At 41.0% G+C, this 288,358-nt stretch overlaps 18 protein-coding genes and 1 long non-coding RNA gene across 20 annotated transcripts in view; 10 read left to right on the plus strand and 9 right to left on the minus strand.

Annotated features, from left to right (window-relative positions):
- The window catches only part of LOC101477230 (septin-7), a 70,237-nt gene extending 67,940 nt beyond the window's left edge, over positions 1–2,297 (minus strand). The window contains exon 1 of one of the 2 annotated variants that reach the window (XM_004566135.5): positions 1,983–2,297. In XM_004566135.5, coding sequence (XP_004566192.1) covers positions 1,983–2,021 — 39 coding nt within the window. In that variant the 5' untranslated portion in view covers positions 2,022–2,297. The remainder of the gene's footprint in view (positions 1–1,982) is intronic. The other variant, XM_004566134.5, reaches the window with a different exon arrangement.
- A 4,708-nt stretch (positions 2,298–7,005) lies between these two features.
- Positions 7,006–8,607, minus strand: LOC106675229 (monocyte chemotactic protein 1B-like). The gene is made up of 3 exons (XM_014409343.4): positions 8,475–8,607; positions 7,827–7,944; positions 7,006–7,737 (listed from the first exon to the last, which is right to left on the minus strand). Exons 1-3 carry the CDS (start codon positions 8,539–8,541, stop codon positions 7,623–7,625), a joined length of 300 nt encoding a protein of 99 aa, XP_014264829.3. The 5' UTR covers positions 8,542–8,607; the 3' UTR covers positions 7,006–7,622.
- A 5,456-nt stretch (positions 8,608–14,063) lies between these two features.
- On the plus strand, positions 14,064–15,769 carry LOC143419738 (monocyte chemotactic protein 1B-like). The gene is made up of 3 exons (XM_076887090.1): positions 14,064–14,222; positions 14,886–15,003; positions 15,093–15,769. Exons 1-3 carry the CDS (start codon positions 14,156–14,158, stop codon positions 15,205–15,207), a joined length of 300 nt encoding a protein of 99 aa, XP_076743205.1. The 5' UTR covers positions 14,064–14,155; the 3' UTR covers positions 15,208–15,769.
- A 6,284-nt stretch (positions 15,770–22,053) lies between these two features.
- LOC101479546 (monocyte chemotactic protein 1B) lies at positions 22,054–23,757 on the plus strand. The gene is made up of 3 exons (XM_014411862.3): positions 22,054–22,210; positions 22,874–22,991; positions 23,081–23,757. Exons 1-3 carry the CDS (start codon positions 22,144–22,146, stop codon positions 23,193–23,195), a joined length of 300 nt encoding a protein of 99 aa, XP_014267348.1. The 5' UTR covers positions 22,054–22,143; the 3' UTR covers positions 23,196–23,757.
- A 6,258-nt stretch (positions 23,758–30,015) lies between these two features.
- Positions 30,016–31,703, plus strand: LOC106675228 (monocyte chemotactic protein 1B). The gene is made up of 3 exons (XM_014409340.3): positions 30,016–30,155; positions 30,820–30,937; positions 31,027–31,703. Exons 1-3 carry the CDS (start codon positions 30,089–30,091, stop codon positions 31,139–31,141), a joined length of 300 nt encoding a protein of 99 aa, XP_014264826.2. The 5' UTR covers positions 30,016–30,088; the 3' UTR covers positions 31,142–31,703.
- Positions 31,704–37,953: 6,250 nt separating this feature from the next.
- LOC143419739 (monocyte chemotactic protein 1B-like) lies at positions 37,954–39,663 on the plus strand. The gene is made up of 3 exons (XM_076887091.1): positions 37,954–38,116; positions 38,780–38,897; positions 38,987–39,663. Exons 1-3 carry the CDS (start codon positions 38,050–38,052, stop codon positions 39,099–39,101), a joined length of 300 nt encoding a protein of 99 aa, XP_076743206.1. The 5' UTR covers positions 37,954–38,049; the 3' UTR covers positions 39,102–39,663.
- A 6,251-nt stretch (positions 39,664–45,914) lies between these two features.
- Positions 45,915–47,638, plus strand: LOC143419740 (monocyte chemotactic protein 1B-like). The gene is made up of 3 exons (XM_076887092.1): positions 45,915–46,067; positions 46,732–46,849; positions 46,939–47,638. Exons 1-3 carry the CDS (start codon positions 46,001–46,003, stop codon positions 47,051–47,053), a joined length of 300 nt encoding a protein of 99 aa, XP_076743207.1. The 5' UTR covers positions 45,915–46,000; the 3' UTR covers positions 47,054–47,638.
- Positions 47,639–54,022: 6,384 nt separating this feature from the next.
- LOC101477895 (monocyte chemotactic protein 1B) lies at positions 54,023–55,563 on the minus strand. The gene is made up of 3 exons (XM_004566136.4): positions 55,367–55,563; positions 54,797–54,914; positions 54,023–54,707 (listed from the first exon to the last, which is right to left on the minus strand). The coding sequence occupies exons 1-3, from the start codon at positions 55,431–55,433 to the stop codon at positions 54,593–54,595; spliced, it is 300 nt and encodes a 99-aa protein (XP_004566193.3). The 5' UTR covers positions 55,434–55,563; the 3' UTR covers positions 54,023–54,592.
- Positions 55,564–67,377: 11,814 nt separating this feature from the next.
- smpd3 (sphingomyelin phosphodiesterase 3) lies at positions 67,378–163,286 on the minus strand. The gene is made up of 10 exons (XM_004566137.3): positions 163,096–163,286; positions 120,696–121,392; positions 115,004–115,246; positions 113,960–114,917; positions 90,531–90,606; positions 87,352–87,513; positions 85,594–85,683; positions 78,537–78,600; positions 77,751–77,919; positions 67,378–73,366 (listed from the first exon to the last, which is right to left on the minus strand). Exons 2-10 carry the CDS (start codon positions 120,995–120,997, stop codon positions 73,265–73,267), a joined length of 2,166 nt encoding a protein of 721 aa, XP_004566194.1. The 5' UTR covers positions 120,998–121,392; positions 163,096–163,286; the 3' UTR covers positions 67,378–73,264.
- An 18,345-nt stretch (positions 163,287–181,631) lies between these two features.
- On the minus strand, positions 181,632–185,497 carry LOC143419572 (uncharacterized). Its single transcript, XR_013099583.1, has 3 exons — positions 185,085–185,497; positions 182,572–182,616; positions 181,632–182,450 (listed from the first exon to the last, which is right to left on the minus strand). It is a non-coding gene; the product is annotated as an uncharacterized LOC143419572 (long non-coding RNA).
- A 6,798-nt stretch (positions 185,498–192,295) lies between these two features.
- Positions 192,296–195,912, minus strand: LOC101470067 (olfactomedin). Its single transcript, XM_004566197.3, has 5 exons — positions 195,767–195,912; positions 195,512–195,670; positions 194,795–195,007; positions 194,526–194,658; positions 192,296–193,295 (listed from the first exon to the last, which is right to left on the minus strand). The coding sequence occupies exons 1-5, from the start codon at positions 195,803–195,805 to the stop codon at positions 192,448–192,450; spliced, it is 1,392 nt and encodes a 463-aa protein (XP_004566254.3). The 5' UTR covers positions 195,806–195,912; the 3' UTR covers positions 192,296–192,447.
- Positions 195,913–202,068: 6,156 nt separating this feature from the next.
- Positions 202,069–214,132, plus strand: LOC112435111 (olfactomedin-4-like). The gene is made up of 7 exons (XM_076887094.1): positions 202,069–203,034; positions 203,158–203,280; positions 203,349–203,567; positions 207,565–207,718; positions 212,600–212,827; positions 213,248–213,416; positions 213,496–214,132. Exons 1-7 carry the CDS (start codon positions 202,981–202,983, stop codon positions 213,929–213,931), a joined length of 1,383 nt encoding a protein of 460 aa, XP_076743209.1. The 5' UTR covers positions 202,069–202,980; the 3' UTR covers positions 213,932–214,132.
- Positions 214,133–215,860: 1,728 nt separating this feature from the next.
- LOC106675224 (olfactomedin) lies at positions 215,861–220,826 on the minus strand. Its single transcript, XM_024803337.2, has 5 exons — positions 220,626–220,826; positions 220,353–220,511; positions 219,547–219,759; positions 219,278–219,410; positions 215,861–217,893 (listed from the first exon to the last, which is right to left on the minus strand). Exons 1-5 carry the CDS (start codon positions 220,662–220,664, stop codon positions 217,031–217,033), a joined length of 1,407 nt encoding a protein of 468 aa, XP_024659105.2. The 5' UTR covers positions 220,665–220,826; the 3' UTR covers positions 215,861–217,030.
- Positions 220,827–228,312: 7,486 nt separating this feature from the next.
- Positions 228,313–230,993, plus strand: LOC106675225 (olfactomedin-4). The gene is made up of 7 exons (XM_076887095.1): positions 228,313–228,439; positions 228,559–228,681; positions 228,750–228,968; positions 229,065–229,218; positions 229,336–229,563; positions 230,111–230,279; positions 230,359–230,993. Exons 1-7 carry the CDS (start codon positions 228,386–228,388, stop codon positions 230,792–230,794), a joined length of 1,383 nt encoding a protein of 460 aa, XP_076743210.1. The 5' UTR covers positions 228,313–228,385; the 3' UTR covers positions 230,795–230,993.
- A 6,141-nt stretch (positions 230,994–237,134) lies between these two features.
- Positions 237,135–241,409, minus strand: LOC106675234 (olfactomedin). Its single transcript, XM_014409358.3, has 5 exons — positions 241,243–241,409; positions 240,974–241,132; positions 240,118–240,330; positions 239,849–239,981; positions 237,135–239,213 (listed from the first exon to the last, which is right to left on the minus strand). Exons 1-5 carry the CDS (start codon positions 241,279–241,281, stop codon positions 238,366–238,368), a joined length of 1,392 nt encoding a protein of 463 aa, XP_014264844.2. The 5' UTR covers positions 241,282–241,409; the 3' UTR covers positions 237,135–238,365.
- Positions 241,410–249,627: 8,218 nt separating this feature from the next.
- LOC101470957 (olfactomedin-4-like) lies at positions 249,628–252,374 on the plus strand. Its single transcript, XM_076885507.1, has 7 exons — positions 249,628–249,681; positions 249,767–249,883; positions 249,948–250,166; positions 250,410–250,563; positions 250,657–250,884; positions 251,487–251,655; positions 251,780–252,374. Exons 1-7 carry the CDS (start codon positions 249,628–249,630, stop codon positions 252,213–252,215), a joined length of 1,377 nt encoding a protein of 458 aa, XP_076741622.1. The 3' UTR covers positions 252,216–252,374.
- Positions 252,375–254,833: 2,459 nt separating this feature from the next.
- LOC112429787 (olfactomedin-4) lies at positions 254,834–258,166 on the plus strand. Its single transcript, XM_076887096.1, has 8 exons — positions 254,834–254,951; positions 255,071–255,193; positions 255,262–255,372; positions 255,500–255,637; positions 255,881–256,034; positions 256,640–256,867; positions 257,424–257,592; positions 257,672–258,166. The coding sequence occupies exons 1-8, from the start codon at positions 254,898–254,900 to the stop codon at positions 258,105–258,107; spliced, it is 1,413 nt and encodes a 470-aa protein (XP_076743211.1). The 5' UTR covers positions 254,834–254,897; the 3' UTR covers positions 258,108–258,166.
- Positions 258,167–262,008: 3,842 nt separating this feature from the next.
- On the minus strand, positions 262,009–266,610 carry LOC101478734 (olfactomedin). The gene is made up of 5 exons (XM_004566139.5): positions 266,475–266,610; positions 266,205–266,363; positions 264,176–264,388; positions 263,811–263,943; positions 262,009–263,039 (listed from the first exon to the last, which is right to left on the minus strand). Exons 1-5 carry the CDS (start codon positions 266,508–266,510, stop codon positions 262,192–262,194), a joined length of 1,389 nt encoding a protein of 462 aa, XP_004566196.3. The 5' UTR covers positions 266,511–266,610; the 3' UTR covers positions 262,009–262,191.
- Positions 266,611–285,141: 18,531 nt separating this feature from the next.
- The window catches only part of LOC101479011 (olfactomedin-4), a 6,561-nt gene continuing 3,344 nt past the window's right edge, over positions 285,142–288,358 (plus strand). Inside the window, exons 1-4 of the mRNA XM_004566140.3 lie at positions 285,142–285,233; positions 285,326–285,448; positions 285,551–285,769; positions 286,399–286,552. Of these exons, the coding sequence (XP_004566197.3) occupies positions 285,180–285,233; positions 285,326–285,448; positions 285,551–285,769; positions 286,399–286,552 (550 nt within the window). The 5' untranslated portion in view covers positions 285,142–285,179. The remainder of the gene's footprint in view (positions 285,234–285,325; positions 285,449–285,550; positions 285,770–286,398; positions 286,553–288,358) is intronic.

The raw sequence follows: 288,358 nt of genomic DNA on the forward strand, positions 1-288,358 counted from the left end.
GAGAAAGGAGAGCCTAGCATGTCCATAAGTATTAGCTGTATACAGATAAAGATTCTCACGCTGTGCTAAAATTAAACAAATGCAGGAAAAACAGGTGATTCTGATTTTAGTTTATTTATTAGTTATAATAAATCCACATTCAGTAAATTTATATTCTTGGATGTCTTCGGTTCATTTTATTTTTACAAAGATAGGAAAACAATGTTCCCTCGTGGTGAGGTATACAGCTCACTAATTTAACACTAGCTCTGAATTAGAACTCAGTATCAGCTCATACCCAAAACCAAGGCATCTCTACTGCATCAGACAAGTAAAAAAGTTGGGTAAGTGTATCTCTGTTATTACCTTGCTTGAATGAAGCATAACAGGGCTGCTGCCAAAGTGTGTGGCTGCCTGCCAGATGAGAGTAAGTTCCAGCTGCTGCCCACACCCAAATCTGCCACTGGTTACATAAGATACCACCTATGATGGTTGATCTGTTTCCATGTAGCTCACACAGCACACTGCAGTGGATCTTTAACTATATGGAAGCATGTATTAGTGAAAACCAGTCAGCATTTAGCTCACAAAAAAAGTGTGAGTGGGTGGTTAGCGGAGAGTCTGTGGATCAGATGGGACACTACATGAATAAAATAGTATGCATGCACTATCATACATCACATTTCCGCATAATATTCACATTGGTGTAACAGCTGCAGTGTGGCTATTTCTGACGAGAAAGTGACTAACTGAGCAACAGGCAAGGGACTGTAAAGAAGGAAGTAATGGGGGATGAGAGAGGAAGGCTAGTCAGTCCATACCATTCATACTACCCCATCCCCCAGTCTAACCCAGTGGTGATAGTAGCTGCTTGGTTCACTGACATCATCTGTGATGCCAAGTCCACCCCCTCATGCATGCAGCAGCTGATGCTGTGGCCCTCTCACTGCCTCCTCAGCTGTTTTCAACTTCAATATTAATGCATTGTGTGCTAAATAATGCATCGCTTAAACGTTGAATCATATGAGCACAGTGAATGTATGTTTTCTTTGATTATTTTTTAGCACCGTGCACACTTTTATGCCTGGGGGAGTCACTGCCAATCACCTCGTACTGGATTACAGAAACAGATGCGGCAGAAATACAATGTGTGCTGTGTTGTGTGGTGAGCAGGGACTCATTGCTAAATCTAAGTGTCAGTTTAAAATGCCCTGAACAAAGCCAACAACATGCAAATAAAGAGGACTGAAAGGGCCACAGCCCCACTGACCCGAGGGTCAGGGCCACTGTGCCAAAGCTGTTGTTAAGAATATTAAAAAGTGATATTTCTTTAAGGGACTCTAGCATGGAAAAGCAAACCGATCTGAGTCTCACAGTCGCAGCGTTTAAAAATTAGACAAGTAACTCTGTGTAAATACTCCTAAAAGAAACCCCACTAAGCCCATCTCTTTGTGCACACAGCGATAATTGACACCAGACCACGTACCCCCCGATACGTGCTGCTCTGTTATGGGAGCTCTCAAGCCAGGCTCTGTTCAAAACAGTGACATTTTATAAGCAACACCATAATTGCGCTGTCCAAAAGGTAAATTGACACAGAATCCACCTCCACATATTAAAACAAATTAAAGTCATTGTTCGTCATTCAAACATCGCTTCATTTATAAAACGAGGCTACACAGGAGGAATGAGGCGTGATTCGCTTTAAAATGATGCCATATAGTGAAGTACTTATTATAGGGTCAATCAAATTTAACGCCGGAGTGTTCACCACATTATATTCATATCGCAGGAGATGAAAATTACGTCTTAGTCAAAGGCTGGTATTTGTAAAAATCCGAACCACCCTAAAACGGAACATTTTTTTAACGGAGCCTGGTCTGCAATCCTCCAAGTCAATACCAGCGGAGCCAGAAACCCACGGTAACGGTTGAGGAGTTTATTATAATAAGTTTATTTGGCGGAAAAAGCCACAGACGTGTTGTGAAGAGTGGTGTACTTACAGCGATGCTGGGAACCGCGGTTTCTGGTCGCTCGATCATCGTGAAGCCGAACTGTTACCACCCAGCCTTCAACGGACACTCACCGAGGCATAAACCGACAAACGTCCGAGAGGGTAACGAAACAACGAGATGCTCACGGCCTTCTCACTAAATAGCCGTCTTTTGGTTCAAGAAAAAAATAGCAGTGCGTCTAAAAATGAATGAATGCGGTTACAGTAGATATGGCCGCTGACGGACACAACGGATGGGAGCACGGTGAAGCGAAAACGCTCCAACGGTCGCTTTTCCACAGGCGGAACACCAACGGGATTTATGCAAGGCCACATCCGGTTGGGAATTTCAGAATAAGACGAGGAGCGCGCCTATACCGTGTATGGCGCTCGTGTGTTTTTGGATTTTATTTAAAAAAAGTATCCGCTAATCGGCTTGTTAGTTTAGATACTTTTTAACAACTATATCAACAATAAAAAGACAAGCATTATTTGAACATCACTAGCACTGTCACAGATAAAAACACAACAAATAAGCGTACATAATTATACATCTAAACACAGAGTCAAGCACAGGGTTTTTCATTTATTCTTGTATACAGACGCCTATACACACATGTAGAAAGAACAAAAGGGCATAAATAATGGGCAAAACTATGAAGAAACGCTAACCTATAGAAAATAGTTTTTAGCAGTCATTTAAAATGAACCACAGATTCTGCCTATCAGATGTGTGCTGATGAATGCTGTACCAAAGTTCGGTAATCTTATTTAATTTTATTCTTTCCCTATTTGTCTGAATCAACCTTCCTACAGCATCATTTTGACAACTGATACGGTTAGGTGCGAAACTTCCGGTATCCCGCTAGCAGTGTCTTCATAACTTGACCCTCCCGCAAGAAATCCAGATCCGCCTTCCTATTGGCCAAACACAAATATGATGGGCCTCTAATTGTGTTTGTGGGGCCTTCATGTGCTGGAGGCAAAAATTTGCTTTCTTCACAAACCCTGGACACTAACCAAGCACCAGAAAACAACAAAAAGAAGTGAGAGAAACTGTGAAACAAAGTGTACTTAGAACCACCACAGGCTTATGAGTTAGTAATTGCAAGCAGCAATCAATAAATCTTTTAAATTTTTATTCAGTAACATCATTCTTGTGGATAACTCTCATTTTGATTATACAGTGCTAATGGTCTTGTGGTGAATGTCATAACAAACAGGAATTTTTCCATGTGCTCACCCCTACTTGATTTTTAGCTGCACTCATGAATAGATTACGAAAGGGGCCAATGGCACACAAACAAAGGGGGCTGCAGGTCAGTGGGGCCCCCGTACAATAGTGTGACTGTTACATTTTGTCAAAGTCAGTAACTAATCAAATCACAAATCAAATCAAATCACTTTTTATTGTCACATCACATGTGCAGGCACACTGGTACAGCACATGCGAGTGAAATTCTTGTGTGCGAGCCCCACAAGCAACAGAGATGTGCAAACACAACAACACAAACGAGCAAAATACAAGAATGGCCAACCTGAAACTAATAAATATATGTACAATATATAATAGTGTATGCATTTCTGGATGTGTATACTAAATATTTTCCTACGTGTGTGTGTGTGTGTGTGTGTGTGTGTGTGTGTGTGTGTGTGTGTGTGTGTGTGTGTGTGTATACACATTTTTACAAATTAAATAGTAAAAAAATAAAATAAAATAATAATAATAATAATAATAATAAAATATATAAAATATACAGAGTTGAATATGTGCAAAACAAGTGGCATTTATATACAGTGTGGAGTGCATAATGTTGAAGTTCCAGTAGTGAAGCTGAGGTGTCTATGACGTGTTCAGCAGTCTGATGGCCTGATGGAAAAAGCTGTCTCTCAGTCTGCTGGTACGGGACCGGATGCTGCAGAACCTCCTTCCTGATGGAAGCAGTCTGAACAGTTTATGGCTGGGGTGACTGGAGTCCTTGATGATCCTCCCCGCTTTCCTCAGGCACCGCTTCCTGTAGATGTCTTGGAGGGAGGGAAGCTCACCTCCAATTATCCGTTCAGAGCACCGCACTACTCGCTGGAGAGCTTTGCAGTTGTAGGCGGTGCTGTTGCCATACCAGGTGCCATACCAACTAAAAGTACACAAAGTACACAAAACAATTGCAGTGATTTTAAAGTATCATAAAGCACTCATACTACCTGACAGATTCCTGGTTGTTTATGGGGATCTGCAGGGCTCTATGGTAGGACTGATCGAACCTCTTTACATCATGCATGCTTCTCTTTGCCAACATTATTACTATACTATACTATAGAAAAAAAAAAAAACAGATACCCAAGAGTAGAATGGGAGGCAGACCCCTCAGCTATCAGGTCCCTCTCCTGTGGAACCAGCTCCCAATTTGGCTTTAGAAGACAGAGAGCCTTTCTACTTTTATACTCAACTATTGTATTCTCATTTACTTCATAAATTTTCACTGCTGCTGCTCCCAGTATGGGTGTCTGCTTCCACACAGACGGGTGGGGCTGGGGGGGTGAGCTTTTACATAGCTGCACTCAAGAGACCAATTGTCTCTGAATGCATCCAGTAAATCAAAGTGATTAGATGTGTGGAATGAAAAACAGCAGGGCTGACCTCTCTTTGTCTCAGACACAAGCAATAAGCTGTAAGTAAGTGCAGTGTGTCTTTGAAGCTTCTTATCAGAACCTTTCTGACAGTTTAGTCAATGAAAATCAAAAGAGCTTGAGTTCAGGCGTTCGTATTGTGGTGGCTTGGATAGTTGCACACTCTAGTGGGAAACAAAGAAACTGCCATTAATTCTTTAGAAAGTAAAGGAGGCCATGGCTCTTTTTAACACATTTAAGTTTATATCTACTTGGCCCACTTTTCAATTCAATTCAGTTCAATTGCAGTTATTTATATAGCGCCAAATCACAACAACAGTCGCCTCAAACCGCTTTATATTGCTCAGTAGATCGTACAATAATACATACAGAGAAAAACCTATCAATCATATGACCCCTTATGAGCAAGCACTTTGGCGACATTGGGAAGGAAAAACTCAGCAGAACCAGGTTCAGGGAGGGGCGGGGCCATCTGCTTTGACCAGTTAGGGTGAGAGAAGGAAAACAGGATAAAGACATGCTGTGGAAGAGAGACAGAGATTAATAACAAGTACGATTCAATGCAGAGAGGTCTATTAACACATAGTGAGTGAGAAAGGTGACTGGAAAGGAAAAACTCAATGCATCATGGGAATCCCCCGGCAGCCTACGTCTATTGCAGCATAACTAAGGGAGGATTCAGGGTCACCTGGTCCAGCCCTAACTATATGCTTTAGCAAAAAGGAAAGTTTTAAGCCTAATCTTAAAAGTAGAGATAGTGTCTGTCTCCTGAATCCAAACTGGAAGCTGGTTCCACAGAAGAGGGGCCTGAAAACTGAAGGCTCTGCCTCCCATTCTACTTTTAAATACTCTAGGAACAACAAGTAGGCCTGCAGAGCGAGAGCGAAGTGCTCTAATAGGGTGATCTGGTACTACAAGGTCATTGAGATAAGATGGGGCCTGATTATTTAAGACCTTGTATGTGAGGAGCAGGATTTTGAATTCATTCTGGATTTAACAGGAAGCCAATGAAGGGAAGCCAAAACAGGAGAAATATGCTCTCTCTTTCTAGTCCCTGTCAGGACTCTTGCTGCAGCATTTTGGATTAACTGGAGGCTTTTAAGGGAGGTTTTAGGACATCCTGATAATAATGAATTGCAGTCGTCCAGCCTGGAAGTAAAAAAAATGCATGAACTAGTTTTTCAGCATCACTCTGTTACAGGATATGTCTAATTTTAGAGATGTTGCGAAAATGGAAGAAAGCAGTCTTACATATTTGTTTAATATGTGCATTGAAGGACATGTCCTGGTCAAAAATGACTCCAAGGTTCCTACAGTGTTACTGGAGGCCAAGGTAATGCCATCCAGAGTAAGAATCTGGTTAGATACCATATTTCTAAGATTTTCAGGGCCGAGTACAATAATTTCAGTTTTATCTGAATTAAGAAGCAGAAAGTTAGCGGCCATCCAGGTCTTTATGTCTTTAAGACATTCCTGCAGTTTAACTCATTGGTGTGTGTTATCTGGCTTCATAGACAGATCTATGTCATCTGCATAGTAGTGAAAATGTATGCTATGTCTTCTAATGATGCTGCCTAAGGGAAGCATGTATAATGTAAACATGCTTCCACAGGGTTCCTAGCACTGAACCCTGTGGAACTCCATAACTGACCGTAGTGTGTGAAGAGGACTCTCCATTTACATGCACAAATTGGAGTCTATTAATTAGATATGATACAAACCACTGCAGCACAGTACCTGAGATACCCACAACGTGCTCTAATCGTGCTAATAGAATATTATGTTCAACAGTATTGAATGCTGCACTAAGGTCTAACAGGACAAGCACAGAGATGAGTCCACTGTCAGAGGCCATAAGAAGATCATTTGTAACCTTCACTAAAACTGTTTCTGTGCTGTGATGAGCTCTGAAACCTGACTGAAACTCTTCAAATAAGCCATTCCTCTGCAGATGATCTGTTAGCTGTTTGACAACTACTCTTTCAAGGAACACTTGCTCCTTGCAAAGAATATTGTTATTCAGGAAGTGATCGGTATTGAAGTTTTTAATTCTGTACACTGTAAATTTACAGGAGTGCTGGCATCATGACCCAGCTCTAACTAAGCAGCAAAGCACGAGCATGACCAAGAGCTTTGAACTGATGCTAACTTAATATAGCAACCAATCTGCACATCACAGGATGTGATCTGTTTAGCAGGGCTCTCTGGTGTTCCTTTGGAAAACCAGCAGTTTCTTTACCGTTTATTTAAGTGGCACAAATTGTTACTTTATGAGAAAAAAAACTAAAAAAAACTGCAAAGACAAACTTTCATTTATTCTTTAATTTTAATTTAGGACTCAACTTAGTAGTAGCATGCAAAAAACAAAGTGTTTACAAACACTAACCAAACTGCCCATAGGGATACTGGAGATGTATACAGTTCCAGTCTGGAAGAAGACTCACAATGACAAAGTTTCACTGATCCTTTATCCTTTATTTTGAAGTGAAGTTTTCAGCACAATCATAAAAACACAAATACTTAAGTTTTACATCAAAACCAAGCGAACTGTCCACAGTGCAGGAACAGTGCTGCAGCCTATAGCTTATACTCTGCTGTTTACTGATGACACCATGTGGAGGTGGGAGGCACTGCTCTTTCACAAAGAACAGATTCTCAAGTCATTTCAGATTACACTCCAAAGTATCACAGTGCTTACGGTCAGACTTTCAGTGTTGTATTAAGCAAAAACACTCGTTATTCAGTATAATAAGATAAATATTCAAAGTCAGAAATGTAAAAATATTAAATATCAGTATTAAAAGAACGACAGAGTAAACAAACAAAGAAATGTTTGGATTGCAGGAAATTATTCCTATTTGCAAATGAATCTCATAATTATGTCTTTAAGTATAAGAATATCTGATACAGATTCAGCATGTAGACAGAAGAGCTGCTGTTTGGTTATACAAACTTCTAGCATTTAAACATATAAACTGTCCAGCTTTTGTCCATGAAGGCTCTTCCAAAGTAGTTTCCATGGTTACAGGTTGGATGTCTGTCCTGGGACGGCTTTGGCATCCAGGTAGCTGATGAGCTGCTTCACCCAGGGGGCTGAAGGTCTGACACACAGCTGTCGGCCTGCCACTGTGTTCAGCCTGAAGGTTCACAGAAAGAGGAGAGTCAGAGGATGGAGGGGCAGGTTTGGTGATGGTGGTGATGTGTGTTTGTGAGGTTGTGTACTTACAGGATGGCGGGCTTGGAGCAGCGCTGGCTGGTCTTGACGTAGCTGACCACTCTTCCTTTAGGCACTTCCTGGTCATTGAAGCGGAAGCAGCACTTTTTTGGGCCAGCACCGCGCATACCTGCAAACAAACAGGAACAAGTTAACAACTGAGCCACTGACACAGCACCACATCATCTGCTTCCTGGTTTTTGTTCCGATTCAGTTTCCTGCTGGCTGGTGTGAGGTCACATCTGATACTGTATGTTTAGTTGATGACACTGTGCAACTGCTCATTTGTTCCCCTGAGTTATGAAGTGGTCAGATTTGTCATGTGACCTGTCCTCTGTTTACTGTATCTATGAAGTAATATGTTAATATTAAGTTTAATGCTGCATTAACATTAATTATTTTACTTTCAGATTTGTTCAGCTCTGCTGTTTTCATTAGAAATTATTGTCTAGTCATTGCCGACATTTAGATATATAATCATCACTTTGAGTTATTATTTTCACATTGCACATTTGAATGTCCTGAGACTTGTGTGTGCTTTATTTTGTTTTTTGTTTGTTTTATATATACGTTGAATATGAATTAATATTACATTTAAAGGAGAAAGAAATTGTTATTCATCACACAGTGTAAAGGTCAGATCATTAAAACGAGCCTTACCCTCAGTCAGAGCGATGACAGCCAGCATGAGCACAACCACAGACAGAGCGAGACGAGGAGCGGCCATCCTGAAGTTTGTTTGTTGGCTTCGTGTTGCAACAGTGGATTAAAGTCTCAGCTGAGCTCTGTCGGCTTGTTCTCTGTGCTGTGTCACTGCTGTCCAACTGCTTCACATTTATACAGTTGGAAGAAGAAGCGGGGCAGACCCTGTTGTGCATCTTGGAAAAATTTGTGACGTGTCGAGTTTCACTAAAACAGGGAACTGTTCAGTTTCCCTTTTCACTACGCCTCTCTCAAATGGGATCAAAGTAGATCTCTCTGGTCTGTCCAACTTCCTATGTGCTTTCTATTCTGACACCACAGACCTTTCATTGCTGATGCAGTGTGAAACAGTTAAGTGTCTATATAGGACATATCAGTATTCAGACATGTATTTGTTCAACCCCGTGAAGTTTCCCAAATATAAGTTTAGGGATCAATATGGACTTAGCTGCCTGCTGCGTCCTCTTTATGCTAAGAGCAGTCCCACCTTTCAGCCACTCTGCACATTTCGAGCTTTCTTAGGGTAAACTTTTATTCTGAGTCGATTCCCGTGTCTGAGTCCAGCTGTTGTGAAACTGTAACAGCAACATAAGTGATACTTGTTTTACAGTATTGGAGCGCTCTCATAGGGCAACTTTATATGAAGAAGAGCAGAAACAAATGTTCCTCAGATTTCAACCTTTTTCTCTCGATGTGGCTGAAACACAGTCTGGTGAACATCCAGACAATCAGTTAATAGAAGAAGATGAAATGGGTTGAAGATGGACTTCAGGAGATTTCAGGAGTGAAAAGTCCTGAAATCACCAAAGCATTTGCTCATAGCAGGTCATGTGACTGTGGGGGTTTCTGTGTTTACCTTGTATTATTGTAGGGTCTTTATCTTATAAAATAAAGCGCTTCGAAACAACTGTTGTTGTGATTTGGCGCTATATAAATAAAGTTGAATTTAACTGCTTTAAACCTGCATTTCTTCTAATGACCAACAGGTGGAGCCACTCCTGTGGTTTCAGAAAGAAGTCTGCTATAAACGTCACTGTAGCTGCTTTGTTGTGTGACCTCAGTAAAAAGTTTCCTGGTGGTTTGATGGTCTCAGCTGATATTTTCAAGTCCTCCGAAATATCACATAATGTTCATTTTGTACGTTGTGGTTCCCACTAGTGTAACAAGGATCATAAAGTCAGGTGTGTTTTAGGGTGGGCTTAGCTTGTGTGGTTGATAAATGCTGAAAACTGACAAAAGTCTCAGCTTCATGCTTCACACATGCAGAACTATCACTGGGTGATGTCTGGGTGGCTGTGCCCACCTGGTGTATTTGTTTAATATACAGTCTGTGGATAAACTAGTACTAAAAACTGTCTGTGCTGAATTTTTAACATGTACAGAAAAGCAGCAGGGACAATGTGCATCACCCTCACAATGTTGTGTAACAGGTGACATTTGTCATGCACATCTGCACGCAGGCTAACTCCATCCATCACCTCTCTCTCTCTCTCTTCTTTTCACCGTCACCACTGAAAACAAGAAGAGACTGAGAGTTGATCCATGATGTAATCCCGCCCCCACCCTCAACCGGTCCGTCCCTCCTACCACACACCTCACCACTCTCTTGCTTTCGTCATACATGTCCTGCTCCACCCTCACATACTTCTCTGCCACTGCAGACTTCCTCACACAGCACCACAGTTCATCTCTTGGCATTCAGTCATATGGTTTGTCTAGATTCACAAAGACACAGTGCAACTCCTTCTCTGTCCTTCTCATCTCCTGTACTACTGACTACTTTCTTCATGTCCCTACCTCATCACTTACTGGTGAGTCTATTATTAGAAACCTTAAGTTAGAGACGTTGTGAGCTCAATCGATTGTATTCCACATGAGTATCCAGCGTTTGGACAGGAAGCAGAGATGCAGTTGTAGATGGCTCTGCAACTTCTCTCATTCTGTCATCCTCCAACAACCCATCCCCATAAAGTCTGTTTCTGCTCCCAGTCCACCTAATTATAGACCCAGTTTTAACTTTCCTCTTATTTCACAAAATCTGAAGAAATCCATCAAAATGAGATCTAATCAGATGATGTCTTAGAGCACAGCAAAATCATGTTAATAATTTGGTTCATTTCCTCCACATTACAAAGGTAAGTTAAAGGATAAATGTCCTACAGGCCTTTCTGGATGGCATAGGGACAGTGAATGAGTCCAGGCTAGGCTGGACCTCTGATGGTGTTCTTGGCTTTTAAGGCTCCACCTGAGATTGATTGCACACAGTTTGGCCACCAGCTGTTTTTATGATGTGCTGGAGAGCTCTCCTGTTCAGAGACATGCAACTAATGTACCATGCTGTGATGCAGTATGATGACAGATGCTGTGGTGGACCTCTGAAAACTGACCAGCACACAGACCTGTGGTGATTAGTAGAAACGTAGCTTTTCAATTTCAATTTCTTTTATTTATACAGCGCCAAATAACAACAACAGTCCCCTCAAGGTGCTTTATATTGTAAGGTAGACTCTACAATAATAGATACAGAGAAAAATGTAACAATCATGTGATCCCCTATGAGCAAGCACTTTGGCGACAGTGGGAAGGAAAAACTCCCTTTCAAACCTAATCTTAAAAGTAGAGATAGTGTCTGTCTCCTGAATCCAAACTGGAAGCTGGTTCCACAGAAGAGGGGCCTGAAAACTGAAGGCTCTGCCTCCCATTCTACTTTTAAATACTCTAGGAACAACAAGTAGGCCTGCCGTGTGAGAGTGAAGTGCTCTAATAGGGTGATATGGTACTACAAGGTCATTAAGATAAGATGGGGCCTGATTATTTAAGACCTTGTATGTGAGGAGCAGGATTTTGAATTCTGGTTGTAACAGGAAGCCAATGAAGGGGAAATCTGCTCTCTCTTTCTAGTCCCTGTCAGGACTCTTGCTGCAGCATTTTGGATTAACTGAAGGTTTTTAAGGGAGTTTTTAGGACATCCTGATAATAATGAATTACACTAGTCCAGCCTGGAAGTAATAAATGCATGAAGTAGTTTTTCAGCATCACTCTGAGACAGGATATTTCTAATTTTAGAGATGTTTCAAAAATGGAAGAAAGCAGTCTTACATATTTGTTTAATTTGTGCATTGAAGGACATGTCCTGATCAAAAATGACTTCAAGGTTCTTGGCTTTGCTTTGTGTCATTTAACAAACTCAGCAACATGTTTAAAACTGAGTTTAAAATTCTAAGCGTGTGTAATGGGCAGAAAAAATACATTCTCGTCCACTAGAGGGCAGTACAGCCACGTGCTCTAATTAAATTGGTAGAAAAGTAAAACTTTTTCCAGTAAAACTGAAGAAGACGAAAAAGAAATTACATAATAGTCAGGCTGCGAGAGAGACAGCGCAATGCCTCATAGCAATAGATAAATATTTGAAAAGAAAAAAAGTAGTCAGTCTGACCTGGGTTCTGGAGAAATTCCGGCCCAGATGAAGACCCTAGCACGAGTAGTGGTGAGAAGAAAGCAAAAAAGTTATACTGATGATCAAAATGCTTTTTGTGACATTTTTGTTTGGTGGTGTGCTGTGTGATTTTTCTAATGTGAAATATCTGCTGTGGCTCCAAAAGGTTCGGAAACACTGCTATAAGGTGTTGTATCACATCAAAATGATTATTGCTGTGCTTCTGTTTTACACTGAATGATGGGGAAATATTGTTTGTTTTCTGCAAAATTACAATGAAAATGCACACTATTTAAAATGACTTACAGTGTAATGATTTCCTTGAATTACTTTTGGAGAATTACGTCCTTAGGCATGGGACGTATTATAAACTATTACCAAATCTGTCTAGCCGGGGTCAGCATATCACAAATATATACATATTCGTTTTTCAGCATCATTCTGAGACAAGATGTTTCTAATATACAGACATCTAGTGTAATGCAATTGATTGTACACTGCTGTGTAGTCCATTGTTTTTAAATTATGTGTTATCAAAAATGATTTCAGGAAACACTGTTAAATGTGCAGTTTCTATGCCATATGTGAGGACATGATCCAGAGTGTGGGATCATTTCCAGTTTAAGAAAAGCCAATTGAGTCTAATAAAAAGTTAAATGAGGTTTTGAAATTGTCGTTTTCAACATCTACACAGATATTAAAATAACCTGCACTATTTATTTGATCATAACTGAGTGGTAACACGGGTAAAATGTGGAGAAATCAGAGAGTAACTCTGAGTAAGAGCTAGAGGGATGGTAGATTATTACAACAAAAAATGTTTTTTTGAGTTTTTCAGGAAGGGTGGACAAAGGTCAGAGTCAGGCTTTCAAATGAATTAAAACTGTCTGTCTGTCTTTGGTTGATTAATAGGCTAAAATGAAAGATTACTGCCTCTCCTCCTCCTCTGCCTGTGCGTTGAGGACTGACAGTTAGCTGGGATTTTTTGGTGGATTCTGAGCAGACAGTCTATATGTGGATGGGGTGTTGGGGGAATAACAGGAGGTGGGACACTGCAGAGAGGCGTGTAAGATTCCAGCTCTGCTTCCTGGTTGCATCTCTGGATAGTCACGTTTTGGGGTGCTTAATAAAAGCACTCATTTTTCTCAAAATAAGAGCTGCTCCATCTACAGTGAGATGGATGACGTCTCTCCTAATAATAGCAGAGGTTCCCTAGAAAGTTTCACAATTTTCTGTGAAGCCAAAGTCGCTTTCTGGACAGACAGCCAGCAATTTATGGAGAATACGCACTCCTTGTCTGACTGTGCGGGGGGCCGGAAAAAAATTACAAGCTCCAGTACTGTTTTATGAAAGATACAAACTGACTCATTAATAAAAACTGATTTTTATTTCCCTTTTTATAACTAGAGAAGGAAAGAAGGACTATCGACTGGCTAGGCAGAGAGGCCAATCTGGAAAGGATGTGCAGCAGATTAGGGTGATGAAGGAAAGAGATGGAAATGTACTGATAGGTGAAGAGGGGTGCTGAGAAGAAGGAAGGAGTACTTTGAGGCTGAAAAAAGAAGAAAATGAGGTAGAGCGAAGTAGAAAGATGAATAACTGTTAGTTATTCAGAAGGTAAAGAGGATCAGTAAGAAGGAAATGCCGGCAGCTGTGAAGAGAATGAAGAGTGGAAAGGAGGTTGGTGCAGATGACATTACTGTGGAGATATGGAGACTGATTAAAGAGAGGGCAGTGGACTTTTTAACCAGATTGTTTAACACAATCTTGGAGATTGAGAGGATTCATGAGAAGCTGCAGTAAGTACAACTTATTAAACTGACCTTTGGCACCTTTGTTTTGTCTGAAAACTCATATGTCTGATATAAAGACACTTAACTGTTTCACACTGTATCAACAATGAAAGGTCTGTGGTGTCAGAATAGAAAGCACATAGGAAGTTGGACAGACCAGAGAGATCTACTTTGATCCCATTTGAGAGAGGCGTAGTGAAAAGGGAAACTGAACAGTTCCCTGTTTTAGTGAAACTCGACTCGTCACAAACTTTCCAAGATGCACAACAGGGTCTGCCCCGCTTCTTCTTCCAACTGTATAAATGTGAAGCAGGTGGACAGCAGTGACACAGCACAGAGAACAAGCCGACAGAGCTCAGCTGAGACTTTAATCCACTGTTGCAACACGAAGCCAACAAACAAACTTCAGGATGGCCGCTCCTCGTCTCGCTCTGTCTGTGGTTGTGCTCATGCTGGCTGTCATCGCTCTGACTGAGGGTAAGGCTCGTTTTAATGATCTGACCTTTACACTGTGTGATGAATAACAATTTGAAATTAATATTAATATGATATTCAGCGTTTATACGTAACAATAAAATGTTTTTTTAATTTTTAATTGAGAAAACCAAAAACAAATCACTCAAATCATTAATTTTATTACAAAGCAACAATAATTCTTGGCTGTTTTATTTACAAACTAATAGACCATTAATAGCAAGCTATTGATTTTATTTTTGATAAACAATTTATGAAACTTTTCTTCAATCTTTTTCATTCATAGGAGTTACTAGAAAGAAATTCTATTTCTGAAGCTAAAGTCATGAACCATTAAAGCTGTAGCATTCAGTAGTTTGTCTAAGATAAAGAGTCCATTCTAATGTGCAATATGAAAATAATTAATGTTAATGCAGCATTAAACTTAATATTAACATATTACTTCATAGATACAGTAAACAGAGGACAGGTCACATGACAAATCTGACCACTTCATAACTCAGGGGAACAAATGAGCAGTTGCACAGTGTCGTCAACTAAACATACAGTATCAGATGTGACCTCACACCAGCCAGCAGGAAACTGAATCGGAACAAAAACCAGGAAGCAGATGATGTGGTGCTGTGTCAGTGGCTCAGTTGTTAACTTGTTCCTGTTTGTTTGCAGGTATGCGCGGTACTGGCCCAAAAAAGTGCTGCTTCCGCTTCAATGACCAGGAAGTGCCTAAAGGAAGAGTAGTCAGCTACGCCAAGACCAGCCAGCGCTGCTCCAAGTCCGCCATCCTGTAAGTACACAACCTCACAAACACACATCACCACCATCACCAAACCTGCCCCTCCATCCTCTGACTCTCCTCTTTCTGTGAACCTTCAGGCTGAACACAGTGGCAGGCCGACAGCTGTGTGTCAGACCTTCAGCCCCCTGGGTGAAGCAGCTCATCAGCTACCTGGATGCCAAAGCCGTCCCAGGACAGACATCCAACCTGTAACCATGGAAACTACTTTGGAAGAGCCTTCATGGACAAAAGCTGGACAGTTTATATGTTTAAATGCTGGAAGTTTGTATAACCAAACAGCAGCTCTTCTGTCTACATGCTGAATCTGTATCAGATATTCTTATACTTAAAGACATAATTATGAGATTCATTTGCAAATAGGAATAATTTCCTCAAGTCCAAACATTTCTTTGTTCGTTTACTCTGTCGTTCTTTTAATACTGATATTTAATATTTTTACATTTCTGACTTTGATTATTTATCTTATTATACTGAATAACGAGTGTTTTTGCTTAATACAACACTGAAAGTCTGACCGTAAGCACTGTGATACTTTGGAGTGTAATCTGAAATGACTTGAGAAGCTGTTCTTTGTGAAAGAGCAGTGCCTCCCACCTCCACATGGTGTCATCAGTAAACAGCAGAGTATAAGCTATGGGCTGCAGCACTGTTCCTGCACTGTGGACAGTTCGCTTGGTTTTGATGTAAAACTTAAGTATTTGTGTTTTTATGATTGTGCTGAAAACTTCACTTTAAAATAAAGGATAAAGGATCAGTGAAACTTTGTCATTGTGAGTCTTCTTACAGAGTGTAACAGCTCGTGTCACATAAACAGACAATGAAACAACTACTGATGTCCTTTGCAGGTGTAGAGTTCAACCTTCACTTTAAAAAAAAACAAACAGGAAATGACACTTAAGCAAATCCTTGCTTGCCTGTGATTCAGAAAATTTTTAAACTCAGTTTTAAACATGTTGCTGTTTGTTAGATTACACAAAGCAAAGCCAAGAACCTTGGAGTCATTTTTGACCAGGACATGTCCTTCAATGCACAAATTAAACAAATATGTAAGACTGCTTTCTTCCATTTTTGAAACATCTCTAAAATTTGAAATATCCTGTCTCAGAGTGACGCTGAAAAACTACTTCATGCATTTATTACTTCCAGGCTGGACTACTGCAATTCATTATCATCAGGAAGTCCTAAAAACTCCCTGAAAAACCTTCAGTTAATCCAAAATGCTGCAGCAAGAGTCCTGACAGGGACTAGAAAGAGAGAGCAGATTTCCCCTTCATTGGCTCCCTGTTACAACCAGAATTCAAAATCCTGCTCCTCACATACAAGGTCTTAAATAATCAGGCCCCATCTTATCTTAATGACCTTGTAGTACCATATCACCCTATTAGAGCACTTCGCTCTCACACTGCAGGCTTACTTGTTGTTCCTAGAGTATTTAAAAGTAGAATGGGAGGCAGAGCCTTCAGTTTTCAGGCCCCTCTTCTGTGGAACCAGCTTCCAGTTTGGATTCAGGAGACAGACACTATCTCTACTTTTAAGATTAGGCTTAAAACTTTCCTTTTTTCTAAATCATATAGTCAGGTCTGGACCAGGTGACCCTGAATCTGTCACGGCTGGGGCAGCAGTTGTGTGATGGAGTGAATGAGGACCCATGTTGCAGACAGTGGCGGAGGTGCGAGTGGGTTTATTTACAGTGCACAATAAGAAAGGTGAGGGCAGAACTGAACATAAACCTAAACTGGGGAAAACTCATAATAACAAAACACAAAACCATAACTGACAAAGTCACACGCAGGGAAAGACACAAGGCAGTAGGCAGGGGATGGAGAGCTGGAAATGGAGAGAAGAATGTGGAGCAGAGAGACGCAGAATAACACAGACGAACCGACGAGGAACACAAGCAGGCATACACTATAAATACAAACAAGGTAATCAGGTAATGACACACAGGAGTGGAGCACAGCTGATCCTAATTCACAGGATGACAGGAAGACACAAACTGACACAGTGATAAGAGACCCAGACCTTCAAAGTAAAACAGAAATTCACAAAGACAAACTCAGGGACACGAACAAAGCACAGAAGGGAGAACACTAAAGCACTAAACACAAGAACCAAACCCTAAGCCCAAATACAAAATAAGAATTACCACAAAACATAAGATGATACCAAAAGGAAACACAAAACGCTGGGTCACCAAACCAGGAGCATGACAGAATCCTCCCTTAGTTATGCTGCAACAGGTGTAGGTTGCTGGGAGATTCCCATGATGCACTGAGTATTTCTTCTTCAGTCACCTTGCTCAGTCATTATGTGTTAACAGACCTCTCTGCATTGAATCGTACTTGTTATTAACCTCTGTCTCTCTTCCACAGCATGTCTTTTATCCTGTCTTCCTTCTCTCACCCCAACCGGTCGCAGAAGATGGCCCCGCCCCTCCCTGAGCCTGGTTCTGCCGGAGGTTTCTTCCTGTTAAAAGGGAGTTTTTCCTTCCCACTGTCGCCAAAGTGCTTGCTCATAGGGGGTCATACGTTTGTTAATTTTTTCTCTGTATCTATTATTGTAGAGTCTACCTTACAATATAAAGCACCTTGAGGGGACTGTTGTTGTTATTTGGCGCTGTATAAATAAATGAAATTGAAATTGAAAAGCTACGTTTCTACTAATCACCACAGGTCTGTGTGCTGGTCAGTTTTCAGAGGTCCACCACAGCATCTGTCATCATACTGCATCACAGCATGGTACATTAGTTGCATGTCTCTGAACAGGAGAGCTCTCCAGCACATCATAAAAACAGCTGGTGGCCAAACTGTGTGCAATCAATCTCAGGTGGAGCCTTAAAAGCCAAGAACACCATCAGAGGTCCAGCCTAGCCTGGACTCATTCACTGTCCCTATGCCATCCAGAAAGGCCTGTAGGACATTTATCCTTTAACTTACCTTTGTAATGTGGAGGAAATGAACCAAATTATTAACATGATTTTGCTGTGCTCTAAGACATCATCTGATTAGATCTCATTTTGATGGATTGGTGATAAGTGTTCCAAGCAGGTCCTTGGACGACTCAAGCAGGTGGTTTTAGCCACAAAAAGCTTTTACGCTGCCGATAATAGCAAAATGGTTAATGCTGCATGTCTTCATCATGAATAATCCTGTTAAAAATCTCTTTTCCAGCATCCTTTTAAAACTTTTGGGACATTTCTTCAGATTTTGTGAAATAAGAGGAAAGTTAAAACTGGGTCTATAATTAGGTGGACTGAGAGCAGACACAGACTTTATGGGGATGGGTTGGGTTTTTTTTGTTTTTTTTTTTGTTTTTTGTGTCCCGTTTGGATCTTTAGCCATCAGAATTGTTGTCTTAAGGCCAAGAAAGATGCCAAGCGGATTTATTTTACCAAGTGGATCATCATGGTCTTGCCATATTGGTCCATTTGATTGACCTTTATTATAATTATGAATTTATTTTATTTTCAGTTCCTACAAACGGGACAGACATGACTGGGGGATAGGACAGGGAGAAAGAATGAAAGAAAGAGAGGGAGAGAAAGAAAACCAAAGGGAGAAGAGACGGTGAGAAGGGGGGGAAGAAAGAAAAAAAAAAACCAAACAACAAAAAAAAACAAAACACCTGGGTCACCTGTATGGAGAAAAAAAACAGAAGAGAAAGCAAACAACAAAGAGCAACATAATAAAAAAAACGGCACCATCACAATAAACTAGCTAGCAGTAAATATCAGTAGATACTAAGTAATAAACGATATTGTGCAGCACGCAAGATAGACAGCGCACAATGTGCTTTGAGGCAGCAGCCAAGAAAGCTGTAGTCCGCGTCTGTGAATACCCGTGTGTACACCTGTGTGCATACCTGTGTGGATCAGCATGCTTGCATTCCAAAGGTTTCTCCATGTAACGATCTGCTAGGGAGTGTGGGGAGCCACAGCCCCGTCCTCCAGGGTATGAAGCAGGTATGGAGGAGATCAAAACTCCAGACATCCAGAGGCCCCCAGAATACAAGAGACCAAGGAAGACCAACAAAGGGGCAGCCGCGCCACTGTCCCAGAAAGAGCTGAGGAGAGTCCCAGATGAGGGCTCACTCAGCAGCCGCGGAGCAGAAGACAGGGGGAGTTGCAGTGACGCGCCCGTGAGCTCCGCCGGCAGCCAGCCGTGCCTGAGTGACCGAGCCCCAGGCCGAGAGGCCGGGGGCACCCCACCTCTGAAGTGGCCCGAGCGAGCCCCAGGCTCCAGGCCCCGATAAGCGGCCGCCAAGGAGTGAGCCGGTGTGTACCTGGACGCCCATCCCCGGACACAAAGAACCACCAACGCACCGACACCTGAGGGAGTCCGCCACTGGCAGGGGAAGTGGTGGTGGGTGGAGATAGGCCTCCAAACCTTGGAGGGCCTGAGGTGTCCCCAGAGAGGTGGCGTCTGATACCCAACCTGACATATAGACACAGACATACAGGCACACACAGATACAAACATCCATTCCCACCCTCATGCTCTCATATGCACTCACTCCACACTCAACCAACGTGGAGACAGACATAAAGAGACGCTGTACACACGATCACACTCCCCAAGCGTACCCTACAAACCGGGTCTAGGTACCCTTGCCCCTGGAGGGGGGAACTGCACCCAGACCCAGGTGGTGTTACCCTTTTCCCTGCGGTGGGGAGAAGCAGACCGCCCCGACTCCGCAGCAGCAGGGAGGCCCCACACTCCAGACCGCAGTCGGACGGCCAACTCCTCCTAGCCCCCCCGCTCCAGCAGGCCGCAGAGAATGGGGGTGAGAGAAGACTCCAAACCTCCCTCCACCCACTCATTGTAGTGTTGATGCATGTGTGTTCTAAGGTGCAATTAAAACCCAGGAGGGCATGGAGCTACCTGCCAGAGAGCAGCAGGTAAGCGCATAGTCCCTCCTGCTAGCCCTCAATGTCTAAGTGTATTTAAAATTGAGAGGTGGGCAACGACGCCAGGGGTGAGGTATACACCCTGATGGTAATTTGGACTCCGTGTATCGTGCCCACCCCCAAGATCCTATATGTATGTGTAATGAGAGTGTGAGTAATGTGAATGTCTAAGTTGTGGGATAAAATTGAGGCAGAGGCAGCCAGAAGGGGACAGAGGGGGGGGGTAGCCTCCTCTGCACCCTGGTGACATACCCCTACTCCAAGGCCCTGCATGTGTGGGTGGTTGTGGTGGAGCGGGAGGGTTGTTGGAGGATGACAGAAGGAGAGAAGTTGCAGAGCCATCTACAACTGCATCTCTGCTTCCTGTCCAAACGCTGGATACTCATGTGGAATACAATCGATTGAGCTCACAACGTCTCTAACTTAAGGTTTCTAATAATAGACTCACCAGTAAGTGATGAGGTAGAGACATGAAGAAAGTAGTCAGTAGTACAGGAGATGACAGAGAAGGAGTTGCACTGTGTCTTTGTGAATCTAGACAAACCATATGACTGAATGCCAAGAGATGAACTGTGGTGCTGTGTGAGGAAGTCTGCAGTGGCAGAGAAGTATGTGAGGGTGGAGCAGGACATGTATGACGAAAGCAAGAGAGTGGTGAGGTGTGTGGTAGGAGGGACGGACCGGTTGAGGGTGGAGGCGGGATTACATCATGGATCAACTCTGAGCCTCTTCTTGTTTTCAGTGGTGACGGTGAAAAGAAGAGAGAGAGAGAGAGGTGATGGATGGAGTTAGCCTGCGTGCAGATGTGCATGACAAATGTCACCTGTTACACAACATTGTGAGGGTGATGCACATTGTCCCTGCTGCTTTTCTGTACATGTTAAAAATTCAGCACAGACAGTTTTTAGTACTAGTTTATCCACAGACTGTATATTAAACAAATACACCAGGTGGGCACAGCCACCCAGACATCACCCAGTGATAGTTCTGCATGTGTGAAGCATGAAGCTGAGACTTTTGTCAGTTTTCAGCATTTATCAACCACACAAGCTAAGCCCACCCTAAAACACACCTGGCTTTATGATCCTTGTTACACTAGTGGGAACCACAACGTACAAAATGAACATTATGTGATATTTCGGAGGACTTGAAAATATCAGCTGAGACCATCAAACCACCAGGAAACTTTTTACTGAGGTCACACAACAAAGCAGCTACAGTGACGTTTATAGCAGACTTCTTTCTGAAACCACAGGAGTGGCTCCACCTGTTGGTCATTAGAAGAAATGCAGGTTTAAAGCAGTTAAATTCAACTTTATTTAAATAGCGCCAAATCACAACAACAGTTGTTTCGAAGCGCTTTATTTTATAAGATAAAGACCCTACAATAATACAAGGTAAACACAGAAACCCCCACAGTCACATGACCTGCTATGAGCAAATGCTTTGGTGATTTCAGGACTTTTCACTCCTGAAATCTCCTGAAGTCCATCTTCAACCCATTTCATCTTCTTCTATTAACTGATTGTCTGGATGTTCACCAGACTGTGTTTCAGCCACATCGAGAGAAAAAGGTTGAAATCTGAGGAACATTTGTTTCTGCTCTTCTTCATATAAAGTTGCCCTATGAGAGCGCTCCAATACTGTAAAACAAGTATCACTTATGTTGCTGTTACAGTTTCACAACAGCTGGACTCAGACACGGGAATCGACTCAGAATAAAAGTTTACCCTAAGAAAGCTCGAAATGTGCAGAGTGGCTGAAAGGTGGGACTGCTCTTAGCATAAAGAGGACGCAGCAGGCAGCTAAGTCCATATTAATCCATATATAGGGGAAACTCCACGGGGTTGAACAAATACATGTCTGAATACTGATATGTCCTATATAGACACTTAACTGTTTCACACTGCATCAGCAATGAAAGGTCTGTGGTGTCAGAATAGAAAGCACATAGGAAGTTGGACAGACCAGAGAGATCTACTTTGGTCCCATTTGAGAGAGGCGTAGTGAAAAGGGAAACTGAACAGTTCCCTGTTTTAGTGAAACTCGACACGTCACAAATTTTTCCAAGATGCACAACAGGGTCTGCCCCGCTTCTTCTTCCAACTGTATAAATGTGAAGCAGGTGGACAGCAGTGACACAGCACAGAGAACAAGCCAACAGAGCTCAGCTGAGACTTTAATCCACTGTTGCAACACGAAGCCAACAAACAAACTTCAGGATGGCCGCTCCTCGTCTCGCTCTGTCTGTGGTTGTGCTCATGCTGGCTGTCATCGCTCTGACTGAGGGTAAGGCTCGTTTTAATGATCTGACCTTTACACTGTGTGATGAATAACAATTTGAAATTAATATTAATATGATATTCAGCGTTTATACGTAACAATAAAATGTTTTTTTAATTTTTAATTGAGAAAAACAAAAACAAATCACTCAAATCATTAATTTTATTACAAAGCAACAATAATTCTTGGCTGTTTTATTTACAAACTAATAGACCATTAATAGCAAGCTATTGATTTTATTTTTGATAAACAATGTATGAAACTTTTCTTCAATCTTTTTCATTCATAGGAGTTACTAGAAAGAAATTCTATTTCTGAAGCTAAAGTCATGAACCATTAAAGCTGTAGCATTCAGTAGTTTGTCTAAGATAAAGAGTCCATTCTAATGTGCAATATGAAAATAATTCATGTTAATGCAGCATTAAACTTAATATTAACATATTACTTCATAGATACAGTAAACAGAGGACAGGTCACATGACAAATCTGACCACTTCATAACTCAGGGGAACAAATGAGCAGTTGCACAGTGTCGTCAACTAAACATACAGTATCAGATGTGACCTCACACCAGCCAGCAGGAAACTGAATCGGAACAAAAACCAGGAAGCAGATGATGTGGTGCTGTGTCAGTGGCTCAGTTGTTAACTTGTTCCTGTTTGTTTGCAGGTATGCGCGGTACTGGCCCAAAAAAGTGCTGCTTCCGCTTCAATGACCAGGAAGTGCCTAAAGGAAGAGTGGTCAGCTACGCCAAGACCAGCCAGCGCTGCTCCAAGTCCGCCATCCTGTAAGTACACAACCTCACAAACACACATCACCACCATCACCAAACCTGCCCCTCCATCCTCTGACTCTCCTCTTTCTGTGAACCTTCAGGCTGAACACAGTGGCAGGCCGACAGCTGTGTGTCAGACCTTCAGCCCCCTGGGTGAAGCAGCTCATCAGCTACCTGGATGCCAAAGCCGTCCCAGGACAGACATCCAACCTGTAACCATGGAAACTACTTTGGAAGAGCCTTCATGGACAAAACCTGGACAGTTTATATGTTTAAATGCTGGAAGTTTGTATAACCAAACAGCAGCTCTTCTGTCTACATGCTGAATCTGTATCAGATATTCTTATACTTAAAGACATAATTATGAGATTCATTTGCAAATAGGAATAATTTCCTCAAGTCCAAACATTTCTTTGTTTGTTTACTCTGTCGTTCTTTTAATACTGATATTTAATATTTTTACATTTCTGACTTTGATTATTTATCTTATTATACTGAATAACGAGTGTTTTTGCTTAATACAACACTGAAAGTCTGACCGTAAGCACTGTGATACTTTGGAGTGTAATCTGAAATGACTTGAGAAGCTGTTCTTTGTGAAAGAGCAGTGCCTCCCACCTCCACATGGTGTCATCAGTAAACAGCAGAGTATAAGCTATGGGCTGCAGCACTGTTCCTGCACTGTGGACAGTTCGCTTGGTTTTGATGTAAAACTTAAGTATTTGTGTTTTTATGATTGTGCTGAAAACTTCACTTTAAAATAAAGGATAAAGGATCAGTGAAACTTTGTCATTGTGTGTCTTCTTACAGAGTGTAACAGCTCGTGTCACATAAACAGACAATGGAACAACTACTGATGTCCTTTGCAGGTGTAGAGTTCAACCTTCACTTTAAAAAAAAACAAACAGGAAATGACACTTAAGCAAATCCTTGCTTGCCTGTGATTCAGAAAATTTTTAAACTCAGTTTTAAACATGTTGCTGTTTGTTAGATTACACAAAGCAAAGCCAAGAACCTTGGAGTCATTTTTGACCAGGACATGTCCTTCAATGCACAAATTAAACAAATATGTAAGACTGCTTTCTTCCATTTTTGAAATATCTCTAAAATTTGAAATATCCTGTCTCAGAGTGACGCTGAAAAACTACTTCATGCATTTATTACTTCCAGGCTGGACTACTGCAATTCATTATCATCAGGAAGTCCTAAAAACTCCCTGAAAAACCTTCAGTTAATCCAAAATGCTGCAGCAAGAGTCCTGACAGGGACTAGAAAGAGAGAGCAGATTTCCCCTTCATTGGCTTCCTGTTACAACCAGAATTCAAAATCCTGCTCCTCACATACAAGGTCTTAAATAATCAGGCCCCATCTTATCTTAATGACCTTGTAGTACCATATCACCCTATTAGAGCACTTCGCTCTCACACTGCAGGCTTACTTGTTGTTCCTAGAGTATTTAAAAGTAGAATGGGAGGCAGAGCCTTCAGTTTTCAGGCCCCTCTTCTGTGGAACCAGCTTCCAGTTTGGATTCAGGAGACAGACACTATCTCTACTTTTAAGATTAGGCTTAAAACTTTCCTTTTTTCTAAATCATATAGTCAGGTCTGGACCAGGTGACCCTGAATCTGTCACGGCTGGGGCAGCAGTTGTGTGATGGAGTGAATGAGGACCCATGTTGCAGACAGTGGCGGAGGTGCGAGTGGGTTTATTTACAGTGCACAATAAGAAAGGTGAGGGCAGAACTGAACATAAACCTAAACTGGGGAAAACTCATAATAACAAAACACAAAACCATAACTGACAAAGTCACACGCAGGGAAAGACACAAGGCAGTAGGCAGGGGATGGAGAGCTGGAAATGGAGAGAAGAATGTGGAGCAGAGAGACGCAGAATAACACAGACGAACCGACGAGGAACACAAGCAGGCATACACTATAAATACAAACAAGGTAATCAGGTAATGACACACAGGAGTGGAGCACAGCTGATCCTAATTCACAGGATGACAGGAAGACACAAACTGACACAGTGATAAGAGACCCAGACCTTCAAAGTAAAACAGAAATTCACAAAGACAAACTCAGGGACACGAACAAAGCACAGAAGGGAGAACACTAAAGCACTAAACACAAGAACCAAACCCTAAGCCCAAATACAAAATAAGAATTACCACAAAACATAAGATGATACCAAAAGGAAACACAAAACGCTGGGTCACCAAACCAGGAGCATGACAGAATCCTCCCTTAGTTATGCTGCAACAGGTGTAGGTTGCTGGGAGATTCCCATGATGCACTGAGTATTTCTTCTTCAGTCACCTTGCTCAGTCATTATGTGTTAACAGACCTCTCTGCATTGAATCGTACTTGTTATTAACCTCTGTCTCTCTTCCACAGCATGTCTTTATCCTGTCTTCCTTCTCTCACCCCAACCGGTCGCAGCAGATGGCCCCGCCCCTCCCTGAGCCTGGTTCTGCCGGAGGTTTCTTCCTGTTAAAAGGGAGTTTTTCCTTCCCACTGTCGCCAAAGTGCTTGCTCATAGGGGGTCATACGTTTGTTAATTTTTTCTCTGTATCTATTATTGTAGAGTCTACCTTACAATATAAAGCACCTTGAGGGGACTGTTGTTGTTATTTGGCGCTGTATAAATAAATGAAATTGAAATTGAAAAGCTACGTTTCTACTAATCACCACAGGTCTGTGTGCTGGTCAGTTTTCAGAGGTCCACCACAGCATCTGTCATCATACTGCATCACAGCATGGTACATTAGTTGCATGTCTCTGAACAGGAGAGCTCTCCAGCACATCATAAAAACAGCTGGTGGCCAAACTGTGTGCAATCAATCTCAGGTGGAGCCTTAAAAGCCAAGAACACCATCAGAGGTCCAGCCTAGCCTGGACTCATTCACTGTCCCTATGCCATCCAGAAAGGCCTGTAGGACATTTATCCTTTAACTTACCTTTGTAATGTGGAGGAAATGAACCAAATTATTAACATGATTTTGCTGTGCTCTAAGACATCATCTGATTAGATCTCATTTTGATGGATTGGTGATAAGTGTTCCAAGCAGGTCCTTGGACGACTCAAGCAGGTGGTTTTAGCCACAAAAAGCTTTTACGCTGCCGATAATAGCAAAATGGTTAATGCTGCATGTCTTCATCATGAATAATCCTGTTAAAAATCTCTTTTCCAGCATCCTTTTAAAACTTTTGGGACATTTCTTCAGATTTTGTGAAATAAGAGGAAGGTTAAAACTGGGTCTATAATTAGGTGGACTGAGAGCAGACACAGACTTTATGGGGATGGGTTGGGTTTTTTTTTTTTTTTTTTTTTTTTTTTGTGTCCCGTTTGGATCTTTAGCCATCAGAATTGTTGTCTTAAGGCCAAGAAAGATGCCAAGCGGATTTATTTTACCAAGTGGATCATCATGGTCTTGCCATATTGGTCCATTTGATTGACCTTTATTATAATTATGAATTTATTTTATTTTCAGTTCCTACAAACGGGACAGACATGACTGGGGGATAGGACAGGGAGAAAGAATGAAAGAAAGAGAGGGAGAGAAAGAAAACCAAAGGGAGAAGAGACGGTGAGAAGGGGGGGAAGAAAGAAAAAAAAAAAACCAAACAACAAAAAAAAAAAAAACACCTGGGTCACCTGTATGGAGAAAAAAAACAGAAGAGAAAGCAAACAACAAAGAGCAACATAATAAAAAAAACGGCACCATCACAATAAACTAGCTAGCAGTAAATATCAGTAGATACTAAGTAATAAACGATATTGTGCAGCACGCAAGATAGACAGCGCACAATGTGCTTTGAGGCAGCAGCCAAGAAAGCTGTAGTCCGCGTCTGTGAATACCCGTGTGTACACCTGTGTGCATACCTGTGTGGATCAGCGCGCTTGTATTCCAAAGGTTTCTCCATGTAACGATCTGCTAGGGAGTGTGGGGGGGCCACAGCCCCGTCCTCCAGGGTATGAAGCAGGTATGGAGGAGATCAAAACTCCAGACATCCAGAGGCCCCCAGAACACAAGAGACCAAGGAAGACCAACAGAGGGGCAGCCGCGCCACTGTCCCAGAAAGAGCTGAGGAAAGTCCCAGATGAGGGCTCACTCAGCAGCTGCGGAGCAGAAGACAGGGGGAGTTGCAGTGACGCGCCCGTGAGCTTCGCCGGCAGCCAGCCGTGCCTGAGTGACCGAGCCCCAGGCCGAGAGGCCGGGGGCACCCCACCTCCGAAGTGGCCCGAGCGAGCCCCAGGCTCCAGGCCCCGATAAGCGGCCGCCAAGGAGTGAGCCGGTGTGTACCTGGACGCCCATCCCCGGACACAAAGAACCACCAACGCACCGATGTCTGAGGGAGTCCGCCACTGGCAGGGGAAGTGGTGGTGGGTGGAGATAGGCCTCCAAACCTTGGAGGGCCTGAGATGTCCCCAGAGAGGTGGCGTCTGATACCCAACCTGACATATAGACACAGACATACAGGCACACACAGATACAAACATCCATTCCCACCCTCATGCTCTCATATGCACTTACTCCACACTCAACCAACGTGGAGACAGACATAAAGAGACGCTGTACACACGATCACACTCCCCAAGCGTACCCTACAAACCGGGTCTAGGTACCCTTGCCCCTGGAGGGGGGAACTGCACCCAGACCCAGGTGGTGTTACCCTTTTCCCTGCGGTGGGGAGAAGCAGACCGCCCCGACTCCGCAGCAGCAGGGAGGCCCCACACTCCAGACCGCAGTCGGACGGCCAACTCCTCCTAGCCCCCCGCTCCAGCAGGCCGCAGAGAATGGGGGTGAGAGAAGACTCCAAACCTCCCTCCACCCGCTCATTGTAGTGTTGATGCATGTGTGTTCTAAGGTGCAATTAAAACCCAGGAGGGCATGGAGCTACCTGCCAGAGAGCAGCAGGTAAGCGCATAGTCCCTCCTGCTAGCCCTCAATGTCTAAGTGTATTCAAAATTGAGAGGTGGGCAATGACGCCAGGGGTGAGGTGTACACCCTGATGGTAATTTGGACTCCGTGTATCGTGCCCACCCCCAAGATCCTATATGTATGTGTAATGAGAGTGTGAGTAATGTGAATGTCTAAGTTGTGGGATAAAATTGAGGCAGAGGCAGCCAGAAGGGGACAGAGGGGGGGGGGGGGTAGCCTCCTCTGCACCCTGGTGACATACCCCTACTCCAAGGCCCTGCATGTGTGGGTGGTTGTGGTGGAGCGGGAGGGTTGTTGGAGGATGACAGAAGGAGAGAAGTTGCAGAGCCATCTACAACTGCATCTCTGCTTCCTGTCCAAACGCTGGATACTCATGTGGAATACAATCGATTGAGCTCACAAAGTCTCTAACTTAAGGTTTCTAATAATAGACTCACCAGTAAGTGATGAGGTAGAGACATGAAGAAAGTAGTCAGTAGTACAGGAGATGACAGAGAAGGAGTTGCACTGTGTCTTTGTGAATCTAGACAAACCATATGACTGAATGCCAAGAGATGAACTGTGGTGCTGTGTGAGGAAGTCTGCAGTGGCAGAGAAGTATGTGAGGGTGGAGCAGGACATGTATGACGAAAGCAAGAGAGTGGTGAGGTGTGTGGTAGGAGGGACGGACCGGTTGAGGGTGGAGGCGGGATTACATCATGGATCAACTCTCAGTCTCTTCTTGTTTTCAGTGGTGACGGTGAAAAGAAGAGAGAGAGAGAGAGGTGATGGATGGAGTTAGCCTGCGTGCAGATGTGCATGACAAATGTCACCTGTTACACAACATTGTGAGGGTGATGCACATTGTCCCTGCTGCTTTTCTGTACATGTTAAAAATTCAGCACAGACAGTTTTTAGTACTAGTTTATCCACAGACTGTATATTAAACAAATACACCAGGTGGGCACAGCCACCCAGACATCACCCAGTGATAGTTCTGCATGTGTGAAGCATGAAGCTGAGACTTTTGTCAGTTTTCAGCATTTATCAACCACACAAGCTAAGCCCACCCTAAAACACACCTGGCTTTATGATCCTTGTTACACTAGTGGGAACCACAACGTACAAAATGAACATTATGTGATATTTCGGAGGACTTGAAAATATCAGCTGAGACCATCAAACCACCAGGAAACTTTTTACTGAGGTCACACAACAAAGCAGCTACAGTGACGTTTATAGCAGACTTCTTTCTGAAACCACAGGAGTGGCTCCACCTGTTGGTCATTAGAAGAAATGCAGGTTTAAAGCAGTTAAATTCAACTTTATTTAAATAGCGCCAAATCACAACAACAGTTGTTTCGAAGCGCTTTATTTTATAAGATAAAGACCCTACAATAATACAAGGTAAACACAGAAACCCCCACAGTCACATGACCTGCTATGAGCAAATGCTTTGGTGATTTCAGGACTTTTCACTCCAGAAATCTCCTGAAGTCCATCTTCAACCCATTTCATCTTCTTCTATTAACTGATTGTCTGGATGTTCACCAGACTGTGTTTCAGCCACATTGAGAGAAAAAGGTTGAAATCTGAGGAACATTTGTTTCTGCTCTTCTTCATATAAAGTTGCCCTATGAGAGCGCTCCAATACTGTAAAACAAGTATCACTTATGTTGCTGTTACAGTTTCACAACAGCTGGACTCAGACACGGGAATCGACTCAGAATAAAAGTTTACCCTAAGAAAGCTCGAAATGTGCAGAGTGGCTGAAAGGTGGGACTGCTCTTAGCATAAAGAGGACGCAGCAGGCAGCTAAGTCCATATTAATCCATATATAGGGGAAACTCCACGGGGTTGAACAAATACATGTCTGAATACTGATATGTGTCCTTTTTATAAACATTGAACTGTTTCACACTGCATCAGCAATGAAAGGTCTGTGGTGTCAGTGTGATAGAGAGGCATACTAAAAAGAGAAATTAAACAGTTCCTCATTTTAGTGAAACTCGACTCGTCACAAATTTTTCCAAGGTGCACAACAGGGTCTGCCCCGCTTCTTCTTCCAACTGTATAAATGTGAAGCAGGTGGACAGCAGTGACACAGCACAGAGAACAAGCCGACAGAGCTCAGCTGAGACTTTAATCCACTGTTGCAACACGAAGCCAACAAACAAACTTCAGGATGGCCGCTCCTCGTCTCGCTCTGTCTGTGGTTGTGCTCATGCTGGCTGTCATCGCTCTGACTGAGGGTAAGGCTCGTTTTAATGATCTGACCTTTACACTGTGTGATGAATAACAATTTGAAATTAATATTAATATGATATTCAGCGTTTATACGTAACAATAAAATGTTTTTTTTAATTTTTAATTGAGAAAACCAAAAACAAATCACTCAAATCATTAATTTTATTACAAAGCAACAATAATTCTTGGCTGTTTTATTTACAAACTAATAGACCATTAATAGCAAGCTATTGATTTTATTTTTGATAAACAATGTATGAAACTTTTCTTCAATCTTTTTCATTCATAGGAGTTACTAGAAAGAAATTCTATTTCTGAAGCTAAAGTCATGAACCATTAAAGCTGTAGCATTCAGTAGTTTGTCTAAGATAAAGAGTCCATTCTAATGTGCAATATGAAAATAATTAATGTTAATGCAGCATTAAACTTAATATTAACATATTACTTCATAGATACAGTAAACAGAGGACAGGTCACATGACAAATCTGACCACTTCATAACTCAGGGGAACAAATGAGCAGTTGCACAGTGTCGTCAACTAAACATACAGTATCAGATGTGACCTCACACCAGCCAGCAGGAAACTGAATCGGAACAAAAACCAGGAAGCAGATGATGTGGTGCTGTGTCAGTGGCTCAGTTGTTAACTTGTTCCTGTTTGTTTGCAGGTATGCGCGGTACTGGCCCAAAAAAGTGCTGCTTCCGCTTCAATGACCAGGAAGTGCCTAAAGGAAGAGTGGTCAGCTACGCCAAGACCAGCCAGCGCTGCTCCAAGTCCGCCATCCTGTAAGTACACAACCTCACAAACACACATCACCACCATCACCAAACCTGCCCCTCCATCCTCTGACTCTCCTCTTTCTGTGAACCTTCAGGCTGAACACAGTGGCAGGCCGACAGCTGTGTGTCAGACCTTCGGCCCCCTGGGTGAAGCAGCTCATCAGCTACCTGGATGCCAAAGCCGTCCCAGGACAGACATCCAACCTGTAACCATGGAAACTACTTTGGAAGAGCCTTCATGGACAAAACCTGGACAGTTTATATGTTTAAATGCTGGAAGTTTGTATAACCAAACAGCAGCTCTTCTGTCTACATGCTGAATCTGTATCAGATATTCTTATACTTAAAGACATAATTATGAGATTCATTTGCAAATAGGAATAATTTCCTCAAGTCCAAACATTTCTTTGTTTGTTTACTCTGTCGTTCTTTTAATACTGATATTTAATATTTTTACATTTCTGACTTTGATTATTTATCTTATTATACTGAATAACGAGTGTTTTTGCTTAATACAACACTGAAAGTCTGACCGTAAGCACTGTGATACTTTGGAGTGTAATCTGAAATGACTTGAGAAGCTGTTCTTTGTGAAAGAGCAGTGCCTCCCACCTCCACATGGTGTCATCAGTAAACAGCAGAGTATAAGCTATGGGCTGCAGCACTGTTCCTGCACTGTGGACAGTTCGCTTGGTTTTGATGTAAAACTTAAGTATTTGTGTTTTTATGATTGTGCTGAAAACTTCACTTTAAAATAAAGGATAAAGGATCAGTGAAACTTTGTCATTGTGTGTCTTCTTACAGAGTGTAACAGCTCGTGTCACATAAACAGACAATGGAACAACTACTGATGTCCTTTGCAGGTGTAGAGTTCAACCTTCACTTTAAAAAAAAACAAACAGGAAATGACACTTAAGCAAATCCTTGCTTGCCTGTGATTCAGAAAATTTTTAAACTCAGTTTTAAACATGTTGCTGTTTGTTAGATTACACAAAGCAAAGCCAAGAACCTTGGAGTCATTTTTGACCAGGACATGTCCTTCAATGCACAAATTAAACAAATATGTAAGACTGCTTTCTTCCATTTTTGAAACATCTCTAAAATTTGAAATATCCTGTCTCAGAGTGACGCTGAAAAACTACTTCATGCATTTATTACTTCCAGGCTGGACTACTGCAATTCATTATCATCAGGAAGTCCTAAAAACTCCCTGAAAAACCTTCAGTTAATCCAAAATGCTGCAGCAAGAGTCCTGACAGGGACTAGAAAGAGAGAGCAGATTTCCCCTTCATTGGCTTCCTGTTACAACCAGAATTCAAAATCCTGCTCCTCACATACAAGGTCTTAAATAATCAGGCCCCATCTTATCTTAATGACCTTGTAGTACCATATCACCCTATTAGAGCACTTCGCTCTCGCACTGCAGGCTTACTTGTTGTTCCTAGAGTATTTAAAAGTAGAATGGGAGGCAGAGCCTTCAGTTTTCAGGCCCCTCTTCTGTGGAACCAGCTTCCAGTTTGGATTCAGGAGACAGACACTATCTCTACTTTTAAGATTAGGCTTAAAACTTTCCTTTTTTCTAAATCATATAGTCAGGTCTGGACCAGGTGACCCTGAATCTGTCACGGCTGGGGCAGCAGTTGTGTGATGGAGTGAATGAGGACCCATGTTGCAGACAGTGGCGGAGGTGCGAGTGGGTTTATTTACAGTGCACAATAAGAAAGGTGAGGGCAGAACTGAACATAAACCTAAACTGGGGAAAACTCATAATAACAAAACACAAAACCATAACTGACAAAGTCACACGCAGGGAAAGACACAAGGCAGTAGGCAGGGGATGGAGAGCTGGAAATGGAGAGAAGAATGTGGAGCAGAGAGACGCAGAATAACACAGACGAACCGACGAGGAACACAAGCAGGCATACACTATAAATACAAACAAGGTAATCAGGTAATGACACACAGGAGTGGAGCACAGCTGATCCTAATTCACAGGATGACAGGAAGACACAAACTGACACAGTGATAAGAGACCCAGACCTTCAAAGTAAAACAGAAATTCACAAAGACAAACTCAGGGACACGAACAAAGCACAGAAGGGAGAACACTAAAGCACTAAACACAAGAACCAAACCCTAAGCCCAAATACAAAATAAGAATTACCACAAAACATAAGATGATACCAAAAGGAAACACAAAACGCTGGGTCACCAAACCAGGAGCATGACAGAATCCTCCCTTAGTTATGCTGCAACAGGTGTAGGTTGCTGGGAGATTCCCATGATGCACTGAGTATTTCTTCTTCAGTCACCTTGCTCAGTCATTATGTGTTAACAGACCTCTCTGCATTGAATCGTACTTGTTATTAACCTCTGTCTCTCTTCCACAGCATGTCTTTATCCTGTCTTCCTTCTCTCACCCCAACCGGTCGCAGCAGATGGCCCCGCCCCTCCCTGAGCCTGGTTCTGCCGGAGGTTTCTTCCTGTTAAAAGGGAGTTTTTCCTTCCCACTGTCGCCAAAGTGCTTGCTCATAGGGGGTCATACGTTTGTTAATTTTTTCTCTGTATCTATTATTGTAGAGTCTACCTTACAATATAAAGCACCTTGAGGGGACTGTTGTTGTTATTTGGCGCTGTATAAATAAATGAAATTGAAATTGAAAAGCTACGTTTCTACTAATCACCACAGGTCTGTGTGCTGGTCAGTTTTCAGAGGTCCACCACAGCATCTGTCATCATACTGCATCACAGCATGGTACATTAGTTGCATGTCTCTGAACAGGAGAGCTCTCCAGCACATCATAAAAACAGCTGGTGGCCAAACTGTGTGCAATCAATCTCAGGTGGAGCCTTAAAAGCCAAGAACACCATCAGAGGTCCAGCCTAGCCTGGACTCATTCACTGTCCCTATGCCATCCAGAAAGGCCTGTAGGACATTTATCCTTTAACTTACCTTTGTAATGTGGAGGAAATGAACCAAATTATTAACATGATTTTGCTGTGCTCTAAGACATCATCTGATTAGATCTCATTTTGATGGATTGGTGATAAGTGTTCCAAGCAGGTCCTTGGACGACTCAAGCAGGTGGTTTTAGCCACAAAAAGCTTTTACGCTGCCGATAATAGCAAAATGGTTAATGCTGCATGTCTTCATCATGAATAATCCTGTTAAAAATCTCTTTTCCAGCATCCTTTTAAAACTTTTGGGACATTTCTTCAGATTTTGTGAAATAAGAGGAAGGTTAAAACTGGGTCTATAATTAGGTGGACTGAGAGCAGACACAGACTTTATGGGGATGGGTTGGGTTTTTTTTTTTTTTTTTTTTTTTTTTTTGTGTCCCGTTTGGATCTTTAGCCATCAGAATTGTTGTCTTAAGGCCAAGAAAGATGCCAAGCGGATTTATTTTACCAAGTGGATCATCATGGTCTTGCCATATTGGTCCATTTGATTGACCTTTATTATAATTATGAATTTATTTTATTTTCAGTTCCTACAAACGGGACAGACATGACTGGGGGATAGGACAGGGAGAAAGAATGAAAGAAAGAGAGGGAGAGAAAGAAAACCAAAGGGGAGAAGAGACGGTGAGAAGGGGGGGAAGAAAGAAAAAAAAAAACCAAACAACAAAAAAAAACAAAACACCTGGGTCACCTGTATGGAGAAAAAAAACAGAAGAGAAAGCAAACAACAAAGAGCAACATAATAAAAAAAACGGCACCATCACAATAAACTAGCTAGCAGTAAATATCAGTAGATACTAAGTAATAAACGATATTGTGCAGCACGCAAGATAGACAGCGCACAATGTGCTTTGAGGCAGCAGCCAAGAAAGCTGTAGTCCGCGTCTGTGAATACCCGTGTGTACACCTGTGTGCATACCTGTGTGGATCAGCGCGCTTGTATTCCAAAGGTTTCTCCATGTAACGATCTGCTAGGGAGTGTGGGGGGGCCACAGCCCCGTCCTCCAGGGTATGAAGCAGGTATGGAGGAGATCAAAACTCCAGACATCCAGAGGCCCCCAGAACACAAGAGACCAAGGAAGACCAACAGAGGGGCAGCCGCGCCACTGTCCCAGAAAGAGCTGAGGAAAGTCCCAGATGAGGGCTCACTCAGCAGCTGCGGAGCAGAAGACAGGGGGAGTTGCAGTGACGCGCCCGTGAGCTTCGCCGGCAGCCAGCCGTGCCTGAGTGACCGAGCCCCAGGCCGAGAGGCCGGGGGCACCCCACCTCCGAAGTGGCCCGAGCGAGCCCCAGGCTCCAGGCCCCGATAAGCGGCCGCCAAGGAGTGAGCCGGTGTGTACCTGGACGCCCATCCCCGGACACAAAGAACCACCAACGCACCGATGTCTGAGGGAGTCCGCCACTGGCAGGGGAAGTGGTGGTGGGTGGAGATAGGCCTCCAAACCTTGGAGGGCCTGAGATGTCCCCAGAGAGGTGGCGTCTGATACCCAACCTGACATATAGACACAGACATACAGGCACACACAGATACAAACATCCATTCCCACCCTCATGCTCTCATATGCACTCACTCCACACTCAACCAACGTGGAGACAGACATAAAGAGACGCTGTACACACGATCACACTCCCCAAGCGTACCCTACAAACCGGGTCTAGGTACCCTTGCCCCTGGAGGGGGGAACTGCACCCAGACCCAGGTGGTGTTACCCTTTTCCCTGCGGTGGGGAGAAGCAGACCGCCCCGACTCCGCAGCAGCAGGGAGGCCCCACACTCCAGACCGCAGTCGGACGGCCAACTCCTCCTAGCCCCCCGCTCCAGCAGGCCGCAGAGAATGGGGGTGAGAGAAGACTCCAAACCTCCCTCCACCCGCTCATTGTAGTGTTGATGCATGTGTGTTCTAAGGTGCAATTAAAACCCAGGAGGGCATGGAGCTACCTGCCAGAGAGCAGCAGGTAAGCGCATAGTCCCTCCTGCTAGCCCTCAATGTCTAAGTGTATTCAAAATTGAGAGGTGGGCAACGACGCCAGGGGTGAGGTGTACACCCTGATGGTAATTTGGACTCCGTGTATCGTGCCCACCCCCAAGATCCTATATGTATGTGTAATGAGAGTGTGAGTAATGTGAATGTCTAAGTTGTGGGATAAAATTGAGGCAGAGGCAGCCAGAAGGGGACAGAGGGGGGGGGGGGGGGGGGGGGGGGGGGTAGCCTCCTCTGCACCCTGGTGACATACCCCTACTCCAAGGCCCTGCATGTGTGGGTGGTTGTGGTGGAGCGGGAGGGTTGTTGGAGGATGACAGAAGGAGAGAAGTTGCAGAGCCATCTACAACTGCATCTCTGCTTCCTGTCCAAACGCTGGATACTCATGTGGAATACAATCGATTGAGCTCACAAAGTCTCTAACTTAAGGTTTCTAATAATAGACTCACCAGTAAGTGATGAGGTAGAGACATGAAGAAAGTAGTCAGTAGTACAGGAGATGACAGAGAAGGAGTTGCACTGTGTCTTTGTGAATCTAGACAAACCATATGACTGAATGCCAAGAGATGAACTGTGGTGCTGTGTGAGGAAGTCTGCAGTGGCAGAGAAGTATGTGAGGGTGGAGCAGGACATGTATGACGAAAGCAAGAGAGTGGTGAGGTGTGTGGTAGGAGGGACGGACCGGTTGAGGGTGGAGGCGGGATTACATCATGGATCAACTCTCAGTCTCTTCTTGTTTTCAGTGGTGACGGTGAAAAGAAGAGAGAGAGAGAGAGGTGATGGATGGAGTTAGCCTGCGTGCAGATGTGCATGACAAATGTCACCTGTTACACAACATTGTGAGGGTGATGCACATTGTCCCTGCTGCTTTTCTGTACATGTTAAAAATTCAGCACAGACAGTTTTTAGTACTAGTTTATCCACAGACTGTATATTAAACAAATACACCAGGTGGGCACAGCCACCCAGACATCACCCAGTGATAGTTCTGCATGTGTGAAGCATGAAGCTGAGACTTTTGTCAGTTTTCAGCATTTATCAACCACACAAGCTAAGCCCACCCTAAAACACACCTGGCTTTATGATCCTTGTTACACTAGTGGGAACCACAACGTACAAAATGAACATTATGTGATATTTCGGAGGACTTGAAAATATCAGCTGAGACCATCAAACCACCAGGAAACTTTTTACTGAGGTCACACAACAAAGCAGCTACAGTGACGTTTATAGCAGACTTCTTTCTGAAACCACAGGAGTGGCTCCACCTGTTGGTCATTAGAAGAAATGCAGGTTTAAAGCAGTTAAATTCAACTTTATTTAAATAGCGCCAAATCACAACAACAGTTGTTTCGAAGCGCTTTATTTTATAAGATAAAGACCCTACAATAATACAAGGTAAACACAGAAACCCCCACAGTCACATGACCTGCTATGAGCAAATGCTTTGGTGATTTCAGGACTTTTCACTCCAGAAATCTCCTGAAGTCCATCTTCAACCCATTTCATCTTCTTCTATTAACTGATTGTCTGGATGTTCACCAGACTGTGTTTCAGCCACATTGAGAGAAAAAGGTTGAAATCTGAGGAACATTTGTTTCTGCTCTTCTTCATATAAAGTTGCCCTATGAGAGCGCTCCAATACTGTAAAACAAGTATCACTTATGTTGCTGTTACAGTTTCACAACAGCTGGACTCAGACACGGGAATCGACTCAGAATAAAAGTTTACCCTAAGAAAGCTCGAAATGTGCAGAGTGGCTGAAAGGTGGGACTGCTCTTAGCATAAAGAGGACGCAGCAGGCAGCTAAGTCCATATTAATCCATATATAGGGGAAACTCCACGGGGTTGAACAAATACATGTCTGAATACTGATATGTGTCCTTTTTATAAACATTGAACTGTTTCACACTGCATCAACAATGAAAGGTCTGTGGTGTCAGTGTGATAGAGAGGCATACTAAAAAGAGAAATTAAACAGTTCCTCATTTTAGTGAAACTCGACTCGTCACAAATTTTTCCAAGGTGCACAACAGGGTCTGCCCCGCTTCTTCTTCCAACTGTATAAATGTGAAGCAGGTGGACAGCAGTGACACAGCACAGAGAACAAGCCAACAGAGCTCAGCTGAGACTTTAATCCACTGTTGCAACACGAAGCCAACAAACAAACTTCAGGATGGCCGCTCCTCGTCTCGCTCTGTCTGTGGTTGTGCTCATGCTGGCTGTCATCGCTCTGACTGAGGGTAAGGCTCGTTTTAATGATCTGACCTTTACACTGTGTGATGAATAACAATTTGAAATTAATATTAATATGATATTCAGCGTTTATACGTAACAATAAAATGTTTTTTTAATTTTTAATTGAGAAAACCAAAAACAAATCACTCAAATCATTAATTTTATTACAAAGCAACAATAATTCTTGGCTGTTTTATTTACAAACTAATAGACCATTAATAGCAAGCTATTGATTTTATTTTTGATAAACAATGTATGAAACTTTTCTTCAATCTTTTTCATTCATAGGAGTTACTAGAAAGAAATTCTATTTCTGAAGCTAAAGTCATGAACCATTAAAGCTGTAGCATTCAGTAGTTTGTCTAAGATAAAGAGTCCATTCTAATGTGCAATATGAAAATAATTCATGTTAATGCAGCATTAAACTTAATATTAACATATTACTTCATAGATACAGTAAACAGAGGACAGGTCACATGACAAATCTGACCACTTCATAACTCAGGGGAACAAATGAGCAGTTGCACAGTGTCGTCAACTAAACATACAGTATCAGATGTGACCTCACACCAGCCAGCAGGAAACTGAATCGGAACAAAAACCAGGAAGCAGATGATGTGGTGCTGTGTCAGTGGCTCAGTTGTTAACTTGTTCCTGTTTGTTTGCAGGTATGCGCGGTACTGGCCCAAAAAAGTGCTGCTTCCGCTTCAATGACCAGGAAGTGCCTAAAGGAAGAGTAGTCAGCTACGCCAAGACCAGCCAGCGCTGCTCCAAGTCCGCCATCCTGTAAGTACACAACCTCACAAACACACATCACCACCATCACCAAACCTGCCCCTCCATCCTCTGACTCTCCTCTTTCTGTGAACCTTCAGGCTGAACACAGTGGCAGGCCGACAGCTGTGTGTCAGACCTTCGGCCCCCTGGGTGAAGCAGCTCATCAGCTACCTGGATGCCAAAGCCGTCCCAGGACAGACATCCAACCTGTAACCATGGAAACTACTTTGGAAGAGCCTTCATGGACAAAACCTGGACAGTTTATATGTTTAAATGCTGGAAGTTTGTATAACCAAACAGCAGCTCTTCTGTCTACATGCTGAATCTGTATCAGATATTCTTATACTTAAAGACATAATTATGAGATTCATTTGCAAATAGGAATAATTTCCTCAAGTCCAAACATTTCTTTGTTTGTTTACTCTGTCGTTCTTTTAATACTGATATTTAATATTTTTACATTTCTGACTTTGATTATTTATCTTATTATACTGAATAACGAGTGTTTTTGCTTAATACAACACTGAAAGTCTGACCGTAAGCACTGTGATACTTTGGAGTGTAATCTGAAATGACTTGAGAAGCTGTTCTTTGTGAAAGAGCAGTGCCTCCCACCTCCACATGGTGTCATCAGTAAACAGCAGAGTATAAGCTATGGGCTGCAGCACTGTTCCTGCACTGTGGACAGTTCGCTTGGTTTTGATGTAAAACTTAAGTATTTGTGTTTTTATGATTGTGCTGAAAACTTCACTTTAAAATAAAGGATAAAGGATCAGTGAAACTTTGTCATTGTGTGTCTTCTTACAGAGTGTAACAGCTCGTGTCACATAAACAGACAATGGAACAACTACTGATGTCCTTTGCAGGTGTAGAGTTCAACCTTCACTTTAAAAAAAAACAAACAGGAAATGACACTTAAGCAAATCCTTGCTTGCCTGTGATTCAGAAAATTTTTAAACTCAGTTTTAAACATGTTGCTGTTTGTTAGATTACACAAAGCAAAGCCAAGAACCTTGGAGTCATTTTTGACCAGGACATGTCCTTCAATGCACAAATTAAACAAATATGTAAGACTGCTTTCTTCCATTTTTGAAACATCTCTAAAATTTGAAATATCCTGTCTCAGAGTGACGCTGAAAAACTACTTCATGCATTTATTACTTCCAGGCTGGACTACTGCAATTCATTATCATCAGGAAGTCCTAAAAACTCCCTGAAAAACCTTCAGTTAATCCAAAATGCTGCAGCAAGAGTCCTGACAGGGACTAGAAAGAGAGAGCAGATTTCCCCTTCATTGGCTTCCTGTTACAACCAGAATTCAAAATCCTGCTCCTCACATACAAGGTCTTAAATAATCAGGCCCCATCTTATCTTAATGACCTTGTAGTACCATATCACCCTATTAGAGCACTTCGCTCTCGCACTGCAGGCTTACTTGTTGTTCCTAGAGTATTTAAAAGTAGAATGGGAGGCAGAGCCTTCAGTTTTCAGGCCCCTCTTCTGTGGAACCAGCTTCCAGTTTGGATTCAGGAGACAGACACTATCTCTACTTTTAAGATTAGGCTTAAAACTTTCCTTTTTTCTAAATCATATAGTCAGGTCTGGACCAGGTGACCCTGAATCTGTCACGGCTGGGGCAGCAGTTGTGTGATGGAGTGAATGAGGACCCATGTTGCAGACAGTGGCGGAGGTGCGAGTGGGTTTATTTACAGTGCACAATAAGAAAGGTGAGGGCAGAACTGAACATAAACCTAAACTGGGGAAAACTCATAATAACAAAACACAAAACCATAACTGACAAAGTCACACGCAGGGAAAGACACAAGGCAGTAGGCAGGGGATGGAGAGCTGGAAATGGAGAGAAGAATGTGGAGCAGAGAGACGCAGAATAACACAGACGAACCGACGAGGAACACAAGCAGGCATACACTATAAATACAAACAAGGTAATCAGGTAATGACACACAGGAGTGGAGCACAGCTGATCCTAATTCACAGGATGACAGGAAGACACAAACTGACACAGTGATAAGAGACCCAGACCTTCAAAGTAAAACAGAAATTCACAAAGACAAACTCAGGGACACGAACAAAGCACAGAAGGGAGAACACTAAAGCACTAAACACAAGAACCAAACCCTAAGCCCAAATACAAAATAAGAATTACCACAAAACATAAGATGATACCAAAAGGAAACACAAAACGCTGGGTCACCAAACCAGGAGCATGACAGAATCCTCCCTTAGTTATGCTGCAACAGGTGTAGGTTGCTGGGAGATTCCCATGATGCACTGAGTATTTCTTCTTCAGTCACCTTGCTCAGTCATTATGTGTTAACAGACCTCTCTGCATTGAATCGTACTTGTTATTAACCTCTGTCTCTCTTCCACAGCATGTCTTTATCCTGTCTTCCTTCTCTCACCCCAACCGGTCGCAGCAGATGGCCCCGCCCCTCCCTGAGCCTGGTTCTGCCGGAGGTTTCTTCCTGTTAAAAGGGAGTTTTTCCTTCCCACTGTCGCCAAAGTGCTTGCTCATAGGGGGTCATACGTTTGTTAATTTTTTCTCTGTATCTATTATTGTAGAGTCTACCTTACAATATAAAGCACCTTGAGGGGACTGTTGTTGTTATTTGGCGCTGTATAAATAAAAGAAATTGAAATTGAAAAGCTACGTTTCTACTAATCACCACAGGTCTGTGTGCTGGTCAGTTTTCAGAGGTCCACCACAGCATCTGTCATCATACTGCATCACAGCATGGTACATTAGTTGCATGTCTCTGAACAGGAGAGCTCTCCAGCACATCATAAAAACAGCTGGTGGCCAAACTGTGTGCAATCAATCTCAGGTGGAGCCTTAAAAGCCAAGAACACCATCAGAGGTCCAGCCTAGCCTGGACTCATTCACTGTCCCTATGCCATCCAGAAAGGCCTGTAGGACATTTATCCTTTAACTTACCTTTGTAATGTGGAGGAAATGAACCAAATTATTAACATGATTTTGCTGTGCTCTAAGACATCATCTGATTAGATCTCATTTTGATGGATTGGTGATAAGTGTTCCAAGCAGGTCCTTGGACGACTCAAGCAGGTGGTTTTAGCCACAAAAAGCTTTTACGCTGCCGATAATAGCAAAATGGTTAATCCTGCATGTCTTCATCATGAATAATCCTGTTAAAAATCTCTTTTCCAGCATCCTTTTAAAACTTTTGGGACATTTCTTCAGATTTTGTGAAATAAGAGGAAGGTTAAAACTGGGTCTATAATTAGGTGGACTGAGAGCAGACACAGACTTTATGGGGATGGGTTGGGTTTTTTTTGTTTTTTTTTTGTTTTTTGTGTCCCGTTTGGATCTTTAGCCATCAGAATTGTTGTCTTAAGGCCAAGAAAGATGCCAAGCGGATTTATTTTACCAAGTGGATCATCATGGTCTTGCCATATTGGTCCATTTGATTGACCTTTATTATAATTATGAATTTATTTTATTTTCAGTTCCTACAAACGGGACAGACATGACTGGGGGATAGGACAGGGAGAAAGAATGAAAGAAAGAGAGGGAGAGAAAGAAAACCAAAGGGGAGAAGAGACGGTGAGAAGGGGGGGAAGAAAGAAAAAAAAAAAACCAAACAACAACAAAAAAAAAAAAACACCTGGGTCACCTGTATGGAGAAAAAAAACAGAAGAGAAAGCAAACAACAAAGAGCAACATAATAAAAAAAACGGCACCATCACAATAAACTAGCTAGCAGTAAATATCAGTAGATACTAAGTAATAAACGATATTGTGCAGCACGCAAGATAGACAGCGCACAATGTGCTTTGAGGCAGCAGCCAAGAAAGCTGTAGTCCGCGTCTGTGAATACCCGTGTGTACACCTGTGTGCATACCTGTGTGGATCAGCATGCTTGCATTCCAAAGGTTTCTCCATGTAACGATCTGCTAGGGAGTGTGGGGGGGCCACAGCCCCGTCCTCCAGGGTATGAAGCAGGTATGGAGGAGATCAAAACTCCAGACATCCAGAGGCCCCCAGAACACAAGAGACCAAGGAAGACCAACAAAGGGGCAGCCGCGCCACTGTCCCAGTAAGAGCTGAGGAAAGTCCCAGATGAGGGCTCACTCAGCAGCCGCGGAGCAGAAGACAGGGGGAGTTGCAGTGACGCGCCCGTGAGCTCCGCCGGCAGCCAGCCGTGCCTGAGTGACCGAGCCCCAGGCCGAGAGGCCGGGGGCACCCCACCTCTGAAGTGGCCCGAGCGAGCCCCAGGCTCCAGGCCCCGATAAGCGGCCGCCAAGGAGTGAGCCGGTGTGTACCTGGACGCCCATCCCCGGACACAAAGAACCACCAACGCACCGACACCTGAGGGAGTCCGCCACTGGCAGGGGAAGTGGTGGTGGGTGGAGATAGGCCTCCAAACCTTGGAGGGCCTGAGATGTCCCCAGAGAGGTGGCGTCTGATACCCAACCTGACATATAGACACAGACATACAGGCACACACAGACACAAACATCCATTCCCACCCTCATGCTCTCATATGCACTTACTCCACACTCAACCAACGTGGAGACAGACATAAATAGACGTTGTACACATGATCACACTCCCCAAGCGTACTCTACAAACCGGGTCTAGGTACCCTTGCCCCTGGAGGGGGGAACTGCACCCAGACCCAGGTGGTGTTACCCTTTTCCCTGCGGTGGGGAGAGGCAGACCACCCCGACTCCGCAGCAGCAGGGAGGCCCCACACCCCAGACCGCAGTCGGACGGCCAACTCCTCCTAGCCCCCCCGCTCCAGCAGGCCGCAGAGAATGGGGGTGAGAGAAGACTCCAAACCTCCCTCCACCCGCTCATTGTAGTGTTGATGCATGTGTGTTCTAAGGTGCAATTAAAACCCAGGAGGGCATGGAGCTACCTGCCAGAGAGCAGCAGGTAAGCGCATAGTCCCTCCTGCTAGCCCTCAATGTCTAAGTGTATTCAAAATTGAGAGGTGGGCAACGACGCCAGGGGTGAGGTGTACACCCTGATGGTAATTTGGACTCCGTGTATCGTGCCCACCCCCAAGATCCTATATGTATGTGTAATGAGAGTGTGAGTAATGTGAATGTCTAAGTTGTGGGATAAAATTGAGGCAGAGGCAGCCAGAAGGGGACAGAGGGGGGGGGGGGGGGGTAGCCTCCTCTGCACCCTGGTGACATACCCCTACTCCAAGGCCCTGCATGTGTGGGTGGTTGTGGTGGAGCGGGAGGGTTGTTGGAGGATGACAGAAGGAGAGAAGTTGCAGAGCCATCTACAACTGCATCTCTGCTTCCTGTCCAAACGCTGGATACTCATGTGGAATACAATCGGTTGAGCTCACAACGTCTCTAACTTAAGGTTTCTAATAATAGACTCACCAGTAAGTGATGAGGTAGAGACATGAAGAAAGTAGTCAGTAGTACAGGAGATGACAGAGAAGGAGTTGCACTGTGTCTTTGTGAATCTAGACAAACCATATGACTGAATGCCAAGAGATGAACTGTGGTGCTGTGTGAGGAAGTCTGCAGTGGCAGAGAAGTATGTGAGGGTGGAGCAGGACATGTATGACGACAGCAAGAGAGTGGTGAGGTGTGTGGTAGGAGGGACGGACCGGTTGAGGGTGGAGGCGGGATTACATCATGGATCAACTCTCAGTCTCTTCTTGTTTTCAGTGGTGACGGTGAAAAGAAGAGAGAGAGAGAGAGGTGATGGATGGAGTTAGCCTGCGTGCAGATGTGCATGACAAATGTCACCTGTTACACAACATTGTGAGGGTGATGCACATTGTCCCTGCTGCTTTTCTACACATGTTAAAAATTCAGCACAGACAGTTTTTAGTACTAGTTTATCCACAGACTGTATATTAAACAAATACACCAGGTGGGCACAGCCACCCAGACATCACCCAGTGATAGTTCTGCATGTGTGAAGCATGAAGCTGAGACTTTTGTCAGTTTTCAGCATTTATCAACCACACAAGCTAAGCCCACCCTAAAACACACCTGGCTTTATGATCCTTGTTACACTAGTGGGAACCACAACGTACAAAATGAACATTATGTGATATTTCGGAGGACTTGAAAATATCAGCTGAGACCATCAAACCACCAGGAAACTTTTTACTGAGGTCACACAACAAAGCAGCTACAGTGACGTTTATAGCAGACTTCTTTCTGAAACCACAGGAGTGGCTCCACCTGTTGGCCATTAGAAGAAATGCAGGTTTAAAGCAGTTAAATTCAACTTTATTTAAATAGCGCCAAATCACAACAACAGTTGTTTCGAAGCGCTTTATTTTATAAGATAAAGACCCTACAATAATACAAGGTAAACATAGAAACCCCCACAGTCACATGACCTGCTATGAGCAAATGCTTTGGTGATTTCAGGACTTTTCACTCCAGAAATCTCCTGAAGTCCATCTTCAACCCATTTCATCTTCTTCTATTAACTGATTGTCTGGATGTTCACCAGACTGTGTTTCAGCCACATTGAGAGAAAAAGGTTGAAATCTGAGGAACATTTGTTTCTGCTCTTCTTCATATAAAGTTGCCCTATGAGAGCGCTCCAATACTGTAAAACAAGTATCACTTATGTTGCTGTTACAGTTTCACAACAGCTGGACTCAGACACGGGAATCGACTCAGAATAAAAGTTTACCCTAAGAAAGCTCGAAATGTGCAGAGTGGCTGAAAGGTGGGACTGCTCTTAGCATAAAGAGGACGCAGCAGGCAGCTAAGTCCATATTAATCCATATATAGGGGAAACTCCACGGGGTTGAACAAATACATGTCTGAATACTGATATGTGTCCTTTTTATAAACATTGAACTGTTTCACACTGCATCAACAATGAAAGGTCTGTGGTGTCAGTGTGATAGAGAGGCATACTAAAAAGAGAAATTAAACAGTTCCTCATTTTAGTGAAACTCGACTCGTCACAAATTTTTCCAAGATGCACAACAGGGTCTGCCCCGCTTCTTCTTCCAACTGTATAAATGTGAAGCAGGTGGACAGCAGTGACACAGCACAGAGAACAAGCCAACAGAGCTCAGCTGAGACTTTAATCCACTGTTGCAACACGAAGCCAACAAACAAACTTCAGGATGGCCGCTCCTCGTCTCGCTCTGTCTGTGGTTGTGCTCATGCTGGCTGTCATCGCTCTGACTGAGGGTAAGGCTCGTTTTAATGATCTGACCTTTACACTGTGTGATGAATAACAATTTGAAATTAATATTAATATGATATTCAGCGTTTATACGTAACAATAAAAAATTTTTTTTAATTTTTAATTGAGAAAACCAAAAACAAATCACTCAAATCATTAATTTTATTACAAAGCAACAATAATTCTTGGCTGTTTTATTTACAAACTAATAGACCATTAATAGCAAGCTATTGATTTTATTTTTGATAAACAATGTATGAAACTTTTCTTCAATCTTTTTCATTCATAGGAGTTACTAGAAAGAAATTCTATTTCTGAAGCTAAAGTCATGAACCATTAAAGCTGTAGCATTCAGTAGTTTGTCTAAGATAAAGAGTCCATTCTAATGTGCAATATGAAAATAATTAATGTTAATGCAGCATTAAACTTAATATTAACATATTACTTCATAGATACAGTAAACAGAGGACAGGTCACATGACAAATCTGACCACTTCATAACTCAGGGGAACAAATGAGCAGTTGCACAGTGTCATCAACTAAACATACAGTATCAGATGTGACCTCACACCAGCCAGCAGGAAACTGAATCGGAACAAAAACCAGGAAGCAGATGATGTGGTGCTGTGTCAGTGGCTCAGTTGTTAACTTGTTCCTGTTTGTTTGCAGGTATGCGCGGTACTGGCCCAAAAAAGTGCTGCTTCCGCTTCAATGACCAGGAAGTGCCTAAAGGAAGAGTGGTCAGCTACGCCAAGACCAGCCAGCGCTGCTCCAAGTCCGCCATCCTGTAAGTACACAACCTCACAAACACACATCACCACCATCACCAAACCTGCCCCTCCATCCTCTGACTCTCCTCTTTCTGTGAACCTTCAGGCTGAACACAGTGGCAGGCCGACAGCTGTGTGTCAGACCTTCGGCCCCCTGGGTGAAGCAGCTCATCAGCTACCTGGATGCCAAAGCCGTCCCAGGACAGACATCCAACCTGTAACCATGGAAACTACTTTGGAAGAGCCTTCATGGACAAAAGCTGGACAGTTTATATGTTTAAATGCTGGAAGTTTGTATAACCAAACAGCAGCTCTTCTGTCTACATGCTGAATCTGTATCAGATATTCTTATACTTAAAGACATAATTATGAGATTCATTTGCAAATAGGAATAATTTCCTCAAGTCCAAACATTTCTTTGTTTGTTTACTCTGTCGTTCTTTTAATACTGATATTTAATATTTTTACATTTCTGACTTTGAATATTTATCTTATTATACTGAATAACGAGTGTTTTTGCTTAATACAACACTGAAAGTCTGACCGTAAGCACTGTGATACTTTGGAGTGTAATCTGAAATGACTTGAGAATCTGTTCTTTGTGAAAGAGCAGTGCCTCCCACCTCCACATGGTGTCATCAGTAAACAGCAGAGTATAAGCTATGGGCTGCAGCACTGTTCCTGCACTGTGGACAGTTTGCTTGGTTTTGATGTAAAACTTAAGTATTTGTGTTTTTATGATTGTGCTGAAAACTTCACTTTAAAATAAAGGATAAAGGATCAGTGAAACTTTGTCATTGTGAGTCTTCTTACAGAGTGTAACAGCTCGTGTCACATAAACAGACAATGGAACAACTACTGATGTCCTTTGCAGGTGTAGAGTTCAACCTTCACTTGTTCAAAATAAAGAGAAATAACATTTAACCAAATCCTTGTTTGCTTGTGATTCCGATGCCCTTTTTCAATTCTCAATTACACAAGTCCGTTCTCGCGTTCTTGCTAAGTCCGGACTTTATGATAACGTGAGTACGGACTGGAGATTTGTACCATTGGAACACCAGCGTACTTGATGATGTCACATTTCCGGAATTTTTACTGCCTTCCCCTCTTAATTTAACTGTGATTAATATGTTATGAAGCTTAACTTTAATCTCAGCTAAACCGATTTCCTCAGGAACAAATAAAATACTGAAATAAACCAAACATTAACATTTTAAGTTATATAAGACACTTATATATTATGTTTAACCGGAGTAGCGAAAGACAGCGGGGGGTGGAGTCCGCTGTTTTCGCTGGGCTCTAATGAGCCTTGACCTCCCGGTCTGCTATTGAGCTGGCGGGTAACAGATTTCTCCGAAACGTCAGAGCACTTTTGCAAATATGTGATGTCTTGATAAACTGAGCTGTGCTTATATGTGCTCAGTGTTGGGAAGATTACTTTTAAAATGTATTCCATTACAGAATACCGAATACATGCCCCAAAATGTATTCTGTAACGTATTCCGTTACGTTACTCAATGACAGTAACGTATTCTGAATACTTTGGATTACTTAATATATTATCATGCTTTTTACAACTACGTGAATGTACTATTGCTGTGTGATTTATTACTATTACTGAAGGTCCGCGACTCCGAGCTGTAGTAAAGGGACCCCTGACTAATACGGCGGGGTCCCTGTCGGCTCGTAGCCGAAAAATAGCTTTACTTTGTTGTGTGGGTCAACTTTTCTTGCGAGGGACAGAGAGAGGCGTTGAAAGGCTGCTCCAACGGAACTTATTGTTTTCGGAGGAAAACACGAACACGGTGTACAGTCGAGTCTTAATAGCTTACTTACAACTGGGCTCGTCAGGCACTCTTCTTGGCTGAAGTGGTTATTATTATATTTACATGCTTCCAGCTCCCGTTTTTCCTCGATGACAACTCCTACCGTTCCACTCCCCTTTTTCGACCTCCTCGCGCTCACAGACCCATAATGTGTATGGCAGTCCATTCTCCCTGCAACACGGACTACACTGCCCATGATGCTTCATTCTTTAGAGCTATGCTTGTAGCATTCTGCCTGTTAGCTTAGCACAACAACAACAACGAAAAGGCGCTCTCTCACCCAGGAAACACACAGTCGCAGAGAGAGAGAGAGAGAGCGTCGCCCTGTAACCATGGCAACCGTAACGCTGCCGCCTGGAACAACAGAACGTAGCTGTCAAACAAAACCCAAACAGTCCTGACCCGCGACAAATTGAAACAGGAAAGTACCGCAGTGTAATCCATTTATTTCAACAAAGTAACTGTATTCTGAATACCACCTTTTTAAACGGTAACTGTAACGGAATACAGTTACTCATATTTTGTATTTTAAATACGTAACGGCGGTACATGTATTCCGTTACTCCCCAACACTGTCTGTGCTTCTCCACCAATGCTGCATTTGAGTTTTGATCGAAATTCTGTGGTATTTAACTCACCAAGTCCACACACAACACTCCCCACTCCAAAGCCTAACATTTTACACTAGGTGACAAATCGTCAGTATTTTACGCTCCTGCGCACCCAACATGTCCATATTTTCCCAGATTGGAAAAATGAGGAAACATGAGAACCATTTGGAATGAATCTTCACATGTACGTTCGTTTTACTTATCATTAAAGTCCTGGTTAAGGTTAGATCGGTTAGATAAGATTATGGTTATGGGTTAGGGATAAGGTTAGGGTTAGGGCTGCAATACACGGCTGGGACGTGGATTACCACAGGAGCGTCATTCTGCTGGATTTCATCCATAAGCCGGCACGTGGCATAAGAATGCGGAAGGTCACCTTTCGGGTGCCTCAGGAACGTCTCGGGACTTGACAAATCGACACTATATTATGCCTAGGCAGTGTGAACGGGCTGCAACACAAGTCACCACTGATGCATGCCCAATAAAACGGGTGGAGCAAGAAGACATCAGGGAATTTTTTGCTTTCTCGGCTTGATGCGTACTTTGCGGGTTTCCAAATTCATGGGCTTCGTCCTCCTGAGGCCGCATGTGTAGGCCAATTATGTAACAGCAATGCAACAAAGGCTGTCCAATTTCGTAGACTCCTCCAAATGCAAGTGACAAATACATCCTCCTTTTCCCCAGATTTGAAGGATGGGTCAGGTGTATCCTTCGTGGCCCACCATGTCCCAGAATTCATAGTGCGGCCCAGCCAATTCCAGTTTCCAACAATGGTGGCCGCCACTAAGTTTTAATATTACTGTTATTATTCTTTCTGGGTCACAAAATAAACTTTTAAGATATTTTCAGGCAAGAATGTAGCTATGTAAACTTCAAATATCTGCTCAGTTTATCAAGGCATCATATTTGTGACATTTTCGGAGACTGATATAGAAGTATACATATATGTATATATATATATATATATATATATATATATATATATATATATATATATATATATATATATGATGAACAGGCACATGGGTCAATACATGAGCGGGACACAGAAAGGAATTGGCAAGAATACCAGAGGCGCAAAACACCAGCTACTGGTAGACAGAACAATCAGCCGAGACTGCAAGACCAGACTGACCAACCTGTGCACTGCCTGGATTGATTACAAGAAGGCCTATGACTCAATGCCCCACAGCTGGATACTGGAATGCCTAGAATTGTACAAGATCAATGGGACCCTAAGAGCCTTCATCAGGAACTCAATGGGGATGTGGCGTACAACACTAGAGGCCAACTCCAAGCCCATAGCACAAGTCACCATCAAGTGCGGGATCTACCAAGGAGATGCTCTGTCCCCACTGCTGTTCTGCATAGGCCTGAACCCCCTCAGTGAGATCATTAACAAGACTGGCTACGGATACCGACTACGGAACGGAGCAGTTGTCAGCCACCTCCTGTACATGGATGACATCAAGCTGTATGCCAAGAGTGAACGAGACATCGATTCACTGATCCACACTACCAGGCTATACAGCAATGACATTGGAATGTCGTTCGGACTGGAGAAGTGTAGTCGGATGGTAACAAAGAGAGGGAAGGTAGTCAGAACTGAGGGGATTGAACTACCAGAAGGCAACATTGCAGACATAGAGGACAGTTACAAGTACTTGGGGATCCCACAGGCGAATGGGAACCATGAAGAGGCCGCTAGAAAAGCTGCAACCACCAAGTACCTGCAGAGGGTCAGGCAAGTCCTGAGGAGTCAGCTGAATGGTAAGAACAAGATCCGGGCCATCAACACGTACGCCCTGCCCGTGATCAGGTACCCTGCTGGGGTAATAGGCTGGCCAAAGGAGGAGATAGAAGCCACTGACATAAAGACAAGAAAGCTCCTTACCATGCATGGAGGGTTTCACCCCAAATCCAGCACCCTGAGGCTGTACGCTAAGCGGAAGGAAGGGGGCCGGGGACTGGTGAGTGTCAGCACCACAGTCCAGGATGAGACAACGAACATCCAAGAATACATTAGGAAGATGGCCCCAACTGACCGAGTGCTCAGTGAATACCTCAGGCAGCAGAAACCCAAGAAAGAGGAGGGAGACGAGGAACCATCATGGAAGGACAGGCCCCTGCACGGTATGTACCACCGGCAGATAGAGGAGGTGGCTGATATCCAGAAATCCTACCAGTGGCTGGACAAAGCTGGACTGAAAGACAGCACAGAGGCACTAATCATGGCAGCACAAGAACAAGCTCTGAGCACAAGATCCATAGAGGCTGGGGTCTATCACACCAGGCAAGACCCCAGGTGCAGGCTGTGTAAAGATGCCCCAGAGACAATCCAGCACATAACAGCAGGGTGCAAGTTGCTAGCAGGCAAGGCATACATGGAACGCCATAACCAAGTGGCCGGCATAGTGTACAGGAACATCTGTGCCGAGTATAACCTGGAAGTCCCGAGGTCAAAATGGGAGATGCCCCCAAGGGTGGTGGAGAATGACCGAGCTAAGATCCTGTGGGACTTCCAGATACAGACGGACAAAATGGTGGTGGCTAACCAACCGGACATAGTGGTGGTAGACAAACAGAAGAAGATGGCCGTAGTGATCGATGTAGCGGTTCCGAATGACAGCAATATCAGGAAGAAGGAACACGAGAAGCTGGAGAAATACCAAGGGCTCAGAGAAGAGCTCGAGAGGATGTGGAGGGTGAAGGTAACGGTGGTCCCCGTGGTAATCGGAGCACTAGGTGCGGTGACTCCCAAGCTAGGCGAGTGGCTCCAGCAGATCCCGGGAACAACATCGGAGATCTCTGTCCAGAAGAGCGCAGTCCTGGGAACAGCTAAGATACTGCGCAGGACCCTCAAGCTCCCAGGCCTCTGGTAGAGGACCCGAGCTTGAAGGATAAACCGCCCGCAGGGGCGTGCTGGGTGTTTTTATATATATATATATATATATATATATATATATATATATATATATATATATATATATATATATATATACAGTGTTGGGAAGGTTACTTTTAAAATGTATTCCATTACAGAATACAGATTACATGCCCCAAAATGTATTCTGTAACGTATTCCGTTACGTTACTCAATGACAGTAACGTATTCTGAATACTTTGGATTACTTAATATATTATCATGCTTTTTACAACAACGTGAATGTACTATTGCTGTGTGATTTATTACTATTACTGAAGGTCCGCGACTCCGAACTGTAGTAAAGGGACCTCTGACTAATACGGCGGGGTCCCTGTCGGCTCATAGCCAAAAAATAGCTTTACTTTGTTGTGTGGGTCAACTTTTCTTGCGAGAGACAGAGAGAGGCGTTGAAAGACTGCTCCAACGGAACTTATTGTTTCGGAGGAAAACACGAACACGGTGTACAGTCGAGTCTTAATAGCTTACTTACAACTGGGCTCGTCAGGCACTCTTCTTGGCTGCAGTGGTTATTATTATATTTACATGCTTCCAGCTCCCGTTTTTGCTCGATGACAACTCGTACTTTGCCTTTTTCTCCTTCCCTCGCTCACAGACACATTAACGTGTATGGCAGTGCATTCTCCCTGCAGCACGGACTACACTGCCCATGATGCTTCATTCTTTAGAGCTATGCTTGTAGCATTCTGCCTGTTAGCTTAGCACAACAACAACAACAACAACAAAAGGCGCTCTCTCACCCAGGAATCACACAGTCGCAGAGAGAGAGAGAGAGAGAGCGTCGCCCTGTAACCATGGCAACCGTAACGCTGCCGCCTGGAACAACAGCACGTAGCTGTCAAACAAAACCCAAACAGTCCTGACCCACCACAATATGAACCAGGAAAGTACCGCAGTGTAATCCATTTATTTCAACAAAGTAACTGTATTCTGAATACCACCTTTTTAAACGGTAACTGTAACGGAATACAGTTACTCATATTTTGTATTTTAAATACGTAACGGCGGTACATGTATTCCGTTACTCCCCAACACTGTATATATATATATATATATATATATATATATATGTATATGTAAAAGTCACTTAGGTAACTTAAAAATGTTCTTGATTGGCTGTTTTCAGTGTTTAATTTCTTTGTGAGTAAATCGGTTTGGCTGAGATTACAGCTGAATAAACAGAAAAGTGATTAAAGAGAAGTGTGAGATGATCGAGGATTTACGCCAGTGTCCTGTTATATTTTAGACATCGAGGAGGAGACGGCTGAGTTTATTAAACTCCAGCTGGTGACGCAAATCTGAAGGCTAGACCGTCCAGTTTCACAGCCTCTCACTTCCGGCCCGGCCTTCGGAGGACACGGCCACCGCGGTCTATTTGGGCCGGGTCCTCCGAAGGCCGGGTAGGCCGGAAGGATGCAGGAGGATGCAGCCTATAAATTTGGACACCCCCTTTGAATTGGAACACTACTTGGTCTGATGACGTATCACGAGGCCACGAGACCGCAAATACGCACAAGTACGCATATTGAGACAGGCCCTTATAGTACGAATCAGGTGGAACTAGATAATCTGCCACAGCGCACCGGATCATTTCTCACAGCACACCTATGTGCCACGGCAAAGTGTGTGGGAAACAGTGCCTTATAGGACCCACTGGAGGGCTGCAAGAACACTTAACACAAATCCCTCAATGTGATCTTCAGCGAGAGGATATCATATTATCAGTACTATCATAAGTTGCTCTGGTGTCTATTTAAGTGACATGAGTTGTTGCAGTATGCAACAAAACACAGGATGACAAAGACAAACTTTAGCTGATCCTGTAACTTTAATTTAAGGAGTACACTTAGTAGCATAAGCATGCAAAACAAAAAATGTTTACTTAGACTTTACATATAAACCAAACAAACTGTCCACAGTGCAGGAACAGTGCTGCAGCCTATAGCTTATACTCTGCTGTTTACTGATGACACCATGTGGAGGTGGGAGGCACTGCTCTTTCACAAAGAACAGCTTCTCAATTCATTTCAGATTACACTTCAAAGTATCACAGTGCTTACGGTCAGACTTTCAGTGTTGTATTAAGCAAAAACACACTTGTTTTGTAAAATATCATAAAACATTCATAGTCAGAAATGTTAAATATCAGTATTAAAAGAATGGCAGTGTAAACAAGCACACACACAAAATCGTTGGACTGCAGAAAGATCATTCGTAAATTTTTTGACCCAGTGGAAACCTGTACTCAGGATGTAGCTATAACATTATGACAGCATGTAGACAGAAGAGCTGCTGTTTGGTTATACAAACTTCCAGCATTTAAACATATAAACTGTCCAGCTTTTGTCCATGAAGGCTCTTCCAAAGTAGTTTCCATGGTTACAGGTTGGATGTCTCTCCTGGGACGGCTTTGGCATCCAGGTAGCTGATGAGCTGCTTCACCCAGGGGGCTGAAGGTCTGACACACAGCTGTCGGCCTGCCACTGTGTTCAGCCTGAAGGTTCACAGAAAGAGGAGAGTCAGAGGATGGAGGGGCAGGTTTGGTGATGGTGGTGATGTGTGTTTGTGAGGTTGTGTACTCACAGGATAGCCGGCTTGGAGCAGCGCTGGCTGGTCTTGACGTAGCTGACCACTTTTCCTTTAGGCACTTCCTGGTCATTGAAGCGGAAGCAGCACTTTTTTGGGCCAGTACCGCGCATACCTGCAAACAAACAGGAACAAGTTAACAACTGAGCCACTGACACAGCACCACATCATCTGCTTCTTGGTTTTTGTTCCGATTCAGTTTCCTGCTGGCTGGTGTGAGGTCACATCTGATACTGTATGTTTAGTTGACGACACTGTGCAACTGCTCATTTGTTCCCCTGAGTTATGAAGTGGTCAGATTTGTCATGTGACCTGTCCTCTCTTAACTATCTCTATGAAGTGATATGTTAATATTATTTGCTGCATTAATTCTGTGTGTGTGTTTTAATATTTTTGGAAAAATAGCGACTACTCATCACCAGTAATACAGGAAATCACACTAATGATTTACTATATGTCTTTGCATTTTTAATACATGTATATTCAGGACTAGATCTCAATATTTACTATTTGTTTTGGCTTCCATACCCAAAAATGTAAAAGTCTCTTAATTAAAACGAGCCTTACCCTCAGTCAGAGCGATGACAGCCAGCATGAGCACAACCACAGACAGAGCGAGACGAGGAGTGGCCATCCTGAAGTTTGTTTGTTGGCTTCGTGTTGCAACAGTGGATTAAAGTCTCAGCTGAGCTCTGTCGGCTTGTTCTCTGTGCTGTGTCACTGCTGTCCACCTGCTTCACATTTATACAGTTGGAAGAAGAAGCGGGGAGACCCCACTTTGCATCTTGGGAATATCCATGACGTGGCTGTGACTTTTGCCATTTTACTATAGAGGGTATTTTTTTTTGGGCTTTTTTTTCTCTGTGCTTTCGGTTCTCTATATAAACTGTTTCACTGTTAAACTAAAATGAGGAACCGGTTTTTACACATCGAGTTTCCCTATTAATTACGTCTCACTTGAGCGAGGGTGTGACTAAAACTACAAAAATCTGATCTCTCTCTCATCTGCATAATCTGCTCTTTATTATTACACTTTTTATCATTGGTGCGGTGTGAAACACAGGAGAGCAACCACAGTTTAATGATGATACAGGTCATATGAGTATCCAGACAATATAAGGAGTCCAATGGGCAGCTCAATAAACAGACTGAGCACAGATACAACAGGAATCTCCAACTGAGCAACAAACTTCCAGCCAGTAATTATGTAAATAAACAAGGACACAACAAAAGGCAGCAGGAGAATGACTTGAATGAATGGAATGTAGTAAAACACGTTTGGATTTTTTGACTCCTATGACTGCTGGGATGAAAGTTTTATTGTGGGCTTGGAATCTATCAAAGGTTCCCATGAGAGTCATGACCTGTGGTGAGTGTCTTAGTGCTGGCTGTCTGACAGACAAGCTGTGGAATCACACAGGAGACTTTTCTCAGTAATAACCGTTGAAAGTACAAGAGACACCACATGGATGTTATGCATGCATGTGGTGTCACACTGATTCAGCATTCAGCCAGCAACATTCACATGAACTTGGAAAGTTTGAGCTAAATTTGGCACTCATGTCTCACTCACTTGTGTGTTTCTTAAACAATAAAATGTAAATCAGATGAGGACAACAAATTCATGGGAAGCATCAGGAATCATTTCTGTTCATTTCGAAATAGCCCTATGGTTTTTAAAATAATTAAAGTCATTATTATTACAGTAAGTAACGTTTTTCTCCCCTCACTCCGAACCAGTTGCAGCAGATGGGGGGCCCTCCCTGAGCCTGGTTCTGCCTCAGGTTTCTTCCTATTAAAAGGGAGTTTTTCCTTCCCACTGTCACCAAGTGCTTGCTCATAGTTTTGATTGCTGGGGTTTTCTTCATTATTTTAAGTTCTTTACTGTACAATGTAAAGTGACTTGAGCCGACTGTTGGTGCTATATAAATCTAACTGATATGAACTGAATGGAACTGTCAGATATACGGCGCTAAGTATTATACAGTTTTTAGGATGTAATTCATTCAACATACAGTGAGATGGAATCCGAGCCAACCCTGTTAATACGGGTTTACATGTTGGTTATGTTTAGAATCAACACGTCAGGCAGTTTGAATGTGGTTTGATGCATACAGCTGCAATATTCTTCCAGCTGCAGACATGGTGGTATTTTTAAATAAGTTGCACTCAGACTTAAAAAGAGAATTTAAACCAGTAAGCTAGCTTAATCTAATGTAATATATAGGGTGGGCCATTTATATGGATACACCGTAATAACATGGGAATGGTTGGTGATATTAAAGTCCTGTTTGTGGCACATTAGTATGTGAGGGGGCAAACTCCTCAAGATGGGTGGTGACCATGGTGGCCATTTAGAATTCGGCCATCTTGGATACAACTTTTGTTTTTTCAATAGGAAGAGGGCCATGTGACACATCAAACTTATTGGTAATGTCACAAGAAAAACAATGGTGTGCTTGGTTTCAATGTAACGTTATTCTTTCATGAGTTATTTACAAGTTTCTGACCACTTATAAAATGTGTTCAGTGTGCTGCCCATTGTGTTGGATTGTCAATGCAACCCTCTTTTCCCACTCTTCACACACTGATAGCAACACCGCAGGAGAAATGCCAGCACAGGCATCCAGTATCCGTAGTTTCAAGTGCTGCACATCTCGCATCGTCCCACGATAGACTATTGCCTGCAGATGACCCCAAAGATAAAAGTCTAAGGGGGTCAGATCGGGAGACCTTGGGGCCCATTCAACTGGCCCACGACGACCAATCCACTTTCCAGGAAACTGTTCATCTAGGAATGCTCGGACCTGGCACCCATAATGTGGTGGTGCACCATCTTGCTGGAAAAACTCAGGGAACGTGCCAGCTTCAGTGCATAAAGAGGGAAACACATCATCATGTAGATGAAGAATGGACCCACTATCGTTGTACCCCATATACCACACCAAACCATCACTTTTGTTGGTCCAACAGTCTTGGAGGGATCCATCCAGTGTGGGTTAGTGTCAGACCAATAGCGGTGGTTTTGTTTGTTAACTTCACCGTTCACATAAAAGTTTTCCTCATCACTGAACAAAATCTTCTGCATGAACTGAGGGTCCTGTTCCAGTTTTTGTTTTGCCCATTCTGCAAATTCTGTGTGCTGATCTGGGTCATCCTCGTTGAGATGCTGCAGTAGCTGGAGTTTGTAAGGGTGCCATTTGTGAGTAGCTAATATCCGCCGAAGGGATGTTCGACTAATGCCACTCTCCAGTGACATGCGGCGAGTGCTACGCTGTAGGCTCTTGCTGAATGAAGCTAGGACAGGCACTGATGTTTCTTCATTAGTGACAGTTTTCTTGCATCCACATTTTGGCAAATCCAACACTGAACCAGTTTCACGAAACTCAGCAAGCAGTTTGCTAACTGTAGCATGGGAGATGGGTGGTCTCGTAGGCTGTCTTGCATTGAAATCTGCTGCAATGACCCGGTTACTGCGTTCACCAGATATCAACACAGTTTCGATCCGCTCCTCACGTGTTAACCTCTTCGACATGTCAATAGCTGTCAACAAAGAGAAACTTGTAAATAACTCATGAAAGAATAAAGTTACGTTGAAACCAAGCACACCACTGTTTTTCTTGTGACATTACCAATAAGTTTGATGTGTCACATGACCCTCTTCCTATTGAAAAATCAAAAGTTGTATCCAAGATGGCCGACTTCTAAATGGCCACCATGGTGGTGACCATCACCACCCATCTTGAGGAGTTTGCTCCCTCACATATACTAATGTGCCACAAACAGGACTTTAATATCACCAACCACTCCCATGTTATTACGGTGTATCCATATAAATGGCCCACCCTGTACTTTTATTATGAGTCACAGCCTGTGTCTGAGTCTGAGTAAACTCCTACACCAACAGAAGGTGGTGTTTTTAGAGTATTGGCGTACTTTAGTAGGGCCACAACAAAACACATTTTCCTCAAATTCTAGCTTTTTTCTTGTGATGTGGCTCAAACACAGTCTTGTGAACATGTGAAGGTTAAATGGGTTGAAGATGGATGTAGCTTTCAGGGCTGAAAAGTGCCTTAAACCTGCATTTCCTCTAATGACCAATGGGGGGGTTGACTCCTGTGGTTTCAGAACCAAGTCTGGCTGTGTAGAAGTCTATGGGAAAACAGCACTGTAGCTTCTTTGTTCTGTGACCTCAATGAAAACTTTCCTGCTGGTTTTATGGTCTCAGCTGTTACAGTTTCACATCCACCTGAACACCACACAATATTCATATTGTAACTTTTGTTTCCCACTAGTGTAACAAGGATCATAAAGCTGCGTGTGTTTTAGGGTGGGCCTACATTGTGATTACCGTGTGACGACTGACAAAAATGTTCAGCTTCATCCTTTGTACTGATGTTTGGGTTGCTATTTTTTTGTATAAAATCTATGGATAAAATGCTCAAACGTTAGACAATAATTTGGCATGCAGATTCATTTGAAGTCAAGATTACTGTCTAGATTGAATTTATAGCATGTAGAAACCTAGCACGGACAATATGTAACACCTTTTCAATATTCTGTAACCAGTGACATTTCCTGCACATCTGTTTGCAGGCTTACTGCATGTTTCATATCATGGTTTATTTTCTGTAGTAGTCATGTAATCATAGCAGGCCCAGGTATGAGTCAGGTATGTGAAGTGACCTTGCATAATGTCATAAAATCATTCTGGATATATAAGATGATAAGACACCATAAGGATCACTTCCTTTCACTTCAATATTTTAGGTGTTTATATTTGCTGTATTCAGTTAAAATATTATTATAAAATATGTTTTTTCAAATGTAACAGCACATGCAAATCTGTAATTGATCAAGATATTTATATTACTTTATCCAGCAGACAAAGAGCAACATTATGTTGTCCCCTGGCCTTATACAGGACAGGTGTGGCACACCCAGATATTGAATGAGAGTACAATGGGGGTCTCTGAAAAAGGCCCAAATTCACGAGACAGCCAGTAGTTACGAGCAGACCAAGCAGAGCATGGCTCTGGCAGTGGCAAAAACTCAGGTGTGGGAGTTCAAAGAGGCGAGTTTAGCAAACCATCAATTATATGGTTAGGTTTTGTCCTGAGTTCCTTAAAGCGCTGCTCATTCTGGGTCAGGAACTTGTTGCCTCACATGAAGGCATTTAAGTATCACTGGGTTTTATTCATGAGTAAGGGAAAAATGGTGCTGACTGACAGATTGATATGAAGTCTGCAGTGATGCTGATGCTATACCGACGTGTTGTGGTGGAAAAAGAGCTGTGCGGAAGCAAAGCAGTTGGTTATGGTCCTAACCTCAGTTGTGGTCCAGTTCTTGCCACTGAAGGAATGAGGCTGTGGATACAAGCAGCGGAACTGCAAGGATTCATTCACTCAATGAATTTCTGGAATAATCAAAATGAATTAACACGCAGGACAATTCAGAAATAAAAAACAATGATTAAAACTTATTTTTAATATAATATTCGGCATGCTAAATAACATAGGGTGATATGGTGTAATAGATTGAGCCACACATGTTCTATATTTGACTAAATGTAACAATAAAGTTACCCATTGTCTGTACTTTAAAGTCTAAATAATGTAATCTGTTCTTTGTTATAGGGATGAAATTGATGACCTCTAGTTTACAACCTTTTGGTAAATGTGTGATGCACAAATGATGCACATAGTTAAATAAAAAACCAAATGGTTTTTGGAATGAACTTTATTACTGAAGCACAACAGACGCACTAGCAAACATCTACTTTCACAGTGATGATTTTGTGAGTTGTATGATCTTGTCTCAGTAATGTTTGTAGATGCTAGCATCCAAACACCATGAGGTCTCTCTGATATCAGCGTGTTGGTGTTCCTGGATCAAAATAATAAAGTTTGTACTGGATCAGCATAGCATTTAGCCAATCAAATTGCTATGATGCGATAGCTTTGTGACTTGCTGATGTCCACCCAGGAAAAAATCTAAAAAAGGGTCATTTACGGTAAGTGTTAGGGGCGGGGGTTAGGATGTGTTCATGGTTAGGCTTACAGTTTGGTGTGTGGTGTGTTTCCATGTTTCCATGTTATAAAAGTATGTTGAACATGGACCAACATTAGTTTTGTTGATCCAGAAACAACACCGACACAACGCTGACACATCAACCCGCATCGTGAGGTGCGGCAGAAAGTCTCATTTCTGTCCATTTGATGAAGTACAGAACTCTTCCTCATCATTCTCCAGGTGTTTTTGTCTCATGCAGTCCCTTCTGAATGCTTCTGATTGTGCAAAACATTCAGGGAATTTGTCAGAGGTTTTTTTTCACTGTGTGAATCAGAGACTGAAACTAATGTTAAAAAACAAAAACAAGCTTCAGTGATTAAAGTTGATAAGAGATAACCTGTGGAGTTTTAATACTTTGTTGGTTAATCACAAAATATTAATGTTTCAAGTATATGATTGATAAAAACATTGCAAAGACTTCTTTGAGGAGCTTTTATTATTCACAAAAAGTTTAAAATGGGAATGTCCCATCGTGTTCACGTTCAAGCATGTCTGATGTGTCTGTAATGTTACACCCTGTCATATCCACAGCACAAAATCTATTTGATTCTAGTTAAAAAAAAAAGAAGTTTAGTTATAAAACGTTAAAATGACAACAGGAGTCACCTGAAGGCAAATCTGAGCTGATTCTTCTTTAAATCTTTAAGATAAGATAAGATAAGATAAGATAACCTTTATTAGTCCCACACGTGGGAAATTTGTTTTGTCACAGCAGGAAGTGGACAGTGCAAAAGTTATGACGCAAAAATTAGAATACGATAAGAATAAATACAGTACACAACTGTACAGAATAGAATAAAATAAAATAATATACTATATACAGTAGAATAAAATAGAATAAAAATATACAATAAGATAAAAATAGAATACAAATGCTATATACAACTGAGTAAAAATACAACGATGCCAGAAAAGATTATTGCACTTAGTATTATTGCATATGTATGGATGTGTGTGCTTGATCAGTTAAAGTCTTTGTTGTGGAGTCTGACAGCAGTGGGGAGGAAAGACCTGCGAAATCTCTCCGTCCCACACCGTGGGTGCCGCAGTCTCCCACTGAAGGAGCTGCTCAGTGCTGTCACAGTCTGCTGCATGGGGTGGGAGACGTTGTCCATCAGGGATGACAGCTTAGCCGCCGTTCTCCTGTCACTCACCACCTCCACTGGGTCCAGAGGGCATCCTAGGACAGAGCTGGCCTTTGACCTTTTGTTTAATCTTTAGGAAGCCAATTTTTTTGTTTTCTTTGTTCATTTTGAATTTAATTTAAGAACTTTGCAGTGCAGTAAAAAATAAGTTCAGGCTTTTGTTATTTTCCCTGTGGAGACGTTTGCACATTGCCATGTGAGGTCAAAGGTCAATGTGACATGACATTTAAATACAAACTATAATGTGATCTATGATGTTTAAAATCCACCCCAAAATCCATCCATTTTTAAAACATTTTGCCAACACACAAAGGCAGCAGAATTTTAAACATAGATTTAAATATAAGACATTTTATGTACATTCAACCATACTTGACCTTGAAGAAGAAGTCAGAGGTCTAAAGTTCTTTGACTTTTAGAATCCCCATCATTTCTATATTCCAACATCTTGTCAGTACAAACAATGGCAGTAAGAAACATAGTTTTAAGTAGCATTATGTAGCATTATTATTACTTTGACCTTCAAACAAATCTACTGGCCTTGAAGGAGAGGTCAGATGTCAAATGTGACACGATCTTTTAAATAGTTTGGTATCTTTCTGTATGTTGACAATACAAACCAAACCTGCCCGAATCGTAGTTTCTAATCATAGGTTCTATGGCTTTTTGTCAATTTCTGACCAATAAATCATTAAGTTGACTTTGAAGGTGGATGTAAGGCAAATTTTAATGGACTGTTAACATGTCATGAACTGAAGGAATGGATTCAAATGCAGACACCAAGATGCGTAGTATAGCTATTTACTGAAGTGTTTATTTGAAAACAGAAAATGTATAGAAGAGTGTGATTCAAGTTAATAATGGCAACGGGGAAATGGCGACAGAAGCTGGGAAGGATTGAAGGAGGTCACGGCAGGAGACGGAGAAACGAGAGAAGGAGTTATTGATGGGTAAGGAGCAGGAGCTACGAGCAGTTAGCTGGTGAGTTAATTTTTCTTACTTTGCAGGTTTTGGGCTTTGTAAGCTCTGAGGAGGGAGGTGGGAGTTACCAGTGTCCGAGGAGTAATGGGAGGCTGGAGGGCAGGCAGGCAGGCATGGATACGAAGCAGATGTGCAGGTGAGAACAAACTGTGGAAACCGCCGTGGAGAGCATAACGCACTGACGAGGGGAAGCTGTGGTCGTTGTGTCCTTGGGCAAGACACTTTACCCTACCGCCTACTGGTTTTGGCCAGAGGGGCCGATGGCGCGATATGGCAGCCTCGCTTCTGTCAGTCTGCCCCAGGGCAGCTGTGGCTACAACTGTAGCTGCCTCCACCAGTATGTGAGAGTGAATGAATAGTGGCATTGTAAAGCGCTTTGGGTGCCTTGAAAAGCGCTATATAAATCCAATCCAATCCATTATTATTATTATTATTATTATTATTATTATTATTATTATTATTATTATTATTATTATTATTATTATTATTAATTCAAAACTTTTCCAGTTATCATGTTTAAATAATGAATGACACACATGCAAACCCTACCAAAAACTCCTTGGTGGAGTCTAAGGAGCTTGGAAAGAAAAGCGTCTGGACTTCTTTAAGTTGCTTGAAGATGTTTCACGTCTTATCCGAGAAGCTTCTTCAGTTCTAAGGTCAAATGGTGGAGAGTCCCAGATTTAAACCCAGTGGGAGTTTCCCCCCAAAGAGGGATAAAGAACCCCCTGATGATCCTCCACCTAATCACATGAGCCATGGTGTGAAAACGGGTGTGCGTCACAATCAGCCAGGGTTTCGGGTGAGCTCATTGTGAAACCTGGCCCCACCCTATCATGTGATTTCCTGAGGTCAGATGGCCCAGGATGTGAGTGGGTGTTATTGTTACATTCGTATGTGTGGAGGACTGCATCGGCAGCATAGATTGGATAGGTCAGGTGGTCATAGTTGGATATTCTTAAAGGTTACTGGCAGGTTTCCTTGACTCCAAGAGCCTCTGACATTTCTGCATTCGTCACTCCTGATCATTTTATGCAGTACACTTTCGTGGCATTTGGACTGAAAAACACCTGTGCTACATTTCAGCATTTGATGCATGTGGTGTGGGGGGATGTGCCCCAATATAATGTGTATCTGGATGACGTGGTAATATGCACACATTCATAGTGCACATAGATCGCCTCTTCATTCCTCCTTCAAACCATCTGTCTTCTCTGTCCAAAATGTGAACATTGGCATTCTCGAAAGAGTGACCTTTGACCTTTAGGTGCAGATGCACAGCTGAGTCTTGTTCTGTCGAGGTGGCTCTTTTATGTTGTGCCATGCCTTTATGAAGTGGCTGTTTGCTTTCTCCAATGAAGATGTCTGAGCACTCCTCACTGCACTGCACAACATACACTAAGTTGCTAAGTTTGTGTTTAGGAGTTTTGTCTTTGGGATGAACCAGTTTCTGTCCGAATGTGTGGCTGGGTCTGAAGTACACTGGGATGTTGTGCCTCGAGAAGACTTTCCTGAGTTTTTCTGACAGACCTGCTACATAAAGGATGACAATGTTGTTCCATTTGTCCTTCTGATTCTCCCTAGTTGGTGTCTGATCTTCTTTACTGTGATGAAAGCCCAGTTGGAATGACCACATGTGTTCCTTCTTTTTCCCTTCTGGCTTAGAGGGAATGTTTTCTGCCCGGTGTTGCAGGATCCTGATCACTCCAAGTTTGTGTTCCAGAGGGTCGTGGGTGTCAAAGAGTAGGTACTGGTCTGTGTTTGTGGGCTTCCAATAAACTTGAATATGTCAGTGGAGTTTTTGACATGACTGGGTGTGTTCCCCACAAGGAGAGCTAGGATGGTGGTTTTTCTGTGTTTTATCCTCAGTTACTTTGACACAAAGGAATCTGCTGTGATGCTTACACCTTTGATAAAGTCCGGCAAGTGTCAGAAGCTTCTTGGATGAGAGGTGAAACGTGTTAAAGAAACTCAAGAAGTCCAGTTGCTTTTCTTTTCAAGGTCCTTAGATTACCATGACCTGAATGACTGAGAACCTACACAGACGTAAAGCGACAGTTACACACTTAGGCAAGCAGGTTGGTTTTGGACAGGTTCATCTAGTGAAGGCCAAAGTCGCTGTAATGCTAAACTATCCGGTTCCAACAACTTGGCGGGAACTAAAACGGTTTCTAGGGATGACTGGATATAACAGGTGTTTCTGTAGAAGCTTTTCTGTAGCTCCTTTGACCAAGTTGTGTAGTCCATCCATGCCTCTTATCTGAAGAGTGCCAATGTGCATTTGAGTCGGCAAAGTCCCTCCTCTGTAGGGCCCCTGTTCTGGCTGCTCCTGACTTCTCTCACCCTTTCAAACTAGATGTTGATGTCAGCACCACAAGAGCTGGCGCCATGTTACTCCAGGATGGAGGTGTGCCACCCTGTCTGCTATTTCTCAGTGAAGTTTAAACCCCATCAATGAAACTTCACCACTGTAGAAAAGGAGACACTGGCCTCGCTTCTTGAGTGACAGTATTTTGTAGTCTCTGTTGCCTCTAGCTCTCCCTCAGGAACAGCGTTCACAGACCACAACACTCTTGTTTTTATTAATGGATGTTCAATCTGAACCAGCAACTGATGCGCTGGGCATTGTTGGCACAGGATTACAACCCTGTGAACAAACATAATACAGGTGCTGACAATGTTGTAGCAGATGAGCTTTCATGCATCTAACAAAGTGCCGATGACTACCTGATAGTGCTCCCTCATTACCTGTACCTCCTGGGTCATGTATGTCTTCCTTCCAAAACATAAATTATGTATAAGAGAGGGAGCTGGGTAGGTCTACATGTGTGGCTCTCCCTTCTGCTCTCTCTTTCCCCCTTGAGATTGCCGCTCGTTATCCCCGGTCGGCACCTAGGCTCCCTCAACAGGTAACTCTGACACTGTAAAGGCTAGTGCAGGGTGAGGACGTGGGAGCGGTGTGGATTTTGTTTTGTCAGTGAGTAGTGTGAGCATGTAGGTTGTTGCTTGTGGTTTCCATCCCTTTAGATAGGTGAATTTGTGTTGTAGGCTTTTTTTTTGTTTATTGACATAGCAGGGTTGCCGTGTCTTTGTAATTTGATAAGAATAAAGTTAATAACTGAACTAATTCTGCATTTTTTTTGCTTTGACACACAGTATTGTAATATCTATATAAAGCCCTTTTAAAGAGGCTGCTTTAGATATGTGATGTTTGTCTCTATAAATAAAGATGCTTGACTTGTTGTTCTAATGACAAAAGTGTCACTTTAAGATGGCTTAAGTTTTTTTCTGGCAACATGACATGTTAACATATCAAAAAAAGAAAAATGTCAAAGCATTTAGAAAGCACACTTATCTCAGTGCTTCTGACTACAAAAAGTTCAGCGGTTAGTGAATATTTTTTTAACTTCTGCTTTTTGGTGAACCCAGAGAATTCTTAAAAGAAGTGGCTAACTGCTACTGCAAAACAATGGGAATGATGAAAGGTCATATGGAGGCAGTAAACACCAGTGACAAATTAACACACTGTATGGGGTTATGTTAAAATGCCACATTAGCACTCATTGGAGTCATGCTTCCAACCAGCTACTGTGAAATTCTGGCACAAAAACCACCTAGTAAACCACCGCTAAGTTGCTTTTTTTTTTTTTTTTTTGCAGAGCAGCAAGTGTAAAGTGTATCAAAAAAAGAGGCGAAATAATGTTTTTTAAAAATAGCTCTGTAGAACTCAGCAATAAAAGGCCCTGCAGAGGTGGATGATAATCTGTTTGCTACTATGAAAAACTTCTTTGTTCGTTCACATTTTTCATCTAATCATCAGTATAAAAACAGTGACCAGTGCGATGCTTAAAAGATTGATAGAAGGATTCACATGGAGGCTAGAAAATCTCAGAAAGCATGAATCAGAATTAATAGGAAGATGAGCTGCTCTTTGACATGTTTACAGTCCAGTGCTTTTCTGTTGTATGACTAATCTGACTTTTTAGCGGGTTTTTTTTCGACACTTGACAGAGCATTGTATGTAAATTTTAAGTGTTAGACTTCTTCCCCTGTTCATCAAAAGCAGAAGGACTCTTTAAAGGCTTCTTTCACTTCTTTAAACTTTGTCCTTTAATAAGAGCCAGAGGGCAGTCTCTATCAGACTTAACCTCAGTGCTAAGCAGTCGTACTGTGATACACTGGAAAAAGAGGAAATGAGCTGAAGCACAAACAACCAATAGCAGCTTTTCACTTACAAAAACTTTGAGGGTAGTTAGCGTTACCGCTTGCCACAAGCTTGTCATGGCACTTTTGGTTGTTATATCCACTAGTTATTTTCACGAACATTACAATTGCAGTTCATTGAATGACCTCAAGTGAATAATGACACAAAGACACGTGTAGAGGGGAAAGTTCCTTTGATTTTTTTCTTTAGAAAAGCAGAGGAAAATAAGCAGTTTTGTTGAAGAAGCTTAGAAAGAGAAAAGCAGTTGATCCCCCGAGCCAAGTTACAGAGACCCAGCCAGACAAACCCATCGATAAGCCCCTCCCCCCCAAAAGACAAGAATCAATAAAAAACATGGAGACACATGATAGAAAAAAAAAACAAATGAGAAAAGGATTGCAAAAGTGAAGCATCACTCCTATGAAGTCTACACGCCTAAAGCAATATTACACTACATGCAGCTACAAAAGGTTAGAGCTCAAATCCCCAACTAACTGCTGAATAACTCTGTCCTGAACTCGACATGGACACAAGGCAGGCAGTGATTTGTGATCAGAAATGTAGCAAAATTATATCAGACATACAGACATCAACTGGCCTGCTGGTTAGCTCCCCTAAGAATACAGACACCAAAAGATGCAGGAAGGAGTAAATTATTTTTCATGTGTTCACCAAAGTACGGTGCACATCTTCATCTTTAGTCTTTATAATGATAACTTTGGTCATCTCCCTGCAGCAGGATAATGGAGGCTAAAGTGTCGGGAGCACTACGTTATCTAGGTGTCTACATTCCTGTCACTTACAAGCCAATCAGCTGACCGTTGTGAGAATCTAATTTTGTCCTAATGTTTGTTTTTAAAGGGCTGAAGTGATGGAAGTGGGCCTGGGTGTCATTACAGTTAAGGTTTGTGTGGCTGTGGTTGAAGCTCCTAACGAGCCTTTGACCAAACAATTCCAGTTGTTTGATTGTCAGGAGCAGCAGTGCAGTGAGGCAGATTTGAAACAATATGTTGTTCTCCTATTTACAACAAAAGGTGCTAGACTGCATAATTATAATTATTCAAGAGAAATAATTTCAGCTCTATAAATGTTCATAGTCTAGATTGCACTGTTTTTAGGTTGTGAGTAGCAACATTCGCAGTCAGCTGGGAGGTGGTGGCATCATTAATGGCAGAGTGTTTTCCTTAATATAGTGCTGACATGGTCAGTACATATTAATCAGAATTAATCAGGAATTAAAAAGCTACAGCCCGATTATTTGTTAAAATGGTTACAATCATCAAAAGGACTCAACTCACCAATGTGTACGTCAACAACAGTGGTGTCCTTTTTGCTTTCCTCCTTAGGTTTAGGGTTTAGAGCTGATAATGACTTAGACTTCAGAGGGCTAAAGCAAATACTTTTTAAAAATTCAAAGTGTTTGGTTTTTATAAACTAGATAATTAATATAGTCTGATAGCACAGCGAAGGCATCGAGGTTTTAAGACCTCCGAGCACTGAATATTGCACAAATACAATATTTATCAGGACTAAAATTCCAAATTTGCAATAATAATTTTTCTCCTCTACAAACATGTAAATAGTCTTTTGGTGAATAAACCAAAACCTTTACTTGAGACAAGTTGATGCATTAAAATTTTAAGACTTTGAATTGATTCTGAATTTTATTTTTTACCTATATGTCCGTCTCAGAACACCGTACCATTTATCCTTTTCATCCAGAGCTAATGAAAAGTAAATGGTCTCAGTTTTAATCTCCTATCAAAGTCAAACCATATTCATCCTTAGTTTAGAATATCTGTCGGTTTATTTTCTGCACATCACTGTTTCATATTAACACTTAACTCTGGGAGACATTAACATTGTTTTTACAGGCTGTTCTAATATCAAATGAAAATAGGCGCATGAAGTGACTTTAGAAAGTACTATACTTGTTCAATTTGGTTTATAAAGGACTTGATCTTTGGTTGTTTCAATTCCCTATTGTAATTATTACTACTCATTTATTTATTTGATGTCTGCTAATTTCCACATTTTTGGAGTTTCGAGATCATGGGTTTTATCTTCCAGTTAAATTTGAAAATGTGTTTTTAATGTTCAGGAAATTTGATCTGGAAGTAGGACGTGGAGTTGGGGGAGAGGAATTTATTGACTTGTAATAATAATTTTGTGTGATGTTAGAAGAACCACTCATACTAGGATCTACTTCTAATCACTACAACAGAGATATTGTCACCAGCATATATCTTCCATCAGTTTTGGAAGATAAAGTGGACATGTGCTATTTGTCCATCTTTATATACAGTCAGCGGTTGCATCTGTAGTCAATGTGCCTGCCCAGCACCAAACAGCAGACCAGTTTAAGAGCATTAAAGTGGCCCAGAAATTGAATTTAATGCCACTTAAATGGAACTACACTTGAGCATTTTTCTCTTCACCAGCCTAACACACTGCTTAGAAAGAGTTCACAGGAATACACAACAGGATGAGTTCATATTTGCCTCCAACTGCTAAGTTTACGCATGACTGACTGAAAAGTCACCCAACTGCAAACCTAAGGCTTGGTATAAACCCTCAACACCCACACAAACCAACACTCTCCTTTGAACTTTAAATCGGAAATATTAAAAATAACACAGAAGAATTAGCAAAACAAAATGAAATCCAAATATAAAATCAAAAACCTTCACAGTCCAGCTTTAAAATAAGACGTGTCACACTGTTTGTCTGTCCATTCTTACAAATGAACTGTTCGGCAGTATTCAGATTTGATGCAATAAATACAACAGTTGAAAAATAAAGGTTTATAAATAAATGTTTACATTGGCTAACACAGTACTTCTCCAAACCTTTGATTTATTATACCTCATAGCAGATGCTCACCGTGGCACCTTTCCTTTACTCATATAGTGTATTTACATGACTATTTACCAAGTGCTCTTGGGTGTGTGATGTTACCCTAAGCAAAGCAGTGATTATTCTCAAATTCACCTGACTTTGTCTCAGAAAAATCAAATAAAAAAGGAACATGGTGAAGCACAGACTTGGTAAAAACAAGAACGTGTCAGTCATAATAATACCATGAGTAATATAGAGAGTCACATGACAGATGGACTCATACTGTATGCAAAACTGTAAGCTGAACATACATAACAGGATGACTGACAAGTCCTGTGCACACACACGCACACATGCACACACACTCACAACAGCAGGATGTAGACTGCTGATACCATGCCTGTAAACATACTATAGTGCACTGGCCACCCTGGGTTATCATTCAGCACAGTTTTTATTCAGAGAAATGCCAGCTAGCACTTTAACTGGGGGGAAAATACCACATGAAGTTGCCCCAACATATTCATATTTGCACTGATGCTGAAAGTGATGCTTGAAGTGAAACGTTTCCCCTGAAGTGATTACGAGACAGGTAGAAAGGTCACAAAACTGTTGTAAACATTGTTTACCCTGCAGATCATGGTATATAGACAGTATCTGCAAACTTAACTATCACCGTAAAGCATGTTTTATTCAGAGAGAGAGGTGTTACGGCCCATATTGACCGATGGCAGTATGGGTGTAGTTCCTGGATTAAACAGAATGGTAGAAGAGTAATCTGGAGTTTACTGCATTTACTGTTTACAGGTTAGCATGTGTGGTGCTAAACAACAGGTACTGTGGAGAAAATACGAATCTAGCATTTGGATGCAAACTTGACTTGGCTTGATATGACCATTAGCTTGTGATGGCTAATGTTTGCCTGTTTTATATTCAAGGTATTTGCTGTATGAATGACAGTTGTAGTTTTTCCAAGCAGAACTGTTTAATTTGGCAGCATCTCACTTAAGAATACTGATAGTTTAAAAACTGCTTCCTCGTTTCTTAAAGTTCAAGGTAACAAGGTCACTCGCCCACAGCACTCTGAGTTCACAGCACCACAGCTGCATGTCTGGGGGTATTTAAGGACAGTTTGAGTAAGCACATGTCTCTAAACACTTCTCAAAGTTCCAGCTCCTGTTTGATACCATGGTCTGTTTGGCTCTGTTACACACAGAGAGTCGGTGTAATGGCTTTATAATGATTTAGTATTTCAAAATTGTCCAGCCAGTTTCTCCACATTGTAACACAGTACAGCAGAAATCTGAAGGTGCATTTAGGCTGAAGGCAAAGCAGTTGGTGGGAATTTGACTGAATTTGCACAAACAGCTAAAATACTTGGGATTTTTTGTTTTTTCATTAAAGAGAAAAAGTCTCACATGTGCTTTCAGTCTGAACACACCTTCAGTTACGTTTTGTTTTTTCACTTCGACACTTCTCCATTTAAAAAGAAAAATGAAATCCAGGTAATTATAGAACATTTACTGGCAAATCATTCCCAGGAATTTGTGCCGCAATAAAAACAAACAAACAACAACAACAAACCAGAACATGTCCTGCTTTTTGAAAATATTGGATACATTGTAAAAAAAAAACCAGGATAGTTTCTGTTATTTAAAGGTATTTGTGAAAAAAGTGAAAAAAGAAGCGTTTGATGCAATAAAATCTGAATTCTGTGTCTTCTTGGTCGGTCTGTGCTAATCTTTGGGACTGTTTTGAACTTTATATTGAGTTTACGTGGCATATTGCACAGCCTGTAGGTGTTTAAAATGTTACAGAACAATGAGGTTTTGCAGTTGCGTCGCAATATGGCTGTCAACGTAATAATCCACTGGACAACTTGCTGTGCTAATAACTGGGCTTCATGCTGGAATTTACCAAGTGAACCAAACAGATGTGCTCACAATAAAGTGATGGTTTGCCAACCAGCTACTACGGTTTGTTTGCTAACAAGTTGACAATATCTAGTCTCTCAAAAAGATCGCCATGTTTCGTGTCGGACTCGTGAAGAGGTCCAATTTGGCTGCCAGGGGTTTTTTGTTACATCCACTGAAAGCCCTCCTTATGTCATGTGTGTAGCTGTGTGCCTGCATTAGCTAAATCCTCTGTATGTGTGTTATTAGCATTAGCATGCACAAATGCCACACAGACACGCAGGTATGTGTTTGAGAGCCAAAATGCCCCTTGAGGCATTCAGACACGTATAAGTATGTGTCAAGCCTTTATATGAATGTTGTAAACTAACACCATTTCCCATCATGCATCAGCAAAGCTTCACCAATGGTTTCACCAAATATGGCTGAGGAAACATGCTGTAGCGTCGCATCGCATTCAACCGACAACGTTTTGTCTCCAGTTTCATGTCCCTTTAAACAATACCTCTTTATAGAAACATACCATATAATATTAAACAGGCATTTCAACTCCTTATAAAAATTGGTGCGGCCACAATAGAAATTGTACATTGATTTCATCCTTTTAGAAAGACTTGTTTTTTTTTTTTAGAAAAGAAAAGACACTTGTTGAGGTTCCTGGGACTGACTGTGAGAGCAGTAAGGTGAATAACTGACCAAGAGCCTTTCAGCAAGGAACACGACACAAAGACACAGACGGTCAGTGTAAAGGCCAGTCTGTAGCTGTACGCTTCTCTCCAATAATGTGTTTGTCCCTTCTGTCCCTGAAGGTAGAATAATAATAACAATAATTATAATTAAAAAAAGAAATCATACTAACACTACGACTAAAACAGATCTGATAAAAGGAGTGTGTGTATTGGCTACATGAAACCATTCACTGAAAATAAAACCCTTTGGACTCAGTTCCAGAGGGAGCGTTGGAGGAGAGGCCAGGCGATACTCAACAGTCGAGAAGTCGATCTCTTGTGGGTGGTGCTGTATTTAATGTGTGTGACTGAGTGGGTGATTTACCCAGGAAGATGAAAATCTTTCTGGTTTCCTAAACTGAATTCCCCTGCTTATCTCTCCTGCTCAGAGTCTCTCAGAGTCTCTCTCCCCTCAGGTGGTCCTCTTCTCTACCTTCATTAATCCTCCTTCGTTCATTCATCCATCTATTTGCTGCCCCATCAATCTTTCCTTGAGCACCTCCTTATCTATAACATCTTCTTCTCATCCTGGCTGTCTGCTCTTCTCCATGGCAGTATTTAAATAAAAAGCTCAGGTGATGAGTCTAAGGCTCCTCTTCCCCAGTGGAAACAGCCAAGCGCATGGCCACAGACAGGTGGTCGGTGAGGCCGGCCAGCTGGGTGACGAAGCTGAACTCCTCGATTTCCTGCAGGATGAAGAGTAGAAGAGAGCATCGTCAGATCACGAAGGCGTCACAAAGCTCGCAGTTAATTCTGCAGCAACTTTCAACGTTAGGGCGGGTTTGGTTTTTGTTTTCAGAAAGTAAAAGACGTTTCAAATAAAGTCACGTGCATTAATTTTGGCATTGCTGGTTTTCTGTTAAAAACTTTTCAGTTTAGGAGTGATAGTTAGGAGTGTTGGGAATCAGTGTCTTACAGCCTTGTTTTAGATAAGAGGAAGCACCACTGCACATGACATCTTCGGGCAGCCTACAATATTACCAAAACCAACATCCTCCAGTATAAAGCAAGCATTAGTGTAATCACTGAAATGCTGAAATCTTTAGTTAGATGTTAAAAGAGAAATTACTTTAACACAAGCTAATGAGGCAGCTCTCTGCTGCTGCTTTTCAATTTGCTATCGGAACATTTGCTCCCCTCTGAAGCGGTTTATTCATTAACCATAATCTCAATAACTGAGAGTCCAAAATAGCCCACATTTTTATGTATACATTTTACAGAAAGAGGCCATCTAGATTCATCATAGCTGCTTGGTGCTTTTTGAATATGAGGTGCTCCCTCTCCTGAAAAAAAAAATCAGCTTTATGAATGGTGACATTGTCATGTTGGAGCAGGAAGGGCCTTCCTGCCTCATGCTGTCACTAAATGTCACTGGAACTCTGGGGACTTGTCCAAAACCATGATAAACAACCCTGACCAAAAGTATGTGGACTGTAATGTCAATAGAAGGTACTTTCCACAGACAACGACTGCTAACGTAGCTGCAAGTACTACTAAAACCTTTGTCATGACAATCAATGAGAGTTCATTTAATAATGTTGATATGTTTTATCAATAGTGCCGTTTTAAGAGAGATGTGACAATTTATGAATTTTTTTTTAATAGTACTTCGAACAATCTAATTGACAGGAAACTTACATTTAAAAATGAAACATTCTTTTAGTATGGATTTGTATGTTAGTTTACATTTTTATGGCAAAAAACCCAAAACATTTTACAAAATATATCAAATTCTTTTTTCTTTTTTTGGTGTAAGAGATAAACAGAGAGAATTTTGAGGTGGTCCATATTCCTAATATTACTTCTAGTATTTTCCCCAATTAAATAAAAATGCTTGGACTTTTGCAACACATTCCTCTGAAGGCTACTTCTTCAAAATGACCTTTTGATCATGCTCTAAAGGCACATTACTCATATACAATGGAAAAGCTGATTTCTGGAAGATTTTATTAATAACAACACATGAAAGGGGAAAAAAGTATTTTTCTTGGCTGCTGACTATGTTTCCTGATTTAAGAAGTGGTTAAAAATATATATCAACATCTCCACAAATAAACCCTCCCTCTATACAAAATCCATTCACTGAAACTAGTTATAAGCAATATTTAATATGTAAATTGGGTCATACTTTGATATATCGACTCATTTAAAACTTAATTGTCTTCATTAAGGTAATCCACTAATCTCCTTCTGCTAGTTGTGTCTCCACTAAATAATTATTGCAGGACAATTTAAACCTAAGAGCGGAAACATTTTTATCCAAGTATGTTCTTCAAAAAATAACTTAAAGTAACATGAAGAGATAAAGAGAAACAACACAAGATTAAGGTAAACATGTAAATAAATGAGACCCTTCAAGTGACGGGAGGTTAGCGACATGCTTGATCAGCTCCACTTAAGGGAAATGATGCTACAGTAACTGTACTTTGACAGAAGGTGGCGTCAGGCGGCTGCCTTCAGAGAGCCAATAGAAAGAGTCAGACAGAGAGATGGGAAGAAAGGAGAGAGGTGTAAATAGTATGATTTGGTTTTCCAATCCTCTCCAGTCCCTCACACAGACAGTCCTGCCCTCATTCCTTTTCTTCCCTACTTTTTTGTTGTTGTTTTTGCTGTGTTTCATTGTTCACCTCTCCAGATTTTAGTCAAACATTCTCCCGTGGTGTGACATAATTTCAGCCTGCTTCACACGGCTCGGGAAAATTAGGTTTTTAGCTTTGTTGCTAGGAAATTAATCAGAGGAGAATTAAACATATCACCTCCCCGCTGACAAGAAAATGCCACAATTCTGTGCCCCCTGTCAGCAAACTCTTTTGTGTTGGTGTTTTAAGCATGTAATATTTGGAGATGCGTTCACACATCCAACACAGTAGGAACACCGATTTAAAACACGTGCTGCCTTTTTTCATAATAAACCCTTTTGACATGCCAGTGAAACTGAATGAACGCTGCATTACCTAAGGAAGGTTTCGCTTTTGTCCACTTAATGGAAGGGTTGCTCTTAGTGTTATTAATCACACGTCCTTCTCGTGCTGTGATAAATCTGAATGTCTGCTGTGAAAAACGTGCACTGTGTACTGAGTCTGTGTACCGTGTAAGACGTCACATTGTTATTCTCAGCTCCTTGTATAATCAAAACTTTATTGATTCCTGCAGGGAAAAAGTGTTGCTCAAGATTATGGAAGTTGTAAAATTATATTAGAAATACAATACTTTGAGGATACAAAAAGCACCAGGGGTACACAGTCCCTACGATATCTGCATGTTCAAATGGTGATCTGTGAAGGGTACCATTTCTTTTCCCTTTATTTCTTTTCCATGTAACGCTCAATGTGACGACACTGAAATCTGGGAACACCTTTGTAGTTCTGTATTGGTAAATTGAGTAAAAGTGAAAGACTGGCCTGTGTGTGTGTGTGTGTGTGTGTGTGTGTGTGCAGAAAGCTAACATGTTTGCAAGCTAAAGAACACAATCAGAAAGGACTTCCACTGGCGACCTCTCCAGGAGATACCCCACCTCTTGTCTCATGACTGCTGCGATACACCCCCACCTCCTGTGACTCCACCTTGGATAAGCTTAAGAAAATCGTAGAATGAATGGAATTGGTTTCCCTAGCGCAGCGTTCCCAAACCTTTTCTGCGCCACAGACCAATTTAATGTCAGACAATATTTTCACGGACCAGCATTTAAGGTGTTGCTGATCAATACAACAAACTAAAATGATACGACCAAGACAGAAACTGTGGTGTTTTGTAAATATGATAATAAACGCGAATTCACTGTATAATTGTGTAACTTTATTAGCAGCGTCCTCCTGAAATGCGCCACCAACACTGAGAGTAACATCGTCCTCTCTGTCCCTTAATGCTCTCTGGTCGCTATGGTAATGCGTAAATATTTCTTTCAAAATAAGACACAACTACAACACGGGAAAAGGCCCAGGGAAACCGAGTTAATTATAAAAACCCTGAAAACCATAAATGTCAAACTCAAGCCTCAACTCTGGCAGCCCGGTACCAAACAACTCACGGAGCGGTACCAGTCCATGGCCTGGGGTTGGGGACCGCTGCCCTAGACAGCAGCGTGAAAGGTTTTGGGTAGCTGGTTAACATTAGCATGTAGCTGATTAGCTTAAAACAAAGTATTGGCTACAGTAGGTTAGCACTGCTTAGATAGCTAACATCAGTTAGCTCAAAGCAGTGCTGAATGGTAGAGCACCCAAATGAGCTGTTGGATTTTGAATATAGGAAAGGATGACGTCACTTCATGTCAGTGTTAGCTGCGGAGTTTACGTCTGTGAGCCCGAACTGTCTGAAAGCGCTTGTACACACGTGATTCAAAGGAATTTCTTGTAGTCTTATCCATATGACATAAATAAATGGGCAGTTGTGAGCGCAAAAGTTCACATTTCAGAAACTCACTAATTGACAACACTTTGCGTTGACACCATCGCTGAACAATGATTTGCCGTCTCTAGTCTGCAGTTATGGAAGTCTGGACTTCCATAAAGACTCATGAAACAAATGAAAGGCAGAAAATTAAAATCATATATTTATCTGCTTGTAATATGTTGTTATTACTGTGAATTTGTGGTTGAAGTAATCCCTTCAGAATACAATAAAAATGGCATGTTTTTAATAACGTTTCAATTATGACTTGACCGCTAGCACGACCTCATTTAAATAATGCTTTCAATATAAAATTTAAACTGATTATGGTCAATGGAGCGAATTAGAGGACCTCTTAAAAGCACTTAGATGTCCGGTCAAAAGTTTACACTCATCATGGGAATACACTTCTTAGTATAATATTGGACTTAATTCTATGAACTGTTGTTTTTCTGAGGCTGACTGAGTAAACAGCATATATCTTTAAGATTAAAAATAAAGAAATACTTTGAGGCTTTGTAAATTACTAAGCATATTGCAAGCTAATTAGTTCAAACACAAATAAAAGGACAGGTGATTAAGAGGTGTTGCCAGTTTTCTAAGGTCTAAAAAAGTCTCAAATTGACAATAAAAATATGAGACTGAGTCTTGAGAGCGTCATCCAGCAAGACAACAAAACCGTACCAGTTTCCAGTCCTGTTGGAGGCCCTCGTCGCTGTAAAGGATGTAGTCAATACGGCGTCCGTTGCCCTTCAGCGGGATTTTCCTTCCCTTCTGACTGCTGGCGGGACACTGGCTCTTACTGGGAGGAAACACCAGGTACTCCTTCCTTCCCTCTTCGTTCTCCATAAGTCTGAAAACAACACACAACATACTGAAGTTTAGATGCTGTGTTGTATCCAAATGCATATAGTTAATTGGAATTCTGTCAGGACCACTATAACCAAAAAGATTATTATTTCAGTCTACAGTCATTTATATTTTGGGATATTGGCTCTGTTCTCCAACCTCTATAGACTTCTGTGTGCATACGTGGAAAGTGAAGAGAGTATTAACAAGACTCCAGAGCAGGCACTGAAGATAAATATGTCAGACACTGAATGATAACGAGCAGTTGGGGTGGAGATGGTTTGCAGTGTATCAGCTGAGCAACGGTCAAGTGTGGGTTTGCACTCCCATCATCTAAATTTGCTGAGATTAGGGCTTATCTTGACTTCGTGGCCTGCCTGGTGATGTCATGACGATGCTTCATTGAAAATTTCCGAAGAAATTATAGTAATTACAGCAAATTGCAAACATGAGCACTGGGTCAATGGTAATTTCAGAGCTTTAAATCTCAGATATGTTTTGGTACACATATATTATGGGTACACTCGTAAGATTTGGGAGCAGAAGTTAGACCGCTGTGATTTATGATCGTCATGCGAATAAAAGGAGAGGTAATTTGATTTTTCAGGGGATGAGACTCACTTTTGTAAACTTTCCGGTGAACTGACATCTTCATCATAAAGGCCACTGGGATCCAGCAGAGTACCTGTTTAAAGACACATTACAATGCATTAAAGTGGAGACGTGCACAAGTAAATTCAGCCTGCATTTCTCTCCTTCCCTCCCCCTCGTTCTCCCTCAGCCTTGTAGTATCAGTCCATGGCTCAGTCTTTTAGCTAGCATCATCACATATTTTTATAATGGACTACTTAGCACATCCATTCATTCACACTGATGTGTTTACATTAGCAAATACGATGCAGAAAATGACTTCTCTTGTAACTGTTTACAATTTGACTATGGGACAGCTGAGCAGTCTGTCCAGTCGTCCAGTTTAGCTGCAGAGTTTTTAAAGAATATAGAATAAAGAATATAAATATTATATAATATAATATATAATATAATATTAAAGAATATAGCTCGTGTGGATGAAAATGCTGTGTAAGCGTCCCTTGATGGAGGTGCCTAATAGAGAAAAAAGGTAATTCTCACAGCCAGAATTACAAACATTTTCATGTTTGATTTTTACACACACACACACACACACACACACACACACACACACACACACACACACACACACACACCACTTAGAACAAAAGTCCTCATATGACCGCCAAGAGATTGAATGCTGCTTATTTTTGACTGCGAGGCCTTTCTGTCTTTTTGGTTAGTTTGAGGCATTAAATAATGTGGCTTAGACACGGAGGCTACTTAGATACTTAGATTTAGGGAAAAATAAAATACAAACTTCCACAAGATTAAAACATTTTAAAAGGCAAACATCTAATATCTCCACTATTCTTGGTTTCCATGATAAAGTCCTTGACTACAGTTAACACACCAGCAGAGTGCTTCTGCTTGTGCTTATGGTCCAGGTCAGGTGTTAAATCCTATCAGACTAACCTGGTGAAAACTGTCAGTAAAAGAGTGCCCAGTGCATTGTAATAGAACACCTACATGTCCTGATTAAGCATCATTATGTAAGCAGGGAGTGAGAAAAGGTTCAGGTGGTTCATTTCCATGTTTACTTTAGGCGAGAATGAAAAATGATTTATGCAAAAATATTTTTTTGGAAGGCAGCGCAGAACTTGCACTTTCTACCCTGATACTGAAGGTATGCAGGTATGGAGTGATACAAGTTAGCATGACCCACAGGTACATACACTGATGGAGGTCAGGTTTAGAAGAAAAAAAGAGGAAAAATAGGATTACCTTTTACTTGCTGGCTGAGCTTTTTTTTCCTTCTCTGAATTCATGAAGCGTCTCTTTCATGAAATGTGTCAGCAGGAGATTATCAGTGTGCATGATGCTTTTATAAAGTGCACAATGCTCATATGACTCTGCAGGGTTTGCAGAGTCCAAGTTGGAGGGCAACAAAAGCTCTTAATGGAAGGTTAAAATGACACAATGAATTTAGATGTTTGTCTCAAATCATTAGACTAGAAAAAGTTGTCTATCTCTCAGCGTTTGGAGTGGTACTTAAATACTTTTTTCTACTCTGAGAACTCAAAGTGCTTTCTTACTACATTTTTCTATGACTAAGCAGGTTTAACCTAACAACCACACACTCATACTCTGATGGATGAGTTAAAGCACCAATCTTAAAACGACTAGACAGTCTGCTCTTGCTCCTGAGCTGCAGCCTTTGTTCATCTAATTTACCAATTTCAAATGTTATCAGATAATGGGAACCAGCTCAGAAGGTACCTGATAGGCAATTTGGTGGTTTGACCCCTGACTGCTACAGTCTGCGTGCCTAAATATCCTTGGACAAGATACTGAACCCCAAGTTGCTCTTCTAGATAGAAAAGATCCAGGTTTAGAAAAAAGTACTGGTATGACTGGGTGTGAATAAAGCTGAAGAAAGTGCTTTGAGTGTTTAAGTAAAGAGGAAATGTGCTATCTAAGAACCAGTCCATTTACCATTCACTGAACAAAAGTTATCACTTCTGTATACATCATCAGCTGACGCCAATTTCATGTTCATAAAATAATATCCTATTGTAGCTTTAGAAGAAGAATAGTCTCCCTTTATAATCATATCTTTGGTGGAGGGCACTGTGGTTTGTCCCAGTCTTAAACTTTTAATGACAATTTTGTACTTTAATACACAGGACCAAAAATGTACGAGCTACAGGAGTGTCCATTAATAGATTTTATATACATTTATTTTTGTTCACCAAGTCATTAAAACCATTGGTGATGACCCTAACCCAAGAACAAAATATATTATAGTATATATACTAGTATAGTATATATATTAGTATATATATTATATATAGTTAGGGATGTGTACCGATTACAATGACTGAACAATTTTCAAAACACTTTAATGGCATAAAATTCAGGTGAGGCTCATCGCTCATGATTTGTTAGTGGATTAATGTACTTCTGCTTGTGCTTCTCTTGTGCTTTTCTAGTCTTACTGACCTCTTAAAGGTTTATCTACCTGTGACCAATGAATTGACGTTCATCCACCTGACAGGCGTGTCTCTGGGCACTGGGAGGACATTGGCGCAGCTGAAAATAAACAACCAGACTTCTTGCTGTTTGGTAAATCTCTGTTTTTCATTGTTTTGCCTTTGTAGACTGAAACTTGTGAGCATGAATCGAATTATTTCAATTAGCTTAAATAAAGATGAAAACAGCAAAACACCAGTATCTGATTAAAATCTGGCTCGTGAAAAATATTCATATACAACTGCACCAATGATTCATCTCCACTCTGTGTATTTCATTTGCAGTGACATACTGCAGAAACCATTTCTGCTCACGCTTTATTGATGTAGTTTACACTGCACAGTCCTCCCCCTCACTATGTCAAATAACATCTAGCTTCCAGTATAGCTATTCTAAAGGGTCAGAAACCCTCTCCGCCTTTATAATCCTCAGACTACAATCTACTGTCATAAACCAGTGGAATAAAACAGCAAGAGAGAGAGAAGCACTCAGAGATGCTTTTGAGAATGAGGACTCAAGGCCGTGGGCTGGATAATGCGTTTAAAATGCTCCGCATGACGAGCGCAGCACTCTGAAGTTACTCCAGTCAATTCATGAGTGTTGGGAGCTCTTATGAAGAGTAGGCGTCTGATGCGCGGACAGTGTTTTTCACAATTCTAAGAGCAGGTTTTAGATCAGTGAAAATAAAGATGGCGGGGTGTCCGGTGGGCATACTCCGCTACACTGCTGCCGTTTTTAGCCAACCCATTCTCACTCGGTCAGAACCAGTAGGTGTCGCCCACTGGGTACGCTGTTAGCAGCTCGACAGAGTCGGTGGGAGTCCCTCAAGGTCAGAAATAACTAGAGATGGTACGATACCACTTTTTTATGTCCGATACCGATACCGATATCATAAATTTGGATATCTGCCGATACCGATATGAATCCGATATAGTGTGTTTTAATCAACAAAACTGTTTTTTTTAAATATCTTGCTGCATTTTGTAGAAGTTCATACTCAAGTTTAAAACAACAACTACACTAAAGCTATTCTGTTATACCTGTATGCAAAAAAAAAATATTTCATAGTTCAGCAATACTGATCAATCTAATAAACTTAAACCTGCACCATCCTCCCTATTCTGGTATTTTAAAGAGTACTTAGTGTAAATATTAAGCAACCTAACTAATAGGGTTCCAACTCCCAGCAACAACAAAAATAAAAAAATAAAAAATAGGGAACCACCCCTCACGCTCCACCTCATGATGCTTAATCGACGTAATCAACCTTAATTTGATGCAGTGTGAAAAAAAATGCACAGAAATCAATTATTTTTCAAGAAATATTAAATAGATTCAACATCTTTCTTCAACAAAATTGCAGACTGCACAGATGGTACCTTTCCAAAGGAAAAAGTACTATAGCTTACTAGGGTATATATATTTGACTTAATAGTTACTATATACAGTAATGGACTTCTATTCATTTTACATCAAATTAAAACTTTGGGTGTAAGATTTGGATAATTATTTATTAAAAGCTAGACATTTTAAAAGTATGTCTTTGTGCCCCCTTTTCAATGTTCATGCCCTATCGGCCCCCCTGGCTAAACTTTGCTAGATCCACCCCTGCACAGTTACAGCCGTCAGCTGTAGAAAAAGATCCTCGAGTAGAAAGTAATATTAAATAAATTCTAACAACAGCTTATCAAGCTTAAACGTGCTGCTGTTGTTCAGCCGCTGGTTTCCTCTTTCTGGTGCAAAGTGGGCCAAAAACAAACAAGAGAGACGGACTCGCAACAGAAAAGCCGATCAGCCGATCATTAAGCTGTTTCATGATTGAAGTAGCAGCAAGAAGAGGCAGTCGCTTAACGCAGGAATGCTTTACAAACATTCAGAGATGGACTTACACACTTGCTTTACTTCTCTCGGGATAACTTTGTCGGAGATGAAATGCCGGGTTGCTAGCGAAGCTCCACATGCTATCCAGACCACCGACAGGTCCGCATGCCACAGCCGCTCTATCACGTGATGCATACTGCTCCGACGTGCTAACGTTCTGAGGCGAGTTACGGCGTGTTGCAAGTTTTGTGAGGTGCTTTCGTGATATTTAATGGATCGGATTACATTTTTTATTTTTCTCCGATATCCGATCCAGTAATTTAGGTCAGTATCGGACCGATACCGATATGTAATATCGGATCGGTCCATCTCTAGAAATAACCACAGAGAGACTTCAAGAAAAAAAGTGCTGCTGATGTCATCAGTACCATGGGACACCATGGTAACCAAGGATGCTGAGCACGGCCACTGTGTGGAGTCGGGTTGTTCGCCCTGTACTGGTGCAGAATTTGTCCAGGAGCTCCAACTCCCCATAAGAAATGCCAAAGCTAATGCAACCAAACCTGGCCAAGTCAAACAAAACTTCCACATCTTTTGCTAATCAACTTAACTCAGACAGCTGAAGGAAAGACATGAAGGAGAAGTCAGAAAGAGAGGACTGTGGTACTATATATGTATATCTGACAACACTTACACAACGAGGCTGTTGATGTGGATCCTTGAGATAGACAAGAAAACACATCGTATGTACTAAGGCTACTCCGGGCTGTATAAACATTGACTAAAAAATAATTTCACTGCCAAGGCTGGAGTTAAAAACGGGAGGGTGCAGGCAGTCTCAACAGTAAAATGAAACATAATCTTGCTAACCCTTCTGTCAACTCACATTTTCTTTTCCTGCTACAGAGATGATCCGCTTTAACTCTTGCTTTTATTATCATCATTCAAGTCAAATAAATTCATGAGACTATACTATACAGTGGTTTGGCAATACAGTCAACATCAAACTGAGCACATAGCCAATGCAAACAGAGTTAGATTACAGCCTTCGCTTCACTTTGGTTACTTTAATATAGCTCATAGCAGATTTTAACAAAACAGCATGAGATTGTTTGCCTGAGGCATTAAAAAGTCGCTGAAAGTTCAAAACAAATCAGTGTATTAGTGAGTTGTGACATTAGAGGCAAGCAGAACTGATAACTGAACAACTCTAAATCTTAAGACTTTCACTGCGTAGTAAGATTAAGGTTAAGGAAACAAGGAAAGGAGACCTTTCCTGCCTTTCTACTGGGTGTTTGACATAATGAAAGTCTGCATTTAAGCTAACCGTATGGCAACACCAATGGTAAGGTCAAAAACATGAGTTAAATGAATCTGCTTTTGTCTTTTGCGTTAGGCTCACCCCCACCTGGTGACCCAGATAGACTTAGATTTCATGGTATTTTTGACCATTTGGCACATCCAAATGGAAATGCTTCTAAATACTACAGGGCCAAATTCCATGCATGTGGCTAAAACACCAACAAACCTTAACCCTAACCTTAAATTAGTTTCCAGACACCTGTCAAATGTAGGATTTTGTTACTCCTCCTCTTGGAAATCAACAGTAAATGGCACCCCTGAAAGGGAAAAACACACTAATGTGTTAAAATATAAAAGGAAGGAGTTCCTGAGCAGGAGCACGTGTTGGGTTGGGAGTGAGAACGTGTTGCTTCAGCTTGCTTGGGAAAGTACAGATATGCACCAGCTTCCCTGTTTTGAGTGGTTAACATGACCTCAGTTTTCTGGTCTCATAAATCCTGAAAACACCAACAAGCTGTGAAGGGAACAAAATAAATATTCTTTCACACCAGCTCTGGCCACAGCTCCAAAAATACATCGAAGACCACAGTGAGTGTACTTGCTGGCTTTGGCGGTTGTTTAATCTGCCCTCTAACATGAACTAAAACGCATCATGAAAAGAGACGTGACATTTATGAGTGGGGGAGATTTTTCTTTTTTTGCTGAAACTTCAGTCATGTGAACATATTGCCATGGCTTTTTATGCCAAGTTGGTCTCATGCTTTTCCTTCTTTTCCACAAGATTTAAAAGAAGTATGAAATCCCGCCGTTTGCCACCAGAAGAGTCAGGAAATTACTGCACACTCTGTCAGTACAACATCTGACAATATCTGGCAGCTTCAGCTCTCTAGCTGTGATTTTTGGCTCACTATTGTATCCATTCAGGTCTAATCTTCTTTGGATAAGCTTTATGAAATGGGATAATCTTCCTTCCCTTTCTTTCACTGATTCATTGATCAGTTTTTTCTTTCCCCTCCAACCTCCCTATGTCTGATAACAGCGAAACAGGCAGTGCCAATCTGTTTCCCCGGCTTGCAATGGAAAATATGCCTGTCCAAATAAATAAGCCCTTCTCTAAACAAGCCCTTTCACTCGGTCCTGCCCACACTGTCCCTGAAATACCGCTGGCCTAAAAAAACGCTCCATATCCAGACCAAAACCCTCCAGTCTTCTGCGTCACTAATGCCCATGTATCAGCCTGCTGTACTGGGTGCATTCTGACTTAGCCAGCCTGAGCCAGATTAATGCCTGCTGCACTCTGCAGGCACCGCGTGGATCCTCGGTGCACGCAGCAACACCTGCATTTTACAGTCAGACTGTAACCGAAGCCGGTGGTGTACATATTACTACAGTGCGTATGGAGCGACCGTAGAGGAAGATGTGCGTGGGCATGTGTTGGGTTGTGTGTTGTTACCCAGAGCCCATGGTTTGTCCTCCCCTGGCCCCAGGCGACATGGGTCCTTGTATTGAGTAAAAAGTGCGTGCTGCTGCTCCAGCTTGTCCTCTGGAAAAATACAAGTGTGCACACATACACAGTGGAAGGTTATACACACAGTCAGGAAAGTCAGTTTTACTCCAAACACGGCAGAAAAGTCACACATTACTGATTCTTCTTTAGGAGGTCATAGTTGCTAAGCTGCTAGCATGCTGTGCAGGGCAAAACACGAGTTAAGTATAATAAAATAAATCAGTTTCATTATTATTTATTCATTCATTCATTTCATTTCACTTAAGTCCCCTTTTAACCTCCACAGCTCTACACTTTTCTTTTTCCCTCTTCATTCTCTTTACAGACCTTTTCCCCTCCCTGAGCCTGCTTGTGTGGACTCTTTCAGTTAAAAAGGGAGTTCTTCCTCCCCACCGTTGCCAAGGACTTGACCTTTAGTGCTTTCTATTTCTGATACCAACTGCAGCTGGTTTAATTATCATGGTAAATGGTAAATGGCCTGCATTTGTATAGCGCTTTTACTCAGTCCCTAAGGACCCCAAAGCGCTTTACACTACATTCACTAATTCAGTCATTCACACACACATTCACACACTGGCAATGGCAAGCTACATCATGCTTGTGTTTGTGAGATAGCTCTTTTGTATGAATGCTTTTTATTACTGTCGTCTTGCATTTATCTCATTTAATGCAAAAATTAAATGTGGTGAATAGTTAGTCTTATATAGTTATTAATTAGCTACTAAAAACCAATTGTTCAAAGATATTCCATTCTTTTATTTTTCATACCTTTTCTCCCACTCTATCCTTCTTTTTAATCCACTGCGCTTCTTTTTATTGCTAAGTCTGCTTTACAACACAAACACTTTTTCGCACTGGGATTTAAGGGATAAAGAGACAGCAATGCTTCTTTCTGTCTTTTATGTTGGTGCTGTTGATGGTGGTTATATAAATAACACCAGTGCAGAGCTCTGGTTAAAGCTGTGGGTATACAGGAGGCCTTCAGGTACAGTACTGAGCTGCTATTCAGTCTTACTTAGAAGCATTCAGAGCTTAATTCACATTTTATTTTTGCATGTACAATTGCAGTGTGAAGTACAAAGATCTGTGAGCTGAGCCATGAGCTTTACTGACACACTGTCATAGAGGTTCACTGTTTCAAGGCTGTTTTGATTAATTATAACAAGCATCGTGGTCACATTCAATGCCTCATTACGGAAAGCTTTCAAAGAAGAATTTAACAATATGACTAATAAGAACAATCAACTTATTAAAATGTTCATTGTCTATTTGACAGCAGGAGCCTATCGTGTTAGTACATTAGTCAGTTAAACAATGGTTTTCTTTTGGAATTAAAAATTGCAGCTTTGTTCTTTACACACTATTATTACAAAGCAAAGAACCAAAGCTGCAGTTTTGGGTAATTAGTCGAACCTCAGATTGTTTATAACTGAATCATAAGATCAAATGCATTTTAAAACACAAAGTGAATGATTTTCAGAATTTTCCAAGTGCTAAATGGGAGACTCGATGTTAACAGCAAGTTAGAGAACACGTTGACATTTTTGAGAAATGACCTATTTCCAGATCTACATCAGTGCATATCCAAAATTCAACCCCACTGTACAGCTTTTCTCCAGTTCAGCATGCAATCAAATTTTGAGGTGGGTGGAGAACATCCCAACTACCCCTGTGTTGATCCTGGCACTATCAATTTAGACATACCTGAAGAGCAGTTGTCAAAGTTGAGGTCTCCCAGGATGACGTCGAAGGCCACCAGGTCTTCCAGCACCTTCTCTCCTTCCAGTGGTATGGATGATGACTGGCGAAACTCAGCCCCCCACTGAAGCAACCGGTCCAGCTGCTCACACCGTACTGATGCATCACCTGAGATAATGCAGTGAAATGAGTAGCAGAGTATTACTGAAAATCACTAAAATATACAGAAATGGGTGTAATCACAGCATAATCTCACAGATTAATTCAGCATTAGTACTGTGGGTTAGAACCTGAATGTGAACATTTGCATCGTGTAGATTACAACGTAATATGACACCAAAGAATGAGCTACAAATTGGTAAGCTAATGAAGTTGTAAAAGGTTATCTTAAACCTATAAGTTAATTTGGGGGCTGGCCCCTCTGGTGATTGCCTTCCACTATTTACATTGCTTCAGCCTGCCTGCAGTTTCTTCTGCCTCTGCAAGCCGCTCTGTAACCCACCGCCACCCCAGCTCTTTCATTTCATGTTGTTTCTGACTTGATCTGTGCTCTGTGAGAAGGTCTTGCTTTTGCCATCTGTCACCCACTGTCTAATACTGTAACTACGGAGCGATTATTACAATCCTGCTTAAAAAAAGGCAGCCTAACCCTTTAAGTAACTTCTGGTGCTGTTTTGCTTTGGCAGCATTTGTGTCTGTCCGCTGCTGCCAGTACATCTGATAAATTGGCGTTAGTTATGGATCGGAGGGAGGAGGTGAATAGAAGGAGGCGGTGGGTGAAAGCATGCGATAGAAATATCAGCTGAATAGTGGAGAGTGCGAGAAACAAAGAGGTGTCAAGATATTGGTGGGTGAGTAGGTGGCTTTGGCTTTGATTACTCTCAGCTCAAGTACATGTGAAATGCTATTTCTTTTCTTTTTGTGTGACTGCATCTCTTAGAGATGGATGTATCTGGGAGGGGGGACGTGGGGGAGCGTTTGTCTGTGTATGTGCATGAAAACGAAATGTTTCTTCAGATCAAAATAATATAATGATTTGTATGCTTTTATCAGAAAAAAAGGAACAATCAGGTAAACAGTCTCACTCTGAATACATACACAGAGAAATTAGCAGGAACTAGTGGATGTCCACCTGCAAACAATCATCAGGTTTAAGGTGATGCAACAAACAAATCCTTTGATGTGTAGACAAAGTTTAACCTTTTAAAATCCACCAGGCGACTCAAAAAGAGTAATGTTTGAGTTTGGCTAATGTTAAGAAATGTGCTTATTTAGCATGTGTCTAAAACCAAACCAAACTTATCCCTCTCATAACAAGATGAGTCAGTGCAGACCTGGTGCATATAGAGATGTTTCACCCAGGTGAGTAATGCAGCCATTTATGCTGGATGCACCACCCTCCTTAGTTTCCAGGCACCGTCAGAGCTTTAAACTGTGGTCTTTGTGAAGTTTACAAGCAGGAAGTAATGATGTTAAATACCAGCGGGGAATTTGGAACTTCAACTGAGCTGTACCTCAGGATAGTTCAGAGTAATTGAATCTCTGTTAATTTGCAAAGAGATTAGTTTTGTTCTGAGTTAGGAAACTAACAACACAACTATATTTGAGCCTCTCAAAGGGGTTTTATCTTAGGCAGGTGGTCCAGGTCTCTGTAGCCACCTCAGTTCCAGCTACTCATTTCATACATTTTTATTGATTCTTTACAGAAATATGGTTGAAATAGATATTTTTGTTTAAAGGTTAAACATATAAATGTTAGGGGTAAATGAAAAAGATATCATTATTATCAGTTTTACACAATCCATATGCTCTATGGTGCTGTGCACTGTGCAAAGATATATTCTTTGTCCAGTACAATCAGTGTTTTACCAAAAATATTAATGCTGAGATCAAATTACCTTTATCCTTGAAATGGAAACACAGGACTAAAACAGGACAGAGATGTCCAAGTAAAAATTGAGTACATGTATATGCATCTCGACCGCTTGTGACACCGGTTGTGATGCAGCAATATTAGAGCAGACAACAAATCAGTGAATTGAGGTCTCAACAGTTTGGCTGCTGGCTGCAATTCTTCTTTCAACAACAGCCTAAATGAGGCTCTATACAACATTAAATCTTATTTTTTCTGGGTGTGAGTGAAGTAGCAACAGCAATAGAAAACTGGTGCCTTTTGTGGTAGTCACTTTAGTTCATAAAGTTCATAAAGTGATTATATATATGTCCCTCACAGCAAGAAGGTTTGGGTTACTTAGTACTTTGGGTATTCTGGTTTCATCTCATAGTCCAAGCACATGCATGTTGAGGTAACCGTGTTTGTTCGCTCTGTAACAGATTGGTAACGTGTCCATTGGCTTTTGGCCTAGGACCTCCATCCTCACCACGCTGGCAACAAGTCAAAGAGGAACAAAAATAAGAGCACATTGAACTGAACTGCACCGAAATGGAAGAAAGCCAAGAGATGAGGTAGCCACTGCATTACTGAGTTCAGTATATACTGTATATCTATATGCTGATAGTCCCGCTGCATCATGAATTGAGCACTCAGCCTGGAAAGATTTCTCATATAGTTCTCAGAGAATCAGGTCTCTGCACTCCTCCCCTGTTTCTTCCTCTCTGTTCTCCCTGACTTACCCCACCAGCCCAGCCCCCTTAACCTCCAAAGGCTTTGTGTTTGATGTATCTTTAGAAACAGCCCTGCCACTGCTATATTTAGGTCTGAGAGAAGCGTAGGAGAAGCCCAGAATAGCAGGCGAAAAGAGGTGGGGAGGGTATGTCTTTGGTAAAAAATGAGGGTGACATCGACCAGGGGCTTTAAATAGGGCTGTGACGCCTTAAACAGCTTGAGGCAGTCACCATGGGAACAGCAGGAGGAGGCATGCTCGGGTTGTGATGTGCTCATTTATCTAAGTATCTGGACAGAGAAGCGTGCACACACACACACACATGCACACACGCACACGCACACACACACACACACACACACGCACACACACAAAACTGTCTTTGCAGGTCTTCTAGAGAAAGACAATCACATTGGGACCTGACATGTTTTCCATCCTGCTTAAGAAACAACCCTTCAAAAAAGGCATCTTGGGATCCTTACTAATACACTCATGTGTGCATGTGCAGAGACAGAAATGACAAAAGACAGAAGGAGAGAGTTGTAGAACATATAACCCTACCTTCTATGGCGTGGAGATGCGTACATGTGACGTATCCCACCACCCTCTGCTCTTGGTGTGAGGTGCCCACGTGAACCTGTTGGGGAGGGGGAGACAAACATGTCACTCCACCGTGTTCAAACAGGCAGCATCAAAGCCCATTTAACGAGTGTGTTTGTATATGAGAAACAAGCCAGGTAACAACCGCAGCAATTAGATCATACAAGGCAAGGTGCAACTTTATTGATCCCTGTGGGAAAACGGAGTCATTACGCTGTAATTCAATCACTGCACTTAGGGTGTGCAACATGACGGCAGTGGGGCAGAGAGCCCATGAAAACCTAAAGAAGGCATCATTGTGTAATGTCATCATGAAATATTGGTGCATTTCATGGATATAACAGAAATGTGAGATAATAATTCATGATTATAAGATCTGCAAGCCTAATAAAACAGTATGTAACAGTTGCATAATGGAATAATGATGAAAGAACCGCAGTTATGATCATATCTCTCTTATTTGGCATGTAGTGCACCACTGCCGTTTCAATCATTCAGAAAAGAAGAAGAACGACTGCCTCTTGCCAGCGAGGCAGTCACCTAATCTAACGTCAAGGCAATTTTTCAGAAACTATATGATGTGACATTTCTCAAAAAATGTTGGCATTATAATGTTTTTAATACAGCTTCTCCACTTGGATGATTAAAAACAAGAATAAAAATAAACATCTGGTAGCCAGTGACCCACAGAGTTAGGGTTAGAGTTGGGTGATACATAATAACCTCAAGAGTATATATATATATATATATATACTCCTATATATATGGATCTACTTTTGATACTTTTGAAACACATTTTGTAGTTTCTGAAAATGCATATTTAGCAAACCCAGCCCTAACCTTACTAACCCTAAACACATGTCTGGTTCCCTAGTGGATGTTAAAAGGTTAGCTGATAATCAATGGTGCTAATGATTAGTGCTTGAGCACACCCTTCTGGTTATTCATGGTCATATCAGACAGTTTATAAGAGAAAGACATGACGCTCACATAAACCTCAGCAGAGGTCTATGGACCAGTTCTGTAATGGAAAAGATTGTTGCTGTTCCATCTGGACTCAAAGAGCCAAAGATGCTGTTGCTCTGATATCTGACACAGTTTCCCCTGTGTGGTGTTTGAAGCAAGTAGATGTTATTCATTTTATTTCCAGTTATGTAGGCGATCCATTACATTACATAACCCAAAATGGCTTTTTCATAGTTGTTTTTCAGATGAGCCAGAAGCCGCATTGAGGTTGGCACGCCACACTGAGTCATTAATGAAGCTGTACAAATTGTTACATAAAAGAAACAAATTTGTATGTTCAATAAGAAGCTCTGCAATCACTCATCTGCCTGCTTTGCTGTGTGTTTAGTCTTCTAGTCTGTTCTTTACATCACTTCCTCTTTTCCACGCTGTCAAACTCAATACTGACATCATTACTCAAGTCCAATCATTTTCTTGCCTGTGTTCTGTGAGCCAATCAGCCTCTGCTCAGTATGCTTTAATGTGAGCGCTCTCTTCTCATTCTGCCTTTCAGACTCTAATTCTCTCCCCATCTCTGCCTCATCCTGGTCACTGGAGTCCCATTCAAGCCTCCACCTTCATCATCATCACCAACATCAGCACCTAGACTCGGGGGGTCCTGTCCTTATTCCTCTCACTGCTGGGATAGGAATTAGACTCCACTGTGCTATGATGGTTCTTTAAAGTTTTACCTCCTAACAGCTTATCAGCTGAATTCTGCATCCCAATAAATCATTTTCCAAATTACCTCTCCTTATTCAATAACGAACATCTGTAGTAATATGTAACCAGCAGTTTAACTAATAAGCTAACTTTGCTTTACTTGACAACCATCCCGATGTTTGTAAAAGGATTTCATTTGAAAAAAAATCATCATTCCTTTCATAAAGCTTAGCGAGTAATTTTATTGCCTAAACTTACACAAAGAGTGAATGAAAATTAAATTTAAAAGTGGTCCCACACCTGTGGACTTCATGATGGATGAGCAGAGGATGGAGGATATAACAGTTTAGAGCCAGGACTTGTTGCTTATGAGTGCGAAGAAAATTATACGTATATGTAGCATATAAAAACTCATATTATAATTGTGTACGTGACTAAAAACTAACTGTACTGCAAAGTGAGCCTGTTTTAAAGCGCTCCTCTTTCCGTGCAGAGGTTATGCTCTGATTGTCACGGTTTGCGGGGGCAAGCCGTGTGGAATATATATAGGACCAAAAGGCGGCAGCTCTGGTGCAGGTGAGTGTTTATTAACAACAAAATGCAAACAACAAAGGCGCTAGGAACATGAAACTGAAACCTAAACTGGGTAAACTAACAACACAAACCAGAACCGAAGATGCAGGGAGATCCGGAGAACTATACACGGAGAGACGCAGGGAGACCGAGGGGAAACAACACAGACGAACCAGCAACTACTATGACAGAAGACACAACTTAAATACACTCAGAGAACACAGGGGAATACATACAGGTGGGGACACAGCTGGGAGTAATTAACATGACGAGACTAGGGAGGCAAACTGAAAACACTCACATAAGACACAGACCTTCACAATAAAACAGGAACTTACACATGAAAGGACACAAACTAAGAACGCGGACTAGATACAGGAACACACGGGCAGAACAGAGTAAACACTAACCAGAGGAAGAACAGAACCAAAATCGCAAAGAGAAAACACAAAACGCTGGGTCAAAAGGACCCAGGATCATGACACTGATAGCTGATCTAATTGCAGGCTTCTGCAGTTGGAGCTTTACCATGTATTTCTCTGCAGTTGACTGATGTAGCTAAAAAAAAAAGCTGAGACTCGATGAGCATTGCTTGAAACCCGCTGTCTACTGTGAGTCTTGTTGGCTCGACTACATCCGGATCCACTATTTATCTCTTGTGTTCAGTTTCAGACTTAGAGTGGTGCAAACATGAGTGGGTTGGATAATAAATATACTGTAGGTTCAACTGACGCAGCGTTTTGTCTCAGTATACGTCAGAAAAACCTACGAAAAGAAATATGCTTTTAAGGAACCGTGGAGCCTTACGTCCTAAATTGAATCTAAAGTTTTGATTCATTTAGCAGCCAAACAACATGTGGCATTCGGTCTACAATGGAAATGAATCATTGTTTGGAAAGTTCTTTACAACACTATTGCAGATGCTGCCACAAATGTGTTGCACTTGTTGGATGCTTTGTTTTCACCCTTCTGTTCAGTTCATCTTGGAATACAATTTAAGCCTGAAGACTGTGTGGCTATCTACCATAACCTTCTCCAGTCATTTGCTCCCTTTTTGTTAACGTTTTGATATCCCTATAGACTGCTACATCCCACAGTACAGTGTTTCCTAGTAGTGGACCATAGTTGCAGTTAGTGTAGTTACTGTCTTTAACTTCCATTGCTGCAGGAAGACTGTAAGTTCAACTCTTGCATATTCCCTGAAAAAGGCCTGTTTTCTATTACATCTTAATGTCTTTTCACTTATTGGTGACCTTTGGTTTATAATTGCACTTCCATTTTCTGCAGTAAGTGCACACTCCTGTGGTTTTTCTATCTTCCACAGATATTTTAAGAGGTTTTGCTTAAACACTCCTGTCTAGACGCACTGTTATGATCAACCACTAATACCCAATTCTTCTTGTGCGTGCGGATGAAATACAAGCTCATCATTTGGAGGGTTGGCAATGTTCCACTGTAAGCTTTTCATGTAAGCTTCTAAGACTAATATGAATATGTCTTGAAGTGTGGTGTGGTATAAGATATGGCATGGCATACATGTTACAGATTTAGCATGATAACCATTGGCATCCTTATTTTTGGAGGCGGAAGTGAACATGTCAGAACAAATGGAGTCAGCTAATGTTAGAAATGGCCTGTATTTGTATAGCGCTTTACTAGTCCCTAAGGACCCCAAAGCGCTTTACACATCCAGTCACCCACCCATTCACACACACATTCACACACTGGTGATGGCAGCTACATTGAAAGAAAAGCTGGATCCATAAAGTGCATGGGTGCACACACTGCTAATCACTGAAGTATATACTTATTTGCCACTCTGTACCACAAAGCTGGCAGATTATTCATTTTAAAATGTTTTACTGACAGGAAAAAGTGTCATGGTCCTGGGCCATGGTGGCCCAGTATTCTTAGTTTTCATGTATTTGTGTATTGTTCCTTATTTAGGCCATGCTTCCTGGGTTTCTCTGTTACGTTGTTCCTTATGTGTTTTCCCCTTGTGACTCTTACCCCCTGTGTGCCCCTCTGTGTATCTGTGAGCCCTCGTCTCTCCTTGTGTTTTATTCCATGTTTTCCCCAGCCCGTTATGTCTGTGTTCTCCCCGTGCTCTCTCTCCTCCTGTCTGAACCTCTGTGTACTTCCTGTTTTACTTTGACAGTCTCCCGTCAGTGTTGCATTTACTCCTGCCGTGTCTTGTTATGATTATCAGTGTCACCTGTGTTCCCCGTGTGTTCCCACTTCCCTCGTTAACCCTCTGTGTATTTATGTCTGCGTCTCCCTCAGTTCGGTGTCGCGTTCTCCCTCATCCATGGCCGTGCGTTTCTCTGTGTGTTACGTTATAGTTTCCTGGTTTAATTTGCATGGTTCTGCTCTCCAGCAATAAAGCTGTGAATTTTGAGTTCATTCCTGCCTCTGTGAGTTTGCGATTGGGTCCTCATCCAGCCTGCACACAGCCGAATCATGACAAAAAGTGGCTCAAATTAGCAAACATACGTTATTGGCTCCACCATTTTATCCAGTAAGTCTTAAAACAATTCTGAGAGGCATTTTAAATTCTGAATGCTCTATAAAACTCAACAACTACAGCAGTTCAGACCCCAACTCTAATTATGATCCTAATGGTAACCTTAGGCAATTAGAAAATGCAACGTCTACCTTTGAGGAACACCTGTTGATCAAAAGAGGAAGGAGAGAACCGAGGCTATAAATACACAACGGCTAATTGAGGGAATGTGGAACAGGTGGGTAAACAAACAGATGCAAGCATTTAAAAGATAACAAGATAAAGGAAGCAAAACTAAATGGAAGGCACTGATAGCTGGAAGGATATAGGGAACACTGCAGGGTCAAATGAAACTTAAGAACTGAGACAACCGGAAAGTAACCGACCCACAATAATTCAACAACAACTCAAAACACCATGAATACAATTGAACTAAAAATAAATGCAAAATTCAAAACCCAGGGCCCCAACAGGAGAATCTGCAAACTCCACCTGGAATGTCCTCAGGCTAGGCTAACCCCTAACCCAGGACCTTCTTGCTGTCAGGCGATAGTAACCTCGGCAACACTGTATCACAAACTTTATCTTGATGCATTATCTAAATATTAGGAAATTAGGAAATAAGCAACAAACTTGGTGCTATTCTATATTTGAAAAGGTTTTTTCCCTCCCCCACCGCAGCAACAGCAGTCCTGACATTGTGCAGTATTATGAATGGTCTGTCATGTCCCAGGAGGGTAAAAGATTTATTATCAGAAGGAAAAACACATCAGCTATTGATCACTGTAAACAAATGAGAAGATGGAGACACCAGACGTCTTCACTTTTACAGAAAATAATATTTTTTGTCACTATTACAAGTTTCCGTACGGTGTTACAGGCACAGAGTCTAACATTTTCCACTTGGGTTGGGGTTACGTTAGAGCATTTTCATCAAAATAATCAAGCACAACTACGAGTGAGCGATGTTCTGTTCAAGAGGTAGGCTTATTCGATCAATGTGAAGCCTAAAACAGTGCTGAGGATATTATTTTTTCAGCATGTGCTTCATACATATTTTACTACTTCTTACATCAATTTCTCCATTCCTGAAGCATGAGACAGGGAGCAGAGCAGCAATAACAAAAGCCCACTTGAGATTTAATAAGACACCTTTAACATCAGTGTTGAAGGAGTCCTCCAGCAGCACAGAAACGAGGCACGGAGCGAGGTGGACGCTGGCAGCTCTGAAGAGTTGGTGGGTGGATGCAGACTGATGAGGAGGAGGATGAATAAAGGGTTGCAGAGAAGGAGGATGGTGATTGTGAGGTGGTTAGTTTGAAGTGGGAATGAATATGGGTGGAGTAGATCTATAACAAGGCAAACACCCCTGCTAGAGACCAGATAAGAGGTAGTCCAAGGCTGGAGTGGAACATAAATCGTTCTCCAGCCTCAGAATTATATTTATAGCACTGCTTGTTAGTATACAACTTAGATTAAACAGCCATACACAATGTAGTTATTTTTATTACTATTTATAGATATAAACTAACATGACAGTTGTCACATAACAGTGAATCAGCATGCTGTCAGTTCTGTTAATAACAGCTTCTACTTTGGCCCTTCTAAAAGCTCACTGTCTGGCTCAGTTTTCATTGGAATAATCCAGAGAAATGATACTTTCACCACTCAGTTATTTATGTACTTATTTCCTTTTGAACTTGGTATCCTGTCACTGCGCCTGCATTGGACGTCTGTTTTGCTTCCAAGCAGTCCAGCAGGGTTTGGGAGTGTGCTGGGTTCCTTCAGGTGACCCAGTCCATGTGACCTTAAATAAGGTTGTATGATCTGGTAAATGCAGGTTATCAAAACTACAAAGAAGTGATGACTGTCAAGCTTCCAGCTTGTTGCTAATGAACCTTTTCTGCCTTTTTGATCACATGTTGTGTTCGTGTATTTTGAGCTATTCTAATGTTGACCCTTCACCTTTTGAGTTCGATGTCGTCGTCGGTGACGACCCCAGCACTAACTGTAATCGGCTGGGCCACAGTTATCAATAGGCTATCAGAAAATGTCATTTCTGCTGTTAGTAAAGTTTCACTGTGTGACTGCAACAATTTTAGCAACTTTCAGTTTTTATACAATGAATGCCTGTCCACAGTATAATCATTAAAACATAAATACAGTGTTTATACATCAGAACTCATCATAAAAGGTTGTACAGATAAAAACAGGAACTATAAAGGAACAAAGTAAGATAAATGTCTCTCTCTAGTATGACTTAAACACCCCGTTAGATGCTTCTGATATTTTTACTCCTGGACTCAAAAACAAAACTGCTACATGACCTTTCCTTCAACTAAGATGTGTGTTGTTTATATGAAATCATCCTGTAATCCGGAAAGAAAAAAAGATTTTCCCCTGTGCCAAATAAACAGCGTTAGAGCACCCAACCAAGGAGCGACAGACTAGAATGGATATGAACAGCCAATAAAGTGATGGCTGTTTTGGCTCGGTATCCGTGCAGAGCCAATAATAAGACATTCTAAAAGCCACAATAAAGCATTAGGCTGATTAGCCCGACTTTAATACCAAACTCAAAGCTCACGTTGTAGGCTGAAATACAGTAAATACACTTCACAGCAAGGGCCATAGATTTCCCTGTGAATATTCGAGGGACTAATTGAATTACTCTTAATGGAATGAGTGTTTTGAGGGAGAGTTAGAGAAACAGAAAAGACTGGTCCAAGTTTACAAAATGCACTATCTGATGGTACATTAACTTTTCTAATAATGTTGCATAAGCTGTGCATCAGTGAACATTTGGGAGGTTGTATTGGTTTTCTAAGGACTACCAGCTGATCCAGGAATGCACCTGAAATCCAATTTGCAAATTTTTCCTCTTTTTGCTAATTTAGTGATCTTCAGTTAAAGGCGATAGTTCAACAGCTTTAGGTTTTTCTTGACATTTAATTTGGATGATTGATATCCCTCATATTAGTCTGCTAACATAACTCGCTTTAGTCCAGCTGAGGTTAATGTAAACTTAACGTACAGTCATGTGACAAATTAAGCAAGCTCCTACTACTTTCATAACAATTAAATCAGTAATTAGCAGCCAGATGCTGCTAATTACTCGCGCAAGTGTGCAAGTATGAGCACCTGTATGAGAGCAGATGTTTTGGCAGTTTGCTGATTGAGTGCGTTCAGGTGTTTGTTAATGCCAAGAAGGAAAGACAGCCACAATCTTAATGAAGACACTGCTAGAAAGGAAAGGTTGCCAGGAGAAAGCCTGTTCTCTCTACAAAGGACATGGCAGTGCGGTTTAGGTTTTCAAAGTTGCGTCTGAACAAATCACAGAACTTCTGGAATAAAGTTTTTCGGACCGATGAAACCAACTGGGTCACATCAGCATATCTACTACAGAATGTGTGAAAAAGAAAAGAATCAAAGTGTTGCAAAGGCCCGCTCAAAGCCAAGATCGCAGTCTGATGACTGAGTATTAAATACTGTGGTAGGACCTTAAGAGAGCTGTGCATAAACCCTTGCACACAAACCTCAATGGAGTGAAGAAATGCTGCAAAGGAGAGTGGGTCCAAATTCCTCCACAACAATGTGAGAGACTGATAGAGTCATACAGGAAGCCATTACTTCAAGTTATTATTGTTAAAAGTGCTTCTACAAGCTACTGATTAATGGGATGGACGGGATATACCACATCCGGGCTTGTAATACACATCTGCCACTGACATTTTACTCAGTGTGCCCTAACAGGTTGCTATAAAAATAACAGTTCTGTTGTTACTAATGTGTTACTAATGCAATTACATGATTAAAAAAAACCTCCTTTTTATTAATTAACACAATTACTTGCTTTGCAGGTTTTACCTATCCTCACATCTGTCAGAAATTCAAAAAAACCTTCTTTTTTTTTAAATAGAAAAAAGATTTAATATCTGATTGCTGATACCTTAATACCACATTATTGCTCTCAAAACTGCCTTAAAAGTAAGTGTGTGTATGTGAGGGGAGGTCTTATTATTGCCCATGAAATCAAGCTTTCATGTCAGTAGAAGCTCATTTGGGATCTTGTTAATTTGTAAAAACTGGGCAGTTTCATTAATGGAACATTTCTCAATTTTCCAAAATAAATTACCTTTAAATTTAGAAAATGAGAAAAGGATTCTAGATACTCAGAAAAACGTTTTAGCAATCACCAAGCCACCAGCGACCTCAGAGTATTCTTCTGCTGAAAGCTTTTTTAGATGCTTCTAAGCAGGAGAACAGTCTATAAACAGGAGGTGTAAATAAACTGAACCCAAAGCACACCCCCATATAAGTCTGCTATGAACCTGAATTATAGCTCCAAAAATCACACAACAGAGATACAGAGCATCAACTTGTTCTGTATGTAAATTCTCCAAAAGATGAAATTGGGGCAGACGTAATGACCACAGCACATCTGTAATGTTCAACTCAGACAGTAGCTTAAATATGTTAATATGCTATATAATCCTGCCAGCTTTGACATTTTAAACTCAGTTTTTAATGCAGAATATCTCCAAAAAGCAGTCAATGAATTGTGATATTTATTTTAATATTATATTATAACAACCAGTGCAGCAACTGCATGTATATAGTGGTTCTATAAACGAAAGGCAAAAATCCGCAAATGACCACTTCTAAATGGTAAATGGCCTGTATTTATATAGCGCTTTACTAGTCCCAAAGGACCCCAAAGCGCTTTACACATCCAGTCATCCACACATTCACACACACATTCACACACTGGTGATGGCAAGCTACTTCTAAGGTTCATTAATCATGTTTCTAATCTGCACACATACTTCAAGTTCTTTTAATGGAGCCCATAACTTCTTAAGAAGCACATAAAAGCAGAACTTACTATATTTGCACTTTTTTTTTTGCCATAGCAGGGTTGTTCACAAATGAGAACTTCATTAGCAACTGAACAACAATATATTTTTAGCAGTTATTTCACATTTTGAATCACTTGAGTTTCCTATTATGACATTATTGCCTTCATTAACAAATGAAAATAAAAGCAATTTAGTGAAAAAAGGACCTGTGATTTTCCATGCAAATAAAAAAAAAGAAATGATCTTGTTCTGCTGTAGCATACATCCACGTCTTACCACAGACCCAAAGGTACCTGCTATAATAAACAAATAAATGTTAATAACTGCAATCTAATCAGCTTAATCCACCGTATTAACATTTGTAAAAGTGAGACTAATTATTTTTGCTACTATTACATTTTTGTTGCTCGAATGAACTTTTAATCCAGACAGCTCTTTCTTTCTTTTGTGTCGCCTGCCTCACTCTGTCCTCCTTTCTTTTATTTGTGTCTCCTTCTGTCTTCCACTCTGCTCTATCTCAGTGCCACACTGTGTATTAATATTTCAGGGGCTTATGTATGCTTGAATAGGTGTGTGCACACCCTGAAACTGACAGGAGACCTTAGGGGAGTCTAGTGTATGTGTGCACACTCGTGCATATAAGAAAGAGTGGACTTTTAACATGTTTCCACAGACCTCAGATGATGCCAGCACAAACTGGAGTCTCTGCAGAGATGCAGGAAAACCTTGAGTAGAAGCAATTTTTTTTGCCCCCCCTCCCCCCCCCCGGTGCGCTGTGTGAATAAAAATAACATGTAATGAAATTAACTGCGTTTCTTTTAAAATTAAAAAACAAATGAGTCAGAACATGCAGGATATGAGATGCTAAAACTTCCCAGGACTTCCCCTCATTACAGAGCATTGAGACGAAACAGAGCGGAAATTGAAACGAGCTGCGAGAGACGATTTCACACTGGGAGCCAACCGAACCAGGCTCGTCTCATTATGAAGGCTCTGAGGCTGCTGTATCTAATTGTCCTAACTTTAAAATCAGATGAGGAGCCCAGATTTCATCTTGCATTACTCGCATGAGTTTGATCGCTTCACTCAAAGACAACAACAAAGAAAGCAGAAAGCTGTGGTCTTCTTCCATTTGCCTTACCAGATGAACCAAAACATGCACATTGTTTCATATCAGGGTCTTTTAATTACAAGTCTGGATGCTTGATGCTCTTTTTAGGAAATATTGTGTGTTTTGTTACTGTTTCAATTTGTGCAACATATTAAAACCAATCAGTCATACATAAACCTTGAAATCAAACAATATAAAAAAATATGTGATCCATTTGGACTTTGCTATGTCATGCACTACCTGGGTGTACAACCTTTCCACAATGCAATAATGCCTACAGTGCAGTGTTGCCTTTACTCATGCATGATAGTATCAAGTGACAAGTTGACCGTTAGACACAACAGACCCTTTGATCTGAGGTATTTTATAGCTATAGAAGAATTATAAAAAAAGAAAGTCTAATAACATATAACAACTTTTATAACACAATACTTTTTTTTCCCTTTAGCTGGTATCTGGGAATTTATAGTCAGTATATTCCTTTGTAGTTAAATGTGCATATGATTAAGAACATCATGCTTCATGCTTGAAGTTCCAGTTAAACTCCCCCACTGTCTCTTGTGTGTTTTCACATGTACCCATTTCTGAATCAAGCAAAAAAGACAAGGTTTTAGGCAGCTGAGATAAGACCAGGTGAAGACTAAAGTCATCCTGAATGTCTTACTCATATCTCAAAGGAGAAGAGTCACAAATCAATTGAGAGTCAAGCTGTGAGTTTATCAATATCAGCTTAAGCTAATTCAGCAGTCAGATTAGTCTTTACAAGTCTACATCACGTCTTGAATTGAGATGTGATGTTGAGGAGTTCAGACAGAGAGAAGTCAGGTAATGATAGCTATCTGGAGTTAAGATCAAACCAATTCTTGATTGAAACTGCTAATCAAGAGACTTGGGTGTGTTATTTCTTAAATGGCTAATAAATAAAACACCCACAGGTAAAGTGATGTCTTGAGACAGTTAAAGTCAAGTCTCAAACATTTAAGTCAAGTTCAAGCCAACTTTCAATTCAGCTATGACAAATAAGAGTCAAACCAGACGTTAAGAGAGTTTAGGTCAAGTTACAAACAAATTTCTATCACATAACGTCTTGTCTGAAGTCAGGTGACTTCACTGTGCTGCTAAGTACAAGGTTTTATTGAATCTGGGCAGGTTTCAGTCCTGCTTCCAGTTAATTGTCATAGTTCCTGTAGACTGGACTGCCATTTATACAAAACACAAAACCCTTTATTACATGCACTTTGTGTGTCTCATATTCATACCTATTCATATTTATTTATCACTGATTAGTCAAACATCAAATTTTAGATTGTGGAAGTAAGCTGGAGTACCCAAACAACCTCTCGCAGTCACAGGAAGAACATGGAGACTGCATGTAGAAAGGCCCCAGCTGAGCTAAGATTACAACCAAGCTTCGACGTGCTAAGACATTAGCACCTGCATAAATCAAGATATACCGACTTCAGTTCTTACAAACTAGAACATTCAGGTCAAGTTTAAAAACACTGAGCGAGTCCATTTTGGGCTCTGAGTTCATCAAAACAGATCCATTCTTGCTCTCATGGAGAAATCTACATTCAGATTCTTGGAAACTGAAATCACGGGTCTTAAAAGTGGAACACTTGCAGCTGAGCACTGCATTTAAATGATCTCCCATCAATTATGTTAATCTCAAAAATCATCAGCAAGTTTGTCAAATTGGCTCAAGTCTAAGGCTGTGCAATCTAACTAATCTGCTAACTATTGGACAAGTCTATCAATTACAAGCCCACCGTTAAAGAAATGTGTGAATAAAATAAATACAAGCTATATTTTGTGAATCTCGGTCAATTAACACAGGGGCATTGATTGAAATACGAATAATACAAATGTCTGGCAAAAATGAGATGAGCTGAGACCTCTGTCACCTTCTGTTTGGCATGTAGAGATGGGATGAAATCCCTTTGACCTGGATAGGAAATCAGTTTATGTCAGTGAATTGGTTGACCTTCATAGTGACGAGGTTTCCTTTTGGTCATTACAGATCAGGGATGGATTTGAGGAATTCTCCCATTGATCTTCATTCTATTCAATCCAGATTTGAGCAGGTTCCTATTTTAAAGCCTAATCCGTAGTAATGCATTCAGACTGCGTATCTGCACACTCACAAACACACACACACTCACAAACACACACGCAGACACATGACTTTTCAACCATGCACTTAGCAGCTTGAAATAATTGTAAGAGGGGATAAATGTTGAGACTGAAAAGCTTTAATTATGGAGCCAGCCCTGGCTCTCTCTTTAGGGAAACATTTTTAATTAATATTCTATCTCTTCCTCTCTTCCTCTCTCCCTGCCTTTCTCTTCCGAGTGCGTCACTTCTCCACAAGGGATAATTCAGATTTATGTTGCTGACCTGCCGCGGTTTTCCAGGTAAGTATCCATTGGGAAATAACGAGAATAAGTGTGTTCTTCGAGGTACATTTGTCTGAGTCTAAATTTATACAAGAAATAATTGATAATTAATAATCGATGTAATTGAAATGAACGCGTCTGGAAACAATAGCAGATGATGGCTGGGGATAGATTACTGATATAATGGCCTCATTTTGTACGGTGCAAAAAACCCCTCATAAATCACGGGCTTGACAGTTTCACCCAAAGTCAATGGAATTGAAATGATAATATGACCCAGTCACTGTAATATGTTGGCAGAAAAATGAGACCAACCTGATTGCCAGACCAAAATGCCAAAACTAATTATGCAAAATCATGAATAATGTTAACTCCGAATTAAAAATTTCCACCTCCTCCACATCTATGAATGTTATGAAAATGCTAGGCTATGGTAGGCATTAGTGGTAATGTCGCCTACCTTTAACATCTCTACACGTTTAAATGTAGGTATGCCTGTTACCTGTTACCTACAACGCGAGTCTCGCCACTGGCGATATGAGCGCCTACAAAGCGGCCTCATGCGGCGCGCGGTGAGAGATGCCAAACGCCGGTACCGGGAACGTGTGGAGTCCCGCTTCCACCAGGGCGACACACGGAGTATGTGGCACGGACTACGCACCATTACGGACTACAAAGCCAGGGACACTGCTCCGATCAACGCCGACTCTGCATTCACCAACGAGCTGAATCGGTTCTACGCCCGTTTCGAGGTTAGCCAGGCGGCTAATGCTATCTACCGCCTGACTACCGAGGACAGTGACGTCATCAGCGAGAGACCAGTGACCAGCATCGTGGAGCATGACGTCCGAGCGGCACTGAGGAGAGTGAACACAAGGAAAGCGGCGGGGCCAGACGGCATCACCGGCCGTCTGCTGCGCTGCTGTGCTGACCAGCTAGCAGGTGTGTTCACTTACATCTTCAACGAGTCCCTGGCGAAGTCTGTGGTCCCCACATCAAAAGATCCACCATCATCCCTGTGCCCAAGAACAGCAAACCCTCATCCCTGAACGATTACCGGCCAGTTGCACTGACCTCGGTAGTAATGAAGGTGTTTGAGAGGCTGCTGAAGAACATCATCTCCTCCTCCATCCCAGACACCACAGATCCGCTGCAGTTCGCCTACAGATCCAACAGATCCACAGAGGATGCCATCGCCCACGTCCTACACACCACTCTCAGCCACGTGGACAAGAAACAGAGTAACTATGTGCGAATGCTGCTTGTTGATTACAGTTCAGCGTTTAACACAATAGTGCCCTGCAGACTGTTCACAAAGCTGAGGGATCTGGGACTTAACAGCCGTCTGTGTGCATGGGTGTTGGACTTCCTCACTGGCAGAACTCAGGTGGTGAGGGTGGGCAGGTGCTTCTCCAACAGCATCACCATCAACACAGGAGCACCTCAGGGATGTGTCCTCTCGCCACTGCTCTACTCCCTCTACACTTCAGACTGTGTGGTCACCCATGGCTCCAACACCATTGTGAAGTTTGCTGACGACACAGTGGTGTTGGGTGCCATCTCCAACAACGATGAGGGGGCCTACATGGATGAAGTGAAGAATCTGGCATCGTGGTGCCAGGACAACCACCTCCAGCTGAACGTCAGCAAGACCAAGGAGCTGGTGGTGGACTTCAGAAGGAGTCAGCACAGACACTACAAGCCCATTATCATCAATGGAGCTCCAGTGGAGAGGGTGCAGTCCTTCAAGTATCTTGGTGTCCACATCTCCTCAGACCTGACATGGGCTGCCCACATTCAGGTCCAGACCAAAAAGGCTAGGCAGCGCCTGTATCACCTACGACAACTGAGGAAGTTCAGGGTCTCTCCAAAGATCCTCAGGATTTTCTATACAGGCGCTGTGGAGAGCATCCTCACACAGAACATGACATCGTGGTTTGGGAACAGCTGTGTGAAGGACCAAAAAGCTCTCCAGAGAGTGATCCGTACAGCAGAACGCTGCTGCAGGATTGCTCTCCCCCCGCTTCAGGACACCTACACCAGGAGATGCCGGACTAGAGCAGCGCAGATACTGAAGGACCCGTCCCATCCTGGCAACAAACTGTTCCAACTTCTGCAATCTGGTAGAAGGTTCCGCATCTTCCGGGCAAGGACAGAGAGACTCAAGAGGAGCTTCTATCCCCAAGCCATCCGTGCCCTAAACACACACACCCGCCCTCTCACATCATCTATAATTGACTGAGACAGGACTCTTCCAAACACTAAACCAAGGCACAATGTACATTTCAATTCCTTTAATTTTAAATATGTTTATATTGTCTATCCTGTAAAATAGTCAGATGTCTATTCATATTAATGTACAGAATTCACCTGCTTGCTGCTACTACTGCACATTCACCCAGTGTATATACTATATATATATATATATAAGGTTCTTCCTCTACACCCCCCCCCCCAATTTTTGCACATGTCGAGGAGCGTGTCAGGCTACATTTCACTGTGTGTTATACTTGTATAACTATGCATGTGACAAATAATAAAGAACCTTGAACCTTAAAATCTAAGTTAAGAGAATTTAGATTTAGTAATTAGTCTGAAGTGTGATGGCATGCTTTGTAAATATATTATTGAATTAAGCTTACTGACGCTGAGAAATTACATTAATTCCACTTTTGATTCTAAAATAATTTGAATAAACTGTTTAATCAGCTACTGCTTTTAAAATTTTTATGCAAAGAGTTGGTGTTTTTACAGTATTTTCACAAACATAGTATGAGAAAGCTCCTGCAAACCAATTATTCGCAATACTTTCTTATTTATCAGCTTTACTAAAAATAAAACCATTAAAAATATTTAAAACATATTATTTAACCTGTAACAACTTGCATGCAGAACAAAAACGATATCAGGTTGCTTAAAAGTCAATGTTTGAAACAATCAAAAGGACTTTAACCTCCTAAGACCCAAACTCTTTCATGCATTTTTAATTTCTCTTTGCTATTTGAGCTGATTGGGACCTGATGAATGTAAAAACAAAGAATTACAATTAAGATTAAGATTAAGATTTTTTTTAATTTTTAATTGATTTGATTTGATACTGTACTTTTGTTTCTGAGAAAAATTAGATCCACATATGAGGACATTTGTTTTAAATTTGGTAGGACAGTGGCAGAATAACATCCCCTTAAGTGGATATCAAGCATTTGTAGAGCAAAATTTAGTATTTTGGTCTAGGCAACCCAAAATGTGATGTCCACATAGGTCCTAGGAGGTTAAAGTAAACACAGTATTTAGCAGCTGAATGTCTTATATTGAGGGTTATTTATATAGTCTTTCTATTGCACTGTCTTGTGTCTGTATCGTTCTGTTCTGTCTGGTGTTGCGTTGTCTTTGTTTTGTTTTGTTGCAGTTTTTGCACATTACACTTTCGTTGATAGTCTGTTATGTGTAGCACCATGGTCTTGGAGGAAGATTGTCTCATTTCACTGTGTACTGTACGACTGCACATGGTAGAATAACAATAAAACCATTTGACTTGGCATGGATGAGCTGACTGGAAGGTTTCACATGTTCAGACATATAGAAGACAGAAAAACTGATGTGCTTATCTGGCAGCCAGTGACATGATGAAAAATAAAGACCGCCCGGCTGCAAGCAAAGTAGCTCTAGGAAATGCAACACCTATAAATGAAAAATAGGGAAACCCGAGCTCTGGATATTAGTGATGGGATTTCCGGCTACTTTTAGAGAACCGGCTCTTTCGGCTCTGAACCGGCTCTTCAGGTTGTTTTGTTGCTTTAATTAATTTATTATTAACAATAATATAAAATTAAGCACAAAAGGAATTACTAATGTAAAAAAAGTGGTTTTATTTATATATGTTTATATATAAATATATGCGGTGGCCCCTAGAGACAAAGCACGTCCAAACTCCAAAACACATCTAGCATGAACTGAACTTCCAAAACAGAGCTACCTAGATCACTTAAATTACACAATTGACAGCATATGTGTATTGTTTGTGTATTTATACACAATCACTCATATATATTCAAATAATTTACAAAAAACATTCATTTACCTGTTACTACCACACACCAAATCCGGTCGTTGGTGCTTCCTGGCTTGTGTAGCCACTAGGTAACAAAAGCTCAACACTGCGCCTGCATCCTGGAGCACTTCTGTTGTGTTTTGTACGTGTTTTGGAGTTTTTACGTGTTTTGGAGTTTTTACGTGCTTTGTCTCTAGGGGTCACCGTAAATATACTTTTATTTATTCACTCCACATAAAATGTAATAAATAAATCATATAATACAAACACCAACTATTAACATTTCAACTTTTAACTATTTAAATTTTCAGCTTTTTCCTTTTACAAATTTAAAGTGAAACAACACAAAACACTGCAAACCACAACACAATTAAATATAAATTAAAATATGAAAACAAAAAGAAGATGCATATTCTCTGTCATATGGACCTGCATGAATAAACTTTCTGAATCCTTTATCATCTGCAACTGAAAATAGTTGTGGATGATTACTATACCTTTCTAATGTGATGTTGTTGTCCCTGGCTCTCTTTCTCTCTCTCTCCCGCTTTGTTCCTGTGCTACTGCGACTGCAACTACCGCCCCTCCCCCCTCTTCCCAGCGCAAAGGACAAGGCTCACGTGCGGAGTGAAGCGGAAAAAAGTGCGAGAGAGAGGGTGAGAGAAGGAAAAAAAACCCATGGCTCCCAATAAGGATTCAGCTCGCGTCGTTCACGTCAAAGATCCGGCTCTAAGAGCCGTTTCGTTCGCAACCGACACATCACTACTGGATATTTATGGTAGATGGTGTTACTGCACTGCCCACAATGTTTTGACTGACAGAAAATGTGAGGAAAATAAAGTGTAGAAGCCCAAGAATAACAAGAGTTTAGTATCAAGCCTCACAAAATGCAAAAAGCAGAGATGCTAAGAATCACCTGTTTAAGAAAGACTTCAGACTTAGCATCCTGCTTTTTGTTGGATATGAAAGAAACACGATAATGTGCTTGGAGAAACGCAGTGTGAACATCAGGTAGATCAAATGATGTGCGCCTAATGAGATGCGTCCCAGCTGGCGGCGAAATGAGCTGCAGTGTTGAGTAGTAATGAATGAGAATGGCCAAAGGTTCGTGGAGGGGAAGCGAAGGTTGCCAACAAGATTCTGCCTTGGAAAGCTGCCAAGATGTCTGGAGGAAGGAGAAGCGCGAGGATTAAACAGCAGGCATATCAAAGCCTGCAGCAGCCTGAGAGACAGACAGGCTGCGAGGATGGGAAACAGCAAAATGTGATTTGGTTACCCAAACTGATCGTAATAACAAGTCCTAATTAGTATGTATTCTGATATAGCTGATGATAGGAGAGGTTTTAACTGGCAACATATTCTTTATCTTAATATCTACATTTTACAGTTGGAGAGGAAACAAGAAGCATCTGACGGATGGTGCTAACAACAATTACCAGGTGTAAAAAACATCTGTGAAACAGAAATGAACGAGCCTTTAAAAATGGAAAGCATCAGCAGTCCACAAGGAAGTGAGTGGACGGCCAAAGAAAGATCAAGGCGGGCGTTCACCTGTGACACACCCACTAATTATGACCATGAAATCCAGAAAAAGAAATAGGTGGACTTTGATTTGAGGTTATTCAACCCAGTGTTAGAGAAAAATGTTGATCCACTGCACAAATATGATCGAGTTTCCCAACAGAGGCTCTGAAATGGTGACGGTCAGTTTGTTTTTGTCCTGTTTTTTACTGATTAAAAAAGTATGGAAGAATACGTTTTTTGTTATATTTTAATAATTTTTTCATGCTTTTCATTTCATTCTTTGGTTGCAGTAGTTTAAATAGCCTATGTTTTGGTTTATTTTATAATTCAGTGAAAATGGTTTCCATCCATTACTCATACATCTGGGGACATATGCTTTCTAGATGCAAAAATACTGCATGCATCTATGGTCATGAATTTTAAAAATCCCACGTGACCTCGTGAAAGTTAGAGCATTCACAACATTTTCAGACACTTGACCTTTGACCTTGAGATCAAGATAACTAAGATTCAAACTCATCTGAGACTTTTAGTAGATGCACCAATTTGAAACTCCTACGTTGCTTCGTTCTCAAGTTCTCACATTTACAAACTTGGATGTTCCCAAACCCCGAGCAAAAAATGAGCAAGAATATTTCTCATAGATTCAACTGTCCAAAGTTAAAGCCTGAATTCACTGGGTAAATAAAACAATAAAAAGGGTTCTCAGGTAAGGGATGTTTCCTGGTGTCTTGGGCCAATTATGAATTCACCAGGTACTCAGCAAATGTCTTTACTTTTATTCTTTTTTATTCAATATAGAAAGAGGTTACTACAAACTGTGATTGCTGTTTAAAAGTCGCATTTTGCTATTGGAGGGTGAAGCAGGGGGTGTATCACAACAATATCCATAAAACTAATCAATAATAATTAAAAAAACAAAATCCAAGGTAATTTCCCTCCATCGATGGGCTGCTTTTAGTGCAGCAGATATTTTTAGATTGTCTATTTTTTGGTACTTCAGACACGGCACAGTTCCTTAAGTGAATCCATGGGATTTACTTAAAGGGAACATTGTTGTTTATTACTGTTTGTTTTTTGTCAGCTGGGAGCGTTAGCAGCTTGCTGCCAGTACAACGCCTGCCAGCTGGCTAACAGCCAGCTTGTCATGAGACCTGGAGTGACCTCCTGTGCACTGAGGTGGTGAGACAGGAATGTGAAGGCAGCTTGTAAGCTGCAGCGACAGTCAGCAGGCAGCAGGACTAACAGGATGCGACTGTCAGTATGCAAGCTGTGACAGCATGTGTCTTTATTAGATCTTGTGGATGTAAGTGCATAGGTGGACATAAACAAATACATCCAGGTAGCATCGGGCCACATAAAGCAGACCCGGGAACTGGATCAGATCCAGATTCCTGATAGTTACAGTATGAGGCTGATTAATGAATTCACATACTCACAACACACATCATCACAAACATGCACACAAAAAATGGCACATATGCACCTGACTGTTGTACTGCATTATCTCTCCCAACATTCTGTGTGTTTGGTTATGATACAGAATAAAAAAAGACTACAGTCCAAGAAAAATTCATAACGCCAAAACAAAGGAAGAAGGACATCAGCAGCTACTATAGCAACCCCATCGCTCATCATGTGCTCGCATTAGTACATTAGTAACCATGTCATAAACCCATACAACTTCCTGCTCTTGCATGTCTACATTAAGAGAACACATAGTCATGTAATGTCTTATTACCTGCTGCCTAATGGACTCTCCAACTTTGCACTTATGGAGTAGATGAAAGGAGTCGACAGAATCATGGGCGCTCTGTTGGGAGGTGAAACAACTCCCCATAAATAATGTGCAATGCAATAAAGTGCACTAGAGAAACAAATATTAGCAAAGGCAATGTCCCACTGCAATACAGCCCATTCAGCGCAGTGCTGACCTGTATCCCGAGCCACCGAGCAGACACCCCAACAGGCAGCTGAGCAAACCAATCAACTGCACTCGTTCTGATCATAAACAGCTGTGCCAGATATGAAGGCATTTTGCAGGCTTCCATTTGCAGCAGTGTGTTTTTTTTTCCAGCTTTTTTATAAATGACTTGAGTAAAGATATTAAAGCAAAACTATGCCTTTATGCTGATGATGAAGTCATTCTAACACATACATCCTCTATAGTAATGGAGGGAAAGAACTTTGAATCCTAAATGCTCCGCTGAGTTTAAACCACAGGGCAAGCTACAGAGCTGAAAAATGAATCTTTGCAGAAGTGGCAAAAATCCCATCTGAGGGTGGCTCCAAAAGACCTTCAAGTGAGTACCAAACATGTCCAGATTTACAGCATTAGGAAGCTTGTTTGCAGCCTGGGAAAGATACAAGTTTGGCCTCTCTTGCATAGTTTTGCCCCTCATAAAAACTCTGAGTGGGGTGATTTTTTTTTAAACTGAGTTGGAGATGTGGCAGTTTGATTGACAGGTGTGCCATCACAGGAGTTGATCTCAGTGGAACTTTCTGGTAAAATAAAGTAATGGAATAAATTTCTTTTTGATGTGAGATTATTATTATTATTTTTTTTATCACAAGTCATCCTCAAAAACTTGTCCTTGTGTTTTGACATATAGATTTTTCACAGTGGAAAATTAAAACAGCCATTTTCTATATGTTATACATTCAAATGCATGTTAATTGGAAACACATTATGCATGTTAACTGAAAATGAGCATAATAATTGCAGTCCGAACGGAATATATAATTGTAGAGTGTATTGTTGTTCTTTCTCACATTTTGGCAATAAGTAATCTCAGCAGATGAGACTTACAGGCTTTGCTGATAGCAAATCCATTATCAGGTCAAAACTAATGATATCAGCCAATAAAAAAAAAAAAAAAAATAGAAGAACAAAGGTTGTATGTTTTCTTTGCTTGCTAGGATGCGGGTTTTAGCATTTAGCCAATTTTCTATTTAGAATTTTTTATATTATCCATATCTGTTTGTTACATTTTATAATTGTTTGCAATCAATACATTTTTGCTTTTTATGTTCTTGATTTCCTACTGAGTCAACTGTTTTTGATTTCATATTAAACGCCCCTTAAAAACCTATGTAAAACTATGTAAAACTATGCAAAACTATGTAAAACTATGCAAAATCAGAATCTGGAAAGACTCAGTAATTGCAAAATAATTCATACAATTATACAAGTGCAGCCCACAGTGATTGGTAATTGTATTAAATTACCAACACGTGAAAAGTGTGATTTGGCGGTGTTTAAAAAAATCGAGTTACATTTGTAAACAATGCTTTCTCTCGTTAATTACCAAAGCCATATCATTATGCTTATCGTTATCATATCTTCACTGAAAAACAAACATTATGATAATTCTTCAACAAACATTAATAAAAAAGAAAACAAAATCTCGAAAGCATTTTTTTGTCGACACTACAGTGATCGTTGAGGAAAGGCTGTGAGTGATCACTAATTACTGCGGTGCATTCACTCATCACCGTGACAGATGTGTGATGTGTGAATGAGTGTGGGTGTAAGCAAATGCATTTAGCAAGTGCTTTAATTTGTGTTTTCTACCTCAGTGCAGCATTGTTGCAAATTTGTAGAAAACGTGTGTGAGTTGCATCACACATGGGTTATGCAAAGTTTGTTACACCTGGAAGAATAACAGAAGCATTTAAAAAATGTTCCCCATACAATCGCTACGATTCCACAATGCTGAGATCTATAATTAATGTACGCAGCTGACAGGTCATTTTAGATCTGATTCTCTGGCCTTCTTTCACACTCTCTTTCACAAATGTATAATAAGTTAATTTAGTTTAAATGGACTTAATGGGCAGATTCAATTACTGCCATGCCAAAGTCCCAGAGCAGCATCAGTGATGACAGGATTACAGCTGAAGTAGCGCTAAGCAGTTGTCAGAGCGGAGACACGTCTTTGCTGCGAGAAATATTAGGTCCGCAAGTGAATTTCAGTTCAGATGCAAAAGAAATGCTATGTGGGTGGGAAAATGATTCCAGGAAAAGAGGTGGAGAGATTCTAAGACTCGCAATCAGAGAAAAAGAGGATTGCTGCGGCACCGTTCAGGATAAAAATATGTATGAAGTTTATTCTTGGAGGAGTTCAGCAAGCAAAATAGACCCTGATGGAGACTTGGAGTTGATTCACTTTGGCCTATTTTGCTTGCCGAATTGCTCCAAGAATAAACATGTTACATGATTTTATCCTCAGCAATCCTCTTTTTTTTTTTTAAATATTGAGCTTGTGTTTGCTATACTGATGGTGGATAAGCCAGTTCTGATGAACTCCCAATAATACCTTATTAGAATCAAAGACTAATTTGTAAGATAGTGACAACAAAATGGTCAGCTGGTAGGTTCTGCTTTTATCCTGATGCATTTAGCCAACTAAAAGAACTCTAAAATGCTGCTGATAATAACACCTAAAACCAAATGCTCTGCCTCCTGGAAGGAGTCTAAATGTCCTCAAAGGGAAGTGAAAAGCATTTCAAGAAAGGTCAAATACATGAAATATTAGAGGATCTCTTGAAGAGTAGACCATCCTCTCAGAAACCAAACCAGTGGTCACGACTCTGAAGCTGAAAGTCTGCTACTTCACACAGCTCAGCAGACCGACTAAAGAGAAACCTGTGCCTCATAACAGTAACAACAAAGCAGAAAAAGAGAGAGATAATGAAGTCAAACCTTGGCAAACAGCGCCCCCTTGGCCGCCAGTGCATCTTCCCCTCTGCCATTGGGGTAGCACTCGTATCGTGCATCCAGGATTGGGTAGCGGCTTGCCAGCATGAGCCCACTGTTCAGGAATTTGAACCTGGAGCAGCAGCCTTTCCAGCCATACCGCCCAACATCGCTCAGGATGTAGGGAAAATAGCGATGCAGCTGGCGCCGTAGTCTAGTAGTCGATCCATGGTCAAATACCTCCTGTAGAGCCAGGAAATCCAAGTTGGCAGGGAAAAAGGCAGAGATGTCATGGTCGAATGTTTCATCTCCGTGGCGGCGTTTTCGACCTGGGCGCTTGAATATTGATGTGCGTGGGACATGAGAGAGAGTGTTGTTGGAGGATATCCCTATCCCGCCATCACTTCCATGGTAACGAGCAAGGGACTCACGAGAAGCAGTCATGCTGCCCGTGTCTGCCCCTCCGTGCTCTCCAGGCCGGTGGTTCCCTGTCTCCGCCTCCTCTTCCTGGGGGTCCGGCTCTGGAGCACTGATGCTAATTTGAACCCCTGAGGTGTGAAGCGGACAGTCTGTTGCGGGTTTTGGCTGGGTCCCATCCCCATGCATGGGACAGTCATGATGACCAGGAGCACTCTGAGCTACTGTGGAATGCACGGGGCAGTCTGGAGCCTCCCCTGAGGTGTGAATGGGACAGTCTGAGCTGCTTTTAGTCTCCCCTTGGTGGAGAGGGCATTCTGCTGTAGTGTCTGCCCCATCAGGGTGCACAGGGCATTCAGCAGAGCCCTGGTCATTCACAGAAGGGTGAACGGGGCAGTCAGTGGCACCTGAGGGGTGAATCGGGCACTCGGTGGCAGGTTCAGTTTCGGTGTCGGCTGGGCCATTGGTTGTGTGTGTTTGGTCTGGACGTTGGTCCAACGATGAGGTACGGCGGAAACCTGTGGCAAGGCTGCTGAAGGACGCCGCACTGATAAACATAACAGAAATAATATGAACATAGAGGCATTTACTGCAGATAAGTGCAGAGGGAAGTTTGGATTGATCTCTCCATACCTGATAGAAGTGTTGGTAGGTGAGTCAATGTAGATTTTAATCTGAGGTCGGCTGGCACCATTGCGGATCCTCTTCCCTACCTCCCGTGCTCTCCGGTGGGTGTCTGACAGGTTGTTAAACCTTGCTAGGGAGTCAGGCAGAAGGCAAACATTGGCACTGCAGAAACAGAAGCTTCTGCCCTGTGGCCTCCATTCCCCAATTCCAGCACCTGCTTGACCTTGTTCAGCCTGGTGTTTGTCTGGCCTAGACAAGACAGAAAAAAAACAACCTTTAAATGCAAATATAATACCAGAAGAAAAATAGGGCAATAGGAGCAAAAGCATTTTTTTAAAAGAAGCAAGGAAATTTTTCCCAGATTTCTTTTTTTCAAAAGATATACTTAGAGAACCATTTTATTCTACCTTCATCTTGAGCCTACACTCATTGAGAGAAATATCATACTGGTCATCTAACTCTGAGCAATATTAAAGAAATCCAGATACTTCAAACACAGGGTCTTATAGCCATAAGGAAGCTAATCAAATGCAAATACTTTTTAAAGTAGAATCTCTCAAAGCAATTAGCTGCTGAGCAGTTTTGAGGTTTCTGCTTATTAACCTTATTATATCAGTAATGTAGTCTAAAGAAATGGATTACATTTCTGTCACTTAAAGAGATGTGTCTACATAGACATGCAGTTAGGACCATTTGTATTTGGGTATTAAAACAGTTTTTAAAATTTTGTATCTGTGCACAAGCACAGTGAATTTAATAAATAAATAATAAAATAAATAATTTCAGAACCTGAACAATTTACTTTAGTTTTTTCTTCAGTTACTGTAAAGCTTCTCTGTTGAGTTCTGATCAGTTGGCTGACTTGTCATTCAAGAATATCCAATTTATTTGCCTTGAGAAACTCTTGGGTTTGTTTTGCTGTGAGGCAACATCTGATGAGTTTCGCAGCAGATAGCTGAACCTGCGCAAAGTATAGAGCTGTCTACACTTCAGACTTTGCTAAAATAAACAGTAGTGATTCTGTTCCACTTGTAGGCAGAGGCAAAGCTACAAAAATCGTCTACTGTCTAAAAACCTATGGTGTATGCCACTTAAACACCGCCTGAAGTTTTGAAATCATACACCATCTGAACTGAGCTGTAGTAGTTGACTCCATGATACTAAGTTTTATTCTAACATGATCAACATTTTAAAAGTGATCTATTCAACCCAGACCAGGTAGTTTTGGTGCCTAAAGCACAGCTGGAGTCATTAGTTTGTGAAGACCTGAACACAGATGCTAAAAGCAAACTAACTGAGCTGCAAACACAACTTTTATTAGGTTGATGTGATGTCCAGACATGTAAAGATCCACAAGGAAAGAAACAGCAGGAAAGGAGCAGACAAGAACAGAGAAGCAACAGAGACACTAAGAGAAAGACTGAGTGGAAACAGTAAGGGTAACTGGGAGGGTGGAAACCAAAGGGTAATGAGACACAGCTGAAGGAAGTCTAGACAATGGAACAAAGCGAGACAGTGTACCACACAGAGACAATTAACTGCCAAATTAAAGCAATGAAACTGAAACAAGGACACAAATGAACCTTAACTCTAATCTTGAATGTTCATGTAAGACAAAAGTGCCACAGTGCACATACAGTGGGGCAAAAAAGTATTTAGTCAGCCACCGATTGTGCAAGTTCCCCCACCTAAAATGATGACAGAGGTCAGTAATTTGCACCAGAGGTACACTTCAACTGTGAGAGACAGAATGTGAAAAAAAAATCCATGAATCCACATGGTAGGATTTGTAAAGAATTTATTCGTAAATCAGGGTGGAAAATAAGTATTTGGTCAATAACAAAAATACAACTCAATACTTTGTAACATAACCTTTGTTGGCAATAACAGAGGTCAAACATTTACTATAGGTCTTTACCAGGTTTGCACACACAGTAGCTGGTATTTTGGCCCATTCCTCCATGCAGATCTTCTCGAGAGCAGTGATGTTTTGGGGCTGTCGCCGAGCAACACGAACTTTCAACTCCCGCCACAGATTTTCTATGGGGTTGAGGTCTGGAGACTGGCTAGGCCACTCCAGGACTTTCAAATGCTTCTTACGGAGCCACTCCTTTGTTGCCCGGGCGGTGTGTTTTGGATCATTGTCATGTTGGAAGACCCAGCCTCGTTTCATCTTCAAAGTTCTCACTGATGGAAGGAGGTTTTGGCTCAAAATCTCACGATACATGGCCCCATTCATTCTGTCTTTAACACGGATCAGTCGTCCTGTCCCCTTGGCAGAAAAACAGCCCCATAGCATGATGTTTCCACCCCCATGCTTCACAGTAGGTATGGTGTTCTTGGGATGCAACTCAGTATTCTTCTTCCTCCAAACACGACGAGTTGAGTTTATACCAAAAAGTTCTACTTTGGTTTCATCTGACCACATGACATTCTCCCAATCCTCTGCTGTATCATCCATGTGCTCTCTGGCAAACTTCAGACGGGCCTGGACATGCACTGGCTTCAGCAGCGGAACACGTCTGGCACTGCGGGATTTGATTCCCTGCCGTTGTAGTGTGTTACTGATGGTGACCTTTGTTACTTTGGTCCCAGCTCTCTGCAGGTCATTCACCAGGTCCCCCCGTGTGGTTCTGGGATCTTTGCTCACCGTTCTCATGATCATTTTGACCCCACGGGATGAGATCTTGCGTGGAGCCCCAGATCGAGGGAGATTATCAGTGGTCTTGTATGTCTTCCATTTTCTGATGATTGCTCCCACAGTTGATTTTTTCACACCAAGCTGCTTGCCTATTGTAGATTCACTCTTCCCAGTCTGGTGCAGGTCTACAATACTTTTCCTGGTGTCCTTCGAAAGCTCTTTGGTCTTGGCCATGGCGGAGTTTGGAGTCTGACTGTTTGAGGCTGTGGACAGGTGTCTTTTATACAGATGATGAGTTCAAACAGGTGCCATTCATACAGGTAACGAGTGGGGGACAGAAAAGCTTCTTACAGAAGACGTTACAGGTCTGTGAGAGCCAGAGATTTTCCTTGTTTGAGGTGACCAAATACTTATTTTCCACCCTGATTTACGAATAAATTCTTTACAAATCCTACCATGTGCATTCATGGATTTTTTTTTCACATTCTGTCTCTCACAGTTGACGTGTACCTCTGGTGCAAATTACTGACCTCTGTCATCATTTTAAGTGGGGGAACTTGCACAATCGGTGGCTGACTAAATACTTTTTTGCCCCACTGTAAGCTCCATAAACACAATCAGTAACTTAAAATAACAAGAACTGAAGGCTCATAATCAACAATGTTGGCTACGAGTAAAACTAAGAAAACCTAAAACAACCAAACAGACCAGAAACAGATAAAAAAAAATTGGATTCACATCTTCTTCTTAAACGGTCCTTTGTTGTCAGTTTTTCAGCAGGTGTTTGTGGGGGTGTGATGAGTAGAATTATACTCATGTGCTTTTCAGCTTTTAAAAATCTTTTCTATTTGGAATTTATTTTTCCCCAATTCTCCAAAGGTCTCACCAACATCAGAGTGTGAAAGATGTTAACTTAAAATTAACATCTGCCCTTCCTGGGGGGAAAACTCATCAAATAATAGGAAATTAAGACAAAAAGTTTAGTTACTGTACATATTTCCTCACATTGTGCCAAACTGTTTATTTGTTAATTGGTAGAATAAACTTTTAGTATTCTTGATCATATCTAACTCTGTTAAGGTAGAAAAATAGTGCATCTAAGTTGGATTTAAGTAGATTCTTTTTTGTTGTTGTATTTTGAAACCCTTTGCTGGTGAGATGGGGTTATAATAATACTACTACACTACCAGTCCAAAGTTTGGACACATCTGGCCACCCAAACTTGGTGCTGTATACTTTGATGCAATGAAATGTTGAATTGTAGAGCCTTGTCTTTGATGAGTGTTATGAAAATACTGTTGAGACAAACTTGTTTTCATGCAGAAATCTTTCAGGAGTTGTCAGTAGCATGAAATACAAATACATTTATTATGTGAGATGTTTTTGCAGCATATCAAGAATAACAAAGCTATACGTAAATTCAGTAAGTTCTTAGGATGTCGTGTTATCCAATTTTCTTTTTACCATCTTTCAGATAAGAACACAGTTAATTCTGTACTATCACCAAGCAGCTAGGCTGTCCTTGAGACTCTGTGGAGAAAAATAAACTGGATCAAACAGTTATGTCAGTGTACCCCACAAGGTGCAACCGGGCCTTACAACTTTTAGCCCTTCTCATAATAATAGTGCGATTTTAATTATAGAGGGTTTAGGAATAAAAACAGACATGCACACATCATAGCAGCCTGTCTGTTTTTTGTTTTTGTTTTTATCTGTTTTACTCTCAAATGATTATTATGTGATGTACACATACTATGTATTACATTTTCTATTTTCACTCTACCATTTCTACTCTACCCCCTCTTTATGCTTCTGGCCCTGAACTCTACTGCCATCGGTGCTTTTTACCTTTTTAAAGACGTTATCCATGAATATACAATAAACTGTTACTAGGTGACTGTTGAAACAATACTTAAAATACTAGAAACTCACCTTTTACATTTGCCATCTCTAAACTGCTAATTATAGGAAGATCGTGCTGCTGTCCCACAGCAAACAGAGCTAAATACTGTATTTCCCATTTTGTGGTTATGGCGGGTTGCCACCTGGGTGGGTGTTTGGATAACGAAACACCCACTGAGAGCTGATGGAGTCTTGCAGCTGGAAAGCAGACCCACGAGCAAACTATTTACACAAGATAATGACTTCATTTTCTCCTTCTTGAAATAGCCAACCCCTGTGAACAACTGGCTCCATAGATGAAAAATGAAGCATGACTCTACAACTGCTCGGCCCATTTTTCACGTTACATTGATCCAGGGCCTCATTTTCATTCACAGTTTAGTTGAAAGCCAGTCTAAAATGTGTAAACCGGTATAAAGTGCGTTCATCCGGTCATCTTTAAACTGAACCACTGCAAGGACAAAGAAAGGCCTACATGGTTGGCTGTAGGTCTGCCCTCCTCACCTGTAGAAACCTTAAGCAGGAAAAGATTGTGTTACCTTAAAACAGTTAGGTCACTCTACATAATACTGTCTAAAGTAAAAGACACTACATCCTTACAAAATCAGATATTATGTACAGTGCTGTGAAAAAGCATTTTTGCAGTTTTGTCACACTTACATGTTTCAGATTAAACAAATAAAATATAAAACAGAAGTAAATAAAAAAGGCGTTTTTTAAATGATGCTATGATTTATTAATGGAAAAAAACTACCCAGCCTACCTGGACCTTGGCAGCGAGAACTAGTATTAAGCATTTGTAATAAGTTCAAACAAGTCTTTCATATCTCTGTGGACCTGTTTAAGGTCATGCCAAAGCATCTCAATTTGGCCAGGCCACTATGAAACCTTCACTCTTGGAGTAGTTTTGCTAGGCCGGCCACTCCGTCACCACTATTCCAATTATTTTTTTTACATAGGGCTAGGTAAGGTTGGATAGCGTTTTTTTAATAAATGAAATCATCTAAAAACTGTACTATGTACTTGTTTGGGTGTGATTAATGATCTGAAACCTTTAAATGTTTAAATCAAGTTTGGTAAAAATACTTTTTCAGAGCCCTGTAAATTCACAGAAACAGCAGCAGTGATAAATAATATAGCCATGTTGGCACTAACCTGCAGTAGGTGTACAGGTAGGGCTGGCGGATTGCCTGCAGGGGAGCCCAGATGATGAAGCCCAGCAGAGCAAAGGGCAAGGAGGCGAGGAGGAGGAGCAGGTAAAGGGGTGCGGAGATCAGCACACATAACGTGAGGAAGGAGCAGGGGTCCTGGGAGCGCTGTCGCTTCTCCAGCGAGGTGGCCACACAGGACGCCAGGAGCCGGTCTAGGAACCAGTAGCAGGGAAACACCAGGCTCCACGACAAGCCATCCAAGAAGTGCAGACAGGCACTGGAATACGGGGTGATGTGGAGGACCATCTCTTTCCTTCTTTCTCTCTCTTTCTGTCTGTCACTTTCTCCTCACCTTGCACGTCCACGCCCACATACACTATAATCAATCACAAAATCTCTTCCACTAATTACATAAGCAGAAATAAATGAAAAAAGATCAGACTCAAATGTAGACCCTCCCCCATTCCTTGGAGAAAGGAACACTACATGGTTTGGATGATTTCTATCTTCACAGGAAAGCTTATCTCAGTCTTGCTGCCCCTCCCTCAGTAATTACACCCTCCACAGGAGGGGTCAAGGAGCGCAGTCTCGAGGTAGGCAGTCATGATGAAAGCTATTCCCTTGATGACGGATCTATGATTGCGAGGACTCAAACCACCTCTGCAGGGGGTATCCACTCAACATCAGCATTTCCTCCAAACCTGAAGAAAGAAGCACATCGACAGAGGAAAGGCGGGAGAGAAGGAAAAAGAAGCAGGGGATCAGTAATTGACTTTATTCCACTGGGAGTGAAACTCATACATGTCAGAATGACTGTAATTGCATAATAACAGCACATCCCCACAGAGGCTTGTAAGCTACAGGCAAAATTATTTACTGTAGTTTGTCTCGTCTTACAAGAAGAAAGAATAATGTATGACAGCGAGTACGACATACTCCTGACAACAACACATTATGGGATGTATTTTTTTTAAGCTATTTCAGAAGACAAGCAGTTGATCAGACTGTGGTCATACTACTGGGGTGTGGGTGGGTTGGAGATGAATAGTGGGCAGGCTAAAACAGGTTAAATGGCGGCAGCTGCACGAGATAGTCAGTTGGATGTGCAGAAGGAGCAATCGGCTGATGTGGGTTGGCACTAAAATCAGCTGATTTGCATGGATGGCAGCTAAACTTGACTTTGTAGCCTGCTTACACTTATGTTGCATCTACACTGGAAGTGATTTGTTTATCGGACATCACTTTGAAGCTACCGGCAGGTCGCTTACAGACATTCCAGTAACCTAGAAAACAACTTTATGTATTTACTACCACGCCATGAGCCAATCAATGGCATTTGTCATTCTCACTGGTAGCTGTTTCAGTCACTCGCCTGCAAGTTTAATAAAGTCTGGCCCACTTTCATTGTCAGCAGTGCTGCAGTAACAGGTCCACTTAAAAGTGTTGTGTTTGATTCTGAAAAGATAACACATTTATATTCCTCATGGAAAAGTAAGTATATACAAAAAAAGGAGAAAAGGTGACTTGCATTTGAATATTTCTCAGAACATAAATATTATATAAACTAAAGAGTTGAAAGATACGATGATATTAACGACTACAAAGCTCCTGAAGCTGAAACAAAGAGATTTCTTAGTGCACGAGCACACACAAATCCACTACCACAGAAATTTTTGGCCCGCAGTGTTTAAATAATTTAAAGTCTATGTTTAAATAGGAGAAGGGCTGTGGAAACAGCTCATCGTGGAATCAGTAATTGTTGTTACAAAAGGGTATCACAAAGGAAAGGACATTAACCACGTCGTTCTTCCAGCCCGCAGATGACTTAACCAGAAATTCCAACCCTAAATGCTTTTTAACCAACTTTAATATCAGCATAGGCAACAGAGGGAAGAGAATTGATCCCACCGACATGAATAAGTAATGACTAGATTAATTCATTCATGTCAACAGGCGAGTTTAGGAAGACAAAGAGAGTGCTGACCTTGGCGTAACATCATATGCCCAGCAGAGAAGGGCAGTGGAACAACCCATGCTTTTGAATGAACCTTGTCTCATTTGCTGTGCAACAAGACAACTATAAACTTGCTGTAACCGTGGAGAAATGCTGCGTGCATATTATACTCACAATCCATATTAAAGCAGAAAGTAGGTAAAGCAATTCTGACAAAGCTCACCAAATGAATGAAACTTTTCATTCTGTATTTGGACTGTATAATCACACCTCCACAGGTCCAAAGACAGCACAGGCTGTCACGTATTCATCTTTCTTTTTGTCAAGGGTCTGCTTTTTAAAATCTATTTAGGATAGAAGACTTTCCAGCAAAACATGTCTGTGGGAGCTGTTTGTCACCACTGTCTACTATTTTCTCCCCAAATGAAGCTCTTTTGTCAGACAGGCTCATTCTCTGAATAGGACATCTCTCCCAGAATTACCACCTCTTCCATCCTTGTAATCTTCTTGTGTAGGGTCGAAACCTTTGTATAGGGCTTTGGAGTTGACGTCACGCCGCAATGCATTGTGGGAGCGCGGCACCATTTTCGGGGTCTACGAATCAAATCAAACACCGTGTTGGAACGACGATTACAAGATGCTTAAAAGCTGCTCAATAGAGAATGGACTGTATAGAGACCGATTGCGTCCAGAGGCGAAGCGGCGGTACTTGCAGAAAATAGCGTGCATTGGAAATGTGGACCCGTATGAAATACGGCCGTGGAGTAGAAACCCTGAAGACCAACCGCTATTGACGTAGCCTGACATATTTCATACCTTATCTGTGGAATCAGCGCGTACAAGTCGTCATTCAAACAAAGGTAAGTCAGCTCGAGTACTGCGTGTGAAATGCGTTTGATTTCCCTGCAAACATTCACATTAGTGCAGCATAAATTCATTCATGAGGGGAAATTACAGTGAGAACATGTGGAGGCTGTTAGAGGGATAACATAGTGAGTTCAGTGCATTGATGAGACACTGTCCTGAAGGATTTAGTTATTCTTTATGGTTAAAGAAATTGCAATGATTTATTAATGTTTATTATAAATAATTCTAATTATACATCTTGCTTCCATGTTTGTATCTTGTGTCACTAAAAATACATTTTATTTTAGTTTTATACATTGATTAATGACCTGCAGAATCTCCTTATCATATTAAGTGATTCATAATTGTCACTTTATGCTTTCTCCATCTCTAAAGTGATGACATCCTTCCATTACATACTTTAGGTTCATTTTCTGCTGGCAGGTTTTTGACAGAGAACAGGCAGATTTACACTATAACATGCAGCGTTCTATAGATGGACACATAAAGAAATGAAAAATTATATGTATGTGCTAACTTTCTTGACACTTTGTTACATTTATGATAAAGTAGATTAAACACATTTGTGTCGGCCTTGGCTCATAGTTCTTGTCTTTAAATGAACTTTGTCTGTGTGTGTTTCAGGTGCTGCACTCTCAAAGACTGAATGAACCAGCATTGCAGCCATGGGTCACTGTGAGCATCACAGGGAAGGTTGAAGTCGCCCACTGCAGCTGTATGGCCGGAGTCGCAGAGACCTGCACCCACGTCGCTGCTCTTCTGTTTAAAGTAGACGGAACAGTGTTGATCTGTGGCACAAGGACTGTTACAGATGAACCTGCATACTGGGTTTTGCTGGGTAATATGACCAGGATACAGCCAGAGGTTGGCCATAAGATAGACTTCTCCTCTTCAGCTGCCCAAAAAAGGCTCTTGATCAAAACATAGACAGACCATCTGTATTGAAAGGTAAAAGGAGCCTCAAAACAGAAAAATCCCACCTGCTACTGTGGAGGAGTTGTCACTGCTATAATGCCATAATGTTTTTTCTAGGGGTCTAGATTTATGCCTGAAGTGCACTGCCGTGTAAATAATTTGCATTTACTGAATATGTACTGACTGAGTCCCACTGTTCAAATGTTGAATAAAGAAACAAACTAATTTTTGCCTCTTTTTTATTTTATTTTATTTTATTAAAACCACTTTATAGAACATCACATCAGGTACAATGTAGAATCCATGTCATTGATAGTTTACAAATGACAAAATGTTCACACAAAATCATGAGTGTTTACATGATATCACCCACTACTAACATTATTTACTGTATCTTTTGAAAAAAATACTGCTATTTATACAGCAAAAGACTTAAGAATATTTAACAGGAGCAGGTTTCATTTTCCCTGGTTTTATTATGACACTGTTCACCAAAACGCAGCAAACCTTCACCATCTTATCCAGAAGGGTCACCTCTTCACCCTCACATGGAAGAAGTAATCTGATTGGCATGGTGGTATGTTTGAAGCAGGTCCCTCGTGTAGCGCTGGAAACCAGTCCCGATGTTTCATCCATTTCATCGGCTGGTTTGCTGCAATAATGCCAAATAATTAGCAACTCTATAAATAGAAGGTAGTTCTGCACTCAGTAGGCTGTTTGTTCTAATTTGCTATGAGCTCAGAGTGCATAGAAAATAAAACTAATAGGCTATAAAGAGTGATATGAACATATTTAGAACTTACCGGAATGAAAATGTCTGGAGCACCAACAGATATTTGGAGATGGAAGAGATCTGCACGTCAGCTCGTCTCACAGCTGCTATCCAGGCTAGACGCCTTCGTTTGGTAACATCGATACACGAGCTGCCTCATGTTGCTTCCGGGTTGGGAAAGAATGAAAAGATAAACCATTTTCAAGCTTATTCCCGTGCCGGTCGTGTGATCGAACATTGCAGCCGACCACACAGCAAGAACGAACCATGGCTATGCTTTCGCTCCTTTTTCACTTAGACCCCCAAAATGGCGGATCGGGCCAAAATCCTTTCCACGCCCACCCCCGTGACATCACGCTCCAAAGCCCTATACTGTAATGATTCGTATTATGACAGAGGAGCTGCCTGTGCTACTACTTGCTGACTTCCTGCTGCGATGGTTGACCTGAAAAGATATAAAGAGATGACCTGCTGACTCACCAGTGGGCATAAGGGGCATATGACGGCAGTGTTTTACTGACTGTCTTTAAGTCTAACATGTGGAAGTCCACACTTCAATTCTCACTGGACATATGGAGAAAAGAGGTAGCACTTTTTGGGATTAAACTTTGCAGCACTTTAAAAAAAAAAAACTTTGGTCGGCCTTAAAACTGTGAGCTAACCTGTCCATAGGCTGAATGGCACCGGTGAGAAAGGCGACTTTAGCCATTATTTGCTAGGCCTCACCAAGTCACTGAACAGGACCCATCTTCCTTGGTTTTGTTTTTGATGAAATTATGTGATAAATAATGTGACCTTCAGTGCTATAGAGCATATTTTTAGTATTTTTGTATTGTGCACTCAAAAACCAGTGGGTGACATCCCTGTGGCATCTTGTATGTCTGGTTAAGTATGGTTTAAAGGGAGTTTATATGATTATATTTTGAAATAACAAGCATAATAAAAAACATTTATTATGCTCCAAATACTATATTTCCATATCTATTTTTAGTTCACTTTCTCAAAAAAGCAAGCAGACAGAAGATAGCACCCTCACCCCTTTTCATCCATCCATCTACCCATTTATTATTTATCCATCTATCATCCACTGACCCATCCTTCATTTATCCATTTTCTAGCCATTGATCCAACCATCCATGGACTGGTAAATGGTAAATGTTTCTTATAATGAGAAATGATTCTTATATAGAGCTTTTCTACTCTCGTGGAGTACTCAAAGCCCTCTATACAACACGCCGCATTCACCCATACACACAAGCACTGTTGTCTATACTTTGCAGTGCTTTCTAACTAACATTCATACACATTTATACTCCGATGGATGCATCAGAGAGCAAGTGGGGGTTAGTATCTTGCCCAAGGATATTTGGCATGCAGACTGGAGAGCCAGGGATTGAACCACCAAACTTCTGATCAGCAGCTGAGCTCCTCTACCTGAGCTACAGCCACCTAATCTCATCCATCATTCATCCATTGATCCATCCATCATGTATCCATCTCCATCCATCCATCCATCCATCCATCCATCCATCCATCCATCCATCCATCCATCCATCCATCCATCCATCCATCCATCCATCCATCCATCATTGATCCATCACCATCCATCCATCATCATTCATCTATCAGTCATCCACTGATCCATCCAGCATGTATCCATCTCCATCCATCCATCCATCCATCCATCCATCCATCCATCCATCCATCCATCCATCCATCCATCCATCCATCCATCCATCCATCATTGATCCATCACCATCCATCATCATTCATCTATCAGTCATCCACTGATCCATCCAGCATGTATCCATCTCCATCCATCCATCATCATCCATCCATTGATCCATCCATCCTTCATTTATCATTCTCTAGCCATTGATCCATTCATCATCCATCCATGTCTCTGTCCATTTATCCATACACCCATTCATCCATCCATCCATCCATCCATCCATCCATCCATGACCTCATCGACTCATTGAAGAGGTATGATTTTAGTCAACCAAACTTTTTAAACCTTGCAGTGTTACAGCACACATTACAACACTGTTTATTGTATTTTTAAGATATACGACAGAAGGTAATTATTTCATTGTTCTCAAATATCGATGAAACTCTGATATGCATTTAGAATAAGCAAAAGGAAGAGCAAGCAGAGAGTGAATAAACAAAAAGGAAGCAAACAGAGAGCTTACCCCCTGCACAAAAACTCTAATCCAGACAAATTCACTCATTGCACTGACTCCATGCCGCCTGGCATTTAAGCCGCAATTTGCAGCCACTGCTCATTAAAATGTGCTATTTCTGGCTGCTCGTTTTAGGTTTCAGGAAGAAAAAAAATACATGGATAATTCAAAACTCACTCATGCAAGAAAATCCTCTCACTACTTTCTGCTAGACTTGCTCGTGTTCAAATTCAGATTCATCAGCCTCTCACTAGCATAAGCAAGTCAATATTAGCAGGTTTAAGTATCATAACTCAACTCCAAACAATTCAATATTAACAGCTGCATAATAAAACTCAAGCAGCACAGCTAGGACGAGAGGTGCAAGTACGACAATCACACAGAGAAAGTTACAGTCTACAGCAGTTTATATGGAGAGATGCTGGTGTGCCAATACAACGAACACAGAAATCATAATATTCAAAAACTCCATCAGTAAATTATGATGATAGTGCTGTGTAATGATGATTAGAACAGGTATTTTCTGGCTTTAAGTTTGTATCATAATTATACCTCACACAGATAAAGACAATGTGATTTTATGTAAAAATGGTGTTATTATCACCTGTGGGGAGATTAATGCTCTTTCGATTGGATCCAACAGAGCACAGGATCTTAAAAAAAAAGGAAGAGAAAATTAGCAAATGCCAGCTAAAAACGCTCATTCATTTCAACGAAGGACGTTTTTGTACCGCATGTTTTCATTTGTTTGTTTCTAATTTTCACATTTTCTTTTCCTGCTGCAAATTGACCTTGATGGTTGCTTGATGGTGATTAAAGCTCACAGAGTAGAAAATGATATATTATAGGCACATCTTCTTAGTGTATGCGTGTCTATACGTCTGCATGTACCCTCTCTCCTCAAACACTGTCACACATACAGCGATTATCAACATTTACTTTTTTTTCCTCAAAAACATTTATTATAAATCTCAGTCATTTTGATTTCCCTTCATATTATACTTATTTCATTCCCTGTAAATGCAATTTTAAATTCTCTGGTTGCAATTTTTTTCCTACGTCACTTAATGAGCACCCAAAATTTGAACCGGCAACACAACTTTATTCAATGAATTATATAATGACTTGAAAAAGCGCTGGAAGTCTGGCAAAAGCTCCCATAAGGTGGGCTTGAGATTGATAAGTAAAGACTTAACTGAACACCATAAGAATTAGTTTTTGTCCATAACTAAAGTATCCACACTGGCCCGATTACATCATCCTATCATCAACCTTTAACTCTGCTGAAGTCTTTACCCATTGTATTCATCTTTTTTGCTGCTTTAAGCGTTAAAATCCTCGATCCCACGGCCTTTAAAAGCTTCCACTTTCCTCAGCTTCTGTGGGGAGTTTACCTTTTGAAAGCTGCATCAACGACCACACCCAGAAAAACAAACCTCAGTCAGAGCTGATAGATCAACGAGCACAAACCGTCACATTTGGCCTTATCAGGGGAAGCTCAGCGGTGCATAATTTATAGCCAAATACGTCGCCTTGCAGGAAGAGACAGAAATACAGCGACGGAAAAAGAACAGTGACAACGTCAGCAGACACACACATGTTGGAAACACACACACGTTAAGGTACAGGCACACAATATTTTTAAAAAAGGTATACAAGTCAGCTTGTACTGCAGATAATTCCTTTGTTAGGGGAGCTGATGTCTGCTAATTAGCACTTCTGTTTGTTTCTAAAATCCTACTGCCGCCGAGATTTCACCAGAGGATCAATGTCGACTAATGAGGACAAATATTATATCTGTATTTTTATCTCTCGCACAGGAAAGCTTGAATTTACACAACCCCCCTTGTGTTTAATGACACTGCTCAACTATCACTTAAATAAAATCTAGAAAATCGTTTTTTGCTCCATAACAGGCTGCAGAGGCAGGTGGCACAGGTCAGGTGGCCAAGCAGCTATATCATTTTAACTGATCAGCGTTGCACGGATGGTTTAGTGCTGTGGGCCAGAACAATATGAAATAAACCAGGGATCAGTAATAAAGCCTTCAGTTCAGCTTTGTTTTAGAGGTGCTTCAAGTAAGAAGCTGTCTGTGAGGTGCAAACCAGGGAGAGCAGAAAGAGATACAAGCCGGTGATGGCAGATCATTTCCTGTTCCTCTTCAGACTCTGAATTTTAAACTGTGCTTGAAGGAACAGAAACAGCACTCAAATCATAACTTGTGTTTATATTTTCACCATACGGCTGCCTTTCACAGACCTGTACATGAGTTTCATGATACAGGCTCTGAAATTATGAACTTGTGGCTTTTTTCTTCTGAGTCGCTCGATGGTCAGGTTTTTTTCTATATGTATTTGAATAAAGCCACATTAGTAGGTGAACTGGTAAAATTGCATTTTCAACCACTATTTGGTTGGTTTCAGTAACTGTCTGGTACCATTATCTCCACAGATTATTATTTTTGCAACGTTAACTAAGTGGAGATTATTAGCGTCAGCCTGCATTCACTAAAATGCGTTTAAATTAAGATTTCTTGTTTCTCTTTAAGTATTTGGCAGTTTCAATCAGTGAGGCGAAAGTCTAGCATTATAAACTGATGGAGACTGGGAGATGTGGAAAATCTAACATGACAGGGAGTGCAGGAGTTTTCTATAGAAGAGCTGCTTCGTTATCAAATAAAATCTATTTATAAAAAGTACAAAAACCAATAAATACTGTTAAAAGTCGAGCAATCTGCATGTTAATAAACACCACTTTGTTCGTGCTGCTATTTTTTGTGCTTATTCTGTTTGCAGCGTGAGTCAAACTCAGGAATTTGATCCACAGCCAGGTGTAACCAGCAAACAAACAGCTTCTGCACAGTTGTTTTTTTTTTTTTAGACGTTATAATAGACACGTTAACATCAATAAACATGCTGCACTTTAAAAAGCTAATTCCCCATTTGGCTAGGTTACCAAAATATTTTAGTTTGATGATGTTGTTTGTAAAAATCAATCAATCATCAGTTTTGCGCTGTGGAGTTGCTCCGCTATTAAACATGTCACTGTGGCAGCGATTTGCTTTCTGTCATTCACTGTGGGGTTTATATGAGGTACACATACGCTGTTATGATGGCAGCTGAATTTGTGGGTCAGAGAACCAAAACAAGCACTAAAAAAGTCTAACAAACAGATGTTCATTACTGTTGACGTATTTTGTGTTAAATTAACCTGCGTTTTAATATAAAAATGTGCCTTAATGCACCTTTAAAATCTGCCTGTAAAAAAAAAAGGGAAGGTACATCTTGACCCTGACCGCAATATCCAGCTGAAAACTGTCGTAGCAAACACACAACAGTTATGGTTATTTTCATAACCATAACCATTTAAAATGACTTTATTAATTTCTGTGCCAAAGGATAAACTATGTGACCTCCATTATTTTTTTTTAGTAAAGTGGCTTTTTAAACTATTTAGCGCCTCCTGCCATTAATGAATCATCGGCAATGCCCTGTTTTACATTAGAGAGATGAAAACTTGCAGCAAGAGTGCAATTTCAACACAAACGCGCTGAGTGGTGCTTTAATCAGAGAGCAGTGTGGGAGTTTATCCCTTAATGAGACAAAAACAATGACACTTCAAAATTACCTTCACTCGTTTACATACTTAATCATCAGTGCCATTAAAATAAGGCAAAATACCATTTATGACGCAATGTGGGGGATACTTGGAACAATATCAGGACTAAATTTTGATATTTTCTTTGTTGTTTTCATCTCCCTGGCTTCACGAAGCCAATATGATGCAGGAAAAGCGACACTGTATAATAATGTAGCTTTGGAGTACAGCTCAAGCTAACAATTTCTCCAGTAACACGCTCAAACAATCACCTAATAGGATGCGCACCTCGCTGTACTGTGAGCTCATTAGGACGCTCTGATTGACAGCCAGGATGTCAGTGATAAATGAATATGTCAGCTTGGGACCTGCAGTTTGCTAAAGTTCACTCAGAGACCTTCATTTCAGAGAATTCCTCCCTCAGCCCCGATCAATATCGTCTGTCTGGATAAACAGGAGAAAAACTGTGTGCGAGCGCCAGCAGTCTGCGTGGACAATATGGAAGGTCAATAATGTCGTGTTCACTCGTGATTGTTCGAACTCATCAGCAGTATGTGCGCGTGACGTGTCGGTGAGGCACAGAACACATGCATTGTTTGAGTGAATACTGATGTGTCGGATGATTACGAACTGGAGTACTGAATCACAGGTTCAGGGATTCAAGGAAATATGAGCAACCAAACAACCAAAATGAGACCCATAAGAGACACAACTGTTGAAAATCAACAGGAACATTGGCAACAGGGATAAGCCAGCAGTTCCAACACAGAATAAATAAATAAAGCAAGTAAATATTTGTAAAGGAGGTAAATAACAGATGAAAACGTGTAAAACCCCAATTAAATGACTTAAAAATCTACATGATCACAAGAAAGTGACAATAACAATTATTTGTAGTCATTTCTGCAGTGTTCGGACTGGAATACCAAATATAGTCCCACCTTAGTTTGGAGATTATATCCTTTGAAATTTAGGAACAATTCAAGATTCACTTCCCCATCCACTTTTATATACTGTAGCACCAATTCATTACAAAAGTCTTGTCATTTATCTTTATATTACAAGGTGATGAGAGAAAATCTTCAGCAATAAGATGACCCACAAAGCAACCACATTACCCGCCTTCACAACATTAACCCTGGGTGATGAAAAGTGATGCTTGCATTTCCAGGTGACCCTCAGTGATGAGTTGAGAGTAAAATGCACCTCGCTTTATCCTGTGCATGCCGGAGACATGACCAACCTTGATAGAACCTTGTCAGCATTTGACATCCAGGGTGAAGAAGATGCCACTTACTGCTATGGACAGTATAGATGAATGGGGCTGCTGTTTAGACTAAAGACTTTGATCCCAGGTTGTAAGACCAGTCTACCCTGTAGCTATAATTCTCCCTTGTGAAACATAGTATGACCAAGATTTAAATGAAACTTGGTATGAACCAAAATGAGTGACTGAGACCACTAGCTCAGCAGCAAAGTGTTTACATATTTAAAGTCAGAGAGCCACTTTCTCAAACTTCTATAGGAAATCATTTTGGAACCATAGCTGTTGCCCTTGGTGGCCATTAAATTGGATTAATTAGGTTTAACAGACTTTTCAGACCCAGAAACTACGTGCAACTTTTATTCTAGCTATGATTACTGCAAAGACACAAAAAGGAGACACAAAATATTGACCAATGGGTACAATATGACCTATATTTTACCCAAAGTGACCTAAATTGACACATGAAGCATCAAAAACAGATGTAAAACACACAATCTGAACAATATGGAATGTGAGCAGCAAAAAGAAAGAAGACAAATGATAACAAACGAATAAAATGAGAAAAAAATGTGATGAAAAGATGTAAAACAGTCCAAAGTTTTGTCCTCAAACCCACTGTAATGACCTAAAATATTAAATCAAACCAAAATCTGAACAAACTGAAGCAAAACCTCTGAAAAACAAACCGTTTATGACACACACAGGTACAAACAGACATCATTGGTCTGTGTGCTGTGCTGGTCTTACAATCAGGACTGTTGTTTTACACGTCTGTGCTCATTTGAGACGGTTATTTTCTAATCCACCCGTGATTGTTGGGCAGCACGGTGTGGTGCAGCAGCTGAATGGAGCCTATCAGTGATAAATGCCCTTTTGATATTTAGGAGAAAGAACAGAGCTCTGAGTGACACACACACACACACACACACACACACACACACACACACACACACACACACACACACACACACACACACACACACAGCTCAGGGGCCTGTGGTGAAGAAATAGTGATAGGAGCAATAAAGCCATCTGGCAGAAACTAAAATAGTGTTGGAGTGCACATCAGAGCGATTACACCCTTCGTGCATCTACGCATCTTTAAATTTTCCTCGCTGTCACTCGTTTGTCTCATCTTTGTCTTCTGTGCTCATTTCCTGCTTCTGGTTCTCACACACAGCAGCTTGTGCAGGACCAGCTCTCGATCCAGCGAGTGCCACACGAACGCAGACACACAGGAGCATGCAAAGGCCAGTGACGTCGCTCTGCTCACAGCATGCTCCAGGGAGTGCTGTTGTCATGGTGACCTAGTCACATGCACTTAGTAACTGTACTACTGTGGCTGCCTGTCACTGTACAGGGAGCACAGATATGACACAGCTTCCACTCTCACATACATGCTGAAGCCTCTTATATAATGCAGGGGGGTTGGTGTGTCAGTTTATTTGCTCATGTTTCATGGCCCATCAGGCGCTATAATAGATGCAAGTAATACCCAAGTCACACGTTTTGCCCTGGATGATTGTTTTCCAATCAATTAAGAACTGCGTCTTCATGTTTCCATCAACAGCAAAGCAATCTAGGCTGAAATCGGGCCTTTGGGAAGAGTTGGGCAGAACAACAACTCCCACGAGCGCCCTGACTTTTCTTCTGGACTCGATAAACCGTCAAATTATTTATAATCAGTGGGAGGAGAGCCTGCAGCTGATAACCTCAATAATTCAGAGTATAGCTGATCTCAGGAACTTCACATGTGTGCCTTTGTGTGACACATATATGTACAGAACAGTGAGAAAAGCTTTTACTTCTTGAAGTTAAGTGTTTTCAAAATAAGCGTCTGAATATAAGATTGCAATACTATGAATGTGGGACTGGTGTTGGACTTATGTTTGGACATAGTTGGGGAAGGATTTTACAGTACTTTAAAGCTAACTTTTACCTTCTTTCTGGCAAATTTAGAACCATTTTAAAGTAGTTTGGGGTGATTTACACTGTTTTTGCCAAGTTTGGTTTTTTAAATTTGCTTTCAGAATGGACTTAAGTGGTTTCCAGAGTGTAGAATCAATTGGCAAAATTTCAGAATGCTTTCAGGCTGGTTTTGAACGGGTGTTAATGTGGTTTGGGACTTGATTTCAGACTGGATTTCAACTGTTTTGATTGGGTTTCGGACTTGATTTGCAAAACTTTTAGGCTGGATTTGGAGGTGGTTTCAGAATGGATTTAATTGATTGTCCCATCACTTTTAGACTGGCTTTGGACATAAAATGTGGGCATTTCAGAAAGTTTGACTTGTTTAAGAATTACTGCACTTGATTTTGGAGAACATTTTGCACTTTTAGACTTTAGATAAAATTGAAACTGATATTAGATCAGTGGATTGATCTGAGACCTGTATTGAACCTGAACTTGCAGACTTGCCACAGTATTTTCATGGCTTTTGACTTCCTTGTTGTTTAATGTAAATCTCAGCCTGATTTCATGATCTTCAGATCAGGTCACTGTGGGAACCAGACCACCCTTGTTCGCTAGTGGCTGATGACAGTTTTTGATGACTGTGGTTTGGACCACTGGATTTTTCGCTACCCCAGAATGAAGTCAGACGTCTCGTTGGTACTGCATGATTATGCAGTTTCATTTAAACAGCGTCCCATCACTGTTTTTCATAGTTTCACTCTTTTCCTAAAAATGTTTTCAACAATGCTTTGAGACACAGAAAAGGTGAAAAGAAAAGATCCAAGAGAGAAAGAAAAAGAACAAGAAAAGGAACCAAAAATCTGTGAAGACAAAATGCCAAGATTCCTCAGTTTATCTTGTAGCCTAACTGCCAGGTACTATCACTATCACTATCAATAACTTAATGAATAAATAAAACAGAGGCATTCTGGTCCATCTGTGTCAGTTCCATGCCATCCATTTCACATCAGAAAATTCACAGTGACACTAAAGCTCGCGTCCACCCACTGATGCTGCGTAAGGATCACATGTACGTCTGGTCCGGTATTGCACTTTGTCCCTTGACTGCCTGTTACACAGATATTAGTGATGAGTGTTAAAGGTTTCATTTTCCCACTTTCTGTCTTGTCAAATTGAAAACAAATCCTGCACTTCAGAAATCTATGATTATCTTAAGCTATCAAGAGATCACTCCCTCCTCTTCTCATTCCGTTGTTGCGTCTCTTTTTTCAGTGCGATTGTGCTGCTGTAACATGGTTAGTTGGAGACATATAATACCATCACTGTGAGGTACACTAGAATCAGCAGGGTAATTTGATCAGGGCCCGTTGCCACCTGCTCTTGAGCAACATTTCAGCTCTCATGATAGCAAATGAACTGGGCAAGGCTGGCTCAGATCAGGAGGTTTGTTTTTTGATTTGTAATTCTGAACATTCAGCTTCTGGCATTGGAAACGCTGCAAACATGAGATATGAGGAGGACAGAAACTGATCAGATTCATACAAAAGCTTCTGAAAGCACCACTGCAGGCTGCCAACGGTCCACGCTTTCAACAACAGCTTGGACCAAAAATGAAAGCAAACAGAATATTCATTGTGATGGATGACAATTGCATAAAAAAGTCTGCTTTTGGAAACACTCAGCAGTAACATAAACATATATCATTTGGAGTAAATGGGTTGGAACATCACCACGATGGTCCTTCAGCAGAGTGACACTATAGCTTTTATTTTAACCCGTGACCTTTTGTTTCATGTCGCCCTCTCCTTCATGTCTGGCTCTCCCACATTTACCGTCTCTCTTTGCAGTAGATGATCTCATAAATCGCTGTGCAGAGCAGCGCACACTCACCTCTGGACTTTTACATAACACAAAGGCTGCTATTAGAGCCTCTCTGCCATTAACCTGCTTTTGATTTAGGGCCCACGTCAGTGTGTCATCAACTGTGTATGATGGCAACTGTGATTTGTAAGCACAGCATAGTACTATGCAGTGAAGTGCAGTGATATTTTTACTTGCTACAAACTGCATCCACATTGTAAAATTTGTTTTCAATGCTAAAGTTTAAAAATGCATTTTTATGAGGATTATAGAAATGGCAAAAATGTTTAATGTTAATCCCATGTTAACATTTTATGACTGTCACACTCATCGAAACTCTTTTAATGTTTTAAGCGCTGCCAAAACGAATCAGCAAACAACAAAAATGTACAGAAGGATGAAAGTTTGTAGAGCGATCATTATTCTGACTGACATCTAACACATACAGTGTAGGTAAGGTCAAATCCAGTCAGTCACAACAATGATTAACACAAACGTTTTGCTATAACTTCACTGATCAGTTTCTGTGGTTTTGCAGGAATTTCTATTCCTCACAGCTCGTGTACTGACAGAGTTGTTGGTCTGCCCTTTATTGAGGCATTCAGAGAATTATTGGCCCACTTTTTAATGTCCCAGCTGCCAGTGTCCATCTCTATGCATGGCGAAAAGTTTATTTTCATTTCAGCCTCTTTTAAATTAGTTCTACTACGTCATACGCTTGACCTGATCAGGCTGCAGGGTTCCTGAACTGCAGCATCATAAACTAGCAGGTTTATTATATAAAGGTGTGCTCACATGTCATGCATTTCCATTCACACCTTTTGTATGTGGGCTTTGTTATGTAGATCACAAATCTGACTGGGGTTTGTCTTTGTTTCACCAGCTAAATGTAAAACAGGGCTGCTATCCACCAAAAAGCAGGTAAAGTGCACCTGAAACAGTTTTAACTGACATTACCAAGAACAGGAGAATCATATAGTTATAAAATCGCAATTAAATACATACAATAAATAAAATACTGACTACAATTTACTCTTCTGAACCATAATCAATTTGCCAATGATGTAATGTGCTGAAAAAATATAACCAAGTAGTCATTGGTGTCTGGCTAACTGCCGCTATCTCAGGCCTTAGCTTAAGCTAGTTTCTCTGCATATTTCCAGATTTATTATCTTTAAAGTTTTCATGACTGAAAAACTAGAAACAACTTTGTTGACGTTTTGTAAACAAATAAAAGGAGAATTAATTTGCATGAGAGATAAAAAATAGTGCTAAAAGATCGCTAGCTAAGCTTAGCAGCAAATCTTCTGGAAATATATGTGTTCATCCTTATTTAAGTTAAAATCCTTAACCCTCATAATGTCCTCCCGATTTCCATACACCTGTTGTCCTCAGGGGTCAAAAATGACCCGAGGACAATACAAGTAGAGCTGGGCGATATGAGATTTTTTCATATCATGATATGTTTTTTCATTTCAGGCGATAACGATATCTATCACGATATAAGCCAAATAACTATATTTGTAAGATTTAAATGTTCCGTTGCTCACAAGTAAAATGTGAAATAATCAGCAGCTTGTTTTTAAATATTTATTTCCCATAATAAGTTCAACAGGGTAGATGTACTTAAGGAACATGAGACTTTTTCAGATAAATAAAGGCAAATATTGCAAACTACACAAAAGGCAGCCGCTAAAGCGTTTAAGTTTCAAAATAGAACAAACGAAACAGACTAAATTGTCAATTCCACTTAGAAACAAAGTATTAATTCTAAAAATAAATCTTAGTTTGTTTTACAGAAGAACAGACAAAACTGACTAACTTTTGTCAATATCAAATAAACTGAGAACTAAAAGGAAATTCTCAATCTCTCCTTGTTGTATAGCTTAGCTTTTCAAACAGTTTTAACAGTTACTTTAGTCTGACAAAAGCCGAATGACGAATTAGCGCTTCCAGTCAGAGACTGAGGCTACGTCCACACGTACACGGGTATTTTTGAAAACTGAGATTTTCCGTTTTCGTTTTAAAAAATAATCCCGTCCACACATAAAGGCAGAAATGAAGGAAAACTATGCTGCTATGAACATGCCAAAGCAGCAGGTGGCGCTAGATTCCTAACTGTGCAGAAATGTTGACCAATCAGAAGTCTAGAAGCCTCGGTGGGAAAAAGTAAACAAAGCTGGGGCATAGAAGCAGAACCGAGTCGTAAGTGTGGAGGGACAGTAACTGTGTGTATATGTAAGCATTTAAACACTAACAGTAACAGTATTGTAGAAATTCATTTCACCGAAACAATAACGCGGCGCACAGTGTGACGCATGCACCAGTTTATTGTATTTCCAGACTTGCTTTCGGCACAATTTACAGTGCACGCTACTCTGTTTTTTGTCAGACTTGAAATAGCCGAAATACCTTCACACTACGGAACTTCTATGGCTCTTCCGTTCGACAATCTCTCCGGCATTGGAACCATCATCTGTTTTCTCTTCGGTCACGCTCGGTTGATTTTTCTAGTCGGCACACTCATTTCCTCCATTACGCGCTGGCTCCATTACCCGCTGGCTGCTTCCCAAACAAACACACGTGCGGCTTGGCACTTGTGCTGTACGTAACAAGTCACGCGACGTGATGCTGCGGCTGTGATTGGTTCGGCTCTGCGCTACTTAATTTGGATTGGCTGACCTTTTTTTTTTTTTAAGAGGACAAGAGCGGCGAGGTCTATCGCGATAGTTTAATTTCTCTATCGAGTAAAAGTTATATCGCGATACATATCGTTATCAATCTATCGCCCACCTCTAAATACAAGGGTTAATTTAAATTGATTAAAACAATTATTTACACTGATACTTGACACGTTACCTTTAATAAATATTAATAATATAAGTTAAAAAGAAACTAATATATATTTGTTATATATGTTATATATTTTGGTTAAGATTTATGAAACTACAGTCTTACGGACGAGGTCAAATACTGTAGACAATGTTCTTGGGAGCTATTTTGAACAGTTCATTTTAAAGCATATTTTAGATGCTCCTGAAATGTAATAATCATGCATGCATGTAAATATAAACACACGGTGTTTGACCAGTTTGCAGCAAGTGAAGTAAGCTAATGTTTGGTTAGGCGAAAGGAAGAAGTAAGCTAGTACTAGCAGTCTTCTTTCCTTGCAGGTTAACATCCACTTGCCTGTGCACAATGTATTGTTTAAATGCCAGACACAGTCAATATACAGTCATTCACTTTCTAAATCAGTTTTAAGAAGCACTGCATCATCTATTTCTACCTAGCTTTTTACGTCTTCCATCAGAGAGAGAAAGTGCGGTGGAGCGCCACCGTCTGCATAACTAGCTAGTATTTCTGGTGCTGACCAATGTTCCCTCTAATTTTTCATGTGTCTGCGCGAACACACAAACTCTCTGAGCGGACACTTGGACCACTGTGAGCGACAGCAGACGTGTGCACTGTGGTCACGCCAGCATCGAATCCATCCAAGTTATATGGTTTATTAAAATAATCAAATTACAGCATTTATGTTAGACTACTTTTAATTAAGTGCTTTAGCCCACTTACAATTAAAATTTTAAAAAGTCTTGTTCATGACCTGTGTAGTACGTTAACACTATTGGAAGTAAAAATAACTTGAACTCCAATTTTGAAAACACAACTTTCTTATTTTTATATATATATAAAGCTGTGACTTGTATTATGAGTATGAGTCTGTGGTCTGGGAGAGACTCCTGTAACTCTCTGTCTGTAAAATACAGTATATAATGACCAATGTTGGGTAATTAATTATATAGTTACTTCTTCAAAAAAGTAACTGAGTTATGCAAACAACAAAGTTTTTTGCAGCTGTTTAGCTAAAAATGCAGCCAAGGCGTTTTTTAAAATAAACATTTCAAACTATTTACAGAACAATCAGCTGTTCTGCATCAAATTTGATGCCACACAAATTATTTGTGCCACTCCAAAAAGTAATTACAAACTACACAAGACAACACACTAACTTTAGACTCCAAACACGCTAAACGTCGCATCTCAAAACACCAGCGTCACTACTAAAACCTCCCCCCTATTCTAAAAAACTAAATGCCATGTTGCCATATCATCAAGTGCTTTCCTTATAAAATGCCATGTTTACCGTTTCTTCCCGCAGTAAATATAAACAACGATAGTATTCAGGAAGAAAACGAACAAACATATATTTTTATCATAACTCTGGTTTTACGTGGTCTATCAACGCAATTTAAAAACTGGTATAAAGTCCCCACTTTTTCCGTCAATTGTTCCATCTGTCCTGCTCACATCTCCAATGGTTGTACGCGTTGTCATTAACGTGGCTTCACTCCACATGAGCCACGCCGCTTTGCTAGCTAAAACACCGGTGTCGGCACATAAGGACCCTGTCATAGCCTGTCAACGACGTTGATTAGCTCGGTATATACAAAAGTGAATCGCATCCTTGGCTGGAGCAGCCAGTCACCGGTCACTTACTGACTCACACTGTAAAACAGAATCAATTGTTAACGTATTTATTTTAATTTCAATTCACGTTAGATTTTATTTTTGTGCGCAACGCAGATTTTCTGTGCGCAGAGAGCATGCCAGCAGTGCGCGATTGAGCACACAAGCAGCTTAGAGGGAACATTGGTGCTGACTACAGAGGGCAGCAATGTTAATGTGTTTAGTAGTTATGTACATCCCCAAATATAACCTTAACACATGAATGAATAAATCAAAAGCTTTATGGTCCTCACACGCTGCTCACTCATTATAAAACAGAATTTTGCACTTCAGACTTCAGTTCATGTGAGATCTTAGATACGATCCATGTAAAAGAGGCTCCAGTTCTCACACAGATAATTTTCATGCGCTTTTTTGTTTTTATTTCCCCCAACTGTATCTTTTAGAAACAAAGTTTTTCATAAAGATATACGTGCTTGTGAGGACGAGGAGAAAAGCTCAGACAATGATTTTCTTTGCACTCTGTTCTGTTCTTTACTGACTGTTTAACACTAATTGGTGATGCAGTTGGACAAGAAGGTTTAAAAAGTAGCCTAAGTACAATAAGATGCACAGTTAAGTCACTCAGCTGCTCTAATGACTTACTAATGTCGTCCTTTCTGCAAATCATCTCTCACCTCAGTCACAGCTGCACTTTTATCTGACAGCCATTGTAAGGCAGTTCATTCAGACCAATACACTGCGAGGGTCTATTAGCTACATTCAGATTCAGTGGATTACAGTCATGACTCGCAATTACCCAGCAGCCCTCTGGGCACTCATCCATGTGGGTTCAGGGTAGGGGGCAATGGAGCTCGGTCAAAAAATGTGCGTGCATGTTTTCTGCTCATGCCTATATGTACATTTGCATGCGTGAGCTGCTGCTGGGTGTGCTCGCTCTCTAATCCAGGGCAGCCAGTTTGTAGTGGATCAATACCTCAGTCTGATGGAGGTCAGTGTAGCAGTCTACTCAGTATAACAGGAGATAAGGCAGCAATCCACACTGCAAAAACTCCCTTACTAAAAACATCCGAAAATACTATGTTAATAATATGTATATGTGTTACCTTCAAATAAAAAAACAAACAAAACAATGCTATGCTAGTAAATAAAAAACCATCCATAATCACAGCTGAACCAGGGCCAAAAACTGCAGTTCCTCTAATGGCCAATTGAGGCTGGTTCCACAAGCGTGTCATTCCCCATAGACTCCATGGTAAAATAAGTTTTGTAGCATTAAAAAGCATGTTTGATGCCTGCTGCAAAAAAAAATCTTTACAGGTAATTTTTAAATTCAGAACTATCATACAGTGATAGAGCCAGAGCCATCACCTCTGCTAAATGAAGTCACTGAAATGGACCTCTCGACTATGTTTGCTTTATTGTTGCTTTTTAGAGCATTTTAATAGAATTATGTGACAAACAGGCTGTCCGAGCAGTTCATGCTTTACTTCTGAACCAGTGACTTGCTTATATTTTATAAGCAGGTCTGTTTTTGATGCAGATTCTTAGCCAGGCTTTCTAGTATTAGCTAATTACTCTCATCCCACAATCTCATCCTAACAAAGTAATTTTTACCTCAAAAAAACTAACCAAAATACTCACACTGAAGTCCACTGAGCCCAGAAACCAATGGGTGATGTCATATGTATAGAAATGAATGATACCAGCAGACGAACAGCTCCAGCCACACTCATATTTTTTAAATCTTACTCACCCTTTCTCTGCATTCACTCATCTCCTCCCTTCTCTGTTTCCTTCCACCCACATCACAGCAAACAGCATAGACTCTTTCACATAATGCTATCGCAGACATGGAGGCAGACACACAAGAGCTTTCATGTTCGGTACATTAAGTCATCAATACTTAACCGGGACACTGAGAAGCATATTAAACACTCACATGTGCATCCAATACAAACACACACTGTGCTTTCCCCTTTGGCCCTGCTGCAGATAAAGCAGCACAGCTTACTCAGCTGTGTGCTGATCCACCATCAACACACAATCATGTAAAAAGAGTTTCACTCCCTTTAAACCACCAAAGTACATCTAATGTTAGGACTGCTGCACTCTCTCCCGAACACGTTGTGGTGTTTCTGATGATCTAAGACTTTAATTATGTTTGGGTTCCTGCCCAAAGCAGCCTGTGGTCATCTCCCCACCTCGCTCCCAGTAGCAAGGTCATATTTTCTGATTCCTCTCAAAAACCCAGTAGAGAAGATCAGCTTTGCCACGCTTTAGAAACACTGTGGGAAATTCACACAAAAAAGCACGGTCCTAACTTCTACGACAGGTTGCTGAAAACATTCACACGGACACTCAAAGCTGAAAATAAGTTTCAGCCTGGCCTTGGCTGCGCTTTGAGGGGAAATGTATGTTTGCTTAAGCCGAGCAGCTAGAAAAATGACTGTCTTTGAACTCAAATTAGAACGGCAGACAGCTTCGAATGGAACAAAAAGAGAAGAAGGGGAAATGTGCTAGCAGCCCAAAGGAGCTGATGTGTATTAGCAGGAATTCACAGTCAGTTTCCACAAGCAGATCAGATTACTGGCTCCGAAAACAGTTTAGTGTCTGTGCTTTAGTCAGTCGGTCAGTCACACTACATCCATTGTAATTTGGCGGACTCTCCTCCTAATGGACATGTGTGAAGGACATGCAAGCAAGCCAGTCACTTATAACGAGTGAAAATGAAACTGTGTGCTCTCGCACACACTGAACGCACAACATTTTTAGCGAGACAAAACCTGCCAGAAGACAAAGGGTGTGTGTACACAGACATGTTTTTTCCCCCAGCTGAAAACACTGGACGCTCTTTTGTAAATGCCCAGCTGGGAGTGTTTGAGAGCGCTTCGAAAGCACAGCATTTTTTTTTCTTCAGCTGTGATGCTTTGGTTGCTATGATACAGAATATTCATGGGAAAAATGTATTGCAAGCTCAGTGGTTTTCAAACTGTGGGGTGCGCTCTACTGGTGGGACACAGACAACCAGTGGAAAAGTATGACGTGAAATCAGTGTGAATGATTGTGATTTTTAACATTAGTTGTTATTCTTAACTTAACTGGTACATCAACAGTAAACAAAATGCTTTTTCAAGCAATAAATTTCATATCGGTTTTGGTTGTTTGGGCGATTTCATTTGGTAAAGACACAAATGCTTGGATAGCAGCCGAATTAAACTCAGCTCTGTTGTTTTTCAGCACTTGGTTGGTCTTCCATTTGGTATCCTCTTACACTGTAATTGGATGGCTGGGTAAACAGCAGCCACACTGTTGGCATTCGTGGTAAAATTGTGGCGCTGCTACTGAAAATGACTAAAAAAATAACAGCGATGCTTTGGTCTACAAACCCACAACCTCTTTTGAAGGTGCCGGCTATACATGAGGCTAACATGCAATGGTGTGCCTGCAGTGATATACCACCAAAACCCTGGTTGGCGTGGGGTTTTTATACATGTGAACATCTGCTTACAGAATAATAGACGATCTATTTTTGCAAAAGAGAAATAAAACAAAAGTTAAGCTGTCTTTTTGTAACCGCAGGGCCACATGTGCATACACAGTAAAGGCAACGACATTGGTCGTCTTCCGATTCTCATCTATATAGGTTCTCCCAGCTCTGCAAGCTGTTCTCGTTTACGTGCCCCTCCCTCCCCTTTTTAATTCTTTAACTTCTTCACTTCTATTTAGTACATGGGGATCCGCCAGGCCGGGAACCGCCACCAGTCCCCTTCGAGGCCTTCCCCAAACCGCAGCTCAATTCATGTCCAAGCTATTCACCTATCTACTAAAATGCTGTCAAACATAAAATGAGGACGTGGGCCCAGCGAGTAAACAGTCTATTAAACCCTCTTCGCCACTAAGAAACAAAAGAGCGCAGAGCAAGATTTAGACAAATCTGAAGAAAAGTAACATGAAAATTATTGGTTTGCTGAGATAAAAAGCAAGTAGCATGAATTCTGATTGAAATGAAACCATTAGAGAGAAGATAAGAAAGGAATCAGAATAATAAAAACTCTGTTAAAAAGCCTCAGCAGACATTTAAGTAACAGCAACATTTAATGACCTTTTTTCCATTTTACTTTGTTGCTTTTTTTACTTTTATTGATATGCCAACTTTTCTATCTGGATACAAAGGCTGCTCTTCGTTACTTCTCATTTGTGTTAATTATGTTTCTCTTTTCAAGCCATCCCACGCCTTTGTGGTTTTTCTGAATCTCCATGTGTGGCCTTTTCCTGACAGTCTGTGATCTTCTGCAGTTACTTGACTCGATTCACTTTTCAACAAAAGCACAGTTAGCACAGCTGCCTCAGAAAATGGGTTTGAATTCCCTCCAGGCGTATGGGGGATGTGCGGTGTGAGGTTCTCTGCATGTCTTTGTGGGTTTTATTCATATCCCAAAAAACATGCATGTATTAAGAAATATTCCTGCCTTTGCCACTGAGCTAGAACTTGAGGACGGGAACCATGTTGTAGCCTCCCTGCATGCTGATACTGCCTGTACTGGGCTTGTGCATAACTTCTGCCTAAGTCATGTCACATCATATTCTGTTTTTGTGTTTGCATCCTCGTGGAGAGCAGTGCAAAGGCATCGGCTGCAACTCTGGGTCTGAATAATCTCCCTGGTGATTTTTTCTTCTTCTCCTCAACTTTCAGGGTGAGCTTGGTGAGAACCACTAACCCGTTACAAATAAACCTGAGGTGGGTAGACGCTCTCATCCAGTCTAACTGTATAGACGCTCAGGGGGAGGACGTTGGAAAGGAAGAAGAGGCGGCGAATGCTGAAAAATGACACAAGGAAATGACCGCAGCTGGCTGTCACCATCATTAAGTGCGATGAATGTTGCTATGGAAACAGCCCAAAGTTCAGGCCCGGGCAAACACAGGTGAGCGTCTGTGTGAGGGAGAAAGAGTAAGTGACTCCAAATGAGATGACCTTTTGAATTTTCATCTTGTGCTGAACATTTGAAGAAGCTTTTTTCTTAATGAACAAAAACTGAGACTCCAATACTTTTTCTTTGAAAGCCGAGTAGATGCACTATGCTAATAACATGAAGGGTGGATCCTGTGGTGGCACGCTTATGAAGAAGGCAACCCAAATTAAGGTTTTACTTTAATGAATGAAAACATGATTTTTTTATTCACTTGGGTTTTTTTGTCAAGTATTAAAATTTGTTTCAAGATCTCAAACGTGACAAATATGCAAAAAACAAACAAACAAACAAAAAAAACAACAACTAGGAAATCTGGAAGGTGATGAATATTTGTTCACAGCACTAAACATAAAGTACTTTGAATACATGATAAGCATAATAGAAAGATGACATTCATTGCACTTTGTGTTCCACTGGCATTGTTTTTACCATCCACATGTTCAGTATTCTGTCAGCTTTATTTACACAGCACACATTCATAACAATTGTAATCTCAATGTACTTTCTAATGCACTTTAAGGGACTATATGATAGACAGAAACTTAGCAATCCAATAATCCGGTTCCCTGTGCTTGCATGGATGCTCTGGCTTCCTCCCACAGTCCAAAGGCAAGCATGTGAGGTTAAGAGGTGCTTCTAAATTAGCTGTAGGTGTGAATGTGAGTGTAAACGGTTCCCTGTCTCTACGTGTTAACGCTGTGATGGACCTGTGACCTGGATAAGTACATACTACACAAAGAAAGCACAGTTCTTTTACAAATGTTAAAATAAGTTACTCCTCTAACACAGACACAGTAAAAAATGCAGTTTTGATTTCGAGTGTGTGACTCCACATTGTACCAATGCTGCTCAGGCACTGAAGCTGTTTAATTTTTTGTGCTTACTTTATTTCCAATACAAATTTCCCTGTTGCTCTCATAAAGTGATCTTAAGTTATGAATCTTGTGGTGCTTTGTGGTGCTTGCTTTCAAAGGAAATGTTAAAGGGACCTATTGCCGATATTTTCTGTCATGTATGTGTGGCAGCACTGTGAGCACCGGTCAGTATTCTGTGTTTCACAGCTGGAACTCTGGGTGAGAGTTTCTTAGTAATTCAAAGCTTTATTGCTTTATTTATTTGTAGAGGTGATATCAGATGTAGGCTATGAGAGCACTGCACCATGGGAATAATCTGTGAGTCAGTTTTTAACAGAAAGCTGTGATTCATTAAATCATCAGTACATTTAAAATTCATCGTATCCTAAAGCACACACGTAGTACTATTACTTGTTCTGCCTGGGTCATTGTTTAATGATTGAAAGCTTGATTTAATTATGAGTGACAGATTACTATTTGGCTTCAGGTCAGGATGGAGCTCTCACTATAAATCACTGGAGGCTTTGAAATATGATCCTCTTTATGTTCGGAGGCGAAGGTAGAAAATGTAAAATGTCAACTAGAGAAAATAAAATCATTTAAATATCGTGTGTTTCTGTGTGAGTGTATGAAATGACCATTTTTGAGATCCCAGCACTTAACAGCATTTAGTTTTTGAACTGTGGCTCTTTCAGGCTTGTGCTTTAGAGAAGATGGATGTGTTACTGTGGCCTAACATGTGTTTTGGTTTTGCTGACTTGAGTTCAATGGTTTGGATAGAAGGCTGAAATTGTCAGAGTTTATGTAACATATAATCCTTTTGGTTCTGCTGGTGATTTACTGGTAGGTGCCCTGTATTTTTCCTGGTCCCGCATGATTGTTTACATATGTGTGATATTAGGTACTGTCTTAGAGCAAGGCTGGGAGATGGAGCTCAGTAGCTCTAGCAGCTTCTGCTGGTTTGTAACATAAATATTTTGAGTTTTCATGGTCTTCTGCCCCAAATTTGCCCTTGACTATTTAACCAGTAAAACCAATCCAGCTATATTTTTATTTTAAATCCTAGTGAGGTTCAGTATTGGCCTGATGTTTTATAGCACCACAGTGTTGGACAAATATAGTTTAATTTGGAAGCAATTAATCAGTGGAAAAAGCTATTTAAGGGACATATTCAGTTCATTTCTAGTTCATTATTTTTATTTTATACCCTGCTAGAGTAGCTTTGCATGATATATAGTTAAACAAAATGATATATTTCTCTTGCTGAAGCTTGTTGCAGCCCCTCAGTTCATAAACTGTTTGAAACAAGCTCCCTTCCCTCTCCCTTTAAGAAAGCTGTTTCTCCATTGGAAGCCCATCGTAAACAAACCAACCGTTTGAAGCTTGAGCTTATGACTCATAACTCTGTACTTACACAAAGAACTTCTGGTTACATTCAGCCCTTATTATCTGCCAACTCCAGACAAAATATTTGGGAATTTAATTTGATTCCACTGTTTGTTGATGACAATAACCTCTATCTTTCAGCAGACAACATAAACCTCTCCTTTCTTACAAACCGTTTAAAAAAGTGACCGTCTGCTAATTTGCACCCAGTCCTCCTTTGGTCCTTTGTCATGCTATTCAACACTAACCTTTCTTTTGAGAAATATACAAACAATGCTGCACACTCCCGCTACAACCATGTAAGGATATTTGAAAGGACATCATCAATGTTGAGTTTCAGCAACATTCAGACAATCGATCATGGTTTAATTTCCTCTTGGTTATATTATTGAAAAGTCTTTTAAACAGGTATCAGTTAGTCAACTAATATACTTTGGATGATTAAAAATCCAACAGAAAGGCTTTTTATGGGACTAGTATAATAACGTTTTTTTTCAAGGCTGGAGCTGCTAACGCCAGACGGTGTGCTGGGACAGCCCCAACAACCTGCAGCTTCTTTGTCAACATCTTCACCCCCATCTAACATAAATAAATATTTAAAAGTAGCTTTAAAAGACTTATTTACCCTTACAGAGCTTATTTTTCTTATAACTTCCTTGTAATTATTATTATGAAATGCTAAAACTCCCATCCAAGTTTTACAACCATCTGGCATGAACTTTCTATTGAACCCTGGTTCCTTTAAGTTCTTAATGCCTGAGAAAAGTGTAAAGTTTAAGTTCACAGCGACCTCTCCAGCATCAGCCACTTGCAGGTTGAGGACAGCAGGTCTAGCTCCCGTCCGTCTCTGCTCCTTCCGCTACAGAATCTGCTTGCAGCAACTAAATTGGTGCTGCCAGATGCACTGGATGGTCTTTAATGCTGCATTTAGAATCTACTCAGCCAAACTAACTCTTAGAATTTACCACATGGAAGGCTGAAAATAGAAGGAGAATTAGGAGGAAGTTGAAAATCAGGTTACCATGCAGCACAGAGCCACAGCCCACCCAACCTCAGTGTCATCTTTAACCTCAGGTCCTTGCTAATTACCGTACATGGCTGCCTCTCTTCCTCTCCCCACCCCACCCCTTCTGACATCACACACACACTCATCGAGGTCAGAATGTGGCCTGTAGTCCCTGCAGGTAATGAGAGGCTGTTGTGCGTAGCTGCCTCACATGCACTTGTTTGTTTGAGCTGGTTCCCTCTGTTATCAGCATGTGGTCGCTTTTTCATGAATCGCTAAAGCCACATGCTTTGACTCCACCCAAAGCACCTCTTTCCAACCTCACACAAGAAGTAGATTAAGGCCTTTAGGCACAGTGGGGCACCTCTTGGGCAGACAGAGCGGCAGCACAGCCACAGCTGCAGCTAACATGATTGCTTGTGTTTAAGAATACATAAAGCACTATCAACACAGCTAAACGTCTGAATGATGTGGGTGTGATTTTATCAGTTAACCGCTTGGATGACTGACAGCACACACTCACGTGGTTTCCAAATATAAACCTCAGACTAAAAGATTAACTGAACCAAACCCAAATCCGGCTCTGTGCTACCTCTCAGCAGAGGTAACCAGCGGTGGAAACATAATCTCTCCGTGTTCACCCAGTCTGTTCACAGTGACCTGCCAACAGCAGCAGGCAGGCAACCAACCCCGTCCTCAGCGCAAAACACACACTCACTAGTCACTGCACAGCTGTCCACTCTAAATGTTGCTTTAGAGAGATGCAAATATTCCAACCAAATGAGTGTAATCCAGAGTAAATGCCGTCCAGCCAATCTCATTCAGATGGATTACAAAGAGGAACCATTCCCTTTCCTCAATCTTTCACCTAAAAAACTCCGCTTGACCACGCTGATGCTATTTATAACCTTTTGGGAAGTTCAGTTCAGAGTGCCAAATGTCACTTACCAAAGCCTGGGTAAAGGCTGACTATAATTAAACATAAAAATTAATATAATGCAAGAAGCTCTTTATAACCATCTGTGTGACTTTCAAATAATAGTTCTGTTTTTTTGTTTCCCTGCTGAGTCAACAGACACGCAGGCTTTTCTGCATTAGCTTTGAGTTTTTGTTGTTATGATGCTCAGCGCTTTCAGATTGTGATCTGCATTCATACAGAAAACATCCACATCACATGTTTCTGGACCTGGACCTGCAAACCACGACCTCCTCCTGACCCAAAAGTACCCTCACATGGTCTCTGGTGTCAGCGTAAAAGGTTTATGCATTTGTATTTGTAGCCCAGTTCCCTAAATACTGGCTCATTGGTACAGATCTCTGTGTGGAAGAACAGGTGGTAGCTGTCAGAGGCAGGCAGCATGCATATTTAAACATTTTAAAACAGATAAAGGAAACAGTATGAGTTGGCAACCCGGTGGCAACCTCTGGTCACTATAGGGAAAAGTATGCTACTAGAGTTGTTGGCTGCTGCTCAGAGAATTCAGGTGCAAATAGGATACTGCAACAAATCCTCAATGCTGCAGCATTGAATAATAGTTCAGAATCAACTGCCAGCAACCACCAGGTAAGGGTCCCTGTAGCTCAGGAAGTAGAGCAAGCCATCTACTAATTGGACAGCTGGGGGTTTGCTCCCTGGCTGCTCAAGTCTGCAGGCAAGTTACTGAGCCCCAACTTGCTCTCTGATGCATCCATCAACATGTAAATGTTAGATAGAAAGCACTTAGGTAGAAAAAGCATAGCATCGGTGATCGAGGCATGCTGCATAAAGCTTTGTGTGCTAAGTTGGAATAGAAAAGTGCAATATAAGAACCAGCTCATTTACTTATCAACTATTGGTGAAATACCCTTTTCCCCTTGGTGAACGATGGTTACTCTGGGGTCACTCAACACCCTACATGAACTTGTGACCTGGGGCTTAATAAAATAGCTCAACCACTCTAGGGTTAAAGTATGGACAAATATCAGGACTGGTCCCTGATTGGTCATTTTTTATTTGTAATATATGTTGTATTCAGCTTAATTTTTTTAAATAGCATTGTCTTGTAAGCCTGTTCACAACAACAAGATAATTTCAAATCTATCTCGTTTGAAACTGATGTGTCCCCGGAGGACATCTGGACTAAGTAGCAGACAATAGATGAATGTTTCCATTCATGTAAATAGGAAACTATAGTAATTTATAGGGACCGATGTTCAACAAAAAGTAATCCATGCACATCCTCCTCATGTTGTGAGGAAGAAACCATGGGAGATGCCCAGATTCCAGATTCCCATCCTGATGTGACACCAAAGAAGAGTTATGTCTGTGGGTGAAATTGAACCAATGTCTATTTCAAATTCAAATTTTATTTGTCACACACACAACCATACACAGTATGACACGAGGTGAAATGCTTGTAGCTGTGCAATGCCCGACCATTAAATGTCAGTGGTTTTACAGTATTTACAATTTACAGGTTATTACAAAATTTACAGATTTAACTTAGAAATTTACAGTAAAAATGTGCAAATAGCAGAAAGAGATTATAAATTATAGGAAGTGTGCATGAAGAAAAACCAGAGTGCGTGTGGTGATGTGATGTGTGTGGGAGAGTCCAGTCCTACACCTGGTTCAGGGCCCGAATAGCCTGGGGGAAGAAGCTCCTCCTCATTCTCTCTGTTTTGGCCTTAAGGGAGCGGAAGCGCTTCCCAGACCTCAACAGTGAGAAGAGTCGATTGTTGGGATGGGAGAGGTCCATCATAATCTTCCTAGCTTTGGACTTGCACCGCTTGGTGTAGATGGACAGCAGGTCAGGGAGCTCTGATTGAATGATGCGTTCTCCTGAGCGCACCACTCTTTGCAGATCTCGTCTGTCCTGCTTGGTGCTGTTCCCAAACCAGGTGCAGATGTTTTATGTATTTGCATGCTAAACAAATGTGTGAACCACTACACTAATACATTACATCTTTTAATTTGTCAATAAAGACAAATCAAATCCCCTTCTTTAAGTAATACGTGAATAAAATATGAAATATAAATGGTAACACGACGAGTAATAATGTTTTTACAGTCCCTAAAATGTGCAACAACCTGTGAGACACTCAGTCACTGCTGTGGTGGATTTTACTTCTGTACAGTCAGCCCCACTGATCTGTCTTGTATTTTAATCCTGCCTCTGTTTTTTTATCAGCAAATGTTGGAAATCTTTCATAACCAGTGAACGAGAATGACGGTTGATTTACGGCTCAAACATTTTCTGTGACAATATGATCAAACCTTTTGGATATCTTCCAAAGAGCTTTCCATTCTCAGCAATCCATCAAAGAGTCGTCATGTTTCAATCAAAACATTCAGAGAAGTGTGGTGTAAAATAATGCTGAAGATACACAGGAGCAACAGGAAGAAAATTAAAAGGTAACAAGGTAACAAGGAAGGAGGGATGTTACTACAACCAGTAGTTGTAGTAACATCCCTCCTTTCCTCTCTGCTCCTCAATTACATTTCAGCTTAGGACAACAGAACGATTTATAATACAGGCTGAGGAGAAGCGAGAGCCGTGTGTGTGTGTGCTACTATTTATGACGCACAAGATGATTTATATAATCTCCTTTGTGTGTCACAGAGCACAAGTGAGGTTAATGTGTATCTGAGCTCCGAGTGTGTGCTAAGTCATCGTCCCTGCAGCCCATCTTGGGTCTGTTCTTTCTCTTTCGCTCTTCTGCGACCCTTCATGTTACCCCAAATTCTCACTGACAGTATTTCCACCTGACCTCCAAATCTGCTGTGATGATGGCCTTTTAAAATGCTTGGTAGTGTAATGCAAGTAATGCGAATATTCACATGACCTGTTTAGTGTGATGAGCTGTGTTGCAGCTACCGCCCACCGTCAAGCTGGACGTCTGTTGACCTCTGTCATGTTTATTTTCTCAAACAAGAGGGAAAGATAAGAGAGCCACAAACCAGTGATGACCTGAGCGAGATGATTCGGGTATGATGGTTCTGTGCCAGCAGCTTGAGTCACTGAAAGTATGATTTTTATACTGCAGCATGCGAAGCACCCACCGGTGATATGCATTCTAGAGTAATCAGAGCTTTTCAGTGGATATTTAAAAAATCTAGTATGTCTTTGATTTTGGGATGCTTAAAAATATTTGATTTGTCTTGGCCTGCCTGATGTACTTTAGAGTGGCTAAATCCCAGAAAACACCACAAAATGAATGTTTCTAAAAAATCTGGTTGGTGTTAAAGCTTGGAGTCTCTTTCCAGTCATTTTAATGTTTTAACCTTCTGAGGTCTAAGTAAAGGTCATCAAAATTGAACTCTTTTGGGGAAAAAAAAGGTAAGTTTGGGGTTGTTGCCTGTGATGACTCAGTCAGGCCTGAGGCAAACCATGAAGGAGCAAGGTTAGGGTTCAATTTTGATTTGGCCTCATGCTAAATAGCCAAGCTTTAAAAAGCTAACGATGTTACATTTTATATGCAGTCCCATCATTTTGTCAGTAAGGGTTTTCTAAACATGTTAACCACACACGTTACATGATCACCAATGGTGTGGTGTTTCTTTAAGAGGCTAAATCCCTGCAATTGCAAGAAGTGAGGGGAGTCTCCTGATTCTCCACGATCTGCCACCATCCTGAATTCCATCCATCCATGCATCCATGCATCCATCCATCCATCCGTCCATCCATCCATCTTCTTCTGCTTGTCCAATACAGAGATGTCACTAGGTAAGAGGCAGGGTGCAACCTGGTCAGGATGCCAGTCTTGATAGGCAATCATTCATATTCACATTCACACATAAGGTCAATTTAGAATCACCAGTTAACCTAACATGCATGTATTTGGACTGTTGGAGGATGCTAGAGTGCCTGGAGTGAACCCACGCAGGCACACAGAACCTGCAAATTCTGCACAAAAAGGCACAGCCGGCTGATGCACTGACACCCAGGACCTTCCTGCAGTCAGGCAACACTGCTGTTCGCCACGCTCTGTGCCACTCAACATCTGTATAGATCACAGTGTTTTTAAAAAACAACACTGAGCAATTACAGAAGATGAAAGTAGCAAAGGAGTGTGCTGAACAAGTGCCACCTGACAGACTCAATTCGTTTTTCTTGAATCTCCAAGCTCTCTAACAGTGACATTTTAATTTCTTAACCGCCCACTATCCAGATGGATATTGTAAAGCCAAAGCTTATTATCATATATTATTGCATAAACAGTAGATCCTGAAATAAAGTAACTTGCTGAGTGGGGATTTTCTACGAAGAGAATGTCGTGTCTTTGTAATAGAGATGCTTTCCTGTTTCAGATTCCTGCTACAATGGACTGAAGGCTTTGCTTCAAAGCTTGCATGCGACCATGAATTTTCTGAGACACCAAATTTAAACTATCACGAGAACAGGGCTTCAAGCCGGGTTCCTTTTAGCATTATCCTTTTCCTTTTTGGACAGTGCATAACCAAAAGCAGTAGAGTTTAGCAGACATCCCACCCGTGCTGGCATGCTGGCATACAAACCTGCCAGCATGGATGTAGGGAAGGAGATAGACAGATGGAGGATACAGAGAAGACGGGAGGATGGCAGACATACAAGAGGCCACATGAAGGCAGGATGAAAACATGGAGCCCGATCAGTCTGGGCAGAAATGAAAGAGAAGAGAGTTGAGAGGGTGGAGGAAAGATTGGTGAGTGAACGTTCATACATGGTCTGGCCTCTAATCAGCTTTGCAGGGTCTAATTACTGCAGTAATCATACAGTTTACCTATACTATAAAATAGTGCCTGTTAAACACAGCCTACATCTTCTGGTTCAGGCTCCCTGACCCTCAAATCTATCTAAGTAAAGCCTTAAGGTTTAGGCTGAATTTTGAAGCTTTCACCTGAAAAAAAAAAACCCCCACAAACTGTAACAAATATTTGGTAGAACTTTGAAATACCGCAAACCTCCTCGTTGCATTCAACAGGTCAGAGTGAGTTTTGACAAACTCCAGCAAAAGTTGTATTTTTCTTCTGTATAAGGATTAAAGAGTAAATATTTGCCTCATAAAGCTTTGGAACAGTTTCAATAACACTGACTAACATCACCAAATATAGCTTTACAAAATTGGATACAAGAAATATGAAGCACAACAAATTCCCACATCAATTTTAATTATAGTACCATGGGTCAGGGGCACATGTTTTTTGATCCATTACAATACAAAGATAAGACATAATCCAGTATCACTAATGCATTTTCCAGTGTTTCCCATCCATTTAGATTTAGATCACTGGCTGCTGCAGATTCTGCTTGGAGTCACTAAAACAGCGAATCTGCAGAGCAGGAGACAGAGTACCATCGCTAGCTGCAGTCCTGGACCATCAGGTATGGATGTGTCCAACTGTGGACGAGGCTGAGGAAGCAGCTAATTGATATGGAGGACCACTACAACAGCAACCCGGCCTGCAAGCCAGCTGGTAGGGAAAATAGGAGAGGGACATAAGCAACTGAACTTTCACAAGAAGAGCGAGAAGATTGTCACTAATAAATAAATGTCAGAGGGTGTCGTTCTAACACATGAAGAAGAAGAAGGTGCCGCAGATAAATACAAATAAGATGATTCGACAAAGACAAAAACATGAATTCACTGTGTAATTGTGTAACTTTATTAGCAGCGTCCAAATGAAATGCGCCAACAATATTGAGAGTAACATCCGCCTCCCTGCCCCTTAATGCCCTCTTGTCGCTATGGTAACGGAGAAATATTTCTTTCAAAATAAGACACAAAACTACAACACGGGAAAAGACCCAGGGAAACCAAGTTAACGATAAAAACCCTGAAAATCCTGAAATAAGACATCATTGTTGGGGGAATATCATTGTGAAAACCCTTCAGAGAAGTTTAATATGCCAAGACTTGAACTCAGTATTCTGAATTGTTCACTCAGTTGCACAGTAACAAAGGTCGGTGCCAATCTCTTCATCTAACTTTCAGACAGAAAACAAAAAGGGGAAAACGTTCCTCAAGCTTGACACAGTTTCGCAATCACATTTACCCAGCAGACTTACTATTTATGTCCTGCTATGAATAATGAATTAGTTTAACTGCATTAGCTGGATGTTGTGCAGGTTCAAAAAGATTCAAGTAAAATTCAGCTGCTTTGTTGTTGTGAGAAAAAAAACAGGCCATAGGACTAACGGAAGTAAACAGTGGCTGTAGAGTAGCTTTGTTTGGAACTTGTCCTGACCACATAGACCTCATGTTATATAGGTTAAACAGCTTTTTTAGCACTCCTGCATAGCATCACACTGACCAGATGTGGTCTTTAAGTAGGCCAAGCTAACAAAACATTAGAGGATCAGGGTGACAATCCTGTGAAATAGCTAATCCCACAGGCTTTCAATGAGGGGCTTCCCGTCTGATCTGCTGCAGCGCACAGGCACCACATCACCAATCCATGTGTGCGGTATATTGGCAGGCGGTGAAAAATGGTCCTCTGAGAGTCTGCAACCTGAAAACCTGGCAGGGGTTTTTTAATCGTGCTCACCATAAGGTGCAAGTCTGCTGAAAAATATGTGGTACCCAGTCACACCTGCCTTCAGACACTCACACACTCGAAACTTCTGCGCCTATATATAAATAAGAGGCTCTCAGCTTGGATGTTCAAGCTAAAAGACTGCCAGTAAAACATATCTCCATTCTCCTCTGTCCCGTTCAGAAATAAAAGCGCTCGCAGTCCTTTTGTCAGAGTCATGTGTGTCTTTGTGCATCTGTGTGTGTGTTCGATTGCTGTGCTAAAGGCGCAACAATAGATAATGCTTTTAGCGCAACCTAGAATACCATAGGTTAGCTGAACAGAGCAGTGGAAAAGCTACAACGAAAGTGGCAAAAATATGTTGATTCTAAACTTATTCCAAAAAACAAAAATACCCTGAATCCTAATTAAGAATGTCTTTCTTAATTATGTGCTGCAGCCCACTCAGGCACAGGGAGAGCATGCAAGCACCACACATAAAGGCCCAGTGGATCTGAACCCAGCCACTTCCTACTGTGCAGCAACGCTAACCACTGCATCCAAAACGCTCTCTCTTATTTAGACAAATTATGATTCATTGCTGTGTTTAATAAACACACAAAAGCTAAATGAAGAAACCTGCTATACTGCAAAAACAGCAGTCTCCAATGGAGCTGCTAATGTAAAGACGTTGATCCTCTCACCTTATTTTTGCACCTTATGATCAAATCATCAACATATATTGTATTTTAAAATACAATATACTGTGCTACCAGTGCCAGTAAGGTCTGCTGTAATAAAGAGTGAGCCATGGCAGCCACGTTTCACACCACGATTCCATCCTCATGGTTTGAAATTAACAGCATAAGCCCACAGGTATCACACGTCCTACAAGGATCTCAGTGGCTAATTCAAAAGACAGCAGGCCTCCACTTGACTGTCAACAACAAGCCTCTAATCTCTGCTGCAGACCACTCACTGCTGCACACGGACAGATAAAGATTCCAGTTTTAAAATGAGATTTGGAAAGCGAAGGAAAGTGTACAAGCTACAGTCGAGGCTTCCTTTGTGTGTTTACTTTGGCTGCTTGCTGGATCTGCCACCAGTGGCTGTGGGGATACGCTGTATTCAGGCTCATATGAGAGTAGCAGGTAGAGGCAGGGGAACCGACAGACGTATGAGAACTGTGAAGTCTCAGCCCAACACATTAAAAACAAAAAGGAAGGACGTCTAAAAATCACGTTTACATCTCAATTTTGATTATAATTGTGCAGGGCGCATTCAGCTCATGAGACGTAATGTGCAGCATCTTTTGACCTGGCAAGATGAAAAAATTGGACTTGCGTGGAAAAAATTGCATCATCGCTAAAAATAAAGCAGCAAATCTGGCAGCCCAAAATGACCTGAATGAAAAACTCTAAAGCAAAAGCTAGTCGGGATAAATCTAGTATGGGAACAGATTAATGAGCAATGGAAGGAGGATGGAGATGTTTGACTTTTACCTCTTGTGCCACTGCAAGGTTTAATTTTAGTACATTTTTACTCTGAGCAAGAGAGAAACACTTGGCAGCACTTTATAAAATGTTGCACGTTTTAAATAAATAGAATTTCAATGTGTTCTATTTGAAATTACAATGTAATTATTTTTACATTAAAAATAGTTAAAGGTAGATAAAGTAGAATAAGGAGGTAACAAGTCAGGTTATTACAGTATGTACAATGTGTACTTGTGTAGTGTTTAAATTCTGAAAGGTTGCTGCTTCAAAACTTTTTGCACGTTTGGGCTCAAGTGAAGCTTTCGAACGTGTAACAAGCTGCTGCTGGTTCAGAGATACACTCACAAGGCATCTCTTCTTGATTCCCCCATAAAGATGACATTTGATACCCTTAATGATGAGTTTATATATTAATAAAAACGTGGTTTGGCGAGCACTAGAGCAGTTTCTGGATCGGCAGAGACCCCCTCTCTAACTTCTGATGCAAAGCCAGTGATTTTGCTCTATAAGCAGACCTGAAGCCATCCAGTTTAGAAAAGAGCTTCATGGGTTACTTCACAGAGTAAAGAGTGAACAGAGCCTGACAACCAGCTGCAGCAGATGATCAGCTCAAGTCTTAGCTTCTGTAATGACAAACATCCATCTTAGTCATGTTTTTCACCGAGATGACCTCTGACCTCCTTGAGGCAATTTAGAGCAGGTGGATTGTTCCATTCACTGTGAGAACCAAATATTATGCCACCATCTATTAACGAGTATTTATGATCTCTCTGTACCTGCCTGCAGGGAGAGAAACTGGATCCTGCACTATCAGGTATCTCTGAACTCCCATGACAGACCCCCGCACCTCCCTCTGCTATTGACCAGCCGGGTCCGCTCAATCACCTGCTTTGCCTGTCAGGAACAGATAGCCCAGACTGATGGACACCCAGGGCCATGACTAGTTGAACTACTTCCCTTCACATTTTCTGCCAGTAACAGAAAGGCCACTGGAAGAGGGGGGAGTCCTAGTTAGCTTTTTCGGGGGATTTTTGAACACGCAGCAAATTGGGCCATCAAACTGAGCGCAGATCACGCCTCCGGCCTCGTTCTGAGATGTTAATCATCAAAGCTCTCAGCATCCACTGAATTTAATAAAGACATCAGGACATTTGTTTGAAAGATTACACATCTAAAACCACAATTAGAAAAGAATAACAATAACAGGCACTCACCAAAGAGGGTTATGACTCACAGTTTTCATTTCTAAATATCAAACAGAAGGTGATGATTTAAGCAATCAAACTGGCAAACGCGGAGATGTTGTGCAAGCCAGACTGAAGATGTTAGTCTCGAGATTGTGTTTAAAGATGCAGGCATATTGTGAAGACTTCTGCTGCGCTGGCAACCACGGGCCCCATTAAATATGTGACAGAACTGAAAGCAGACATGGTGTTTTGACTAAAGGCACAGGATTACTCTAATTCTGAGATAACCGGGGAACTACAAAAAGAGGCGGGCTATGAGAACAGATCTAAATGCAAAGAGATGCAAAGAGAGGGCTTAAACTGCTTTCTGTGTACCTATATTTACATCCACATGAATGCAGAAGCATACATTATACAGCACTCTCATATTGTCAGAAAATTCAAAGAACATTTTCCAGACTTACCTGGCTATGTAGGTCATTTCCCCCCTAACCCTAATAACTGCTTGTGCTCCGCTTGGCAGCAAGAACTGTAATCAAGTGTTTGCAATAATTGGAAATGAATCTTTCATGTGCTGTGGAGGATTTTTGTCCTAGTCTTCTTTGCACGAAAAGCCACATTGGAGAGTTTTCTACCATGGATGGTGCCTTTAAGGTCATGCCAAAGCATCTTAATCTGATTTGAGTCCAGACTTTGACTTGGCCACTCCAAATGTAAAACATATACTTAAAAAAATGACAAAAAAAGGGCAAAAAAAAGCAGGAAGGCGGAAAAAATGCTTTTTCACAGCACTGCATGTAGAACCTCAAACATGTGCAGGTCTACAGGAAGAAGAGCAAAAACAACAATCTGTACAGTTAGAAGAAACTGTACAGATTAAACACAGAGTGCGCAATATAAAGCATCACTGCTGGAGTCAGTGTAGAAATGTGTATGTGTGTGTGCATCTAGCTATAGCACAACATCATGCTGTGTCAATGTTTGAATGTGACTTCCGGCAAAGTACTTTTGAGTAAGACTAAAAAAACGAATCCTAAAGTCTGGACGCAAAGAGAAAAGGCATCTGTTTCAGTTAACAGACCTATAAGTATCACCACGCCATCATCACGATACAGGAGGATCTAACCACATCCATCCTTAACGTAGACCTCGACAGGTCTCCACTTAAAATCAGCAGTTTACCTGAACATGCCACAGCCAGCCAGGACATTCATACCTGGGATCTGCTCCCTGTCAGCACAGCTAGCTGTTAAGAAGCTTTACTTGTTGCATTGATATAAAGTTAACAAATGCAACATTTAGGCGCCCTGTTTTACGACTATATATTCCTATTTTAAGCCTTTAAGAACAATGAAGTGGCTTTAAAATTGCCTGAGGCCAACAAATGTTAGAAAAGAACAAGAAATAAAATTGTTCCCAAGAATCTATACTTCTTGTGGGTATTCCTAAAGGAAAGACAAGGCTGTAGATGTCTGAGAGGGATCGTTGAAGATCATTGATGCTTTTTTTCCCAGGAAATTGATTGCTTCTTTTTTTCTGAAGCAGGTTAGGTCTGCAGCATAAGTTACCATGGTGATGTGCCCTGGTAAGAAGTGAACAACATTTGTAAGCATGAAAACCCAGGGTTAAACCTGCCTCATAGCACAGGCAGTACAGTAGAGTGACAGAAAAACAGATGGATGAATAAACAGCTACTGTAACCAAATGATTTTCTCACACAGCATCTGTTTCTTTACATTTCATTTTTCCAGCAGCTGCAAAGCACAAGTCCTGATACCCAGCAGTCATAAAGATTTGGGACACAGCACATCCTCACATCTGTGATGCAAGCAGTGTTTAAAATACATTTTAATGGGCTATATTTCTGTAAACATGAGGTCTTGGTGATTCCTGTGACACGACATGTGTTTATTGAAAGGGAGTGATGCAGTGTGGCAAGTCCTTAAAGGGATCTTTCCAAATTTGGATAAAAAGATGATGTCACAGTGGCGTGATCAGGGTCATTATCTTGATTTAGGAAGTAAAAATAAGCACCCCTCAGCTTCTGAACTTTCAAATTGGGCCCTTTTTAAAAATGATCTTAAAGCTTTAATGAGGAGATACAGAAAACGGGCAAATTAGATGGAAAATGAGTCCTAATGGGGAAAAAAAGGTTTCAGACTTTGATGTCTTCTACAGGGCTGCTGTCACATTGGATGGTGTTTATGCTGCAAGGAGAGCAAAATCAAAAAGACAGTAGAGCTGACTGCCGGTTGCTTTACTTTGGATGTGCATATGTGTGGAGGCTCCACTCCCTTTCACCACATCAGCAATGCCAATAAAAAACTGAGAGGAGAGGAGAAGAGTGGAAAGACCAAGCTATAGAAAAAAGATGCGAGAGACGAGGATGAAAGGAAATATGATGAGATAAGGCAAGACTAGAATAAATGTCGAGCGGGAGAAAAAGAGAAGAGGTGGCAAGAAAAGTTGCAGGACAGCAAAGGAAGAGAAGAAATGGAGAGAAAAAGAAACAATGTGGGGGTAAGCTAAGAAAAGAGGAGAAGGAAAGAAGGGCAGGGAGGAAAGTAAAATAACAGGAGAGAACCAAAAGGGGGAGATTAGAGCCAAATGGGGGTACAAGAGGGCATGATATTGATTTAACAAAAAGAAGGAAACAAAAGATAAAAGTAGGCGATAAAGCAATACTGCAGAGGAAGTGAAAGATTAAGAAAAAAGAAGGAAGGTGGGAAAGAGAAGAGGAAAGGAAACAACATGAGATAAATGAAAGAAACACATGTGAGACAAAAAAAGGAGAGGAGAAAGTGAAGGAAGGAAAGGAGAGAACAAAAAGGGTGTAGGCAAGGACAAGTAAGGCAAAAGAAGTAAATGAAGGAGGAAACAAAAGACACTAAGAGATGATAAAACAGTGAGAGATGAAAGGAAGAAATGAATAGGAAAGGATGTAGTGGAAAAGAGTGGGAAGAAAAAAGAAAGACCAGATTACAAGAAAGAGGGAGAAGGGGAGGCGCAAAAAGGGGAGGACAGAGGACGTACAAGAAAAGGATAAGATGGATGAGGAAGGAGGAAAGGAGAGGTAAAAAAGAAATAAAAAGAAGATAAGAGAGACCTGATGAGGAAGAGGAAATTAAATGTCTGACAACTTAAGACATCACAGATGGAAAAGACAAGACGAAGAAATATTAAAAGAGGGAGGGAAAAAATCCATGATGAGAAGAGTGTTGGAGAAAAGAAGAGGAAAGGAGGACGAAACAAAAGACTGAAGATAAAACAAGCTATCAGACTGATGAGGGCATAAAGAGGAAAAAAGAAAGAAGGAGAAGGAAGAAGCAGGGGCAGGAAACTGAGGGAAGGAGGTGAAAAAGAAGAACCCATAAAAGGAAATGAGGAGAGGAGAGGAGACCGGTCAGGCCACACCTAAACATATACTCTGGAATGAAAAGACACACACACACACACACACACACACACACACACACACACACACACACACACACACACACACACACACACACACACACACACGCACACCTCACTAACAGAGAGTCTGGTGCACTTTCTGCCACACTGTGATGCTGTATCAGCTATCAGAAGACACAGCAGCAGGCCTGCCCACTAAAATACCAGTCCTCCCAGTAAGATGCCTGCTGGTGTAAACCACTCAAACCACAAAGCCACTGCATCAGGCGGCAGCTTTATGAAAAAGCACAGTCAGCCAGTGAAGTGAACACCACGTTTAAGTCCAGCTGAAAACATCAGAGTTACTGTTCCTGTCGTGTAGCTCACTGAAACAGCGAGTACGAGGGGGAGACTTTCCATTCACTTGCACCGCATCTCATCCCAGACATCCAGGCAAGGAAAACAATGTGCATGTGTGAGAGAGCCACACATGCACACACACACGCACAAACGCACACGGAGAGAGTGAGACAGAGAACGAGAGCATGTCTGACCATTGGTTCATGCAAATGTGAGTCAAATGTTTTACCCCGGGCAGGCACACAGACTAAGATTTAGGCGCGGCTGGAACACACACACACACACACACACACACACACACACACACACACACACACACACACACACACACACACACACACACACACACACACACACACACGTGCTGCTGTTACAAAAGGATCACTCGCGATTTACCAACATCTCTACCCCGGTATAAAAGTATTAGTCCCTGCTACTACTGCTGCTGCTGCTGAGGAAAGAGCCGACTTACTTGTTGGAAATCGCTCCCACATGGGCTTCTCCTCCTTCTCTGTCTTCCTGCACTGAGCGCTAATGAACGCTCTTCAAGGCGGTGAAATCCAGCGTCCCCGGACCAGCTGCTGGCCGCGGAACAACCGACCTAGAGCCGAGCGAGCGAACGAGCGAGCGGGCGGGCGTCTGGCTGCCTGACTGAGCGGCCGGGAGAGTTGTCTTTTCAGCACCACACCACTTTGAACAGCTCCCGCTGACGTCACTGCCTGGTTACGACGCCACGCCCACTTCCCTAGCGACTGAAAGACAGACAGAGAGAGAGAGAGAGAGAGAGAGAGAGAGAGAGTGGGTATAGGTGTTTGATTTATTGATCAATTAACATCTATTAAAGTACAGTGAAGTTGGGTTTTGGGTTACTCCAAAAAATGTATTTTTAAAATAGAGACTTTACCTTATAAAGTAAGGTAAAGTTGTTTTATTGTTTGTTTTATTACAGGAGCAAATCACAGTCAAGGTGACGTTGGACAGTTTCTGAAGTAAAATCTATGTGAGAATTCTGCAATAGCAAAGATGGGGTACAACCGCAATATTCAGATATGTTTATATCATATTTTGGCATAAAGTCAGCAATTTTTGAAAGATTTCATTTGTTGAATCTATGCATGTGTATTTTTGCATATGTAGTCTGCACTGGTAAAAGGACTTTGTGCCTCAAACCTGATTACTGCCAGACATGCTGAGTACAAGAAATCACTTAAATACAACCTGTCGACTAAGTGAAGCAAAAAAAATCTCAAAAAGCAACAGCTCATGCCACGATCTAAGGAAATACCTGAAAAGTCAATGACATCTATCTGGAAAGGGGTACAACACTATTTCTAAGGCTTTAGGAGTTCAAAAGCCTTAAATAGGAGCCGTTATCCACAAATGGAGAAAGCTTGGAACAGTGGTGAATCTTTCCAGTCTACCAACATTCCTCAAAAAGCACACAGACGACTAATCCAGGAGGTCTCAAAAGAAGCCAGTGTCATATTTAGGAATGTAACAAAAATGAGAACCCAAATGCAGAACAACACTGGAGAGCAGACGGGCTTAAAAACTGTATGACACAACAAGGAGCACAAAGGTAAACTAAGGCCACTTATACACACAATAATGAGTGAGTGAGAAGGACAACTAAAAGAAAGAATGCATCACTAAACAGAAACTAGGTGGCAAAACTAATAAACTCAAATACAGGATTACTAAAAATAATAACCCCAAGATAAAAATAAACCCTGGAAACTTTGAGTTCATGATTCAACAATTAGTCAGAGACGGGGCTAAAATAGCATTAATGGGAGAGTTCAGGGAGAAAACCATTGCTGACAAAAATAACTCCGTGTCTCGTCTCACGTTTTCACAAAACATCTTCGTAATCCACAACTCTTTTGAGAAGATATTTTTTTTGGATGTCAAGACAAAGGTTGCACTTTTTGGAAGGTCTGATTCCTTCCACCGTAAAACTAACACAACATTTCATTACGAGAACATCAGACCAGCAGTCAAATATGATGGTGGTAGTGTGATGGTCTGGGGCTGCGTTGCTGCTTCAGGACTGGGATGATTGGCCTCAATTGGTGGAACCATTAATTTTGTTTAGGAGAATGTATGGACATCAGCTCAAGCCCTGGTGCTTAAACACACTTGGGTTATGCATCAAGAAAATGACCAGAGACACACCAGTAAGTCCATCTCTGAGTCTAAACCGATTGTCGTTCTTGCAAGTAGAGTATAGCTCGACCAGTTATTAGGATCAGGGAGCGCACAGGTAGGTGTGGATAATTTTTTTCCCCTAATAAATGAAATATCAATTTGAAATGCATTATTGTATCTTTGTGTAATATTAAAAGACTGTTACTCTGAGTAAAGATGCCTTTCTTAGCATGAAATCATGGCTGGAGGCAGTACATGCACGTCTACAGCTCTGGATTGGTTGTATCCAAAGCACAAACCTGTGCTTCAGAGACATGATTTGGACATGCAGCCTTAAAATTATATATTTATAACACAAGTCAAAAAGACTGCTTGACATCTCTCACATTTATGCATTTGGCCCTCTGTAAGTACACCGCATAGACACTTTGCATCGCCACAGGGTTTCAACTTCACTGGCACTTTAAAACATCAAGAAAGTTTGTGGAAAAGACAAAAATTGATCCAAAATCTGATGCAAATACATGCTCGAGCAAGCTGAAAACACACTTTTCCACAGTTTTTGGAAAACACTGGCATTTGTGCAAGAAATGCAGAGCTGAACATTCCCAAATTTTTGGTCTTCTAACGCAGCACACCACAGGCTTCATACACCTGCAGTAATTTATTATCACTCTAAGTCTATCAGCACTGACAGTTGGCACATTAAAGTTTCTCCAGATGTTCCAGATGAGGTTCAAATGTAGCCGACCGAGTGAACACCAGTGAGCAACACAACTGTTTGCATTTGGTCACAGGAAACCTTCATCCCAGTCTCAAGACAGTCTTTGTTCACTGACCTCTGTATTCTTCCTTTCTTTGGTTTTACTAAAAACCAAGCAATTACTTTTAAACACAGACATAAATTGTTTATTCTTGATTAACAGGGTCATATATACAGGGAGTGCAGAATTATTAGGCAAGTTGTATTTTTGAGGAATAATTTTATTATTGAACAACAACCATGTTCTCAGGGGGATATCTGTGTGTGCAGGTGACTATTACTGTGAATAATTATTAGGCAACTTAACAAAAAACAAATATAAACCCATTTCAATTATTTATTTTTACCAGTGAAACCAATATAACATCTCCACATTCACAAATATACATTTCTGACATTCAAAAACAAAACAAAAACAAATCAGCGACCAATATAGCCACCTTTCTTTGCAAGGACACTCAAAAGCCTGCCATCCATGGATTCTGTCAGTGTTTTGATCTGTTCACCATCAACATTGCGTGCAGCAGCAACCACAGCCTCCCAGACACTGTTCAGAGAGGTGTACTGTTTTCCCTCCTTGTAAATCTCACATTTGATGATGGACCACAGGTTCTCAATGGGGTTCAGATCAGGTGAACAAGGAGGCCATGTCATTAGTTTTTCTTCTTTTATACCCTTTCTTGCCAGCCACGCTGTGGAGTACTTGGACGCGTGTGATGGAGCATTGTCCTGCATGAAAATCATGTTTTTCTTGAAGGATGCAGACTTCTTCCTGTACCACTGCTTGAAGAAGGTGTCTTCCAGAAACTGGCAGTAGGACTGGGAGTTGAGCTTGACTCCATCCTCAACCCGAAAAGGCCCCACAAGCTCATCTTTGATGATACCAGCCCAAACCAGTACTCCACCTCCACCTTGCTGGCGTCTGAGTGGGACTGGAGCTCTCTGCCCTTTACCAATCCAGCCACGGGCCCATCCATCTGGCCCATCAAGACTCACTCTCATTTCATCAGTCCATAAAACCTTAGAAAAACCAGTCTTGAGATATTTCTTGGCCCAGTCTTGACGTTTCAGCTTGTGTGTCTTGTTCAGTGGTGGTCGTCTTTCAGCCTTTCTTACCTTGGCCATGTCTCTGAGTATTGCACACCTTGTGCTTTTGGGCACTCCAGTGATGTTGCAGCTCTGAAATATGGCCAAACTGGTGGCAAGTGGCATCTTGGCAGCTGCACGCTTGACTTTTCTCAGTTCATGGGCAGTTATTTTGCGCCTTGGTTTTTCCACACGCTTCTTGCGACCCTGTTGACTATTTTGAATGAAACGCTTGATTGTTCGATGATCACGCTTCAGAAGCTTTGCAATTTTGAGACTGCTGCATCCCTCTGCAAGATATCTCACTATTTTTGACTTTTCTGAGCCTGTCAAGTCCTTCTTTTGACCCATTTTGCCAAAGGAAAGGACGTTGCCTAATAATTATGCACACCTGATATAGGGTGTTGATGTCATTAAACCACACCCCTTCTCATTACAGAGATGCACATCACCTAATATGCTTAATTGGTAGTAGGCTTTCGAGCCTATACAGCTTGGAGTAAGACAACATGCATGAAGAGGATGATGTGGACAAAATACTCATTTGCCTAATAATTCTGCACTCCCTGTATGTGAGTAGTGTTACCACATTTATACTTCATTAATGACAAATTCACTGTTTATAAATACACTATTTCACCAAGAACAAGCAAGTTATTTAGGAAATGTTCATCATCATCATCCAAGAGCTACTTACAGAAGCATATTACATGAGATATTTCACATCAAAATGCAAAACTTTATCAAATATTCTGGGGTTTTTTTTTTATATTAAATGGTATTTTCCTATTTTAGTCAGATACATGTACAGAAACAAAATCCTCACCATGAGCTTATACATTAAATAAAAACACAGATATCAAAAATGGAGAAGCATTTCTCAGACAGAATCGTGCACTTCTGTAAAAATATCTTTGTGGAGATAGTTCACGTTTATCTGTTAGAAAAACAGCAGCAATGAGAACTGACTAATCAAAAAAAAAAACCACTCAAAACTTTCATAGAAAGTACCTGATGGTGGGGTTTTTGTACTACAACATCAATTATGTGTTGTCTTTCATTTTGTTGTTGTTCTTCTTTGATTCACTGAACTGAATTCTGTTTTTCTCATCTCGTTCATTTTATGCCAAAAAAAGAAACCTACGAAACAAGCTGTGAGATGCAGGTGAGGATAACAGGGAAGGAGGGAAAAGCCCAAAAACAGATCTTTGTGTTGTGTTGTTTTCCACTCCAGTGGCTGTAGGAATGAGTGTGTGAGCCTCCTACACACTGTCAGGTTTATCCCCAAATGAGATGCAGTTGCCGCCAGTAAAATCACTGGCCATCAGACAGCGTTAGATACTCCCACAGGTGCCTTCATTTCCCCTTACTGAAAGTTGTCACATGTTTAAAATGTCATGAATGACATTTTTTAAGGACAGAAAGACAGCATCAGGGGAAAACAAAACAAAACAAAGACATTAGTTGTTTAAAACCCTCTAGATTTCTGGACTTCCTTTTCTCAAGGCCAGACTAACTGCTATAGATAACAAATGTTAGCTTCCAGGTTTAAGACATAAAAATACAACAAAAAAAAATTCAGCAGTTTTATTGTGTGCCAGGGAAAGGCTGAGTGTAGAGTCGCTGCTACTCCAATGAAAAGAGCCAGCTGAGGTGGTTCGGCATTTATTAAGGAAGCGTCCTGCAAGCTACTGAGGTAATGTGTTTCTGGTACGTCCACCTCAGAGCAGACATCCTTGGAGAGATTGAGGCTCTTGGCTGCCTTCAGCATTCCCACAGAAGAGCTGGGGAGAAGGAGGTATAGTAACGGTTGGACTGATACCTCACAGCCTTTGCTCAGATGAGGAGCCGGGGTGGATGGATAAATGGAATTTTATTGTGCTGATATGTTTTATATGAATCTTAAAAAAACAGTTTGACCCCTCTTTGTGGAAAAGTGCATTATGAATAAAGATTTGAACAAAGAGCTGACCCAAATTCTTTTGACACATTTGTTGACACCATGATCAGGACAGATCAGTTTTGAAAGAAGGCCACTGACTCCTTTCATTCACTTTGATTTTATATACTGTAGCTTACCACTTACTGTACTGGAAACATGATAAAAATGACCATATCTACTTTGTTTTCATGCTTACATCATTGCAAATTGGCACTGGAGCCAGTGACTGGTGAAGTCACTGAGTCATTTAACCTGGGAATGAACAATGACTGTACCCTTTCCCACTACTGAGGCAAAAGCCTAGCGATGTTAGCATGTGCTGGTGGCCTTTTTTTGTTGAGTATCAAAGGGGCTTAAGAGGCCCTCCACAACAGCAAGCGTACCTGCACAGGGAGTAAAGCGGCGTATAGGCCATATTGGAATTGGGCCTGAGTGTGTTGTGGTACTCGGCTCTTTGAGTGTCCTCAGTCCACCACCAGGCTCATCTTATTTGCACATTCATATATAACCAGGATCCACCACAAGCATGCTAACTAGATTCGCATGCACTTGTGGGTCATGAGTGGTGTGCTTAATTTAGGTTACTCAACGTGCTCATTGTGATGAGAGGATGACACATTTTTTTCAATTAGTACTTTAGTAATGCTCAACATAACTACTGGCGCCATGCCATCCTTTCTTTTTGGTCCTTTGTACTGAACACAGACTTTGCAGGGCTGTTTGTGGGGAGTCTCCTCTCTGCCAATAATGTTACTGAAAATATCGAAGTAAGTTTAATAATAATAATCTTTCATACATTATATATAATCATTCTGTCACTGTCAGTGTTAAAAGCTTTATTATAATTATTTTAAAGGCTACATTCTCTTATTAATGTATCACAATTGCCTGTGGTTACAAGTTATGTGGTAACAAAGTAATTAAACTGAAATTCTTGACTTAAATTTTTTATTTAATGCACCAAATCTGTGCATCGGTTCATGGTTGGGAGGTCAGAGGTCACATCTTGTAACTGGAAGGTTGCCGGTTCGATCCCCAGCTCTATCTGTTGTCCTGGTTGTTGTGTCCTTGGGCAAGACGCTTCACCTACCGCCTACTGGTGTTGGCCAGAGGGGCCGATGGCGCAATATGGCAGCCTCGCTTCTGTCAGTCTGCCCCAGGGCAGCTGTGGCTACAACTGTAGCTGCCTCCACCAGTGTGTGAATGTGAGAGTGAATGAATAGTGGCATTGTAAAAAGCCCTTTGGGTTCCTTGAAAAACGCCACATAAATGCAATCCAATATTATTATTATTAATGCTAGAAAGGAAAAAAGAAAAAAAGAGCTTACTTTTTTTGTGCTTCACATAAAATACTCTTTTTGTATGATTCACAATTTATCAACTTTGATAACATGCATATTTAAAATGCACAGTTAGTCATTGTTTATAATAATACATTCAATAATCCTGATGTGGTTTTCTTTATGCTTCAGATCCAATAGATGAAAAAAGGATAGTTAATCATGAATAAGTGTTTGATAACATGGATTTCTTAAACTCAATAAGAAATTGCGCTTGTTTTAGTGTATCTGCATCTGCAAAAGTATAACAAACTGTTAACTTGCCTACAGTTGAATCCTAATAGTAGTTAAAAGTGAAAGTATTAATAGATTTATTAACTTTAGTGAAGCATAATTAACTGTTGATAAATGAATAGATGGCTTCTAATAAAGCGTTCACCTCAATAAAGAAACAACAGAAATCTCAGTGAAGGTTTAACAACTTTAAATGTGCCACTTCTTACTTCTTATAATGGCTCACTTGCTGAATCTGCATTTCTATCAGATGAAGCACAGATGTTATTGCTCAGCTTTTTCAAGTAAGGCTCATTAATGTGAGTTCACCGTTAATGTGTAGTCAATGATATATTTAAAACTCTTTTCAGTGAATCTAATGTGGCATGAATGGGACATAATTACTTCCCCATGCGATCTGGCAATGAAAATGAACACATGTTAATCAAAATGTTCTGACTGGTTGGCTTTGCTGTACATCTCACATTTATTTCAAACCCAAACGATCTGTCTTAACTCGGGATGAAGCGTGTTCGCTTGAGAGGTTAGACGGGCCCGGCTCTGACGTCTGAATGAAGTGAGGATTTATTGGTTACATACAGAGAGGAGAAGACAGAAGCCTTAAGACTTTGTTGCTACGTGATATTTGAGCTGTGAGCTCAGAGCGTGACCTCTCGAGTCCTCAGCAGGCCTGCAGAGACAGAAGCAAGGGAGATTAGAGAAGGCTGAGGAAGAGAGCTGTAACAATGAATTTGGGACATGGGGGATTGTGGGAGCTTACATCAGGGTGGTTGGGCGATCTGTGAGTCAGATAGCATCTAAAGTGATTTGCCATGCGGTATGCGAGCCGCACCTGGCTTCAGTCAATGGCGGAGGGCACAATAATCCTTTGCAACAGAATTCATTTTGCTAGTGAAAATCATTTTGATAGAAATTACTGAGCAAGGAAAAGATGTTACACATGATCAAACATTCAATTTTTAGGACACCACAGTATTTTATTTCTTGACAGAGGGAAGCACATGAAAATCATTTACATTTGTTCCAACGAAGAATTACGTTTATTTTCCTCCAAAACACGAGGTTACCATTACTTCTTGTTTGAGTACTGGTCAAAACTCTTTAAGAATAGTGTTGAGGGGTCACCAGAATGTTTTGGCCTCTAAGTGGATATAACTTGATCATTAGTCAGGATTATTAGTCAGTTTTTGGTTATATATAGGTTCCTGAACAGGAATAATAAAATATGACATTTTTAAGAGTGATTCTGAAATTTCTTAGTCTCTATCTTCATGATAGAGAGGAGACAGATTTGGTTTAATGACACACGCAGTGGAACAGGTGCAGTTATCACTTTTTAGTGTCACGTGGCTGTGTGCAGGCAGGCAGTATGGAGGACCCAAAGTTGCAGACACTCTGAGGCAAAATGTGAACTCAAAAGTAAAACTGAAAATCCAAAATCAATTTAGGCAGGCAGGCAGGCAGGCAGGCAGGCAGAACACACAGCGTAAGATGAGGGAGATCACAACACAGACCGAAGAAAACCCAGGGCTTAAATGCACAGAGGGAGTGATCGGGGAATGGGAGACAGGAGGGAAACACAGCTGGAACAAATCAGGGCTAACAAGACGAGGGAAGCAAAACCAGATACATTAACAAGAGACAGAGACTTTCAAAGTAAAAAAAGAAACATAACACAGGCATGCGGACTTGACAAGGGGATACAGCTGACAGGGGAGACAGAGCAACCATGGAACACAGAGACAAAATCAACGTTCAATAATAATGTAAAACTGAAAACTATGGGTCGACGACCCAGGCACCCTAACATTTAGATTAGCATCTGCGAGAAATCATGTCTGCAAAGTTCAAACAGCTGTTCTGACAGGTATTGTTTTAAAACGTCTCCCACCACTCTCTGTTTCCATTTAACAGTAAATAAAAAGAAGAAGCCAAACAATAATACAGTACAAAGAAGAAGAACCAGATATTTTTCTTGATCCTGCCTATTGTTTTAAAAAGTCCTGGACCCGAGTCGCTAACATGCTGCATTTCACAAATGCATTAAAACTAAATAGATTCTTTCAGTCTGTCACAGTTTCAACCAAACAGATTACTTTCTCCGATATCAGATACTTACATACTTTTGCAGAATCAATCGTGTCAATGAGTCTAATCAGAATCTTTTTTTCAGGCTAACAGTGTAACAGCATCTTCATCGCTCTGTGTCAGCCTGCTGCTGTCTTTGGCATGAGACACAACCTGCTGTGCGCAGCTTTCTGTACAGGAACATTTGCAGCAGCCAGAGATTAAAGTCTGAAAATAAACCCACTGCTAAAACAAGAAACACTATTAGATGTGACGACAAAACAAAGCTGGGGAGTCACCTGAGTGACCTGACAATGATGCATGCTGGGTACTTCATTCAGCATGCGTAGTGCAAAGTTCAAAATTATTTGTGGGGGCGGGAGGATTTGTAAATGTCAGACTATGTGCAACATGATGATGACTGGGAGCTCTTTTCTTTTATATGTTGGGAGGTTACAGTTCAACATCAGTCACCTGCCCACTCCTGCACAGCTCTGGCCAGTGAGAGTGTAGGTATTGTCTGATGGGAAGCTCTTTACTGTTTAAAGCATCCATCTGGCTCAGAATCAAACTGACACTTCCAGTTAATTTACAAATCCTCCACCCAGCATGACGTCTAGCTCAAAACAGTATTTTGCAGCTGTGTTCATGTGGCGTTCCAACTGGGGGAGCACCACAGAGTGCTTTTAGATGACTTTATCATTGTTTTTTAAATGCAAATACTCTTTGAAGAGACCGGACAGAGGCGCAGGTGCGAGCTGAATGATGATGAACTCCAGTTACAGGCGTTCAGATGAATTACGTAAAGTAGTCCAAAAGCAGCCTCTTGTCCCGTGAGCCCATTATCCATGACAGTAATTCCTACTGCTGCCAAGACCAGCTCCTTGGTGTGTCTGAGTGGGGATAAAGTTGGCAAGCCCATATTTGCTGAGTAGGTCATATTCAGGACACCAGAAGGAGGCCTGTTACTCTCTGATTGATGATCAGAAGAAGAGCAGCGCAGAATCAAAATGAGGGATTTAAATTTAACTGCTTGGAGACTCTGCTTTGTTTTGTACGTGTGCGCGTGCACAGTCTTGTATAGCTGGCATTGTAAGAACCAGCTTGACTTTTAAAGAATGAGGAGTGCAGCTTGTCAGACTATCAACAAGGGCAAAATGGTAGAATTAGAAGTGAGGTGCTGCAGAGGCAGAAATAAAACTGGACATCAACACTGGCTGCAGCAGATGCTGTACAGAGAAGTACTGTGAATCACTCTAAATCACAGGGTTGAGCCAATGCCTCAAGTACAGCACATTTTTTACTACACCTCCAAACCACAAGAACTTTAGATACTCTTTTTAATCTATTGTTGATAGATAATAACTTTTTTGTCCAACAAAATCATCAGAGCATGTAAATGTACTCCAATGCTTACTTTTGCAGCAAGCAATGCTTGACAAGGTTTGAAAGGTTTCTGATTTGAAACAAACAAATGGATCATTTGGAAAAGACAAACCACTCGTTGCTGCAACAACTGTCATTTTTTGCAATAGAATCAGATGTTAATGTATTCAGATGAAAGGGCAGAGTGTTAAGTTACTTTCTAACGTTAGCAAACTTGGTTGTCAAACTGCAGCCGTTAAACTGTACAGATGCAGTGCACATATACAATTACAGTGCTTCACAAATTTATTTACCATGATCCAAGGCAAGTTTTATTCCAAAGCTGCCCTAAATTAAAAGTAATAAAATTACTGGTAATGATGAAAATAACAGTTTCATGTTTCTGGTTAATCCACCAGCATGTACAAGGTCATTAACTGAAATTACAGGGAGTGCAGAATTATTAGGCAAGTTGTATTTTTGAGGAATAATTTTATTATTGAACAACAACCATGTTCTCAGTGAACCCAAAAAACTCATTAATATCAAAGCTGAATGTTTTTGGAAGTAGTTTTTAGTTTGTTTTTAGTTTTAGCTATTTTAGGGGGATATCTGTGTGTGCAGGTGACTATTACTGTGCATAACTATTAGGCAACTTAACAAAAAACAAATATATACCCATTTCAATTATTTCTTTTTACCAGTGAAACCAATATAACATCTCCACATTCACAAATATACATTTCTGACATTCAAAAACAAAACAAAAACAAATCAGCGACCAATATAGCCACCTTTCTTTGCAAGGACACTCAAAAGCCTGCCATCCATGGATTCTGTCAGTGTTCTGATCTGTTCACCATCAACATTGCATGCAGCAGCAACCACAGCCTCCCAGACACTGTTCAGAGAGGTGTACTGTTTTCCCTCCTTGTAAATCTCACATTTGATGGACCACAGGTTCTCAATGGGGTTCAGATCAGGTGAACAAGGAGGCCATGTCATTAGTTTTTCTTCTTTTATACCCTTTCTTGCCAGCCACGCTGTGGAGTACTTGGACGCGTGTGATGGAGCATTGTCCTGCATGAAAATCATGTTTTTCTTGAAGGATGCAGACTTCTTCCTGTACCACTGCTTGAAGAAGGTGTCTTCCAGAAACTGGCAGTAGGACTGGGAGTTGAGCTTGACTCCATCCTCAACCCGAAAAGGCCCCACAAGCTCATCTTTGATGATACCAGCCCAAACCAGTACTCCACCTCCACCTTGCTGGCGTCTGAGTGGGACTGGAGCTCTCTGCCCTTTACCAATCCAGCCACGGGCCCATCCATCTGGCCCATCAAGACTCACTCTCATTTCATCAGTCCATAAAACCTTAGAAAAACCAGTCTTGAGATATTTCTTGGCCCAGTCTTGACGTTTCAGCTTGTGTGTCTTGTTCAGTGGTGGTCGTCTTTCAGCCTTTCTTACCTTGGCCATGTCTCTGAGTATTGCACACCTTGTGCTTTTGGGCACTCCAGTGATGTTGCAGCTCTGAAATATGGCCAAACTGGTGGCAAGTGGCATCTTGGCAGCTGCACGCTTGACTTTTCTCAGTTCATGGGCAGTTATTTTGCGCCTTGGTTTTTCCACACGCTTCTTGCGACCCTGTTGACTATTTTGATTGTTCGATGATCACGCTTCAGAAGCTTTGCAATTTTGAGACTGCTGCATCCCTCTGCAAGATATCTCACTATTTTTGACTTTTCTGAGCCTGTCAAGTCCTTCTTTTGACCCATTTTGCCAAAGGAAAGGACGTTGCCTAATAATTATGCACACCTGATATAGGGTGTTGATGTCATTAGACCACACCCCTTCTCATTACAGAGATGCACATCACCTAATATGCTTAATTGGTAGTTGGCTTTCGAGCCTATACAGCTTGGAGTAAGACAACATGCATGAAGAGGATGATGTGGACAAAATACTCATTTGCCTAATAATTCTGCACTCCCTGTATATGTTTAATGCAAAAATATAATTATTGTTGTTATCCACGAATTTCCAAATGTATGGTTTTTCAAATAAGGTACATAAATATAATAAAGCACATTATAATGTTTTAAGATGACAAATTATAATTATTTACTTTTTCTGCTTATTTTCTCATTTGAATGGTATGCTTTATTAATTTGTGATTAGTCAAGGAACGGCAGTGTGCCGATCAAATACATATGAATTACTTATGAAAATGTGAATTATTTCAAACAAGTTTTTTTGTTTTCAACAGATTTTTAAAACAAGAAAAGGATCAAAACTGTGTTACTATCTTTTTTTTTAAAAGACAGGAGATTTAATAAATTTAATATGCAGTGTATATGGTAACCAGATATGAACATATTCAGATGAGAGAGCAAAGTGCTAAGTTATTTACTACTGTTAGCAGCTTGGTAGTCAAGCTGCAGCCATATTGAGATGCAGTGCAAAGATACAAATATCTGTTATATAAAGGTAAATAAGAGGAATTTTACTCATTAAAATGTTTTGTACTGCCATGTTCATATTCATCAAGACATATATGAGCTGTTACATAATTCTGTAAAAATGTTTCAAAGGTTACCAAACATAAAGGTTCGGTTCAGCTGCTTAGCAGGAGGTTCAATATAATGAACTAAAATAGCAGGTAAAATGTTTGGCTAAGAAATGGATAGCTACAATTAAAAGGCTCCTTATACAACAGCTATACCAGCCAGATAATTTGATTATATAACAGTGTTCCAGGAGTGCTTGTATTGGGTATGACCTAATTTTGCCTTCCAAATGTGCAGGTATTAATCTGCCTAACGTGTTTTCCCCAGTTGGTTGAGGAATACTCATTGTATCAACTCCAGCATTTTGTGTCTTGATGCATGCTCAATCATCCAGGTGAGAAAATCTGAAAAAGTTGAATGTTTGGGATTTCGGAAAAGTGTGCATGACATCACATGAGAAATCTCAATAAAGTATTTATTTACTAAAAGAGAAACAATGAATGACGTTAGTGGTTCTTCATAACTTTGATGTTCTCCTAAGAACATGACATGAGTCTGCGATACATGGTGATCGGTGGATGGTTCATCCAATCACCAGCCAGGTGTACTTCTTTTGAAATTTCTTGCCTTTTTCCAAACAGTTTCCAGGGCGATTTACACATGGTTCTTATGACAAACCATCTGTCATGGTAATAACCATCAGGTTATGACTAATGAGCTCTTTCACTTGGTCTTAGACTGTCATTAGTCCTTCATTGTTCATTACTGCTATGACTTTCCTGAGAGATGCAAACATGAAGACATGCTTGTGAAGAACAGATACACACAAGCTTGCACAAACAGTATCACCTTGTCTTGTCTCATGATCTATGTGAGCTGACTGGAGCCAAAACTACACTTACTGTATTGTCTATCTCACGTCACTTCTCATTACTGGCAATAGCAGTGCCTCTGGTTTCCTTTGTCTGTATCTATTTCTCTTCTTCCCCTAAACACTCAGCTTTACTTTGCTTCACTCCATCATTTGTTCTGCACTTCTTTCCATTTCCCCTTCTTCTATTGAGAAAGTTTGTCCTAACTCTTTGGGAGCTTTCATATTCTCCTCCAGTTAAGACCTAAAGCAGAAACCATGAGTCCTCACTAGCTCCTGTTCAAATGCCTTCTGTAAGCCAATGTAATATTTCATCATCTCAAGATCTCTTTCATTACAAGTATTCAAATGTTTTAGAGTGTTTAGAAACCTGCAGTCGAAATACAGTTTGATGGCAAGACCGATAATAAACTCCGATGTCACGTTTTCCCACCGTTACAATGCTTCAGCTTAAGCTAAAAGTCAATTGGGCTGGCATGAAATTCTGACTCTGTGTCGAGAGTAAGAGGATTTGATGGATGATTTCAGAATTTTTGAGCAACAGGTCAATAAAAATGTGATGCTCCTTTGCACCTCTCAGCATACTAAGCTCCAACTCAGCAGGAATGAAAGGCAGTTATCCCCTCAGCACCATTTCAGCAGTTCAGACTTACATCAGCTCTCAGCTGTTAAGAACAGAAGTGTGTTTGTCGGCAGAAAAGACTGAGCTGCAGTTACGCAGGAGTTTGTCTCTGTGAAGTCTGTCTACCTGATGTGCTCTTATCTCTCCAGGCAGTCATTTGGTCCACAAAGCTGCTGTCAGTGCCCGGCTGCTGGCTGCTCTCCTTAATGAGGCCCGTTGATCCTCTTATACACAAACTTGACTACACATACAAGCAGCTGTTTTTCCTTCACTTCAGAGGACACTACAAAGGTTTACATACATACATACAGAGACGTTTAAAATTTGAGGTGCTCAAACACACACTTTCATTAGGAAATTTTATATTTAGGCTGTGGCCTGCACTACAAAGCAAGTTCAACATCCTCAGGTAATCGTTTCCAGATCTGGCTTCTCTGAACCTAACATCAGCAATCAGACTGAGCGATCGCACAAAGGTGGTTATCAACTCAGTAAGTCAACAAAGACTTTCCCAATGGCCAGTTCACATGAAAGCGGCAGAGTCTGCGGCATAAAAACAATCCACAAGCACGTCTGCTAGCAGAAAAGTGGTATAATTTATATCAGATTAAACTATATTATTAGAAAAATATGAAAAGATTTACACGTAACAAGGTTCAGTAATACAGGTTTTTCATTCCTTGCACCAGGGAGGAGACGGGTGAATGAAGCTACTGTAATGTTTTTTAAATGATGCATAAAAGTGAACTTTATGCACTTTGACTGGACATGTATTGTATTTATTTACATAGTGCTTTTCTAGTCTTAATGATCAGTCAAAGGACTTCAATGACTTGTGATATTTTAACTGCACATTCATGCACCACTGCAATCTAAACAGTGCAAAGTGCTACACTAAGCTGTGCAAGATAATAGAGTTGTCAGTTCTATGAGGACAGTTCGTGAGTACTCAGTCCAATTAACTTACATGTGTTCATGGTGTGTAAGACAGTTTCAGCCACTTTGTTTTAGGTCCAGTCCTGTTGGTTCTCTTTCGGTCTGAGATTAAGAGAGACAATAATATATAAAATAAGATATATAGTGTTTCAGACCAGTAAATAGGCATACTGGCAAATGTCATAAAAAGTCAACAAACACAAGGCTTTGGTTTAACTTTAAAAGTTTTTAAGTTGCTCAAACCCATAATGGAGAAAAAAAAAGGAAGAAGTACAATTGTTGGGTTTCTCTAAAAACTACAGGAATGCTTTAACCAGAAACTAAGTAAGTGGTGGTTTTGTTAATACCTTATCTAGAACATCACCTGCTCTGGAACAGGTTACTTCTGTAGTACAGGTTACCATGGTGATGTATTTAGTTAAGAATCGAACCACCTTTGTAATTGTGAAAACCCACAGGCTGACCTGAAGTTACTTCTCTCAGTAGCTCTAATCTTTACACATTGCCCAGCCCTACACCATTGCGCTTCCTGCTTACTTTAATTCAATCAGGTCTTCACTTCACATATTGTCTTATCATATGTATAAACTGGGGGTTCAAACAGTTAGAAAAGTGCAGTTAAAGACTGCAAAAGCTTGTCTAAGATTATGTAATTTGAGAATGAATGGAATAAAAAACTAAAATTGAATTGATTTAAAGATTTAGTGCTACACATAGGAAAACAAAAGAAAGTGGCATATGCTCTTCATCCATAATAATACTGTTGCTATTACCATGAATAATAATAATAATAATAATAATAATAATAATAATAATAATAATAATGAACATACAGTCTGTCTCACTCAGACTAAATCTGTGAATGAACAATGGGTCTGTGGTAATCATCTTCACCGATTACCACAGACTAGCTATTGGCTGATAGATGTCCTCATCAATGAGAGCAATGATATGCCGCTGACCTCGGGGGTGCTGCAGACTTCTAATAGGACCAAATGGTGACTGTAATTTGATTGGATTGGATTGTGTTTAACTGTTTTCTTATTAGAAAGCAGAGCCGGGGATTGACGGTCATGAGACACGACAGAAACAAGAGAAACATGTTCTCTGCGTTAGTCGCCTAAATGGTTTAATTAAGTCCAACACAATTCATTTTTGATGAGGAATCCAGCTGGAGGTTGTTGGCTGATATTTGGCTTTTTCTGTCAGCCTAGCGCATCATTTTGTGTAAAGTGCACATGTGTGATCACTGCTGTCAACTAACTGTCGATGCATGTTGGAGTGATTGTAATAGGCAGAAAGGAGCAGGGGCAGCGTGGCGTTTTCCTCTAGGGCTAAAACCAGCTAACAAGAGCTACTCTATTAAAGATTATAAGATTAAAGAGGCTTTGAGCTGATCCACTCCCTAAGTGCTTTCACTCTTCTGCCTGCTTTAGCTTATCATGCATAACTGACCCTCGCTGGTTTGAAAAGCCTTTGGCAATGGATGCTGACAGTATTTTGAATGCTGATTATACTGCATATTTACTACATTGTTAATGGTTTCTCATCTGCCTAATTATCTATGCTTTATACACTGCTTTTTGCATCACACAGTGCTATCAAACTGTCTGTCAGCCATTCCCAGTTTTGGAAATGGTGTGACCTTTAAATGCCCACTTCCAGCCCACCAGACAACCACAAATTACTGCAATATGGTTTTGTTATAATAAGATACTAAATGATTACATACCATGACATAATACTGTATATTACTGTATATTATCTAATACCAATAATATGGTGATTAATATGTTTCCTGGAGCCACTCTTCCAGCTTCAGGGTTTTAGCTCCTCTGTTGTTTACCACTGTGGACTTTACATTCTGCTCCAGTTGTCCTTCAGCCTCTGGTATGTCTCGATTGTCTTGTGCTTCTGATGTTTCTTTTTTCTGGGATTGCTACATCTATAAAACTGCCCTCTTCTGCATTTTGTCAACCACCAAAAAGCTTGTGTGGTTTCTTCAGCAGGTGCTTGTCTGTTTTAACCTTGGAGTGCTGCAGGAACTTAGCCTGTAGCCTTTGTTGGTGTCTCCCATCAGGACTTGGGGACTTCTAGTCTGTGTGTGGCAGAGATGTTCCTGTACACTGTGCCAGGCACTTGGATGAGCTTTTCAGTATACAGTATGTGGTCCCAACTTTATTCTTATATCCTGTTACTATGTGCTGGACTTCTTTCACCTTTACACAGATTTACTGATCTGGTCTTGTGATCTTATGCTGCCATGATCAGCTCCTCCAGCTGGCCTTTTCTAGCCACTGGTCGGATTCAGTATTTGATATCTTACATTAATTCATATAAACACTCACGCTCCAATGGATACATTGGGGGCAGCTGGTTTGGTATCTTTCCCAAGCATACAGGGACAGGAGATCAGTCCACTGACCTGCTGATGAGTAACACATGATACAGCCCATGCAGGGGCTTGGTCCTCCATGACAGTTCCTCCTTCTTTCTCCTGCTGGAGCGCCGCAGTTAATGAGTCAGCAGAGCGTTCACAACTCTTGTGCACTGTGTGCCTCAGCACCTCGGTCTGTAACTTTGCGTGGCCTGCCACTTAGTGTTTGAATGGCTGTGGTTTCTAAACATTTTCATTTTGAAATATCACTACTTACATATGATCATGGAATATTTCACAAACTAACATTGTACCAGTGACATCCTATTACCAAACTCGACTTCAGTGAGCTCTCTATAATGATCTATTCTTTCACAATTTTTTGTAAAAGCAGACTGAATGGAGAGGAGCTTAAGTTTATATATAACTGTCACAGTGGGACTGAAAATACCTGAATACAACGATTAAGAGGATTTTAATTACTAGCACAGGTGCTACATGTATTACCCTCAAGCAGTCTGTGCCAGGAACTCTAATAACATTAATAATAATACTTAATTTTGATATCTCAAAATTAGATATCAAAAGGCTGGTGTAGGCTTTTCTAGGTATCAAAATAACTGCCCAAATAATCACCCAGCATGGCTGGTCTCCTCGCGGGCTATTTGGATTCGCTAGTGCTAGGAATGTTACTAGCTAGCTAACCACTTTGAGTTAATCATCACAAGGAACAGTCTCAGGGACATCTGTGAAATAGTTCCCAACTTTTCTCTGCTCATTCATGTTCCTGGTCCTTTTTATTTATTTATTTTTTGAACGACCTGGGTGATCCAAACAAATCACAAGACATCTGGAAGAATGTAAAACTGGACAGACAAGAACGATCCATAGCACCACATTTACAGAGTGTAGAGAACCTTCGGTGAAGCAAAATCAGAAGTACCTTAAACTCACCAAATATGGTCACATCTGGTTAAAACAAACAGATGTCAAAGCGATGCCACTGTTGGTTTAATCAACAGTCTGTGAACAGTATTCTAGCTTTGATTCATTTAAACCTTACTTAAGAGTTTAATAATTTGTATTTTAGTTGCCTTTTGTATAAGACATCTTTATAAATGATGATCATCCTGAATTCCTGAATAACGCGTGTAGATTTCTGTTACTTTTTAAACCTCGAACAGCTGAAATAGCTATTCGTGCTGCAGAAATCCTCTGGAGTAGGAGAAGGCCACTAGCAATGATGCAAATGGTAAATGACCTGTACTTGTATAGCGCTTTACTCAGTCCCTATGGACCCCAAAGCGTTTTACACTACATTCAGTCATCCACACATTCACACACTGGTTATGGCAAGCTATATTGTAGCCACAGCTGCCCTGGCGCACTGACAGAGGCGAGGCTGCCGGACACTGGCGCCACCGGGCCCTCTGACCACCACCAGTAGGCAACGGGTGAAGTGTCTTTCCCAAGGACACAACGACCAAGATTGTTGGAACCGGGGCTCGAACCGGCAACCTTCCGATTACAAGATGAACTGTCAACTCTTGAGCCACGATCGTCCCCTCACTGTAATTGGTAGAAATTGTGTCATTGTGGATAACAAATGTCAAAACTACAAATGTTAAAACTACAAATAGAAATGCTAATGTGAATCTGCTAAATGTCATCATTGCAGTACGATGCTTACCTTCAGCATCACTGAGACAGTTTCAAGATAACGTAAGTCTGAAGTCTAGAGGAAAATCAAGAGAAGCAGACCGAAAGCAGGGGTGAATGTGACCATACAAAATGAACAGAAATATTTGTGCCAACAGGCAAATAGTTTCTGGTAAAGAGTGAAAAAGACTGCACATTTATGAATCTGCAAAATTCAAGAATATAAACACAAAAAAAGATGTTTGCTGAAGGAAGTTCTGTCACACCAAGGTAAATAAATAAATAAATGGGAAGTCTTGTGACTCAGTAAAACGGCTCCTCTGTCTAAATGTGGTGTATGTTATTTTACTAATTTACTGCGAGCCCTGCCCAGTCTTGTGTCAACATAAGACCAACATCAGGGGCCAACATTTGGTCAGCAGAAATGCTGGCTTTGACTTATGGGCTAAACTCAGTGTTTGAGACTACTGTAGCTCCTTACAAGACATGTAAGACAACACATTCTGAACATAAATCAAGTGCAATTATACAGTATGGGATCGTGTGTGTGTTTAATGGGTGTTCAACATGAGAAACATCTGTGACACAGTAGTACAATGTGGAGCAAAGAACAAGTTCAACAGTAAAACTGTCCACCGAGTGTGTGAATTAACTGGCTCTGAAACACACAAACACACACTCCCACTCACACTCCCTTTCCATCCACCCTGTCATTTCAGGACAGGGTGGTGGACTGAACAGCTCTTTAAGAAACGTATTTATATCTTCAAACTCTCGGATGCCTTGTCATTAGACCGCTTTATATAGCTGCGAGGATGGTTCCACCCATCGCAGCTCTACTCCCACACCACTTTTTTATATCTCCATTTCTCATCAAGGCCGGCACCTTTGTGGTTTTAGTTTAACAGGACGAGCACAAAAGTCTCAGAACATTTTTAGCAGGAGCAAACATCTGGCTGTGCCACTGTAAGATAATAGGTGGCCAACTTTTCCACTGAGTTCCTGCTTTCTCCTTTTTGATTCCCCTCAGGGAGTCTTAGCTTCTGAACATGCACCATGTAACTGGTTAACCGGTTTAAGATTAGGGTTGTTTGTTGTTTTTTCACAATAGTCTAAATTTAAGCTTCGAAGTAATGTCAAAATTGACATAAGCGATATAATAACGTGATTTAAAACAACAACAACAACAAAAAACACCCTAAACTTGGAGTTTGAGTCTTTATATTTAATATTTCTTTATATTTAATTTTGCTATCTCAAAGCCTAGATATCTAGGCTTTTCTAGGTACCAAAATAACAAATAATCGCCCAGCATGGTTGGTCTCTTTGTGGGCTATTTTGATTCACTAGTGCTAGGAATGTTACTAGCTGGCTACCCACTTTGAGGTAATCATTAGAAAGAACTCAGTATTACAAGAAGCAGTCTCAGGAACATTTGAATGGAAAATGGTCTGCATTTGTATAGCGCTTTACTCAGTCCCTAAGGACCCCAAAGTGCTTTACACTACATTCAGTCATTCACCCATTCACACACACATTCACACACTGGTGATGGCAAGCTACATTGTAGCCACAGCTGCCCTGGGGCACACTGACAGAGGCGAGGCTGCCGGACACTGGCCACCACCAGTAGGCAAACATGGGGTTAGTATCTTGCCCAAGGACATGAACCACCAACCTTCTGATTAGTGGCTGACCTGCTCTGCCACCTGAGCTACAGCCACAGTGAAATAGTCACAAAATTTTCTCCACTCATTCATGTTCCTGGTCTTGTTTTTGTTTGACCACCCGGGTGATCTGAACATATCACAAGACTTCTGGAACAATGCCAAATTGGACCAACAAGACCGATGCATAGCACCACATGTAGTGAAAGCTAAACATAACATATCAGTTCATACGCTTCATGCTAACTGTCAGCAGGCTAATATAGACCTACTGGTTTGGTCCTGTTTTGCAGCCACAGGACCTGGGCAGCTTGCAGTCAGTGACGCGACCATGAATTCCTCTATATCCGGAAGTATTCAAGAATCAAATGTGAGGCCATTTGTACAACAGCTAAAGAATCAAGGTGTTGAAATTTCAGAGCCGTAGTCCAGATTTCCACCATACTGAAGTGCTGTGGTTGAAAGCTATTCATAAACAATGCCCACAAATCTCAATGAACTGAAGCAATGTTGTAAGGAATAGTGGGACACAATTCCCCCACAATGATGTGAAGAACTGAAAAAGTCAAACAGAAAACATTTACTTCAGGTTATTGCTGCTAAAGGTGCTAGCATGCACTTAGGTTTTCACAGGACTGTACAGGGTCCTGTGAAAACTTTATTTTCACATGACTGTATCTATCTTTGATATACAGGAAGGTACAGTGTGGGTAAGGAGGCAATATGAGAAGGATAGGGATGGGTTGGGGTGAAGGGAAGAAGGCAGAAGAGGGAGGCTGGGAGGAGTTGAATGCATTGAGGGAGGAGGTAGAGGTAAAATTGGTGTGTAATTACTCTCCTACCCTCTGAAATTAGAGGGGAGGACATTTCTACTGACCTTCTACTGGTGCCTGATGTCTGCACTGGCGCTGCTTCTCCGCTTCTTTCATTTTTATTCCTCAGTTCCACCCATCTGGAGAATCAGAAGGAGTTTGCTCTCAGCATATCATATTACTATGGGAATGAATCCATAAACTGCCAGTCATTATGCACAAACGGGTTATGTACTCAAGTGATTTACAACTGTATCTCAAAGAAAATAAAGTCTCTGATACCAACAGGATGAGGGAATAAAGTGGAATTGATTTTTATGAATGTATTTTATTAGTAAACTTTCGGGCAGAGATTTAAAATTTAAATTTCTTTACAGGTTCACAAACTCCTACATGACAAAACACTGGGCTAAACTCAGGGGTTATAATGGAATTTGGCGAAACCTCAAGAACTGGGTTGTTCTAGTGCAGCAGATTGTAATTATTATTTTATAAATGGAGCGACAAAATTTGGGGTAATGCAGTAAGATATAAACATTATTTTGATGTATTTATCACCTAACCTGGCAGCTATGGGTGCCCAATGGCCAGTGTTGGGGAGTAACGGAATACATGTACCGCCGTTACATATTTAAAATACAAAATATGAGTAACTGTATTCCGTTACAGTTACCGTTTAAAAAGGTGGTATTCAGAATACAGTTACTTTGTTGAAATAAATGGATTACACTGCGGTACTTTCCTGTTTCATTTTGTCGCGGGTCCTGGGTGAGAGAGCGCCTTTTCGTTGTTGTTGTTGTTGTTGTTGTTGTGCTAAGCTAACAGGCAGAATGCTACAAGCATAGCTCTAAAGAATGTAGCATCATGGGTAGTGTAGTCCGTGCTGCAGGGAGAATGGACTGCCATATGCGTTATGGGTCTGTGAGCGCGAGGAGGGAGAAAAAGGCGAGTGGAAAGGTACAAGTTGTCATCGAGCAAAAACGGGAGCTGGAAGCATGTAAATATAATAATAACCACTTCAGCCAAGAAGAGTGCCTGACGAGCCCAGTTGTAAGTAAGCTATTAGGACTCGACTGTACACCGTGTTCGTGTTTTCCTCCGAAAACAATAAGTTCCGTTGGAGCAGTCTTTCAACGCCTCTCTCTGTCTCCCGCAAGAAAAGTTGACCCACACAACAAAGTAAAGCTATTTTTCGGCTACGAGCCGACAGGGACCCCGCCGTATTAGTCAGGGGTCCCTTTACTACAGCTCGGAGTCGCGGACCTTCAGTAATAGTAATAAATCACACAGCAATAGTACATTCACGTTGTTGTAAAAAGCATGATAATATATTAAGTAATCCAAAGTATTCAGTATACGTTACTGTCATTGAGTAACGTAACGGAATACGTTACAGAATACATTTTGGGGCATGTAATCTGTATTCTGTAATGGAATACATTTTAAAAGTAACCTTCCCAACACTGCCAATGGCAGCTGTGATAGCCTCCAGCCCCCTGAATTGGATAAGCAGAAGAAAATGGATGGATGACCTTATGCACAAGCAAAAACAAATGTGGAACAGCATTTTCTTGTGTTTTTGGCTAACAATTTAAATCAAGACCAGTTCACTGTTTTGAGCTCCGCTTTGGTTCTTAACAGCTTTAGATAAATCTACCTGCTCTGTCACCTTTAATCTTTTAGCTGTTCGTGTTATTCACTACCATTCTAAGTTATGGACTACTAAGTTTTTCTTTCTGGGATTCAAGTCCAAAGGACCAAGTCTAAAGCAAAAAAAAGTAAAAGGGGCTGTTAGTGGTCACATGCACCACCAACAGCCCCTTTTACACATCACATCATTATCTTATTAATATAATATATAATATGGAGCAATGCAGCTCTAGATGCTTCCATCATTGGTGTTGGAACAAACCAGTGTTACTCTGTCTGCAAATAAGCTTGACAAATAGTGCAGAACAGCACAAATCTGAAGTGATTCATTGTGATTTGTCCAACACATGGAAGCAATACATTTCTCTTTCCTCCCTCATGTATTGTCCACTGCTTCTTCACACATCACGCACTCCTCACGTTGGAGTGTCTAGTGTTTCTCACATTTCAATCACATCCACAGTTATTACTACAGATGACTGCCTCCACGTTATATAGTATATGTAAGCATATAAAAGCTTGCAAAGCTAACATCTAGTCTTGGTCAGTTTGTTTCTTGCGGGGAAATTTGTTAAGATTACACATTTCTTTCAGAATATTTTACTGTGCAAACACAGCAACAATGGCAAAGGCAGGATGTTGAGCTAGTGAAGAGGAAAACTCATTTTCGTGATCCTCTTTTGGTACAGTGTGTGCAGCTCTGTTTTCACTCCCCAGCTTCTGGCAGACTGGATATTTTTGCTTCACAAATAATACTTGAAGGCAGAGTCTCTTTTGAGGCAGAAGAAATATCTTTTTGGTTAATTAAAGTTTCACACAGCAGAAGGGCCCCATCTTACATTTGGCTGACAAAACCACTGGATGGGAAGAAACTGTCACTGATGAAATATGTGTATTTGAAGAACTACTAGATAAGATTTTGCACTATAAAGTTTGCTATCAGTACAACCTGAACAAGTCAGAGCAGAGCTCAGATTTAAGTTGGGTTTGTTTGTTTTTTTACTGGTATTGGAGAAGCAACAAACTGCTTTGCTGTGAGTAGCCATTAAAATGATCAAACAAATGATGCCTTCACAACTAGATTGGACTGCTTGATACTGAAGTTTGCTATTCATGCTTGTTTGCCCATTAAGAGCAAATTTGCTTATAAGGGGGGGAAGTAGCTATATAGTGCACATCCTCTCAGATCACAAAATATTGTGATTCTGAAAACCGTCTTTTGTACCAGGCTCAAAAAAATACTTGAAGTTGAACATTTGGAACTTCCCTTTTCCTTTACCATCAACCACTTGTAGCAGATGGCCTCCCCTCCCTGAGCTTCCTTCTCCTGCGCGTCTCTCCCTGTTAAAAAAAACAGTTCTTCCTTCCTACCATTGCCAAGTGTTAAAGGTATGATAAAGGATCCTCTGCTCTTTGGGGTTCTGTCTCTAATATTGCAGAGTCTTTATCATACAAAAGGCCCTGTTGTTGTCGTTGTTGTTGTGAATTGAACTGGAATGCACTCACAGTTGTGGGCATACACACTACAGCAGTCTTCATTCACACAATAATCCAGTGCAGTGCTACCATAATCTGATTAACTTCTCATAGTCTTACTGTACTCCACCTGTCTATTCTGAAGCTCCATACTCTTCATTAATAACATTTCACCGTTGTTACTTATTCAACTTTTTAAAGTTTAGTATTAGGACTAGAGTATCATCTAGTCCTACTACAGTCCCTATTAACAACAATAATGGAGACAGCGTTTGCTGATCACAGGATGGAAGCAGAACCTTGGTACTAATGCTGATGGGGGGGGGGGGGGGGGGGGGGGGGGTGCTGGAGGGATTAATACTCCTGAGACATCATGTATGTGCTGTAATACAGACCTGCCTGTGGAAAACTCTGCTCAGCATTCTTTCAAAAGCTACTCCATAAGTGATGGCATTTCCTTACACTTAAGCTAAGACATGGAAACTTCCAGGGACAGGAACGGTCAGATTTTATGCCAAGTGTTTGCATTTCTAAACCTTGTAAGATAAAAAAAAATGTAATAATTAGTGAAAAATATTACTACTTTTTAATTTATGTGAACAATGCATGTTGTTTCATAAATCATAAAGTGCTTCGCACAATGTAGAAAATATTTATATATTTGTCATTCTTTGTAATATCAGTAGTAGTAGCAGCAGTAGATAAGAGGCCATAAGTTTGTTAAAATTCAAATACGTATTACGCTCAAGTCTTTGCTTTACAATATAAAGCACCTTGGGGAAACTGGTTTTGTGTTTTGGTGTCATATAAATTAATTAACTAATGACAAGACAAAAAAATAACATAACTAGCCCAAAAAAATTAAAAGTCAAACAGTTCAAGGGTGAAAACAGGAGCCATAAATTCACAGCAAACACACCGAAAGGGCAATAACTCTTTGGCACTTATTTCATTGTCCTGTTGAAAGACCAATTTGGGCTTTGGTTGTCAGACAGATGGCTTCACATTTGACTCTAGAATTTACTGGTATACAAAAGATTTCATGGTCAACTCGGTAACTGAAAGACGGCTGGGTCGTGTGGCTGCAAAAGAAACTCAATTCATCAGCCCTCCACTGCCATGCTGTCAGTTAGTAAGTTAGTAGGCTGTTTTTGTGTTTTTTGCTGATATGCTGTGTTTGGGTTTCTCTAAATGCGGGGCCATTGATTATAGTCAAACATCTCCACTTTGGTCTCGTCTGTCAAAAAAAGCATTGTTCCAGAAGTGTTGTGGTTTGTCCAGATGCAACTTTGCAAAACTAAGCCATGTTCCTTTTAGAGAGAAGTTTTTTTGATTGTTGTTTTATATTCTGGCAATCCTTCCAGACAAGCCACACTTGTTCAGTCATTTTCTAATTATGAACTTTAGCATTTAACATGTTAACTGAGGTCTGAGAGTCCGAGGATTGGCAACACGTCTGACCCTGGGATGAATTTTCAGGAACAAGCAAACTGCACAATGTCTGCTTTTATATGTCTGCTGACGATCACTAAATCAGATGCATTGGATTAACAGTACCTTAGTGGCTCTTACCTTCATATTTCCTATGTAAGTAGTAAACACGTTCTCAGTTTTTAATACAACTTTTTAATGCAGTTTGTAACACAGATGTTTCTAATTAATCTCCATTATGTGCTTATGTGACCTATGCATGATCACAAAAGGGCTCTCTAGGGTTTGCAAATTTATCAGCAATTTGCAAGTAAAAACAATCACTTGTGAAACATGATACTGGCACCACAGTGCCTTTGTGGCCAGTGTTTGTTTGAAACAGAAACTGTTGAGTCGTGTCTACACACTTTTGAAAAGATTTGTTGTGGCAGACTCAAGTAACAAAAGGTTAACATATTTCAAACCCAGTACCTCAAAGTTCTCCCAGACTCTGCCAGCAAACAGGACACAGCTCATGTTCACTAACCCAGTCTGTCTGCAAAGGAAGTCCAAAGGAAACCAAAAGGTGAAAAAGCAGCCATGCGTGGGCTGTATTTTGTACCAGCCTGTGATTTAAGCTGAAAACATTGCCTGGTGGTGCTGTAAGGAAGATCATCCGGTAGCTCAGGATCAGCCAATGTCAGTGTTTGCTGGTAATCATCTGTACTTGATACCGGTAGCAAGTTATAATGGCTGTGCACATCAGATGGACTCTTTAATGCAACATTACATATTTATGAGTAATAATGCGATGATGACTTAAGGTGAAACTGACAGGCAATCATCGTGCCTTGTGGACACAATGAGAACTTCCTGGCATATAGATGAGCACGCTCTGTAAGTGATCAATTAAGCCTCAGCCCAAAACAATTAGTGACAATGTAATGAAACCAGGATTCAAGAACTTCAGCTTCACTTCCTGCTTCCACAAGATCTTCACCTTATTTGCTGGAATCGATTGAGTCAGTGTTTGCCTTTCTACAGGAAAAGCTGTGGTATGAATAGCCAAGCTGAAGGTAGTGACATTGGTGTATTCATGCAATCTGCAATGCTCATGCGACTGTTTCTCCAATTGGATTCTGCAGCTCTAAAGCCATGCCTGTTGCTCTGTGTTCAGAGGATTATAAGCGCCAATGTAAATGGTAACACGCTCATGTTTAGCATGGTAATTCGCAAAACTGAATCAAAAAGCTGTGAAAAAGGAGCAATGATTCATGACAGTTTGCTGTCTTTCAAATAAGAGACTGAGAGTAAAACTTTTAGCTTTATTTTAAGGTTGGTTTGGCTAAAGGTGTCTTAAAATATGCCTGTAAATTCTTATTAATACAATATCTGAAAGATGCTGTGTTATAGCTTTCGAATCTCTCTACTTCAGTTATCATTTTATAACAAGATCATTAAAGTAATATAACAAGAGAGGATTGTTTTTTACTGATTCATAAGTAACACTTACACTTTGCCTTAACAATAAAGTTAGTTTTAATGAAAACGTGGTCACCTGATTCTGGCAACAAATGGAAAACAAAATAATTTCATTTATATTTAAAACAACAACAAAAACAACCGCAACGGCAAAAAACACAGGCGTTAAAAAGCATAAAAATATACCAGCTTTAATGCCCACAGAAACTCAGAGGGCATCAAATAGCAAATTAAACAGTTGTGCCTGGACGCTTGGCTCCTGCATTCATTTGTAATTTTGAAAAATTATGCTTCACCACCTCAGTTTCATTTTGATATTAATTATTATTAAGCACACTACTAGAACAAGGTAGTGTGAAATTGCTGTGCACTCCTACGCAAAATTGTAATTTTTATCTGATGCAGCGATTTTCCACAGATATACAAAAAAGGGAAAATTGTTGAAAGGGTTGGAGGCCTCCACTGTGATATATAGATATTAGCATTATGTGTGCAATTAGATCGTTTTTAGTCATTTATTATTTCCCATATGTGTGTGACAGTGTTAGTAGACCAACAATGAAAGGGTGGATTTCAGAAAGAAACACAAACTTAATCTGTAAAGGTTACCAAAATGTTCAGGATCCAGCATGTCATTACAGAACATGTAGATTCTGCCCAGCCTATTTTAACTGCACAGAAACATGAGCTCGGTCCCACCGCATACATGGTAAAAAGCAGACCGCAGAGTTTCGTCTTGAGCCAGCAGGCTGCTGTTTGGCTTCTGTCATTATGGGAGCAGAGCTTTGGGTGTGTCTAAGAGGCAGCCAGCCAGAAACTGGAAACCGTGGCTCAGCAGTGGAAACATCTGTCCTCATCCACTCCAGAGTGGGATCACACTGCCACCTACTGTAGACACCTGGTACAACTGCAATTTGTTCCCTTACTATGAGCCAATTTTTTTAAAATGATACATTTTCTTAGTTTAAGCTGTTGATTTGTTTTCTATGTTGTATTGGCAATCAAACCTGGGTTTATTTACATTTTACATAGTAACAGCACTCTAAGGGAATTTTTAAGATTTGGAAATGTTAACATGTCTTTTTGTCACCTGCTAAACATTAATACATTAACTAGCTGGTCACAGTCAACAAGAAAAATGTGCGTGTCTGTCTCTGTGTGTGTGTCTATGTGTGTGTGTTTTTTTGTGTGTTTTAAAAAAATACTAGTAAAGAGAGCAAAAAAGGGCATAAAGAGTTTTCATCTCATTGTTACTTAACTCTTTATTATGGTTGTTCTTTTGTACATCATACATGATTTATCTTCAGCATTTGCAAGACCGAATAAAATTGCTGCTGCACAAAACAGCCATTGCCTTTTTTGTTTTGTTTTGCTTGGTCATGTGACAATAACTAGCTACAAAGCTTCAGATCAGAAGTAAACCTGGTAGGCCAGCAAGTATCCATCGTTGTACATGTAGATCTGCTTGTTGGTGGGATTGTAGCTCAGACTAGCCACTGCTTTAGCTACCTTCTCCAGTGGTATTGCTAGTGAGTTGTCTTCTTTGCCTGTGGCTGTGTCGAAGGCGTAGAACACCTCCTCCCGGTACTCATTAACGTAACGAGTCGCGTACATCACACCGCACACCATGAAGGCGTTACTTACTGCCTTCTTGAACAGCCTCGTTTCCCACGTCTGTGTCACGTTGAGACTCTTCACCTCGCTGTCCCAAACTAAGCGGCTGATCACGAGGTTACCATGGTTACCTAGAGTGGCATAGAGAGCCCACAGTCCTGTTTCATCTGCCTCTACATCAATATCACTATTGAGCTGGCAATCGTAGTAACAATAGGGGAACTTGTTGTTGAAACCCACACCGGTGCCTGGAAGAGTCACCCGTTTGACCTCGTTGGTCTCCAGGTCGTACCGGCAAACGTCTGCAGAGCGGTAGCAGTTATAGTACAGAGCCTTACCGTACAGCACAGCACTGGGACCCTCAATGGCATTGGGATGGCTGTACGATGAGGCAAATGTAAAGTCCCTGTGGTTTGTTGAGGCCATGAGGTCTTCATAGGTTTGGTAAAGGCGCACAGTGTTGCCCCAGATGTGGCTGCTGAGCAGAGGTTGAACCCAGTAACTGTTCTTCTGCCCATCGCTCTCTTTCTGGGCTTGTTTTCCCCACGAACCAGAGACACAGCTCTTACCAAAAGGGCTGACTTTAGCTGTGATAGGGTCACTGATGTTGGTGATCAGACCTTTGAGACAGTGCCTGTCCTGACCTGGAAAGACAGAAAGATCAGAAGATTTCTGAAGCATATTATAAGATACAGTCAGTCATTTATCAACATCAGCTGTTAATCATCCCCTGAGGGTGTGTGTTTGCTTTGAAAAGGGGAAGGAGCTCAAATCTGATTTCAGTCACGATCAGTGAAAATAAGCTTTTATTTCTAGAGTGGCATGGCTCTGTATTGGGTTCTCTCCACCCCTCCATGCGTAGTTAGAGCCAAAAATCCAAATCTGAATTCTGTGAGGATCGGTGAAAACATATTATTTATTCCACATGTTGAAAACCCAAGGCAGGTTCAGCAGAACAACATCAAGGCTCAGCACAGAACAGAACAGGAATAACTCATGACAGATATGACAATGATTAAACTCCTAGGACCTGGTGTCCACATATGTGGACATCACATTTTGGCTTGTCTAGACCACAATACAAAATTTTACACACATACAGTAGGTGTAAACATGTTTGAAGTAGCAGTTTGGGAGAGAAATGTTTTGTTTTTCATTCAGTGCTCAGAAATCTTTTACTTTTTTTGCTTTGTTACAGAAATTTTGCTAAAAGGGGCACAATTGTTGTTTCTCATTTTGTTTTTGTACTGAGGAAAAATACTGCTGTGTTCAGACACCAAATAAAGAGTTCGGGTCTTAGGAGGTTAAATCAGATAAGGTGGAGTTGCCATGGACGTATGTGGCAAAGGGTCTTGTAGATGCTATTCATGTTAAGGTACTTTGAAAAGTACCCCATTTATTTAACAACTGGGAGCATAAAAGGACATCAGTTGACTTATCAACTTAAGTTGGCTGGTACTGCCGTCATGGGAATGCAACTCAATTTGACTGAAAAACATTATGCTTCTTTTGGAATGTGGATATAACCTGACCATCAGCTCTTAATTGTTTTCTTTTCTGCCACAGAATTTTCTAAACTCCGTTTTTCTAACTGATGAATGCACACATAAATCTTAAAAACAAAAATTGTGTTTCTCATTAGTTTCAGTTTGTTAGAGCCAAAATACAAATACACTCCTGCCATCTCATTTAAGAATCACTGTCACAAGGGATCATTGATTGCAACATATTAACTGATAACTGATTTATTCCCTTGTCTCTCTATGTCACACACACACACACACACACACACACACACACACGCACACACACACACACACACACACACACACACACACACACACACACACACACACACACACACACACACATACCTCTGAAGTCTTTGGGGATTGACTTGCAGGTCTCCAACTTATTCTTTAGGTAGCGCAGTTTCTCCTTCACAGTCTTCATGTTAACCGTGTCTATTGTTTGCATCTTGTTTACATGTTTATGTAGTTTCTCAGCCTTTCAAAGACAGATATAATATTATTCTATTTATAATTATGTTACATCACAACAGTTCACTTGTGACCTGACATAGTATAACATCAACTTATTTCTTTCTGTTGTATTTTGCTGCCATTTGCTATTTTAGCTCTACCTCTTTGGAGAGTTTCTGTGTCTCGGAGTTGTTAAGCTGGCTGTGGACCACATCGATGTCCACCTGTAACTGGCTGAGCACCTGGCCCAGCTGGTGCAGGGACAGTTCTGTGTACAGGCCCTGGGAGTGCAGGTAGTTGTAGGGCTCCAGCCGGACTGTAAATTTGGTAAACTGATCCTGGATCAGAGGAAGACGTTGGCTGGAGAACGTCAGCTGCAAGAAATGCAGACAAAAAAAATCTTTGTTCAAAGACATGGCTTTTTTTCCATAGGAACAATGTAAAAATAAACCCAAATTTTAAAAAGTTATTGTTTCGAGGGGAAAGAAAAAGTGGTTGGAGAAATGATATAAAAAATAAAGTAACTTTGATAAACTGTTCATCTTTAAATATTGAAACATTGATTGATTGATTCATCATCATCATCATTTATTTATTTAAAAACACACCTGGTATACCAAAGTGCTGTACAATACTAATATGCACATAGTAATAAAACTAGACATAGCAATAAAATAAAAATAAAAAAAACAAATTGATTAATTGATTATACCCATACTCAGTATTCATTATGGTAATAATAATTAATGAATTATTAAATAATGTTTTATTGATTATTGATTGATTGCTTTTTAATTGTATTACAGTTTTTTTTATAATACAATGTTAGTTCCTGAGAGCTTACTTCAGTACAATAAAGCATATGGATGAGTTCTTACCTCTTCTTGTAGGTTATTCAGAGATTCTTCACAGGTGTGAACTTCCTCCAACACGTACTTAAACTTCTGAGCAGGGAACAGCCACATGGTGGAGTTTAGCTGGCACACACATGCATTTGCCTTCTTGTAGCCCGACACTTGCTGACTCTGGCTGTCAGCCTGATTTTGCAAATAGGAGCATAAATTCTTAAGACTTATATACATGGTAAACAAACAATAACAGAACAATACTACATATAATACTGTGTGACTTACTGTGGATGACAGCAGGAGCAATAGAAGCAGCTGCAGCATTTTTAGAGAAACTGAGATGGACCAACACTGACACACAGTCTTCTTCTGTTTTCTTTAGAAAAACTCACTCACAACAAACACAGAATTTGCCGGTTTGCTTCCTGTCACTGATGAGTTGCTCCACAGCCTTAAAACCACTTGGACAAATGACACAACTAAGAACATCAAACTGGTGGTTTGTAAGACCCCGCCCACTTTCTTTATGCATTGTTAGTTTATTGGCTCTCATTTTCACTTTTTTGTTCTAGAGGAGTATTGCATTTTTTTAAAATGTTGTTGTTTATTTCTCATTTATTTATCTATTTTTAACTATGTAAAGCAAGTCTAATGAACTGCTCACTGATTTTAAAGCTAAATTCACATGAAAAAAAAAACTATATCCAATAGCAATTGAGTTTTTATCATATGTTAGTATGAAAATCAGATTCCTGAAAAAGCTGCTTGCAGAAGAAAATGATTCAAACAATTTACCTTGTAGTGTTGACGTTTGTAGTCATTAGCTGTTTTATGGTCAACATTTTTTTATGATTAATAAATAAAGTTAAGCTTTAAAAAATGGGCATCTGCAGAGAGGTATTACTTTGTATTGGTAGATGTTAAAGCTTATGTTTGTAAATAAAGTGATATATATATATGTATATATATATGTATACATACACATACACACACACATCTCACAATACAGAGCTTAGAATGCACAGTAAGGATGTAGTATTATTGCATTATCCAGCTCTGAAACATCACCAGCAGATTGTAGATGGCTGTAGCTTGTAATTACAACAGGTTTAGACTGCTATCGATAAACAAAATATAATAAAGAAACATCTAAGACATGTATTTATCAACATAATTAAAAAAAAACTTTTGAAATAGACGGTACCAATTATTTTGAGTCACCTTTTTCACTAACTATGTATTTATACACCTCTCTGTATTTAATTATTAGTTATTATTGATATCTGGCTCTCCACAGCGTTTCTTCGTCCTGTCTTCCTCCCCTAACCCAAGCCGGTCACGGCAGAGGCCTCCCCTCCCCACCATGAGAATGGTTCTGCTGGAGGTTTCTTCCTGTTAAAAGGGAGTTTTTGCTCCCATCGTTGCCAAAGCTGGACTGTGTGCACTAGGCAGGAATGGAGGACCCAATGTGCAGACACCAGGAGGTAAAAAGTGCACTCAAAACAGTTTTATTGCTCAACACGAACGTAACTAAACTGAAAAGAAAGGGAGATCATGACACAGACCAAGGAAAACATAAGGCTTCAATACACAGAGGGATAACGAAGGAATGACACACAAGAGGAGAGCACAGCTGGGAGTCATCAGACATAACGAGACCGAGGGGGAGCAAACCTGAAAACATTAACATGGGACACAGACTGTCAACGTAAAACAGGAAATATAACGCAGTAACGTGGACATGACACTGAGACAGACATGACAAAAGCATAACACTGAACACAGGGAAGGCATATAAACAAAACCTAAGACTGGAAATAAGGAGACACTAAAGAACTTGGGGAGCAAGAAATAAACAGAATATAACAGAATATAGATGAACAAAATCAAAACCACTGGATCACCAGACCCAGGTACCCTAACAAAAGCACTTTGCTCGTGGGGGTCCTATGATTGTAGGGTTTTCTCTATTATCTTTTCAATGTTGTAGGATCTTTACCTTACAATATTTAGTGCAAAAGTGATTTATAAATGAATGTGCTGTATAAATAAAATTGAATTGAAGTGAATGTAGTCTTGGTTAATATCACACATTATCCAATATTACCATTAGTATGTACTGTAAACTTAACATTTTTTAAAGTCATGAAGCTGTTTTTGAAGTGGTAGCAGAAAATGATTGGACTGCTTTTGTTGGAGAACAAAGAATCAACAGTTTTGTTTTAGTAACTGAAATTTGGCCTATGGTTAGTTTGTGATTTTTTTCATTTAATTTATTTTTCAACTGTCTAATTATTTGTTTGTCACTCAGGTGACAAACAAATAATTATTTGGAAACATCTAAAAACTTTTTACATTTTTTCCTATAAGGTCTTTTTTTGCTTATCAGAGCCAGGGTTTGGGTTGATGACGACTCAGGCCTCACAAGGTTAACTGCTTACTAATTCATGTTCAGTAGGAGGCTGGAGTTAAGCTAAGAGATGAGGTACTACTAGAGAAATAGACCCACATGCATATTTTTGGACTGTGGGAGGATGCTGGGTGTCCAGACAAAACCCACTCAGCATCTGCAGCATGTAAACCCAACAGAGAAAGACCCCAGCTGGGTGGCAGATTTCATATATACAATCATGTAATATATGTGTATTTAAACCAGAAAAAAATGCCTGTCAGTCTAGTTGAAGAAATTTTAGATGTAACTGTACAGAGCGATAGCAATATCGGAAAGAAGGAACACAGTTCCTCTTCTGTTTTCCCTCCTGTTGGGTTTCGTAGTTGTTGATTTCTAGTTGTTTTTCTCGGCTTCTCTGTATTTCTTAATTTTTGCCAATAATTAAGAAAGAGAATATGATAAAGGATATCCAATTTAGTACAGTTAATCAATCAATAAAAAAGTACAAATAAATTAAATAGCTTGAACCTTTTGGGGAACATATCAGTTTGTGTGGACAAGTAGATGTGAAGACTGCATTATTTTAACAAATCTTTACACATTATGAAAGTCACAAAGCTTACCATGCACAAAAATGTGGTAGTAGCTAACACACTGCACAGGTAGAAAACCCCAGAAATTAAAATCTATTTCAAATGGTTCAGTTGTACCACATGGCTATTTTACACTCTCAGTGCAGAATGTTCACTTTCTGTTCCCAAAACCTGCATCGATTACTCTTAGAGTGATGAAAAACAATCAAATAAACATGTTTTTTTTCTTCTGGTGAAGATGTGGGTATTACTTTTTCTTTTTATTGCACAAGAAAACAAGAGCATGATGGGAAAGTGCAAACGGTGTCCAGGAAAGAAACAAAATTCTATTAACTAAGTTCCTTGTTCCTTTTCAAGCATCTGCACAAAGTTGTTTGTGTTGGCTGACCCGATCCAAGCTGTCGGAGCCTGATCTTCGACATGTAACCAAAGACATTCAGTATTGTAGTCTTGTAGTTCGATCTTGTAGTGGGATTTCTACCTGGACCAGGAATTTTTCTTCAACAAAAGAATTCCCGTAGCAAGTGGTTTAAAATGTCTTTCGGCTGGTTTACAGCTCTTTTTTTGTCTTATTGTCTTCATATACAAACACAAACACTAAAAGATAGGTCTTATCTATGTTCTCATTAGAACAAGAACTGTGTGAGTGTGTGGGACTGTCTGAGACAAAGATAAAGTCTGCACTGGACTATACATCTACATGTGATATGGTCAAAGAGCATGGTGTGTACCAAAATGTGATAACAAAAGCCAGATTTAAATATAAAATTCAAATGGTGCAATTGGTCACACTGTGGCTGTTTTGTGGCAATTCGTTGCATTCAGTGTACAAGAGTCACTTTTTGTTCCTGAAGTTCATTTTGTTCCTTTTTTCATTTTTTTTAAATGAAAAAAGTAGATGTATTAGTCACTGTTCCCAGCTTTTGGATTGGTTTTGCATCTTCCGGTCACCACACACAGACCGTGGGTTTCACAGCCTAAAAAGCAACATTATGACATTATATCACATAGCATAAACTTTACAACATGTAGGATGTAATATCTTATATAAAGTGTATTCTTTTGTTGTCATCCAAATAGGCGGCACCATATGCAGCGTGTGGACACAGCACCTGGTCCATGAGGCGCTGGAAAGTATCAGGGGCTCAGAACAAGCCAAACGAAAGTGTGACAATTATTTTATAGTCAATTATTTTGAACAATTTGCCTCTTATGCTCAGGTAACCCCTAGGGCCGTCAATGCGCCATCACGCCAGGCCGCATATCAAAATGGTGCTCACCAGAGAAGTGGTTTCTGTCATGATCCAAGTGAGTGGTGGGTGTATCTTTGGGGCTTCCAGTGTTTTTTCCTGGGTCACCCTGGGTCTCCCAGCGGACATGTCCCAGTCACTCGCACCTCCAACATGCCTGCACTGGCGCTCGTGCGGGTCTCGGCTAGTAAGGCACAATGTCTGCAGTCGCCGAGACCTGTGGAGAAATGCAAATGGAAATGGGTTAATGTCTGCTCATGCCCTGGAGTCTCCCTCTCGTAGCTGGAACGGGCCAGCCCCCGAGCCTTGGCAAGCTGGCTGGAAGGTGCACTGGACCCACACTTGGGTCTGTGGGAAGCCACGCGATGATCTGCTCCAACCAACAACAGAAGAGAATTGTCTTCTGCAAACATAATAGGGAGTACATTTTTACAGACATTTTTTAAAGTCATTAATTTAAATTAAAAATAAGAGAGGGTCCAAAATGGAACCTTGGGGAACCCCACATACAAGTTTAAGTCTATTGGAATTCTGGTTATTAATAGAGACATATTGTTCTCTTTTAAAAAGGTAACTATGAAACCATTCAAGAACAATATTCCAATGTTATTAAATTTTATTAAGAGAATTTAAAAATTAACTGTGTCAAACGCCTTTGGCACATCTAGGAATATACCCAGAAAATATTTTTCGTCATCTAAATCTGTTGTAATTTTAACTACTGTAGACCTGTAGAAGAGCCATAGGCATTTTTTTCTCTGAATCCATACTGGTGATTATACAATATATTACTATCAGACAGATGTTTTGAAATTCTTGTGTGAACTAATTTTTCAAGTACTTTGAAGAGAACAGGTAACACAGAAATAGGCCGATAGTTACTAAAGAAACTAGTATATTCCAAGTTTGAATAAAGGAATTACTTTAACTACTTTTAAATCCCTTGGTACAATACCTATTTTTAAGAACAAAGAAAGAACGTGTGTAAAGGGTTCAACAATAAGAGGATCTACTTTCTTAATAAGACTAGCTCTTATCTTGATGTGGCCTGGAGCAACGTCTTTCATTTTAGTATTATTTGCAAAATCTTTTTAGGAGTTGGACGGTCAAACACACCTAAACAAGAATAGGTGTCATTGTCATGTGTCTGCAACCCAGTGTTTTGTGTTTCTAGTTTGAGTTTCATTCTGGGAATTGTGGTTTTCTGTCTTGTATTTCCTGTTTTACTTTGGAGAGTCCCACGTTCAGCTGTGTCTCCCTCCTGTGTGCCATTTTCTTCTTACCTTGTGTGTCTATTTAGTGCGTTGTTTCCTCTGTTCTTCGTCGGAGTGTCTGTGTATAATTCTGTGTACCATGCCTGTCTGTCATCCCCAGTGTTTCATGTGCCACATTCCCGGTTGTAAGGTTCTGTTTTCTATGTTCCCCATGTTGTTATACTTAGCTTTACCCAGTTCAGGTTTAGTTTGCTTCCTTCAGTTTTCCTCTGCTTTTGTTTCTGTAGTGTTTCATCAGGCAAAGTAAAGGCTTGTTTTCCGTTTGAGACACTCTCTCCTGCATCATTGTCTGCGCTTGGGTCCACACCTCTCATCTCCAAACCTTTACAATAATTGTGCTAAACTTTTTTGTAAATGGCATTGCGTGATATTACAATGTTTTTAGCTAATGAAGGGTCAACATTACCAAAAAAGTATCAAGCAAAATACTGAAATTCTTAATGCCATTGGATAGTTCAGATGGAATACTTCCAGAGTGTTCTTTATTTAGCATTTCACTAATGACATTCCATGTGTTTTGAACATTTTTACATGATTCCCCTGACTTTTCAGAACAAAAATTTTCTTGGCTAGTTTTAATTTTTTAGTAAACTGATTTTTATATTTTTTATAATATGAAATACTAAAGGAAGACATTTTAGAGTAAGGTGAATAGTAACATCCTTATTATCAACAAAATCAACGTTGTTATGAATAGAAATCGAAACACCTTCCACATTTTGTTTTCTCTACATAGATGTACATTATATTGAAGTAATGAGAAAAACTGTGCAATGTCATCTTTAAGCCAAGTTTCATTCAGTTAAACTTTGCATAAAGTTATTCACTTTCTGTTCCTAAAATCTGCACCTTCCATTACTCCTAGAGTGATGCAAAACAAACAAAAAAACAAACAAACAAACAAAAATGTTTTTTTCTTCTTGCACATCAGCTGATTTCAGTTTGTATGCTGAGAGGAATAAAATAGCACTGCTTTATTGCACAAGAAAACAAGAGCATGATAGGAAAGTACAAACTGTGTCCAGGAAAGAAACAAAACTCTTCTATATTGCTAACACAACTTTGTTTCTTTTTCATATCTGCACAAAGCTATTTGTGTTAGCTGACCCCAGCAAAGCTGCCAGAGCCTTACCTTCAACATGTAACCATAGACATTCAGCATTGTAGTCTTGTAGTCTGATCTTCCAGCCTAATTTCTAAATGGACCAGTTTTGACAGGAGAATGGCGCTGGCAGGTGGTTAAAAATGTCTTTGGGCTTGTTTCCAGCTCTTCTTAGAGCTCTTGTGTTATTGGCTTTATGTTCAAACACATGCACTAAAAGATATATCTTATCCGTGTCCTCATTAGGACAGTGACCGTGTCAGTGTCTGGGACTGTCTGAGACGAGAAGAAAGTCTGCACAAGACTGTACATTTATATGTGATACAGTTAAAAGAGCTTAGTGTGCACCAAAATGTGGTAGTGGCTAACATACTGTATGAATAACAAAACCCAGAATTAACTATAAAATTCAAATAGTTCATTTAGTGTATGACCATGACTTTCTTTTCCTGATAGAATTTCATGAAAAAATAACAAAAAAAAAAAAAATGAATAAAATACATCTATTAGTCACTGTTCACAGCTTTTGGATTGGTTTGCATCTTCCTCTCATCACACATAGACCATAGGTTTAACAGTGACTCAGAGTTTGAATCCTTTAGCTGTTATTTGGTACTTTATTAAATGTGAGATATTTATTTTGTATAGCTGAAGATGCTTTTACTGTCATTTCCCATGCTTAAGTGCAAATTCTCGGTGTTGCTGTAATCCAAATCAGAAAATAGAGAAAACAAAGCGATGGATAAAAATGCAAACACACCCACATCCACTTCCTCATATCCACAGGATAGTGGGAGTGTTTGCAAGTTAGAAGGTGCTGCTGCAGTCCCAGTGCCACAATCAAACACTTTAGAGAGGGTTTTGTTCAGCTCTGCTCTCTGATTCACCATGAAGCTGTACATGATCATTCCACTGTGTGCTCTGCTCACATTCACCCAACAGGTAAGAAATACTGAAGACTTCATTTCAATGAAAAAATATCTATTTTCTATTAAGTAAAAAATGTAAAATACCACTAAATGTGATGTTCTGCTTATTTCACTTGCCAGTTAATCTATCTTTCAGGTGTCTCCACTAGAAACATGTGCATGTGAGCTGAATAACTCAGAGAAGGCATTCCCTCATGAAAAACTCAGGATAGTTGAAACCAATGTATCAGACTGCAACAGCAACATCACCCCAGAGAAGGTAACTAGTCTTTTAAAGCTCTCATACTGTTTGTCTCCATTCCTGGTTAATCACTGCTGCCTCTGCAGACTGTGGAGCTGGAGAGTCTGCTGCTGGGGTTGGAGCATCGCCTCTCCCAGCTGAACAAAGATGTGCTGATCCTGGAGAAGGAGGATGACGGAGAGCTGTATGGAGTTCTCAGCTTGTATGTTATAGAGAATGAAATGACTGAGATCAAGCAGCTGATTGACAAGCTCAACAGCACCACCCAGCAACACCAGATCCTCACTGCTAACGCCACTGAACAGGTAGATTCACAACCACATGCTGCAAAATGCTGACATCATTCTAAAGATTACTACATCACTGTATCTTTGTCCCAGCTGAGTGTTTTCATGAGAAAAGTGAAAAACACTCATATTATACGTTTTCACAATTTATTATTAGACGGTTGCAATTTCAAATTTGGCTTACATGGCACCATGGACCTGTGGCTCAAAGAGAAAAGCAGTAAACACTTTTATTGAATCTGGTAAAAAAAAAAATGCAGTAAAAACAATGTGGTAGTGCAGCTGCCTTCTCTTCTAAAACTCCACATCTGTCCACCATGAGTGAGGCTTGCATGGGTGGTTGCTCAAGAATTGTGCCTTGATATGGTGGAGGTGAGCTTGCCAGCAAAGGTGGACCAGAGTGGAGCCATCTAGAGCTGCTTTTCTGGCCTCAGTTACCTTGAGAATGAGGAATGTTCTTTGTTTGAGAGTGTTTGGGGAGGTATAAAATAGTTCAGGGCGGTGTCCTTCCTAAAAAACGTTTTCTGCAGTGTTTTTCTTTTTCTTTTGATAAATCTCACTTCAAAAGACGAGCTCAGCTGGTGGTTGCAATTTTATTTAAGATTTTACACAACACAATGTCTGTGAAGGTTCTCAGTCATCCAGGTCATCGTAGTCTAAGGAGCTTAGCTTCCCTTTAATCATCGTTTGACACATTGTTGTTATTGTCACCAGAAGATTCCAAGATTCTGCAGACCCCCCCTCCTTCCACCAGATGGAGCCAGATAGCACTTGAGCTCAGTCCTGCCACTAGTTGGCACTAATTTTTTTTACCTGTAATATCCTCTTTGCACAAACGGTGTCGCACTCTAATGAATAGACCATTTCTTACTACTTTGTCTTCACTTTTCCTCTGCGCTGTTCACTTCCAGTTTACCGGAGGTGTGCAATTCTCAGACAAAGACTTAAGGAGGAAAATCAGAAAGAAAGTGCAAGAACAACAATGAACAAAGACATACATTTAACCCAGGTTATTGTTTTTATGGGTAGTACAATATCTCAAACAGCTTTAAACACATGGGCTATCAAAGAATTATTCAAGATTTAAGAAGTTTATTGTCATATACACTGCAAAACACAAATGCTTACGCTGAGCAATGAAATTGTTATTTTGCAAGTTCCCTACAAACAACTAAATAAAAAAATAACTGAAATAAGTTAGAATAAACCCCAACTGACTCTAAGCATGGCAAGGGTACTCCGCAGATGAATTGCGCCATTTTAGAGACACGCTGGAGAGCCTTCCTTTCCTGAATGGTGTTATTTCCATTCCCGGAGTTTGTCAGAATACTCTCCACTGTGCGTCTGTAAAAGTTGCTGAGCAGTTTGGAGGGTAATCCAAATTTTTTCAGCTTTCTTAGATAAAAGAGTTGTTGTTGAACCTTCTTGATGATCTGCTGTGTGTTATGGGTCCAGGTGAGATCCTCACTGATGTGGGTACAAAGAGATTTGAATGTCTTCACCGTCTCTGAAAGAAATCTCCGTCCCGGGTTTCTCCGTGGATCGGGTTTCCTCCAAGGCGTGAGCACCGATAAGCAGAGTTTTGTCCTTTCCTTATAAGATTCCTAATTATTCAAAGTAACACTCAGGTATGCCGTTCAGCAGGTTAGTTACGACGTCGGGAGCAGTTAGGAGAACAAAATGATACAGAGACTGTTCAGGTTGCTCTCCCACAATCAACTCAAAGGTTTATTCAGTATACAACAGTTTATATAGAGGAAAAAAAGGTTCGTGTGTCAGCAGGTTCTCAGTTCAAACCGGTACAGACCAAATAAGGAAACGTCTTCCTGCCTTCTGAGCAAAGAAGTATCCTTTGTGTAGTTTATCAGTTCAGCTACAATTTATGATCATTCCAGCAAAATACACTCCTAGACATAGAATACAGAGTTCTTTCATTAGTGAATTCTGAAACAAACCACCTGGCCTTTAACAAGCTCTTTTCTAAAGGATAAGGAAGGGAGGATGGGAGTAAGGAAGTGGTCTCGTCTCTGTGGTATTTTCGACCTTGGGGTACCAGCCTGTGAGTCTTACACATTAATTCTTGGGTCACAGAGAAAGAGAAAAACAACTAGTAAATGGGCCTTATTGAGTAACAGTTTTCCTGTATAATATCACTATAAAACAATATCCTGTAAATGCTACCATGGTATCAAAATATCACAACAGTTCCCTCCTTTTATCATGAAATGATAACATAGTATAAAGACAGAATGTAATAACATAATATAAAGACAAATCATAAATGTGAAACAAATCATAAATGTAACTAGTCCTTCGAGTAAGCTTAATATCAAAATTTTTTTTAAAAGAAGAAAAGAGAAAGAAGAAAACTTCATTCTCTTCTTGGACAATCGAGTAATTCACAACCTAATGCTCAATACATACATCAGGATCATCATTGATGACATCTGGCACATAATCTGGGTCAATTTGTGCCAATTGCAAATACATTGAAGTAGCTGTACTACTAGCTATACGGGTTATCATTGAGCGTACACAGGGTATCACACAACAGTCTCCACCTGAGTCCCGTTGATGTATAGTGAGGCGTGCTGGTCTCTCCTCATCCTCGGGTCAACAATCATCTCCTTAGTCATCATGATGATCATCTCCCATCAACAAAATTAATGATGGAGGTGTTGTACTGGGAAGAGACACAGTTCTGGGTGAAAAGGGTGTCCAGGAGTGGATTGACCACATAGCCTTGGGGGATCCCTGTGCTCACTATCTTTACACCATTGAGTATCTTAGTGAGGAAGTCCAGGACCCAGCAACAGAGGGAGGGTGTCAGTCCAAGAGTGGAGAGCTTTCCCAACGGTCTGTTTGGAATGATGGTGTTGAATGCAAAACTCTAGTCTGTAAACAGCATTTGAATGTAGGTGTCCTTATTTTGGAGGTCTGAAAGGGCTGTTTGGATGGTTGCATTAACGGCGTCTTCGGTAGAAAGGTTCTTACCATATGCAGAGGATTGCAGAGGATCTAGTGTGTCCGGGATGGTATCTTTGATATGGGACTATCCTCTCAAAACACTTCATTACAGGTTCAGACAGGTTATGTTGTTTTTCTTGGGGAGGTGGTTGACTTGAAGCATGTGGGCACAGCTGACTGGATGAGGGATAAATTAAAAATGTCTGTAAACACCTCACCGAAGAGCAGACCCTCAAAGCATGGCTTAGGATGTTGTCACGACCGGCTGCTTTTCGGGGGTTAGTCCTCCTCAGAACCTTGCATACTTCAGTCAAAGTCACAGTGAGTGAAGAGCTGCCTCTACTGGTAGAATCCCTCTGTGTTGGTTGGTGTTTAGGGTATTGAAACAAGCGTAGAACTCATTCAGCTCATCTGGTAGTGCATTGTGTTGTGTGGGGAGAACACCCTGTATCACATCAAGAACTCCACCGATTACACCGACAAGGTCCAGAAATTTACCCTGGATCCAGATGAAACCATGGTGTTCTTTGATGTAGTCTCTCGCTTCACATGCATACCCACCACGGAGGCAGTGGAGACTGTAGCCTCAGTAACCGCAATTGTGACTACCTTTCAATTAGGGCCACCAGTCCAGGTAGACCATCGCCCTCACACATTCCTCAGAAAAGAAGGCTTCACTCTGTTTATGTCTTAGTATCTGAGTGTAGCAGTCTAAATCCCAAATTACTCTGCAATGCATATCGGTTTGCGATGAAGGATACAACATAAATGCATGATACAAATTATGAGGTAATTGTGTAATATAAGATAATGGGTGTACATGAGCCTTAAAGATAAAACATTAATTCTACACCCCACAAATCTATATCTGATACATTTAAAATTTTTGGGATTAAATGCAAGCTAAACAGACATTGATTTGTTGTTGCATTTAGTAATTGTTTAAATAAATTGTACAAAAAAATTGTAAAATAGATATAGAAATAGATTTTTAACTGATGCCTGTTGCTCTTTTCATGATTTTGTAAACAATCCAAAATTGTCTCAGCTGGAGAACTTGAAAACAGAGATGCAAGAGCTGGAGAAGTTCGACACCATGCAGGTGATAAAGGGACAACAAGCCATTGCTGCTCTGAAGGTTGATCTACGCAAGTGCAGCGAAAAACTGAACACTACTGTCGCACCCACTGAGCCTCCACAGGGTGAGTCAATCAAGCAGTTTTTAAAAAAAAAAAAAAAGATTGTTTATTTGTTTCTCTTTTCCTGGTGGGGGTGGGAACCAATTATTGGGGGTTGGAGCAATTAATAATCTTTTCTTGTAAATTCATATTGCCTAGTAGCATGAAATCATTTGTGTCCATACCAACTTGACTGATCTTTACATTAAGCCAAGGTAAGCTTAACTAAGCTAATGTAAGATAAGATAAATATGGAGAAGATCACTGAAGAAAATAACTTCTAAAGATGTCTGTGAAGGTTCTCAGTCATCCAGGTCATCGTAGTCTAAGGAGCTTGGAAAGAAAAGCGTCTGGACTTCTTTGAGTTGCTTGAACACCCACTCCCCAGTCTGAATCTACACAACTCAGAGAAGAACACACACCTGAGGACAGTCAGGAAAAATGGGAGAAGAACTTTTCAGACCGGAATCTCACTGAACCTGAAAACAAAGTATTAGCCAAAGGACTCAATTTTGCCATTGTTCCGCAACAGTTGCCCATAGTGGACCTCATCACAGCCACAGAAACTGCCATACGGATTAACAAATCATCACAGACAGAAGCAGAGCAAATCAGAATGAAAGTCTCCGCCACCCTCTCCAGTGCCAAAGTCCCTCCGTCTAACCTCACATTACAAGAAAAGAAGGCCGTCACTTTCCTGAGCAAAGACCACAACATCACTATATCAGTGACAACAATACCTACGAAGCCTTAAAGCGAGACCCCACAAGCAGCTACAAAAAGAAAGTTTTCAAGACCTTGAAAGGGACAAAATCACTGACCGCGTTACATATCACCGCCTTTACCCGCCTTTTCTGGTTTTCCTGACCCCATGGATCCATCATCTTCGTCGAATAGGCCGCTGTTTGTGCTGGCCTCATCCAGCTCTGAGTCTAGGTGATGTCTGATGAAGTGGAGACCCGTGGAAAGATGTAACGTTTGCAAAAGAATTAGGTCAGGGCTTATTGTGCTGCCAAGCTGCAGATGTTTGTTTGGAGCTAGCCTCCAAAAGCTGGCCATACACTGTGCAATTCTTGGCCCATTTTGAACCGATTTTTCAGTCGCGCAACCGTTTTGGGGATCGGCCCGTGTTTTGCCTTTATCGTGTGTGCATCGTGTAGTATACATGGGGTAACGATAAGCAGTTAACACCTCACAACCAGCTCCCAATCATCAATCGTACGGTCGCATGATAATCAAACCTGTTTGAAATCCTGTCGCCCCTCAACACAGTCTGTCACACTGCGCACGCACAAACACAGAAATGAAAGAGAAAAGGTGGAGCAGCACGGCAGTGCAGCATGTGATCTGGACACAAGAGATGGAGGCACAACTTGTAGGATGAGGCAAGCTCATCCGAGTACCTAAGCGTAGAGCTGCCACCCAGGCAAAAGAAAAATAGAGCTATATCACGTTATAACGTGAAAAGTATATTGTTAGAACAATAAACTTTTCACGTTATAGCGTGATATAGCTCTATTGAACAATATAATATCACATTCATATTATATCTGAACAATATAATATCACATAATATCACATTGGTTGTGAGGTTGTTAGAACAATATACTTTTCACGTTATAACGTGATATAGCTCTATTTTTCTTTTGCCTGGGTGGCAGCTCTACGCTTACGTATCTGAGGCTTTTCAATGTAGCCTCACAAAATTATCACGACTACAACAACCATGAAAAGAGTTGGATGGACATTGCTGCTCAATCACAGCTGCCTTGTCAATGTTTTTCATTAGTAATTTAGCAAAGTTGATGGTGTGTGTGTGTGTGTGTCTGTGTGAGTAAAAGACAGAGAGAGGGCGAGCGAGGGGCAGGTTTTGTATGATAAGCTTCGTGTTATGGACGCACAGTTTGAGCACTCAGGTCGCATCAGAGTATCAGGCCCTGCATCGTGACCTATGAACTTCTAACCCCTGAGATTCAATTGTACAGTTTGAGCAGGAGCTGAATAACGTGACTGAAAAAAATCGCACAGTGTTTGCCCAGCTTAATGTAGACCGTTTAAACTAAACAAGCTGCTGTTTCACATATTAAACCCTGTCAGCCGCAGTATTGCCTTCTGTTTTAACAGTTAAAGCAGTAGAGACGAGCTGTTTGCATGCGCGTTGAACTCTAGCATCATTAACCAGGCTAGCTGTTAGCTTATAGTTCATGTTAGCTAACCAGCGAGCAGTTAACAGGACAGCCGAAGCTGCACAAAACACCCACAAACTTATCTCACTACAACATAGCGCCGAAAATATGACAGCTGCTGTAACATAAGACTGACGTCCAGCTAACCAGAGCTAAAAAGATATTTAGAGAAAACTTACCGTTTCCTCAGGTTACACGAGTTGAGTTGTTTCACGCTGAAAAGTTGGTTTGTTTTGGCTCTCACTGAAGACACCGACACTGAAGACATAGCTGTTCCTTTGTTCTGCTTTTAAGCAAAACATTCTTTGTATATGAGGCCAAGGGTGTTCTCTTCAGCTCTAGCGTAGACTCTGCCATGTTTTCATGTTTCTTCTTTCCGTGTGTCCGCTACTTTGAAACGCTTGGGCCGCTCTGCCCGCCACAGTTTCAAACTGGTCATGTGACTGCATGGCCACATCTCATTGGTAAAAACTCCACTGGCAGCATGTTATCTAATGTGTTAAACAAATTTTTATTTTTGTTTTAAAGTAACGACTCGAATTGTGCAAATGTACCGTTAATGTACCGAGTAAAAGTACCGTTTCTTCTTCACAAATGTACTCAAGTAAAAGTAAAAAGTACCGTGCAAAAAAGGTACTTTAAAAGTACATTTTTTTCAAAAACGTACTCAAGTAAATGTAACGGAGTAAATGTAACTCGTCACTACCCACCTCTGGAGAGTACCCAGCCTCTGGTACAGATATGTAGACGACACCTGCGTCAAAATCAAAAGACAAGTGGAATCCTTCACTGCGCACATTAACGCCGTGGATAAAAACATCAAGTTCACCAGGGAAGACACAAAGGATAACTGTTTGCCTTTCCTGGACTGCGCTGTGCACATTGAAGAGAATGGCAACCTCAACATTGAAGTTTACCGGAAGCTCACACACACGGACCAGTACTTCCTCTTTGACTCCCATCACCCTCTGCAACACAAACTTGGGGTAATCAGGACCCTACACCATCGGGCAGAACATGTTCCCTCTAAGCCTGAAGAGAAAAAGAAGGAACACACACATGTAAAGGAAGCACTTAAAACATGCGGTTATCCTAATTGGGCGTTTATAAAGTCAGCAAAGAGGCACAGGAAAGAAGATCAGACACCAGGGAGGGAGGATAAGAAAGACAGACGCAACAACATTGTCATCCCCTATGTAGCCGGTGTATCAGAGAAACTCAGGAGAGTTTTCTCCAAGCATGACATCCCGGTGTACTTCAGACCCAGCAACACACACAGACAGAAACTGGTTCACCCGAAAGACAAAACTCCTAAACAAAAACTTAACAATGTGGTGTTTGCTGTACAGTGCAGCGAGGAATACCCAGAGCTCTACATCGGAGAGACCAAACAGCCACTTCACAAGCTCATGGCACAACATAGAAGAGCCACCTCCACGGGACAAGACGCAGCAGTTCATCTGCATCTTAAGTACAAAGGTCACTCTTTTGAGGATGCCAATGTTCACATTTTGGACAGAGAGGACAGATGGTCTGAAAGAGGAGTGAAAGAAGCCATTTACGTCCACTGTGAGTGACCATCTTTGAACAGAGGCGGTGGTTTACGACACCAACTCTCTGCCATCTATAATCCAGTTTTGAGATCCCTTCCCAGACGCCTTAACGCCCACTCACATCCTGGGCCATCTGACCTCAGGAAATCACATGATCAGGTGGGGCCAGGTTTCACAATGAGCTCACCCGAAACCCTGGCTGATTGTGACCCACACCTGCTTTCACACCTTGGCTCATGTGATTAAGTAGAGGATCATCAGGGGGTCCTTTGCCCCTCTTTGGGGGGAAACTCCCACTGGGTTTAAATCTGGGACTCTCCACCATTTAACCCTTAGAACTGAAGAAGCTTCTCGGATGAGAGGTGAAACGTCTTCAAGCAACTCAAAGAAGTCCAGACGCTTTTCTTTCCAAGCTCCTTAAACTTCTAAAGATGACAAAAATTAAGGACTCAGTTGAATAGAAAATACAAAATAGGTGAAGTTCTTAATAAGACCAAATCTTGATCTGTCATTGAGTCAGAAAAGCTGAAACAAATGTGAGAAAAAGTGCTCAGCTGCATGTGGTGAGGATCCATTAATTATCCATTGCCTTTCACTAGAGTAATCAATCATCTCGATCGCCTGTGTCAGCTGATGAAAGAATCCAATCAGTGCATTGAAATTGGATTCAAATAGCAACAAGGAATCACTTGCACTGATAAACATGGCTATCAATAAGCTTTAAAATTAGGTAAATACAACCTCAAATAAAAATATGTGAAGTAAAAGGCTAGGTCCCAACCTCAACCGAACTTAGATGCTTGGCTGGGTCCTTCAGAGAGCTTTGCAACATTGCAAAGAAGAAGTCGACAAGATGAAAGAATCACATAATGTCATACAGAAAATCATTAATTCAAGTTATTTGTTCAAAAGGTAGTTACACAAGCTATCATGAATTGAACCGAATTCATTTAATAAATAATATAATAATAACAATTATTACTTTAAAGTAGTTGCAGTAAAAGAAAGCTCAATCGTTATATGATGAATAAACCCCAGCATGCATTGATAAAAGAATTTCTAGTTTGTCATATAAATAAATTTAAAAGGCCTGTTATAATATGCATTTCCTCCATAAAAGTAGCCTCACGGAGAACAGCTAATACACACTATACATTTCCCCTCAGGTACCTGTGCACGCAGCCGGCTTGTTAATGTTACTGAGCCAAAGGTCTACACAAAAGGAGAATATCCTGGCTCGTATGCTTACGGAGCCTGGGGTCGTGATCCCAGACCAGAGAAAGGCAAAGAGAGCTGGTATTGGCTGGTCATGTTGACTTCCAGTAATATATATGCCCACTATGTTCGTCTTTACAGCAGTCTGAGTTCTCTCATCATTGGAGTGAGCGTCCCAGGTAAGGAACTGCTCGCTTCTCTTTGTTTATTCCCCTACGAAATGTAAAAAACCCTTACTGTTTATACTGGGATCACACTGAAGTTGGTAAATTAGTAGTTTATTGAATCATTTGAATTTCCAAGAAAGAAAGAAATTAACCTGGAGGTTTGTTGTACGTTGGGTTACTGAATGTGTATGGAAAGGACCGTTTAAAGTTTGCTAGGTAACTACAATACCCAACTGTACCTAAAATTGAATTATGCAGACCACAATAAAAGTGACTTTACTCTTTAGTATTATAAGAGAACACTGACATTTTCCTTACTTAAAGTGGAATAAAGTAAAGTGCACGATTGTTTTAATTACTGGCACATTTCTGTGAAGCAAATTATAGTTTTAAACTATTAACATACGTTTATTCCTCCTTTTTCTTCTTCAGGTAACGTCCAGATCCACTCCTCAAACCCAACTACCAACACTATCCAGGGTCCAAATAATGTTCTGTATGGAGGGGCTTTGTACTACAACTGTTACAACCAAGATTATGTTTGTCGATTTAATCTCACCACTAAAAGTGTCACAACCTTACAACTACCAAAAGGCACCAGGTTTGTTACTCAACTTTGAAAATGTTAGTTTAAAGAATAACTATGACAGAAACTTTCACTGCTATCCTCTGTTAACCAGGTACAACTCAAAAGGTAACTTCTGCCATCTTGAGGAATGCTACCCATACACTGACCTGGACCTGGCAACAGATGAGTCTGGTGTCTGGGTGGTCTACACCACCACTCAGGACTTTGGCAACTTGGTTCTCTCCAAGCTAGAGGAGGGTGAAACACCAACACTTAGGCGTACCTGGCGCACTTCAGTCTACAAGCGGGCAGTGACCAACACCTTCATGGCGTGTGGCGTTCTCTATGCGACACGTTACATTAACAGGGAGGTCGAGGAGATCTTTTACTCATTCAACACCGTGACGGGACAGGAGAAGTTCAACATTGGCATCTTCATGAACAAAATGTCTCCCAACATTCAAAGCCTAAACTACAGCCCTGTGGACCAGATGCTGCATGCTTACTGTGACTCCAACATGGTTTCCTACAAGGTGTTGTTTGGGTAAATTGATGTTGTTTCATTTCTGCAAAATTGATTGATCTCTATAAAAGTCTGAATTCAAAACAGTTTTTTCTCAAGATGTTTCATGTTTAATGCATCACATTTCATAAACAATGTATTTCTCCATTAATCTAATTCTACCAGTGTAAATAAATAGTTCATTGTTGCCTTGTACTCTCTTTATTCAATAAAATCAATATTTCCAGTGTAGTGGTTTTAATGTTCAGAGTCAGTCTAACTATGTTATTATATTTTTTTTTATGTAAACATACAAATGTCATATTCTCATAAAAGTTACACGATTGTTGTTCTGACATTTGTGGAGAAATCCTTGCAGTGACATTAGCGTAGCAGTTATCTAAATAAGTAAATTAAATTCAAACTGATTATCAACTCGTTAGTTGTTGTACCAGTGTATTACTCTAAGTACTGGCTCTTTCCATGCGTGACATAAAAATCCTCTTTTTTCTGAATGCAGAAAACTAATCTATGATTAATTTTACAGACAATTTTTTTTTAAATGGCCACATGAATAAAAACATTCCTACTTTCTAATGGTATCTACCATTTACATTGTTTATGGAGATATTTGTGAAATATTCTCCAGCATTTACACTGACTAACCTTAACATTGTGTAACATTTAAAAATTATCCTTCAAGTATCTGATATTACACATTTTATAGTTCATAATTCAAGCGCAGACCACCAAGGTGCAATGGCCTACACTCAACTGATACGCTGTTGTGTTTATATTGTAAAGTAAAAACCCTATAATAATATAAAAAAACCCCAGAGAAACCCCAACAATCATATCGCTCCCATGAGCAGGTGATTTGGCGACAGTGGAAAGGAAAAACTCCTTTTTAACAGGAAGGAACTTCCAGCAGAACCAGGACAGGAGAAGGATGTCCATGTGCAGCAATGGAAGCAGATATGGAAGGTAAAATCCAAAGTGGTCCCAATGGTATAGGGCAATGTATTTTGATTTCCACCAGTGATTCGATTCAATTTTGACACAGTCAATATTCACGGAAATATTATAATTCTGATCATTTATCTACAGGAAAGGGCAGAGCAGGCTGTACCTACTGGGGAGACTCAGGTCTTTTGGAGTGAAGGGCCCACTCCTGAAGACCTATGACTCTGTGGTGGCCTCAGCCATCTTTTACTGTGAGGTCTGCCGAGGCGGCAGCATCTCTGCTGGAAGAGAAGAGACTGAACAGGGTGATCCGGAGAGCCAGCTCTGTTCTAGGATGCCCTCTGGACCCAGTGGCGGTGGTGAGTGACAGGAGAATGGTGGTTAAGCTGTCGTCCCTGTCAGACAACATTTCCCACCCCATTCAAGAGACTCTGACAGCATTGAGCAGCTCCTTCAGTGGCAGGCTGCGGCACCCAGGCTGGGATGGAGAGATTTTGCAGGACTTTCCTCCCAACTTAATGTCAGACTCTACAACATGGTCTCTGAAGATGGCCACACACGTGCAGACAGACACACACACATCCCATACACAACTGTAACTGTCTCCCTGATGTGCAGTATTACCTGCTCTTAAATTTGTACTTTCTGCCGTGACCCAAATATTTCCCATTTGTGGGACTAATAAAGGTTTATCTTATCTTATCTTATCTTATCTTATCTTATCTTATCTTATCTTATCTTATCAGTACAAATCCATTATTTTATATCTATGTATATCTATATATATATAAAAATAAATCTAACACTTGTGAGACCTTAGAGGTCACATCTTGTAACTGGAAGGTTGCCGGTCCGATCCCCAGCTCTATCTGTCCTGGTCGTTGTGTCCTTGGGCAAGACGCTTCACCTACCGCCTACTGGTGTTGGCCAGAGGGGCCTGAGTGTCTAGAAAAGTGCTATATAAATGCAATCCATTATTGTACCTAAGAATAAAACACAAACAAATATGAAGGAGATTTTTCTGGCTGGCTTTTTATAGCAGATAAACACCTTAAAAATATTTTGCAGTACATCAAAAACTGAAGAAAACCATGAATCAGCATATAAACATTACCTAATGCTGAAGTGAAGCAGAGCAAAGTTAAGGAGGTTTTATTAGCGACTACAGCTAAGCGTTTTATAATTTGGCATAATTATTAAAGTTTAATTTTTTTTGGTATTGAACAGCAGAAATTGGCCCTTCTTTTCGGAAGTCTGTTTTGGAGAAAAAAGTAGCGGGCAGCAGCACTTTACACAACGGTAGACTGGTGCGTAATAAGCAAGTGAATAATGCAAAAAACAGAAATTTTAGTACATTCAGAGAGAGAAAGCTGTGCATGAAGTGTGATTTTCTCATGGTGGAAGCAAAACAGCAAGAGGAAGATAGAATTCGTGACAATCCTTTTCAAACGTGAAGCGTAGTCTTGATCTTCTTTTGCTGCTGGTTCAGTGAATTTTGGTCGGAGAGTGATGAAACCTGCAGCTTCAGAATCTGTGAGATGTTGCCTTTCAGCACCCAGTGGCATGTCCCCGTTGGGTGAATGGGGGGGGGGGGGGGGGGGGGGGCATGCTTTGCATTTACATCTTTTTGCAAAATCCGTTTACATCATTATCTGTTTGATGATTGAAACAGTTTTGTGAGCTTTAACCTCAGACTCTGCCGTTTCTAGCAAAATACATTTACATTTAAAAATCGATTTTGGGTATCAATATCACATTATTCAAACTAAAATCAATTTCTATGATAAAATCAATTTTTTAAACCTACCCCTACAGTGTTAGCAGTAATGTTAGAAGCTGTAAACCCAAAATAGTTAAAATCTTGATGTTTTTGGTACTGAAGACTTTATTATGGTTCTAACCGGTGTTTGCATTCAGTTTAACCAAATGACATTATTAGTATAAGAACAGTTTTTACAGCATACATGACATATCTGTGGTATTTGTAGCTAACATCACTGTTGCATAAAATAGTCCTTAAACTGCACTTTTTAAATCATTGCTTTTTTTTCTTGCAGCATGCATGTAGCATACATGATATATCTTCAGCATTTGCAACATCTGCTAAGATTGCTGTTGCACAGAAAAAGCCATTGCGTTTTTTTTTGGAGGGGGGGGGGCTTGGTCATGTGACAATAACTAGCTACAAAGCTTCAGATCTGAAGTGGGCCTGGTAGGCCAGCAAGTATCCATCGTTGTACATGTAGATCTGCTTGTTGGTGGGATTGTAGCTCAGACTAGCCACTGCTTTAGCTACCTTCTCCAGTGGTATTGCTAGTGAGTTGTCTTCTTTGCCTGTGGCTGTGTCGAAGGCGTAGAACACCTCCTCCCGGTACTCATTAACGTAACGAGTTGCGTACATCACACCGCACACCATGAAGGCGTTGCTCGTTGCCTTCTTGAACAGCCTCGTTTCCCACGTCTGTGTCACGTTGAGACTCTTCACCTCGCTGTCCCAAACTAACCGGCTGATCACAAGGTTACCATGGTTACCTATAGTGGCATAGAGAGCCCACAGTCCTGTTTCATCTGCCTCTACATCAACATCACTATTGAGCCGGCAATCGTAATAACAATAGGGGAACTTGTTGTTGAAACCCACACCGGTGCCTGGAAGAGTCACCCGTTTGACCTCGTTGGCCTCAAGGTCGTACCGGCAAATGTCTGCAGAGCGGTAGCAGTGATAATACAGAGCCTCGCCATACAGGACGGCGTTCGGACCTTCATTTGTGCTGGGATGACTGTAAGATGAAGCAAAGGTAAATTCTCTGTGGTTTGTTGAGGCCATGAAGTCTTCGTAGGTTTGGTAAAGGCGCACAGTGTTACCCCAGATGTGGCTGCTGAGCAGAGGTTGAACCCAGTAACTGTTCTTCTGCCCCTCGCTCTCGTTCTGGGCTTGTTTTCCCCACGAACCAGAGATATAGCTCTTACCATGAGGACTGACTTTGGTCGTGATAGGGTCACTGATGTTGGTGATCAGACCTCTGACGCAGTGCTTGTCCTGAACTGGAAAGATAGAAAGATCAGAAGGTTTTTGAAGCAGATGATGATATAGATACAGTCAATTGTTGTCATTTATCATCATTACTTATCATCCCCTTAAGGTGTATCCTTGCTTTGAAAAGGGGAAGCTTTTTATTTCTAGACTGGGATGGCTCTGCACTGGGTCTGACAGAGGGCTGGGTCGGTGACCCAGCATTTTGAGTTATTTTGTATTTTTTCTTATTTATGAAATAATATAAAGTTCTCGGGTTATTATTAGTTGGTATTAGTTGAAGTTGAGTCTAGTATATTAGACTCGTTATCGTCCATGTCTCCTTGCTTATAAGCCTTTTTCTGTTTAAAATGTGTAATCTCCTTGTCTGTGTAGGTTCCCCTTGTGTCTTTGTCCTCTCTCACTTTCTGGGAATTCTGTTATTATAGACAATGTAGAGACTGGATTTTCAGCTCTAATGCCAGCTAGAACTGTTTGTTGTGAGACAGGTTGCTGTGAGACCAAACTAGACTCCTGTGGGTCTAAAATATGGGCCGGGTCGGATCCAGAGGCAGAGTCGAAGGACTCAGTGTGCTCTGGGTCCCCAGAAGTACTTGTTTCTACTCCCACTTGGGGGCTCAGCAGAGGTTGCCCAGGTCCGCTGTGCCAGCTGGAGGGTCAGACAGGGCTAGTCAGCAACTTCATGTTTGAGCTGGGGGTACATGAGAGCCCAGCCTCCAACTTTATGCTCCAGCTGGGGGTTCAGGAGACCCTAGCCAGCAGCCTCTTGTGCCAGCTGTATGCTCAGCCGAGCATATATGGTCCAGCCACGATTCAGCCAGAGGTTGACGTCTCATCTAGTCTCATCTCAAAGTAGCCTGGTCTCGCCTGTCAATGCCCTGCGCGGCCTGCCAGTCCACAACCACCTTCCAAGCCCCAACCAGCGCATCAGGTGCCTGCCAAGCCAGCCCGTCCATGGAAATCAACCAAGCCACCAAAGGGCCCTCACTCACGTTCACCCTAAGCCATAGCCTAAACTGGGGGTATGGAACTCCAGGCCTCAAGTGCCGGTGTCCTGCAGGTTTTAGATGTGTCCTTGATCCAACACAGCTGAGTCAAATGGCTAAATTACCTCCTCAACCAGAGGCCTGGTAATTAACTAATCATTTGATTCAGGTGTGTGGACCCAGAGTGTGAACTGTAACCCTGATACTAAAATCACATTTTGCACCTCAAAAATGCCAAACAGGCATTCTGTTCCCATAAGTGACTGTTGGTCCTCACAAATATAGTAGCATGCCAATTTCCTGTCATCACAAAGATATCTAAACATGTGCACGCACACACACACACACACACACACACACACACACACACACACACACACCACACACACCACACACACACCTCACATACCTCTGAAGTCTTTGGGGATTGACTTGCAGGTCTCCACATTATTCTTTAGGTAGCGCAGTTTCTCCTTCACAGTCTTCATGTTAAGCGTGTCTATTGTTTGCATCTTGTTTACATGTTTATGTAGTCTATCAGCCTATCAGAAATGGATATAATATTATTCTATTGATAATTCTGTTACATCACAACAGGTCACATGTGACCTGACATAGTATAACATTAAATCTTTTCTTTCTGTTGTTTTTTGCTGCCATTTGCTATTTTAGCTCTACCTCTTTGGAGAGTTTCTGTGTCTCGGAGTTGTTAAGCTGGCTGTGGACCACATCGATGTCCACCTGTAACTGGCTGAGCTCCTGGCCCAGCTGGCGCAGGGACAGTTCTGTATACAGGCCCTGGGAGTGCAGGTAGTTGTAGGGCTCCAGCCGAGCCGTAAAGTTGGTAAACTGATCCTGGATCAGAGGGAGACGTTGGCTAGAGAACGTCAGCTGCAAGAAATGCAGACAAAAAAAATCCTTTGTTCAAAGACATGGCTTTTTTTCCTATACGAGCTATGTAAAAAATACATCCAAATTTTAAAAAGTTAATATTTTGAGGGGAAAGAAAAAGTGGTTACCCTATATTATAAAATGCTGTACATATTTTCTATTATAGATAGATATCCATCTGTTGAAAGATAAGAGATCATGGACCTCAGCTGTGTAGTCTCATATTATTAAGAATAACAACAATAATTTTAAACATTTGAATCCCCAACTGATAAGATATATGTAAGAAAGGCCAGTGAAGCCAAGCTTTTTATTTTATTTTCAAAGACAAGTCTTTTGCAAGCAGCATCTAAAATAATATATGAATGTTATGAAAAAACTTTGATACAGTGTTTATCTTTAAATAATGAAATATCAATTGATTGATTATACCCATACTTAGTATTCATTATGATAATAATAATTAATGAATTATTAAATAATGTTTTCTTGATTATTGATTCATTTTTACTTGTATTTTAGTTGTTTAATAGTACAACGTTAGTTCCTGAGAGCTTACTTCAGTACAATAAAGCATATAGATGAGTTCTTACCTCTTCTTGTAGGTTATTCAGAGATTCTTCACAGGTGTGAACTTCCTCCAACACGTACTTAAACTTCTGAGCAGGAAACACCCACATGGTGGAGTTTAGCTGGCACACACATGCATTTGCCTTCTTGTAGCCCGACACTCGCTGACTCTGGCTGTCAGCCTGATTTTGCAAATAGGAGCACAAATTCTTAAAGTCTATTTACATGGTAAACAAACAACAAAAAATACTACGTATAATACTTTTTTAAATTTATCGACTAGAAGTGTGACTTACTGTGGCTGACAGCAGCAGCAATAGAAGCAGCTGCAGCATTTTTAGAGAAACTGAGACTGGACCAACACTGACACACAGTCTTCTTCTGTTTTCTTTAGAAAAACTCACTCACAACAAACTCAGAATTTGCCAGTTTGCTTCCTGTCACTGATAAGTTGCTCCACAGCCTTAAAACCACTTGGACAAATGACACAACTAAGAACATCAAACTGGCGTTTTGTACGACCCCTCCCGCTTTCTATATGCATTGTTAGTTTACTGGCTCTCATTTCCCCTTTTCAGTCTTCCTTAGACGATTATTTCGTTTTTTTCATTCAACTGTTGATTTCTCATTCATTTATTTATTTTTAACTATATAATAAAAGTGGAATGAACTGCCCACTGATTTTAAAGCTAAATTCATGTTTAAAACAACAAATCCAGTAGAAATTAAGTTTTCATCATATGTTAGTATGAAAATCTAATTTTGAAACGCTGCTTAAAAAAGACACTCAAAAATAATATATACCTTTGCAGGTTGTAGTCGTTAGCTTTTTTTTTATAGTGAACATTTTTATGACTAATGAAAAAAGTTAAACTTTAAAAAGTGGGCATTTACAGTGATGTATTACTATGATATAATGCCATGCTTGTTCAGAAATCCAGCTGTTAATTCCATTGCATTAACAGCTGATGTAGTCTACAGTATAGAGTAAAGCTCAGGGAAGCACAGGCTTCTCTGTGTAATGAGGCTACAACCTGTATTGAGTCAACATCTCTGTGCTGAAGAGGATACTAATGGGATTAAAGAATCCCATTAATAAATTAAACTGGAACTGAAGCCTGGAATTGCCAAAATTGCAAATAACCATGAGCTGCTAATCTTAATTCTCAATTATTTTTGCTTACTTTTTATTTATTTTACATTAAAAAAAAAACCCCTGACAAACTATGATTTCTGCTACATCTGCTTTCACCTTGCTTACTACTGCAGTTTAACCTATCAAGGTCAGTGACAATCCGATCAGTATATTTTTATTTATTTATTTATTATTATTATTATTATTATTATTATTATTATTATTATTATTATTATTATTATTATTATTATGTTTTATTCTTTAATCTCATTATATATTCACAACCAGGGAGAGGGTATACAATGCAATATTATAACACTTTCAGTTTCTTCAAAAAGAAAAAAAAGGTCACTATTCTCTGAAAATATAGTATATGACTTAGTAATCATATTGGTTTTTGGGCTCATCAACAATGATGGAAGACCTCATAGGGTTAATAACAATCTTTTCAGAATATTACAAAATATACTATCATTTAATTAATTTGATGAAAGACTGCAGTGTTAAGACATGCAATCAATTAAGAGCACCTGATATTTCTAAGGTAAGCTTTTTCAGTTCTCACACTACAGTTAACTTTTTAACATCCACTGCCATTGGCCCACTTATTTTTACAGGTATAGTTTTGGAATTTTGCTGATTTCGAATGCCCAAATGGGAACACTTATGTCATGGTCGCTGCGTATATGACACATCACATAAAAAATAGGAACTTCTACTTTCTAAAAATGTGCTTCATGTTGGTAAAACTATATATTTGCCAAAAATGTATATTTGGAAACTTGGCAGATTTAGGGAAGTTAAAAGAGCTTAGAATGCAAAATGAATCATCGGTGGTGAGACATGGTGTGCATAACAAAACCACAGAATAAAAAAAGAATTAAAAAAATAAAATATCAGTCTGACTCAAAGTGGACACTTTCTGTTCCTGAAATTTCCCCATTCCAGGCTCTGCAACCACAACATCCTTGTAAAGCTTCAAAATAGTGCACGTATTAGTCATTTATATGGGTTACTATTGGAATATCCATCTCTGAAACATGACCAGCAGATTGTAGCAGACTATAGCTTGTTATCACAATAGGTTAAGACTGTTAGTGCTGGACAAAAATTAATAAAGACACATGTAAGACATGTATTTATCAACATAATTAAAAATAATAATAATTTTGGTATAGACCAGGGGTATCAAACTCATTTTAGTTCAGGGGCCTGTAAAAAAAAAAAAACAATTCTTTGATCTTCAGGCTGAAGGAAGAACAACGGTGTTTAATGCTCAGTCAATAATCACTGTAATCAATACAATTCTCTTTGTTCCATACAAACACTTTGAGCAATACAAATGTCCAGGAGATATACACGGGAGGGGGTCCGACAGATCTCGAAGTGTCTGACCATTTCACACATTCTTATAGCTTCCCATCCACCCCCAAAGTCATAAAACCTAAACATTCATATTCTTTCTCTCCCTCTCAGTGAGCTTCAGTTACGACCTTGGTTTCCTGTGCAGTATAGTTTTGTTCTCCCTAATGACAGAAATAAGGCCACGATTCTACACAGACAGCATTTCTTATAAATCAGCAGTATAATGCATCATAAAACACTATAATGATTCCGCAATCTTTAATCAGAGGTATAATGTGACATAAAACAGCTTAATGATTTTACAACATAGACATCAACAACCTTTGTCTCTCAAAACTAGATGCCTGCTAACCCCCTCTCTATCTCCTGCCTCCCAATCTCGTGACCTTGCAGCCCACTTCTTTGCACAATATGTTCTCCTTGCTCTGGCTTACCAACTCCTTATCCTACTAACGGCAACTTAATGTCGCCTCTGCCCTTCAAATCCGGGTCACACTGCAAGTCTATTATTTCAAGGTGGATGCTGACAGGCAGATCAGAGGGATTCAAGGTGGACGGCGAGCAAAACACTTTGAAGTCTTACTCCAGTTCACCAAAAATCTGAAATCATAGCTCAAATTCTCGTAACAATTCTGCTATTTTATCTTTGAACCGCTTCATGTGTGCCTCACGTTGGATCGCGCACACATTTTGGCTGATTGATGGGATGTGGGGTGTTCCCCATAAGAGGTGCTAGGATGGTAGCCGATGTATCAAAAAAACTCAGGAGAGTCTTCTCCAAGCATGACATCCCAGTGTACTTCAGACACAGCAACACACACAGACAAAAACTGGTCCATCCCAAAGAAAAGACTCCTAAACACAAAATTAACAATGTGTATTCTGTACAGTGTAGTGAGGAATGCCCAGACCTCTACATTGGAGAGACCAAACAGCCACTTCATAAACGTATTGCACAACATAGAAGAGCCACCTCCATGGTACATGACTCGGCAGTCAATCTGCATCTAAAGGACAAAGGTCACTCTTTCGAGTATGCCAATGTTCACATTTTGGACAGAGAGGACAGATGGTTTTAAAGAGGAGTAAAAGAAGCCATTTATGTCCACTGTGAGCGACCATCTTTGAGCAGAGGCGGTGGTTTACGACACCAACTCTCTGCCATCTATAATCCAGTTTTGAGATCCCCTCCCAGATGCCTTAACACCCACTCACATCCTGGGCCATCTGACCTCAGGAAATCACATGATAGGGTGGGGCCAGGTTTCACAATGAGCTCACCTGAAACCTTGGCTGATTGTGACCTACACCCATTTTCACACCTTGGGTCATGTGATTACGTAGAGGATCATTAGGGGGTCCTTTGTCCCTCTCGGTGGGTTACTCCCACTAGGTTTAAATCTGGGACTCTCCACCATTTGACCCTTAGAATTGAAGAAGCTTCTTGGACGAGAGGTGAAACGTCTTCAAGCAACTTAAAGAAGTACAGACGCTTTTCTTTCCATTCTTCTTATTCTTACAATATTTAGTGTCTTGAGGCAGTTATTGTGATTTGATGCTGTATAAACTGAATTGAACTGAATGTAGCCTTGGTTAAAATCACACATTATTGGAGTGGTTTTGTTTAGGAAACTCGGTCTGGAACCAAGAACAAAAAGTCTTGTTTAAGTAAAAAAAAAATTGCAAATTTTTAGTTTGTGTTTTTGCTTATTCTTGTTTTTTTCAATTGTTGTTTAGCAATCAGGTGACAAAGAAATAATTACAGTGATTCCTTGTTTACTGTGGGAGTTACGTTCTAAAAATAACCCGCGATAGGTGAAATCCACAAAGTAGCCAACTTTATTTTTTACAATTATTATTCACTATCAGGGACCACTTCCTTGGTAACGATGGGTGATGAGGGATGAGGAAGTATGAATAGTGCTGCAGTTTGGGGAAGGCCTTGAAGGGGACTGGGGACGGCTTTCGGGCCAGGCAGAACCCCATGTACCAACGAGAAATAAAGGGAGGAAAGGAAGAGAGGAGAGGACAAGAGTCCCTCTTCGCTGTTGCTGGCCCACCTGCAACTGATTACCTGACCAGCCGTTGGTAATCATTCCTCCCGGCTAGAAAGGTGTATTTAACCTGGACTCAAAGGAGCTTGCAAAGAAAAGCGTCTGGACTTCTTTAAGTTGCTTGAAGACGTTTCACCTCTCATCCGAGAAGCTTCTTCAGTTCTAAGGTCAAATGGTGGAGAGTCCCAGATATAAACCTAGTGGGAGTGACCCCCCACAGAGGGACAAAAGGACCCCCTGATGATCCTCTAATCGCCTGAGCCAAGGTGTGAAACTGGGCGTGGGTCCCAATCAGCCAGAGTTTCGGGTGTGTTCATTGTGAAACCTGGCCCCACCTTATCATGCGAATTCCTGAGGTCAGATGGCCCAGGATGTGAGTGGGCATTAAGGCGTCTGGGAAGGGATCTCAAAACTGGATTATAGATGGCAGAGAGTTGGTGTCGTAAACCCCCGCCTCTGTTCAAAGATGGTCACTCACAGTGGACATAGATGGCTTCTTTCACTCCTCTTTCAAACCATCTGTCCTCTCTGTCCAAAATGTGAACATTGGCATCCTCGAAAGAGTGTCCTTTATCCTTAAGATGCAGATGGACTGCTGAGTCTTGTCCTGTGGAGGTGGCTCTTCTGTGTTGTGCCATGCGCTTGTGAAGTGGCTGTTTGGTCTCTCCAATGTAGAGGTCTGAGCATTCCTCGCTGCACTGTACAGCATACACCACATTGTTAAGTATGTGTTTTGGCGTTTTGTCTTTCGGGTGAACCAGTTTCTGTCTGAGTGTGTTGCTGGGTCTGAAATACACTGGGATGTCATGCTTGGAGAAAACTCTCCAGTACCCTCCATGGAGAAGGAGGCTAGGGGGCAAGATCAAAGTAGCACGGAGTGAGGTTAGCCAACTAACGGAGTTGCAGAAAGGTGCGACAAAGAAGGTGCATAAGAAATACAGCAAGCTGTCCATACCTGAGGCCTTGGAAACTGCCAAGCAAAGACTCATAGCCTTGGCCAGCCGCTTGAGGAGGTACACAGAGAGATAGAACGCAGGAAAATAAACCAGCTGTTCTCCACAGAACCAGCAAAGGTGTACTCTCAGTGGCAAGGGAACAATAATAATAAGAGAACAGCACCACCAAGGCTGGAGATGGAGCAATACTGGAAGAGCATATGGGAGAAGGACGCAACCCATAACGGCAATGCTCAGTGGCTAGTGGATCTGAGGGCAGACCACAGCGACCTCCCTGAACAGGGTCCAGTAACCATCACAGTGGCAGATATCCAAGAAAGGGTCTCCAGTATGAAGAGTTGGACAGCACCAGGGCCCGACATGGTCCACGCCTACTGGCTAAAGAAGCCGACTGCACTCCACGAGCGTCTGGCAGCACAAATGAACCAGCTGCTAGTTAACGAGAGACACCCGGAATGGCTAACCGAAGGTCGGACGGTCCTGATCCCCTATTCTATTCTATTCTATTCTATTCTATTCTATTCTATTCTAATTAAATAGCTTGAACTTTTTGGGAAAACATATCAGTTATTTTTTCCAACTATAGGACAAGTAGCTCTGAAGACTGTATTATTTTAACATAGTGAAGTTAAAAAAAGCTTACTGTGCACAAAAATGTGGTAGCAGCTAACACATTGCACAAGTACAAAACCTCAGAATTAAAAATCTGTTCCAAGTGGTTCAATTAGACATAATATGTTTTTTTCCCCTGTGGCTTATTTTACGCACACAGTGCAGAATTTTTACTTTCTGTTCCCAAAACCTGCATCTTCCATTACTCCTATAGTGATAAAAAACAATTTAAAAAACATGCTTTTTTCTTCTTGCACACCTGCCCTGCTATCAGCTGATTTCAGTTTGTATGCAGAGAGGAATAACATAGCGGCGAAATCTGCAGCTTTAACCTCCCGAAATCTTTCATGGCATGCATTTTTAATTTCTCTTTGCTATTTGGGCTGATTTGGACCTGATCAATGAAAAAGCAAAGAATTACCAATTATTTATTTTTACCTGATTTTTCTTCCTACGAAAAATTTGATCCACATGCGGACATTCGTTTTAAATTTTGATAGAACAGTGGCAGTACAAGTCCTCATAGGTGGATATCAGGCCATTGTAGAGCAAAATTTAGTATTTTGGTCTAGACAACCCAAAATGTGATGTCCACAAAGGAGTAAAGATGCGGACATTACTTTTTCTTTCTATTGCACAAGTGAACAAGAGCATGATAGTAAAGTGCAAACTGTGTGAAAAGAAACAACTTTATTGTATGGCTCTTGTCAAGCATCTGCACAGACAAAATGCTAATACAAAGCTGTTTGTGTTGGCTGACCCCAGCAAAGCTGCCAGAGCCTGATCTTCATCATGTAACATGGTAGACATATCAGTATTGTAGTCTTGTAGCCCAATTTCTACCTGGACCTGTTTCTAATAAAACTCTAAGAATTGCTGTGGCAGGTGGTTTGAAATGTCTTTGGACTGGTTTCCATCTCTTCTTCGTGTTAATGGCTTTATGTTCAAACACAAGCACTAAAAGAGAGATCTTATGTGTCCTAAATAGGACTGGGATTGTCCCAGTATGTGGGCCTGTCTGGGACGAGAAGAAAGTCTGCACTAGACTGTACATTTACATGTGATACGGTTAAAAGAGCTTACTGTGCACCAAAATGCGGTAGTGGCTAACACACTGCATGAATAACAGAGCCCAAAATTAAATATTAAATTTCAAATAGTGCAATTGGACACATCGTGGCTGCTTTGTGGCTATTTTTTGCATTTCATGCAAAAGGGTCACTTTCTGTTCCTGAATCAATTTCATGAAAAAAAAATTAAAATAGATGTATTAGTCACTGTTCTCAGCTTCACAACATAGACCATGGGTTTAACAGTGATTCAGAGGCAACATTATGACATTGTATTATTTAGCATAAACTTTACCACATGTAGGATATAATATCACATACACAGTGTATTTTTGTGTGGTAGTTTCCAAATTTTTACTTTCACAGCCTTTGATAATCCACATTATTGATTAAATTGATATATGATAAAATGTGCATGCCCTCCAACTGCTAGTGCTGATGAGTTGAAATAATTAAAAAAAAAAAAGAGAGAAAACATTTCTTTTAAAAAGAGTTTGTAGTTTAAAAAATTGTAAAAACAGTGACAGAAGTCTGTGTTCCAGATTTTTTTTAACAGAGTTTTAGGTTTCAGTACTTTAATTCTTATTTGGTACTTTATTAAATGTGAGATAGTTATTTTGTACAGCCGAAGATGCTTTTACTGTCATTTCCCATGATTGGGTGCAAATTCTCTGTGTTGCTGTAATCCAAATCAGAAAATAGAGAAAACAAAGTGATACATAATCTACAAACACACCCACATCCAATTCCTCACATCCACAGGATAGTGGGAGTGTTCGCAAATTAGAGGGTGCTGCTGCAGTCCCAGTGCCACAATCAAACACTTTAGAGAGAGTTTTGTTCAGCTCTGCTCTCTGATTCACCATGAAGCTGTACGTGATTATTCCACTGTGTGCTCTGCTCACATTCACCCAACAGGTAAGAAATACTGAAGACTTCATTTCAATGGGTAAATATCCTTTTTGAATAAAGCGACAAATACCAAATACCACTAAATGCTGCTGCTTATTTCACTTGAAAATACATTTAAATTTCAGGCTCCTCCACGAGAAAAGTGTGCATGCGAGCTGAATAACTCAGAGAAGGCATTCCCTCATGAAAAACTCAGGATAGTTGAAACCAACGTATCAGACTGCAACAGCAACATCACCCCGCAGAAGGTAACTAGTCTTTTAAAGCTCTCATGCTGTGTGTCTCCATTCCTGCTTAATCACTGCTGCCTCTGCAGACTGTGGAGCTGGAGAGTCTGCTGCTGGGGTTGGAGCGTCGTCTTTCCCAGCTGAACAAAGACGTGCTGATCCTGGAGAAGGAGGATGACGGAGAGCTGTATGGAGTTCTCAGCTTGTATGTTATAGAGAATGAAATGACTGAGATCAAGCAGCTGATTGACAAGCTCAACAGCACCACCCAGCAACACCAGATCCTCACTGCTAACGCCACTGAACAGGTAGATTCACAACCACATGCTGCAAAACACTGACATCACTGTATCTTTGTCCCTCACTCTGTTTACGATCTTGTAAACAATCAAAATTTGTCTCAGCTGGGGAACTTTAAAGCAGAGATGCAAGAGCTGGAGAAGTTCGACACCATGCAGGTGATAAAGGGACAACAAGTCAACTCTGCTCTGAAGGCAGATCTATTCAAGTGCAACAAAAAAATGAACACTACCGTCACACCCACCGAGCCCCCACAGGGTGAGTTTGTTCTTTTTTTTTATGTGTTTGTTTGTTTATTTCTCTTCTGGTGGCAGTGGGAGTCTGTTCTTAGGGGATTGGAGCAGTTAATAATCCTTTTTATTTTTATCCCATCAGGTACCTGTCAACGCAGCCGGCTTCTGAATGTCACTGGACCAAGGGTCTACACAGCAGGAGAATATCCTGGCTCGTACGCTTACGGAGCCTGGGGTCGTGATCCCAGACCAGAGGAAGGCAAAGAGAGCTGGTACTGGCTGGTGATGATGACTTCGAGTAACAGATACTCCAACTATGTTCGTTTTTACAGCAGTCTGAGTTCTCTCATCATTGGAGTGAGCGTCCCAGGTAAGGAACTCCTCTCTTCTTGTTGTTTTTTTCCCTCCCACATAATGCAAAAAAACCCTTACTGTTTTTACTGGGATCACTCTGAAGTTGGTAATAAAGTAGCTTATTACATTGTTTGAATTTTCAAAGATGAAATAATTAACCCTAGAGGTTTGCTGTACTTTGGGTTACTGAAGGTGTTTGGAAAGGACCATGTACAGTGAGTTTGTTAGGTAACTACCTAACTGTACCTAAAATCGAGTTATGCAACCCTTTATAAAAGTGGCTTTAACATTTGGTAGCAAGTTATACTGATACCAAGTATCAGTATTACGTGTTTTCAACAAGCAGCCCTTGTTCCAGTGCTGGTCCTGTACAGGTGCATAGACAGTTCTGCATTGGTTCCCAGCCCATGTTATCCTGGAGTGTTTTTACTAAATAATACTCACCTGCCATAGTTCTTAAGAACAATGTTTTGCAGTTTGTCTTAATTACTGATACATTTTTGTGAAGCAAATTATAGTTTTAAACTATTAACATATGTTTATTCCTTCTTTTTCATCTTCAGGTAACGTCCAGATCCACTCCTCAAACCCAACTACCAACACTATCCAGGGTCCAAATAATGTTCTGTATGGAGGGGCTTTGTACTACAACTGTTACAACCAAGATTATGTTTGTCGATTTAATCTCACCACTAAAAGTGTCACAACCTTACAACTACCAAAAGGCACCAGGTTTGTCTTGGACCTCATTACTGGATGAAATGCTGAATAACTATGACAGAAACTTTCACTGCTATCCTCTGTTAACCAGGTACAACTCAAAAGGTAACTTCTGCCATCTTGAGGAATGCTACCCATACACTGACCTGGACCTGGCAACAGATGAGTCTGGTGTCTGGGTGGTCTACACCACCACTCAGGACTTTGGCAACTTGGTTCTCTCCAAGCTAGAGGAGGGTGAAACACCAGTGCTTGGAAAGACCTGGCGCACTTCAGTCTACAAACAGTCAGTGACCAACACCTTCATAGCGTGTGGCGTTCTCTATGCGACACGTTACATTAACAGGGAGGTCGAGGAGATCTTTTACTCATTCAACACCGTGACGGGACAGGAGAAGTTCAACATTGGCATCTTCATGAACAAAATGTCTCCCAACATTCAAAGCCTAAATTACAGCCCTGTGGACCAGATGCTGCATGCTTACTGTGACTCCAACATGGTTTCCTACAAGGTGTTGTTTGGGTAAATTGATGTTGTTGTTTCATTTCTGCAAAATTGATTGATTTCTATAAAAGTCTGAAATTCAAATAGGTGCTCGAGTAAAACATGGTATAGCCAACACCGTTTTTCCTCAAGATGTTTCATGTTTAATGCATCACATTTCATAAACAATGTATTTCTCCATTAAGCTAATTCAACCAGTGCAAATAAAAGGTTCATCTTTGCCTTGTACTCTCTTTATTTAATAAAATCAATAATTTCCAGTGTAGTGGTTTTAATGTTCAGAGTCAGTCTAACTATGTTATTATATCTTTTTTTATGTAAACACACAAATGTCATATTCTCATAAAAGTCACAAGATTGTTGTTTTGAGATTTGTGGAGAAATCCTTGCAGTGACATTAGAGTAGCAGTTATCTAAATAAGTAAATTAAATTCAAACAGATTGTCAACTTGTTAGTACAACGTATTTACTGAAAGAAATCTCCGTCTGTGGATCGGGTTTCCTCCGAGGCGTGAGCACCTATCAGCAGAGATTGTCCATAACCTATAGAACTCAAAGAAATATTCTCAAGTAACAGTCAAATATGCCATTCAGCGTGTTAGTTACGACGTCGGGAGCAACTGGGAGAACAAAACGACACAGAAACTGTACGGGTTGCTTTCCCAAAATCAACTCAAAGGTTTATTCATCTTACAACAGTATATATAGAGGAAAAAGGTTCGTGTGTCAACAGATTCTCAGTTCAAACCGGTACAGACCAAATAAGGGAACGTCTTCCTGCCTTGTGAGCAAAGAAGTATCCTTTGTGTAGTTTATCAGTTCAGCTACAATTTATGATTATCCCAGCAAAATACACTCCTAGACATAGAATACAGAGTTCTTTCATTAGTGAATTCTGAAACGAACCACCTGGCCTTTAACAAGCTCCTTTCTAAGAGATAAGGAAGGGAGGATGGGAGTAAGGAAGTGATCTCTGTGGTGTTTTCAACCTTGAGGTACCATCCTGTGATTCTTACACATTAATTCTTAGGTTACAGAGAAAGAGAAAAACAACTAGTAAATGGGCCTTATTGAGTAACAGTTTTCCTGTATAATATCACTATAAAACAATATCCTGTAAATGCTACCATGGTATCAAAATATCACAACAGTTCCCTCCTTTTATCATGAAATGATAACATAGTATAAAGACAGAATGTAATAACATAATCTAAAGACAAATCATAAATGTGAAATAACCTAAATATATAAGAAAAAACACAGTTCTTCAGTCGTCTCCTGGCCTGGTCCCAGGTTCGAGAGACATAGAATAAGCGCTGTATGATGACAATGGGCATTTCATTTTCTCCATTATCAGGATGGAATGAGTCTAGCTTTATCAGATTAGACATCATGTGGTACTCTCGGCTTTCTGTTCCTGCTGGATGTTCGAGTACCTTGTTGTGGCTCTTTCAGGCGTTGTGTGTTAATCAGTGATTGCGTGTGTGTAGGTGTATTAGATCCGGGCGCTGGCTCGCCAGAGACGTCGTCTGCTTGATCCGACGCCTGAGATGGTCTGGTTGGGCTGGTCTTAACCCTGCTGGCATGAATCCACTGAGGTTGTCCGTCTGTGAGGATGCTGGTTCTCGTCACTGCCAGTACAGTCTGGGGGCTGGAAAACGCGGCCTCCCCGAGTGTCCTTGGTTTTAGCAACTTCACCAACACCGCGTCTCCTGGCCTCCACTGATGAGTTGGAGCTGTGGAGGGGAGAGGCTGAGAGAGACAAACTTTCTGATAGTTATTATTCAGTGTTTCTACCAGATTGTGAACATAGTCGGACAATGCAGTGTCTATGTCCCCTTCCAATAGCGGTGCCCCTCTGGAAGCTGACCATGGTGTTGGAAACGGTCTTCCCATGATTATTTCAAATGGAGATAATTTGGTTGCTGCGGATGGAGTCATTCTAATTTTACAGAGGACTTGAGGAAGTAATTTGACCCAGGTCATTCCTGTTTCTATCATTGCTTTAGTCAGGCGATTTTTTATGGTCCTATTCATTCTTTCTACAACTCCTGAACTCTGAGGGTGGTATGGCACATGATATTTCCAGTCTATTCCTAGAGTTTTAGCACACTTTTGAATTACTTCTGATGTGAATGAAGGTCCTCTATCACTGTTAATTTGGTGAGGTATCCCGAATCTGGGTATTATTTCATTGCTCAACTTTTGACAGACTACTTCTGCAGTTTCTTTTGATGTTGGATAAGCTTCTACCCATTTACTAAATTGATCCACTATTACCAGTAAGTACTTGATGCTTCCTTGTGCTGGCATGTGTGTAAAATCAATTTGTAATGTATGAAATGGAAAATCTGGTTGTGGTAAATGCTGATGTTTTGCTTTTGGTCTCCCTACATTAGTTCGTGCACATGTTAGGCAGGTTGCTAATATGCTTTTTACTGCATGCAATGTTTTTTTCAATTACAAATCTTGATTTTATTGCATCTATTACCCCACTTTGTCCGACATGACTCACACCGTGAAAATGTCGGATAAGGACTGGCAGCAGGGAAGATGGGAGGGCAATCAAACCCTCAAGATTTTTGTATAAGCCATCTCTGTCATCTAAGGTACAGTCATTATTCTCCCAATAGGTGTAATCAGATGCAGAGGCCTGCTCTTGTATGAATTTTAAATCAACATTTGTGTCTAAATAGTCTGGGAGTGTAACAAGTGGCAGCTGTAGGGGCACAGATAATACTTCCTGCGGAGGTGGGAGCTGCGATGCAGCTGCAGCCTTGGCTGTCACGTCTGCTAGGGCATTATCTGTTGCTTCGTCTGTGTCAGCTGTACTGTGTCCTCTCGTTTTCACAACTGCAACGGCCGATGGTAGTTGTATAGCCTGCAAAAGTCTTTGCACAAGATCAGAATTAGCGATCGGTTTTCCGTCAGCCGATCTAAATCCTCTTTGTCTCCACAATGTGCCAAAGTCGTGTACGACGCCAAACGCATAGCGGCTGTCTGTGTAAATTGTCACACGCTTATCCACATGTAGCTCACAGGCGCGTATTAAAGCCATGAGCTCTACTTTTTGTGCTGAGTGAAATGGTAATGAGTGAGCCTCTAGTATGATGTCAGGCAATGTCACCACTGAATAGCCACAAAGAAATGAGTTGTCATTCGGCCTTGAACAGGACCCGTCCACATAAACCGTGGCTGAGTCTGGGATAGGTGTTTGCTCTAGATCTGGACGTGGTGCTGTGGATTCCTGTATGCGTGTCATGCAGTCATGAACGTCAAGCCTGTCTGAGCCATCCTGGTAGTGGCATCTGTACACGTGTTTGACACAGTGTGTGACGTGGAGTACCGGACAAAAAGATGTTGATTTCATTCTCTGCTGAGGCGTCCAGCTGACACAGAGGCTGTTCCTTCTCCATGATGTCGGTGCATAGGGCCGAAAAAACATAAGCTGTTATCAGTGTCAGCAAACATTTCACCCTTTGTGTTAAATGAAATACACAAATTCATTTTTGCTCTGGGTGTCTGCGGCTGCTGGAAAACGGAGCCAAATTTGCACCTCTAGCTTGTCTACCTTGTGGATTAAAATTCACTGGCCTTCAGTTTTACAAGCTTTAAGAAAGCATCTTTACTCAGTTCGTAGAGATTATCAGTAGCTGTCACTTTTAGCAACTGAGAGCATTCAGGGTGGATATTGTTCAAAAAGGTAGTAATGAAAATCTGATCATTTCCATCCTCTGGCATGCATGCCTCATTAGCCCAACAGTGCATAAAGCGTTTTATGAATACTAGGATAGATTCATCAGGCTTCTGTTTACACATTGTTACTGCATTTAAGTCAATTTTGTCTCTGGACATTGTTAACAGGAATCTCTTTAGATTCCTGAAGAAACCGGTGATTTTGTCATCATCTACCCACAAGAACTCTGCAGTTGTGGATGCTTTATCATGCTTTGGATCTAATTCACCTATCTCTCCTATGAGTTGTGACTCGGTTACTCCAGGAATGCATTGACACAATATGTACCTGTAATCCGGACCACCCAAGTGGTGATACCTGGTACTTCTCTGTAATGCAAAGACAAAGGCTGTAGGATTTTTAAGAGGATCAGGAAGCTCTTTAATAGTTACCACTAATTCTGAGATTTTAGGGGGCTGAATACAACACTGATCTCCTATTATCATAAAGGGGTAAGTGTCATTGACGTCACTAGATTTTAATTCTGATTGTTTGCGAGTGTTGGTGTAAGGACCTTTGTCATTCTGGCTTTGTTTTTCCTTTTTTCCTTTTAGATAAGTCTTTATTAAAGTTCTGGTAATAGGTATTTCTTTAGCTACCTCTAAACCTCTAGCCACGATATCGTGGCGTTTCATGTGGGTGTCTATTATGGACACTGCCTGATGCAAAAGTTTTTCTTCACAGTCGTCTAAATTGCTTTTCATAAGTTCCTCACATTCTTCTTTCAAAAGTTTTTCTCTTTTCCTATGTTCTGCTAATTCTTCCTCGCGGCGTATATATTGATTTTCCTGGTCCTGTTCAAGGAGATGGCTAAGATTCGTTGCATCTGATTCAGGTTTTTTGTCACTTTCTTTTAAGCTGGTTGGATCAGAATGTTGACGTTGTGTGCGTGCAGCTGCTACAGCGACTATTAATTCGGTCTCATCTTCGTAAGGGGGTGGGGCCGTAGGCAGAACGGCTGGACATGCAAGACTAGCTTTTCCTGTGGTAGATTTATTTTCTATGCTAGAGCCTGCACTAGTTTTATTTGATGTTAAAGCATCTATACCTGGTTCCGGTCCCTTTTTCCATAGTGGTAATATTCGATGTATCACGTCACGACATTCTATCATATATTTTCTACAGGATTTTTTAAGCAGACTACTTTTCTTATCGCAAATGATATTCAACATTTCTACTGACCTGTTTTCTGGCGATAATCGTTCGGGATAGGGCTCCGGAAATAAATTAGAATGCATTGAACTTACAGTTCTTAAGTTGTAGACAAAGTCAGTCACGTAAGCACTTCCACATGTTCTGGATACGTAATCATGAAAGTCTTCACCGATTCACGGACGTGGATTACACGTGACCGGAAGTGGGAGTCGTACTGAGCCGTTATTTGTGACTTTATATTTTATTTTATTTTGTTTTGCAGTTAATTTCGATTTTTTTTCGGACCTGTCTGAGGTCTTTGAATTATTCTGACCCATGTTCAGTGATTTCCAGAGGGGTTTACACGCTTGAAGGATTTATGTTAGTATTTTTGCTGAGGCAAAGTTGAGGTTACTTTCGATTTTATTGCTAGCAATTTTCGTTTTCAAAACAACAGGCAACCTCCTGTATCTCTCTGCTTTTAATTTACTTTAATCGGGGCTAAGGAAGTCGTCAGTGTACCCCATTTATCTGGGCCACTAAGGAAAACTTCGTCAGTATATCCCGTTTCTCTATGAATCACTGAGAAAGGTATAATACAGTCTTATAAATAAAAAAAAGACACGTATTTACCTTCGTCAGCAAATCCCACTTCTGACACCAAATTGAAAGAAATCTCCGTCCCGGGTTTCTCCGTGGATCGGGTTTCCTCCGAGGCGTGAGCACCTATCAGCAGAGATTGTCCATAACCTATAGAACTCAAAGAAATATTCTCAAGTAACAGTCAAATATGCCATTCAGCGTGTTAGTTACGACGTCGGGAGCAACTGGGAGAACAAAACGACACAGAAACTGTACGGTTTATTCGTACAAAGGTTTATTCATCTTACAACAGTATATATAGAGGAAAAAGGTTCGTGTGTCAGCAGATTCTCAGTTCAGACCGGTACAGACCAAATAAGGAAACGTCTTCCTGCCTTGTGAGCAAAGAAGTATCCTTTGTGTAGTTTATCAGTTCAGCTACAATTTATGATTATCCCAGCAAAATACACTCCTAGACATAGAATACAGAGTTCTTTCATTAGTGAATTCTGAAACGAACCACCTGGCCTTTAACAAGCTCCTTTCTAAGAGATAAGGAAGGGAGGATGGGAGTAAGGAAGTGATCTCTGTGGTGTTTTCAACCTTGAGGTACCATCCTGTGATTCTTACACATTAATTCTTAGGTTACAGAGAAAGAGAAAAACAACTAGTAAATGGGCCTTATTGAGTAACAGTTTTCCTGTATAATATCACTATAAAACAATATCCTGTTAATGCTACCATGGTATCAAAATATCACAACATTTACTAGCTTTTTTTTAATATGCAGTGTTGGGCAAGTTACTTTAAGTAATTAATTATAGTTACTTCTTCAAAAAGTAACTGAGTTAGTAACTGAGTTACAAGATTCTAAAAGTAATTAATTACTTGAAAAGTAACTATTGCCTTACTGGGCCTGGACCCCAGAGGGTTAAACATTTTTTTAACCCTCTGGGGTCCAGGGTATAATTGGACATTTTTAACTACTTTTGATGTTTCCTCTACATTTCACCTTTAAAAACTATTTTTGTTTGGTATCATTGTTTTCAGCACGACCTCACGTGTCTGAATTTATAGTTATGTTTTCATTTTGACATACTGTATTAACAAAACACATAAAATGTGAGTAGAAAAAGTTTTTTTAATTTAATTTAATTTTTTGCAGTGCATTTACAATGACTGAAATTTACAATGGATAACATTTTCGTTTCTCCTTCAAGTATCAGATAAAATGTTACACATTTATGGTTCATAATACAAGTGCACAAATCAATGCCTGAGAACCTTAATCGAATGAACAATTTTTGTAAAGAAAAGAGAGTCAAAATGTGTCAATAATAATCTGACTGACTGATAAAGTTTCTCAAAAAGATTATACACGTGTCTCTACAATTTACTGAATCATAGAGTACACTGCACTTAATTTTTCACATTGATTATATATTTTGTTAAATAAGTGACATGATGAAATATGTCATGTTTTCATCTGAGTTTGTATTTAAATAATTTTCTTTTAAGGTTCCAATGATTTTTGTTAATATTTGCTAATATGCAAAACCCTAAATTTGAAATAGTGTTTACTTTCTCATTTACATTACATAGTTTCTGCAACACCAAAACCCTAAATTTGAATTCAGTTCAGTTTTATTTATATAGCACTAAGTCACAACAACACTTCCCTCAAGGCATTTTATATTGTAAAAACCCTATAATAATATAAAAAAAACAGAGAAAACCCAACAATCATATCACTCCAATGAGCAAGTGATTTGACGACAGTGGTAAGGAAAAACTCCTTTTTAACAGGAAGGAACCTCCAGCAGAACCAGGACAGGAGAGGGACGTCCATGTGCAGCAATGGAAGCAGATATGGAAGATAAAGTCCAAAGCAGCCCCCATGGTAGAGGAAGCATCAAGAGTTGTAGCCCCATAACAGCTAAAATATTAACGTGTACCCTCAAGCTAGGCCTAGATAGATAGATAGATGGATAGATGGATAGATGGATAGATAGATAGATAGATTTTTTTAATTTTTTACAGCATACATGACATATTTGTGATATTTGTATTGCTTGCATAAAATAGTCCTCAAACTGAACTTTAAATCATTGCTTTTTTCTTACTGTTTAACAAGCTTTAGATCAGAAGTAAACCTGGTAGGCCAGCAAGTATCCATCGTTGTACATGTAGATCTGCTTGTTGGTGGGATTGTAGCTTAGACTAGCCACTGCTTTAGCTACCTTCTCCAGTGGTATTGCTAGTGAGTTGTCTTCTTTGCCTGTGGCTGTGTCGAAGGCGTAGAACACCTCCTCCCGGTACTCATTAACGTAACGAGTCGCATACATCACACCGCACACCATGAAGGCGTTACTTACTGCCTTCTTGAACAACCTCGTTTCCCACGTCTGTGTCACGTTGAGACTCTTCACCTCGCTGTCCCAAACTAAGCGGCTGATCACGAGGTTACCATGGTTACCTATAGTGGCATAGAGAGCCCACAGTCCTGTTTCATCTGCCTCTACATCAACATCACTATTGAGCCGGCAATCGTAGTAACAATAGGGGAACTTGTTGTTGAAACCCACACCGGTGCCTGGAAGAGTCACCCGTTTGACCTCGTTGGTCTCCAGGTCATACCGGCAAATGTCTGCAGAGCGGTAGCAGTGATAATACAGAGCCTCGCCATACAGGACGGCGTTCGGACCTTCATTTGTGCTGGGATGACTGTAAGATGAAGCAAAGGTAAATTCTCTGTGGTTTGTTGAGGCCATGAGGTCTTCATAGGTTTGGTAAAGGCGCACAGTGTTGCCCCAGATGTGGCTGCTTAGCAGAGGTTGAACCCAGTAACTGTTCTTCTGCCCCTCGCTCTCTTTCTGGGCTTGTTTTCCCCACGAACCAGAGATATAGCTCTTACCATGAGGACTGACTTTAGCTGTGATAGGGTCACTGATGTTGGTGATCAGACCTCTGAGGCAGTGCCTGTCATGACCTGGAAAGGCAGAAAGATCAGGAGGTTTCTGAAGGAGATAATAAGATACAGTCAATCATTGTCACCTATCGGGATCATTTATTTATGATCCCGTGAGAGTGTCTGTTTGGCTCAAATATTATTTTCAGACAGGATCAGGGAAAATAAGCTAGTTCTTGTAGTTCTTGAGTGACACGACTTTGTACTGGGTCTTCTTCACCATTCCTTGTGCATAGGTAGAATCAAAATACAAAGAAAGTCCAATACCCCAATCACTGAGAAATACTGTGTTCAGGAATAATTGATTATTACAAATTAATTGATAATTGTCTCTCACTGACAATCCCACACACCCACAATTTTTTCATATCATAGTGAGGACATCTAATTGACATAATGCTTTCCCCAGCCACCTAGTCTAAACCTAACCATCAAAAATAATGCCTAACCCTAACCCTGTTGTAACCCTGACACTAAAATCACATTTTGAGCCTCAAACTCGTGTGAACGGGCATTTCGTCCGCATAAGTATAGCAGCATGTTAATTTTCTGTCCTCACAAAGATATCTAAACATGTACACCACACACACACACACACACACACACACACACACACACACACACACACACACACACACACACACACACACACATACCTCTGAAGTCTTTGGGGATTGACTTGCAGGTCTCCACATTATTCTTTAGGTAGCGCAGTTTCTCCTTCACAGTCTTCATGTTAAGCGTGTCTATTGTTTGCATCTTGTTTACATGTTTATGTAGTCTATCAGCCTATCAGAAATGGATATAATATTATTCTATTGATAATTCTGTTACATCACAACAGGTCACATGTGACCTGACATAGTATAACATTAAATCTTTTCTTTCTGTTGTTTTTTGCTGCCATTTGCTATTTTAGCTCTACCTCTTTGGAGAGTTTCTGTGTCTCGGAGTTGTTAAGCTGGCTGTGGACCACATCGATGTCCACCTGTAACTGGCTGAGCTCCTGGCCCAGCTGGCGCAGGGACAGTTCTGTATACAGGCCCCTGAAATGCAGGTAGTTGTAGGGCTCCAGCCGAGCAGTAAAGTTGGAAAACTGATCCTGGATCAGTGGAAGACGTTGGCTGGAGAACGTCAGCTGCAAGAAATGCAGACAAAAAAAATCCTGTGATATTCTGATCCCAGACTGAAGTTGAAATATTATCTGGCAGACAATAACATAAAATTAATGGTAACAGGAAATCAATTCTGTGGGTATTTCAGTGTTTTTGCTTTTTAAACTTTTTTAAAGTATTTAATATCAAATATTGAAATGGTTATGAAAAGTGATTATTTTACATTATATTATTTTACTGTGCATACTTTCTCATATCATATCAAATTTCAGTATAAGAGTATAATAAACGAGGAGGTACTTATAGAAAAGAGATTCCAAAAGGCCAATGTGGAATATAACTGAAAAATAAAACACCGTGGACCCCGGCTGTGTATTTAAATCCCAACTGATAATGTAAGTTTAACAAGACAAACAAGCCATAGGTTTTCTAGTTTTCAACATGAATCCTACAAATCTTTTTGTTGTTCAAAAATAAATCTGTTGAAGGTGGCAGAGGAATGATATGAAAATATAAACTTCAGTAACACATACATTTAAAAATTATATACCAATATATAGTATATGTGATAATAAAAAAATTATAAATAATGAAGCAATAATATTGCAATTGGTACTTATGCTTAAGTAGCAGAGGTGAGTAAAATAATGCTACATGAGTTCTTACCTCTTCTTGTAGGTTATTCAGAGATCCTTCACAGGTGTGAACTTCCTCCAACACGTACTTAAACTTCTGAGCAGGGAACAGCCACATGGTGGAGTTTAGCTGGCACACACATGCATTTGCCTTCTTGTAGCCCGACACTCGCTGACTCCGGCTGTCAGCCTGATTGTGGGTACAGCAGGTTAAATCCTGAGGAACTGTTCACGGGCTACTCAAATAACTTTTTCTCCTAAAATACTATATTAAATCATTAGCTTTGAAGTGTAACTTACCGTGGATGACAGCAGTAGCAATAGAAGTATCTGCAGCATGTTTAGCTGGAAAAACTGAGACTGGACCAACAAAGATGCACACACACACACACACAGTGCTCTTCTGTTTTCTCTAATAAACTCACTGACAACAAACACACAGCCTGCTGGCCTGTTTCCTGTCACTGATGGGTTGCGTCACAGACTTAAAAGCAATTGGATGACACAACTAAAAGCATCTAGCTGGACTTCTGTAGGACCCCTCCCACTTCCTTCATGTATTGTTAATTTATCAGCTCTCATTTCCAAATGTTTTCATTCCTTCCTAACAGGATTATTTCCTACTTTATTAATTTTTTTAATTATTATAGATTTTTGTATTTTTTTTTTTACTAAAACATGACCAAAACAATGAATCAACAAAATCTTAATATCGTAATACAACTACAGAACTGCGTATCTATGTAATATAAGTACTAAATACTGCTGGCAGATGTTATACATTTACTTTAACGTTAAAATGTTAAAACCTGTAGCCAATGGAAACGACGCTTTTAGCATATTGTAACAAATTAATCTGATTTTTGCAAGGGTGAACTTAGATAAAAGTGATACACTCTTAGAAACTAAATAACAAGAGACACTTTTTAAATTCTATCACCTTTTTTATGTTAAACTATTTTTATCAGTTCTGAATAAAAAAGTAAAAAATTAAGCCCTTCTAATCTCTGTTACATACCCTAAAAGGTAGGTATTTACATTGACATATTAATATGTAATGAAAAGTAGCAACTTCTAAACATGTACTTGCTTAGCAACGAAACCTTATACGTTATCATAAATCATCATTGGAAACTTGGAGACTGTTAAAAGAGCACAATAAATGATTTACTGTAAGATGTTGCATGCATAACACAAACCACAGAATTTTAAAAAAAATCTAATTATTATTGCGGTCTGACTCAAAGTGGACACTTTCAGTTCCTGAAACTTTACCATTACAGGATCTACAACTAAGATTCAGCATGTATGACTCTCTAAATCTTCAAAATAGATGCACGTATTAGTCACTGTCTGCCTTTATGTGCACTGTTAAAAAAAACATCTTAAAAAAATCGGTAATATTCCGGCAGCTGGGGCGACAAAATACTACCGTAAAATAACAGAAAATAACTTCCTCATAAAAATATGCTTATTTCCAGTAATGACAATACAGTTTGTTGCGCTAATTTTACATAGGGATCTTGCCTTTCCAAGTGCTTTTAGACATTAAATTAGGAACATTTTGACGTGATTAAACAATGAAATTATCTATAACTAGAAAAAAAAAACAAATCTTAAAAAAACAGCAATATTCCGGCAGCTGGTGCACCAAAATACTACCAGAAAATAACAGAAAATAACTTTCTGAAGAAATTACCTATAAACAAGGTCAATGAATGTGGCAATATGAATCATAATACGTAAATGTACAGAAATATACAGTTAACAGTTGGTTTAAATAATAATGGATATGATGCCCTGGGACAGACTGACAGGGGCGAGGCTGCCATATTGCACCATCGGCCCCTCTGGCCATCACCAGTAGGCGGTAGGTGAAGAGTCTTGACACAATACCGAGAGTGTCCGAGCTGGGGCTCAAACCGGCAACCTTCTGACCACAAGGCAAACTGCCAACTCTTGAGCCACAATTGCCCTAAATAGCAATGATAATAATACTTATGTGACGTAACACAAGCTTATAGGAATCATGTTATATACTTTTCCATAGCATTACATTTGAATTCAATGATTCAATCTTTCAAATAACGGACAGATATTTGTGAAATCATGATACATTTGTGAATGTATTTTAACAATCTAAATATACATATGTACAGACAGATACATTTAATAATCATGAAAATCATGTTTTATTACATTACAGTGATTTAACGTTAATTTACATTTGAAATGCGAAATCACAGTCTATTTACGTAACTTTAATGATATTCTACAAGAACAGAACAAAACTGTAAAATGCACAGTAAAATACTTTTATATTAGGATATTCCTACAGTACACCGATACCCGCGACCTTGTGGTTGCTAGTTCACATTCATTGGCCGATGCTTAGTGTCATGTTATTATGTGTCCCAACATCCAATGGCATGTCACATTGTTTTCATGGCCACACCCTCACCCCAGGTGCAGTGGCCTATTTCTGTTCAGGAATGTTGTGAATACTTTGAGATTCATATTAATTGCAATTCCTACCTCTACATTAGTGATGCGCGAATCATGAACGAATCGTTCAATACTCGAGAATCACTTTACTGACTAATGAATCATGATTCACAAGCCCAACTGACTCACTGACTCATCCCTGTTGCTGTTAGCAGCAATGTATCTAGGTTATAATTAAAGTTGTGGAGAAAAACACAACATCCAGTATCATAACAAAAAAATTTCTGCTCTGAACTGGAAGAAAAAACCCTGAGTAGAAGCTCACATCAAGAGCTTGTGCTGAATTGTAAGCGTAAGCGAATCACTCAGGACTCGCTCACCCCCTCCCTCCTGTGCTGAATCATAGAGCGAACGATTCACTCACTCATTAACCCCCTCCCTCCTGTGCTGAATCGTAAGCAAATCACTCAGGACTCACTCACCTCCTCCCTCCTGGCTCACAGCTTCTTCTTCCTCTTGGTTGGCAACCAATGTTAAGGCGCATTACCTCCCCCTGGCTCACAGCTCAGTGAACATTTAGATGAGAAAATATATATTTAACACATTTAAGGAAAATACTAATAAAATAAAAAATAAAAATATATTAAAATAAAATAAAAATAAATAAATGTTTATTAAGCAATTTTGATAGGAAATTGCTTAATTTTAGAAATGTTTTTGCTCTTTTTTGCTCTATAAAATAGTCGTTTTCTTTTAGAATCATTCATCTTCACATTTTTTGCACTCTCTGGTCGACTGACTCAGTGAATCAAATGACTCCAAAAAAGCCGATTCACTTTGGTGAGTGACTCATTAAAACTCGATTCTGTTAGGTGACGGCTGTGTGCGGACAGGGATAGGACCCAAGGTGCAGACTCCGGAGACAGAACTTAAACCAAAACAGCTTTAATGCTGAACACAAACATCACATAACTAGAAAAAAAACTCAATAAACTAACACCGGTGGATGGGCAAAACACACAGCAAAATAAACGGTAGATCGCGACACGGACACAGAGAAACACAGGGCTTAAATACAAAGAGGGAGCAATCAGGGAATGAATAACAGGAGGGAAACACAGCTGGGGCAAATCAGAACTGACGAGACAAAAGGAAGCGTAAACTGAACACACTGAGATAAGACAGAGACCGTCAAAGTAAAACAGGAAACACATAACACAGACTCACATGCAGGCACTACAGAGGGAACAGAGACGTGGGACCAGGGCAGACACAAACACTGACTGAACACGGGGATATAGGAACTAAGGATACACAGAGACGCAAACTAGACAAGGGGATGCAGGTGATAGGGGAGACAGAGCAACTAAAGAAGACAGAGACATAAACCATAAGACAGAACTCAAAGAAACCAAAGACTAGAAAGTATAAATAATATAATAAACTCAAAAACCCTGGGTCAACGACCCAGGCATCCTGACAGTACCCCACCCTTAAGGGCTGGCTTCCAGACAGCCCAAACCAAAACACCAAAACAAAAAAAACATAAACAACCCAACCAGGGTGGGCGGCAGTGGAAACAGGATGGAGGGCTCGAAACAAAACCAAACAAGGAGCCAGAAACAAAAAAAGAACAAACAATGGAGCTCGGAAAGCAACAGAACAAAACACAGGAACAATGTCCAAAACAACAGCACAAAGGCCCAGGCATAGTCCAAAAGCAAACAAACAAAAGAGCCCATGAAAGGCGCAGAGGCCCAGGCAACAGTCTCGAAAAAGTTCAGGGGGCCGGCCTGGAGGCTGACGGCACAACAGTCCAAACCCGGGCAGGTCAGGGGGGCGGCCCGGAGGCTGATGGTCCAAGAGCCCAGAAAACAGGTCAGGAGGCCGGCCAGACGGGAGGCACCGGCGGCGACGGAGCAGATCAGGAGGCCGGCCGGGCGGGAGGCACCGGCGGCGACGGAGCAGATCAGGAGGCCGGCTGGGCGGGTGGCACTGGTGGCGACGTAGTTCAGGGGGCCGTCCATGACGGCGGCGTAGTTCAGGGGGCCGTCCATGACGGCGGCGTAGTTCAGGGGGCCGTCCATGACGGCGGCGTAGGTCAAGGAGCCGGCCATGATGGCAACGACGTGCAGGACGAGCAGGCTGGACAGGACGTGCAGGACGAGCAGGACCAGACGGCATGGGGACCCCAGGCGCAGACGAAGCTGAACACTCGGAGGCCGGACCAGGCGGAGCTGCAGAGGCTGGGGCCGGACCAGACGGAGCTGCAGACTCGGAGGCCGGTGGTGGCTGAACGGCCTCGCCAGAACCATCAGCAGACACTGGGACGTGCTGACTGGGTCCTCCCAAACCCCCAGCTGACGAGGCAAGTGGCTGAACGGGCCTCTCGGACCCTCCAGCGGAGACGGGTGGCTGAACGGGCCCCTCGGACCCTCCAGCGGAGACGGGTGGCTGAACGGGCCCCTCGGACCCTCCAGCAGGAAGAAACAGCTGAAGCGGTTCCTCGGACCCTCCAGCGGAGACAGGTGGCTGAACGGGCCCCTCGGATCCTCCAGCAGAGACAGGAGGCTGAACTGGCCCCTTGGATCTTCCAGCAGGAAGAGACGGCTGAAGCAGTTCCTCGGACCCTCCAGCGGAGACAGGTGGCTGAACGGGCCCCTCGGACCCTCCAGCGGAGACAGGAAGCTGAACGGGCCCCTCGGACCCTCCAGCGGAGACAGGAAGCTGAACGGGCCCCTCGGATCCTCCAGCAGGAAGAGACGGCTGAAGCGGTTCCTCGGACCCTCCAGCAGAGACAGGTGGCTGAGCAAACAACTGAGGCGGTAACTGAGCAGGTGACTGAGCCGATAGGTGAGCTAATGTCTGAGCTATGGAGAGAAGTTTAATATGTATCGACTGTTGTAAAGATGGTAGTAATGGTGGGTAAGGCGGTGGATTAGCAGTAAGCTGAGCTAGTTCCCCTGAGCCTCCAGAACCTGAAGAAAACTGCTGGACGGGCTCACCTGAGCCTCCAGCGAGGTCAGAAACAGGTGCGGGTACCTGCTGAACACCAGCCACTCCCACCCGAGGAGAAGGTACGGGTGCCGGAGCTAACTGGTTCCCGGTCATCCTCACCCTGGGAGCCAGGACAGGCACCGTCAACGGCTGGGCAGCTGCTGTCCCCACCCGAGGAGCTGGTACGGGTGCAGCGACAGGCAGAGGCTCAGCCAGCCTAGACACCAGAGCAGGGACCAGCTGGACCTCAGCCTCCCTCACCTGAAACACTGAAACAGGTGCAGGGGGATGCTAGGCCCGAGCTGCCCTGGGAGCAGGAACACAATGGTGCGAAGGAGCAGGCTCAGTAAACACAGACTCCTCTAAAATGTTTTTTAACTTCCTACCACCACCACGTCTAACAGTCTTAATAGTCTCAGTCTTAGCAGTGTTCATATGATTGTTTTTTTCCAGCTCAGAGGAACGAAAGCAATCATAACTCACCACCGGGAGTTGCTCTGCAGAAAAAGAGTGGTGACGGTGTGAGCGTCGCCTCCTCCGGGAAGTGGGGGGTGGCAAACTGGGCTGTAAATCCTCCAACGGACCGGGCTGCGATGAGGAATCAGAGAGTTTATGAAGCTCAGAACGCTGCAGTCCCAAAAACAGAGCGAAGGACTGCAGTGGAGTGAGTCTAATGTCCGGTGTCACATAACCTCTCTTCCTCCGCCGCTTAACCCTCTTGTCGGACTGGTAATCCAGGGGTGAAGGCGGAGGTATAGCGACTGGAGAGATTGAGCACGTGCTCAACCTGATCGCCCGAGGCATAGACGCTGGCTCGGCCGTAGCCATGGCAGTTTGGAGGCTGCGGGGCCCTCCCAAACCCAAACGTGACCCATAGAAGGGTGACTGGAGCTCCTGGGCATGCCTAGCCTCCTGCCTCACGCTCTCCTTGAGGAAGGCAGAAACTGCGGGTCGCCGATACCACACGGAGTCTGCTGGGTCCATGTTCTGGTCACGATCTTCTGTTAGGTTACGGCTGTGTGCGGACAGGGATAGGACCCAAGGTGCAGACTCCGGAGACAGAACTTAAACCAAAACAGCTTTAATGCTGAACACAAACATCACATAACTAGAAAAAAACTCAAAATAAACTAACACCGGTGGATGGGCAAAACACACAGCAAAATAAACGGTAGATCGCGACACGGACACAGAGAAACACAGGGCTTAAATACAAAGAGGGAGCAATCAGGGAATGAATAACAGGAGGGAAACACAGCTGGGGCAAATCAGAACTGACGAGACAAAAGGAAGCGTAAACTGAACACACTGAGATAAGACAGAGACCTTCAAAGTAAAACAGGAAACACATAACACAGACTCACATGCAGGCACTACAGAGGGAACAGAGACGTGGGACCAGGGCAGACACAAACACTGACTGAACACGGGGATATAGGAACTAAGGATACACAGAGACGCAAACTAGACAAGGGGATGCAGGTGATAGGGGAGACAGAGCAACTAAAGAAGACAGAGACATAAACCATAAGACGGAACTCAAAGAAACCAAAGACTAGAAAGTATAAATAATATAATAAACTCAAAAACCCTGGGTCAACGACCCAGGCATCCTGACAGATTCAGTAAAAAGAATCAAATTTACCATCACTACTCTACATTTATTTTTTAAAATATATAATTAGCACAGCGTGGCCGTGCAATGTTTTATATGTTTTTTTTAGTTTTTATTCCTATTAATTATATTTTCACTTGTTACCTCTGAATTATTGAAATTACTCTTTTAATTATTGATTATTCTCATTAATTTTCAATCATTTTATATATTTTTCCATAGTATTACATTTGAATTTAACAGATCATTCTCTCACATAACAGACAAATATTTGGGAAATTATGATACATTTCTGAATGTATTTTTACAATTGAAATATGCATATGTACAAAAAATATATTTAAAAAACAAGTAAATTGTGTTTTACTATATTTTCAGTACACTGCTACATTCTTGTCTGAAAAGATCTTAAAGGTTTATTTTGTCACGCAGAAAGTAGTAATAAGAGTAATATTAAAACTAAGGAGCTGCCACGATTGTTGGAAACTGGAATTGGCGGGGCCGCACTATGAGTTCTGGGATAGGTTGGGCCACGAAGGATACACCCGAAATGAAGGACACATCTGTCGGCCGCATTTGTAGTATCCTTCGAATTGGGACAGCCTTTGTCCCCTGGCTGTGCCTTAATCGGTCTACAAATGCAGCAGGATGCAGCCTAGGAATTGAGACACGGCGATAGCGTCGGTATGTTACGTTTTGGGAAGAGAATGTGTTGCTTTAAAATCTTTCAGTTTTTCTCCAGTTGACTCATTTCTGTTTGCTGGTTTTTGTCAATAATTATAAAAGACAACATATGAGAATGGAGACCTCAAACGTTTACCAGATATGTTTATCGATATTTCATATATAAAAAAGGAAAAACATGATACATTTTTTCAAAACTATACAAATTGTTTTCCTCACATCCTAAATGTTATTGGGTGGTGAGTTAATCAACCCATAAAAATACATTACAATTCAAATCAGTTAAATTAAACTGAACTGAGCAAGCGTACAGGATATCACCAATTCCAGTTGTGTAGCACGAGTAACGATAACAACTGCACAATTTGAACACTTAACAGGCACAAAAACATAGCATGGATAGCAACCTCTAGAGTTAAAAATTAATTGTGAATGGTATAATTGGACATGACATGATTTTTCTTTCTGTGGTATTTTTTGCACTCATGTAGAATTTTCACTTCCTGTTCCTGAAACCTGTTACTACATCTTCCATTGAGAGAAGCTGCATATGAAATGTCCTTAAAATCCTCAAAAAAAGGTGCATGAATCAGTTGTTTGGATTATCTTTGTATATTCCACGTATTCCAAGTTTTATTATCAGATGCACAGGAATGTGCTTATTCAGTTAAGGTGTAATAGTTTTCTGCATTTTTTTATTGTTGCTTTTATTCCACTGTGTTGCAGTATCTGTAGTAACAGTGTGTTTTTCTTTTTTCCTCTTTGTGGCTATTGTTTCTTGTTTAAGTTGTTCTCTTTCTCTCTTTGTGTCGTGCTTTCTCTCGCTTTCGTTCTGTGTCTGTGATTGTCAACATTTTTTATTTCTTCTCTAGATGTTCGCACGATTCCTCACAAGTTTGATGTTGCTGCTTCAGTCAGACACAAAATTTTCTCTCTGGTCCAACATGAGGCTGTATGTGATCATTCCACTGTGTGCTCTGCTCACCGTCACCAAGCAGGTAAGAAACACTGAAGCCTCAGGTTATATAGAAATCTTTTTAAAACTTTAGTACAATTCATAATACACCACCCTTACATTTTCAGGAGCATACAGAGTGTACATGCGAGCTGAATAACTCAGAGAGAATATTCCCCCATGAAAAACTCAGAAAAGTTGAAAGCAGTACATCAGACTGCAAAAGCAACATCATCCCACAGAAGGTAAGTTACCCTGCGACTCATAGTGTCATACTGTTTGTTTGTTTAACCACTGCTGTCTCTGCAGTCTGTGGAGCTGAAGAGTCTACTGCAGGGGTTGGAGCAACGTCTTACCCAGCTGAGCAAAGATGTGCTGATCCTGGAAAAAGAGGATGACAGAGGGCTGTATGGCATTCTCAGCCTGTATCTTATAGAGAATGAAATGAATGAGATCAAGCAGCTGATTGACAAGCTCAACAGCACCACCCAGGAACACCAGATCCTCACTGCTAGCGCCACTCGCCAGGTACATTCACAACCACATGCTGCAAAACGCTGACATCACCCTGAAGTGTACATCTACTATTGTGTTTTCACTATCCTATATTATAGATGGTGTTAACAGAACAGTGACATTTAATTCTGTTAAACATATTCTGTATATTCATTGTTTTGAGTGCCCTTTTGTTGATTTGTGGAGTATCAAGCCATGTTAAGAAATACATTTTTCTCTGTTTGGCTCCACATTTGAATGTCTTCTTTCTCTCAGCTGGAGATCATGAAAACAGAAATGAAAGCGCTGGAGAAGTTCGACACCATGCAGGTGATAAAGGGACGACAAACCATCGAGGTTCTGAGGACAGACCTGGACAGTTGCAAAAAGGAAGTGAAGGCACTCACCCAGCTTCCACAGCTTCCACAGGGTGAGTTATGCCTCACTTGCGATTGTTAAGAGGTTGAAACCTCTATAGGACTAGTATGGCTCACAGTTAATACACACTTTAATTTTCCTTCAGGTACTTGTCCTCGCAGCCGGCTTGTTAGTGTTACCGGGCCAGTGTTCTACACAGAAGGAGAGTATCCTGGCTTGTATTCTTATGGAGCCTGGGGCTGTGATCCCAAACCAGAGAAAGGGAAAGAAAACTGGTATTGGTTGGTGATGATGACTTCCAACAACAGATACTCCAACTACATTCGTTTTTACTCCAGCCTGAACTCTCTCATTAGGGGGGTGAGTGCCCCAGGTAAGGAACTGCTGTGTAGTGTCAAACGTGCCAGTCGTCCCTTTGAAGTGGCCGATGACAGGATCGAATTCCTTTGAGATTTTTTAAAGACAATGAAGACCTGTTTTCCTTTAACTTGTGTTACTGAAAATAAATGAGAATGACAGTGACTGCAGAGCTTCACAAATGTTGAAGTCCGGTGATACAGATCATTAGAAAGTTAACATGCACTGAAATTTTACAACAACAACAACAAAAAAAAACTGACTAAAGTAGCATCGGGTGCAGATTCTAGCAAATATTACGTTTAAATAAACTGTGAATATTCTTTGAAATAAATTGTAAAATGTTTGCAAGAAAGAAATAACTTCACCTGCACTGGAAGACTTCCTAGGAGATATTCTAGTAAATAGTTCTCATAAGAGAATAATATAAGTCATTACCTGATAAAGTTCTATTAAAGAATGTTATGTATTGATGCTTTACTAACTGTGCATATTTTAATGTGTCATACTGTGTAGATCTAAATTGCTTATTCGTTCTCTAAAAACACAACCAATGATACTTAAATTTGAGTTTCCCCATCACACTGCTTCTTCTCCTTTCACTTCTTTTTCTGCCAGGAAATGTCTATATCCACACCTCTAACCCAACTACCAACACCATCCAGGGTCCAAATAATGTTCTGTATGGAGGGGCTTTGTATTACAACTGTTACAACCGAGATGCTGTTTGTCATTTCAAGCTCACCACCAAACACGTTACTACCTTAGAACTACACCAAGGCACTAGGTTTTTTTCCACAACTTTTTTTTGAGCTCATGAATATGAGACATAACTATGATGGAAACATTCATTTATGAATAAGAGTTGCTTTTTAAGTGTAAAACATTCACTGTTGTCCTCTGTTAACCAGATATAACTCAAAGGCTAACTTCTGCCACCTTGAGGAGTGTTACCCATACACTGATCTGGATCTTGCAACAGATGAATCTGGTGTCTGGGTGGTCTTCACCACCTCCCTGGACTTTGGCAACATGATCCTGTCCAAGGTGGAGGAGGGTGAACCACCTGCACTTGGAAAGACCTGGCAAACGTCAGTGTACAAGCAGGCAGTGACCAACACCTTCATGGCCTGCGGTGTTCTCTACGCCACACGTTACGTCAACCAAGAGCTCGAGGAGATCTTTTACTCATTCAATACCGTGACGGGGAAGGAGCGGTTCAACCTAGGCATCTTCATCAGCAAGATTTCTCCCAACATTCAAGCCCTGAACTACAGCCCTGTGGACCAGACACTACATGTCTACTCTGACTCCAACATGGTTTACTATAAAGTGATTTTTGAGTAAATTCATAAAAGATTCGATTCAAATAACTGCACCAGTAAAATAAATATTTCTGAAGGTCAGAAAAAAGGGCTGAAAAACCTTCATATATGGGGTAACTTTTAAGGTTAATTTTCATAGTAATGGTCAGTGTTTAATAATTTGCTAATTTTATTAGTTAGTTTGCTAATTTTTTTGTTTTTATCTTTTACTGGCTTAAGAGATTTTTTATTGACATCTTTAACTGACTTTATATAAAAGTAAAAAAAAAATTCTAATGAGAGTCAATATTTTTGTGTTTGAGGTGACAAATACTTTTGTGTTTTTGCCCCCTAACATTCTAATGAATTACATTAAACCATTTGCTGAAATGCAATATTGCCAAATTTATCTAAGCTGTATTTGATTTAAACCAGGGGTCTCGTAACCCCAGGCTTTGAGGGCCGGTGTCCTGCAGGTTGTAGATCTCACCGTGGATCAACACACCTGAAATAGTTCATTACCAGGCCTCTGGAGAACTTCAAGACATGCTGAGGAGGTAATTTAGCCATTTAAATCAGCTTTGTTGGATCAAGGACACATCTAAAATCTGAGTTGTGAAGTCCGAGACCCCTGCTTTAAACTACTTATTTTGTTACAGCTGTTACAAAATGAATAACTGATCCTTTACCCTCTAAAGTCTAAATCATGTTTGGCGCTGACCACAACAATGGCCCCAAGGCCTAAGAAAAGAGCACTTCTTTGGAAAACATGTTATGAGCTGTGCAGTAGATGTTAGTTTAAATGACCATTTGTGTTGTCCTCTAATTGCCAAGACCTAAGTGAACTACTTTTGAACCAGAACACAAATTAAATCTTCTAATGCACATCTGTACAGCAAATTAATCAAGTTTAACATTTCCAATTCAAAATGAAAATATGAACAAAGCATATTGATTATCAAGTCTAAGCATAACTAAGTTTAAGCCCATTCTTTTCTTTTAGTGCTTATATTCCACTAAAGTATATCAGTGACCAACTCAGACTTCATTTGAAAATCTAAAAGAAACCTTTTAATTTCTAAAAATGTGTTTGCAATACTTTAAAACATAATCAAACTCTGTGCTAAAGGTATTACCGGAAACTTGGTGTATGTAAAGCAGTTAAAGAGCTTAAACACAATAAATTCAACCATTGCTAAGACATTGCATGCATAACACAAACCACAATATAAAAATAAAAAATTATTATTGCAGTCTGAGTGCAAAGTGGGCACTTTCTGTTCCTAAAACTTCACTGTTACAGGATCTACAACAAAAATTCTGCATGTAAATGCAGAATTTACATGCAGAAGGGTACATATTAGTCACCGTCTGCGTTTATGCAGGGTCTTATTGCATCATCCAGCCACAGCACTGAGTTATGAATGCTTATTGACTAGCAGACTGTAATAGTGTTAACAGAGTGTTATTACAACAGGTTTAGACTGCTGCCTGTACACAAAACTTTATCTCTGGTGTTTATTCAATAAATAAAGGTTTAAGAGATGTCTGTATCAAAACAGACAATTATCTTTGTGTTGTCAGATAGACTGTACTTGGTTCTTGACATCCACTGCCTAACATTACTGTTGCTATGTTTGCTTAACCTTGTGTTTATCTGATGTCTTTAATATGGTGGCAAAAAATAGATGGACTGCTTCCAGTTGGAGACCTCAGTCTTGTATAAGTGACAATTTCAAATGGCCGTGAAATACCCATCTTGGAATCTGGATTCATGTTCTTTGTCCACTCTTGTTTGATTCATTTCATTGTGGTTTTCCACCTGTTGTCTTTGTGGTCTCTAGTTTTTGTCAGAGAAGTCGGGAGCTGTGTCTAGCACCTGAGAGCTGTCTTTATCATACTCCACAGAACAAAACTGTGGTATGAACACATTTTTAATTTCTTTAGTAAATTCATGACAGCTTCCTTTGATACATTTTTTAGGGAAGGTCCAAATCACATATGTTACATCATAAATTGTCTACAGCATATTGTGAAAAAGTCCTGGTGTTAAACTGACCTGCCTGCAGTTCGTAATATTATTCAACACGTTCTCATCTCAACACGTAACATACCACAATTTGTCATAGTCGTCGGCATGAGAGCAGGTTGAATCTATAAATGTGTTTTATGTGTGACATGAAGCTCAAATCTGTTCACTTTCAGATCCTGAATCACTTTGGAAAACACTATGTGTATGGTTAAGGTTAGGGTTAGGGCTGGAATGGATGGCTGGAGCCTGTGCTTCAAGTGTGTCTTACCACTGTGTCTTAAGTGGCTTTCTGTTCAGAGCGTTTCATAAGGACAAAAACTTGTTGATGCAGTGGGTTTGCTAAAATATGTGCATGTCAGTAAACACAGAAAAATCATATCTTGAAGAATGCAGTGTTGTGTTTCGTAAGTCATTACTGCCATTGGCTCTGAGAATCCATATTGATTAAATTCGTAGATGATTAAATGTCCTGTGCTGAACAGCAGTGAAAAGGGGAAAACAACTTCAAAAAGTTTTTGTAATTAACAAAAAATGTCATGAAAAACAGTGACAAATGTCACTGAGATGCATGATGCATGAAATACAAACACACCCACATCCACTTCCTCACATACGGAGGTTAGCGGGAATGTTCACAAGCTGCTGCAGCAGTTTACAGATGGTTTTGTTCAGCTCTGCTCTCTGTGATTCACCATGAAGCTGTACGTGATCATTTCACTGTGGGCTCTGCTCACATTCACCCATCAGGTAAGAAATACTGAAGACTTCCTTTAAATGATAAAATATCCATTTTGAATGAAGTGACAAATACCAAATACCACTAAATGCTGCTGCTTATTTCACTTAAAAATACATTTAAATTTCAGGCTCCTCCACGAGAAAAGTGTGCATGCGAGCTGAATAACTCAGAGAAGGCATTCCCTCATGAAAAACTCAGGATAGTTGAAACCAACGTATCAAACTGCAACAGCAACATCACCCCACGGAAGGTAACTAGTCTTTTAAAGCTCTCATGCTGTGTGTCTCCATTCCTGGTTAATCACTGCTGCCTCTGCAGACTGTGGAGCTGGAGAGTCTGCTGCTGGGGTTGGAGCGTCGTCTTTCCCAGCTGAACAAAGATGTGCTGATCCTGGAGGAGGAGGAGGAGGATGACGGAGAGTTCAGTTCAGTTCAGTTCATTTTTATTTCAAACATTTCAAACATGTGCCTTCACAATCATTACAAAATATCATTCCATTATTTGTTTGAAAAGGAGTAGGCTGAAGTATTTACTTATTTGTCCCTACCCCCTCAAGTTGGATGACGGAGAGCTGTATGGAGTTCTCAGCTTGTATGTTATAGAGAATGAAATGACTGAGATCAAGCAGCTGATTGACAAGCTCAACAGCACCACCCAGCAACACCAGATCCTCACTGCTAACGCCACTGAACAGGTAGATTCACAACCACATGCTGCAAAACACTGACATCACTCTAAAGAGCATATTTACTATTGTTTTTACACTGTCTTGTAAAATCATCATCACAGTTATGTTAGGTTATGTTATGTTATGTTATGGAAACAAAAAGTCTTGAAATTAGGTCAAAAGAGCATTTTGAAAAGTATTTGATATTGATAAGTGTGTTGTATTCATTTTTCTATTTCGCTTGATCTTTTAACATCTGCTGTCTCCAAGCTGGATAACCTGAAAGCAGAGATGCAAGAGCTGGAGAGGTTTGACACCATGCAGGTGATAAAGGGACAGCAAGTCAACTCTGCTCTGAAGGCAGATCTATTCAAGTGCAACAAAAAAATTAACACTACCGTCACGCCAACCGAGCCCCCACAGGGTGAGTCTAACAACCAGGTGGGGTTGGGGGTTGGATGGCTGCTACTGAGGCCCTGAAGGGGTTAATAAACCGTTTTACAGAAGACCAAACATGAACTAAACTGAGCTCAATACAATGAAACTAAAAACCATCAAACAAAGACGAGTTATGAAGGCATTACCAAACTATTTGAAGGCCATTATTGTATAATGTGAAGTATTATTGGCATTTGGTCAACATTTGCCTTATTTACCAAAAACGTATTAAGTACTTTCCAGGATCCTTACTTGTCAGAATCTATTATACATGTAAATGTGTTAATAATGTCTGTTTAAACCTTTTCCAGTGATTATCTTGATGTTGGCTTGAAAATAAATATCTCCCTCTACTGTTACTGCAGCTTATTGCAACTTCTGCATGTGTGTACATTTCACATTTTGGAGAGGCAAAGCATGAAATGAACCGGCGTGTCTACTCCATGCTTCGTTGTGATATCGGGTTGCCTCGGTATACAAAGTATTCTAGAGACAAGTAGGAGGCCATTTGTCTGACAGCTGGTTGTACTATGCACTGCATCCATAAAAGTAGCAGCAGAAAGAACAACTGTTACACACTTCTCCCCTCAGGTACCTGTCCACGCAGCCGGCTTCTTAATGTCACTGGACCAAGGGTCTACACAGCAGGAGAATATCCTGGCTCGTACGCTTACGGAGCCTGGGGTCGTGATCCCAGACCAGAGGAAGGCAAAGAAAGCTGGTACTGGCTGGTCATGTTGACTTCCAGTAATATATATGCCCACTATGTTCGTCTTTACAGCAGTCTGAGTTCTCTCATCATTGGAGTGAGCGTCCCAGGTAAGGAACTGTTCTCTTCTTGTGGTTAATTGTCAGAGGTACAATTTATGTAACAAAGCATTTTGGGTTTTATTGCAATCACTTTGAAGTGGTTTGTTGATTTTATGTAAAAAAATCATTCACCCTGCAGGTTTACCAGATTTTGTGGTAAAACTTGAAGGAAAGCATAGAGAATATAAAGTTTATTCGGCATATCCACAATACCTAACTATTTGAGGCATTCAGCTCAACAGTTGTGCAGATCTTTACAAAGATTAATGTGCACTTTAATTTGAAAATGAAGACTGAGAGAGACTGATAAGCATTTGGTGGACTAGCAACTACTGTACTTGTTGGCGCAGGATAGTATCTTTCTTTTTCACCAATGAGTGCTGGTCCTGCACACGTGCATAGTCAGCTCTGCCTTGGTTCCTTCTGAGACCTACATTTAGAAAGTCCTTATGAACAATTTTTTGCAGTTCTTTTTTATTAATGACACATTTTTTTACATGCTAGAAATTGTTAAACTATTTTCTCACATTTATTCTTCCATATCGTTTGTCTTCTTCTTTTTCAGGTAACGTCCAGATCCACTCCTCAAACCCAACTACCAACACCATCCAGGGTCCAAATAATGTTCTGTATGGAGGGGCTTTGTACTACAACTGTTACAACCAAGATTATGTTTGTCGATTCAATCTCACCACTAAAAGTGTCACAACCTTACAACTACCAAAAGGCACCAGGTTTGTCTTGGACCTCATTACTGGATGAAATGCTGAATAACTATGACAGAAACTTTCACTGCTATCCTCTGTTAACCAGGTACAACTCAAAAGGTAACTTCTGCCATCTTGAGGAATGCTACCCATACACTGACCTGGACCTGGCAACAGATGAGTCTGGTGTCTGGGTGGTCTACACCACCACTCAGGACTTTGGCAATTTGGTTCTCTCCAAGCTAGAGGAGGGTGAAACACCGGTGCTTGGAAAGACCTGGCGCACTTCAATCTACAAGCGGGCAGTGACCAACACCTTCATGGCGTGTGGCGTTCTCTATGCAACACGTTACATTAACAAGGAGGTCGAGGAGATCTTTTACTCATTCAACACCGTGACGGGACAGGAGAAGTTCAACATTGGCATCTTCATGAACAAGATGTCTACCAACATTCAAAGCCTAAATTACAGCCCTGTGGACCAGATGCTGCATGCTTACTGTGACTCCAACATGGTTTCCTACAAGGTGTTGTTTGGGTAAATTGTTATGTTGATGCTTAAAGCCAATTTTCACATAAATGAAATAAACATTAAAACCTCCCTACTTCCTCCTTGTGATATTTGCCATTTAGGTAAATGGCCTGTATTTGTATAGCGCTTTACACTACACACAGTCATCCACCCATTCACACACACATTCACACACAGGTGATGGCAAGCTACTTTGTAGCCACAGCTGCCCTGGGACGCACTGACAGAGGCGAGGCTGCAGGAAACTGGCGCCACCGGGCCCTCTGACCACCACCAGTAGGCAACAGGTGAAATGTCTAGCCCTAGGACACAATGACCGAGACTGTCAGAGCTGGGGCTCGAACCAGCAACCTTCCAATTACAAGACAAACTGCCAACTCTTGAGCCATGATCACATTTAGGTGGCTGATTCTACAGGAGATATCTGCGAAGCTTTCTCCGATGCATTTACAGTTAAATTTAATTTGTGCAACATTTTAAATTCTCCTTCAAGCATCATAGAAAATCTTCCACATTTTAAAGCTCACAATTTAAGTGCAGACCACTGAAAGTGGAAGAGCTCTTGCAAAGAAGTTGCAGTCTTTGCATCAACCGTAAACTCCTCTGTACACCAAAGTATTCTGGAGTTAATAGTGAATCCAATTGTCTGACAGCTGGTGCCCAAATGGGGTCATTCAATGGGAAAATGATGCCACACAGCAGCAAATCTACAACTGAATTATTAAAAAAGCAAAGAAAAAATCAGGGTGTTGCAATGGCACAGTCAGTCCAGCTCTCAACCCAGCTGAGATCCCGTGAGAGCTGTGCATCATAAAAACCTCCATAGCTTAATGAACCAAAGCAATGTTGTAAAGGAGACAAAATTCCTCCATAATGATTTCAGAGACCAGTAAAGTCATACAGAAAGATTACTGCAAGTTATTGCAAGATGGTTCTACAGATTATAAAATTATGGGCTTTATATCTTTTTACACACTGCTTCTACATCTGGCTTAGTTTTTCTTAAATAAATTATATGTCATGTGTTGTTGTTCATCTGATGTTGTATTTAAATTATTTCCCGGTAAGGAGCAGATGGTTTTGTTATTATTATTTTCTGACATACGAAACCCTGGAATTGCAATAGGGTTTATGTAGCTACCGCAAGGATTGACGTAAGCACCATGTAGAGTTATTAAACAGGGTTTATTCTGGTCTTGACAACCCGTGAGAACTGCTCACGTTCGAAACAATTAAAAAAAACATCACATCAGAATGCATTCTTGTGCTTTGTTTCAATCAATCAAAAGTCATTAATCACAGAAACAAACATTTCAAATACACAAACCTCGTGAGTTGGCATCCAGGAGGGGGTAACTAGCCTTTTATGGCCTTAATATATTCTTTTCTATCTTTTTTCTCACTTATTTCTTGTCTTTATCTAACTCTGAACATTACTTTATTCATATGTGGAGCTAACCGAGAGCTGCAGCGTCCAGACACTAGCTGTGTCCCAAAAGGTCGGCTGCATCCTTCAGAGGACCCGGCCTTCGCAGTCTACGTGGGCCAGGTCCTTCGAAGACCGAGAAGGCCGGAAGTGCGAGACTGTGAAATGAAACAGACGTCTCCGAAAACGTCGGCACACTTTTGCAAATATGCGATGTCTTGATAAACTAAGCAGATATTTGTAATTTACACAGCTACTTTCTCACCTGAACATATGCTAAAAGTTTATTTTGTGACCCAGAAAGATTAATAAGACTACTTTTAAAACTCAGTAGCGGCCGCCATTGTTGGCAACAGAAATTTGGCTGGGCCGCGCTATGATTTCTGGGATATGGTGGGCCACGAAGGACACACCCAACCCATCCTTCAAATTTGGGGAAATGAAGGACGCATTTGTCGGCCGCATTTGAAGGAGTCGACGAATTGGGACAGCCTTCGACGCCTGGCTGTGACGTAATCGGCCTTCAAATGCGGCCTCCGAAGGATGCAGCCAACGTTTTGGGACACAGCTACTATGTGCGCTAGCAAAAAGGTCACTGGGTGGAGACCCAAACTGCAAAGAACTGTACCCTCCATAGTTCACCACCAGATGGTACAAAAGAGCGAAATCTGGACATAAAGCTCAACAAACCATCATATGCAAAAGACCGTTACAATTTACTCTCTCTTTCCCATGACTACATTCGGAGTTGCTGCAGCACCATAACCCTTTCCTATGTCTAATATAAAAAGGAGAAACAATAAGTGAGGCACAAAAGTAGCAACTATGACCTGTGAATACTAGATGACTACTATATGAATGTTCTGTTGAAGTGTGGCTTGAACTTATGAAATGGACACATGAAGTTTTTTTGGTAAGTACATTTTCTTATCCTCTAAGGTCTGTGTCATCACTAGTGACACTAGCACTCACCCACCCTCACAAAACAAAACAAAAAAACGATTAAGTATTATAAAACTGGGATGACGAGGTCAATAAGACGATGTTAAGAAACAAAAGGATGATGCTAAGGGTGCCAGGGGGTCAAGGAGTCACATGGGAGGGTGTGAGTTTGTTATGTGAGTGTGTTCATGGAATCCCAGCATAATGTCACCATCTACAGGTGGCTTCTTAGGAACAATGACACTTGTGCAAATGTCACCTGACAATCGTGTTTCCACAGCAGAAATAGTATAGCAGTAAGAGCACAGAGGCCTTATGTGCATTTCTTAAAAATGAAAGGAAGACGCTATAAGGGGAAAGGAAAACAGCATCCAGTGCACCAGCGAAGGGTCTGAGAGTCGGTCCTAATGGTATGGCATGAAAATAGTGCCTAGCCTATAGTGGTCTTGAAAACTCTCTATAAATATGCCTACCGGACCATAGTTGACCCACCACCAAACCGGTCATGCTGAACAATGTTACAGGCAGCATAACATTCTCCACGGCTTCTCCAGACCTTTTCACATTTGTTATATGTGCTCAGGGTGAACATGCAGGGCCCCTCTGGTGGACCATGGTGCAGGGCAGTGATCACAGGGCCTACCAGAGGATGTCAGCCTGTTCTAAATGTTCTAAAAATTGTGCTTATTTCAGAGGAATGACCAAATTTCTTATTCAAATATTATGATCTTATAAATGAAGGAGCCCTATCATCTTTACCTAAAGCTCCATATTATCATTATCATTATCAAGTCTATCTTTTCACGAGTCTCAGGTCTAAATAAGGTTGCTTTTTTTTGTTTGTTTTATACTGCACCTTGATTCAGATCATTTATGCCAATTTTCTACTGACTGTCTACACAACTTAAGGTTTTGAAGAGCACATACATGAGACATCTGCCCGTTTGCCATCTCCAATCATACATAGTGGTAGTTGAAAAGAAGCAGAAAACAACAGTTGAGGTGTATATAGCAATCCCACAGGACAACAACATGAGAGAAAAAAAGGAGCATGGGAAAAATGAGAATTACGAGAGGCTGAAGGAACAACAGGAACAGATGTGAAAGGTAAAGTCCAAAATGGTCCCATTGGTAGTAGGAACATTATGAGCTGTAACTCTTAAACTAGAAGAATGGCTCTACAGCACTGTAGGTCTCTGTCCAGAGTGCACTCCTAGGAACAACTAAGATAATGTGCAGAACCCTCAAAATCCCAGGAATCTGTTCGAGGACCGAAGCTTGAGGAACACAGACACAGAGAATAATAACAGAGAGTGAACAAAGCATTATGCAGACGAACAAGACTTTGATCTGTTTATCACCCTTTAAGTTGTTGCTGGAACCAAGCTTTTTTTGAAGTTTGTTGTTAATGATCAAAGAAGAAAGCAAAACTCACTATTCAAACGACGCAAGCTGTCAAGTAAAATCAATATATATGTGATTGTGTCACAAATAACAACAAAAACATTTTTTTGTGTGAAATAAGGCCAGCAAAAGATCAATCTAAGTTTATTGTTACCAAAGACTTTATTATGATCTCAGCTGATGTTTCCATTCAGTGTTACTAAAGTACATTATGTTAGAAGAACAATCTTAATAGTCTATATGATATAACTTTAGCATTTGCATCATAAATCATTGCTTTTTTGTTGCTGTATCATATTTCATTAACTGTTTGATCAGAAGATCAGAAGTGGGCCTGGTAGGCCAGCAAGTATCCATCGTTGTACATGTAGATCTGCTTGTTGGTGGGATTGTAGCTCAGACTAGCCACTCCTTTAGCTACCTTCTCCAGTCGTTTTGCTAGTGAGTTGTCTTCTTTGCCTGTGGCTGTGTCGAAGGCGTAGAACACCTCCTCCTGGTACTCATTAACATAACGAGTCGCGTACATAACACCGCACACCATGAAGGCGTTGCTCACTGCCTTCTTGAACAGCCTTGTTTCCCACGTCTGTGTCACGTTGAGAGTCTTGGTCTCACCATCCCAAACTAACCGGCTGATCACAAGGTTTCCATGGTTACCCAGAGTGGCATAGAGAGCCCACAGTCCTGTTTCATCTGCCTCTACATCAATATCACTATTGAGCCGGCAATCGTAGTAACAATAGGGGAACTTGTTGTTGAAACCCACACCGGTGCCTGGAAGAGTCACCCGTTTGACCTCGTTGGTCTCCAGGTCGTACCGGCAAACGTCTGCAGAGCGGTAGCAGTTATAGTACAGAGCCTTACCGTACAGCACAGCACTGGGACCCTCAATGGCGTTGGGATGGCTGTACGATGAGGCAAATGTAAAGTCTTTGTGGTTTGTTGAGGCCATGAGGTCTTCATAGGTTTGGTAAAGGCGCACAGTGTTGCCCCAGATGTGGCTGCTGAGCAGAGGTTGAACCCAGTAGCTGTATTTCTGGTCCTCGTTCTCCATCTGGGCTTGTTTGCCCCATGAACCAGAGATGTAGCTCTTACCAAAAGGACTGAGCTTGGTTGTTACAGGGTCACTGATGCTGGTGATCAAGCCCTTAAGGCAGTTTCTGTCCTGGCCTGGAAACAGAGAAATCAGAAGGAATGCCAAGTGATGACATCAGAAATTTAAAAAAAGAAACATCCTCTATATAGACTGAATTATTTACTGGAAAACCAAATGCTTGGATGTCAATACATTTTTAGTATGTGTAAAACAGATAAAGAGGTGAATCACTCTATTAGGATTTTTTATTTCCACACAGTGTCAGATTGTTATCAAAAGGCTGGGTACATGCTTTGGAAACTTTTTTCTTCTCCCTCTACACAAGCATTGCAATGTATTTGCAAAAAACACTGGAAAAACTGTCAGACTGAAAAACATATTTTTAATATCATCAGTTTTAAACCTGCATTCTCTTTAATGACCAGCAGGGGGTGTCTTCTGGTTGCAAAATGACTTGTAGGAACTCTGTGGTTGACAAGCTGGTGATGAGTGTGTGGTTTCATTCAACATTTAAACACAATATACAAAACAGTTAAGTTTGTATTCAATATGATTCAAAATTGGTGACTGAGCCCATAAACAGTAAAGTGTTAACAGAGGTTAAATAAGTTAAATAAAGTAGAACACCTTTTGGAGCCACAGCCTCACGATCTGGTGGCCTTCAGATAGAATCCAGGTTTTTCTGATATTTATATATACTGCTGTATTTGAGCAGTCACAGTGCTTTCTTATTACAAACCTCATTCAGCCATTCACACACATTCAACAAGTGATTTTTTTCTGTCCTTTATTAGAGACGATAGCTAACCACAGTATGCTTACAGTTGGTGTACGCACACACATACCTCTGAAGTCTTTGGGGATTGATTTGCAGGACTCCACATTATTCTTTAGGTAGCGCAGTTTCTCCTTTACAGCCTTCATGTTAACTAAGTCAGCTGTTTCTAACCTGTCCACATGTGTCCGCAGTTTAACCACCTGCCACACGGTCAGAAGGTTAATTCATGGGAACACCCATTACATTTCATTTTTAAACAGACTTACTTATTTTCATTTTATCATGACTAATCGAATGTAATACATTTTTTCTCATTCTTCATATTTTTTCTTGTTCTAGCTTGTGACTGATATATTGTAGCATATTTCTTGTATTACAGATTTGTTTTTGTTTTTTTAATGCATTGTGTTGCCACTTGCAGTTTCACAATACCTCTTTGGAGAGCTTCTTTGTCTGTGCATTGTTCAGCTGGCTGTGGACAACACCAACATCTGTCTCTAGCTGGCTGAGCTGCTGGCCCAGAAGGCGCAGAGACAGAGCAGAGTACAGGCCCTGGTTGTGCAGGTACTTGTAAGGCCCCAGCCTGGCTGTCAAGGAGGTAACCTGAGCCTGGATCTGAGGGAGACGCTGGCTGGATATCTTCAGCTGCAAGGAACAAAGAAGCATAAAAAAAACTTCTGTGTCACATCTTGATAACTGAATGACCAGAAAGACCGTGTGAGAGGCTTAACTCAAGCAATTTTGTGCGATCTCATAACTAGTGAAATAAAAATACAATTTGTTTTCACAACCTGCCTGGAAGCTTTGGTTGACTTGTTTATTGAGATTACAGATGTGTACCTTGAAAAGTGTTTAAGAAGTGCTGTTTGTGTTTTATCTGTTCTGAACATGTGAAAAATATCTTCCTGAATAAATTATATTTAATTAGCTAAATTAGCTAGGGTAAAAAAAAAATAGCATATTGTACAACTAAAAAAAAAAATAAACTGTGAAGCACAACAATGATAAAACCATTTTCACAGTAATAGTTACTTCATGCAGCAAATTTCAGGGTTAAAACTGAGGCCAGTGCTTAAGTGCCTAACTGCAGTTCCTCTAATGACCACTTGAGGCTGACCATTAGAAAAAGATTGAACTAGCACGACTTGTTTGAAAGGGATGCCAGGAGAAAGCCTCTTCTCTCTAAAAATAACATGGCAGTGTGGCTTAGATTTACAAAGTTAAATCCAAATAATCTACAAGATTTCTGGAACATTTTCCATTTGACAGACCACAGTCCACAGCACCACAGTTAGAGAAAAACAAACACAGCATTGCGGTGTCAACCATGAACTTCTCTGTATAGCAGAGTAGTCTAAAGTCAGATGTGAGGACATTTGTCCAGCAGCTAAAGCTTGGCCCAAACTGGGGCATACAATGATCCTAAGCACAGCAGGAAACTATGCCTGGTTTGCTGCTTCGAGTTGCTGAAAGAGAAAAGAATCAATGTCTTGTAATCCACCAAAGTCCTGTCTTCAGCCTGATTGAAATGTTGTGGTGGGACCTCAAGAGATCTGTGCAGAAATAAATGTCTGAACTGAAGTAACGTTGTAGACAGAGTGGGACAAAATTCCTCCGCAATGAAGCTGATAAAGTCAAGGCATGTGCTTAGTTTTTGCGTTTTGACTTTGTTTTTGTTAAATAAATAATAAAATGATGTAATGTGACATGTTGCAGTTCATTTGATTTTTGTCTTAAAATAATTGGTTGAGGACCAGATTTCTTTTTTATTATGACAGAGGTTGTACTTTTTTTTTGAGACATGAGTCTCAGCAGTACACTCATACATTTTCTTGCTAATACAGCTTACTAGCATAAGCTATTAACATTCACAACTGTCATCCAAACAGAGTCACTTGTGGTTCCAAAAAGTTAACATACCTGTGGCCAAAACGCTAACACTCAGGCTTCTTCCAAAGCCTGTCGAAGGCATCACGCTACTCACTTCCAACTTTTATGTACATTATTCCCTTAACTCCCCGCAATTCCTTGTCAATCAATCCTCCATGCACCACAGATACCGCAAAATGACACCTCTACACACACATACATGTATATATATACTTAGACATTCTATGCTATCCAGAAATACTCCCCTGCTCCTTCACACTCTCTTTCCACACTTTGATGCATTTACCTCCTCCTCTGTCCTGCCTTCCAGTGTCATATGTTTTTTATTACACTTTATTATTTTAATAAATAATAGAGGAAAGAATAAAGACAAAATATATATTATAAAGAATGCATCACTGATGTATATGGAAACTCTTGACATTGAACAGAATGGGGTCATTTTATTTATATTTTTGTTAGTCAGGGTGGAATAGATTGACATTTTCAGTCTGACATTCAAGAAATGTACCGACAACAACAATCTGAAATGGAAGTAGAAATGATGACACTAAAATAAACGAATTCCTACCTGTTCCGCCAGGCTGTTCATAGATCCTTCACAGGTATGAACCTGCTGTAACACAGTCTCATACTTCACAACAGGGAAAGACCACACGGTGGAGTTTACCTCACACACACATGAGTCGTCCTTCTTCAGGCCGAGCACCCGCTGAGCCTGGCCATCACTCTGCAGTCACACACAGTAACACTGATGTAATATACAATAGATATTCATAAAATAGTATACATTCCAACTTTATGTTCTGTTTTCAAGTGTAGGATGTCAGGTACAACTCACTGTGACCGTGAACAGCAGCAGAATCAGCAGCACCATGTTTACAGTTGGAGGAATGAAGCCAGAACTGATACCAGCAACTTTCTGCTTCTCTTTTCGCTAAAACACCAGATCTGAATGGACACACCTACCAAGTTTGGTTTTCGTCACTACTTCAGAGCCTTCAAAACATCTGCACAGATGTGAAACTCTAAAGAGGCCAAACTCTAGAATTTCACAACAGCTATCGTCAACTCAGGAGTTTTACACTTCCTCACTTCTTTTATGCAATATCTTTTTTTTTTTATTTTGCAATATCCTCTGCTTATACCTCTGTTTACAAACTCATTTATGAAACTTCTCACGCAGTTCTCAATAACGCCAGAAAAAACTCAACACCTGGGCAAACAAACCCAAACATGTTTTATACTTTAGATTAGGTTGTTATTTGAACCTTCTGAGGTCTACTTGATGATTGGTGGTGACCCCTAACCCTAAGCATATGTTTTCCAGCAGCGACAGAGTGAAAATGCAAATATTTTTTGTTGCATGTAGGAAAAAATAAAAAAAAAATTGTCAAGATTTGGGAGAACAATTTTGATAAAGAACAAAATTCATGTCTTCTGACTACATAGATTTTGGTCATCAGTAATGATGACGTCAGGGGTGACAGCGTGGCAGGTGAGCTTGTCAAAGCTAGGAGGTAGAATTTCTTGTTTTCTTAGTGTATCGTGTTAAATTAGTGTTGATATGTAGCAAACTGTGATCTATATTACAGCAAGAGCTCTTCGACCAAACTAAAAGAAAATCCAGCATTACTTTAAGACATGAACATCATAAATTAGGCTCATCTCATCTGGGACCCAACTGTTGACTCTATCCATCATTAAATTTCCAGTTAAAGATGTGCAAAATACTCCAAATACTGTAAGCATGGGAAACTAACTGTAACACTAAGTGTAGGGGTACCACAGTTAGAGAAGTTAAGCATCTATTTGTATTTAACAATGAACACTTTTGAGTGAAACTGGATGGCTGGACAAAGCAGTTAAGGTCAGTTCAAAGCAAAGACCAGAGCAGAGCAGATGGTGACGGTCCTGGAGCAAATGGTACATTCTCTAACGTCCAGGATGACGTGAAGATGGAAACCAGGTAGCAACAATGACCACCTGAAAGCCAGAATAACAGAGGAGCAGTAGATTTTAAAAAATGGGGAACAGACACTGATTGGAGTGGGGAAGTTGTGGTAATGAACAAAGTAGTAGGAAAAGTCCATACATCCATGAATGCAGATGTGAGAGCAAAGATTTCCAAGGCATCATGCCATCAAATGTCAAATGTTGCCAGCACAATAAAAAGGCAAGTCTAGTTTTGGGTCTGTGACCCAGTGTTTTGTGTTGTTTATTATTAATAGTCTTTGCTTTTGTTATATTTAGAATTGCTAGTCTTTGGTTTCAGTGTTATTTAGAGGTCTTAGTCTTTTGGTTACTGTCTCTGTCTCAATGTCTAGTCTACGTCTTTGTGATTGTCTCGTGCTTCCTGTTTTACTTTGATAGTCCCTGTCTTATAGCTGTATATTCAGCTTTGTCTCTTCCCTGTCTTGTAATGTCTGAATAGCCCCAGTTGTTTTTCCTTCATGTTTCCCATTCCCTCGTCATCCCTCTGTAGATAGCCCTGTGTCTTTTTCTGCTTGTTGCTGGTTCGTCTACGTGTTCTCATGCCTTTCTCCCGTGTATCACCTGCTGAGTTCTTCATGTTCCCCGGTCCCATGTCTCTCATCGTTGGTCTGCACGTTTCCCCATTTTAAGGTTTTTATGTTTCATTTCTAGGTTTCTAGTTCGAGGCTTTTTGTAGGTGCTTTCAGTTTAGGTTTTTGTGTTAGTCTAGTCGCTGCCAGCTGCCGTTTGTATTTCGCTTGGCCACTGTAAATAAAGCTCACTCTCAGTAAAGTCAGTGCCTGCACTTTGGGCCTTCTCGCATCTCTCCACACGTCTAACACCGTGGCCGTGACAAGTTTCCTTTGCAAGAGTTACCTGTCTGAGAAATTATAATTTAAAGCACCCATATCATGTCACTGGAGCCCATATGACTGTTTCTCTGACTGTGCAATCAGCAGTCATAGCTGTCTGAAGAAGACTGTGAATGTGGTCTTCATGGTGAAAAATCCATGACTCTGCAATGTTGTGTTTGCCCAAACAGCAGAGCAGTGGAGTACTGCAACAGATCATCAACCATTACAATCAGTGACCTAAACACAGCTGAGATGGTTTGGGATGAGCTAGAGCAGCGGTTCCCAAACTGTTTTTGCTAGGCCCCCCTTTTGTTTTACAAGACAAATCGTCACGGTGTGATTATTTTACATTTAGTTGTTTTTTTCCTGTGTAATAATATTCAGCATTGCTATCAATACATTTTTCAAAAATACCTCTCTGGGCAAAATGGGTTCAAAATATAAACGACTGTGGGATACTGTTTGTCCGTGATTTAAACCGAGGGAACAAATCGTGACAGGACTCGTGACTCTCGTCAGTAATTAAGATTTAAGCCCAGGGAAAGGTGAGCTCTGGGCCAGAGTGCCATTAGTGTGCTTACAGCTAGTGAGCTGAGTGTTTGCGGTGTTTGCAGCTAGTAAGCTGTGTTTTTGTGGTTTACAACTAGTGAGCTGCGTGTCTGTGTTTGCAGCTAGAGAGCTACACTCTTTTTGACTTACTTTGTACTTTATTGACTAACACTTGAGTTTTGTTTGTTTCTTTAAACGGTGATAGCGGCTTGTCCGTCTCTTTTAGTTAGTATTAATAGAAACTTCAATAAAACTCTTTGATTTAACCATTTTGCCTCTGTCTCCTTTTCCTGACCCGGACACCTTTTGTTACTCTCCCCCCCCCCCCCCCCCCCCCCCCCCCATCGCCTGGACCCCTTTAGGGGAACGTAACAAGTGGGGGCTCATCCGGGATTGTTGAAAAGGGAGTTTCGAGTTTGAATTGGTTTTTGATCATCTTGCTTTTTTTCACCTTTAGAGATTCAACTTCCCCAACTACCAAGTTAAGTTAGGTGAGTGTCCAGCTGAGCTTATTAAGTTCTTCCTTCTGGCACTCTTTTGTTGTTTTGCCTTTCTTATTTTCAGAGTAATCCTGGGTGGGGATAAGTTCCCTGTTGGGGGTAGGCAATTCAGGGCTCCGGTCGCTGAAGCTTTGCCTTTCAAGTTGCCTCGAGCCCAGCACGCTCCAGAAGATAGGTAGGTATAGTTTGGTGTGCTTAGGAACTGGGTAAGTTGTATTTGTTAACGTGTGTGCAGAAAGAGGTAAATTGGTCAGTTAAAGTAAGTTATGTAGTTCTCCATTAATTGGTTAATTGTTCGGTAGTTTCTGAGTGAGTTGGCAGAGAGGTGTGGTGGTGTCCTAATTAGGGTTTTTGAGTTTATTATATTATTTATAATTTCTAGTCTTTGGGTTTTTGTTAGAGTCAGGTCTTATGGTTTGTCTCTGTGTAATCCTTAGTTGCTGTCTCCCCTGTCCGGTATATCCCCGTGTCCAGCTAAGCTAAGCCTTCTCCGCCCCCTAAATGGATGATACAGCTATTAGTGCACAGGTGTTTAGAAGCTCGTTTGTAAGTAATAACATCCACCTGGTTCCCGTTTTCTGTGAATCCAGTGTTGAGAGCTTCTTCAGGGAAGCTCACGAGACCTCTCGTTGAGAATCAGGGAGGAGAGCGGGATGGATGGCAGCGGCGTCTGCTGGCAAAACTGGTTGGCGCGATGCCGAAAATTCAAACCTGGTTGGCAGTCCACCCGTGGCGGCGGTTGAGCACGACTGTTCCGTGAGCGCCAGGTGAGCAGAGGAGGGAAAAGCGTAAAAGAGGTGGGAGCGGTAGTGGTAGGGATGATTCTTTAGAAGCTAGAGAGAGAACAAGAATGTTTGTTGTTCTGAGATTCAATGAAAGAACACAAGTACATGTTAAAAAACTGAGTCCGTTTGTGTTGACAGCTGAACTTAACAGTAAAGTGGGAGATATAGTTTCTGTTAAGGTACTCTCAGATGGAAATCTTCTTGTGCAATGTGTGAATGAAGAGCAGCTCAACAAGGCTTTGACCTTAAAACAATTGGGGAAGTTTAAAGTAGAAAATGCCGGGCAAGTGGGTGCACAGACGGGAGGTGGGTGCAAGGGGGTAATTTCTGGGGTGCCCATTAGTGTGAAAATGGATGATCTGAAAAGCAAAATCAAAGGAGGGAATGTGATTTCTGTGGTCAGATTGAAAGCAACAAAAGATGGACTTAAGGTGGATATGTTAGTATGCCTGGGTCGTTGACCCAGGGTTTTTGAGTTTATTATATTATTTATAATTTCTAGTCTTTGGGTTTTTGTTAGAGTCAGGTCTTATGGTTTGTCTCTGTGTAATCCTTAGTTGCTGTCTCCCCTGTCCGGTATATCCCCGTGTCCAGTCAGTGTCTGTGTCTGCCCTGGTCCCACGTCTCTGTTCCCTCTGTTGTAGTGCCTGCATGTGAGTCTGTGTCTTTGTTCAGTCTGTGCTATGTGTTTTCTGTTTTACTTTGAAGGTCTCTGTCTTATCTCAGTGTGTGCAGTTTACGCTTCCTTGTCTCGTCAGTTCTGATTTGCCCCAGCTGTGTTTCCCTCCTGTTGTCCATTCCCTGATTGCTCCCTCTATGTATTTAAGCCCTGTGTTTCAGTTTGTCATTGTCGCGATCCACCTTTATCTTGCTGTGTGTTTTGTCTGCGTAGGTGTATTTTGTATTCTTAGTTTTTGTTACCTTTTTGAGTTCAGCATTAAAGCCGTTTTGAGTTACTTTCTGTGTCCGGAGTCTGCACTTTGGGTTCTTCTCCTGCCTGCACACAGCCGTCACATAACAGGATAGTGAAAGTATCCTGGTACACTTTGAAGAAGGAAACCTGCCAAGGAAAGTGTTTTTGGGTTTCATTAGTTATCCAGTTCGAGCCTATGTTCCCAGAACTCTGAGGTGCTTTAACTGTCAAAGGTTTGGACACCTAGCGAAAAACTGTAAGGAAAAGAGGAGATGTGCTCGGTGTGGTGGAGATCACGAATATGGGAAATGTGGAGATGGAGTTCAACCCAAGTGTTGTAGTTTTGGTGGGAGTCACAGTGTTGCGTATGCTGGATGTGAGAGAATGAAACAAGAAACTCGTATTCAAAAAGTGAGGGTGGAGAAGAAGATCTCCTATGCTGAAGCAGTGAGGGTGATGAGAGTGAGTGAAAAGGTCAACGTCAACCCAGGACGGGGTGCATCTCGGGATCAAGAAGTTACTCGGATCAACACGAATGGTGTGGTTATTGATAAGATGGCGTTGGTTACATTCATTGCAGGAGTGATAAACACCACAGCTGATGTGAGATCTAAGCAGGACAAAATTCAGCTCATTGTTAAGGCGGCGATTAACCATTGGGGGTTAGTAGGACTGACATGGGAAGAAGTGAGGGACAACCTCAATTTTCAGTCAAGTCAGGAAACATGATGTTCCTTTCTGTACGCATGGTACTTATTCTTCAATGGAATGCAAGGAGTCTGTTGGTCAATGGCCAAGAGTTGAAGCATTTCATCAAACTACTTGGTGTCAAACCGGATGTCATTTGTGTACAGGAATCTTGGCTTAAGTCTAATTTGGATTTTGTGTTGTATGGGTACAAAATAATAAGAAATGACAGGGACCGTGGTGGAGGGGGAGGGTGTGCAACGTTTGTCAAACAAGACATTCCATATAGACTCCTGGGTAAAGGCGATGATTTGGAGTATATTGCTATTGAGGTTTCGGACAGGAATGAACCAAATGTTATTGTGAATTTCTACAGTCCTTGCGCCAGACGGGAGCTGCCGCGTCTCCGTTCAATTGAAGGCAGTGACTGTCGTAGAGTTATTTGGTGTGGGGATTTTAATGCCCATGGCAGAGTGTGGGGAGGCACGCACACAGATAAAAATGGTAAGGTAATTGAGGAATTGATGGATACATGCAATTTGGTGTGCCTGAATGATGGTAGGGGGACCAGATGTAATGTTGTTAATGGAACAGAGTCCGTTTTGGATTAAACTCTAGTCTCAACTGTCCTTGCAGGCATAAGTCAGTGGACCATCAGAACAGACACTACTATAGGTAGTGACCATTATCCTGTTTTCTGTGATGTTGGAGGGAAGATACGAGTATCTCTAGGAGAGGTGCATAGGAAGTGGAGTTTTCATAGGGCGGACTGGACAAAATTCCAAAAATTATGTGAGGAAACGATTGACAAGGTTGATGAGTCTGGTAGCGTTGATCAAATGAATAATCAGTTTGCTGAAGTACTTGTGGTAGCCGACCAAAGCCTCAATCCCGACCAGTAAAGGCAATGTCAGTAGGACTTTGGTGCCGTGGTGGACAGAGGGATGTCGAATTGCTGTAAAGGAAAGAAACAAGGCGTTTAAATTTCTCCAAAGAACCCTTACTGTACAAGCTCTGATTGCATACAGAAAAGCAGTGGCAGTGGTCAGGAGGACAGTGAGACAAGCAAAGCAGAGCAGTTCAAATCAAATCAAATCACTTTTTTATTGTCACATCACATGTGCAGGCACACTGGCACAGCACATGCGAGTGAAATTCTTGTGTGCGAGCCCCACAAGCAACAGAGATGTGCAAACACAACAACACAAACGAGCAAAATACAAGAATGGCCAACCTGAAACTAATAAATATATGTACAATATATAATAGTGTATGCATTTCTGGATGTGTATACTAAATATTTTCCTACGTGTGTGTGTGTGTGTGTGTGTGTGTGTGTGTGTGTATACACATTTTTACAAATTAAATAGTAAAAAAATAAAATAATAATAATAATAATAATAATAAAATATATAAAATATACAGAGTTGAATATGTGCAAAACAAGTGGCATTTATATACAGTGTGGAGTGCATAATGTTGAAGTTCCAGTAGTGAAGCTGAGGTGTCTATGACGTGTTCAGCAGTCTGATGGCCTGATGGAAAAAGCTGTCTCTCAGTCTGCTGGTACGGGACCGGATGCTGCAGAACCTCCTTCCTGATGAAAGTAGTCTGAACAGTTTATGGCTGGGGTGACTGGAGTCCTTGATGATCCTCCCCGCTTTCCTCAGGCACCGCTTCCTGTAGATGTCTTGGAGGGAGGGAAGCTCACCTCCAATTATCCGTTCAGAGCACCGCACTACTCGCTGGAGAGCTTTGCAGTTGTAGGCGGTGCTGTTGCCATACCAGGTGGTTAGAGGTTAGAGGTTGTTCTGTTCTAAAATAGGAAGAACCACTCCAGTGGGGGAGGTCTGGGGCATGGTCAGAAGAATGGGAGGTGACCGGCGGGAATGGGATTACCCAGTTCTATCTTCAGGCCAACTGAACTTTGTAACAGCTCAGGAAAAAGTGGAGGTTATGGTGAAAACTTTTGCTAAGATTCATAGTTCTGATAACATATCAGTGTTGGGAAAACACAGAATGTGCCGCACTAAAACACAGTATTCGGAGGCTCTAGTACGAAAGGCGCATATAGGTAGTAGTTTGGATGTGGTGTTTTCTTGGGAAGAAATGGTGAGAGCACTTCAAAAAACAAAGCCCACAGCCCCGGGAAAGGATCAAATTTGTTATTTAATGTTGAAGAACCTTGGTACGAAAGCGCTTAATAAACTGCTGTGTTTGGTTAACACAGTTTAGATTAAGGGTGAGCTCCCAAGTACTTGGAAGGAGGCTGTTATTGTGCCAATACAAAAACCCGGGAAGGATCCATCTAAACCAGTTAGCTACAGACCAATTGCTCTTACATCAAATGTGTGCAAGTTAATGGAACATATGATAATGGCAAGACTGTCTTTTGAGCTGGAAAGAAAAGGGGCTTTAGCCGATTACCAAAGTGGTTTCAGGACAGCTCGGAACACAACTGATGCTATTATTAGACTTGAGAATGTTGTTAGGAAAGCGCAGGCCACTAAAGAGTCTGTTTTGGCAGTGTTTTTTGACATAGAAAAGGCATATGATATGTTGTGGAGGGATGGGCTTTTAATCAAGTTGCATAAGTTGGGTATTGGTGGCAGGACATTCAATTGGGTCCAAGACTTTTTATCTGGTAGGAAGATCCAAGTGCGAATTGGGTCTACAATTTCTAGTCAGTGCATAGTTGAGAATGGAACGCCACAGGGCAGTGCGATTAGTCCCCTGCTTTTTGTTATAATGATCAATGATGTTTTTTCTGATGTTCCTGAGGGAATTGGGAGGTCTTTGTTCGCTGATGATGGTGTGTTATGGAAAAAAGGAAGAAATATTGAGCACCTAGTGGGCAAGGTTCAGGAGGCTGTAAATATGGTGGTTGAGTGGGGATTTGACTGGGGATTCAGGTTTTCGGTGGAAAAAACAAAAATGATGTTCTTTACCAAAAGAAAAGTGAGTGAGACTTTGACATTGAAACTGTATGAAAAGGTAATTGGGAAAGTGAGCTCTTTTAAGTACTTAGGTGTTGTGTTTGATTCGAGACTGACATGGAGGGAGCATATTGACCGGATTGAAACCAAATGCAAAAAAGTTATTAATGTTATGAGGTGTGTAGCTGGGAGGGGTTGGGGAGCGAGCTCTTCTGCTTTGAAAAGACTTTACCAGGCATTAATTAGGTCGGTCTTTGATTATGGGTGTGTGGCATATGGTTCAGCAGCTCCTTCTGTGTTGAGACGTTTGGATGTTCTGCAATCGGAAGCCCTTAGAGTGTGCTGTGGAGTTTTTAAAACGTTTCCAGTCAGTCCCCTACAGGTGGAGATGGGAGAAATGCCCCTAGATCTTAGGAGGAAGCAAGTGTCGGTGAATTACTGGGTTCATCTTGGTGGTCATAGTGACGCACATCCCACAAAGGAGGTACTTCTGGAATGCTGGGAGTATGGAAGAAGTCAGAAGGATCATTTTGGAAAGGTGGGGAATCAGTGGGCTAAGGAATGTCAGGTGTATGAACTTAAAATATGTCCTGCAGTGGTGTTCTCTGTGGTTCCCCCATGGTTATTGGAGACCCCTCCTGTGGACTGGTACTTGCTGGATCTGAAGAGAAAATTGAAAGGCAGAGTCAATCTTGTTTCAGCATTTCATTTTCACAGCTTGACTGAATACCCTGAATGTGTTCATGTGTTCACGAATGGTGCCAAAAGTCCAGTTACTGGAAGTACAGGGTTTGGAATAGCAGTCCCATCAAAAAATATTGGAATAAACGGACGCAGTTCGGATGGACTGGCAGTGTAAACGGTTGAAATGGTAGCAATTTTGGTAGCATTGAAATGGGTAGAGTGTTCAAAAATCAGGCAGGTGGTAGTGTGTTCTGACTCGGCAGCTGTTCTTTCAAGTCTACAATCATTTTGTTCGAAGACAAGGCAGGGCATGCTGTATGCTATTCTGGAGACTATAAGCAGGATAAGGTGTTGTGGTGGCAATATTCACTTTCTTTGGGTGCCAGCTCATGTAGGGATCAGTGGAAATGAAAAGGTGGATAGGTTGGCAAAAAGAGCGTTGACTAAAAATAGGACTGAGATGGCAATTACAAGCAGTGGATCTGAAGCAAAAGGTATTGTTTGGAGGCAGGTTGTTCAGGAGTGGCAGAAGCGGTGGGATTCAGGGAGTAAGGGCAGACAATTGTATCATCTTAAGAAGGAGGTGGCAGAGAGTAGGTTGTATAGGGGTAATAGGAGAGATGAGGTGGTCATTACCAGGCTTAGACTCGGACATTGTGCATTAAATAAAACACTAGAGATGATAGGAGAACATGAGACGGGGCTTTGTGGAGTGTGCCAGGAGGAGGTGGAGACAGTAGAGCATGTAATACTGCGGTGCAAGGGTTATGATGTGGAGAGGACAGTTCTGCAGAATAGGTTGACGGAGCGGGGAATTGGGGAATTTAATCTGAAGAGTGTGTTGGAGGGTAGTAGGGCACAGGTGAGGGAACTGGTGGGGTTTCTGAAGGATATAGGTGTTTATGAAAGAGTGTAGGTTTTTTTTTTTTTGTTTTTTTTGTTTTTTTTTTGATCCAAATTGTAAACTCACTGTCTGACCCATACTCCGGAACAGTAGGAGGCGGTAATGCTCCTTTATGTTGGTTGCCAACCGCCGTTAAACACAAAGAAGAAGAAGAAGAAGAAGAAGAAGAGCTTCTTCAGTGTGTTTGAAAGCATAGCAACTGCATCACAGTGGCCTGAAGACGTGTGGGGGGTGGTGTTGCTGTGTAAATTCACAGGTAGGGCTCAGGAAGCTTGTTCTGGTCTGTCTAGGGAGACTGCCTAGTTTATGAAAAGATTAAAAGTGCCGTCCTCCTAGCCTATGAACTTGTACCTGAGGCCTATAGGCAGCATTTTCGAGGTTTGGAGTTGGCACAGGGTCAGTCCTACCTTGACTTCGCTTGGGAGAAGGCAAAGCTTTTTGATAGGTGGTGCTCTGCAAGCCAGGTTAACAATTTGGGGTCGTTACGTGAGCGCATGCTTGTGGAGGATTTTAAAAACTCTGTTCCTGAGTGTATTGCTCTTTATTTAAGTGAACAAAGGGTTTCCACATTACAGCAGGCTGCCACACTGGCAGATGAGTTCACCCTAAGTCATAAAATAAATGCTATTTAATGTGATACCCCTCTATGCCATAGTACATCTTGGAGAGGTAAGAGTGGGCCAGCTAACAAGGGTGAAAAAGTTGGTGGTTTCAAGACCCAAAAGGAAGCTTTGTTTCTTCTGCCACAAACCTGGACACCTTGTTGCTAACTGTTTGAAGCTGAAACTCAAACAGAAAGCACACTCAAAGCAAAAAGTGACTGCTTTGATAAAAGTCAGTCGTGGTTCTCAAACTGACAAGGTTGCCAGGCCTACTAAAAGGCTAAACCTGGAGCACAATTGCTCAGTAGCACCCTGTAATCAGTGTAAGAGGTCAACTAGCCCTGAGGTGCTGCTGGTTGACAGTGTCCCAGTTCCTCAAGATTACCTGAAGGTGGACAGATCATGTATAACACCACCACTCAGACCTGCACCCCTTGCTAACAAACATGTCTGTGTTTCAGTAAAACCTGCTAGCTGCCTGCTGGGTTCTCCACATGTGATGGTTCGAAGCCCTGGCTATCACATGGGACACTGTTTCGAGGGTCTGGGGCCACTCTCAGTCAATGTTGTGAACCCACTGAGATGGGGTTGGCAGCTTCCGCAGGAAATGCCTAACCGTTGCTATGGGGTTTGGTAGGTGGAAAGCCTACTGTTTTGGTGTTGAAACAGTTATGGATTTGATTAATTGTTTTGTTTATCATAATCATTTGACAAACCACAGGTTTGTATTTATGGGAAGGGGTGTTACGGCCTTGTTACTTGCAAAGCAATTCATAGAAATATGTAAATGTGACAAATATACAAAAACTATAAACTCATCACTGCAAAATCTCCAGTGTTAAATTAACAATTTCGACACTGTTTTATTAACACTTTTGACAGCGTTATATTTCTACCAGTAACCTAGTCAGTGTTAAAGATTAACAATGACTAACATTAGCAGTGTTGTTTGTCTAACACTGAAATATTACTAGCATCTTTAGTTATTTTCCAGTGATAGAAAATCAGCACTGCTCAGTGACTAGCTTACTGTTGGAAATATAACACTGGCAAAAGTGTTAATTTAACACTCAAAAGAGCGGACACATATAGACACTTTCTAGTGTCAATTTAACACTGGAGATTTTGCAGTGCATGAAGGGGGAAAATACTCAGAATAGTTCTTCCACTGCATTGCCTAAATCAGGTTTGCCTGTTCATTAATAACGTTTATATAATTGACAATAAAATGAAACTAGAGTTCTGTATAATTGACATGTATTCTCACGTTATCTGGATTATTTGGAAATTTAAGCTACCGAAATTAAATGTTGTCAGCACTCTTAATGGGTGTGATATTTCCTGAGTTCAGTGTCAAGTGGTCACTTTCTGTTCCTAACTTTTGTAACATGTTAAATACAGAAGCTGTTTGCAGATCTCAGGAAATCTGAAAGGTTCAAATACATGTTAATCACACTTCCCTCACAGGATTTCCCAACAACATGCCACAGAACTGCATGTTGAAGGACCTCTGTCCTTTTGAGTGTATAAGTTGTGTTGCTATTAACCCTCTGAGGTCTGACCTTAACCAACAACAAGTGTTTGTGAACTAAAAATAAGGAATGTGGGATACTGTTTGTCTGTGATTTGAACAGCCCAGTGTGTGCTCCCGACGAAGGGAAAACCAATTCTGCAGGGGAGACCTACCTCGGCACTTGTGCAGGTGAAACCAAAGGGCAGATATGCTTCACCATATTTTCTAGTGTTTGGCTTAGAATGAAGTTGGCTTGGAAACATATTCAGCGATGCTTCATCTCCTGCTTTGGGTTTGTGGAGGCGCCCCATGCTACCAGTGTCCAAGCGTTGTTTTTTTTGGTTTTTTCCCTTTACATACCGCGCCCTCCCTGCAATGGCTCTGCGCCCCCCCTAGGGGGTGGGCCCCACACTTTGGGAAGGTCTGAGCTAGAGTACAAAGTCAAGGGAAAACAGCTGTCAAGCAAGCTCCAGGTGAAACCATGAAGATATTTAAAGTATGCAATGCTGTTAACATCGGTCCAGTCAACAGTGACCTGTTTAGGGTTAGGTTCACATTTACCTCTTTATTGGGAATTGTTAACCATCTCGCACCACTGAAAGGGAAATCTTTTAACAGGACTGCAACCTATTTTAACCACATTTTTGTTTGGCATCCGAATCAGAATACTTTATTAATCCCGAAGGAAATTAGGGTTACAGCTGGCAGCACGCTAATGGCGCATGCGCACTTACAAAGGAACCTTCTGACCAAACTTTACACAAACAACACATTGGGGAGACATGTCAGAAAAGTAGGCTGATAGGAAAAAAACAACGAAAATACACTACATGAGGTAAGAGGAGGAGAAAAAAACTCCACTCAGACTGAGCTCCTAGTGGGAGAACAGTTTGATAACAGAAAAAACACCTCAGCACAAAAAGCACATGACTATCAATACACCATAGAAACACAAGACAAGCAACAGGGGCGGGTAAAGGGTAAGAGAGAGCCGGTGTAGACAGCGCATCCGGTCCTGCAGCGTGTCTGCGCTGGTCCAGTCGACCCGCCATCTTCCCCGGTAGGGCACAAGCATCGAAGGCGTTTGGAAAGGGAGGGGGGATCAGTGTGTGCATATCAGTGTATGTGTGTGTCCAGAGTTCAGCTGAGACAGTGTCCTTCGCCCTGCCAGGCTAAGTAAACAGTCTTCCAGCCAACCCAGGTGGCCTTGCATGGAATGGGGGGAACAGTCTAAACACAGTCGTTATCAGGGTGTTTTGTTCAGCTCCAGCCTTGAGGCCGCAGCTGGCGCCGAAGGGGTCTGCGCATGAAGTGATGATGGTTTTTACTTCAGAGCGAACAACTCATATGAATTTCAAAGCTGTTCTAACAGTCCAACACTGGTCTCTCAATCTCCCGTTGGAGAGCCGTGAGCTTTCTATGATGTTATCCAAACTTACGTTCCGTGGTGTTGTCATTCTTTTTGCTCAAAGAGCAGGTTCTGAGAACTCACGACCGCAGTGCACTTCCCCAAGATGTGATCGAATTAGCGCTCAAAGGTGTTATTGGAGCTAGCCCCTCCAGATATAATCCAGTTTTTCACTCAGAGGTCTTGTTCTTAGTATTCACGGCAGCCGTGTGTTCTCCAAGATCTTCTCCGTGCTGCACTCAATGAGCCCATTTTGAGAAACTCACGCCTCGTCCCATCATTTCAATCCCAGCGGGCAGCCTTGTGGGGGTTTGAACAGTCGGTTCCGCTTCCTTAATTCTTCGATAAGTCAGGGCCAAGCCAGCTCCGATCAGCAAGAACCCTGTTATCATGGTTCCAAATAGGTAGATATCTTCAGCAGTCAGGCTCACCCGAGCCCAGACTTCTCGTTGAGAAGGGGTGTCAATTGCATTCAGAGACCAGTTGATCAAATCCATAATTCCTCTTTTAGGTTTTAGAGAACAGACTGTGAGAGTGTTCCAGGGAAAAGTAAGTAAAAACACAAGACAAGACAAGGACATAAGCAGCTAAGCAGGAAAGATAAGGGCAGGAGAGGAGAAAAGTGCGACCGCCTTCGCTGAGAGCCAAAAGAGAAAAAGAGAAAAAAAATGGCATGTGGCTAAAGTGCAACCTAACCCTAACCAGTGTTGGGTAAGTTACTTTAAATTAGCAACTTAGTTACATTACTAGTTACTTCTATCAAAAGTAACTCCGTTACTTCAAGTTACTCGTTACTTTCAAAGTAACTAGTAACTAGGGAAAGTAACTTTGGTTTTACTCAGAATTCTCTTGTTAATGTGTTGCTTCCATAACTTTGCCAGTCTTCTAGCTTGCTTACTTACCACAAGTGCACTGTGCCACCTACCAATAGAAAGAAAAAGATAATGTGCATATTTCCACGAGAGAAATCCCACGCCTGGACCGTTGTTGACCGCCGCCATGATTCTAGCCTACGTCACAGCGTCATGTGCGCTTTTTACATCTAACACAAAAACTGCAGTCGTGGTGCTTTCGATTGTACTCAGAACTCGGAAATTCTGCCTTCTGAATAGGAAGATGTAGGTAACACCAGACTGCAGATGAGCTGCATACAGGGCTGGACTGGGACAAAAAATCGGCCCGGGCATTTTGACTAGAGACTGGCCCACCATTATAGGAAAAATCATAAAGCCTTTGAATGAAAACAAACGCTGTTCTGACAGTGATGTTCATTGTTCTGATGGTATATATGCATCAATCTATCAATTGTTTGTAAGATTCAGATAATTATTTTTTAAAAGCTAGATATTTTAAATGAGAATAAGAAAGAAAAGTATTTCTTTGTGCCCCCCTTTCCCTGTTAATGCCCTACCTGGCCCCCTGGCAACACTTTGCTAGACCCGCCCCTGCACAGTTACCAGCTGTCAGCTACACAGAAAAGGATCCTGATGTCATTTGTCTCTCAGAAACAGTTCATAACTTCCCTTCAACTCATTCATGTCACCTAAAAGGTAAACCTGTTTCTCCATCACCTGTTCAGCTCTGATGATTCAGTAAGGACATCTCCTGGTTTCATCTTCATGTTTCCCTCTCACCAGATATACAAACCGATATCATGACCAGCAGCTTTTACAGCTGTGGCTCCAGCAAACATCAGCTGATACTAGAGAATAATAAATAAATTCTAACAACAGCTGATCAAGCTTAAACGTGCCGCTGTTGTTTAGCGCGACATCCGCTGGTTTCTTCTTTCTGGGGCAAAGTGGGTGATAAACAAACAAGAGAGAAAAGCTGATCAGCTGATCAGTTTCATGATTGAAGTAGAAACAGGAGAGGGAGGGGGAGAATGAGAGAAGAGGAGGCAGCTGTGCAGCAAAGACACAGAATAACTCCAGCTTTGTGTCTTTTTTATTGTAGCTGAAGTTCGGGACAAACTGTTCCTTTTCAGCTCAATAAGAAACGTATAATATTTTCTCTGAATACCAGACGATTCCGTTTTTTTACAGGACGGTTGGCAACTCTACTAACCAACCTTATGAACAAAATAAATTTCAACATCAGTAACATCATAGCACCCACCCAGATGTATAGAAACTCCGTCATGCTAGCTAGTACACAGTACGAAAAAGTCAGCATAACGAAAATAAACTCCACCTAAACTTGGTTTATATCTGACCCAGATAGACTGCAGGGCCCTATTTCAGGAAGCCGGTTTAGTGCAAACTCTGAGTAAGTATACCCTGAGTTAACGAAAACTCTGGGTTTTCGGTTTCACAAAGCGAGTTTAGATTAATTCTGAGTGAGTTACTATGACGACACACTCCGTGAAGCTAAAATGCCTCCTAGCAGGTTTACTTCAACTAACCCTGACCTTCTCCGCCTCTTTGTCAGAAACCTGACTGTAGGAAGTGTCAGACATGGCGTGCTCCTTCCTTGAAGAGCCAGTAGATGTTGAAGCCCAAATTCGCATGTTATCGGCATATGCTGCCATCAGAATTTCGGCCTCAAGCGCTGTAAAATACATTGACCGCGCCTTCTTTCCCTCCGTCTCCATGGTGACTCGCTTAATCTGTGCTCCACTAATCAGGGCTTTATGTATCCTCGTGTGCGCGCTTAACTTGGGGTTAAAGCAACTCCGCGTTGACTGAACTAATTGTTATCAGCCTTTGTGAAACCGAATATTCCGAGTTGGACAGTTCGGGGTTACTCAACCCTGTGTATCATTTTTCACTCTGAGTTTTCTAAACCGGCTTCCTGAAATAGGGCCTAGGTCATAACTTCTTACCTGAAGTTCAGCTCACCTGACACTCGGACCGGCGGCTGCCTCGGGTCTCTACTCCTCCTCCGTCCCCTTTCCCTCCTCCACCTGCTGGCCTCCACCACTTGCTAATGCTACTAAATCTGTGGAAGCTCCGTGATAGGCACCTCAAAAAGTAACGAATAATGACCCTAAATCCCAGTAACGATTAACGCGTTCCTGATTTTGGCATAACTAGTTACCGTGCTCGTTACCACAATAATAACGTAGTTACTGTAACGCGTTACTTAATAACGCGTTAGTCCCAACACTGACCCTAACCCTAAGTGGTTTGCTTGTGACCAAGTGGCTGTTAGTATGTAACAAGATGGCTATCACAGATTTGCTATAAAAAACATCTTGATGATCCTCGAAGCATTTGGGAAAATATTTTGTGGACTCATGAAACATAAGCTTCACTTTTTGGAAGGCTTTGGAGTCACATCAGAGCTGGTATCAAACTTGCAAAGCAATTCATAGAAATATGTAAATGTGACAAATATCCAAAAACTATGAACTCATCACTGCAAAATCTCCAGTGTTAAATTAACAATTTCGACACTGTTTTATTAACACTTTTGACAGCATTATATTTCTGCAGTAACCTAGTCAGTGTTAAAGATTAACAATGACTAACATTAGCAGTGTTGTTTGTCTAACACTGAAATATTACTAGCATCTTTAGTTATTTCCCAGTGATAGAAAGTCAGCACTGCTCAGTGACTAGCTTACTGTTGGAAATATAACACTGTCAAAAGTGTTAATTTAACACTCAAAAGAGCGGACACATATAGACACTTTCTAGTGTCAATTTAACACTGGAGATTTTGCAGTGCACGAAGGGGGAAAATACTCAGAATAGTTCTTCCACTGCATTGCCTAAATCAGGTTTGCCTGTTAATTAATAACGTTTATATGATTGACAATAAAATGACACTAGAGTTCTGTGTAATTGACATGTATTCTCAGGTCATCTGGATTATTTGGAAATTTAAGCTACCGAAATTAAATGTTGTCAGCACTCTTAATGGGTGTGATATTTCCTAAGTTCAGTGGTTCAATACAGAAGCTGTTTGCACATCTCAGGAAATCTGAAAGGTTCAAATACATGTTAATCACACTTCCCTCACAGGATTTCCCAACAACATGCCACAGAACTGCATTTTGAAGGACCTCTGTCCTTTTGAGTGTATAAGTTGTGTTGCTATTAACCCTCTGAGGTCTGACCTTAACCCACCCTAACCCTGTATTTTGGAGAAGAGCAAAGCAGACATTTTTTTTTTCCTTTTTGGGGGGGTAAAATTTGTTTTCCATGTGTTGCAGTTAGAATGGTTATTTTCTGTGTTGCCCAATTGCAAGTCTTGGAGAAAAATTTAATAAAAACAAAAATGATATATTCTGATTGCAGAGGTTCAGAGTTCAGAGGGTTATGGTTGGGGTCATCACCGACAATGGCTTAGACCTCAGATGGTTTAGTCTGCCTAAAGCTAATGTGTTTAAAAGGCAAAGTACTACATAACTCCAATCCCGTGCTACGTGATATTTTTGGCTTTTGAGAATTTTTCAGGTGTTAAAAAAAAAATCGACATTGTAATTTTTACACATTTTTACACATAAACCATAAACCAGAACAAATATTTTTTTGTTTTTTTCTGTAGTGTGTTTAGCTTGCAATAAAAAGTGCCTTGATGCAACTGTTGTTGTGATCTGGTGCTGTATAAATTAAACTGTATTGAAGTGAAGAGCCCCAGGAGGAAAACGTGTCACAGAGCATGATAATATTTTAGGGATGTCATAAAAGTGTTACTCTGACAAAGTAGCTCTACCAGGATCTCCAACTCAGTATCTGGAGGATGTGCAGGAGGTCCAACCTCTCTATGTAAAATGCATAACTGGAAATGTGTGCAAGGTCCGTAAGACCAAGTACAAAAGATAAGAGTTCATTTTGAAATCAACATCTTCTAGTTTCTGAAAATATGCTTGTTCAGCATGTAGCTCAAATGCAACCCAACCCTAGCAGTACTCCTAAGCCACTGGCTGATTCCTGGTGGATGCTGAAGTTAAAGGATCTGATGCTAACATTTTGGTGTTTTGGGAATATGAGTAATAACTGTTTGGTGGATGACAGACCTTTTCCAAAAAGTCTTTTTTGTGCTTCTCCAAACAAAGTGTTTGTACTCCTCATCAGTAATGGAGCAGCAGGACCCCCATCTGTCACTCGTTCAATTTTTCCTCATCAGGTAGAAAATTTCATGTGTTGCTGCAATCCCAACCACAAGAGGGGAAGTGAAACTCAACACACGCTCACAGTAGAGCTTAATGGGAGTGTACACAAGTTAGCTGCTGCAGTCACACACATGCCACTAAGACACTTTCATGCAGTTCTGCCGAGCGATCCAACATGAAGCTGTATGTGATTGTTCCACTGTGTGTGCTGTTTACCATCACCCAGCAGGTAAGAAAACACAGAAGACATTGTGATATTTTAATTAAATTAACTGCTTTTTATTAACTGATTTTTGCTTTGTTTAACATTTTAAATTTCAGATATCTTTGTCTGAGAATTGTGTCTGTGAATTTGCACAATCTGAGAAAAGTTTCCCTCATGACAAACTGGAAAGAGTTCAAGGTGCTGCCTTAGACTGCAACAGCAACCTTATGCCACAGAAGGTATGTGTGTGTATATGTGTGTGTGTGTGTGTGTGTGTGTGTGTGTGTGTATGTATGTGTGCATTCATGCTAAGTACTTTATAGCCACTGCTCTGCCTGCAGATTATAAAGCTGGAGAGTTTGCTCCTTGGTTTGGATCGCCGTCTGCCTGTACTGGAGAAGGATGTATCGATGCTGGAGAAAGAAGATGATGGAGAGCTCTACGGTGTTCTCAGCCTCTACGTCATAGAGAACGAAATGACTGAGATCAATGAGCTGATTGATAAGCTCAACAGCACCAGTCTGGAACAGGAGCGTGTTACTGCTGCGACAACTCAACAGGTAAATTCACAAACAGATGAGGCATTATATTAAGAACTTGCTTTTCAAGTCTCGATCGCGTTTTAACGTAGAATGCTTTTTTCACTTGATCTCTGAAGTCTTGGTACTTGGCAGACAAAGAAAATGGTCACTCTGACTTACACACATCTAAAATAATTTACATTCCCATTAGAACCTTTTCAAAATGAGTTACTGAAATTGATGTTTTTGAAGCTACTGAATTCTATAAATTCTGCAATGACAGAAATACATCATAACAACACTATAGTCTGCTTAGTCACAGTACTGCTATGACTTGGCCTTCTCACTGTATGTGCCGAGCCTGGCAGCCTTCCCAAAAAGTAGTCTGCTTCTCTATTTCACAGACTGCTCAGTGGTTGCTCTTGTTTTCCTCAAAGACTGCTCCTAATTAAAGGCTCAACACAAAGCATTGTTTCTACCTGTAGAATAAATGCTTTGTCTAATTTTTATCCATGGCAAGGTCTTCAGTCAGGCATAAACCCAGCCTTACTTAATGCACCATTTTCATGTGTCAGCTTGTATTTTGAGTAAATGCTCATTCAAAACTCTTACCATATTTTACGTGCAAATAAAATGAGATTTTGATCAGATATCTGTGCTGATGTCAGCTTCAGGACCTGAGAGAAGAGATGCAGGAGCTAGAGACATTTGACACAATGCAAGTGGTGAAAAGACAACAAGCCAACCAACGCCTGAAGAGGGACCTGCAACAATGCAAGAACGGGCTTCATCCCACCCACCAACCCACTGAGCCTCCACATGGTAATCCCCAAAAGCTTCCTTTATGCAGCTCAAAGCGATCTGACTATAGCATAGCATTTGCATATCTCCACACCTGCACAGATACCCAACATTAATTTGGCAGATATCAAAAAGTGTGCTATTTAAGCTGCTTTAGCATGTCCACATTTCTGCAAGCCACTTTAAATTCAATTCAATTTTAGTTTTAGTTATATAGCGCCAAATCACAACAACAGTCGCATCAAGGTGCTTTATATTGTAAGGTAGACCCTACAATAATACATACAAAGAAAAACCCAACAATCAAATGACCCCCTATGAGCAGCACTTTGGCGACAGTGGGAAGGAAAAACTCCCTTTTAACAGGAAGAAACCTCCAACAGAACCAGGTTCAGGGAGGGGCGGGGCCATCTGCTGCAACCAGTTGGGGTGAGATAAGGAAACAGGATAAAGACATGCTGTGGAAGAGAGACAGAAATTAATAATAAGTATGATTTAATGCAGAGAGGTCTATTAACACATAACGACTGAGCAAGGTGACTGAAGAAGAAATACTCAATGCATCATGGGAATCCCCCAATAGTGTACACCTATTGCAGCATAACTAAGGGAGGATTCAGGGTCACCTGGTCCAGCCCTAACTATATGCTTTAGCAAAAAGGAAAGTTTCAAGCCTAATCTTAAAAGTAGAGATAATGTCTGTCTCCCGAATCCAAACTGGAAGCTGGTTCCAGTTCAGTTCAGTTCAGTTCAGTTCATTTTTATTTCAAACATTTCAAACATGTGCCTTCACAATCATTACAAAATATCATTCCATTATTTGTTTGAAAAGGAGTAGGCTGAAGTATTTACTTATTTGTCCCTACCCCCTCAAGTTTTACCTCTCATTCATTTAATTTTTTTTTCTTAAATTAAACAAACAACATATGAAACATATAAACATATGAAGTAAAACAAAACATCATGGAAGCTGGTTCCACAGAAGAGGGGCCTGAAAACTGAAGGCTCTGCCTCCCATTCTACTTTTACTCTAGGAACAACAAGTAAGCCTGCAGAGTGAGAGCGAAGTGCTCTAATAGGGTGATATGGTACTACAAGGTCATTAAAATATGATGGGGCCTGATTTTTTAAGACCTTGTATGTGAGGAGCAGGATTTTGAAATCTGGATTTAACAGGAAGCCAATGAAGGGAAGCCAAAACAGGAGAAATCTGCTCTCTCTTTCTAGTCCCTGTCAGGACTCTTGCTGCAGCATTTTGGATTAACTGAAGGTTTTTCAGGGAGGTTTAAGGACATCCTGATAATAATGAATTACAGTCGTCCAGCCTGGAAGTAATAAATGCATGAACTAGTTTTTCAGCATCACTCTGAGACAGGATATTTCTAATTTTAGAGATGTTGTGCAAATGGAAGAACGCAGTCTTACATATTTGTTTAATATGGGCATCAAAGGACATGTCCTGGTCAAAAATGACTCCAAGGTTCCTCACAGCGTTACTGGAGGCCAAGGTTATGCCATCCAGAGTAAGAATCTGGTTAGATATCATATTTCTAAGATTTTCAGGGCCGAGTACAATAACCTCAGTTTTATCTGAATTAAGAAGCAGAAAGTTAGCGGCCATCCAGGTCTTTATGTCTTTAAAATATTCCTGCAGTTTAACTAATTGGTGTGTGTTTTATGGCTTTATGGGTAGATAGAGTTGGGTGTCATCAGCTTAGCAGTGAAAATGTATGCGGTGTCTTCTGATGATACTGCCTAAAGGCAGCGTGTATAATGTAAACAGAATTGGTCCTAGCACTGAACCCTGTGAAACTCCAAAATTAACCT

The sequence above is a fragment of the Maylandia zebra genome, linkage group LG7, assembly GCF_041146795.1.
Source record: "Maylandia zebra isolate NMK-2024a linkage group LG7, Mzebra_GT3a, whole genome shotgun sequence".
NCBI classification, from domain to species: Eukaryota; Metazoa; Chordata; class Actinopteri; order Cichliformes; family Cichlidae; genus Maylandia; species Maylandia zebra.

Coding starts and splice junctions, on each gene's coding strand:
- LOC101478734 (XM_004566139.5), bottom strand. CDS start 266,510: ATGGTGCTGCTGATTCTGCTGCTGTTCACGGTCACA. Junction 264,389..266,204: donor TGAACAGCCTGGCGGAACAG/GTAGGAATTCGT, acceptor TGTTCCTTGCAG/CTGAAGATATCCAGCCAGCG. Junction 263,944..264,175: donor CAAAGAAGCTCTCCAAAGAG/GTATTGTGAAAC, acceptor ACCGTGTGGCAG/GTGGTTAAACTGCGGACACA.
- LOC143419740 (XM_076887092.1), top strand. CDS start 46,001: ATGGCCGCTCCTCGTCTCGCTCTGTCTGTGGTTGTGCTCATGCTGGCT. Junction 46,068..46,731: donor TGTCATCGCTCTGACTGAGG/GTAAGGCTCGTT, acceptor GTTTGTTTGCAG/GTATGCGCGGTACTGGCCCA. Junction 46,850..46,938: donor TGCTCCAAGTCCGCCATCCT/GTAAGTACACAA, acceptor GTGAACCTTCAG/GCTGAACACAGTGGCAGGCC.
- LOC143419739 (XM_076887091.1), top strand. CDS start 38,050: ATGGCCGCTCCTCGTCTCGCTCTGTCTGTGGTTGTGCTCATGCTGGCT. Junction 38,117..38,779: donor TGTCATCGCTCTGACTGAGG/GTAAGGCTCGTT, acceptor GTTTGTTTGCAG/GTATGCGCGGTACTGGCCCA. Junction 38,898..38,986: donor TGCTCCAAGTCCGCCATCCT/GTAAGTACACAA, acceptor GTGAACCTTCAG/GCTGAACACAGTGGCAGGCC.
- smpd3 (XM_004566137.3), bottom strand. CDS start 120,997: ATGGTCCTCCACATCACCCCGTATTCCAGTGCCTGTCTGCACTTCTTG. Junction 90,607..113,959: donor AGGGGGCGCTGTTTGCCAAG/GTTTGACTTCAT, acceptor CCTCCCCAACAG/GTTCACGTGGGCACCTCACA. Junction 78,601..85,593: donor GGACAAACCATGGGCTCTGG/GTAACAACACAC, acceptor GTCTTTAAACAG/GTACTCTGCTGGATCCCAGT.
- LOC106675225 (XM_076887095.1), top strand. CDS start 228,386: ATGAAGCTGTACGTGATTATTCCACTGTGTGCTCTGCTCACATTCACC. Junction 228,440..228,558: donor TGCTCACATTCACCCAACAG/GTAAGAAATACT, acceptor TTTAAATTTCAG/GCTCCTCCACGAGAAAAGTG. Junction 230,280..230,358: donor CAACTACCAAAAGGCACCAG/GTTTGTCTTGGA, acceptor TCTGTTAACCAG/GTACAACTCAAAAGGTAACT.
- LOC101470957 (XM_076885507.1), top strand. CDS start 249,628: ATGAGGCTGTATGTGATCATTCCACTGTGTGCTCTGCTCACCGTCACC. Junction 250,885..251,486: donor TAGGGGGGTGAGTGCCCCAG/GTAAGGAACTGC, acceptor TTTTTCTGCCAG/GAAATGTCTATATCCACACC. Junction 251,656..251,779: donor GAACTACACCAAGGCACTAG/GTTTTTTTCCAC, acceptor TCTGTTAACCAG/ATATAACTCAAAGGCTAACT.
- LOC101470067 (XM_004566197.3), bottom strand. CDS start 195,805: ATGCTGCAGCTGCTTCTATTGCTCCTGCTGTCATCCACA. Junction 195,671..195,766: donor TGCTCCTGCTGTCATCCACA/GTAAGTCACACA, acceptor TTGCAAAATCAG/GCTGACAGCCAGAGTCAGCA. Junction 194,659..194,794: donor CACAGAAACTCTCCAAAGAG/GTAGAGCTAAAA, acceptor TGTCTTTGAAAG/GCTGAGAAACTACATAAACA.
- LOC112429787 (XM_076887096.1), top strand. CDS start 254,898: ATGAAGCTGTACGTGATCATTTCACTGTGGGCTCTGCTCACATTCACC. Junction 255,194..255,261: donor GCAACATCACCCCACGGAAG/GTAACTAGTCTT, acceptor CTGCCTCTGCAG/ACTGTGGAGCTGGAGAGTCT. Junction 256,868..257,423: donor CATTGGAGTGAGCGTCCCAG/GTAAGGAACTGT, acceptor CTTCTTTTTCAG/GTAACGTCCAGATCCACTCC.
- LOC106675224 (XM_024803337.2), bottom strand. CDS start 220,664: ATGCTGCAGCTGCTTCTATTGCTGCTGCTGTCAGCCACA. Junction 219,760..220,352: donor TGAATAACCTACAAGAAGAG/GTAAGAACTCAT, acceptor CATTTCTTGCAG/CTGACGTTCTCTAGCCAACG. Junction 217,894..219,277: donor AATCCCCAAAGACTTCAGAG/GTATGTGAGGTG, acceptor CTATCTTTCCAG/TTCAGGACAAGCACTGCGTC.
- LOC112435111 (XM_076887094.1), top strand. CDS start 202,981: ATGAAGCTGTACATGATCATTCCACTGTGTGCTCTGCTCACATTCACC. Junction 203,281..203,348: donor GCAACATCACCCCAGAGAAG/GTAACTAGTCTT, acceptor CTGCCTCTGCAG/ACTGTGGAGCTGGAGAGTCT. Junction 212,828..213,247: donor CATTGGAGTGAGCGTCCCAG/GTAAGGAACTGC, acceptor TTTCTTCTTCAG/GTAACGTCCAGATCCACTCC.
- LOC106675228 (XM_014409340.3), top strand. CDS start 30,089: ATGGCCGCTCCTCGTCTCGCTCTGTCTGTGGTTGTGCTCATGCTGGCT. Junction 30,156..30,819: donor TGTCATCGCTCTGACTGAGG/GTAAGGCTCGTT, acceptor GTTTGTTTGCAG/GTATGCGCGGTACTGGCCCA. Junction 30,938..31,026: donor TGCTCCAAGTCCGCCATCCT/GTAAGTACACAA, acceptor GTGAACCTTCAG/GCTGAACACAGTGGCAGGCC.
- LOC101479546 (XM_014411862.3), top strand. CDS start 22,144: ATGGCCGCTCCTCGTCTCGCTCTGTCTGTGGTTGTGCTCATGCTGGCT. Junction 22,211..22,873: donor TGTCATCGCTCTGACTGAGG/GTAAGGCTCGTT, acceptor GTTTGTTTGCAG/GTATGCGCGGTACTGGCCCA. Junction 22,992..23,080: donor TGCTCCAAGTCCGCCATCCT/GTAAGTACACAA, acceptor GTGAACCTTCAG/GCTGAACACAGTGGCAGGCC.
- LOC106675234 (XM_014409358.3), bottom strand. CDS start 241,281: ATGCTGCAGATACTTCTATTGCTACTGCTGTCATCCACG. Junction 240,331..240,973: donor TGAATAACCTACAAGAAGAG/GTAAGAACTCAT, acceptor CATTTCTTGCAG/CTGACGTTCTCCAGCCAACG. Junction 239,982..240,117: donor CACAGAAACTCTCCAAAGAG/GTAGAGCTAAAA, acceptor CATTTCTGATAG/GCTGATAGACTACATAAACA.
- LOC101477895 (XM_004566136.4), bottom strand. CDS start 55,433: ATGGCCACTCCTCGTCTCGCTCTGTCTGTGGTTGTGCTCATGCTGGCT. Junction 54,915..55,366: donor TGTCATCGCTCTGACTGAGG/GTAAGGCTCGTT, acceptor GTTTGTTTGCAG/GTATGCGCGGTACTGGCCCA. Junction 54,708..54,796: donor TGCTCCAAGCCGGCTATCCT/GTGAGTACACAA, acceptor GTGAACCTTCAG/GCTGAACACAGTGGCAGGCC.
- LOC106675229 (XM_014409343.4), bottom strand. CDS start 8,541: ATGGCCGCTCCTCGTCTCGCTCTGTCTGTGGTTGTGCTCATGCTGGCT. Junction 7,945..8,474: donor TGTCATCGCTCTGACTGAGG/GTAAGGCTCGTT, acceptor GTTTGTTTGCAG/GTATGCGCGGTGCTGGCCCA. Junction 7,738..7,826: donor TGCTCCAAGCCCGCCATCCT/GTAAGTACACAA, acceptor GTGAACCTTCAG/GCTGAACACAGTGGCAGGCC.
- LOC143419738 (XM_076887090.1), top strand. CDS start 14,156: ATGGCCGCTCCTCGTCTCGCTCTGTCTGTGGTTGTGCTCATGCTGGCT. Junction 14,223..14,885: donor TGTCATCGCTCTGACTGAGG/GTAAGGCTCGTT, acceptor GTTTGTTTGCAG/GTATGCGCGGTACTGGCCCA. Junction 15,004..15,092: donor TGCTCCAAGTCCGCCATCCT/GTAAGTACACAA, acceptor GTGAACCTTCAG/GCTGAACACAGTGGCAGGCC.